The sequence below is a fragment of the Drosophila serrata genome, unplaced genomic scaffold, assembly GCF_035046125.1.
Source record: "Drosophila serrata isolate PLE 108 unplaced genomic scaffold, ASM3504612v1 contig_272, whole genome shotgun sequence".
Lineage (NCBI taxonomy): Eukaryota > Metazoa > Arthropoda > Insecta > Diptera > Drosophilidae > Drosophila > Drosophila serrata.
In genome coordinates this window covers 4750724-5034402 of record NW_028257170.1, presented here as the reverse complement: position 1 = coordinate 5034402, position 283679 = coordinate 4750724, and the positions used below count along the sequence as shown (strand labels likewise).

At 42.4% G+C, this 283679-nt stretch overlaps 23 protein-coding genes, 2 long non-coding RNA genes and 2 other non-coding genes across 36 annotated transcripts; 11 read left to right on the top strand and 16 right to left on the bottom strand.

Annotated features, from left to right (window-relative positions):
• Positions 1-6935: 6935 nt before the first annotated feature.
• On the top strand, positions 6936-20908 carry LOC110177512 (uncharacterized). 2 transcript variants are annotated; one of them, XM_020944267.2, is made up of 3 exons: positions 6936-8847; positions 19361-19627; positions 19857-20908. In XM_020944267.2, the coding sequence occupies exons 1-3, from the start codon at positions 7218-7220 to the stop codon at positions 19973-19975; spliced, it is 2016 nt and encodes a 671-aa protein (XP_020799926.1). In that variant the 5' UTR covers positions 6936-7217; the 3' UTR covers positions 19976-20908. The 2 variants fall into 2 exon arrangements, with proteins under 2 accessions (XP_020799926.1, XP_020799928.1); XM_020944269.2 differs by lacking the exon at positions 19361-19627.
• Positions 20909-51255: 30347 nt separating this feature from the next.
• On the top strand, positions 51256-51929 carry Sfp78E (Seminal fluid protein 78E). Its single transcript, XM_020947444.2, has 3 exons — positions 51256-51350; positions 51413-51479; positions 51544-51929. Exons 1-3 carry the CDS (start codon positions 51279-51281, stop codon positions 51834-51836), a joined length of 432 nt encoding a protein of 143 aa, XP_020803103.2. The 5' UTR covers positions 51256-51278; the 3' UTR covers positions 51837-51929.
• On the bottom strand, positions 51826-55127 carry LOC110179835 (uncharacterized). The gene is made up of 3 exons (XM_086834422.1): positions 52714-55127; positions 52531-52659; positions 51826-52473 (listed from the first exon to the last, which is right to left on the bottom strand). Exons 1-3 carry the CDS (start codon positions 54871-54873, stop codon positions 52237-52239), a joined length of 2526 nt encoding a protein of 841 aa, XP_086690548.1. The 5' UTR covers positions 54874-55127; the 3' UTR covers positions 51826-52236.
• A 417-nt stretch (positions 55128-55544) lies between these two features.
• Positions 55545-60957, top strand: Als2 (Amyotrophic lateral sclerosis 2). The gene is made up of 5 exons (XM_020947423.2): positions 55545-58173; positions 58232-58853; positions 58918-60045; positions 60109-60260; positions 60319-60957. The coding sequence occupies exons 1-5, from the start codon at positions 55836-55838 to the stop codon at positions 60537-60539; spliced, it is 4461 nt and encodes a 1486-aa protein (XP_020803082.2). The 5' UTR covers positions 55545-55835; the 3' UTR covers positions 60540-60957.
• Positions 60852-63772, bottom strand: LOC110179818 (pyruvate kinase). The gene is made up of 2 exons (XM_020947424.2): positions 62525-63772; positions 60852-62432 (listed from the first exon to the last, which is right to left on the bottom strand). The coding sequence occupies exons 1-2, from the start codon at positions 62976-62978 to the stop codon at positions 60976-60978; spliced, it is 1911 nt and encodes a 636-aa protein (XP_020803083.2). The 5' UTR covers positions 62979-63772; the 3' UTR covers positions 60852-60975.
• Positions 63773-65864: 2092 nt separating this feature from the next.
• On the top strand, positions 65865-68273 carry Cpr78E (Cuticular protein 78E). Of its 5 annotated transcripts, XM_086834420.1 has the most exons (4): positions 66452-67168; positions 67379-67418; positions 67474-67799; positions 67856-68273. In XM_086834420.1, the coding sequence occupies exons 3-4, from the start codon at positions 67788-67790 to the stop codon at positions 68249-68251; spliced, it is 408 nt and encodes a 135-aa protein (XP_086690546.1). In that variant the 5' UTR covers positions 66452-67168; positions 67379-67418; positions 67474-67787; the 3' UTR covers positions 68252-68273. The 5 variants fall into 5 exon arrangements, with proteins under 5 accessions (XP_086690545.1, XP_086690546.1, XP_086690544.1 ...); XM_086834419.1 differs by lacking the exons at positions 66452-67168; positions 67379-67418 and adding an exon at positions 65865-65917 and having other exon boundaries at positions 67419-67799; XM_086834418.1 differs by lacking the exon at positions 67379-67418 and having other exon boundaries at positions 67419-67799.
• Positions 68274-68695: 422 nt separating this feature from the next.
• LOC110179829 (ankyrin repeat and BTB/POZ domain-containing protein 2) lies at positions 68696-84255 on the bottom strand. Of its 2 annotated transcripts, none has more exons than XM_020947436.2 (6): positions 84048-84255; positions 71606-73733; positions 70759-71539; positions 69646-70009; positions 69259-69586; positions 68696-69194 (listed from the first exon to the last, which is right to left on the bottom strand). In XM_020947436.2, exons 1-6 carry the CDS (start codon positions 84164-84166, stop codon positions 68952-68954), a joined length of 3963 nt encoding a protein of 1320 aa, XP_020803095.2. In that variant the 5' UTR covers positions 84167-84255; the 3' UTR covers positions 68696-68951. The 2 variants fall into 2 exon arrangements, with proteins under 2 accessions (XP_020803095.2, XP_020803094.2); XM_020947435.2 differs by lacking the exon at positions 84048-84255 and adding an exon at positions 75727-76592.
• A 10263-nt stretch (positions 84256-94518) lies between these two features.
• Atox1 (Antioxidant 1 copper chaperone) lies at positions 94519-96276 on the bottom strand. Its single transcript, XM_020947428.2, has 3 exons — positions 96127-96276; positions 95950-96025; positions 94519-95180 (listed from the first exon to the last, which is right to left on the bottom strand). The coding sequence occupies exons 1-3, from the start codon at positions 96130-96132 to the stop codon at positions 95044-95046; spliced, it is 219 nt and encodes a 72-aa protein (XP_020803087.1). The 5' UTR covers positions 96133-96276; the 3' UTR covers positions 94519-95043.
• A 148-nt stretch (positions 96277-96424) lies between these two features.
• Positions 96425-97724, bottom strand: LOC110179827 (galactose mutarotase). Its single transcript, XM_020947433.2, has one exon. It carries the CDS (start codon positions 97579-97581, stop codon positions 96478-96480), a length of 1104 nt encoding a protein of 367 aa, XP_020803092.2. The 5' UTR covers positions 97582-97724; the 3' UTR covers positions 96425-96477.
• Positions 97725-98462: 738 nt separating this feature from the next.
• Fum3 (Fumarase 3) lies at positions 98463-100294 on the bottom strand. The gene is made up of 3 exons (XM_020947429.2): positions 99992-100294; positions 98845-99853; positions 98463-98790 (listed from the first exon to the last, which is right to left on the bottom strand). Exons 1-3 carry the CDS (start codon positions 100133-100135, stop codon positions 98531-98533), a joined length of 1413 nt encoding a protein of 470 aa, XP_020803088.1. The 5' UTR covers positions 100136-100294; the 3' UTR covers positions 98463-98530.
• Positions 100295-100368: 74 nt separating this feature from the next.
• Positions 100369-102877, bottom strand: LOC110179819 (galactose mutarotase). The gene is made up of 3 exons (XM_020947425.2): positions 101587-102877; positions 101357-101485; positions 100369-101231 (listed from the first exon to the last, which is right to left on the bottom strand). Exons 1-3 carry the CDS (start codon positions 101782-101784, stop codon positions 100425-100427), a joined length of 1134 nt encoding a protein of 377 aa, XP_020803084.1. The 5' UTR covers positions 101785-102877; the 3' UTR covers positions 100369-100424.
• Positions 102878-103134: 257 nt separating this feature from the next.
• On the bottom strand, positions 103135-104265 carry LOC110179833 (uncharacterized). Its single transcript, XM_020947440.2, has one exon. The coding sequence runs from the start codon at positions 104136-104138 to the stop codon at positions 103164-103166; it is 975 nt and encodes a 324-aa protein (XP_020803099.2). The 5' UTR covers positions 104139-104265; the 3' UTR covers positions 103135-103163.
• Positions 104266-104306: 41 nt separating this feature from the next.
• On the bottom strand, positions 104307-110798 carry LOC110179828 (uncharacterized). The gene is made up of 3 exons (XM_020947434.2): positions 110267-110798; positions 105794-106557; positions 104307-105729 (listed from the first exon to the last, which is right to left on the bottom strand). Exons 2-3 carry the CDS (start codon positions 106534-106536, stop codon positions 104913-104915), a joined length of 1560 nt encoding a protein of 519 aa, XP_020803093.2. The 5' UTR covers positions 106537-106557; positions 110267-110798; the 3' UTR covers positions 104307-104912.
• TRNAV-AAC (transfer RNA valine (anticodon AAC)) lies at positions 108470-108542 on the top strand. Its single transcript has one exon. It is a non-coding gene; the product is annotated as a tRNA-Val (tRNA).
• Positions 109284-109356, bottom strand: TRNAV-AAC (transfer RNA valine (anticodon AAC)). Its single transcript has one exon. It is a non-coding gene; the product is annotated as a tRNA-Val (tRNA).
• A 502-nt stretch (positions 110799-111300) lies between the features above and the next one.
• On the bottom strand, positions 111301-112532 carry LOC110179839 (uncharacterized). Its single transcript, XM_020947447.2, has 4 exons — positions 112457-112532; positions 112162-112392; positions 111605-112092; positions 111301-111525 (listed from the first exon to the last, which is right to left on the bottom strand). The coding sequence occupies exons 1-4, from the start codon at positions 112530-112532 to the stop codon at positions 111301-111303; spliced, it is 1020 nt and encodes a 339-aa protein (XP_020803106.2).
• An 859-nt stretch (positions 112533-113391) lies between these two features.
• On the top strand, positions 113392-114354 carry LOC110179838 (protein obstructor-E). Its single transcript, XM_020947446.2, has 3 exons — positions 113392-113536; positions 113599-114035; positions 114100-114354. Exons 1-3 carry the CDS (start codon positions 113392-113394, stop codon positions 114322-114324), a joined length of 807 nt encoding a protein of 268 aa, XP_020803105.2. The 3' UTR covers positions 114325-114354.
• Positions 114355-114525: 171 nt separating this feature from the next.
• On the bottom strand, positions 114526-115812 carry LOC110179837 (uncharacterized). Its single transcript, XM_020947445.2, has 4 exons — positions 115684-115812; positions 115385-115618; positions 114883-115319; positions 114526-114825 (listed from the first exon to the last, which is right to left on the bottom strand). Exons 1-4 carry the CDS (start codon positions 115757-115759, stop codon positions 114601-114603), a joined length of 972 nt encoding a protein of 323 aa, XP_020803104.2. The 5' UTR covers positions 115760-115812; the 3' UTR covers positions 114526-114600.
• Positions 115813-116194: 382 nt separating this feature from the next.
• Positions 116195-117964, top strand: LOC110179830 (uncharacterized). Of its 2 annotated transcripts, none has more exons than XM_020947438.2 (3): positions 116195-116369; positions 116614-116683; positions 117162-117964. In XM_020947438.2, exons 2-3 carry the CDS (start codon positions 116630-116632, stop codon positions 117852-117854), a joined length of 747 nt encoding a protein of 248 aa, XP_020803097.1. In that variant the 5' UTR covers positions 116195-116369; positions 116614-116629; the 3' UTR covers positions 117855-117964. The 2 variants fall into 2 exon arrangements, with proteins under 2 accessions (XP_020803097.1, XP_020803096.1); XM_020947437.2 differs by having other exon boundaries at positions 116240-116392.
• Positions 117965-118157: 193 nt separating this feature from the next.
• cmb (combover) lies at positions 118158-125138 on the top strand. 2 transcript variants are annotated; one of them, XM_020947421.2, is made up of 9 exons: positions 118158-118893; positions 119169-119334; positions 119575-119942; positions 120001-120096; positions 120160-121705; positions 121765-122033; positions 122095-122663; positions 123005-124142; positions 124332-125138. In XM_020947421.2, the coding sequence occupies exons 1-9, from the start codon at positions 118651-118653 to the stop codon at positions 124950-124952; spliced, it is 5016 nt and encodes a 1671-aa protein (XP_020803080.2). In that variant the 5' UTR covers positions 118158-118650; the 3' UTR covers positions 124953-125138. The 2 variants fall into 2 exon arrangements, with proteins under 2 accessions (XP_020803080.2, XP_020803079.2); XM_020947420.2 differs by having other exon boundaries at positions 124272-125138.
• On the bottom strand, positions 125053-126518 carry JMJD7 (Jumonji domain containing 7). 2 transcript variants are annotated; one of them, XM_020947422.2, is made up of 2 exons: positions 126387-126518; positions 125053-126210 (listed from the first exon to the last, which is right to left on the bottom strand). In XM_020947422.2, exon 2 carries the CDS (start codon positions 126146-126148, stop codon positions 125195-125197), a length of 954 nt encoding a protein of 317 aa, XP_020803081.2. In that variant the 5' UTR covers positions 126149-126210; positions 126387-126518; the 3' UTR covers positions 125053-125194. The 2 variants fall into 2 exon arrangements, with proteins under 2 accessions (XP_020803081.2, XP_086690543.1); XM_086834417.1 differs by having other exon boundaries at positions 125053-126225; positions 126387-126495.
• Positions 126519-126935: 417 nt separating this feature from the next.
• Positions 126936-130319, bottom strand: Ddx1 (ATP-dependent RNA helicase Ddx1). The gene is made up of 4 exons (XM_020947419.2): positions 130155-130319; positions 130048-130099; positions 128315-129990; positions 126936-128241 (listed from the first exon to the last, which is right to left on the bottom strand). The coding sequence occupies exons 1-4, from the start codon at positions 130168-130170 to the stop codon at positions 127796-127798; spliced, it is 2190 nt and encodes a 729-aa protein (XP_020803078.1). The 5' UTR covers positions 130171-130319; the 3' UTR covers positions 126936-127795.
• On the top strand, positions 127050-127842 carry LOC110179834 (GSK3-beta interaction protein). The gene has a single exon (XM_020947442.2). It carries the CDS (start codon positions 127050-127052, stop codon positions 127533-127535), a length of 486 nt encoding a protein of 161 aa, XP_020803101.2. The 3' UTR covers positions 127536-127842.
• On the top strand, positions 130312-135416 carry Rich (Guanine nucleotide exchange factor subunit Rich). The gene is made up of 2 exons (XM_020947432.2): positions 130312-130483; positions 130549-135416. Exon 2 carries the CDS (start codon positions 130575-130577, stop codon positions 134907-134909), a length of 4335 nt encoding a protein of 1444 aa, XP_020803091.2. The 5' UTR covers positions 130312-130483; positions 130549-130574; the 3' UTR covers positions 134910-135416.
• A 792-nt stretch (positions 135417-136208) lies between these two features.
• LOC110179847 (uncharacterized) lies at positions 136209-254747 on the top strand. Its single transcript, XR_015272014.1, has 3 exons — positions 136209-136906; positions 152591-152767; positions 254031-254747. It is a non-coding gene; the product is annotated as an uncharacterized LOC110179847 (long non-coding RNA).
• olf413 (DBH like monooxygenase olf413) lies at positions 146656-215590 on the bottom strand. Its single transcript, XM_020947454.2, has 10 exons — positions 212639-215590; positions 189466-189621; positions 173891-174175; positions 173226-173411; positions 172118-172313; positions 165939-166108; positions 165643-165805; positions 163954-164089; positions 155207-155375; positions 146656-152476 (listed from the first exon to the last, which is right to left on the bottom strand). The coding sequence occupies exons 1-10, from the start codon at positions 213233-213235 to the stop codon at positions 152156-152158; spliced, it is 2379 nt and encodes a 792-aa protein (XP_020803113.2). The 5' UTR covers positions 213236-215590; the 3' UTR covers positions 146656-152155.
• LOC147643500 (uncharacterized) lies at positions 225809-265226 on the bottom strand. The gene is made up of 2 exons (XR_015272015.1): positions 264450-265226; positions 225809-234278 (listed from the first exon to the last, which is right to left on the bottom strand). It is a non-coding gene; the product is annotated as an uncharacterized LOC147643500 (long non-coding RNA).
• Between the last annotated feature and the right edge of the window lie 18453 nt (positions 265227-283679).

The following is a 283679-nucleotide window of genomic DNA, read 5'->3' as shown; positions in this document are numbered from 1 at the left end:
ATAAGGATGCATTCTTCTTGTCAAAGTCCACAGACAATACTGGCACTCTCAGAACCGAATCGAAGCGACCCGAACTGAACCTCTTTGAAGTGTGCATACAAAGTCTCGAGTGCTCAGGGCCGCCAGAACTCCAGAGCTGCACTCTCCGTAGTGACAGATGCATAGACAACGGCAACGACCATGATGAAGACGACGACGACGACGACGATGACGATGACGACCACGTCGATGCCGATCCTTTGACGACGCTGTGGACGCAGACAGCGTGTCGAATGGGGATCTACTGCCGCTGCCTTGACTGCTCGAGGGGTTCGGAGGCGATGGAGGGTTAAAAGTCGCGGGCTCCGAGAGGCTTTTCGCTAATGAAGCCATAAAGATATGTATTATTCCATAAATTTAACTCAGCGACACCCACACACATACAGAGGAGCTGGAGTTGGAGCTGGGGGAGCTCTCAAGCTTGAGAGGATTTGGTGCTGCACCGATAATCTGGCCAAGGTTTATGCATTTGTCGACGGGAAATGCATTTAATTTTAACCACAATTAGCCACGCAAAAGGGCCAATCCCGGGAAGGTGCGATCACGAGGCGTTCCCCATGGAGATTGTGGCCACGGAGAGTTCTTTTCCTTATTGCGGCCCCTTGGCAATCGGCCGGCACTAGCTGTCTCTCAAACGCCTAACAAGGTGTCAATATCTTAAAAATTTTATCTTTCTGCACATAAAACTCAAGCGGATCATAGTAAATCAGCCTTTGGTCAGGCAGACGACGACGACGACGGCCGCAGTGCCCACTCTTAGAGCCAAGTTAGCCACCATCTAAAGGCCTTTATGCCTTTCTGGCCCAGCCCCACAAAAGAGGAGTAGCAGGCGGAGTGGCAGTGCCCAGTGCTGGCCAAAACCCAAGTTCGAGTCTTCGGCTGACCCCACCACACCCCACCAGCTAGCCACAATGGATGCCTCTGTCCCTCGATTCCTCGATCCCTCGATCCCTGACCGATGGAGCGAGCTATGTGCCTTTTATACGCCGGATTTACGAGCCAACTCTCCACGTCGTCATCGCCGTCGTGGCCAAGAAATATTCGATGGCCAGGCAACGATTAAAACGGACGCTTCACGCATGCGCGCTCACACACAACACCACACCACACCACACACCGCACAGCACAACAAAACCAAACAACACAACACGGCAGCAACAACAACAGCAACTCACTTATACTAACTCTGATACTTGCACTTACATTTATATGCATTCTGCATAATGGACTAAAACATATAGAGGAAAGTACAGCCCAGGATAGGAACTTGGGACAGAAGACTTGAAATAAACTTAAGCACAAGTAAAGAAACTAATTTCGAAAAGAAGAAGTTTGTTTACCCCTACAGTTTGGTATTGAAATTTAGAATCGTATCGGAATTCGTTCGAAACAAAGGTTGAAATATTAGCATATCGTTCTTTAGATGTGGTAATTTCTTCGACAAATCAGAGTTCAAAAAAGGTATAACTAAGCCAAAAATGCATTAATTTGAATTCGGAAACCATTCCTATATTAGTTTTTATTAGTTTTATAAATCTGCATACTCAATTTGAATTTTAAGAAAATTACAATATTTGCCAATTTTAATGATGTAACCCCTTATAAAATTTTGAAATTTTGAAAATTTATTTTTTCACCAGACATGGCTAGATCGCTTTGGCTGTTGATTCTGATCTAGAATATATATGATTTATAGGGTCGAAAATGGCTCCTTCACAATGTTAAGAGAATCTAACTGAAATTATAATAACATACTATGCAAAATACAATAAAGTATTATAACATTTTATGGCTATTAATATAACAACTTCCGCGTTCATGATTAGTAAAAAAAATATATTATGAAAATGATTATTTATAAACATATAGCTAAAGAAAATAAATGAAGACGATTTGGCGAACCCCACGAAATACTGCACCATAAGGGTAGCAGACTATCTTTGACACTCCTATTCTTTAAAGGCTTATTCTTTAAATGTATCTTTAAGGGTATTTTTTAGTGTTCTAATTAAAGTGATATTAATTGATAGCTCTAGTAGCTAATTATGTGGATATCACTGTGGATCGCAAGAGCGGAGATTGCTGTTAAGCAATGTTCACCGGGTGTTTGGCCTGGCAGCGTTTGCAACACCAGAAACAGAAACAGCCGAGGCTGGAGCGGCATCCCAGCATCGTCAAGAGCATCAGAGGGGTCGGAGGATTGGGATCGGGATCGCCCTGCTATTGGGATCCGGGGCAGGGCGAGGCGGAGGACGAGGTGCCCGCGGAGCATGCATGGGGGATTCGGATTGGGGCGCATCATCATGTGCACATTGCACGCACGTGATTAAAGCGCAGTCCCGTCGCGAAGGGACGCAGGGACCGAAGGCGGAGTATGGGCCAGATTCCAGGCCGAGGGACTGGACCCGCTTATAAATCAGAATTCGCTCTTTTGGGGACGACAATGAACTCGGCGGCGGCGGAAAAGGGAACCGGCACCGAACTACATATTGATAAATAAATAAGATCGCCACGAGGCTTTTGTCTCTGGGGATATATTCGGTATCCGCAAAAAGTTCAACGCACTTGACCAACTGGTTTCGATTATAAATTGGAAAATGCATCCCCGAAAAATATACGCCGATTGAAATGCCCGAAAATTAATGGCCCGATCAAGGAGTGATGATCGGAAACATTCGCAGTGCAAAGCTCCACCGACTGACACTTGACCCAGACGGCGCCGGCGCGTCTTGTTGCAAATAAATTAAGTTCATGAAGAGCCCCAAGCAACGGTCCGGCTCCGAGTTGCAGTCTCTGACACATTTCCCTGCTCCCTGCTCCCTGCTTCCTACTCCCTGGTCCCAGTTCCATGGGCGGCACATCTATCGGCTCTAATCCGGGTCCAGGTTTGCGATTCCCGTTCCCAGTTTGGGGTCCCTGGTCCCGGCAACAGATATTCAAATTGCCCGGAATCAATCAACTTCATCGAGGAGGATTCGGCGGAGCCTTGGCGCCAAGACAAAGTAATATTAGACCATCCAGGCGATGGGGTCAGAGTCAGTTTGGCTCTTTCTCCTTGCGAAATCGTGAAAATATTCTAGGCCCATCGAAACGGCAGGCAGCCAAATTTGAATAATTTTTAACCATAAAGAAAGTTGATACACAGACCGAGTAATGAGAGCGCTACAGCCAAGAGAAAACGTTGGTGAACCAAACCACTCAAAGAGAAAATTTATGTAAAACAAGTAGTAGTTACTTCCACAAGTTAATTATCGTTATAAAATTGGATTGATTGCAGGCGAAAACTAGTCCTAATTCTTTAATTTTTAAGATGTAATATAATATTTATTTATGATTAATATAATTGTACAAGCATTGGTTATAATATTATTATGTTTTGAACCACTTCTGCCTGATATTTTCTGATATTCACCAACTTCAGCAGAGCCAAAAAACCGACCGTACTACCAACTTTTTTGCCTTTGGTGTTGGCCAATTGACTTTTGGCCTGCGCACGAGCCAGAGGGCTGCCTTGATCTTGTGCCCAGTCAGGGGTTATTAACGCAATGTGTCTCGGGTATGTCGTGAAACCCGATCCGGCGTGCCGGGAGAAAGGCGAAACGTAATATTAGAATGCCTTTTAATTAGCTAAGATCACTCTAAGACCGCAGGATTACATAAAGCACTGTTACCGGGCAGAACCCGGAGCCATGTTCCCTCCAACAAAACGGCCAAGTGACAGCTTTAATTAGAAAGATAATGGGCATTCGAGACAGCGACAGCATTGCAAATAATCGTTGGCTTAGCTTAAACAAGGATTAGGCACAACGCGAGGAGAATTTAATTTTCCGGAGACAAGTTCTAATTGAAAAGTTCATAAATTACGCGGCGTCATCATCATCGCCATCATCCCTGCCCGATTCGTATTAAGATTAAATCTACAATGCCAACAGGTACGAGGGTATAAACAAAACAGGTACACGAGAGCACGTATCCCCCGAGATCATGATCACCGGCAAAAGCAGAAGCCGGAGCCTGAGTTATGCTCGGTTATAGTGATTCGCGGATCGCAGATTTGACTACGCGCTCATTTGTACCAAGTGTTTCTGCGACTCTGTTTCTCCTTTTTTTGTGGGTTTTTTTCGGGGCAAGCTGAGAGGTTATTTACCCGCCTCCATGTCAATACAGAACGCGGATGAACACACAGAAAACAAATATTGGCATGAAGGGGGTCTTATATCTTCGCAAAATACAGCTGTTATGATGAATATTGATTTGCATTAATCTGCTTATATGAATGATGCTAATGAATATGAAGCGTTTCTCTTTAAGATTCTAATTATATAGTTCTTGGTTTAATATTTCATAGTAATAAGATAAGGAACGATCTATTTAAGATCTAATCAATACGAATAAGTTTAATCTTTCCTCAATTTCTTTGTGTGCATTGCCGGCCGGCCTTCTGACGGTTCTTGTTGACTGCTGACCGGACTCTCAGATCGCCACTAACGATACCGTAACTCGGAGGCGGGTGGGGAATTAGCCCGATCGGAGGAGGAGGGCTCTTACCAGAGGGGTGGAGTCTGTCTCACCGCAGGGAAGGGGTTACATTCGACACGATCTACATAACATTTGTAGCGGCTAATGGCTGCGCATTGTGAGTCTCGCCAAATACGGAGCTAAGTGACCAATACAGCCCACGGAGTACCGCTTAAACTTGATATTTGGGATTACTTGAAGAACATTCCGATACCCTCGATGGGTATTATAATTTCAGTCAGAAGCTTGCAACGCAGTGAAGGAGTCGTTTCCGACCCTATAAATCATATACATATATTATTGATCAGAATCAACAGTCGAGTCTTTCCATGTATCTCCGGTCAAGAAATAAATTTTCTAAATTTTTTCAAAATTTCAAAATTTTATAAGGGGTTAGTTACATCATTAAAATTGTCATAAATTGGCAAAAATTTGAATTTTCTTAACATTTAAATTGCGTATGCAGATTTATTAACCTAACAAAAGCTAACATAGAAATGCTTTCCGAATTGAAATTAATGATTTTTTGGCTTAGTTATTAGTTTTGAAAAACTAAGATTTGTCCAAAAAAATGATCATATAAGAATATCAATATATATCGAATCAAAGAATGTGTATATTTTAGGTCTTCTGAAAGGCCAATAGATATTTTGATTCCCTATTTGTCTCCTAATTAGTAAGTATATAAGATTGGAACAACAATATTTAAAAGTTGTTCTTACACAAAATTGTAGTTTTTGATTTAATCTAGTAAGAACTAATACACAAGCTTCAAATTGAGCTATGGTTAAACGTCTTTAACTTTTTTATTTTATTAAGATTATTAATAAAGATCATTATAAATACCATATTAAGTCTTAATCTCTTGCCAGACTGCTATCTTTAGTTTTCCTTTCCACAATCTGTGGAGATTATGTGTGACTTTCAAACAAACATGGCACAATAAGAACTTTATTATGCAAGCCGTTTGTTAAAGCCTTTTTTGCCCACTCATTCGGCGATCTAAACTGGGCTTAATTCTAACTGTGGTTTTCGCCGAAAGCGCGCCCCCAGCAGACAATAATAAATACAATAATGCTTAAGGAATCAGAGCGCTGCTGAGTTCCTATTGCCGCTGCCAACATATTGCCTTTCCCACCTCAACACTCGGTATATCGATATATCATTAGCGCTCTTTTGATTTACAATCGCCTTTTGTGCGCAAAGTTGGCTATTTTCGCCTTTTGTTGCGCCATTTGCGAAGAGAGTGGCTCTGAAAGCGACCGCAAAACCGCTTGGCTAATGGCTCGCAGCACTTTCCTGAGGGGCCAGACCAGGCCAACTCGAGCAGAATCCGGCCATAAAGCGATATTGGTATCGCAATCCGCATCCCCATCCCCACACACACGAGTATGCAGAACGAATGAAAGTGTTCTTCGTGTCGTGGATGTGGAGTGCAATGTGGGTAAGGAAGCTGAAAGATAAAATTGGAACTAATTGCAGTTTGGAAGAATTGGGAGAAAAATATTATATATATAATATATATATTATATTTCTTAAGAAACATTAATGGTTTTGGTTGACAGACTAATGCAGTTTTTTATAGAACAATCTTTTCTATTTACATATAAACACCAATTAAACTGAACTTTTTCCATTTTTAACATGTATGATTAAAAAATCAATTTGAATACTGTAATTTGATATCAAATTTAAATAATACCTATCTACATATATAATGGTTCTATTCTAAATAAAACTTTAAAATATTTAAGTATCAGCAATGAAGTATATCCCTCAACCTCCTTTCTAAAAACCCTTTTATTTTCATTAATTTCAGTATGTAAAATTTAAAAAATCGTACCCCCTTATTTCCTATTTTATTTATTTAAATTTCCCAACAAATAAATATTTAAATAGAGCACACTTTACCGTTATTAGAATTACCAAACGCTCTGCTTTTTGAGCCAAGCTACCAAACGCACATCGAACTCGAACAAGTGTGTTTGTAAGCTCGACTTGGTTGCTGCACAATGGGGTTTCTAGAACAAATTCTGTTGCAAGAGTCAAAACATTCTTGACTACCTAGTACCTAGTATATATACTTTATAATTAAATGATTACAAATGCAAATATTGAATTATAAGCAGATCAAAGATGAGCTATTTTGCATTATACAAAAAAAAAAGTCTCAGTAAAAGGCAACTATTCAACAAGAGTAGCAGCACCTTGAAATATAACTATTTTGTTGATGCTTAACAATTCTTTTTAATATGACATTTAATTTACTCAATAATTGGTTCACAAGTTATTAAGTTTGAAGCTACCCACTGTGCGCCATCAAACTTGTCTCAAACGACAAAGCGGCACCAAAGTGCGACTTGCAGAGCTCGCCGGCCAGTCGCAGTTGGTCGATCGGAGTGAGCAGACGTCTCAGCGCGAGAATCGTGAATCGAGAATCGAGTGGAGGCCAGTGGATAATTGAGAGCCGAGAGACGAGAATCCAAAGTCAAGAATCGATAAGCGTAGACTGAAGTTTCGTTAAAGAACCGAGGAATCGATCGCGACGCGTGTTTGTTGATTTTGTGCGCGTGCGATTCGTGAGAGATGCACCGCATCTGAGTGCCTTAAGGGTTAAGGGTTAAGGGTTGCGTAGGGCTAAGGGTGCACTCCAACCACCAATGGCTGGAAGACGCCACCTGCTGGTGATCCTGCTATTGATTCTGCAGCTGATCGCCACCACGCCGGCGTCGCGCAGCCTCAGCGTGAATGGGAACAACATTTGGCGGCGAGTGCGCCTGGTGACCAACCAGGAGTCGGAACGCAATGCCTACCAGGTGCTCAAGCCGAGCAGCAGGAATGCCAGCACCACCACCACATCCACAACCACCACCAGCAGTACCAGTACGAGTACAAGTACCACAACCACGAGTACAACTCCTGCAACTCCTCCATCACAGCGTTCAGCCAAACAATTGGATCTCAATTTTCCGGGTGGCAATGTGTCCAGTGCCGCCCGGCTGGAAATGTCCACGGAATTCTTTGTGGTGCCCACGCTCTCGTCCAGCAGACCCAGCAGCAGCAGCTCCACCACACCGGCCACGCCCACACGGAGCCTGGGGGCCAGGGCGAGATCAGCTGGGACCAGCTCCTCGGGCAGAGTGCCTCCGGGGGGCAGCAGCAGCAACAGCTTCAATAGCACACCGCCCAGCGTGGTGTCCACGCATCTGCCCTTTGCCGGGCTGCGCAAGGAGCCGTGGGTGGTGCCGGTGCTCGTCCTGGCCACCCTCACGATGCTGATGATGGGAGCCTTCGAGATCTTCGTGCTCTTTAAGGCCTGGCGCACGTCGCCATCGCGTCGTCACCTCTTCCTTGGTCAGATGCTGCTCCTGGGGCTCTTCGCCTGTGCCAGCTTGGGAGCCATCATCACTGCCCAGCCCACGTTACTCAGCTGCGGAGCGATTCGTTTTGGTGTGGGAGTGGCTTACGCTCTGGTCTTCGCCGCCCTCCTGGTCAAGTGCGTCTTCCTGATCAGCCTGAATGGGGGAGTCTACCTGCCGGCTCCTTATCAAGGACTCCTACTACTCTTCGCTCTACTCATCCAGGTGGCCATCGGTGGCCAGTGGCTGCTTACCCAGCCGCCAGAGGTGTACACCACCAGTGTGCCCGTAATGGGAAGCGGCTTCCTTAGCACCACAGTGGCCTCACAGACCAACTACTCGGCCCTGTTCTATCCCACATCGTACACAACGCTGGACGGAACTCCGGAGATTTATACCCGGATAGCTGCGGTCAGCACGGTGCTGATCCCGCTGTGCAAGACCCAGTTCTCGGAGCTGCTCTTCTCGCTGATCTACATCGTCTTCCTGATCGTCTTCATCGCCGTGCTGGCCATCAAGTCGCGTGGCATACGGGACAACTATCGGGAGGCCACCTACATTGGCCTGGCCATTGGCGGAGCCATTCCCATCTGGCTGGGCTGGATGCTGTGCGGCCTGGCGGTGGCCGAGCGGCACAAGGATGCCTGCATCGCCTTCGGACTGGTGGCTACCTCGGCCACCGTCTTCCTGGTGATGTTCATGCCCAAGGGCAGGCAGCTGGCGGCCATGGGCAAGGAGGGCCTGTACGTGGAGGACCGGGAGGAGCAGTTCAGCTCGCTGAGCCGTGCCGGATCCGGCTACTCGCCGTCCTTCTTCCACTTCAAGCCCATCAAGTACGGCGTTATGAGCGGCTGTGGGCTGCCCAACTCGGCCTCGAACACGGGCCAAGGACTCAGCTCCAAGCATTGCTCCAGTGCCAACAACGGAGGTGGTAAGTCCCGCTCTGATCCATTACTTGTGTACTTGGAATACCTTTACGATTTGTCACCATTTCTGCCCGGGGAGCAATTGTACCGAACTCATGGAGATGGAAACAATTCCATTCCATTCCTACCTGTCACCTCCCTCCAAACGGCCCTTGTCAGCTGTCAGTCTTCTCTGGTAATTTTGTAATAACTTTCTTTTCTTTCTTGCCTCATGTGCAGGCAACCTCTTGAACTTTTGTTTATCCATACGTTCGCTCTTTCTAAAAGCAGTCACAAAACCGGGGGGAAGAGAAAAAGCAAAAGTCTTAACTTTCAAAGGCAGCAGCTCTAGCTCCAGCTCTCCAGCTCCACCAGACGGTAGCCAAGGCACAGTGACCCAAATGACAATAGGAAAATTACAGGTTTTAAATACTGAGCATCATAAAATTCAGTTTAAATATCGAATATTAACAGGGAAATTCTATAAAACTCTTTAATGATTTTTGCAAGTAATAAATATAAATTTACTGAAGAGTCATTTCAGTGAATAATTATACATTGATCTCTCAGCACTTTTAAGTTTAGTTGCAAGCCGATCCCCTGCAATTATTTTCATTTCGCATTGCTTTTCCATTTGCATTTCTTTGCCAATTAGTATGGATGGCAATTTTCATTTGGATCCGATTCATTTGTTTTGTATGCAAATTTGTGCGCTTTCATTTTTTTGTTTGCCGCAATTGTGGCACATATATTTTTCGCGCTGAATTTGCGTAATTCCCAACCACTGTGCGGTATTAACTGGGCTTAAAATTGTTTTGCCAGGCCGTGTAATTGTTTGGCATATTAATTTTCCCGACGCCGTGTAAGCCAAGTGTAAAAAGAGCACACATGCGGCGATCTGTCCGTCCATCTCTCCAGATATCTCTGTCTGTCTTTATCTGCTTCTGGCTGTCTCGCTCTTCCCGGCTTTCGTTTTCGTTGTGAGAACGTCCCAAGTTCGTGGCTTAAGTCTTTTGATTAAATGTTTGCCACTGCTCTGCGACTCTGTCGCTGCGCTGCGGCTTTAATCATTTCTAACGATGCAAATAAAGCCATCAACAGCTCGGAAATTTATTATTTGAAATTTCACATCTGGCCCATTAGGCGGTGTTAAGTGTCATTGTCGGTGTCGATGTGGAAACGGTCACGACCCGGCCTCAAACCAAACGAAGAGCAAGTGAAACGAGTCAAAGCCAAAGTCCCACAAAAGGCGTCAATATAAACAAAGCCAGATTTCTGTGCAATTTTTGGCAATTTACAAACTGTCTGACAAAAACAGATAAAACAATATTTTCGGAATTTTTTATTTATTATGATTATTAGTTTTTGTTTTTCTTTCTAGACAACAACGAGCCATAAAAGGCTTTAAACCATTTCAGCTTTCTAATGAAAGCAAAAGTTGAGTTGTTTATGTGTGTGGCAAAGTGGAAAGATATGTGTGGGGGGATCCGGGGAGGGGGCACCCAGTCCCGAGGGTCGCTCCGAAATGTGCGTGCTTGAGCCATGTAACACTTTACGTAATTTAATTAAAGTAAATACATCAAAAACTTATGATTACAGTCAGCACAAAAAGCATAGCAAATGGAAATGGGACAGGAAAAGTCAGGGTAATTCAAGTGGAAAACGAAGCAGAAATGCTCTGTGAAAAGTGTTGAGCAATTGGGTAATGGGTAATTACCTTATATTTTTTCTTTTATTATGAATATGGGTAATTGGACAAGTAGGAAGATTTTCCTAGAGTTCCAATAGTATTTATATTCTGCACCTTAATGTAGGCAATTCCTTACTTTAAATTCCTTCTCAATGGTAACAAGGAATAAAATCCTTTTAAATCCTTGATCATGCCTTAGCTAGGGTATAAGCAATGCAATAATTTACCAAATTATAACAATGCGCCCCTGGGCCCAAGTAGGAAGCGTTTTACATGGCAGCTACTTGACGACGACTCCAAATCCGACTCAGTATGTGAGCCACGCAGGAAGGCACAGCCAAAGGCAAAGGCAAAGGCAGACACAGGCCCAAAGCCGAGGTGCAGCTGAAACCAATCCACAAGCCGGAGCTCAGCCTGAAACTGCAGCCGAATCTGGTGCTGGAGCCGCAACGGCCCACAAGCCAAAGTGCCTGTGGGCAGCCCGGGCCAAGACTGGGCCTCAGATTCCGATTTCAGTTCCAATTCCAATTCCAATTCCACTTCCAATTCCGACTCCGAGACTCGGTCTTCGCTTGAAAGAAAGCCAGCGACAGACGAAATATAGGTAGGTTCGCATATAGATAGATAAATGAGAGATATAGTGCTCTGGCTCTGGTCTACACATATATACGTCAAACTGTCTGCAATTGAAAGTGCATTTGAGGGGTAACAGCGAGAGAAAAAAACTTGAGGAAAACCGAAAATAAAAACAAAACCAAGCCAAGAAAAGAGCAACAGCGGCAGGCAGGAACCTTAAGAGCAAAAGACAAATGTCTGGAGACACACAAAGTACAACGAAATCAAAGTTGGCACAGAGCTTAACAAGCAAACGGAGCAAACATCAACCCGAGAGCTGCAATCGCTGCCATTATCGTACCCAGACCCATGCCCATACTCCATACTCCAGACTCCATAACCAAACCCGATCCGATCCGATCCGATCGGATTCAATCCGATCCGATCCCCGAACATGTGTGTGGGTTGTGTAGTTGTCTCGCTGACTCTTCGACTCTTCGACTCCAGGCCCAGGCCCAGGCCCAGGCTGAGTGAAGTGAGCCAAAGGCAGCGACAGTGACTGCGACAGCAAGGGTTCCAGCTTGATTAAGGGCAAAGAAAGAAAAAACTGGAGCTGCATGTGGGCAGGAGCTACAAAAAATTTACATAAGGCAGTGTGAGGCAAGAGCAAAATCAAAAGTATTTCCCTTTTTTCTTCTTTTTGCTCCCTCGATTGAAGAGCAAATGACTTGGGCAACGAACTTGATCCAGCCGGATAGTTGACAGCTTAAGGAGAGGCAAATCATGAGATGTCTTGCCACTAAGACGAGATGGAATCTATTCTCAATCAGTCGCACAGAAAGTCTTTACCATTTGGAGTCAAACTAATTCAGCAGAAAGGATGACTTTGGAAAGTAGCTTTAGAGTCAATAAATCATTAAATCGATCCAATCATAACGATTTTATGGCTCTTAAACTTTTTATTATTCTAGAAATCAATATATGAAGTGGATTATTTTATATTTATCTAACAATTTGCTAGATTAGCAGAGAAAACCATTAGAAAAACAAATGACTTAGGAAACGAACTTGTTTCTAGATAAAAGGGGGCTTGAAAAAACAAATGACTTAGGAAACGAACTTGTATTTAAATCATTTGCTAAGAACAAACTTTATGCTACCAATGTCAATTTCCGTTTCCACTTAAATATCTCAATGCAAAAGCCAAGCACTTGAACCAAAATCATAATAAATCATAAATTTATGTGCTCCAAGAAGGAAAAAAACAGAAACAGGAGACTGACAGTGCAGAAAATATCGAAAGATTTAGCGAATAAATCCATTATATCAAATTTCCTGCCAAGCCTTCAAATGAGCAACACACACACACACAGCACACACAACACACACAACACATGCGTGTGTGGTCGTTGGCAGTAAGCAGTTCGGCACATAATTCACTGAGCAATTTGCAACAATAAACTAAACGACAGCTAACGGCGTTGACGCCGAGGAATGAGCCTGCCCCAAAAGCGGCCAGGGGCAGGGCTCTCGATCGGGATCGAGATCGGAATGGATTGAGTTCGGGATCGGGATAGGGGCGGAAAGGGTCCAAGTCAGAGGCCAGCATCTTTCGATGATTGCCGCAGCCGCGAACTCAAAATCGCAGGCAAGGAATGAACGCAGATTGACAGCTTCAGCTGCAGCTCAGGCCTCTCTTGGGGCTCGGCTTCGTTGGATGTGGATGTGCATGTGGATGTGCATGTGGCTGTGACTGTGGCCAGAAGGATGTCGTGGTCCATGGCTCCGATATGAGCAGCCCGATGCCGTTGATTGAACGCGCGCAAACCGCTCGAGACGAGAGTTCAAGGTTACCCCGGCCTGCTTTAATTGAAGTCGCATTGTTGTAACAGCTCCGGGGCAGCTGTCGACAACGAACCAAGCGATGACAGGCCGAGTCACAAAAATAGATACGAGCACATACTTCCGTTGTGCTGCTGCTGCGTGATTTTATCATTATACCCTAACCCCAAGGGCCCGGCTGGAACTGCAACTGGAATCTGTGCGGGGACTCTCGGGCCCAGCGACAAGGGCGATCCATTGACCTTATCGGTCGGCAGAGTGTCCCATCTTCGACTTGGCCATGCCGCCACTTGGCCAGTTGGTCAGTAAGACGGGCCCATCAATCTGGGCAGATGCCAGCGGTCTTTGTTCTCCGCGCGACGACGCATTTTTTTGTAATTTTATTGAGTGACTTTATGCCAGGCGCGCACATACATAAAATCAATCATTCAGCCGATCCAAGATCCGCGATGCGAGATGCTAGATGCCAGATCTGAGATGGGAGCGGACCTTGGAAGGTTAAAGCTTGTCGCTACACTCCCGAGAGCCGTGCGGAAGTTTTTGTCTATTTGTCTTGCATGTTTATCGATCGATCGATGGGGATTTGTCAATAAAGAGCCGCCCCAGGGAGGCCGTCGCATAGTCATTTAACTGTGAACAGTCCAGAGACGACTGTTTTTGTATCTCTTATTTCTTATATATATTTTCTGCACACTTGAGGACTTTAAAGCTTAGCCCCGATGGCCGAGAGGTCGGGGGTTTCGCGTGTTATTGATGGTTACTTCCAAAAGGTTGGCTCATTGTCATAAACCAGTTGGCCAAATGAGACTTTGCCCAAAGAAAGCTCATTTATATTATGGAAAATGAATAAATTAATGATTCTTTTATAAGAACTTCTTGCTGTATAATGGTAATTGAAAAGTATTAGATTTCTGCCTAGAAGCCGAGTTCGTTGCCTCAGTCATTTGTTTGTTGCTATTACTTTTCGGAAATTAATTAATTATGACCTTATAATATTTAGAAATTATATGAAAATGTTCATTGACTAAAGTATATTATATCAAAGAATTGTTTTTAACAAGGGAAATTACAATTTACAGATTTGAGGTTGTTGTACATATGTATTTTTTATACTGTTTACTATATCTGTGCCTGATCTCAAGTGCCGTAAGCATATTATAAAAGATAATACTAAATATTTTGCCTCAAATTGCTCTGTTCGATTGTTTGAGCTGTCAATTATTAGACCCAAATTTAAAGCAATCTTAGAAGAACATCAAACAAACAATTCCAATCATAAGAACTGTGTTCTATTCTGGCCTGGCTTTTGTTTTGAGATCCAACTTCGCCTTGGGGGCACGGGTGGCCATTGAAACGGTTCGACCAGCATCAGCTGTCGAAAATATGACATAAAAAAGATTCGATTAGCCTCAATTGTTCTAAGACCACTTCCAAAACCGAAGCCAAAACCAAAAGACTGAGGCAACGAACTTGAAATTGAAAAACCAAAGAGCAAAAACAAAAGAACGGCGCTGCGGCGCTGGAAACTTGACAACGATAATGGCCAAGATGATGATCATGATGATGACGATGGCGTAATGTACAAATCTGTGAAGTACGTGTTGTTGAGTATCGTATCCAACTCGAGTCCGCGGTCCTCGGTCCTCCGTCCTCCGTCCTCCGTCCGCGGCCAGTGTCTGTGTATGGGACTTAATATATGAGTTGGGTAAACGCTGCCAGCACGTGCTTGAAACGAGCGTCACTGTATATTACCACAAAATTATAGCGGTTTGCAATAAGAGCCAGCAACAGCAGCGGCAGCAGCCACAGATACTGGATGCTGTATGGTGGATGCTGGACGCCGGAGCGATGATATTTAGTTTTGCCTAGAAGCAGCCAGCCAGCAACGTAATCGATAACCAGTTCCGAATTGCGGCAATGAAACCGAAAGCGGAAAAGCCAACCCAGGTCTCTGTACTCGCCACTCGGCTCTCGGTTACCAGCAACCAGCTACCAGCTCTTAGCCGGGCTCAAATCGGTTCCGAGGCGAGCCAATGAGCCGTGTGCCAACTGCACATGCTCGCACGCTGAAATTATTACGCTAAATTGGCCAAGAGCCCGACCAGCTCTTACCGCCTTACGGTACTCGTGTTCTTCGACAGGCACTTGCGGTCGCCGCCCAGAGATGCAAAATATGGGTGTAAATATCGGGGAAAGGTGCACGGGGGGGTTCAGCTACAAGCGAATGATTGATTTAAGTTAAGCCTTAAATAAGTTCAGTGTCTCAGCTGGGGAGAGGTAAACCTTAGGAAGTTTTTGGCCATAAAACCGTTGGACTTTGAGTTTACGATGGCAGTATTTTTTGGCCTGATTGATGCTATATTTTTGAAGGCTTAAATTAAGTGCCAGAGTAAAATCATAAAAACAATATTTATATGCCTTATCCAAGACCAAGTTATTCCTTCTATAGGTTTGCTAGAAAACTACATAAGAGAGTTTGCTTTCTTACTGGATAATAAGTTCGGTTCCCAGCTCCATAATAGGCTCTCGTTATGCAATTCTACGCAAACTGAACTTAAATGTAAATTGAATTGTAGCAATTTGAAGGTCATACGCCCTTAACCGAAATATGCAAATTGCCAGTCGAGAGTGGATGCCATGTGAAAAACGCTTTTCTTCCGCCTTGAAATGAGAGAGGGAAATGGGAAAAGCTCCGCGCCGCAGTTCATGACAATGAACTCTACCCGAGTGTGTGTGTTTCTGTGTGTGTCTGGGGAAGTGAGAGGGGAGTTGGCTTAGAACGAACGTGGCCAATTAGTTATAATGCTGCTTCGTGATATCACAACATCTGGCAACTCACTCTCGCAGAGCCCAGACAACGGCAGAAACAAGAACCTTTGCTTTTGCCTTGGCGCTGCAGCCAATAAGGAAAATAGGAAAAGCAAACGCTCGCCGAAGAAATTACTCAAGTCTGCAAAGTATGTAGCAGCAAAAAGACCACAGAGTGGATAGAACGAAAAAAAACGAAAACAAAAAAGACAACACAACAAAGGCGAACAATGACAATCTGCACGTAGCAATCAGTCAACGTGCGGCAGTTGGTTTAACTTTAACTTGTTGCCACAGCCAGATAGAAGATACTGGGCTCCGTAAGGGTAAGGAAGCAGATGCCTCTGCGGCACAGGGAGGACGTTGCCAGGGGGGGAGGGAAGCTACTCTGAGCCGACAAACTGCAAAATGCAAAACGTGGCTCTGACTCCTCTGTGGCTCCTCTCCTCCCTATAGAGATGGGCAATTTTAATGAATTTTTCCCCCCAGACCGGTGAAAGAGGCAGAAATAATTAAATGCAAGTGAGGAAAAGTAAAAACGGCCGAGGCGAGCAGCAACACGGAAAGGTGAATTAAAAGTGAGGAAATAATGAAGAAAGAATAAATTGCCACAGTTTAAATGGCGAATAATTTATAAAAAGAATTTCTAAACCAGCCGGGAAAACATGCTTCAGGAATAAACAACATACACAGTATATTTCTAATAGTCACAGGAACTCATAATTTAAGTTGGTTTTGGAATTACAAAGATAATCGTAGCCTTGGGAATTAAAGTTTTTCTAACTCTATAAAAATTCTCCATCTTATTCCTTAAGCTAAGCCTTATAAAATATAGAAAATTATAGAGAAATAGGGTGAATATTTATGAGTTATTTAAAATGATTTCCATGTAATATAGATTAATTTGTTGCCTAAGAGAAGTACTTTTCAACTAGTTCCTCTCTTTGGAATTATATAATCCAGCCTTTATAATTTCCCCCAAAACATAAATAATCCTTCCCTATTTCAGATTCACTTTTAAGGCATCCCGAGAATTTCTTTTTCTTCGTAATTTATGATAATTAAATTCATAAAAAATATTCTCCCACAAAATGAATATTAACATTTACTGCCTGATTATGACAATTAAGATTCAGAGTCACGTACTCTTCCGATCTACCATCTCTAACCCCATAGAAACTGAGAATTTCCACAGGCTCTGGCCGCCCCCACACACTCACACACTCACACACATGCTCCACACCTACCCATACCAAGGCAATGGGGAAAACGCACACGGATAGCTCGGGGCTCTCGGGTCTGGTCATACATATTTGCACTTAATTAGCGTTTTTCGTTACATTTCGTCTCGTTTCGTTTGGCGGCTGACAGCTAGAAAATGCAAGCGGGAGTCTAGAGCCGGGTGTTAAAGCCACTATTTAATGCTGGCGCACATAATTCATAATGGCCAAATCAGCAAATGAGCTGACAGCGAAAGAAATTCTCGGCCAAAACGGAATTAAGCCAAATTTAACGCTTCAGCTGTGCGACTGTAGCGAGCAAACTAGTTTCTTTGGCTTTAATGCAAAAGCCTAGGCTCAGATACAGATACAAAGGCAGATGCAGATACAGATACAGATACAGATACAGAGGCAGATGCAGATACAGATACTCCGACACTCGTGCATTTTCATTTTCTGACACATAATTCCAGATTCGCGGCAGGAGAAGCAGAACAGAAGTCGCGTCTCCGAGCATAAGAACAAGCGGGCTTAATTGCAGTATTTGTTCTGAGTTAATTAGAAAAGCAGGAAAAGAGGCCAGAAGGCTGCATCTGAGGTTGAGGTTGAGGCTGGGCTGGCATGGCATGGCATGTGTGTAACTGCTGCATTTAGCACTGTCAAGAGTTCAGATCCCGCGGCAGCAGATACACTGCCACCGTCAATGCCACCGCTTTTCCAGCCTCGTTTTTCCCCCCCTTCCATACTCTTCTTTTTTTTCGTCGGTTTTTCGTGTCATTAACACAGTTTGCCACACTCGTTTCATTGGTGGCTCACCGGAGCTGTTGAAAATATAATAATAATAATAGTAATCGTGAGTTATAACCCCCAGCTGCCTGGCTGATTGGCTCACATTTGTTAGGCTTTCGGCCGGCCACAAATGGATATGGGTTTGGGGCCAGGCCCAAACTCTTGGCCCGGCCAACTGGCTGCTAATTATGACAAGTGTATGAAAGTTATAAATAGCCGAACAATTAAGGCCGGCTTCTTATTTAAAAGGGAAACTGGATTCTGTGGAGTTGGGGGTAAGAAAATAAACAAAAACAAAAAACATATGCATAAACTTGAACTGGTTTTATATTATTATAAAATCGTACAAGAAAGAGAGAAAATTGCACACACTCTGGTCTAGCATTGCAGCTGCGTTAATAACCCTGACTTTTTACGATTCACCCCTGGGAGTTTCAACCATTGGGTTTTATTAACCCTTTTGGGATTCATGAAGGTCATCGCGAAATGGGGAAATGAGCTCACACAGACAAAGTATTTGCAAATCCAACACAAACCTATTAAGATGCCAATGAAAATCACTTAGGGTTTTGTTATTTTGTTTTACCCAATAACCATCCACAAATGGGAGCCAGACTTAAATACAGTCCCTCGTGCGACTTTCTCCATGGCTCGAGGGTGTAGAGTTAACCCATTGACATGAAATCGTTTGACTTCATTAAGATCGCCGTAAACCATAAATTGGCCGGCAAAAGTGTGAAATATGGCAAGGTAATTTCCAGGGATTTGGGACATCTGCTGCTACTTTGGGTATTGAGTTTGGGGTCTTGGAATCGGGCTAATTATGACTGGCCCTGGGCAGAAGTTGTGACATCTTTGCTGATTTATCCATGAACATATGGCTAAGACTTCGTTTTAAGCTGGCTTGCACTCTCAGCACATTAAAAAAATATCCGAAAAAATATTTATATATTTATATGATTATTTTATTTTATTTTGTTTACTTCTTATTTGTCATGTCATGCATACTCGTACATACATCAAACAAAAACAACCGCCAACAACCAACACGACATTCATCTACAACATCAACAACGAACCCCGAAAAAAACCCATCATCATCATCGTCATCGTCATCATCACCGTCTTTGTCGTAACTGCAACGACAACTACATCCACATCCACATCCACCTAATCCCCCTATATCTATCTCCTTATCATAACATTTCATCTTCGCCCCCCCAAAACTTTGTCAAACATAATCAAAAAATTCTCGACACGCTCACGACACACACTCATTACATAATTTTTTTATTCAATTCCATTTTGGTTATTATATTCATCAATCATGTGGAACCTTTTTTCCTCATTTACTTATTTTCGGTTGACTTTTTTTGGTTTTGTTTCCGGTATTTGATGCCTTTTCGAAACTTTAATGAATTTACATTTATTTTCAAAAAACAATAATTACTGTACATATATATATATATTTATCCTATAATATTACGAATCTGTGTGTGTGGGTCACGACTGGTTTTGTTAATGGTTTGGTTACTTTACACACGGCTCTGGGACTTCCCATCGCACACGCACCCGCACCCGCACGCGCACCCACACCTCCAATCCAATCCCTGGTTATCCACCGACGACCATCAGATCGGGTTGCTCTGGTCACCGCCGCACCGCCGAGCTATACGCGTATGTATCACTACTTTCCAGCACACCTGAGTCCGCACCCGTTCTGCTATTATCCACCCGCACCACCGCCCCCACTGCCACCACTGCCGCCGCAGCCACCGCCACAGCAGCAGGCGCACGCCGCACCGCCCACGCTCACGCCGCTGACCCTCAAGCAGCTGGGCAACTCGCTAACCTCCATGACACAAGCGGCGCAATTGGCCAAAACGTTGCGCTATGCGCCAGGTAATGCACAATCTTATTGGTAATAGTAATTAGCCCTCTTTTGGGATATATATTAAATCGTTTTTATGCAAGGAAAGTTTAAAATTAATGTAATATTAAATGGTTTAAATGGTTTTAAGCATACAAACGATATTGAGTCCAAATTAAAGACATTTACCAACGTTTAAACATCCTAAAATCTTAATATATATACTAATAATAATGTATAATAAACCTAATCAATTCCCAGGCATGTTCATACGACCCGACGAAACGAATCTCTATACGACGCTGGAGCCCACGCTGAGCAGCAATCCGAATGTGTACTTTCAGCGCAGCGGAGCCGTTCATCCCGGCATCCTGTACTAACATGAATGTCCTTCAGCAGGACATCGAGATGGAAGCGAAAGAAAGTATCGAGCATCGAGAACACTGGAACTGAGTATTTTTTCACCTAACATTAAGTTACGGCTCCCAAGGAGCAGCAATAAGCGAATTGATATATTCCCCGATCATTTCACATAGTGTAATATTTTTGTCATAATTGCTAAGCGCCTTATGCATCCTAGTGTAAGCCACATCGACCTAGTTAGTTAAGGACTCAGACTCGACCTGGACACGGGATGGGAATTCTGATAGATTCCCCGCCACACGATGCAATAGAACTGCGGTGTTTAGTAGTCCTAGTTAAGCGACATTGACCATGTACACTGGTTATATTCCACACTTGAGATTTAGCGACACGATTTTATTGCAATAAGTTCAAGAGCAGCTGGCTTCGATTCCTAAACAATGTTATCATGTTCTTCGGTTTGTGATTTTTAAGTAAACTTATCTAAAAGTCTAAACGTATCTATAGAACTCTGTCCCAGCTCTGCTTTTGAAACAACTCACGAGAGCGGGCTCTGGACATTTGTATACAAAGTGTTAACAAGGCAATTGCAGATCATAAATACCCAAGACCTTTGCCACGATGTAAAGATCATGTTGTCAGATTCTGTAAATTATTCATTTCAAAAAACTAGAAATAGAAAAGAGATTGGGATCAGCGTTCCCTTGGAGCCCCAAGTTTGTCAGCATTCTATGTATACAGATGTTTCAGGCCCTGCGAGCACTCATATACCAGTAAGTAATAGGCTTAATAAACATTTGTCTAGCCAAGTAAAGCGATCGCTTAAGCAAACACGAAATGTTGTACATATAGCAATGGCCCCGAGCACAACCACAACACACACAACACAACGCACAACACACACACGACTCCGAGCAAGCCAATCTCAATAAAAGAAAAACAAAAACGAATAACAACTCTCAATTGCCACACACAGGAACATGGACATCATCAACGATGACGATTACAATTAAGTATAATTGCAAATTATTGGCATAGCAATGCCTATTAACGCCTGCTCGGAGCGCAGAGCGGCAAAGGCGAAGGGGATCGGTATCGGTATCGGTATTGGGATAGGGATCCCTTCCAGATCTAAGCATGGGGAGGATTATTGGATGCCGACGCGGCGCTGCATGTTTCAAATAATTTGTTAACGCCTTTAAGATTGCGATTGGTTCGAGATCGGGATTGGGTGCAGCAGCTCGGCGTTGCAGTTTGGAATAGATAAACGTCCCGCTATTATCGCCAGCAATTCCCATTGCAAGACACGACGACGCCTCTGCCTCTGACCCCATATATGGCAAGTGCTCCGTCCGCTACTCCAATGCTGGCCTGGTCTTGTCCAGTGCATGCCGAGGGCGTGTTCCGCCAGAGGATGCGGACGGAAGGAGCCTCTTCATCCTCACATTAATTAAGTGCAACAATGCGGTGCAGATAGAGTGGCAAAGGGCTACGGCCAAGGAGTAGCAGGCTGCGGGATTGGGAGGATGGAATGGGAATGGGATGGCAGCATTCAGATCCACATCTCCAGGCAGTCACATCGTTCGTATTAATGACATTTCTCACGAACATTTTACCAGAGCAGTCAACACAAGGAGCTCTTGTCTAGCCGGAGGCACTGGAAGAAAATGTCTAGGGAGTTGGGGATACATAACATAATGAAATAAAAACAACTTACCAGGTTAATGGAAGGATATAAAAAATGAGTAAGGTAAATGTTGCAGAGGAATATATGAATTTGTGAAGCTCCTAAGTGATCCCTATACCCTATTTTCGAGCAGTGGCCTACCATACCAATGTCCAGCGGCTGGGTCCAGTCCCAGTCTCAGTCCCAGTCCCAGAATCTGTTTCTTTCTCTGCGGCAGCCGCCTCGCTTCAATTAGGCGCGCCTTCAAATCACAAGTCAATCAAAGTTGTTAGATTTGCCGTCCTCGTAGTCATCGTCCTCGTCATAGTCATAGTCACAGTCGTGGTCTTGTGGACTCGGACATTGCATCGTGGTCGCAGTCTCAGTCGCCATCGCTGGCGGGTTGACATCTCCTGACATGGCACACAATGTTACAGCGAGAACAGAGAATCCAGAACCTGGACCGGGACCGGGACCGGGACTGAGACCGGGTATCCAAAGACGCCTGGAGGCGGCAGCATCAATTACAACATCCATGACAGGCACAGCGTGAAATGTTTGTACATTTCTTGGCGGCGCTTCCGAGGGGACCAATTAGCCCTAAGTAGGCATTTCAAATGGACTCCTGCAATTAGCCAAAATCGAAGCCAACAATTTCATCACAGACCTCGCCATCGGGCATCGGCCATCGGACGACCGTCTCCCATCCACCACTTCACATTCCGTCCCATTCCGCGCCCAGGCCCATCATCGACATTGCCACTATCATTATCATTATCCATCGTTATCGATATGTCCATCGTTGCAATTTATTTGATCAATCGATTGTCGATGCCCGCTACCTGCCCTACACACCTACCAACAGCAAACAATCGTCGTCTTCCATTTCTTCGAGTATTTCCATCCTGGACTCCCAGAGGCGTACCTCCTGACGTGCTAATGGCGTTTTGGTAACGCTTTATGGCATAATGGGTATTAGCCAGCAAACACGATCGCCAGCCATCAAATGTGGCTAAAAGGCAAAGCGACCTACTGGAGATGGACATTGCAGAAATGGAGGAGTTTCTTTGAGAATTTAATCTGGCTTCAAAACGGAGTTAAGTTTAAGGGATTCATTTAAAAAATGTATTTTGACCGGACATTGCTAGAACGACTGGGCTGTTGATGCTGATCAAGAATATATATGGTTTATAGGGTCGGAAATGATTCATTCATTAAGTTTCAAGCGTCTGACTTATTATTTATTTTTATTATCACTTATTTGTTTATTTATTTATTTATTTATTATAAAATCAAAGTTTTTCGGACATCATAATTAAGTCGAAATTGCCTCAATTTTAATTCGGAAAGCTATGATGCTATCCTCAGTTTTTGACCAAAATAATAAAAACCTGCAAAAAGGTATAAAAACAGGCAATTTTTCCCAAAAATCATAGTTTAAAAAACGCAAACCTAAGCCAAAAAAATCATTAATTTTAAATCGGAAAGCTGTTCTGTGCTAGTTTTTAGCAGATTAACAAAGCTGCATACTCAGTTTTCAAATTTAAAAAATTCAATTTTATGTCAAATTTTGACAATTTTAATGATGTAACCCCTTATAAAAATTTCAATTTTCGGAAAAATGTGAAAAATTTATTTTTTGACAGGACATGGCTAGAACGACTGGGCTGTTGATGCTGATCAAGAATATATATGGTTTATAGGGTCGGAAATGACTCCTTCAATACGTTTCAAGCTTCCGACTTAAATTATATTCTTCAAAAAGGTATAAAAACATACCATTTTTCTGAAAAATCATTGTTTTTCGGACATCATAATTAAGCCGAAATCAAATTGATTTTAATTCGGAAAGCTTTTCTGTGCTAGTTTTTATTGCACTAACAAACCTGAATACTGCGTTTGTTGATGCTATTGTCAGTTTTAGACTAAAATAATAAAAACCTGCAAAAAGGTATAAAAACAGGCAATTTTTCCCAAAAATCATAGCTTAAAAAACGCATAACTAAGCCAAACAATCATTAATTTTAATTAGGAAAGCTGTTCTGTGCTAGTTTTTAGCAGGTTAACAAAGCTGCATACTCAGTTTTCAAATTTAAAAAATTCAATTTTATGTCAAATTTTGACAATTTTAATGATGTAACCCCTTATAAAAATTTCAATTTTCGGAAAAATGTGAAAAATTTATTTTTTGACAGGACATGGCTAGAACGACTGGGCTGTTGATGCTGATCAAGAATATATATGGTTTATAGGGTCGGAAATGACTCCTTCAATACGTTTCAAGCTTCCGACTTAAATTATATTCTTCAAAAAGGTATAAAAACATACCATTTTTCTGAAAAATCATTGTTTTTCGGACATCATAATTAAGCCGAAATCAAATTGATTTTAATTCGGAAAGCTTTTCTGTGCTAGTTTTTATTGCACTAACAAACCTGCATACTGCGTTTGTTGATGCTATTGTCAGTTTTAGACTAAAATAATAAAAACCTGCAAAAAGGTATAAAAACAGGCAATTTTTCCCAAAAATCATAGTTTTAAAAACGCATAACTAAGCCAAAAAAATCATTAATTTTAAATCGGAAAGCTGTTCTGTGCTAGTTTTTAGTAGATTAACAAAGCTGCATACTCAGTTTTCATATTTAAAAAATTCAATTTTGTGTCAAATTTTGACAATTTTAATGATGTAACCCCTTATAAAATTTTCAATTTTCGGAAAAATGTGAAAAATTTATTTTTTGACAGGGCATGGCTAGAACGACTGGGCTGTTGATGCTGATCAAGAATATATATGGTTTATAGGGTCGGAAATGACTCCTTCATTACGTTTCAAGCTTCCGACTTAAATTATATTCTTCAAAAAGGTATAAAAACATACCATTTTTCTGAAAAATCATTGTTTTTCGGACATCATAATTAAGCCGAAATCGCATTGATTTTAATTCGGAAAGCTTTTCTGTGCTAGTTTTTATTGCACTAACAAACCTGCATACTGCGTTTGTTGATGCTATTGTCAGTTTTAGACTAAAATAATAAAAACCTGAAAAAAGGTATAAAATCAGACAATTTTTCCCAAAAATCATAGCTTAAAAAACGCATAACTAAGCCAAACAATCATTAATTTTAATTAGGAAAGCTGTTCTGTGCTAGTTTTTGGTATATTAACAAAGCTGCATACTCAGTTTTCAAATTTAAAAAATTCAATTCTGTGTCAAATTTTGACAATTTTAATGATGTAATTCAATTCAATTTTCAATTTTCGGAAAAATGTGAAAAATTTATTTTTTGACAGGACATGGCTAGAACGACTGGGCTGTTGATGCTGATCAAGAATATATATGGTTTATAGGGTCGGAAATGACTCCTTCAATACGTTTCAAGCTTCCGACTTAAATTATATTCTTCAAAAAGGTATAAAAACATACCATTTTTCTGAAAAATCATTGTTTTTCGGACATCATAATTAAGCCGAAATCAAATTGATTTTAATTCGGAAAGCTTTTCTGTGCTAGTTTTTATTGCACTAACAAACCTGAATACTGCGTTTGTTGATGCTATTGTCAGTTTTAGACTAAAATAATAAAAACCTGCAAAAAGGTATAAAAACAGGCAATTTTTCCCAAAAATCATAGCTTAAAAAACGCATAACTAAGCCAAACAATCATTAATTTTAATTAGGAAAGCTGTTCTGTGCTAGTTTTTAGCAGGTTAACAAAGCTGCATACTCAGTTTTCAAATTTAAAAAATTCAATTTTATGTCAAATTTTGACAATTTTAATAAAAATTTCAATTTTCGGAAAAATGTGAAAAATTTATTTTTTGACAGGACATGGCTAGAACGACTGGGCTGTTGATGCTGATCAAGAATATATATGGTTTATAGGGTCGGAAATGACTCCTTCAATACGTTTCAAGCTTCCGACTTAAATTATATTCTTCAAAAAGGTATAAAAACATACCATTTTTCTGAAAAATCATTGTTTTTCGGACATCATAATTAAGCCGAAATCAAATTGATTTTAATTCGGAAAGCTTTTCTGTGCTAGTTTTTATTGCACTAACAAACCTGCATACTGCGTTTGTTGATGCTATTGTCAGTTTTAGACTAAAATAATAAAAACCTGCAAAAAGGTATAAAAACAGGCAATTTTTCCCAAAAATCATAGTTTTAAAAACGCATAACTAAGCCAAAAAAATCATTAATTTTAAATCGGAAAGCTGTTCTGTGCTAGTTTTTAGTAGATTAACAAAGCTGCATACTCAGTTTTCATATTTAAAAAATTCAATTTTGTGTCAAATTTTGACAATTTTAATGATGTAACCCCTTATAAAATTTTCAATTTTCGGAAAAATGTGAAAAATTTATTTTTTGACAGGGCATGGCTAGAACGACTGGGCTGTTGATGCTGATCAAGAATATATATGGTTTATAGGGTCGGAAATGACTCCTTCATTACGTTTCAAGCTTCCGACTTAAATTATATTCTTCAAAAAGGTATAAAAACATACCATTTTTCTGAAAAATCATTGTTTTTCGGACATCATAATTAAGCCGAAATCGCATTGATTTTAATTCGGAAAGCTTTTCTGTGCTAGTTTTTATTGCACTAACAAACCTGCATACTGCGTTTGTTGATGCTATTGTCAGTTTTAGACTAAAATAATAAAAACCTGAAAAAAGGTATAAAATCAGACAATTTTTCCCAAAAATCATAGCTTAAAAAACGCATAACTAAGCCAAACAATCATTAATTTTAATTAGGAAAGCTGTTCTGTGCTAGTTTTTGGTATATTAACAAAGCTGCATACTCAGTTTTCAAATTGAAAAAATTCAATTCTGTGTCAAATTTTGACAATTTTAATGATGTAATTCAATTCAATTTTCAATTTTCGGAAAAATGTGAAAAATTTATTTTTTGACAGGACATGGCTAGAACGACTGGGCTGTTGATGCTGATCAAGAATATATATGGTTTATAGGGTCGGAAATGACTCCTTCATTACGTTTCAAGCTTCCGACTTAAATTATATTCTTCAAAAAGGTATAAAAACATACAATTTTTCTGAAAAATCATTGTTTTTCGGACATCATAATTAAGCCGAAATCGCATTGATTTTAATTCGGAAAGCTTTTCTGTGCTAGTTTTTATTGCACTAACAAACCTGCATACTGCGTTTGTTGATGCTATTGTCAGTTTTTAACCAAAATAATAAAAACCTGAAAAAAGGTATAAAATCAGACAATTTTTCCCAAAAATCATAGCTTAAAAAACGCATAACAAAGCCAAACAATCATTAATTTTAATTAGGAAAGCTGTTCTGTGCTAGTTTTTGGTATATTAACAAAGCTGCATACTCAGTTTTCAAATTTAAAAAATTCAATTCTGTGTCAAATTTTGACAATTTTAATGATGTAACCCCTTATAAAATTTTCAATTTTCGGAAAAATGTGAAAAATTTATTTTTTGACAGGACATGGCTAGAACGACTGGGCTGTTGATGCTGATCAAGAATATATATGGTTTATAGGGTCGGAAATGACTCCTTCATTACGTTTCAAGCTTCCGACTTAAATTATATTCTTCAAAAAGGTATAAAAACATACCATTTTTCTGAAAAATCATTGTTTTTCGGACATCATAATTAAGCCGAAATCGCATTTATTTTAATTCGGAAAGCTTTTCTGTGCTAGTTTTTATTGCACTAACAAACCTGCATACTGCGTTTGTTGATGCTATTGTCAGTTTTAGACTAAAATAATAAAAACCTGCAAAAAGGTATAAAAACAGGCAATTTTTCCCAAAAATCATAGTTTTAAAAACGCATAACTAAGCCAAAAAAATCATTAATTTTAAATCGGAAAGCTGTTCTGTGCTAGTTTTTAGTAGATTAACAAAGCTGCATACTCAGTTTTCATATTTAAAAAATTCAATTTTGTGTCAAATTTTGACAATTTTAATGATGTAACCCCTTATAAAATTTTCAATTTTCGGAAAAATGTGAAAAATTTATTTTTTGACAGGACATGGCTAGAACGACTGGGCTGTTGATGCTGATCAAGAATATATATGGTTTATAGGGTCGGAAATGACTCCTTCATTACGTTTCAAGCTTCCGACTTAAATTATATTCTTCAAAAAGGTATAAAAACATACAATTTTTCTGAAAAATCATTGTTTTTCGGACATCATAATTAAGCCGAAATCGCATTGATTTTAATTCGGAAAGCTTTTCTGTGCTAGTTTTTATTGCACTAACAAACCTGCATACTGCGTTTGTTGATGCTATTGTCAGTTTTAGACTAAAATAATAAAAACCTGAAAAAAGGTATAAAATCAGACAATTTTTCCCAAAAATCATAGCTTAAAAAACGCATAACTAAGCCAAACAATCATTAATTTTAATTAGGAAAGCTGTTCTGTGCTAGTTTTTGGTATATTAACAAAGCTGCATACTCAGTTTTCAAATTTAAAAAATTCAATTCTGTGTCAAATTTTGACAATTTTAATGATGTAACCCCTTATAAAATTTTCAATTTTCGGAAAAATGTGAAAAATTTATTTTTTGACAGGACATGGCTAGAACGACTGGGCTGTTGATGCTGATCAAGAATATATATGGTTTATAGGGTCGGAAATGACTCCTTCATTACGTTTCAAGCTTCCGACTTAAATTATATTCTTCAAAAAGGTATAAAAACATACAATTTTTCTGAAAAATCATTGTTTTTCGGACATCATAATTAAGCCGAAATCGCATTGATTTTAATTCGGAAAGCTTTTCTGTGCTAGTTTTTATTGCACTAACAAACCTGCATACTGCGTTTGTTGATGCTATTGTCAGTTTTAGATTAAAATAATAAAAACCTGCAAAAAGGTATAAAAACAGGCAATTTTTCCCAAAAATCATAGTTTTAAAAACGCATAACTAAGCCAAAAAAATCATTAATTTTAAATCGGAAAGCTGTTCTGTGCTAGTTTTTAGTATATTAACAAAGCTGCAAATTCAGTTTTCAAATTTAAAAAATTCAATTTTGTGTCAAATTTTGACAATTTTAATGATGTAACCCCTTATAAAATTTTCAATTTTCGGCAAAATGTGAAAAATTTATTTTTTGACAGGACATGGCTAGAACGACTGGGCTGTTGATGCTGATCAAGAATATATATGGTTTATAGGGTCGGAAATGACTCCTTCATTACGTTTCAAGCTTCCGACTTAAATTATATTCTTCAAAAAGGTATAAAAACATACCATTTTTCTGAAAAATCATTGTTTTTCGGACATCATATATAAGCCGAAATCGCATTGATTTTAATTCGGAAAGCTTTTCTGTGCTAGTTTTTATTGCACTAACAAACCTGCATACTGCGTTTGTTGATGCTATTGTCAGTTTTTGACCAAAATAATAAAAACCTGAAAAAAGGTATAAAATCAGACAATTTTTCCCAAAAATCATAGCTTAAAAAACGCATAACAAAGCCAAACAATCATTAATTTTAATTAGGAAAGCTGTTCTGTGCTAGTTTTTGGTATATTAACAAAGCTGCATACTCAGTTTTCAAATTTAAAAAATTCAATTTTGTGTCAAATTTTGACAATTTTAATGATGTAACCCCTTATAAAATTTTCAATTTTCGGAAAAATGTGAAAAATTTATTTTTTGACAGGACATGGCTAGAACGACTGGGCTGTTGATGCTGATCAAGAATATATATGGTTTATAGGGTCGGAAATGACTCCTTCATTACGTTTCAAGCTTCCGACTTAAATTATATTCTTCAAAAAGGTATAAAAACATACCATTTTTCTGAAAAATCATTGTTTTTCGGACATCATAATTAAGCCGAAATCGCATTTATTTTAATTCGGAAAGCTTTTCTGTGCTAGTTTTTATTGCACTAACAAACCTGCATACTGCGTTTGTTGATGCTATTGTCAGTTTTAGACTAAAATAATAAAAACCTGCAAAAAGGTATAAAAACAGGCAATTTTTCCCAAAAATCATAGTTTTAAAAACGCATAACTAAGCCAAAAAAATCATTAATTTTAAATCGGAAAGCTGTTCTGTGCTAGTTTTTAGTAGATTAACAAAGCTGCATACTCAGTTTTCATATTTAAAAAATTCAATTTTGTGTCAAATTTTGACAATTTTAATGATGTAACCCCTTATAAAATTTTCAATTTTCGGAAAAATGTGAAAAATTTATTTTTTGACAGGGCATGGCTAGAACGACTGGGCTGTTGATGCTGATCAAGAATATATATGGTTTATAGGGTCGGAAATGACTCCTTCATTACGTTTCAAGCTTCCGACTTAAATTATATTCTTCAAAAAGGTATAAAAACATACCATTTTTCTGAAAAATCATTGTTTTTCGGACATCATAATTAAGCCGAAATCGCATTGATTTTAATTCGGAAAGCTTTTCTGTGCTAGTTTTTATTGCACTAACAAACCTGCATACTGCGTTTGTTGATGCTATTGTCAGTTTTAGACTAAAATAATAAAAACCTGCAAAAAGGTATAAAAACAGGCAATTTTTCCCAAAAATCATAGTTTTAAAAACGCATAACTAAGCCAAAAAAATCATTAATTTTAATTAGGAAAGCTGTTCTGTGCTAGTTTTTGGTATATTAACAAAGCTGCATACTCAGTTTTCATATTTAAAAAATTCAATTTTGTGTCAAATTTTGACAATTTTAATGATGTAACCCCTTATAAAATTTTCAATTTTCGGAAAAATGTGAAAAATTTATTTTTTGACAGGGCATGGCTAGAACGACTGGGCTGTTGATGCTGATCAAGAATATATATGGTTTATAGGGTCGGAAATGACTCCTTCATTACGTTTCAAGCTTCCGACTTAAATTATATTCTTCAAAAAGGTATAAAAACATACCATTTTTCTGAAAAATCATTGTTTTTCGGACATCATAATTAAGCCGAAATCGCATTGATTTTAATTCGGAAAGCTTTTCTGTGCTAGTTTTTATTGCACTAACAAACCTGCATACTGCGTTTGTTGATGCTATTGTCAGTTTTAGACTAAAATAATAAAAACCTGAAAAAAGGTATAAAATCAGACAATTTTTCCCAAAAATCATAGCTTAAAAAACGCATAACTAAGCCAAACAATCATTAATTTTAATTAGGAAAGCTGTTCTGTGCTAGTTTTTGGTATATTAACAAAGCTGCATACTCAGTTTTCAAATTTAAAAAATTCAATTCTGTGTCAAATTTTGACAATTTTAATGATGTAACCCCTTATAAAATTTTCAATTTTCGGAAAAATGTGAAAAATTTATTTTTTGACAGGACATGGCTAGAACGACTGGGCTGTTGATGCTGATCAAGAATATATATGGTTTATAGGGTCGGAAATGACTCCTTCATTACGTTTCAAGCTTCCGACTTAAATTATATTCTTCAAAAAGGTATAAAAACATACAATTTTTCTGAAAAATCATTGTTTTTCGGACATCATAATTAAGCCGAAATCGCATTGATTTTAATTCGGAAAGCTTTTCTGTGCTAGTTTTTATTGCACTAACAAACCTGCATACTGCGTTTGTTGATGCTATTGTCAGTTTTTAACCAAAATAATAAAAACCTGAAAAAAGGTATAAAATCAGACAATTTTTCCCAAAAATCATAGCTTAAAAAACGCATAACAAAGCCAAACAATCATTAATTTTAATTAGGAAAGCTGTTCTGTGCTAGTTTTTGGTATATTAACAAAGCTGCATACTCAGTTTTCAAATTTAAAAAATTCAATTCTGTGTCAAATTTTGACAATTTTAATGATGTAACCCCTTATAAAATTTTCAATTTTCGGAAAAATGTGAAAAATTTATTTTTTGACAGGACATGGCTAGAACGACTGGGCTGTTGATGCTGATCAAGAATATATATGGTTTATAGGGTCGGAAATGACTCCTTCATTACGTTTCAAGCTTCCGACTTAAATTATATTCTTCAAAAAGGTATAAAAACATACCATTTTTCTGAAAAATCATTGTTTTTCGGACATCATAATTAAGCCGAAATCGCATTTATTTTAATTCGGAAAGCTTTTCTGTGCTAGTTTTTATTGCACTAACAAACCTGCATACTGCGTTTGTTGATGCTATTGTCAGTTTTAGACTAAAATAATAAAAACCTGCAAAAAGGTATAAAAACAGGCAATTTTTCCCAAAAATCATAGTTTTAAAAACGCATAACTAAGCCAAAAAAATCATTAATTTTAAATCGGAAAGCTGTTCTGTGCTAGTTTTTAGTAGATTAACAAAGCTGCATACTCAGTTTTCATATTTAAAAAATTCAATTTTGTGTCAAATTTTGACAATTTTAATGATGTAACCCCTTATAAAATTTTCAATTTTCGGAAAAATGTGAAAAATTTATTTTTTGACAGGGCATGGCTAGAACGACTGGGCTGTTGATGCTGATCAAGAATATATATGGTTTATAGGGTCGGAAATGACTCCTTCATTACGTTTCAAGCTTCCGACTTAAATTATATTCTTCAAAAAGGTATAAAAACATACCATTTTTCTGAAAAATCATTGTTTTTCGGACATCATAATTAAGCCGAAATCGCATTGATTTTAATTCGGAAAGCTTTTCTGTGCTAGTTTTTATTGCACTAACAAACCTGCATACTGCGTTTGTTGATGCTATTGTCAGTTTTAGACTAAAATAATAAAAACCTGAAAAAAGGTATAAAATCAGACAATTTTTCCCAAAAATCATAGCTTAAAAAACGCATAACTAAGCCAAACAATCATTAATTTTAATTAGGAAAGCTGTTCTGTGCTAGTTTTTGGTATATTAACAAAGCTGCATACTCAGTTTTCAAATTTAAAAAATTCAATTCTGTGTCAAATTTTGACAATTTTAATGATGTAACCCCTTATAAAATTTTCAATTTTCGGCAAAATGTGAAAAATTTATTTTTTGACAGGACATGGCTAGAACGACTGGGCTGTTGATGCTGATCAAGAATATATATGGTTTATAGGGTCGGAAATGACTCCTTCATTACGTTTCAAGCTTCCGACTTAAATTATATTCTTCAAAAAGGTATAAAAACATACAATTTTTCTGAAAAATCATTGTTTTTCGGACATCATAATTAAGCCGAAATCGCATTGATTTTAATTCGGAAAGCTTTTCTGTGCTAGTTTTTATTGCACTAACAAACCTGCATACTGCGTTTGTTGATGCTATTGTCAGTTTTAGATTAAAATAATAAAAACCTGCAAAAAGGTATAAAAACAGGCAATTTTTCCCAAAAATCATAGTTTTAAAAACGCATAACTAAGCCAAAAAAATCATTAATTTTAAATCGGAAAGCTGTTCTGTGCTAGTTTTTAGTATATTAACAAAGCTGCAAATTCAGTTTTCAAATTTAAAAAATTCAATTTTGTGTCAAATTTTGACAATTTTAATGATGTAACCCCTTATAAAATTTTCAATTTTCGGCAAAATGTGAAAAATTTATTTTTTGACAGGACATGGCTAGAACGACTGGGCTGTTGATGCTGATCAAGAATATATATGGTTTATAGGGTCGGAAATGACTCCTTCATTACGTTTCAAGCTTCCGACTTAAATTATATTCTTCAAAAAGGTATAAAAACATACCATTTTTCTGAAAAATCATTGTTTTTCGGACATCATAATTAAGCCGAAATCGCATTGATTTTAATTCGGAAAGCTTTTCTGTGCTAGTTTTTATTGCACTAACAAACCTGCATACTGCGTTTGTTGATGCTATTGTCAGTTTTTGACCAAAATAATAAAAACCTTAAAAAAGGTATAAAATCAGACAATTTTTCCCAAAAATCATAGCTTAAAAAACGCATAACAAAGCCAAACAATCATTAATTTTAATTAGGAAAGCTGTTCTGTGCTAGTTTTTGGTATATTAACAAAGCTGCATACTCAGTTATCAAATTTAAAAAATTCAATTTTATGTCAAATTTTGACAATTTTAATGATGTAACCCCTTATAAAATTTTCAATTTTCGGAAAAATGTGAAAAATTTATTTTTTGACAGGACATGGCTAGAACGACTGGGCTGTTGATGCTGATCAAGAATATATATGGTTTATAGGGTCGGAAATGACTCCTTCATTACGTTTCAAGCTTCCGACTTAAATTATATTCTTCAAAAAGGTATAAAAACATACCATTTTTCTGAAAAATCATTGTTTTTCGGACATCATAATTAAGCCGAAATCGCATTTATTTTAATTCGGAAAGCTTTTCTGTGCTAGTTTTTATTGCACTAACAAACCTGCATACTGCGTTTGTTGATGCTATTGTCAGTTTTAGACTAAAATAATAAAAACCTGCAAAAAGGTATAAAAACAGGCAATTTTTCCCAAAAATCATAGTTTTAAAAACGCATAACTAAGCCAAAAAAATCATTAATTTTAAATCGGAAAGCTGTTCTGTGCTAGTTTTTAGTAGATTAACAAAGCTGCATACTCAGTTTTCAAATTTAAAAAATTCAATTTTGTGTCAAATTTTGACAATTTTAATGATGTAACCCCTTATAAAATTTTCAATTTTCGGAAAAATGTGAAAAATTTATTTTTTGACAGGGCATGGCTAGAACGACTGTGCTGTTGATGCTGATCAAGAATATATATGGTTTATAGGGTCGGAAATGACTCCTTCATTACGTTTCAAGCTTCCGACTTAAATTATATTCTTCAAAAAGGTATAAAAACATACCATTTTTCTGAAAAATCATTGTTTTTCGGACATCATAATTAAGCCGAAATCGCATTGATTTTAATTCGGAAAGCTTTTCTGTGCTAGTTTTTATTGCACTAACAAACCTGCATACTGCGTTTGTTGATGCTATTGTCAGTTTTAGACTAAAATAATAAAAACCTGAAAAAAGGTATAAAATCAGACAATTTTTCCCAAAAATCATAGCTTAAAAAACGCATAACTAAGCCAAACAATCATTAATTTTAATTAGGAAAGCTGTTCTGTGCTAGTTTTTGGTATATTAACAAAGCTGCATACTCAGTTTTCAAATTTAAAAAATTCAATTCTGTGTCAAATTTTGACAATTTTAATGATGTAACCCCTTATAAAATTTTCAATTTTCGGAAAAATGTGAAAAATTTATTTTTTGACAGGACATGGCTAGAACGACTGGGCTGTTGATGCTGATCAAGAATATATATGGTTTATAGGGTCGGAAATGACTCCTTCATTACGTTTCAAGCTTCCGACTTAAATTATATTCTTCAAAAAGGTATAAAAACATACAATTTTTCTGAAAAATCATTGTTTTTCGGACATCATAATTAAGCCGAAATCGCATTGATTTTAATTCGGAAAGCTTTTCTGTGCTAGTTTTTATTGCACTAACAAACCTGCATACTGCGTTTGTTGATGCTATTGTCAGTTTTAGACTAAAATAATAAAAACCTGCAAAAAGGTATAAAAACAGGCAATTTTCCCCAAAAATCGTAGTTTTAAAAACGCATAACTAAGCCAAAAAAATCATTAATTTTAAATCGGAAAGCTGTTCTGTGCTAGTTTTTAGTAGATTAACAAAGCTGCATACTCAGTTTTCATATTTAAAAAATTCAATTTTGTGTCAAATTTTGACAATTTTAATGATGTAAAAATTTTCAATTTTCGGAAAAATATGAAAAATTTATTTTTTGACAGGGCATGGCTAGAACGACTGGGCTGTTGATGCTGATCAAGAATATATATGGTTTATAGGGTCGGAAATGACTTCTTCATTACGTTTCAAGCTTCCGACTTAAATTATATTCTTCAAAAAGGTATAAAAACATACAATTTTTCTTAAAAATCATTGTTTTTCGGACATCATAATTAAGCCGAAATCGCATTGATTTTAATTCGGAAAGCTTTTCTGTGCTAGTTTTTATTGCACTAACAAACCTGCATACTGCGTTTGTTGATGCTATTGTCAGTTTTAGACTAAAATAATAAAAACCTGCAAAAAGGTATAAAAACAGGCAATTTTTCCCAAAAATCATAGTTTTAAAAACGCATAACTAAGCCAAAAAAATCATTAATTTTAAATCGGAAAGCTGTTCTGTGCTAGTTTTTAGTAGATTAACAAAGCTGCATACTCAGTTTTCATATTTAAAAAATTCAATTTTGTGTCAAATTTTGACAATTTTAATGATGTAAAAATTTTCAATTTTCGGAAAAATGTGAAAAATTTATTTTTTGACAGGGCATGGCTAGAACGACTGGGCTGTTGATGCTGATCAAGAATATATATGGTTTATAGGGTCGGAAATGACTTCTTCATTACGTTTCAAGCTTCCGACTTAAATTATATTCTTCAAAAAGGTATAAAAACATACCATTTTTCTGAAAAATCATTGTTTTTCGGACATCATAATTAAGCCGAAATCAAATTGATTTTAATTCGGAAAGCTTTTCTGTGCTAGTATATAAAACATATAAAAACATACAATTTTTCTTAAAAATCATTGTTTTTCGGACATCATAATTAAGCCGAAATCGCATTGATTTTAATTCGGAAAGCTTTTCTGTGCTAGTTTTTATTGCACTAACAAACCTGCATACTGCGTTTGTTGATGCTATTGTCAGTTTTAGACTAAAATAATAAAAACCTGCAAAAAGGTATAAAAACAGGCAATTTTCCCCAAAAATCATAGTTTTAAAAACGCATAACTAAGCCAAAAAAATCATTAATTTTAAATCGGAAAGCTGTTCTGTGCTAGTTTTTAGTAGATTAACAAAGCTGCATACTCAGTTTTCATATTTAAAAAATTCAATTTTGTGTCAAATTTTGACAATTTTAATGATGTAAAAATTTTCAATTTTCGGAAAAATGTGAAAAATTTATTTTTTGACAGGGCATGGCTAGAACGACTGGGCTGTTGATGCTGATCAAGAATATATATGGTTTATAGGGTCGGAAATGACTTCTTCATTACGTTTCAAGCTTCCGACTTAAATTATATTCTTCAAAAAGGTATAAAAACATACCATTTTTCTGAAAAATCATTGTTTTTCGGAAATCAAATTGATTTTAATTCGTAAAGCTTTTCTATGCTAGTTTTTATTGCACTAACAAACCTGCATACTGCGTTTGTTGATGCTATTGTCAGTTTTAGACTAAAATAATAAAAACCTGCAAAAAGGTATAAAAACAGGCAATTTTTCCCAAAAATCATAGTTTTAAAAACGCATAACTAAGCCAAAAAAATCATTAATTTTAAATCGGAAAGCTGTTCTGTGCTAGTTTTTAGTAGATTAACAAAGCTGCATACTCAGTTTTCATATTTAAAAAATTCAATTTTGTGTCAAATTTTGACAATTTTAATGATGTAACCCCTTATAAAATTTTCAATTTTCGGAAAAATGTGAAAAATTTATTTTTTGACAGGGCATGGCTAGAACGACTGGGCTGTTGATGCTGATCAAGAATATATATGGTTTATAGGGTCGGAAATGACTTCTTCATTACGTTTCAAGCTTCCGACTTAAATTATATTCTTCAAAAAGGTATAAAAACATACCATTTTTCTGAAAAATCATTGTTTTTCGGACATCATAATTAAGCCGAAATCAAATTGATTTTAATTCGGAAAGCTTTTCTGTGCTAGTTTTTATTGCACTAACAAACCTGCATACTGCGTTTGTTGATGCTATTGTCAGTTTAGACTAAAATAATAAAAACCTGCAAAAAGGTATAAAAACAGGCAATTTTTCCCAAAAAGCATAGTTTTAAAAACGCATAACTAAGCCAAAAAAATCATTAATTTTAAATCGGAAAGCTGTTCTGTCCTAGTTTTTAGTAGATTAACAAAGCTGCATACTCAGTTTTCATATTTAAAAAATTCAATTTTGTGTCAAATTTTGACAATTTTAATGATGTAACCCCTTATAAAATTTTCAATTTTCGGAAAAATGTGAAAAATTTATTTTTTGACAGGGCATGGCTAGAACGACTGGGCTGTTGATGCTGATCAAGAATATATATGGTTTATAGGGTCGGAAATGACTTCTTCATTACGTTTCAAGCTTCCGACTTAAATTATATTCTTCAAAAAGGTATAAAAAAATACCATTTTTCTGAAAAATCATTGTTTTTCGGACATCATAATTAAGCTGTTCTCTGCTAGTTTTTGGTATATTAACAAAGCTGCATACTCAGTTTTCAAATTTAAAAAATTCAATTCTGTGTCAAATTTTGACAATTTTAATGATGTAACCCCTTATAAAATTTTCAATTTTCGGAAAAATGTGAAAAATTTATTTTTTGACAGGACATGGCTAGAACGACTGGGCTGTTGATGCTGATCAAGAATATATATGGTTTATAGGGTCGGAAATGACTTCTTCATTACGTTTCAAGCTTCCGACTTAAATTATATTCTTCAAAAAGGTATAAAAACATACCATTTTTCTGAAAAATCATTGTTTTTCGGACATCATAATTAAGCCGAAATCAAATTGATTTTAATTCGGAAAGCTTTTCTGTGCTAGTTTTTATTGCACTAACAAACCTGCATACTGCGTTTGTTGATGCTATTGTCAGTTTTAGACTAAAATAATAAAAACCAGCAAAAAGGTATAAAAACAGGCAATTTTTCCCAAAAATCATAGTTTTAAAAACGCATACCTAAGCCAAAAAAATCATTAATTTTAAATCGGAAAGCTGTTCTGTGCTAGTTTTTAGTAGATTAACAAAGCTGCATACTCAGTTTTCATATTTAAAAAATTCAATTTTGTGTCAAATTTTGACAATTTTAATGATGTAACCCCTTATAAAATTTTCAATTTTCGGAAAAATGTGAAAAATTTATTTTTTGACAGGACATGGCTAGAACGACTGGGCTGTTGATGCTGATCAAGAATATATATGGTTTATAGGGTCGGAAATGACTTCTTCATTACGTTTCAAGCTTCCGACTTAAATTATATTCTTCAAAAAGGTATAAAAACATACAATTTTTCTGAAAAATCATTGTTTTTCGGACATCATAATTAAGCCGAAATCAAATTGATTTTAATTCGGAAAGCTTTTCTGTGCTAGTTTTTATTGCACTAACAAACCTGCATACTGCGTTTGTTGATGCTATTGTCAGTTTAGACTAAAATAATAAAAACCTGCAAAAAGGTATAAAAACAGGCAATTTTTCCCAAAAAGCATAGTTTTAAAAACGCATAACTAAGCCAAAAAAATCATTAATTTTAAATCGGAAAGCTGTTCTGTCCTAGTTTTTAGTAGATTAACAAAGCTGCATACTCAGTTTTCATATTTAAAAAATTCAATTTTGTGTCAAATTTTGACAATTTTAATGATGTAACCCCTTATAAAATTTTCAATTTTCGGAAAAATGTGAAAAATTTATTTTTTGACAGGGCATGGCTAGAACGACTGGGCTGTTGATGCTGATCAAGAATATATATGGTTTATAGGGTCGGAAATGACTTCTTCATTACGTTTCAAGCTTCCGACTTAAATTATATTCTTCAAAAAGGTATAAAAACATACCATTTTTCTGAAAAATCATTGTTTTTCGGACATCATAATTAAGCTGTTCTCTGCTAGTTTTTGGTATATTAACAAAGCTGCATACTCAGTTTTCAAATTTAAAAAATTCAATTCTGTGTCAAATTTTGACAATTTTAATGATGTAACCCCTTATAAAATTTTCAATTTTCGGAAAAATGTGAAAAATTTATTTTTTGACAGGACATGGCTAGAACGACTGGGCTGTTGATGCTGATCAAGAATATATATGGTTTATAGGGTCGGAAATGACTCCTTCATTACGTTTCAAGCTTCCGACTTAAATTATATTCTTCAAAAAGGTATAAAAACATATAATTTTTCTTAAAAATCATTGTTTTTCGGACATCATAATTAAGCCGAAATCGCATTGATTTTAATTCGGAAAGCTTTTCTGTGCTAGTTTTTATTGCACTAACAAACCTGCATACTGCGTTTGTTGATGCTATTGTCAGTTTTAGACTAAAATAATAAAAACCTGCAAAAAGGTATAAAAACAGGCAATTTTTCCCAAAAATCATAGTTTTAAAAACGCATAACTAAGCCAAAAAAAACCATTAATTTTAAATCGGAAAGCTGTTCTGTGCTAGTTTTTAGTAGATTAACAAAGCTGCATACTCAGTTTTCATATTTAAAAAATTCAATTTTGTGTCAAATTTTGACAATTTTAATGATGTAACCCCTTATAAAATTTTCAATTTTCGGAAAAATGTGAAAAATTTATTTTTTGACAGGGCATGGCTAGAACGACTGGGCTGTTGATGCTGATCAAGAATATATATGGTTTATAGGGTCGGAAATGACTTCTTCATTACGTTTCAAGCTTCCGACTTAAATTATATTCTTCAAAAAGGTATAAAAACATACCATTTTTCTGAAAAATCATTGTTTTTCGGACATCATAATTAAGCCGAAATCAAATTGATTTTAATTCGGAAAGCTTTTCTGTGCTAGTTTTTATTGCACTAACAAACCTGCATACTGCGTTTGTTGATGCTATTGTCAGTTTTAGACTAAAATAATAAAAACCTGCAAAAAGGTATAAAAACAGGCAATTTTTCCCAAAAATCATAAATTTAAAAACGCATACCTAAGCCAAAAAAATCATTAATTTTAAATCGGAAAGCTGTTCTGTGCTAGTTTTTAGTAGATTAACAAAGCTGCATACTCAGTTTTCATATTTAAAAAATTCAATTTTGTGTCAAATTTTGACAATTTTAATGATGTAACCCCTTATAAAATTTTCAATTTTCGGAAAAATGTGAAAAATTTATTTTTTGACAGGGCATGGCTAGAACGACTGGGCTGTTGATGCTGATCAAGAATATATATGGTTTATAGGGTCGGAAATGACTTCTTCATTACGTTTCAAGCTTCCGACTTAAATTATATTCTTCAAAAAGGTATAAAAACATACCATTTTTCTGAAAAATCATTGTTTTTCGGACATCATAATTAAGCCGAAATCAAATTGATTTTAATTCGGAAAGCTTTTCTGTGCTAGTTTTTATTGCACTAACAAACCTGCATACTGCGTTTGTTGATGCTATTGTCAGTTTAGACTAAAATAATAAAAACCTGCAAAAAGGTATAAAAACAGGCAATTTTTCCCAAAAAGCATAGTTTTAAAAACGCATAACTAAGCCAAAAAAAATCATTAATTTTAAATCGGAAAGCTGTTCTGTGCTAGTTTTTAGTAGATTAACAAAGCTGCATACTCAGTTTTCATATTTAAAAAATTCAATTTTGTGTCAAATTTTGACAATTTTAATGATGTAAATATAAAATTTTCAATTTTCGGAAAAATGTGAAAAATTTATTTTTTGACAGGGCATGGCTAGAACGACTGGGCTGTTGATGCTGATCAAGAATATATATGGTTTATAGGGTCGGAAATGACTTCTTCATTACGTTTCAAGCTTCCGACTTAAATTATATTCTTCAAAAAGGTATAAAAACATACCATTTTTCTGAAAAATCATTGTTTTTCGGACATCATAATTAAGCCGAAATCAAATTGATTTTAATTCGGAAAGCTTTTCTGTGCTAGTTTTTATTGCACTAACAAACCTGCATACTGCGTTTGTTGATGCTATTGTCAGTTTTAGACTAAAATAATAAAAACCTGCAAAAAGGTATAAAAACAGGCAATTTTTCCCAAAAATCATAGTTTTAAAAACGCATAACTAAGCCAAAAAAAATCATTAATTTTAAATCGGAAAGCTGTTCTGTGCTAGTTTTTAGTAGATTAACAAAGCTGCATACTCAGTTTTCATATTTAAAAAATTCAATTTTGTGTCAAATTTTGACAATTTTAATGATGTAACAACCCCTTATAAAATTTTCAATTTTCGGAAAAATGTGAAAAATTTATTTTTTGACAGGGCATGGCTAGAACGACTGGGCTGTTGATGCTGATCAAGAATATATATGGTTTATAGGGTCGGAAATGACTTCTTCATTACGTTTCAAGCTTCCGACTTAAATTATATTCTTCAAAAAGGTATAAAAACATACAATTTTTCTGAAAAATCATTGTTTTTCGGACATCATAATTAAGCCGAAATCAAATTGATTTTAATTCGGAAAGCTTTTCTGTGCTAGTTTTTATTGCACTAACAAACCTGCATACTGCGTTTGTTGATGCTATTGTCAGTTTTTGACCAAAATAATAAAAACCTTAAAAAAAGGTATAAAAACAGACAATTTTTCCCAAAAATCATAGTTTTAAAAACGCATAACTAAGCCAAAAAAATCATTAATTTTAAATCGGAAAGCTGTTCTGTGCTAGTTTTTAGTAGATTAACAAAGCTGCATACTCAGTTTTCATATTTAAAAAATTCAATTTTGTGTCAAATTTTGACAATTTTAATGATGTAACCCCTTATAAAATTTTCAATTTTCGGAAAAATGTGAAAAATTTATTTTTTGACAGGACATGGCTAGAACGACTGGGCTGTTGATGCTGATCAAGAATATATATGGTTTATAGGGTCGGAAATGACTCCTTCATTACGTTTCAAGCTTCCGACTTAAATTATATTCTTCAAAAAGGTATAAAAACATACAATTATTCTTAAAAATCATTGTTTTTCGGACATCATAATTAAGCCGAAATCGCATTGATTTTAATTCGGAAAGCTTTTCTGTGCTAGTTTTTATTGCACTAACAAACCTGCATACTGCGTTTGTTGATGCTATTGTCAGTTTTTGACCAAAATAATAAAAACCTGAAAAAAGGTATAAAATCAGACAATTTTTCCCAAAAATCATAGCTTAAAAAACGCATAACTAAGCCAAACAATCATTAATTTTAATTAGGAAAGCTGTTCTGTGCTAGTTTTTGGTATATTAACAAAGCTGCATACTCAGTTTTCAAATTTAAAAAATTCAATTTTGTGTCAAATTTTGACAATTTTAATGATGTAACCCCTTATAAAATTTTCAATTTTCGGAAAAATGTGAAAAATTTATTTTTTGACAGGGCATGGCTAGAACGACTGGGCTGTTGATGCTGATCAAGAATATATATGGTTTATAGGGTCGGAAATGACTTCTTCATTACGTTTCAAGCTTCCGACTTAAATTATATTCTTCAAAAAGGTATAAAAACATACAATTATTCTTAAAAATCATTGTTTTTCGGACATCATAATTAAGCCGAAATCGCATTGATTTTAATTCGGAAAGCTTTTCTGTGCTAGTTTTTATTGCACTAACAAACCTGCATACTGCGTTTGCTATTGTCAGTTTTTGACCAAAATAATAAGTTTGTCAAAATTTGACACAAAATTGAATTTTTTAAATATGAAAACTGAGTATGCAGCTTTGTTAATCTACTAAGAACTTGCGTAGAACAACTTTCCGATTTAAAATTAATGATTTTTTTGGCTTAGTTATGCGTTTTTAAAACTATGATTTTTGGGAAAAATTGCCTGTTTTTATACCTTTTTGCAGGTTTTTATTATTTTAGTCTCAAACTGACAATAGCATCAACAAACGCAGTATGCAGGTTTGTTAGTGCAATAAAAACTAGCACAGAAAAGCTTTCCGAATTAAAATCAATTTGATTTCGGCTTAATTATGATGTCCGAAAAACAATGATTTTTCAGAAAAATGGTATGTTTTTATACCTTTTTGAAGAATATAATTTAAGTCGGAAGCTTGAAACGTAATGAAGAAGTCATTTCCGACCCTATAAACCATATATATTCTTGATCAGCATCAACAGCCCAGTCGTTCTAGCCATGCCCTGTCAAAAAATAAATTTTTCACATTTTTCCGAAAATTGAAATTTTTATAAGGGGTTACATCATTAAAATTGTCAAAATTTGACATAAAATTGAATTTTTTAAATTTGAAAACTGAGTATGCAGCTTTGTTAATCTACTAAGAACTTGCGTAGAACAACTTTCCGATTTAAAATTAATGATTTTTTTGGCTTAGTTATGCGTTTTTAAAACTATGATTTTTGGGAAAAATTGCCTGTTTTTATACCTTTTTGCAGGTTTTTATTATTTTAGTCTAAAACGGACAATAGCATCAACAAACGCAGTATGCAGGTTTGTTAGTGCAATAAAAACTAGCACAGAAAAGCTTTCCGAATTAAAATCAATGCGATTTCGGCTTAATTATGATGTCCGAAAAACAATGATTTTTCAGAAAAATGGTATGTTTTTATACCTTTTTGAAGAATATAATTTAAGTCGGAAGCTTGAAACGTAATGAAGGAGTCATTTCCGACCCTATAAACCATATATATTCTTGATCAGCATCAACAGCCCATTAAAACTAGCATAGGAAAACTTTTCAAGTTAAAATTAATGTTTTTTTGGCTTAGTAATCCGTTTATTAATGTTTGATTTTTTATAAAGAAAATAATGTGGATCTTTTAAGCTTAGTTATGATCAATTTCCGATTCGATTCTATAATTCAATTGCAAGCTGCAAGCGTCTATAAAATTTAGATTCCCGGGGTCAGTTTCCTTTCCTGTTCATCTGAATATATGAATAAAATCTAAGTTTCCCATTTCTAGTGTTTAATTTGCTTTCCAAACCTTAAGGTTTTGTTAAGCATTTTAATTATTTATTTTATGTAAGTCTTCTTGAATATTGATTTTAAAAACTAGTTAAATATATGTATAAATAACTTACATTTCAATATAACTTCTACATTTTTCAAGACTTTAGTATAATGACGTACAAGCCCCCTGGTAGCTGAGCTCTGAAAGTACGTAATACTCAATCAGCATTATCGATCTCATGAAGCCCCAACGAAAATCAGACCCGACCCAGACGCTCCATCTACTACAAAGTTTCAAGGCAAATTATAGCAATACAGGCCAATAATTTTGAGGTGGCCAACTCGGGCAAACTCTCGATCTTGGCTGCCTCACTGTCTCATCTCCAATGTCTGGCCGACTGATGATGGTCGATGCCCGCGGTATGAGGGATCTCCCGCTCCAACTCCAGCTGCAACTCCATCTCTATCTGTATCTGCATCTACAACTCCGTCTCCAACTCCATCTCCATCTCCAACTCCATCTCCATCTGCAGAGTGTTGTCTGTGCCGCCGTCTAGTCTTTTTTTGGCCATAATAATTCGCGATCGTTGTTCGTTTGTTGGGGGCATGTGGCGAGTGTACGAGTAAATTAAATTACTCGCCCGGCCGCACCATTAACCGTAACATTATCCTTCAATGAATGGGGGCTGGGCGGCGGCGGCGGTTAGTATTACAGCTATTATTGTGGTGCAAATGTTATGACCGCTTTATGCCATAGAGAGTGCAGACCGAGGGCCCCAAGGGCAGCATCACGTTGCTGATTTGATGGGCTTTTTCTTGGGAGGCACAGAGCCGCTGTGTGCCGTGTGCTGTAAGCTGGGGGTCTGGGGAGCTGGGTAGCTCTGCGATCGCCGCCTGATAAGCTGGCAACTGGTAATGCGTGCATTGACCGCTCAGCTCTTGGATCTGAGGCCCTGGAGCGCTGGCGTTGACGCAACTGGAAATTAAATTTGTGCGGCGGCCCAGAGAAGAGGGATGCCTTTGCAGTACAGTTAACCTCGTTTAAGTGCGCCACGCACTGCCAAACTGCGACGCCCGCAAGGGGGCTGGCCGGGCCAAGCCAGGCCAAGTCCAATTAACAGTACCCATTCCCAGCTCCCAGCTTCAACCACATTGCAAAAGGAAGTGGAGAGACCCAGGCCCAGCCAGCGAACCCAGAGTCACAGTTTTGTCGCATGCTCCTGCTTAAAGCATAAGTATAACTAACTCTGCCAACTGGTTCTGGGTTCGCTGCCAACACCTTTTCCAAGGCAGTGTTGACAGGATTCGAGGGGCAGAAGCAATCTAGATTTGGAAGAGTTCTAAAGATGCATATATATGTATATGTTACTTTAACTAAAAACCATAACAATTCTTAGTCTCTTTTAAATTTAGATCTTTATATGATTAATATATATTAAAGACTATTTAAATATTTTCCTTTATAAAGAAAACTGTATATATGTATATTGATTACTAAAATTGGCTAAAACGGCAGCTCTGCTCCCATGTCCCGGCTTTAAGAACCGGCAGCAGATGGGGGAAAACCGAGGTAGAAGCGGGGCACGACAACCCGGCATACGAGTTTATAGCGGATGCGTAAACGTAAACGCATTTGGCTCAAATGCCGTTAGGGCCTTTGACTAAATTGCATGGCACATGGGCCCCTTGGGCTACAGATTTCAGCCTTGGCTGAGCTCGGCCGGGATATGGATGTGAACGGTGGTGGACTTGGGCTTTGGCAGCGGCATCGACATCGGCATCTCGCTATTTGCTATTTGCTATTTGCATGTGTGTCTGGTGAGACGCCAGGCCGGCAACAAGATTCTCCCATTGACATTTTGTCTCGTTCCATGGCCTCCACCCCTCGATCCTCCCGTGAAATCACTGAATGTTAATGCATTCGATCGAAAGCCGCCCAGATCGCAGCCTCAATTCCGTAGCAGAAGGAGAAGGATGCGGAGGAGCACTGCTGGCATCCCATTTGACGTAATCAAAACAGCAGAATGTGGGCAACCCAAAAAATGTTCTGGGTCATTGATTTCATTCTTTCGCTATCCGTGGATCTTAACGGTTCCCTCCACTATTTCGTAATGGTCCAAGATCAATGTACCAAAGTGGATTCAGATTCAGATGCTGCTGTTGCTGCGGCTGCGCAGTTGAGCGCCCGCTGGAGTGCCTTCGCCTTCCCTTTTTTGTGGAGAACACGCAACTGAGCCCCCATTGATTAAATAACCATGGACCAAATAATGAAAATACGAAGGTAACCAGAGGAAGCCTTTTTTGGGAATTTGTTACTTCGAAGAGGGGATACTCTACTCTCTGATTTGCCACAAAGATCTCGTTTATTTGGAAAATAATTATGCATTGTATTGTAAAACTATAAAATAAATACTCATTTTATCATCAGTATTATATCAAAACGCAATTTATATATATTTATTTTACTGTCTCCTAACAGAAACCAAGTCCTACTCTATCCCAAAATCCCCCGAAACCCACCTGTAATAAAGAGTATTGCGGAAAAAAAAACCAAGTACCAACTTCTTAATTATTTTTTATGATCTCTCGTGAACCGACTACCGTCTCGAGTCCGCTCCAATGGAAACCCATTTCGTCTGCCTTTTATGGCCGGTCTTTAAATGCTTCAGAATGTTTCAATTGAATCGGAATGAATTGGGTCAAAGTGTTCCAGCGGCGTTAGAAGGCAGATGGAAATGTGCCCACGTAGCTCAGGCGGAGATCATTGAGATGTTTCGTCATCCTAAATGCGTGTTTACTTAACCCGCGATGAGAGTGAGATGTATAATATATAATTATGATTTATGTGTTAAGAAAGGCCGGCAGTTAGGAGGCTTGTTAAAGGCGATAATAACATTCTTTTGAATAATGTATTTAAATCGAGAATACGGAGGGAGAAACTCTATAATTTTTAATTTAAATTGCCCGTCGAGGTGGGCAGGGAAAAGGTTTATGATCGCCATTCATCATTCCAGAGATGCCGAAAGTGAGATCTTCCTAATAGGGCCTTCGATGCTTCGATCCGATATAGAACTGTGCTGAGCAGTTCCATAAATCCAACTTCCTAATGACCGGCGATTGTTCGTTGCCAAGTAAAAGGGCTTCCATCACGATCTCGTCCCGGGCATCCATAAAACTCATCTAGACGGAATCTCCAATGCGACCTCATTGTATGCAAAACTATAAACGGACTGAAATAAAGCGCACAAAGTCGTGCGCTAAATATAAAATGTAATATTGCGACTTACACATGTTTTGTAGATGATCCAAATGGCCGCAGTTTGAAGATTCCACCTCCAAGGTCTGGTTCTGCAGTCTGCAGTCTGGCGAAGAGCTCTCACGCGGCTTAGATGCGGGGCTCTAGGGATCCAGGGATCCAGGGCTCCGGCGGGTTTCGGGGTCATTTGCTGATTTTTTACGACTATTTCTATCTTAAAGATACAAGTTTATTTATGGCTCGGCTGTAAAGTGCGGCGAGTGCATAAAATGCTGGCAATGACATTGCAACACCCAGTAAGCAGGATCCGATGCGCATCCGAATCTTAAACCAAATCAGAATGGAAATGGCCCCTCCAGTGGGAGTGCTGCGATGGCGGGGTCTCCAGGGGAATGGGATTCGGACTCGGAATTGGAATCGGGTGTGGGAACCACAGGCCGGCAGTGGCTAGGCACTAAATGCGCCGCTCGTATGTGGCTAAGTTGACTCGACTTTAATGTGCCTGGCCGGGCAGTTGAGCTAAATGCAAACGCACCCAGGCCCCCCGATCCCCCAGAGCCACTGTGGGGGCCAGGGCCACCAACCATCACGGCCGAATGCTAAAAGGGTTCGGTCTTCTCACTCCTCAAGTTCACTGATGCGCCTCATTAGGAGTAGCTGGAAACCAGTTCCCGGCCAGGGGGCAGGAGGAGCAAGAGCAGCAGCTGGAGAGGGAGCAGGAGCAGGAGCAGGAGCCGTAGGACCCCAGACAATTGACAATTTAAACGAATTTCTTTCAAACACAACACTGACATGGCCCGGCACAAATGACGAATAGTGGCGGATGCCCAAGCCAAAGTTTACGCATGAAATATGCACCACCAGGAGGCAGCCTCATCCGCAGCCTGAGCCCCAGTCTCGGTAGCCTCCTGGCCTCTGTTCCGTTCCCTGTTTGCCAGTTGCCAGTTGCAAGTTGTATGCTGCTAGCTGCTAGCTGCGAGTTGCAAGTTGCCAGTTGCTAGTTGCCAGTTTGCCAGTTGCAAGTTGCGGCTCCAGGGACAGACAAGACGCATGTATGAAGTGTCATTCATCTGGCCATAAACGCATTATTCAATATGCTATGTGCACTGCAAGAAACAATACATACAAATATATATAAGCTAGAACTATATACACTCACAAATCTTAACTGAGGAGTTTATCATACATCTATAAATTATAGCATTTTTATTCATATATTCTTATACCTCTGAAGGGTATTACAATTTTAATCAGAAGCTTAAAACTATGTGAGGGAGTCATTTACGACCCTATAAATCACATATATTCTTGATCAGAATCAACAGCCAAATCGATCTAGCCATGTCTGGTTGAAAAATAAATTTTCGAACATTTTTCGATATTTCAAAATTTTATAAGGGTAACCCCTTAAAATTGGCAAAAATTTTAATTTTCTTAAAACTTAAATTGAGTATGCAGATTTATTAAGCTAATAAAAACTAACATAGGAATGTTTTTCAAAATCAAATTAAGCTTTTTTGGCTAAGGAAGGATATATAAACATTGACTTTCCAAAGTTAGTCTTCTTTTAAAAGTAATGCGAATGGTTTCCCTTTAAAGCACCAATTATTAGTAATAGATTTTTCTCATTGCTTGGGTAAGTGATTTATTTACACTATCATCACCTGGTGCAGATATTATTCTCAGTGCATGAGGACATGAGGGGGGGACAGCAGCTAGACAAACGAGTGATCGGCAGACGGACAACAACAGCGGCAGTGGTAACAACAACCACACGGGGAACAGCAACGACGACGACGTCTGACTAAATGCCTCATACTGTGCCGGGTCTGCGGTTCAGGCTCCTTGACTATCTGTCCGCTCCTCCAACCGTCCGCTCGGTTTCAAGGTTAACAAGTTGCATTTGCAATTTGGCACTAGGACTGGCTGTGAGTCTGGAGACCCAGGCCGAGAAGAAGGATCGTATCCCCAGACAAACGGACAGGCGGACAGGCAGACGGACGCACATCGACATGGTCGCTGTGCCCCTGCGACCGCATCAATCGCTTTGGTGAGAATTAAATGTTTATGCCTTTTGTTTGCCCAGCAGCCCCAAGACCCCGTCCCCCCTCCCCCGTCCAGTTCCTCCCTCTTTAATGAGCGACCTGCTCAATACAAAAAAAATATATATATGGGGATCCGAGGAACAGCTCCCAAATCAAAGAGCCACGGAAAAGTACAACAAAAAGCACTCTCATCGAATCAAATGATACCCTTGGACGAACTAAACGATGCCGGCCAACATTGTGTTACCTGGAGGAGTACCTCCAAGGGCTGAATGAGGTGCAGAAAATGTATTCAAATAATAGAGCTCAAGATCTTGGCTCGGGAGATTATTCAATTGGAACAAATGAAAACTTTTAAACGTCTCCAGTGGGATGCGTAACTCGTCAATATAATTATGGGGTTAATTGGAAAATTTGAATGCCAACGTTTACTTTAACTAAAAGTTGTTTTAAATTTAAAGTCAAGGTTCCTACTTTCTTTTAAATTTAAAGCAGTACAGACCGCCTAAATCAAAATGGGTTTAATCAGAACTTGTTATAGAAAAATGTAATAAAAGTATATTTATATAGTACAATTGAGCCTTTCGTTTGAGGCTTTAAAACTTACAAAATGTAGTGTTTTATATACTTCTCAGTCTTGAATATTTTACAAAAATAACATTTGTCTGCGTCAGTGGGAATGCTTGAAGAAGCCTTCTTCATGCCGCAGGCCGAAGACCCAGAAAAATTCGATTGCTCTGGAGAGCATTGCAGTGAGGAGTCAGCAATAATACGACGCTGATCTATTATTCGCTAGATTGTAAAAATGTAAAAATCACGCTTTCGTGTTGTGTATAAATTGAATGCAATTTATAAATGTCCAGCGTAGAATTAAATCCCCAGCCGTCGGCACAGGCCACGATCGGGTGATGGTGATTTTTCAAAATAAACAACCTTGAGCCGAGGGCTCTGCGGCTCCATAGCTCCATAGGTCCAGAGATCCACAGCCGAGAACAATTGCCAGAGCCCAGAGCAACAATAGACGGCAGCAGAGGCAACAGCCCAAAAGGATCCGCCGGATCGGGTCCCTTGGAGCCACAGATGAAAAATTGCGCCAATTGAATTTGACCAGCGATTGTGGTCGATTGCTCCTCATTGCAGCCAGCAAAGCTGTCTGCGGGGGGTTCCTCTCGGGGAATCGAGTGCCGTCCAGTTGGTGTGGGGAGGTGGTGGTAATCCACTGGGCGGTCGCTTAGTTTTCAACGCATTTATCAATACCCAAGTGGCTTGCCATCCTCTTCCTCAGCCTCCGATCCGATCCGATCCGTTCCGTAACGAAACCTCCTGGCAGACCAAGCGTTGACAATGCCAAGGGCGGTGTCGGTTGCCTTCGCCTAATATATTCGAACTGAAATGAAAAAGACTGCCGCCGTCTCTGATTGAGGATGAAGCCACAAAATCGATTTGCCATAGCTTACATCATTCATTGAGATGCCTATAAGGTACATAGCATACATAGGTATTTCGCAGTTTGGTTAATTGAAAATGATTTTAAGCAATATACTAATCTATTTAAGTACTAAAATAAAGCAGAGAGGTACATAACTCATCTGTTCGAAGTACTAAACCATTGGCCACGTCATGAACTCTCACAACATTCCAACAATCCCATTTCCACAGATTTTAAACAAAACAAATGGATTAACAGCAATTAGATTATGGACAATAAAAAATACGTGTCGAATATCGTCAGTCTTGGATTATTGCTGTGCCAGAAAGGACCTACTATGAGTTTTTCTCATCTGCTATTATTAGCTATATTTGCAGCTCTGTATATTAATACGAGCTCTACTGAAGGGGTAAAAATTATAAAATGATTCTCTCTTTCATGTTTCAAAGCAAAACAACATAAAACTTACAGAATCTCGAGGAAAGTATAATCAACCCAACGCCCGACATGTTGCTGACCCAGGTTAGGAAGACCAAAAGTGAGTAATAGTAACTGAGCACATGATTATTACTATTGTATTAAGCATTGGCACTTCCCTTCAGACGGTTGGTTTTGCGCCGGAGTGTACTGCCCCAAGAAGAACACAGCGTCCTGCAAGACGACTAGTATCCTGAAACCAACTGAGAAGATTGAGCATGATCTGGTTGTTTTATGCCTGAATGCCACAAATTACCCCTTTTGCGGAATAACTCGGAGCTCAAGGGTAGTAGTTCAGGAGATAGTGGAATTGGGCGATGATGGAAATATGGAGTATGTTTCGAAAGAAAGAATTACCACACGCGAGGGAATCTCTATTCCATACTGTCCAATAAAGAGCAAAACCGTTATTGGTTAATTTCAAACTTTTATGAATCGTACTTAAAATCATTTTAAGTTTTATGTATTGAATTCTACAAAAATAAATATATATTTGTGAGCTACACTTAAATACGGTTGTATATATATTCTAGAATATATATGTTTTTACTTGGCATCTAGTGTTAATATTAAATATGAACCTAAAATAGAACAAATATAGTAACCAAACACAAGAACATTAAGTATTTGGATAAATTCAACTAGGTTGGGTATTTCTGGAGTTGTAAGTCTAAGGACTAGGTTATACACAAAACGATAAACAAAAAACAAAAATAAACTCAATAATTGCACCTTTTGAACATAAACAAAATTCGAGACAAAAGCAAATTAAGTACTTTGGGAAAATTTTGTGAAATTAGGAGATGAGCTTTGCTAATCTAAGAATGTTCCGCCACAGCGCGTAGTTCCTCCATTAGGGATGGTATAGCCGCGGCGCGTCTCTGATCCCTGCCAGCGTTTAGTAGCCTGCTCAACTGATCCACATCTGAGCGACAGGCAGTGATGCCCTCGCTTAATTGGCACAGATTCGGTTGGCAACGCTGGCTACGCTCGATCAGATCCAAAATGAAGCTATTGCGCGGGCGACCCGTCTCACTGGCGGTTTGTTGAACGAGCTGCGGGAAGGAAGATATCGTTTACGTCTAATTTCCAGGATGATTCAACCACAATACCTTCTTGTAGTCATCGATCAGATTGGCTACCTCGTGGGCGGGTTCTGGGGGTGCGATGCAACAGTTGGACTTGCCCGAGTCGGAAGCCTCATAGCTCGCTTTTTCCGCTGCCAGAGTGTGTTCCAGATTCTGCGAATATATTTGTAATTTCCTGATAGATCACCTGTCAGCGATTGTTTTTACCTTAATTCTTGCTAAAGCTTGCTCGTGCATTCCGCTAATCTCCGCCAGCTTGAGCTTTAGGCCCGGCAGCTCTTCAGCCTTGCGATGGGAAGCCCTTCCATTACGCAGCTCCTTTCGTAGAAGCTTGGCCAGCTGTGGCCAGCATTTAATGTGCCGCAGCTTTCTGCCCGTTTCCATTTCCAACACTTGCGCCAAAGACCGTAGGCAGTCCACCGCTCTGTGCTCCTGTCGTGTGGTTTCCTCTCGCTCGTCGAGTAACGATTTTACTTGGCATTGCAGCCGCTGAATGCTCATCGAATCCGCAGAATGATTCTCTAGATTCTCCTGGAATGTTTCCTTCAATAGCTGCAACTCCAGCCGATTCTCCTCGTCCTTAGCTAGGCCCAATTGCTGGAGCTGCTGCAGCTCTTCATTTTGACCAGCAAACAATTCATTTAGCTGCTCCAATTCGACGGTTTTGTGTTGGAGCTCTGCACGCATTTCTTGCTCCAATTTTTGAGTGGCTTGCAGCGCCTCTAGGAGCTGCGTCCAATCTGCCTCCATTTCGTTTGTGCTCTTTATCTTGGCATCTTGTTGCTGCAGAAGCTGCTGGAGCAGTGCAACGGTTTGTTTCTTTTGAGCTTTGACATCGGCTAGTTGCTGCTCTAAAGTCTCAATGCGTTGAATTAGAATGGGATCCTCGACATCTGTTTGTGTGGTTTGGTTTTGGCACTGCTTTACCTTCTGTTGGCTAGATTTTTCTATTATTTTAAGCTTCTGCTGCCAGATCTCTGCCTGCTGGCTTTGGTCATGCATTTGGGACTCTGCCGCAGCTAAATCTTTCTTCAACTGTTCGCACTGCTTTGCGTAGAAGCTAAGTTTTCCGATCAATTCGTTTTCCTTCAAGGAACTTTGCTCCTTGAACTTTTCCATATTCTCCTGATCATTTTCCAATTGCCGCTGGGTCTCCTCACACATCGAACGCATTTCATCATATTGGTTCTGAAGCCTGTGCACCTCCTGCTCCAGCTTCTGAAGCGTTTTTTGTGCCTCCAGCAGATTTTCCTTAATGCTTTCCTTCTCCAGCTGTAAGGAAGCCAAGGAAATGGTTAAATTCTCCACCTGTTCCAACTTAAGGGCGTCACTCTGCCGGAGCTGTTCTTGCTCCAAGAGTTGAGCTTGCAGGGTGAATTCTAGCTGTTCCAATTGACGCTGTTGCTCCTCGTTTTGCTCTTTTAACTGTGACATCATCAGCAATTCCAAACGGAGCTCGTTGAGGGAGTTTTTCAAACCGGCAATCTCACTCGTCTTGTTGTTAATCTCCTCATGAAATTTCAGACTGTAGGAGTGCATCACATCAACGCTGTTTTCCCGGGTTAACTTCTGCTGGTAGTACTGCTTGAGATCGAGGAACTCCTGCTCCTTGAGGGCCAAAAGTTGTTCTTGCGTTTGCAGGGTCTCGTTGAGCTCGGCGATGACCTGACGGAGCTGCTCCCTCTCAGCGTTAACACTGCGCAGGGCGGAGCTCCTTAGTTCCAGCTGGTGCTCCATTTGACTCTTGTCGTCCAGGAGCTGCTTACATCTCCCAGTCATCAGCTTGCTTTCCAGCTCCATACTGGCCAAGGTCTGCTGCAATTGTCCCAGCTTCTCATCGTGCTCTAGGCTGAGTCTCTGTATGTCCTCGAGAAGCATTTTCTTTTGCTTGCGCAGGACATCGATCAGTTGCCGTTGATCCCGAAGACGAGCCTCCTGCTGTTTGGCCTCAAATGATGCGTTCGGGGATGCATCACACTTCAGGGAAGAAGTAGTGGGGGACCTTGGGGACTCCTGTTCCTGCTGCTTCTCTAGCGTGGAACATTTCGCATGCAACCGCATAGACTCCTGCTGCAGTCGTTGGTTTTCCACAAGATACTTACGCTCCTGGGCATACAGGCGCTCCAGGGTTTCCAGGCGACTGTGCTTCTGCGACTTGAGCTCTTGCTTGTACCAGTGCTCGGATTTCAGGAGGCGTTCCACTTCACTACGCGACCTCTGAAGCTCTTGTCTCAGGAAGAATATTGACTGTTTCTGCTCCGGGCTAGGCGTCTGCTCAGTATCACCGCCGCCCTCATCGCTAGCGCAGCTGAAGTGGCCGGAGTCATCTGCCAACGCAGCAGCCGCCACCTCGCAGTCCGCATCCATTGCCGAGCTGTGCGAAGAATTTTATTTGTAGGAGGGTGGGTTCAAGAACGAGTTTTGTGGGCGGATGCAAATCACGAAAGTGGCGTTACCTTTCTAATTTATCCTTCAACGGCAATTTGGGACCTCTGATTAAGACCTACTATTCACACACACAAGCAACTAACGGGCTTTTAATAACGGAAAAACTACATTTTAAGCGAAATAAACAAAACATGCAGAAAACTTTTTAGGGAACAGCTGATTGGGAAAGCAGTATGACCTTATTGTGGAGTGGCGAAAAAGAAGCAATAAGAAAAATACCAACTACAATTATTCAAGTATCGAAAAAAATAGTGACGAAAGCTTTGAATACATTGAAGGATTCATTTCTGACCCTATGAATCATATATATTCTTGATCAGAAAACAAATTTTCAAAAATTTTTTAAAATTTCAAAATTTGATCTTTAAAAAAATAATGATATTTTAAATTTGAAAACTGATGCAGACTTATTAATCTGATAAAAACTAACACAGAAAAACTTTCGGCTTCGAATCAATTTTTTATTTTAAAAACTTTAATTTACCCAAAAAAATAGTATATAAAAATAACGCTTATATTTATATATATATATTAATAATACACATAATTATTTAAGAACTTTCGACTGATTAGTTACCCCAATATTTTTCAGTATTTAAATTCTGATCAGCTTTTTAAGCGCTGGTCATACTAGGCTCGAAAAACCATCACAAAAACATGAAAACTTAGCCATCCGAAATTCAACAAAAAGCGACTTTTCTACACCACGTCAACCCCAAATCGCGTTCATACCCGTAACGTAAGATGCTCCACAAAGTCTACGGTGCCTAGCGAGGATCAGAGTGCGTGCAGCATGTGAGAACGACCCGCTGGTCGATTCGTCGAATTGCGTCGTGTTACAAAACTTTGGCCCTGGCCAAATCGCCAACAACAACTCGGTCATGATGGCCAGTGCGGCGGATGACTCGGCAGACGTGAGTCAGGAGGAGGAGAAAGAGTCCTTTGTCATCTACCACGACGGCCGGGCACTGCAGCTCCACTGGCGCGGTGTGCCACCTCTGACGCGAGCGCCCGCATCTCGCATATGCAGCATTGGCGACGTGCTGCTCCTGCTGACCACCGACCACGCCCTGTACTCCGCTAAGCTGCACCCGAACCGCATCTCCCTCGACCTCCAGCTATTGCGCACGGACGTGGTGGATGTGGACTTCTGCTCTGGCAGCCAGGAGCTGTTCGTGGTGCTCAGCAATGGATCTGTGCAGCGCCAGCTTATCACAGCATCCGGCAGGGATATCCATCATCCGCATGCCTGGCAAACGCTCAGCTTCGATCCACTGGAGCTGCTGGCCGAGGGAGTTCGCATTCATCGCGTTTGCTGCTCCGCCCAGGGCGTGGTCTTTGTCGGTGCCGGTGGCGAAACCTACGTAATGGGCACCTGCGGCGAGGTCTTTAATACGGAGCAGCAGCCGCGCCACATGCGTCTCTACGAAGAGGGCAAGGAACTACTCGATCTGGCCGCCGGAAACGAGCACTTTGTGATGTTGGTGGCGCCCTACAACCTAGCGGACGATGTGCTCCAGCTGCAGGTGGCCAATCCCCGAGATGAGCCCGAGGACGACCGGGCCTCCGTGAAATCGCTGAGCAGTGGAAACTCGGAGCGCAGCTTTGCGGCGAACACGCGGCATCTTTTACACCAGGGATACGCCCTGCTCCACACCCAGCTCTTCACGTTTGGCGCTTCGAATAATGGTCTGTTGGGAACCGGAGACCACATCCGACGGGCGAATGTAATGCGAGTTCAGAAGCTGGACAGCATGGGCGTGTGCAGCATAGCTGCTGGACTGGAGCATACGGTTTCCCGCACTCTGGACGGAAGGCTCTACCACTGGGGTCTGAACAGTCACTCACAGCTGGGTGAAGACCTGAGCTCGCCCATGGAAATTACCATTGCGGAGAACGCGGCCTGCCTGCCCATGGAGCAGAAGACAGCGCTAGAGGCTACTTGCGGGGACTACCACACGTTGCTGCTGAATGCCTCCGGTCAGATACAATCGCTTCAGCCGCCGCCGCCAATGCGTCATCTGCAGCAGTCCAGCACGTATGCCCAAACCCTACTCCAACTGCAGCTGGGAGCGGCATGGCCGCGACAGTTGCGACTACTTATGTGCTCCGGGGGATTTACGCTGCAGAATCAGCGACAGTTCCAGCGGCAGTACCACTACTACCTGAGCCACCTGCAGTCGCAACTGCAACTGCTGCTCAAGCACCGCCAGGCGGTCCAGACCCTGGAGATCTGGCAACGGCAGTCGGCGTTGGAGACGCTCAGTGCCCTCGGACCGCTGCTGGTTAGTTGGGAACGGATGCTGTGCCTGCTAGTGGCCACCCTGCACTCCCTGGAGGGATTCTACCGAGCCGACTTTGTGCAGCCGGCGGATCTGCTCTTTATCTGCCACCACAAGGAGTACATAGAGCTCTTCGATGGCTATACCAAGGCCTATTGCGATGTCTTCTCGGTAAACGGCTTTGGAGACGCGGTTGCGGCCATCGCTGGACTCAATAGCCCGCTGGCCGAGCTTAACGAGGAGAGCTATGTGACGCGCCTGTTCCAACAACCATTCAGTATCTACCAGCTTTTTGTCCAGTTCATGGAGTTGCTGGTAAGGACGCAGCCGGAATACGGAGAGCATCGGGTGGCCTGGACGGAGTTTGCGAGGCACAGCTGCATCAGTCAAGAACTGGCCGTGAATACCAGGGATTTCTGGAGCAGCAATGACCGGAATCCCCGAATCGTTCAGTTCCGAAGACGCCAGCGAAGGGTGATCCTAACGTCAGCCTTGGTGCCCCTGAAGCTGGTCTCCACTGGGATCAGCATATCCAGCAACAGCTTCATCCTTTTCTCCGACTTTCTGTGCCAAGTGGGCGGCAACTCACTGTACTCGTATCCCTTGACAACCTTGTGGGTGTGGACGGAGGGCGACCTGTGCCTTAGGCTGACCACGCCCGAGAAAAGCTTTCTGGTGGCCACTCGTACTCAGGAGATGCGCAAGGTATGGCTGGACCAGCTGCAGTCTAGCATCGTGGCTGCTTTGGGCAGGCCGATGGGGAGTCCAGTGCCCAGTGCCCGTTCCACGGGTTACGAATTCAGCCGGGAGCATCCAAAGTTCTCGCGGGTGAAGGCGTGTGGAACCTGGAGGAAGGGCGTAATGCACGGGAACTGCTACTTGGAATACCCCGATGGGAGTGTTTACTGCGGGGAGCTGAACCACGGGGTCATTGAAGGTGAGTTCTTTATCCCTTGTGAATTATCTCCTTACTACTGATCGCTTTCAATCTGCAGGCTATGGCAAGATGGTGATTCCCTCAACGGGTCTGTACGTGGGTCACTTTAAGGGCGGCCGCTTTCACGGCCATGGTGTCTACGAAATGCATTGCAAGGATGCGCCCGAGAGCGAGATATACGAGGGGAACTTCTGCGAGGGCCTGTTCCACGGCCACGGAATGATGCGAAACAACAGATACATCTACGTGGGCGAGTACCAGGCTAATGTCCGCTGCGGCTACGGCGTGCTAGAGGATCTGATGAACGGCGATAAGTATATGGGCATGTTTGCAGACAATAAACGAGCGGGTATCGGCAGCTGTGTAACCAACCGCGGCGACTACTTCGAGGGAAACTTCGCCGGCGATGATTTACTGGGCAACGGAGTGGCTGTGTTCGAGAACGACTACTACTACGAAGGAGAACTAACCTTGCACGGCCCAAATGGGCGGGGAGAATACTATATGCCCTGCGGAGAAGCGGGCAACGTAAGTGTCTCGATGGCAGGCAACGGGGACTCAGACGACACTTGCGAACTGATAGGAAACAAGATGTTTGGACAGCTCAGCGGCAGCTGGGAGACCGTACGCATCCAGGCCGGCGAACTGGTCCTGAATAGGCGCTTTCCAAAGTACCCAAGGTAAGTCTATAGCTTCTCTAAGACATATTTTCAAGGCTGGTTCAACATTTTTCCTTTATTTTAGCTCTTTGGGCCGCCAGGTGGTGGATCACAATCGGAAGTGGCGTTCGCTATTCAACAACTTTGAGTCGGACCTGGCGAACTGCACGGCCAGCAGCAATCCTGCTTGTGCAGGCACCCTAAGGAAGTCCTCGAAACCCACGCTTAGCACAGCACAACTCTGGAACTGCATTGCCGTGTACATGAGCAAGCAGAGGGCTAGGGAAGGTGCCAAGCCAGGAAACTACTTCAACAACATTCTGCTCAGCCTGCCGCTGCCGCAGAAGGAATCTTCGCCCTTAGCCAAGGCGCGGTCCACAACGAACGCCCTAAGCAAGCTGCAAACGGAGGCTGCTTCGGCTCTTGACTTTCTGGGATTTCCACCGCGCCGCATTCATTCTCAGGAAACGCTCAACAGCAAGCCAGGAGGACTCCAGCGGGCCGATAGCTTGCTCTCAATGGGACACAACTCTTCGCGGGATTTGGACTCGAGTAGTCTGGCCAGCTTCCAGCTCGACCAGAGCCTCCTCAACAGCACCTTCAATGGCGACGAGTCGAGTACGTTAAACGAGAGCTTCGCTGGCCTGAGTCACAACAACAACAACAACGGCATATCGAAGCAGAAGAACAGCAGTGATTGCTCTATCACCTCGACTGCATCGACGACTAGTGCTATGCTGGATCAGGTGCCCAGCTTTGGCATGGCCACCACGCTGACGGATCAGGACTTGGCCTCAATACGACTGTACCTGGAGCAGGCCTTCAAGGATCGTCATCATCCGCTGTACTCGCTGAACGAGCGCATTGCTAATTGTTTCCACTACTCCTATGGTTATTGGAAGGTCAAGCCCACACCAATCTTGGCCAAACAGGCGATGCGGGAATGGGAGTCCATATCAAGACGCATTTACCGATTTGTGCGCAAGATGTTTCCCGCCTTGCCGGAGGACTACTGCCACATGGAGGGCAGCAGGGAGGTGATATCGCACATCACGCTGCTTTATCCGCTTGTACTCTCGGAGGGCATATACTCCACCCTCTTTGTGTTGTACGCGAACAAGTATAGTCGCAAGGACGAAATGTACCGCCAGAATCTGAACCATGCCGAGAAACTAAAGGACCAAGAACTCGTTGAAATAATGGGCCATGAGAGGTATTAACTAATACTGATTTGTTACTCGGTAACAAATTGTACATAAATTGCGTTTCTTTACAGTTTTCTCCAGACCGTGATGCTGGATCCAAAGTTTGAGGAGTCCGTGCAGACGTTGAAGCAACTGCAGGAGAAGTTTAGTCCCCAGGACATGTTGACTGTGATACAGCGCAGCACGCAGCTGCTGACCGAGGCCTATGAGCATGCCATGTCGGGTGAGTTTTTATTCATTACCGAAATCAGAGTTGGCTCTATTTTATCCATAACTCACAGCCAATGCCGCCCAGTTGAATGCGGATAACATGATTCCGCTCACCATGCTCACGATGCTGCGTGCTGCGGTGCCCCACTTGGGTGCGGAGTTGGCCCTGCTAGACGATCTGACGGGCCCCAATTTTCAGGCCGAGATGAATGGCATGGCGGGTTATTGCTACACCACCTTAAAGGCAGCCTACGAATTCGTTACCTTGCGAGCTCTGCAAAAGAATCCCTGAATCAACCTGCTGTAATATGTATTTCCCCCTGTTTTTTGTGTACTTGTTAAAAAGAGTGATTGAATCGGTTGCTCAAAGTTCGGCTATCATTCTAATCTACACAAACACCGTTGCTAAAGGTGTCTAGTTAGGCCTGAATGGAGCAACAATCGTAGGAATAATCTAGAGTGAGAGTACTCCGTTGGCAATGTAAGGCTAAGATAAGTGATCTTTGAAATCGTATATAAATTTGTATATACTTCAGCGACGAAACTCCCTCATAGGCTAGCGAGTCACGATTCTGTACAGAAGCAAATAGTGAATGTGTATCTATATCTTTATGTATCCGAATGTATCTGTTTTATATATTCTAAGGCAACAACACATTAACATTCCGATTATTCACCAAACCAAATAAATTATCTTCTGCATAAACTGACGCGAATTCGGCTATCAATTATTTTAAGGCCTCCGAAATAGGTTTTATGTCCTTGTCCGTTGGGAATAGACTTTTTCCCAAATGCGATGTAAAATTTTTCAGGTCCAGCTTGTATATGATGTACTTTTCGGGGAAAGTTGTGGTCTCCTCATAGTTGTACACCAGGACAACGGGATCGTTTTGCCTTGCGATCTTGCGCTTAATCAAGAAGGCCAATGCGTAGGTGGCCCTCATCAAAATGTCCCTTTTGTACTCGACAGTTTGCTTGGTGAAGAAGGGCAGCATCGTGACGTTGTAGTAGATGGTCACATAGTCTTCGGCGGAGCGCATAGGGCTGACAAAGATGATCGGTGCCTGGGGCCGGAAGTGGGCGACCTTCTGCACCATCCTTGTGGTTACACCAATCACCACGATAGCGACCGCTTTCACCTCCAAGGAGGCGATGACAGCCGACCGCGCCAGGCTATCCGCACCCGTATGGGAGCGATCACAGTACGGAGCCTTGGCCAGCGCCGTGGGGCCGATCTGCTGGAAGATGGCGTTCTGCAGGAAACGGAAGTAGTGGTTTTCTTTAGGCGGAGGGCAGTAAACCATGTACTTGTCCGGATAGTAGAATGCATAGTAATAGTGAGCCGGATCTACGCGTAGCTTTTGCTCGTCCAATAGCCGCGGATCGAAGATGATCGGCTTTTGCGAATCGTAAGCCAGCTGCATAAAGCACTCGGCATCGGGACAAAGGTGCATGATGTCCGGAACGATTGTCGGTGGGGCTAGCTCCACCAGGAAGCCATCGTACCGTTTGGCGGCCCAGTTGAGTTCGCCGTCGCAGCCCTGGATCTCGTTAAGGAGCACCCTGGCGTACAGTCGCATGCCGTCGCAGTGCATGACCTCCATCGATTCCTCCAGATCGTCCAGGTACTCCGGAGTGCCCACAATATGAGAGATGACCACACTTAGTCCCACCTCGCGGGCAAAGGTCAAATCCTCGAGCTCCTCGTACGAGACCTGGAACCGATTGCATCTGGCCGGAAACAGGACAGGCATATAATCGTAGAGCGCTCCACCCTTGGCCACACAACATTTGAGTTCGTCCATTTCGCTACTGCGTACCATCAGCTGGATTTCTTCACCAATCAGGATAAAGTCATAGGGCCGCACATCGACGAGGAGGAAGCGAGCGTTAACATAAATAGTCTCCTCAGTGCACCGGTCCGAGAAGTTACGATCCACCGTCAGGATGACCTCGGTACCCTTTACCAGGTTCACGAAGCACTCACCATTATTGAGAGCTGCGGGACTCAAGCTGCCGGTGTATTGGTGGCGCGGCGAGAGCTTCGCTATGATGGAGGACACCACCGGGAAGCCGAACTCCTTCGACACACTGATCTCAGCCTCGCGCAACTTGACGATCAGGCTCTGGTTGCCGTGCTGGGTGCCCTTGGCGAGATTTATTAGGAAGCAGCGGACACCGTTCACTGAAATTGTGGAAAATAGTCAACTTCAATAAGGGTGTATACTGAAAATAAAAAGACCATTCTATGACTAGCCCGTAGATTGCTTTACTCACGTAGATAATTTTGGAGTCCCTGGCCACAGGCTACATTCACGGACAGCTCGATGCATTTGCGGTTCTCGTTGGGATCTGTGGCCAGCGGCGTGGTCAGGATCTCAAATCCACTAAAGTAGTTCTGCCAGCGATCTTCCTCGAAGGGCAACATACACAGGTCCTCACTCATCTCCTCATTACCCATGTCCTCAACTGTATCGTCTCCACTAGACTTTACGGAGAACTTGGAGTGCATAACCCAGACGTCACTATCGTTGCCACCGATGCTACCCTCATCGTCGAAGCCAAACAATTTGTAGAAGGTCTGGCGGCGCTGGATGCTGGCCAATTGAGTCTTGGCCCGCTGAAGCTTATCCACATCCACGGATATGATCCGAAACTTTAAGAACATGTCGTCCATGATTGACGTTAGAGCTGGAACATTCGATCGTCCACTATCATCATGGTCAGTCATTGTGGAAAATTTGTTTGTCAATTTATAAACGAAAGTGTGTATGTTAAATTTGTTAGGTTTTTAGAGGTCTTACAGATTTAGAAAGGATGAGTTGATTGTTCCTAAAGATGACTCATATAATCGTAATAGTTCCATTGAATACAATCTATAGAAACTATACCCCCAAGAGAGGTATATCTATCGTTAAGTTATTGAAACTCAAGATTATTACATTTTGAGGGAATTCACATGAAACTTAAGCGGAAGCTTTCAACTTTAGCGGTAATTGAACAATTATTTCTGTGCCATTAGCCACGCGTACGTGCAACTATAAAATTACATAATGCTCCTCAGCTGCAGTTATCCGCATTAAAGTCCCAACCAAATCGGAATTCGAACTCAAATCCGTATCGGATTGGACCCCTTCCGAACCCGGGAGTTTTGTTTATAGTTTTCCCTGCCGTTTTGCCACCCATGCATTTCCCATTTCCCATACTCATCACACTCTCCCCTTTGAATTCTCCAGTGATAAAAAGAAACCGCAATTGGAGGCGCAGGTAAGTTTGGGTCTTGGTAGCTGCTCCTGCTGCTGTTTCCAATTTTTGTTTATTTCCGTAATTTATTTGCCCGTCTTGCCTGAAGGCGAAAATGTTAAATTTAGCATCGAGCGTCAAGTGAAATGTTTACAATGTGAGAGAAAGTTAAATGGAAGAGTGGGTGGGGCCGGAAAGTAGGGAGCCACGGACCCAAACTAAGCGTTTTAGAATCTTTTTGGAATCTTGTTTCCGCGGCACTTGAGGCCCCGAGGAAAAAAAGGGAAAACATAAACATCCAGGAATGTTTAGAGAATAAAAATGTAGCTCTCCTTGTGTATTTTCCCCCCTTTGTTGTTTATTTTTCGCCCCGCCGCCGACTGACAGATACACCGGCTGACTGAGACTGAGGCTGAGGCCCGAACCGGGGTCTGCCCTGGCCTGGAGGACTGGGTGTGGCCGCGTCCATGTTTAGACTAAGCAACCGATCATCATCGGACTGCGGAAAGTGTAGAATTCTTCCCGCTCGACTGCGAAAATCGCTTGAACTTTGACGCCGAACTGCACTCATCGATTCGTTCGTTCGCTTTTCCCCCATTTTTTTCCGTTTTTAGACACGGATTTTTCTATGCCAGGCGGAGTGGGTGGATGTGGGGGTATGGGTGTGGGTGTGGGTGTGGGGCTGGAGTGGGTGGCGGATGGCGGGGCTGCCCATCTGCTGCCATTGAGCAACATAAATTGCCCGGCTCCTTGGCTCTGCTCTGCTCTGCTCTGCTCTGCTCGGTTCGGTTCGGTTCCTCGGATCGCTCCGATCGCTGTTCCTCTGCACTTGAGAGCAGCCGCCCAGCATCAGCAATCTCTCGCGCCCTCTCTTTCCACTTTCCTGCCAGCCATCTCTTTCCTTCGCCCTGCTGCCATCCCGCTCGCTCGCCCATTTTCATTTCGTGAATAGAATTTTCTAAATGTCTTTGAGTTTTCAAAATTTTGGAGCGTAGGTGCAGTGCGTCGCGAAGCGTCAGCGTGTACGGTTCGCTTTTAAGGAAAATCCACCAAAAACGTTCGGTTAATTAAGAAGAAAATTAAATGAAAATACACCTGAACAATAACAAGGATCTTAAAACAAAAAAATAATTCGAAGAGATCGTTTTGTATTTGTGCGACTGCGAGAGGAGTTCTGACAACAGGAAGAGGATCCTGTTCGAACGACTTCCTGCGGAAGTGGGCGTTTTTCCGCCACTGTTGCCAAGTCCTCATATACACCAGCACCAGCACTAACACCACACCCACATACAGACAGCACACCACACACAGTGGCGATAATTTTTCATCTTTCCAATATCCCACTCGACTGGCAAAATATTCGCTTCGGCCGTTTGGCTAAAAATATTTAAAAATCCAAAAATCCACTCGCGTCGCTGGCTTGGCCTGGCCTGGCGGCTGGCCGCTTCAACCTACTACGGCCGGCCGCCTGTTTTTCATAATTTTCAGTTGAGTTTTATTTATTTATCCTATACATACTCGCACGTCCGCAGTATTGCCTGCTTTTTCTCTTTTTGTTATTTTGTGACTGTCGAAAGTTTTGCGCTTTCTGCGCTGCTCATTTCATTTGGCATGTCGTCGTTTTTGTTTATTTCATGCCGCCCCCTCAAGATTTTCCCCCTTCCGTCCGGCTTTCCACCCTTGGCCGTGCAGTTTTCCTGACGCAACATCTAGCAGACTTTTCGCGGCTTTTGTCTCCATGATGCAGATCCTAATTGCCCCAGCCCCGTGAAACAAATCACAACTTAATGGGCAGACGCCATCTCGGCGGTGGTTTACAACTTCCTTGGCCAGATTTCCGAATAGAAATATATATATGATAGAGTGAACATATATATATAGGTATATATATATGGTAGTTGGCATCGGAAGACAGCTGTGTGCATTGGCAGATGCCATCAGCATCATCATGATCATCGTCCATTGCGTATGTGGGGGAAGTCCATAAAAAAAAGAAACCAAACCAGCACACAGTTATAAAAATAAAACTATTTTCGTATGGCCCGTGCGCATATAGACGCTCGATCATTAGACATTCGAATCGGGATCGGAGGCCCCAGTCAGCGCAGCCTCTTGGCACAGTTTTCCAGAGAGCACACAGATCGGTCCATAAATCAATCGAACCAAATTAAATTAATTCAATATCTAAACAAGCGAAAACACAAGAAGCAATCTCATCATCTCATCACGGTGCCATGTGTGCGGATGGCTATATCTCGCCCATTGAGTATAGAGCATATATACAGTGTAACGTCTATATAAATTCTAGTCGATTTGTCTTTTTCCGCTTACTGGCGTTTTATTCAAGCAACGACAGGAAAGGGAAAAAGGCGTATTTACTATGAGTTTGTCCATCAATCTGTATTATATTCCATGACATATATACAGGTGAGTATATAGCAGATATAGGATGATGCATCTTTGCGTAGGATATACATTTTTATCTGGCTAATCAAAGTCAACGGCTTCAGCGATGCAGGCAACTCATTTGGCGGCTCATTTGCCATCATTATCTTCAAAAATATTCCCGCGATCCGACCAGAATAGTCTAATTAAGAATTGAGATGGATTCTTTAATGTTTTTAACATCATTTTTTGATGAATGTGGTAGTAAAAATCAAAACGACATGGTTTTATAATTCACAAAACAGTGGCCAACACCCAATGAGTAATTCCCTAAAATAACAAAAGCTGAAAATATGTGTGTTTGTTCTCGTAAAATCTGAACAATATTCGGAGCTTCTAGTTTCTGAAGAGAATTTACAATAGAATTTACAATAGAATTTACATAAGCGAAGATCGAATTCCTCGTTTTCAGTTTGGTTTTAGGTTTAAATATTTCGATTTAAATATTTCGATTGCTCTAAATTTATTCTGCATTTTTGGATTTTCATTTCCGATTTATATAGAATTACTTGGCAATGCGAACAAAGAAATATTAATATAAAGAACCAAATTTTGCCAGATTTCCTCCGGCGAGGCAATGGTGAAATTTAACAAATTGCCTGACTCTGGTCTGCGGCGGCAACAGAACCAATTCAGATCCAAATCGGGGGGCATTCTTCCATATTTCTGTAGCATTTCAAATGAAACGAAAATTAAATGTAAAATTTATTGTTGCATAAACAAAATGCCGAGAAACCGACCGCATCCAAATCGAACGATGCGTATGTGGCACCTTTAAGTATTCCTCGGCCCCTGCCCTCGATCGGTCCCAGCAACCATCCATCCCAGCAGCCCCATCTCCCTTCCCATATGCCCCCAACATCTTCAACTTCATCTTCTCCTGACCGACCCGGCAACTGCTGCTGCTGCTGCTATGTGGAAGGCATATAGTATGAAAGCTGGAGAGGATGGAGATGGATATGGAGGCGGAGGTGGAGGTGGAGAACTTAGTGCTGCCTCATGCCCAATGGCCAAAAATAACATCAATGAGGGCAAGGCGCGGAGACGGACGCCGTGTGTTTGCTTTGTTTATAGTTTTCGTGTAAACAATTGCGAACGGAAAAACCGAATCCCCGGCGTGTTCATGTTCGAGAAAAATCAAATCTGGAAAATGCTCAAAATAATAGAAAACCGAAGCGATTGAAACTGAAATCGAATGGCAGAGCAGGGAGCAATGAGGAGCTCTTTTCTTAGGTATAATCATGATATTCTTTAACAAAAATGTACTAAAAACTATGATTAAAGATTCCTCTTAAGAGTAGGCGAAATATCTTAATAAGAACTCCAAGCTTAAATTGCAGTTGTGTTTGATTAACTTTAAGCTATTCTTAAAGTTGCTACAAAAATGATTAAGCATTCGTTTAAAGTAGAGATTAATTTACTGAATCACTCATTCTGCCTTAGTTTTTGTTCCCTAATTTTAAACAAATTCAGGTCATCTCAGGTACATTCAGACCCTGTTTCCAGATGGAACATAAATTAAGAACGTTGAATTGCAGCCAGGAATTCAGATGTGCAATGGATGGGCTGGGAGATGGCAGATGGGTTTCTGGACGCGGTAAGAAGCTTGCTCTTTAATTAATTCTTAGAACGGGTTTCCAGTAAATGCCTTCGAATCCAATATTGTACATATGGCGTGTATGTAAGTGTCTGGATATTGGCCAATAACCGGTAAACAAGGCGACCAGCAATTCCGATTTCAATTCCATTTTATTTTTGGCAATATAAAGAGCTGTCGCCGCTGGCTCAGAGTCAAATCAAAGTCAGCCTTTCAGCCAGACAGAGCACAGGAGAGCAGAGCAGCAGCATCATCATGTTAAAGATTGTAAGTATCGCGGCCTTCCCAAGGATTATCTCATTCCCAAGACATCATCTTGCCAGGTCTTCATCACTTTGGCCATCTGTTTGGTCGTCGTTCTAAGTGCTCCGGTGGACCAGGTGGATGTTCAGCCACCGGTGGCCATACTGGAGTCCACCCATGAGAAGCACGAAGATGGATCCTACAACTTTTCGTATCTGGGCGAGGATGGCACCCATCGCCATGAGGAGGCTGTGGTCAGGAACCAGGGCACCGACAATGAATACCTCGAGATCAGCGGCTCCTACTCCTACTTCGATGCGAATGGCAAGGAGGTGGTTGTGAATTACAAGGCCGATGACCACGGATTTGTACCCGAGGGCGGGGCCATCCTTCCTCAGATTTCCCTGGCCGCCAAGCAGGTCAGCGAGCAAGTGTCGCAGCCGGATCTGGACTATGAAAAGCCCCCGAAGGTCTAATAAAGAAATAACATTAATGGAATTTTATTATGGGTCTTAATGGTGGATAAAGAATTTATATTTTAGGTGCGGGAAATGACAGCGAGTCCCAATGGAGCACTCAACATAAATAAATCTCAAGGAAATCGATTTTGATGGACTTATCTGGCTTTCCAGATAGGCGAAGTATTTTTAAGCTCTCCAAGCATATGTTTTATATAAATCAGAACTAATTATGTTTAGCTTTGAGTGGAGAGTGCTTATTCGGGTATTTTAAAAGTATTCTAATTAAGAAAATAAGTTTACAAAGCATGAACATGTTTTAGAATACTTTAGCATAGGTAGGAGCATTTGAATTCATGAAACTGGAAGATTTAAAATTAATGGAAAAATGCAAGAAAAACTTACCTATTAATAATATATATATATATATTTTTTAATTTCATACAAAACCCCATATGTATCTTAAATTTTACTTTCTTCATTTAATGCAGAAACAATTTCAACTACAAAATAATAGCTAGAGGACCGCCTGCTCGGCCATCCTGGGGTTCGTATAAGTTAACAGTGCGCTGAACAAATTGAAAATACAAAAATACAACTAAGAGGACAAAGAGGACGGGGAAATCAGGATCAGGATTGGGCAGGGGGCATTATTATAATACATAAAAGCTCAGATATTAAATTAAAAACAATGCAATAAATAAGAATGGGTTCGTGATCACTTCTTGACCGGCGTGGGCGGTGGCGATCGATAGGAGTTGACCAGACCGCCACCCGAATTGGGTTTGCGGGTCTTCAGACGATTCTGGAGCGTCTGGAGCAGTCCGGCGAGCACATCGTGGTTAGGTATCTTCTTGGCGAAGAGCAGGCGCTTCACAGAATCATCGTAGGTGAGCAGAGCCACCATATTCTGGAGCAGGAAGCACTGGCAGTACTCCAGCAGTCGATTGGCATTGTAGACCTGGAAAAACAGAGACCATTAGGATACCCTTCTCGAGCATTTAAGATGCCTTGTTATAACCCACCTTGGCATGTATGTACATGGCCACCACATTGTCCACGTCCACCATTTCAGAGCAACGTGCCTCCGTGTACCGAAGCAATCCCTCCAGCTGGAAGAAACTAGCAGCTGCCATCAGCTCGAGGACATCGCCGTGCGCCACATCCAGGGAGCTGCAGCCACCGCTGTAGAGGAACTGCATCACCAGCTGGAAGATGTGGTAGCGGATGTCATTGATCTGGACCGTGGGGGTGGAGCTGGCCTCGCTCAGCTTGGAGCTCAGCATGCTCTGGAAACGAGGCGAAGCTGTTACCAGGACGATCTTGTGTCCATAGAATATTTTCCCTTCGACTCTGTAAAAGAATATTTAGAAAATGTAATGTATTTCCTAATTTAATAATTTTCCACCCACCTGAAGGTCACATCGCTCAGCTCTGGATTGTTGACAAACTTGGGATCGATTCGTGATCCCTGAACGGGCTGCAGAGGTGGCTGCTCCTTGACCGGTGGCAGTGTCTCCCAGCCAAAGCAGGTGGCGAAGATATCGGCCAGGAGCAGGGTGGTGCCCTCGTTCTTGTTCCGGAAAATGTTAAACAGCAGCGGCAGGCACTCGCTAACGAACTGGGCGCTGTAGTCATCGGGACATACTTGCAGGAAGTCCTGCAGCAACTGATCTATCACCGCGTCCAGTCGCAGGTCATGAGCTGCCGACAAGGCGTGCATCCAGCAATGAAGGGTCCAGGGCACACCCAGTTTTCGTAGCTCAATTGTGATGTCTGGAGAGGAAAGGGAATATGAGTTGATAATTTTTACTGATTTTACAAGTATTATTATTCCCCCTTTCGACTTATCTGAATTATTTGGCAGACGATAAATCTTATTCAAGCTCAAATATTCAGACTTAAGTTGTAAACAAAGTTATTCCAACGGTTTGTCGCCATATCCGGTTTTTAAGTTATATTTTGCCTAATTTCAAGACGAGCTTAAGCCGATTTAATGAATTAGAAAATCATTAAAAACAGATTGAATCACTTAATCGGTCATTGCATTCCTTTGAATTGAATTTTAAATAGTCTGTGAGTTTATGTTTTGGTTCAGCGAAGAATTTAAACAATTAGAAAATTTTCGGGACAAATCAAAGTTTAAAAAACTCATGACTAAGCCAAAAAATCATTAATTTTAATTCGGAAAGCTGTTCTATGCTATTTCAATTCAATTTATTGTCAAATTTTGACATTTTTAATGATGTAACCCCTTATAAAATGTTCAATTTTCGAAAAAATTTCAAAAATTTATTTTAGCTAGAACGATTGGGCTGTTGATTCTGATTAAGAATATATATGATTTATAGGGTCGGAAATGACTCCTTCACAGCTTTACAAGCCTCTGACTACAATTATAATACCCAGCAAGGGTAAAACAAGTTTATAAGATTATATATTTTTTCAATCACTTCTAATACCAATAAATCTATTTAATAATTCTCTTAAACGTAAATATTAGCAAAATTTATAAAGAAACTCACCCAAATGATTATTCTCGGCACTGTGGTACATGGCTTCTTGGAGTCGCTTGATCTGCGTCTTATTCAACAGCGGCAGCAGATCCTCATTGTTTCCATTGGCACTCACACTGCCGGGCCCACCGGCTCCTCCTCCACCTCCACCTCCACCTCCGCCGGCTCTCACTCCACCCACATCGCCTTCGGCTAGCATCTCCTCCAGCGAGAGCACATCCCTCGTCCCGGGAGAGACGGGATGAGTGAGCAGCTTACGGAGACACGAACGATGTCCATGGGCTGCTGCCACCGAAATGGCACAGAAGCAACCCTTCTGCGCGGATCCAGCAAAGCACAGTGAGTCCTTTTGCTGGGTGGACATGAAGGCATTGGCTCCATGGGCCAGCAGCAAAGCGACGATCTCCAAATTGCCCGTTCCAGCAGCCAACTGCAGGGGTGTCAGGGTGCATTTCTCCTCGCTGCTCCGAGCACCGCCCTCGACCTTGCCGCCTCGCTCCAGGAGAATCCTCAGAGCCACATAGTTGGCCCTGCTGGCAGCAAAGCTCAGCGCTGTCCAGTGCTGGGTATCCGATTGGATTGCCGGATGGCCAGGACTACCGGATGGTGGTACCTCCACATTCGGATCGCAACCGGCATCCAGGAGTGCGTGCAGAGCCACCTCGTCATTCCGGATGCTGGCAATCATCAGGGCTGTGAGTCCGGCGCTGTTTTGGGTATCGTAGCGGGTTGTGGGTGGGAGCAGCTGAGCGGCCTGGGCTAGGAGCTCTGCTCGACCAGTTAGAAGAAGCTGCGGAACAAAAAAGGGAAATATTTAGTACTTAGATCTTCAACTTCTCCCAAGGAAATTACTCACCTTAAAGGCTACTCCGATGGTGGCTCGCCTGCCCAGCTCCGAGGTGTCTTCGCCGATACCAATACCGATGTTGCTAACCACCGGCGAGCTACAGCTGCTGCTTCCCGTGCCTGTCCCAGTCGAGCTGGCAGCGGGGGCATTGTTAAAATGCGTCTTCTTGGTGGGCAACTCCTCGTCGTGCGCCACTGGGCGGATGGGACAATCCACGCCGGGCAGGAGCAGGCGTGCAGCCTGCATAATGTCGTCCTTGTCGATCATCAGGGCGCTCCGATGCTCAGCATGGGCGGCAGCCACTCGTAGCCACTCGGCAAGCGGCGGCAGCACCACATAGGCACGCTCATAACAAAGCTCCTGGACATGATGGCCCGCCGAGGCAGAGGCACCACCCGCACCCTGAGGTGCAGCCGGTGCCTGGCCAGCATTGCAGCCCGAGGCGGCCAGTAGCTCCGTGTGCTCCAGTTGGGAGCAGCGCATGAAGTAGAAGAGAGCAGCCAGAGCGGATCCAGAGAGGGCGGCAGCCAACTGGAACTCCTGTTGCGTGCGCATCGCCTTCTCCTTGAGCTCCCGCACACTACCCACGCAGGTGGCCAGCGAGGAGGCACTGGCCCACCTGGGCAGAGCCAATGCCCCACTGGCCACTCGGCCGGCATTTAAGTGGGCGAAGGGCTGCAGCAGACCCCACACGTCGCCGGAACTGGCTATACTCTGATCCAGGGCAGCCGCAGTGCTCCCGTTGCACTGCAGCGCAATCTCCTCCAGAAGATTCTCAATGCCGGCGCACAGGTACACCGCTGCATACTCGTGTATGAACTTGCCCAGTCGGGCATCTGTCATCCAGCGGTAGAAGCGACCCACCGACAGCTGGAGCCCCGCTCGGGCGGACTTGCTCTGCTTGAGGGCACTCTCGCCGGGCACCGCAAACATGGCGGCGGCCCGAAGGCAGGCCTTTGTGCAGGAGTCCGCCAACGAGGAGCTCAGCACCACCCGCAGGGCGCCGGCCACTTCCTGCTTGGAGCAGAGACCTATGCCCGCGGAAAAGCGTTGGATCTCGCGGGCAATCCTCACCAGCGCTCGCTGGAGGAGATAGCCTAAGCGGGACACCGCCTCTATGGCCAGGTGTTCCGCCTGTTGCTGGCAGCGTCCGTTTCGAAGCACTCGCAGAATGCACTGCTGACTCCAGGGAGGATGCTGTAGCTCCACCAGTCGATTGTGCGAGTCCACCCACACAAACTCATCCGCACTGGTGCTGGTCACCACGGTCTCCAGCGAGGAGTATCTGCCCAGTCGGCGAGCAGGTTCCGAGCTCTCTGATCCGGCACTCAAGCTGCTGTAGGTGCTGCTGCTCGTCTGGGAGCGTAGCGTGAGCATGGCCAGCTTGATGTCCTCCAGACCGGTTCCGCTCCACGGGGCCTTCCCCGCGGGCATAATGCCACGATGCCGCCGCGACCTGGTACTCCGGTTGGTCACTCCAGCCGCAAGCCTATCCTCTGGCAGAGGTCCCAGGGTCATTCCTCCAGCTGGAGAGGAACTGTGACCACCCGTATCCGACATGCTGGCGTGTCCAGAGCTGCGATTCTCATCTGAGGAGCTGTGACACTCCTGAACTCGCTGCAGCGCCCGGAACTGGTCATGCTGGTGCGTCCTGGCCGGCGAGGAGTTCGCCGCTGTGGTGGGTATTCCCAGTGTGGGTCTGTTGGGCGAGACCTGGTTCAAGCTCCCGCTCAGCTGCGGTGGCTGGGACTTCACCGGAGTACTCTGTACGGTCAGGCGTGCCGGACCAGCCACCGCTCGCTGTGGAATCAGGGCCTTCGAGGCGGAGACAGGCGAAGTCAGCTGGCTGCAGGAGCTCACCAGCTGGGACCCGGGGCTGGAGACGATCTTGTGGGGAATGCCCTTGTTATTGGGCTGCTGGGCCAGTTCCTTGAATACCCGCGGTGCTGGTGTGGCCATGGCCACCGCCAGTCCCTTCTGAGGACCTCCGCCATGTGGTGTCTGTGAGTGGGACTGCTGCTGCGACTGCTGTTGTTGTGGAGGGGACTGTAGTTGTAGAGGGGGAGCGGGTGGCAGGCCGGTGATCTGGCTGGGAGCGGGAAGCTGGCTGAAGTTGGGCGGCAGGTTGCCAGTGGGTCTGAAAATATAATATAAATTTAAAATGTAGTAAATATTTCTATTAACCAAAATATGTAGATTTTGATGACCAAAACATCAATGTGTCATTTAGATCATTAATATGTAAAATCTTTATTTAATATTCGATAAGATGTGATCTCTGCCACACCTGTTATCGTTCTTCATTCGTCTAGAAAAATCCATTAATATCTGTCAATTAAGAAACTTTTATTTGCATAGCAAAATCATAAATATATTTTTATAAATTTCGCAGCTAAGCTGACCCATTTCTGGGCCCATAAATGATGCAACTCATTAAGATTCCACTAAAGAAGCCGGGCTAAGATAAACAAAGGCTTTGACTAACGGACAGACGGGAGAGATGTCACCTCGCCGCTAATCTTTGTTCACACAAACTTGACAGTCTTCTAGTTAGTCGCGGGCCTAACCCGGACCAGTGACACCTAATTAAAAGTAGAAGTAGTTGGGAGACATAAGAAATAATATATATAATAAGGCCATACCAAGCCGGTAGCTTGGTTTATGCAAAATTTGTGTCAAATACTTCTGAAAACATTGCGAATACTCTACAATTTAAAAGGGCTTTAAGCTATTAAATGTGTAAATAAAGGCATGTAAATAACATAGTATCACGAAAATGATAAGATATTTAAATATTTCAAAACTATTAAGAATTCATTTTTATTTTTAATCAAACCCTTCAAATAATCATAAAACCCTTCAGAAACCAAGGGCATAAAACACGCTTAATTTCTTCTTTAGCTAAACATTGCCTTTTGTTTTGGAAAGTGGGTTGATCTTGGTTCTCACAAATCTCGGCACCATCCATGATTCTCATCTTCCAACTGGGCTTGGTTGTCGCAAAATAAAAAGCGATATTAAAAGCCAGTTACGATTTTTCATTTGCATGTGACTAAGTTAGTTGTCCGCAAAATCTCTTCATTCTTTATGATTTCTAGCCATTGTTATCGTTTAGATTTCTGTTCATCTTTTTAACTATATCTATGCTGTAACTTGAGCTGTGATTGACCCAAATTCTTAACTTTGCGCTGACTGAACGCATCTTTTATTCTCTTTCCTGACAATATGTCTCTAATATCTTTAATACAGATCTTCTGTTCTATGCTAAATACGATTTATGTGGGGAATTTTGCATTTCTTTGGAGTTCTGTTATTATGATCTAATTCTGAACTTGAAACTTGGTTGGGTTTTGGTTACCGAACACTGACCTTTGCCTAAAGGGTTATTAATTTGAAAGCTAGGAATTTCATCTTGATTTTAATATGTATTTCGGCCTATACTAAATATAATTTATTAAGTAATATTATCTCTATCTTTGCATAGTTTTTATTTTATCCATAAACTATAAAAACCACTTAAGTTATTTACATTCTTAAAACATTTAAATTAAGTACAACTGATCCACATTAAAATTGCTCATTTCATTAGCTTCTTATGTAAATTAGGGCCAAAACTTTTACGATTTTCCTCTCAACATTATGACTTATAAAACCAAACATCATTTCTAATAGGAGACATTAAATTCGATAGATTTTAAATAAGTTTTAACTGCCCAAGAATCTTTCGAGTGTGGGACTTGGGTTAAAGCTCTGTTCCCTCATAATCTGATCTTCACAGAATAGTAAACTGACTTCTACCCTGCTTATTACTTTCAGATCTTATTGCTTTCTCATTTTCTCGACTACTCAACATTTGGCATTATTATTGACATCTTCCCAATTGCATTCTCGTCAGATTTAAATCCCTGTTGAGCCCAAAATCAAAGTTCCTTTCCCTTTTTCCAATTAAAGGCCACCCAATTCTACGCCCAGAAGAAATCCCTTATTGGCCAACTTTCACAATAGAATTGCAGTCGCACAACAAAAATAGAAATGAAAAATAGAAAAATAACAAATGGAAAAAGGTGAGGGAAATCGGGGGGATTGGGCGGTTGTAAATAATGGTGGATGATCCACCAAGTTCCCAGTACCGTTTCGCTGCCCTCCGCCACTCCTGGACGTAGCTCCAGTCGCACGAGTCCGTCTCCGCCTCATCTTGGCCAGGGTCGTCGCTATCGTCGTCATCATTATCGTTGCCATCGCCGGCAACGTCGGCTGCATCGGATTTCGTTGGACCCACGACGGCCAGAGTCGGTTTTGCCACCGTTTCCACCAGGGCACTGGCTCGCCGGTAATTGCCTTCAATTCTGATATTAATTACGCCGTTCTGCACGCTCTCAATGTAGGGCGGCAGTTCGTCATCCGTCGTCCGCAGCTCCACTGCCGCCGCCGCTGACGCCGTCGCCACCATGGTCGTCGTCGGCGTGGTTTCCACCTTTATCTTCTTCATCCCCGCCTCCGCTTCAGTCTTCGCCTCCTTCCCCGCCGGGTTAACCTCTTCGTGGGCCTTTAGTTTCTGGGACATCTCCTGCAGCAGCTGTGAGTGCAGTTCTTTGGGAGATGGCAGCGGTGATTGCTGTCCCCGATGGATGGTGTCACCGAAGTATATGACCACCTTATGGTTGGGCTTCCGCCCCGCCCGCGTGGCATCATCCTCCGCCGCCCAATCCGGCAGCTCCTCGATGGGCGTCGGTGATGGGGTCTGTGGAGGACGCGGCACAAGTTGCTGCTGGGCCAGCATCTCGCTGTTCCTCAGCGATTGCGGCTGGAAGTTCTTCAGGGAGATGCCACGCCTGCGCAGGATGAAGTTGTCGTTGAGCATTCTGCTGAGCAGGGAGCTAGCCGCTGGAGTGGGTGCAGGAGCTGGGATTTTGGGGGAGGCCACCTTCTTGCCACTCGGCTTGTAGCCACGCAACTCGCGGCACAGGCTGCAAGTGCAATCTTTGGTGCAATACATGCTGCTGCTGATGCTGCTCTCAGTTTGGCTTTGGTTTCATGGCAGTCCTTAAAGCCTTTTTCCATATATTTTAGTTGTATGAATTTTAAGATTTCATTTAATACTAAAAACAGGGCTTTAGTATGTATTTTCAAGGTTTTCTTTAGAACAGTTTGAATATCGGTTTCAATTATTTTAATCACAAATGGGATTAGGATTCAAATAGGATAGGCATTTCTCTTTGGATCACTTTTTAAAGATCACTTCTATAGTAATTTCTTTTTTAAACCACTTTAAATACTATTTATGTTTTATTTCTTAGTTATCAAAAGAAGTTATAAAGTAATTTAGTGGCAGTTATATTATTACAAGTATTGCTTGTTTAATTTTCCACTTTCTTGTAAATTAATGCATTGCTTTTGATTTTCTGTTCACTTTCGAATATATTTCCCTTTTTGCTGTTCTAAATTAATTTGCTCTATTTTTTTATTTAATAATATTGATTTCGTTGCTTTATTATGGGTTTTTAGATATTTTCCGAAGCACAGACACCCGCGGATTCTTCATGTACTAGAGCTCTTTCCATTTCACTGTCGCACTTGGTAATAATGGTAATTATGCAAATTATAAATTATCATTGCTCTGATGCTCATCCAGCCGCGGCCGAAGCTCTCGAACTCTTTTTAAAAATTTTCCGAAAAACCGCGCTCACTTCTAGTTTGAACTGAAGCTGAAGTCCGACTGAAACTGAGCTTGGATTTTGAATTCGATTCGAGCCACAGCTGCTGCCTCTGCCTCTGTCGCAGTCGCTGTCTGCGTTGACTTATGCTGCGCTGTCGAGTCATTGCCGATGGATATATCTATACAGCTATGGTCAAAATAGTAGATACATTTGGAATATTATAGTACCAGGAAGCCCCTGTGCTTATTTTGGTTTGTTTTTTATAAGATTAACTTGTAAAGATTATGTTTTAGACTCTTAGGACAAGTATATAGTCTTGAAATCCATTTTATTATTAAATTGGATAATAGTTAAGATTGATGCTTTTTCACTAATTATAAGCTAATGGTTTATTTCATAAATTTAAATGCTTTCTGGACGTGAAGCGAAACAACCTTTTGAACTTTATTACATCTTTTGATCGCTATTCTATGTTATTCTAGATTTATTTTAATCTTTAAAAAACATAATATTTTATATTAACACGAGATATTTGTACTACTTTTATTTCGACCACAAATGTAGATGTTTTTCCTCATTTTCACAGCGCGTTTTGGGCCTTATGCTGCGGGGCTTTGGATCCAATGCAAGCCACCTTGCGCGGAGGGTCGGGTCTTTGGCTCTATCTTGGGTAATTTTTCCATTTTCCGTTTTTCTGTTTTCCATTTTCCATTTGTTTCTCAGCCTCTCAGCTGTGTGACCAAAACAATGGAACTGCCACTGCGGTGGAAACAAGACAAGACAGCAGGCAAGGCGGCTTTTGAGGGCTTACTTCGAGTACCAGTCCGAGTACTGGAGCAGTATCACTGAGTTTTCTTTTTCATTTTCCTCGCCTCACTGTTGTTGTTTTTCTAGCTTCGAGGTGATTTTCAAAAAGTCACTGCGATTGGTAGCAGTGATGCTCAGCGGGGCGAAATAATAAGAGAACGCGTGGAAAATGATCAAATGTTAAGGTTAATCATAAAGGAAATAAGCTTCGAAGAGGAGAAAGATTTTCGCTTTTCTAATAATTGATATAATTATACATTTAACTTAATCCCTGATTAAGAGGAAATACAGATAATAATTATTGATTTTATTTAATCCCCAGTGAAGGGGAAAGTAATCCGTGGTTGAATTCAAACACTTCCCACTGCAAAACATCTGATTTAAATTGAGTGGAACCAAGAAGAGGCTGCAAAAGTGCAAACAAATCATCACTTTCCCAACATATTTACACAAAGAATTAAAGCTAATTACCAGCTATGAATATTAATAGAGTATCTTGTACAAAAGCAATGCCAATTTCATGATCACACACATTTCCCACCTCCAAAGGCCTCCCAGCCAGCCGGCTCCGAAGACGTGACTAGGCACCATCTCTGGTGGTGGCTGGCCTGGCTCTGGATTTAATTATGTATAACTGTTCCGCGGGGCCAAGGGAGCGGATCCAGAGGAGCACCACCCAGCGCACGAAGGTTATACAATCTTGACACTTATCAGATCGTTTTGCCAGCTTCCTTCCCGTGCCTTCCCTAGCTTCAGTCCAGGTCCCCTTCCCAGTCTCTGTTCCAGACCCAGACCCGGATGGTAAGATTCTCGGCCAGACAGAGCCAAGCAGCTTCAGTGGTTCTGAGCATGGGCAGACGTGCGTAGGCCCGCAGATACATCTACAAGATACATCTCATGTGTGGAGCAAATAAATTGCCGAGCGTAACCTGCTTCTAATGATTTATACAAGCAGCTCCGGCGCTGACATAACGGTTTCTTTGGGGTTAGCCTTTTGTTTCTCCCGATATATACACATATATATAAAGCCAGGCCAGGCCAGGCCACATCCATAAACCCAACCCCATCCAGAGATTCGGCCACCGCCAGAAGCTTCTCTTTTGTGGATGAAGAATGGTAAAGTGGTGGATATGGGAGCGGTCCGAGACCACAAAAAAACCCAACCATAATCCCATCCACAACCACTGACATACGCACACAAAGCAATTGCAATTAGAAAGCCACGATCCAGATACCCAAATTCCCGACGAAACGAATAAAGAAAGATCGGGCATTGGAACGCCCACGTAATACGGAAAACTCGGTGCCGCTCTATCTACTCGGACTCGTATGCGACTACTATAGTCATATCGGCGGACCGTCCGATTATACAATAACTTTCCTCTAAGCCAGCTGGATTATTAAAAAAATTACACTCTAAGCAATTTTCGCATTAAAAAGTTTAATTTACGGAAAAGTAATGACAGGCCATAAATATGCTTACACCCATTAGGCCCCGGCACAATGTATACTCCGGCACTCGACTCGCGGGAGACCTCCCAAAAATTAAAAGAAACGAAACAGAAGCCCACAAAACACAGAAACTCAATGTACACCAAAAGGTTTAATGTAATATTCGCGTGTTTATAAAACAACTCGGCCGCAAAAGACGAGAAAAAAGCTGCCGAAATAGCTGGAAAAACTGGACAAAGGCGGTAAATGCAACTCACCAGAAAGTAAAGAGCAGATATATGGCCGTTCCGAACCTTTTGGGAGATATATACACAAATATGTATGTGCCATATGGTTATGTGTGTCAACGGACTAATGAGGTTTGCCAGCATGCCTTAATGTTCCGACTTTTTGGGTACTTTCGTTTTTCAAGCCTGACAGTATTTAGACAGGAAATGGTATTCGGCTTCTTCGGCTCTGCCTGTCGATGGCCGATCATTAGAACCAGGTCTTCAAGCCAAATCATTAATAATCTTTACCTGGCTGAAATATATCAGCAAATTATGAAATGGAAATGGAGGCAAGTCGAGGCAAGGTTAAGCCCACAAAGACTGAGCCCCAAGGCGAGCTGAGATACTTAAGCCGTTTAAGTTACTTGGTGGCTTCTACGAATTTTCATTTCATTTATTTTCCCTTTTTTTCTAATTTTTCTCCCGTGAAAGATTTATCAAAAATATGTGATTGACATGGATTGCTCAAGCCTGACTTCTTTTGGGCTGAGTCATGTTTTTTGCTGTGGGAACATTTGGAAAATTTTATTATGAAATTTGAACAGGAAAGTTATTTGTAGAGGGTTTTCAAAGATTTCTTCATTTATATTAGTTAAACATTTAATAACTCTCACAATACTATATTCAACTTAATTTAATTACACTTTGAAGCTTCCTTTGCGTTTCAGTTCCCATATGATAATCTTTTAGGTGAGATTCGCATATAAAGTACAGGTCAGGATAATGCCAGCTTACTCCCTCTGGAATTACAAATTCTATCCCCATTGAGTTAATGACAATCTCGGTTAGTTTACACTCCCCACCTGTGTGTGCCTTGGAAATGATATGCTCGGACCGACGGCAGTGGTATATCCCGACACCATCAGTGACACGGCAATTGGCTGTAACTGTTATGAAACCCCAAGCCAACATCTGACAAATTGCTACCTAGTGCTCTCTCTCGTAGTGCTTTTGGCCCTATCGTATCATCACATCTTGCTGATTAGAGTTTAATATGCTGCGACTGACTACTGTGAGGCGTCCTCCGTCTGACTAGGTTTCCGCATTCAACCACATCCCATCGCCAATTGGAGAGGTCTCGAGATGATGATGATGAAGCAGCAGCCCCAGAGATGGAGGAGGAGATGGAGATGAAGATGATGATGCTGATGAAGATGAAGACGATGCCGTTGAGGAGAGCGACTGACTTTGCTTCCGTTTGTAGACGGCACCTTCCTCGTTGACGGCAACACTTCCACGACTTAATTAGTCGCCTGTCTATCCAGATCTATCAGCAGGCTGCTGCCGCTATATATCTGGGCAACAGATGCTAACCCCGAAAATCTCCCACACTTTCCCGCCTTGGATTTTCTCCGGGTTTCTGGCGGTTTCTGGACGATTCTGTTTTGATGGCGACTAGTTAGTTAAGTATAGTTAAGCTAAGTATATATAAGTGCACTTTTTGACAAACACCGAAAAGTATCTCACAGATACGTGCTCCATAGCCGTGGCGGCGAAGAAAGTCACGGCGGAGGTAACAAAAAAAAAAGGTAACAACGTTTTCACCTGCCCCACGTCGCCGCATTATTTCTTGTGCCCGCTTTAATGCTGCGTTCGAAATTACACCGAAGATGCTCCGATAGAGATGGCATGCAGGGTTTGTTGCCCTCGCCGAAAGAGACAGAGAGATGGGTAGTTGGAGCCCTCCTCCTGGCCATTGTCATTGACTTTGTTAGCTACAAATTGTTGGGACTGGGACTGGGGCCGGGGTTGGCATCTGCCACTGGCAATTGTGGCGAATTTTTCGTAAATTTTTCCTATTTCAGTTCGTTAGGTATTATTATTTTATTCGCTGTATTGTTGCGGCCCTGCCGCTAATTATTCACATTTTGCGATTTTCACTTTCGTTTCGTTTGTTGTGTGAAATATTTCCAACTGTCATTTGTTTGTTGTTACTCGCATTTCAGACTTTTAATTGCCCGAAAGAGAGATGGCTTGGCTGTCCGACAATAAAGTTTCGTAAAATGCCAGTCATATTTCAGTTTCCTGGACAGATTCCAATCGGCAATTGTCTGCGGGATTTCTCAATCGAGCTTGAACTTTGCTTGGAACCTTCGGAACAAACCTCGCTCCGTCGCAGATTTTGTATCTGTAAGTACGCCAAGCGCCGGCTCTAGTCTCGTTTTAATTGAATTAGTCGAGTCTGACTGACTGGGCCTGGCCCGCATTTAATAATTATTCAGCCTCAGAGACAGCCTCAACTTCAACTTCAACTTCAACTTCAGTCTGAGCTTCGGGTTGAGCTCTACCTGTGCTTGGGTCGTAAAGCCAGTCTCATCTTCTCAGTTTTTGTGGCCCACATCCGGAGCAATCTTGTGCCAAGGGGCTGGCTTGGCTTCCTTCCTCTGACACTAATATTTTCCAAATTAACCTTGACCGGCTTCACAATGCGAAAACGAATCGTAGACGAACCGTTCCCGTTTCGTCTAGAGACCAAGAAGACAAACAAACAATCCATTATTATTTCCGAAAATCGTCTAGCGTCCGCTATTCTAGCCCTTCTTTATAGTCTTTTATATAAAAGCACTTCCCAGACAACTACTTTATTACACTGTACAAATAGATGAGTTAATTTTATTCCAATTTTGATGTTCTTCATTCAATTTAAGGAAAAAAGTCTCTGATTTTCTTCTATTTCTATCAATTTGATTACTCAAATTTAAATATTTATCACATCATTTCGATTCTAAATCTATTTAGCCTCCTCTAGTGATATTTTTTCCCTGTGTAACTCCGCCGTTTTTGTCTCACTTCCGAATAGAAGTAGAATAAGAGTTTATTGTCCGTTCAATCTGACCCCTCTGACTGATGCCCCCTTCCGAGGAGACGGCTTACTTCACGCCTTTGTGCACAATTATGCATGCAAGTGGCCAAGTCCAAAAATAGTGGCCATTGTGGAGGAAGAACCTCGCCAGACACAAACTGGCGACTTGGAAGAAACCAGAACGGGCGATATATGTACATATAATTCAGATTCTCCAGCGGAGCGAAGAATTCGCTCTTGTCACAGATTTCTAAAAATACTCGAGCACGTGCCAGGTGAGATTTAATTCCTATTTTCATTTTTCTAGGTTTTGACAGTGATTAAAATTGAAGGTTCTGTTTTTATCTTAGGACTTTTGTTGGTATATCACAAAGTTGATTTTTATATTTTGTAAGAAATTCATAATTAGGTAATTTAAAAAAAATAAAAGGTAAGATAAGAAATAAATAATTTGAAATGTAAACAGCACAACAGTTTTCTTGCATGGCTAATTTTAAGGGATTGGAAACTTGAAATATGCGTGTGCGGAAAATTTAATTAATTTTTCAAGTTGGATTTCAGCGACCTTTCAAGGTTTAAAAGGCACTTTTTGGCCAACTCGAGGTCAAAACGTTGCTAAACCATAAAAGTGATATATATCGTGACTCTACAAATATATACCTTGTTTTTTCTTATTAAAGATGCTCAAGTGTCTTAGAAATCATCACATATTTTTGATAGGTACAAATTTATACCCCTACAAAAATACAAATTTATACCCCTATAAGTTATTTAAATATAAGTCAGAAGCTTGTAGGGCTGTTACCTCTGACATTTGTAAAAATATAATATTTAAAATATATGATTCCTAAAATCGACCGAATATTGCACTGCTTGGCTATATTTAACAAGCAGTTCTCACAGATCGCCACTTAAAAAAGCAGTGTACTGCTTTAAGTTAGGTTTACCTGTTTACACTGCTTCGTTGAGAATTAAATGTTTCGAACTGCTTTCTAATAATTATTTAATTTTTATCCAAGACACAATCCAAATGTATTAAAAAATAATTAGCAAAGAAATAAACCGTTTGCAGAAGAGCCTTAAACTTAATCTTTAACTGTTTTCTGTTTAAATATTAAATAATTTGTATTATTAATTGCAACTGTAACTGTGGAATATAGTCCTTGCTAGCTATGTTAGCTAATTTACTCACACATGCAACGCTTGTGAAAATACTTTAAAGGTGGATTAATTTAAAAATTATACACATTAAATTATTCACTAGAATATCTTCTGCGAAATTGCTATTTTTTCCCAGCTGGAGGGCAATAACATCCGCTGAATGATTTGGAATAACAAATAATCAGTATCGAGCTAGTAAATCAGAGAACCCCGGAGTCATAATTTCCATACGTGCATAAGCTATAAGTTATATTCCGATTGGGTTTTGGGACTAAATCGAAAGACTTAGGCAACGAACTTACCTCCGTGGCTTCGGCCGCAGTATCTCATGGTTGGCATCGGTTATGCAAAGCGGACTGAGGGCTCCGGCCAGATGTGCCACGCCCACGCGCTCCGTATCCCAATTGTGGCGAGTGGGCATTATTTTTTGTCTTGGAGTTTGGATAAGTGGAAGCTTCTTCTCAACTTCTGAGTTAGAATCAAAGTTCAGAATTTCAAAAGCGGCATTTTGTGACTGTTAAAGGGGAAAGAAAACAAGATTAAATAATGCTAAGTTAATTATAGTAAAATATACTTATTAAAATTTAAAAGCCATAGATTTTCTTTATTATATTTTCGTTCTTCTAATTATTTCAACTAAGTTGCAAGTGCAAGTCCATCAATCTAAAGGAAATTCAACGATTTGATTTCAATTTCATTAAACTCTTCTCCCCTCGTAATTATTCCTAGACTCCATGGGAAGAGGAGCAGCAACCGGGTGAGAGACATCGTCTAGCCGGCCGGCTAGTTGCCCCTGCGATTGGAGCCGCTCCAGTGCAATTAGTCGCTGCCGACGCCGTGGCCACTTCCTCTGCTCGTAATAATTAACGCTCCCTCCACGCCAGAGAAAGCTCAAAAAGGGGAGCGGAGAAGGAGGAGGAGGAGGAGCTCCAATGACAGTAGGGGATGAGCAGGGGAGGAAGCAGCACCAGCGAGCGGAGGAGACTCGGGCCATTGCGTGTTCTGCGTCATTGGCATGGCAAGTTGATCGTCTGTTGATCGTCTTGCTAGTTGCTCTTGGCCAGTTGCTCTATAAATGGTCGGTCTCGATCTCGATCACAGTCTCGGCCTGGACCTGGATCGAAGTCTGCATCTGCATCTGTATCTGGACTCGAGTCCGAGTCGAAGTTGGAGTTGGAGTCGCTTGCTGTCTCGGCTGATGAAACGTCGTCGTCTGGCCGCAGGTGTCGATCAAGAACTTTGGAGCCACATTGGCATGCAATCAATGCCGTTCGATTTCATTTCGCTGGAAGTCGTTTTTGCCGGCATAATGTCAGACTTTACTCGTAAAAAAGCAGGCAGAGGAAAACATATATAAGCTGGTTCCCGTTCCCGGTTGGCTTTTCTATTGAATACCGAAAGCGATCTTATCGGAAGTGTCCAGAAGAGCGGTACTGGAAAGGGAAACGGTGCCCATGATGATGATGATGGTGATGCTGCTGCCGAGGATGGCTTGTAATAATGAAGGAGGTGTTCCAGCAGGTTCCCAGTAATTTAGAGCCATGATTCATATATGGTTGCTGCCACAAACTAGATATCTTTATTCTCCAACTTGGGCGGTATATGTATATATTCTTCTATGACTTTGAGTGGGAAAAGTGTTGGAAGGAAATCGCTGGCAGTAAAGCAAACACTATGGCCGGTAAACAAGTTATATTGGCACTCGCATGAATCATGCTCAAGCATCCCACATATTATATAAACCTCCCCCATATATATCTCCGATCGTGATAAATGGGCTCGGACTCGGACTTGAGCTCAGGCACTTCAAGCGATCGATTTGACCTTGTTAACCGTGTGTGTTGGCCAAACAATTTAAATGCTTTTTGCAGTGTTTATCCACTGATCTTGCTCGGTCTCAGCGGGATGCTCAACGAATATTCATCGAGCTCCCACCTCTGGCAATTTGCTATGTGCGACCCCTTATCAGAGTCCCGCCAAATGGGGTCATCTCGCTGCTTCTCACCTGGCTCACCCGACTCACCTCTCAGATTTCTTTTTCACCGTTTCTGGGTTTTGTTAACTCTATTTTATGTCTTCGTCGCTGGCGTCGCATTAATTATCCCAGCCCTGACACTCAATAATGGACATAATCGCAGAGGAACATCGATTGATACCCATATAAATGGCAGCTAAACTGCCGCATTTTAAATGGCATTAGTCGGACTCCATTCTTCTGTCTTCCATTGGCCGTGCTCCCTGACAGATTTATGGCTCCAGCGAGAAAGCGATCTGTGATCTCTCGAGAACCTGCAGCAAATTGATATCACATAACACCGAGTTTATGGCTCTCCAGACCAGGTTCTCTTACTCACTCGATCTAACAAATTTCCCATCTCATAGAGGCTTTTATGCGACTTCCAGGAAACAGGAAACAGTATTTTCTAATAATGCTCAGAAATATCAATTCTGATTTCAGGGAGTCCTTAAGATACTTATTACAAGTTCAGATTATGCTATAGTTTTAGTCCCTTTTTGAATAGATATTTCAAATATTAAGTAAATAAATATAAATAATATATTATGAATTATTACTATTATTAACTGCTACTATTAGCATATTTTCTTTAAAAGATATTCTTTAACCTTCTAACAAGTTTCTATAGCTTTTTGTTGGTTCTGCTAAATTGGAGCTTGAATTCCGGCCGAAGAACATTCTTTGTTATAGCAAATTATAACGAATTTATTCGCTGTCGGCTTGTTTTGTGGCGGCTTTTGAGTTATTTTTCCCTCTTTCTTTGCCGGCTACCGCATTCCAAAGTGAAAGGCAACTCCGCGCACAAAAAGCGACACGACACATACGAAAATTTCATAATTAATATGCCGCACATACGACTAACTGTTTGAAGTTTGGGCCCCGGGGCCCATTAATATGCAACATTGCACCACGGATTCCCCCCCTAAGTCTCGGTGTGAAATATAGAATCATATCCATGATTCCCAATTCCTAATCCCTAGTCAGGTGGCGTTGGTGGATAGTGTGGAACCGACACTAATAGATGCGGCCTTCTACGCCCTTAACAGGCGATTTGCATAATAAAATCATGGCTGGGGCTCGGACTGGGATCGGAGTTCGTGCCCATCGGTTCGGTTCGCTTCATTCATTAATCATACAAAAAGATCAACGCTGAAAATTTCCAATAATTTCTTTGCCGCAGGGCCCCAGCTCATTCCTATTCGTATTTGTCTTTGGTCCCCGTCTTTGGACGCGACTTGGTTTGCTTCGGTTTCCACTTATTACAAAGATTAATTGCACAGCTTATGCTAATCCATTGTCATTAGCCATTTATAGATAGTTGCGGTGGCAACTTGGCCGGGCCGACAGCTTAGAAATAAAATAAATAAAACACAAAACCAGAATTCCCCAGGGCAGGGGGAAGTAGGAAAACAAATGTGTGGCTGCGTTTGTTATCTAAACAATTTCATCGATGAATTTATCACCAATTTGGTTGGCATTCTTCGCTTGGCCTACGAGTATGTGGCAAAAGCTCGTAAAAGGTATCTGATTTCTGTGGCACTCTCTCCCGCGCCGTATCATCGCATTTTTGGATTTTTCTCTTCTTTTTTTGGGGCATCCTCCAGTCATTTCTTTTTAGCCGGAGGCACAAGCGCGTGTTAAAATGGCCCAAAACAAACAAATACCCAATGATAACCACCGATCCCTCGATCCATTCCATTTCATTCGATATATTCTCCCTCCAAAGTGAGCCAGCAAAAATTGAAACGTTTTGTAACCGATACTTGGCCAGGCACACGGAATTTCTTTCGGTTTCTTACCAACAATCGAGTTTAAGGCAAACACTGAACAAATTTCAAGTGGCCCCACGGCCTTTGGCTTCACTCTTCTCGAGAATGTGTGAGCTCTGGGAGTTGGGATACTTTTTGTCTGGGAATTGCTATTTTATTTACTGAAAAACCTATTGAGAATCTTTCTACACTGTTTTTGAGAAGCCATATCGATTTCTAATAATCAAGAGTCTTGATTGTGAGCCACAAGACATTTGTTTGGAGATTTTATTAAATGCTAATGCTACCTCAAAGCCTCAAGTTATGGGAATTGAGCCATAAGATTTTCTATTGATGAAGTCTCGAAATGCGTTTTTATAAGGTGAATTTATAATACTTTTTGTGACTTTAATAGATTTCTACTACAGCTTAACCTTATTAAAGTATAAAGAATACAAAAGATTTTCTTGACAGTGTATTAAAGCTGAGTCCAATTTCTGATTAAAGAAATGCATGTTTATAATAATAAATGTAAGTAAATTCTTTTAAGAATTATATTATTTTCCATGCTTTCCTAAATATTTTTTTTGTCGAATCATTTACCTAGAAATCCCATATAATTATAGGATATTCCAGAACTTTCTCCTATATTTACCTTTATAATTTCATTAATTAAAACTCCAAATATATCTGAACAAATTAATCAATCAAACCACTGATATTATTCCCAAGCCCCCTTTCAGCATAATAATATCAATTAATTAGGCAGCCGAACTAGAATATACCCTTCCCCTTGAGTTTGATCAGAAATTACATGACTCAGTCCCCAGATGCATCCATCATCAACCAGAACGAAGACTGGACGTATAACCTGTTGATCTTAATTTGATTTTCGAATTTCTTTTGGCAATAAGTACCCAAGGCCAATCCGGAGAGCTTGTTGGGGCATCTGAAGAACCATGTGGAGGGCCGTAATTATCTCCATCTCCAGCTCGTCCCTCGTCGTTTTGGCGTTCTGAAGCCGATTGCATGCGGAGGAAACATTGATTCATGTCAAAAGCAAGACACGAACGGCATTTTTTGGGCTACCAGGCCCCGGCTTATTTGCCTTAATAAATTCAAAATTAAATTTTCTCTTAATTGCGAACGAGCGACGAGGTCGAAATTGGGAACCCAGAACGCGATCGGAGTTGAAGCCGGAGAGAAAGTGTTTTTTCGGTGTGGCGGCTGCTGCTGCTGCAGTGTCTGCCCGGAATTGGGTCACCTGGTTGTTATTGGGCATTGGGCCTCCGTTGCTTTGTGGCCAAAAGAGCTGCTTTGGGCCTGCTCTCTCGCCCATTGACATTTAAATTATTTGTTTCGCCGCGAAAAAATGCCACCGAACCAGCATTTAAGCCATGTTTTCCGTGCTGTTGCCATTGTAGTTGTTGTTGTTTTTGTTGTTGTTGCTGTCACGTGATGTCAGCAAGGGGCAAAATACCAATAAGAGCAGGAAAAATAATAAAAAGCTCTTTTTCATCTCAACTGACAGTGAAATACTCGCAGTTCGCGGGGCTTATGCAATCGGAGAGCCAAGCATGGCTTAATGGACAATTGGCTTAAAAAGGGCCACGCCCTGACCCCGCTCTTTGTGTGTGTATCCCCCCCTCCTGCCAATCCCTTCACCAGGTGACACACTGACAGCCCCAAGTGGGACACACATACGCTCACCCAACTGGTAATTAAAACAAAGCCCAGTCTTTGACCATAGATTGCTCTCACTATCTCTCTATAGAGATATATCTCCCACAGACGTCTCTATATATCTATTTCCTCTGTCTCTTGAAAGCCCTTTCCTTTGATAGCGGCCCTATAAAATGGCCCCATAATGTATCAATAATGTCAGGCCACAGAATGTGGTCCCTCGCTTGTCAGGTGTGTGTGTGTGTGTGTGTGTATGTCGTCGGCACGAGCGGCTTTTGAGGCCCAAAAGACCCCCGGATTACCTCTTTGGCCCACAAGTTCCAAAAGACCACAATTCTCGCAGGCACACCAGCTGGGCCTCTAAGCCTTTTGTTCGACTTGATTCGCTGATTTAAACAATAAAATATTTATACTCTACCCAGGAGGTGGCTATGGTTGAATTGTACATCAAATAAATAATTAATTTAGTCTTTTAATACGGTGTATTATTTTAGACCTTTAAAACTATATAGAGTTTGTCTTTTCTTGGTTTTAAAATCTCGATTGTGGGCTTAGCTTTTGGGTATTCTTGTGATCAAGCCGCCCACAAGTTAGAAAGTGTTTTTTAAAGACCTCTTTTAGTACTAAAGTCTCTTTCTATTGGAGGTGGTACCAAAATTAATATGCGTTTAAATATATTCGTTGAAACATAAATTGTAAAATTAAGAATCAAATGAAATTTACTCAGAATAAGGTATAAAGTAAGAAAAAGGTATTTTAAATCCGTACATTTAATACTGTCACATGAAACAGCATTCAAAAATAAGATAATTTATTAAAGGTAATTTATTCAAAGTCTACAATATTTTCTAACAAATCAAGCTGAATTAGTAGTACTGTTTATAGAATATTTTATTGTAAATATTTGTGTAAGTAAAATTTTATAACTTGTGTCGCTTATTTGCATTTTAGAATGGGTTTGAAGCAATTTATCAAACTTTATTTATATAAGAAACTATATTTTCTTTAATTATTCCTATTAAAACTAACCAAATTAACAGAAACATTAATTATAGCCTATAACAAATCTATTTATTTTCCAAGTGCACAAGACAATTAGCTTTAATTAAGGAAATTAATACGATCTCAAGTATACTGGCACTTGTCTATGATAGCTAAACACAAACAGTTAAACCAACATATTTAACAGTGCTTAGCATAAAGTTAATTCCCCTTCGCAACCCTCCTCTCTCTTTCTCTTTTGTTTCTTGGACGACAGATACTCATTCAGATCGTAAACAAAACCGCAAAGGTGTCAAACGCCAAAGCTAAAGTCAATAAAAATAGTTTAACCAAGACCATTCGAACTTGTACCCACAGATAGAAAGATATATGCAAGTGTGTGCCCATTGGGGCTTGGGTGCCCGAATGTTTACGAGCTTGTTTGTTGTCCACTTTAAACCAGAACACGGAAAAACTAGCTAAATGTATCTGTAAGATACATACAGCCCATATTTCCAGCTTATTGCCAAATGTTTTGTCATAGTTCGCCACGAACAATTCGGCTAAAGTCTCGGGTCGAAATCAGAATTGAAATTGGGTTGCGACACAGAAAGAGACAAGCCAAAAAAGATCTTCTCATGCGGGTCTTTAGCATAACTTCCACTCCACTGTAAGTCGGTCGCATTTGCATATAGATTTTATCTCCCTGCCGATATGTTGTATATGTATATGCGGCTCTTTATTAGCGAATTTATTCCATATTTTTATGAACAGTTTAGCGCAAGAATGAACACCTTAATGTTCCGTTTCTGAGGTGTGGTGATGAGCTACTTCAGGTTCCTCGGAAGCCTCAAGTTGAGGTAATAATGAATTTGCTTATGAGAGATTTTATGCAGGGAATACCAGCTCATGAATGTAACATAAACTATTATTATCTAAATTTACAGTATTTTTAATGAGCTGATGCTAGGTAACTGTGGAGTAACTTCCAAATTTATTAGTAGTTTAAGCTGTAATGGACAACTACAAGAACTATACCATTTTTAAATGAACCAATTACTATTTTTCCGACCTTAATAATTATAATCTTCAACTCACCTTTGCCAATATGCCAATGGCTGTTGAATCCCTTTTGCCAGCTTCCAACTCGAGCGGATAATCCCAATCCAAATGGTTCTTAAGCAGTCAAGGCACTCACGCAATTATGATAATCCACTGGAGGAGGTCTAAGCTCGGTTTAACCTGGATGAACCCCGCTCATTTGCTGGCCATTGGCAGCTGCGATTATTCAGTTAATTGGACTCGCTAACTTGGCACAGTGATCGCTTGACTCTGTGGAAAATTGCTTGCGTGCAATTAATTAAACAAATTGCTTTACTTTCACCTACCACCGCTCAGTGGCTGGCAAGCAGCATTATTTTTGCATATTCACAAACACACACACAACACACTCACTACTGCAGTTATATTTCTATATACATATAAATATTTTTCTCGTATTCTTTTCCTTTTTGTTGTTACGAGTATTTTTCCTCCTTTCTTGTTGTTGTATTTTGGCAGGTTTTCGGCTAACAGGAAAATTGACTCTGCGGATGTATGCGAATGCTGCCTATATATACCGAAAACAACTTTTCGCGAACATTACACGGAGAGGCAGGGGAGAACGGATCACATATTGGCCGCGGGGCAGAGAGACTGGGATAACTTCGACGATGGCACCACCGATCGACTGGAGGAGAATCGTTCTGCACGGCGAAAAGTCAAAAACACAACTGAGACTTCTTTGGGGGAAAAGTATTTTACGGACCAAAGGCAGCGATCGAGCGATCCAGCGGTCTACCGAAGGCACGCGCAATAGACGAGGTCTTGGACTCAACAGGTCTGCTGCTCGCTCTCTCTCTCTCTCTCTCTCTCTGTTGCTCTCGCCATCTCACTTGCTCTGGGCAGCATTTTGAGTGAGTATTTCAAACCAGTTGATCTTGTTTTGGTTTTTGGTTTTTGTTTTTGTTTTTGTTTTTGGACGGTGCTGTTACATGACGACTGCCTCCGACTGCCTGGCGACTCCTTCGGCTACTCGAGTTCGTGTCCTAAGTCTTTTGTTTTGCCTGCATGGACTGCAAATGCCTGAGCCATTATTATCTATGAGTTATTTACGCTGCGCTCGGCGATTCTTCCTCCGCCCTGCTCTTGTTATGGCCAAAACGAAGCTCGTGGGCTTGGCACACGCTCGCTGGCCACCGAATCGCAGTTCGGGTTCGGGCCATAGGAATTTCCATGGCGTCGACAGGTTTGCTTTGGTTTGATCCTCTCCTCGTTCTGCTCTCTCTTGGTCTCTCCTCCTGCAAACTGCAGCTCCAGCTCTCGCTCTCTTCCACGGTGTCTCTGCAATTTGCACCGCTCGATCTTGGCTACTGTGTTCCCCCCAAATGACCGAGGAGCGTAGGAGTAGGAGTAGGAGTAGGAGTAGGAGCTAGCTGGGAGCAGGAGTCACTTCTGGTTCAATGACCAGCGCAGGACAAAGACTCTTGAGCCGCCAAATCGATTCGTTTGGCATTAATCACTGCTAAATCGCTGCCAAAGTGACCTTGTCTTGGACGAGATCTTTGAGATCTCTCCGCTCTCCTTCCTGCCCAAAATGTCACAATTTATTTCAGAATTTATTGCCCAACTTGGGCCCTAAGTTTCGTTTAGTGTGCCATTGTTCTGTTCGGTCCGCCTCACATCTCTCCCATGACAATAAACAGCCGCAACCACGACAGTTGCCGCTGCAGCGGCGGCACTTTGTGTGTGCGTGTGTTGTGTTGTGCTGTGTGTTTCGGCCAGGAACGCCATGCCGCCTGGATCAACCAACTCCGTTTAGCCAAAGTCCGAGCCGAGTCAAGCCGAGGCCGAGCCACTTGACCAGGCGAAAAACGAGCGGCCAACTGGTTGCCAGTTGCCAGTTGCCAGTTGCCAGTGGCCAGCGGCCAGTTGCAACTGCCAACTGCCAACTTGCTGGCAAGCATGCGCCAAGGAATTTCGCCAGCGATTTTCGGAATGTCTACAATGCACCGAGTGTGCAAAAGAAAAACATCAACAAAAAAATCGCCAAAGAATGAAAACAAAAACACAAGAGAAGTCCGAAGACTGGTCCTCCCGAAAAGAAAAGGCGTGAGGCGTCGGGCGTGTCCAAATTCTGACGTTTAAGCAGATCGTTTTGGTTCACAGTCTTAAAACCTGGCCAAGTTACTCCTTAAAGTGGGTTTTAAAATATGTTTAAAAGTGTTTAATGATAGAATAAAAGCTTGTTCTATTTGTAAAACCTATAACATAGGTACTTATTATGTACCTTACTATTTAACGTCTTTTGATTACTTTAAATTATATCCTTTTTCCAATGGGAACTAATCGTTACTGTCCATAAACTCAAATTAAATTCAGTGGCTGGATCAAAGAGGCTACCCTTCCGAAAATCAAATATTTTTTTACCATTTCCATAGTAATAAATTCCAAATATTATCTAAATTGCTCAACAATTAACCAAATCGATTGAGGATGCCTTCAAACAATGGGCCCTTCTAACTGTTTATTTTATCGTCGACGTTTCAACGGTATTTGATCCCTTGCCCGATGCTATCTGGAAACGGATCAGCGGGCCACACTTGAGGGATTATCATCGGTCAGAGGACGAAGACGTGTCTCTGGATGGGATGTGTGACTGGTGTTGTGACAGGCGGGGTTCCTTATTGTTCAGGGGCATAAATCAACAGGAGACCTGGGAAGACACAGCCTCAGGTAGCCGCCGCCGACGGCAACCTCGACGACGACGACATCAAATTCCAAGCGGAAAGCTGCCTCCTCACCTCCACCTTCGGACTCAATTAGTGCAGTCGCTTTGGGTCTTTGTGTGTGCGCGCTGCATTCTTTGCATGCCAGCTGGCATTTGATTGATAATTTCGTTACGCCTCGAACATGCACCACACAAAAAATAAAAAATCACAAAATCAAATCAGAAACAGAATATGGAAAACAGACAACCGAGAATATGGTATTCGGGTTTGATAAGTGTGGGTTCCCGGGATTTATGACGTGTTCATGCTGCCTCCTCGATTGTTATAGGGCATAAACCGGCTATTTGTCGCCCATTCTTGGGCCTGGCCTGATGACTAAGTGCCCGCATCTGATTTGAAGGAGATTAGGAGTGACAATGGTACAATTTTCAAGCTACATTTCGAGTTTGGATTGGATTGGGGTTGGGGAACAGAGTAAACTTAACGGGAAATCAAATTACTTATGGGGGGAATTTAAATAATCAAAAGGGGTCCAGTTTCAAAGGTTTTCCAGACACAAAACACATTAAGTTACTTATTTTGAGATTAAAACGTATTTGTATATATTTGATATTTTGCAAAAAGTTAAAATTTGTAATATTATTACGATTAGTCATAAGAGGACAATTGGCGTATATCATTTGTTGGCAACTACATTGGATTTAATTGGATACGATACCCCTAAATACGAGTATATCTACCGAGGCAAAAAACTTTAAGCTTGACCCTTTGATTTGTTAAATTTGAATTTGAAATTCTTCATCTAGGCATAAGTAATGCATATAATATAATAACACTTTAATTGGTTAACTACGAGCTACATACAATTTGGGCAAGAATACTAAGTGTATAATTTGTAGACCGTTCCTATTATTTGATTTTTTGATTAAGAGTAAAATTTGTATGTATCTCATGAATATCACTGAACAGCGACCCATCTCGGCAACGTTGTGGAAGATCCCTCATCCGTACTCTAGGGTGCACGTGCCCTGCACACACGCACACCCTAGACCTCAAGTTTCAGTTTGCCGTATTTCTGAAACTTGCTGAAAAACTGGTCTCATTCCTTCTTCACGCCGACATACGTGACAGTCTTGCCGGTCTTGCGGATCTGCTCCATTAGTTCATCCGGCGACAGGTTCGATGTCACGGTCACAGTTCGATCCTCCACGTTGATGTTGATCTTGTCGACCTTATCTGTGGGGTGGCAAAATTGGACAATTAGAGTTGGTAACAGCAAAACGGAAGGCACACCGCGAACCAGGACCGATAGGCCCTGCGGTGGGAACTTTTTAACAATGCAAATTATTGTCGAGCTTATCAGCGCAAAATATAATTTATTATGTTTAATTATGTCACACCACAAACCACAATCGACGCGATTATTAAGGGTTTTACATTATAAGATCAGTATTTAAAAGCCAATTTATCAGGCTAGCAATGAAAATGATTAGCCCTCTCTCTCTTCTTCATGCCTCTTCTGCCAAGTACAAGCGATGGCGAACAGGAGTCGTATATAGTTTCTACTTTGATTTAGAGCATTTCTTTACTTCACTACTTATTTTTCTATTAAACCGAGATTTCGAACTCGTAATAAAGTAAAAAATGTTAAAATTATTACAAACTTCGGGATCTAAGGCACTGTTTTGTTTATTTAAAAAAACAAATAAACTTTAAAGGTTTGTAAATCAATATATATGTATATAAAAAGTTTTGCTCACTCCAAAGCTTCTTTAAAATACGCAAAAAAAAAAAATTAATAAAATTAACACGAAAACCTATTACGTTGGCCGCAGTTGTGCGCAAGAAAAACGATACTGGAAAGTAAGCCACATAGTCGCAAATATGTATGTAGGTACACATGTGTAGCTATGTTAATACCTCCCAGCAACACTGATAAGGGGGCCACTAATTAGGCCTAACGAAAGTCACTTACGCCCTAATATCAGTCACTAAGTCTACGTACCGCCCAATTTTTCTAGGACTCGCTCCACGGAGGCGGCACATCCGCCGCAGGTCATCTCCACCTTGAACTCGTGCACCTGCGAAAACGGGTCGAAATAAAGGGGGAGGAACGGAATGAGAGCTCCTTTGCAGGAGATGGATATTTCAAGTGGGGGCACGGAAACGGAAGTGAACCTACTGGCATTCTGCTGCTGCTGCTTGTCTGACGGACGGCGTCGGCTGTCGTGTGTTTGTACACTTGCGGTAAATTGAACAGCTTGACGGCTTTTGTTTTTCTTGTATGTGGCAGAAAGTACTTTTACTTGTTTTCCAATTTCTTTTTATATTTATCTTTGGGATGGCAAAGTACCGATGGCTCTTATCGAATATTAATAATCGAATTGAATAGTACTATCGAGTAGCTTGCATTCGATGTTAATACATATCGATAGGTCGATAGTCTGGTTATCAAATATTCAAATATTTAAACACGTTACTAATTATTAAAAAACCTTTATTACTCCACTTCGGATTTTGGCTGGTGTCCTTTCTAAACACGCTTGGGACAAGCACCAAACCGATAGACCACCTGGTGGTCGTAGAGCTGTCCCGGATTCAACACGATCGTGGGGAAATCGCAGTGGTTCAGCGCATCCGGATACTTCTGCGTCTGCACGCAGAAGGCTCCATGGCGAACGTAGCTCGCACCGTCCTTGCCTGTATCCGGCGGTTCGTTGCTGTCCTCGTCCGGCAGATTGTTGGCCGTGGAGAAATGAAGGCCCGGCTGGTTGGTGTGCACCTCCATAAAGCGTCCACTGCAAGGATGAACGACGCGAGCCACCAGCTCGACGCGGTTGGGGGAAACGTCCACGCAGAAGTTGTTGTCGAAGCCGTTTAGGGGGCAGGAGATTAACTGGTTCAGGCGCTTGCCGAGGCTGACCAGGCTGGAGAAGTCATACGGTGTGGTTCGGACGCGCATCAGCTTGCCGGTTGGTAGCAGCTCCTGGTCGACATCAACGATCTTCTGCGCCTTGATCATCAGCATGTGCTGATAGAGCGCCTCCTTTCCGGCTTTATGGCCGGCCAGATTAAAGTGGCTATTATTCGAGATGTTCACCGCTGTGGTTGCCTTGGTCCGCGCCTCGATCCGCATCCCAAAGCAGCCCGTCTCATTGAGCGAGAAGTTGATGTTGGTGGTCAACTCTCCAGGGTAGCCTTCGTGGCCGTCCGGCGAGATATGCTGCAGCGTGATGCCGTCCTTGTGCACACCGACCACGTCCCAGATGACGCTATCGAATCCGACAAAGCCGCCGTTCATGTGGTAACGATCCTTTACATTCCGGCTCACACTCACATCCTTGCCGCAGAGCTTAAAGCGGCCACCTGATGTCCGGTTGGCCACCCGCCCAATGGTGGCCCCGAAGTACTTCGGTTGGTTCCGGTAGTAACCGGCCACATCGTCGTAGCCCAGGCATACGTCCTCCAGCTTGCCATTAAAGTCCGGCACCTTAAGTGACTGTATGGTGGCTCCCAATGTGATTATGGAGACGGACATGCCACGCTCCGTGGTTAGAGTAAAGCGGCGCACCCTGTCCGTCTTCTGAGACATCGGGTTGACGGCTATGCCGAACATGTCCTCAATCACACGCACCATCCTGTCTCGTCCTTGGGAGAGATACCCTGCTAAATTTTTGCCTAGATGACCAAAAGAAAAAACTAAAAGGAGATTTATGTGTCCCCAAGCTCAGAGGCTACAACTGGCTTTTAAGTCCAAGCACACTTTGATGATTTAATCTAATCCATACCAGGGAATAAATAAATAGCTACAGATTCCTTAGATATAAGATTCTCCTATCTTTTATCATGTTAAAGATACACTTTTAATTCCATTGCAAGGATATTGCATTTTAGTCAAAGCTTGTAACACAGAGAAGGAGTCATTTCCGACCCTATAAATCATATTTTCTTGATCAGCATTAATAGCCGATTCGATCTATGCCTAAAAAAATTTTAATTTTTTCAAAAGTTACGTCGTCAAAATTTTTACAAAATTGTTAACAATTTTACATTTTTGTAAATTTGATATTGAGTATGCAGATATTGCACCTGCAAAAAACCAACATGAGTAAGCCATCCGAATTAAAATTAAGGCTTTTTTGGCTATGTTATGAGTTTTTTAAATTATGATTTGTTGAGAAAATTGTCATATAAAAATAACAAATAAATATTGATTCAAAGAATAAGACTATTTTAGGCTAACTTATGGCCGACTTCAAATTCTATCCTATAAATGAATTGAAAACTGTATATATAAACTTGGGCTTTCTGAAGTTCATTTATTTTCTTGTTCATTATTCTTATTGATAGCAATTAATATGCAGTTTCAGATGAAGTGTGTTGTGAGCTTTCGTAGTAAAAGTAACAGATTGTACAGCAACCTTATGGACTTGTCTTCTGGGAAAATACAAAGAGGTATGTAACCCTATTAAAACTTTGTTAAGGAAGATCAAACTCAAAGAAGAAACCATATGTAGGTCTGACATGAAATTTATAATTAAGTGGTGAATATGAAACAAATAAACCGGAGACCATTGCTGAGAAGATTAGTGGGGTCCCAGCATCTTCTCGACGCGCACCCATTCGTTGTAATCCTTTTCGCAAATTTCGGCCTTTAAGGCCTCTTCCTTCACCGTGGTTCCATTCTGGAGAGCCGCTTTAGCAATTTGGACCGTCTTATCATGGCCAATATTCGGACAGAGGGCAGTCGCCAGCACCAGCGACTCATTAACGTTCTTGGTCAGCTTTTCCTTGTTGGGCTTGATGCCCTTGACACAGTTACAATTGAAGCTGCGGCATCCGTCCGCTATAAAGATATAAAGGTCAAAGAAACAAAGGTTACTATTAGAGAAAGCCTTACCGAGCAGCGTAATGGAACGCAGCACGTTTGATACAATCATCGTGGCAAAGACGTTCAGCTCAAAATTCCCGCTGGCACCGCCTACGGAAACGGCCACATGATTGCCCATTACCTGGGCACAGATCATGGTCAAGGCCTCGCACTGTGTGGGATTCACCTTGCCGGGCATTATCGAGCTGCCCGGCTCGTTCTCCGGCAGGTAGAGTTCTCCCAAGCCGCAGCGCGGTCCAGATCCCATGAGTCGTATATCGTTGGCCATCTTCATCAGACTGACGGCCAGAACGTTGAGGGCTCCGTGCACCTCCACCAGGGCATCGCGACTGCCCAGCGCCTCAAAGAAATTGGGTGCCACCTCAAAGGGCAGGCATGTGAGCTGGGCGATTCGTCTGATGCATTTCTCGGGGAATCCCCGGCGTGAATTCAATCCCGTTCCGACGGCAGTGCCGCCCAGGGCCAACATGTAGATCCGTGGCAGCACCGCCTCGATTCGTGCCAACCCATAGGTCATCTGCTGGGCATAGCCACTGAACTCCTGGCCCAGCGTCATTGGCACCGAGTCCTGGGCGTGCGTACGTCCAATCTTAATGATTTCTTTCCACTCTTTTGACTTTGTCTGCAAAGCGTCTCGCAGAGCGGTGACTGCCGGACGCAGCTCCTTGGTCAAGGCAGTGGCTACAGCGATGTGAATGGCCGAGGGAAAGGTATCGTTGGAGCTCTGAGACATGTTCACGTGGTCGTTGGGATGAATCGGATCCTTGGAGCCAATCCTGCCACCTAGCCCCTCAATGGCCCGGTTACCAATCACCTCATTGGTGTTCATGTTGCTCTGCGTCCCACATCCAGACTGCCAGATGGGCAGTGGGAAGTGGCCCTCGTCGTAGAGCCTCCCGGAGATCACGTCATCGGCGGCATTGGAGATGGCTGTGCTCAGCTTGGGGTCCAATCCAAACTCCTGATTGGTTTCGGCAGCTGCCTTCTTTAATATCCCCATGGCCTGGATGATCTGGCGCTGGTCTCGACCATAAGATGGGAATAAATGAATAAGAAGATATTAATTAAATGATTTATTTAAGGACATGTAGGAGTAATTAGTTATATTCCTGCAGGCCACATCTTATTATATTGCTAGCTCCTTGGTTTAACTCACCGGCATGCGCTCCTCATCGCCACCAATGCGAAAGTTGAGAACACAACGCATCGTCTGAGCGCCATAGTAACGATCCATGGGCACCTCCATGGGTCCCAGGCTGTCGGACTCCTGGCGCATCTCGCCCTTTTTGCAGTTATTCATTGTATTATTCTCAAGCTTTTCTACTTTCTACTTAAGAAACAAAATATACTCGAATGTCTATCAGGAACACATAAATATTTGACAGAAAACAACAAGAGTTCCAGCCTTGAGAAATGGAAATATAGACTTTTATCCAAGACAGAAATCTATATATTTAATGTGTTACAAAGGTTACTAAATATAGTATTTAATAAGAATATATGTCTTGAACCCCCAGAAATAAGAAATAGTTATTTTTTTTTTTTGGGGACAGGAATTTGGCTTTATTTACTAGAGATCGCCATTACGTTCAGGCAGTGTTATTGCAGCAACATTTCCAGGACTCCTCGACCTTGAACCAGTACATAGCCTCGTGTCTGTAATTCTCACCCGCATCCAGACGGATCGATGGGAAATCCGGATGGTTCATAGAGTCGGGGAATTTCTCGGTCTCCACGCAGAAAGAACCGTGTTTGATATAGTGAGTGCAATCCTTGCCGATAATGGGTGCTTCGCCGTTCTTCACGTCCGGCAGATTGTTCGCCGTGTAGAACTGCATACCCGGCTGATTGGTCCACACCTCGAGGACCCGGCAACTAGGCGGATGCACAATCTTAGCCACTTTTGCGATGGTCTTCTGCAGCTGGCCATCGTTGACCACAAAGCAGTTGTCGTAACCCTCAATGGGTCGCTCCTCGAACTGCCGCAGGCGGTCGCCCAGAAGCACTGGCAGACGCAGATCGTAGACAGTTCCATCCACGTTGACTAGCTGTCCCGTGGGTATCTGATCACCGTCCGTCTCCACAATATGGTTGGATGCAATCTCCACCGTGTGCTCCGCCAGAGCCTTGGAGCCGGTTCCATGGCCAGCGAGATTGAAGTAGGCGTGGTTGGAAATATTTACCATTGTCGAACGATCCGTGGTGGCCTCGAACCGCACCCACAGTCGATTCTCCTCGTCCAGCTGGTAGGTAATCAGGCACACCAGGTTGCCCGGATATCCCTCGTGGTTGTGGGGCGACATGTGCCGGAAGACCACACCCTCGTCCGACTTTTGCACAACCTCCCAAATGACGCTGTCGAAGCCCACGAATCCACCATGCAATTGGTACTTGTCCTAATAATTACAAATATAAATTTAATAATAGTTATTAGCTAGAATAGATTTTTCTTAAACTAACCGAGAGATATATTCATTTATATTTTAAAACAATAGTTTTAAAAGGAGAGTACCCTATTTACCTGAAAGTTTTTGGTCACCTTGCACTTCGTGTCGTTCACCTCATACTCGCCATTGGCCACACGGTTGGCCACTCGCCCAAGGGTTCCACCAATGTAGGACGACTTGGTGGCCAAATAGGATGCAATGTCCTGAAACGAATTAAATAATTAATCAATTATTCTTTATGGAAAATGTCACAAAAGATGTAATTCCCAAAGGGGAATACCAAGAGAATACACCATATACACACCTCGAATCCCAGGCAGACATCATCAACCTTATGATAGGCATCGGGCAGGCGGACACTCTGGATGATGGCCCCCAGTTGGATCACCGACACGGACATGCCCTTGCTGTTGCTGAGCGTGTAGCGACGCACCATTTCCGGCGACTTGGTGAACGGATTCACGGCCAGGCCAAATATCTCCTCCTCCAGTTGGATCGGCATTTTGCAGTGTCTCCGGCTAGTTCCTTCCCCTGAAAGCGCTTGACAGCAACTGCCGGGCACCTGAGAGGCGCCTATCCGAGCTTATTACGGCAACTATTCCAGTATATTGCTGCTGATTACGACGAGCCAAAGTCATTGGGGTCGCCGGCTCCTCCCCCAAAGTCAAACGGGGTAATCAACTCGCTCGGACGTCGATTGCCCTCCCGATGCCCCTCTGTATTTTTACCGCCCACAACAGCTGGTGATAGCATCATCGGAAAGTGTAAACAGGGGCATCCGTGTTATCGCTACTTAAGTGGAATAGATACCTATTCTGGGGGCGCGACCATGACTGATAACTATTCTTTAAACAATGTTTAAAAATTAACAACGATACGTCATACGTATTGAAAAAAATTAACCAAGAATCTAGGGGAACTTGGTTAACTATGGTTAAGGCATGACTATGTATTATTTTGCAACTTGTCTAGCTGCTTAGGATATATTTCAGGGAGTTCCCTTCTTCCGTTTTCATACTTTAAAATTACTTTCTTTAATCAATTTGGAGAAATGTTCTTAATAATAATAATAAACAACTTTGTTAATTACTTTAAATGTGACCAAACAATCAGAACAAAGCTTAAATAGCGTCTAAAGCATTGTAATGCCCTTTATTTTTGTTTTAAATCTTATCTAATCACCAGTTTATAGAAGCGTTACTATTTATATTTTGTTTTTGTTTTACATAAATATGTATATAATAATTTCAATGAATACATTTTTAATATAAACAAAGTCATCCATTTCCATAGTCTGTGGATTATCAGATAGCTTTTTATAGCATAAAGAATTCGACATGATTATGTGGCCCAAAGAGGGCTAATTAACACTATGGTTGGACATGGCTAGATCGACTCTGATAGTTAAGACTTACCGCAGTAGAGAACACGTGGTTATCCTCTTCCGCCAGAGCTTCATTCCTTCCAGTGTATAGTTATATTCTTGGTGACTCCGATTAGGCATCTTCCTGGTTATCCATTGGTCATTTCATGGATCGAAGGGTAATCACTATCACAATAGATGTTAACACTGACGTGGCCGCGAACAGACTGAAGCCGCCTCGAAGGCAGCGCCTCTATTTATACTCCCCGAGCAAAGAGAACAGAGAAAGTGAGAGCGAGAGAGAGCTATGTGTAGGGATAGGCAGAGGCAGCTAGCCATACCAAGAGAGAGAGAGAGAGAGAGAGAGAGACAGAGAGGGAGCGAGCGCTTAGCAATTTCTCTACATTTCACGACCATTGGCTGCCTCATAAGTTATGATATAGTCGTTCGATAAAGTTATTTACGTATGCTGATAATAAATATACATTATGTACAGATTATATGTTTTTTTTATGTTTTTATCTAAATAATCGTCTTCGATTACAATTTAATAGCTCGAATTGCCGCAGATTCGCCTTAGCTTCAGAAAGCACACTCACATCGTTGTCCACCACATCCAGCTGCTGCTCCAGCAGCCGCTTGAGATTGCGCACGCGCAACGTGCCCATGGAAATGGGCAGCCGGTTGTACTCAGCGATCAGTTGCCTTTGGCGCTCAAGAGCCGCTTCCAAAAGCACAATGCGCATTTCAGCAGTCATAAGATTCGACTCGGACTGCAACTGCTCCTCTGACTGCTGTTCCATCTGGGGGATCATCTCCTCCAACTCCTGCTCCTGCGGTTGTTCAGGTGGAGGATCGGAAAGGTGTTGACAGGAAGCGTGGGAACGCATACTCAGTGATTCCTCCATGGCGACATCCACCATCTCAGGTATCTCCATTTGCCTTACTCTCGGCGTGATCGACCTTGAGGAGGACGAGCCGACGGAGGACTGGTCATCCGAGCTGGGTACAATACCGAATCCGGTGGCTAACGGTCGGGACAGTGTGTACTGCCCCGACTGATAGCCACCGTGTTGCTCCGGCATCCTACCCAGCTCGAAGCTGGACGCAGTTCGCCGCAGTTGCAGACTCTTGCCGTAGGCCAAGCCCTCTCTGAGCTCCGGCTCATCTCCCTCGCTGCGCGCTGACCGGAAGTGTCCCCTCTCCGAGCACTTGAGCATGGCGGCACTCAAGAATCGCTCGTCGCTGATGTCCTCCGTTTGGATTTGTTTCTCGGCAAAGCGCTTCGTCCTCAGCGTTCCGCCAGCAGGACGTCGTTGAGCGTCATTAGTTCCTGATTTTCGGGTGAGAATTGATCGATCGTAGTTTTGTCGGGCTTTTGACTTCTCCTTGGGCTGCTGGCTGACCATTAGCCGGTTTTCCTGAAGAAAGTTTCTTGAAGTGCGACTGACGGTACCTTTCATGTTGACAATGCCATTTGAGGGGATGAACATGTTTGTCTTACAACCGTACAAGTATGAATTACAAAACAAACAAAAATTAATTAAAACAAAAGAAGATAAAGTGTCGATGTGTGTGTCAGGCTACAAAAATTACCTAAAAAATCTTTGTAAGTCTCTAAAAAAAGCCAACTCTGTTACAAAGACTAAAACAATTAATTAATTTTTAATACAACTCCTGTTGATTTTATTTAATTTTTGTATCATTCTTACTTAATATATATTGCACTCTCTCTTTTGCGTATTTGAAATGTGAATGCCTCCACATGGTTGGTTAATTAATTATTATTATTAACTGCCCACTAATACTGCTGCTTGATTTCCCTTTATTTTTACTGTACCAGCAAATTTCTACATTATTCTCGTTGCATTGGCTGATTGGTTGGTAGCTAATTGTTTAACACACACAGGCATACATATGTACGTTGATCTATATAGCTTACGACTTCTTGATCTCTTGAGCATATCACAGAACAAAAATGACAGTAGAAGAAGACATGTTTCGGGTCTGGGCCTTGGGGATGGAAGAGTCTGGTTCTAGTAGAGGGCTTAGAAATTGTAAAAATATTACTCCGGAGCTTAAAAGTACATATTCTCGTGTACGCATATATAGTATATGTTTATCTGATATATATCTTCTATATCTATTTTTAAATATACATATATGCCGTGTAAATGTTCATATAAATGGTGATATCTCTTTTAGAAAAATACTGAGCAAAAGTACTTGGCGTTGTGCATTGAGGGTCAAGGATCGGCTCCGGGTCCCTATACCAGGATCTTGTCGTAAGACGGCGGCGGCGACTCATCCAGGGGCACCTGCTTGCCCATCGCCGCCGGCGTCTGTTCCGGCAGCAGTATGGCTATGTGGTAGGGCGGCGGACCCGCAGTGGCCGCCGCTGCCGGTGGGCTTCCGGCGGTCAGTTGTTGTTGCTCCTGGAAGGGCACCCTCATCTGGTACACACAGGCGCGGGGAGGGCTCTCATCGAACTCCGCCAGAGAGGAGTTAACCCCACGACTCTGGCACACAGCTGCCCGTGCCTCAGCACGACCTGCACTCGAGAGCAGTCCCTTGGGAATGCGACACAGACTGACCATGCAGGCGGCCAAGAAGAAGGTGGCCGAGAAGGCGCAGAAGATGAGCACCTCCAAGCCGGTGCCCTGGTGGTCAAAGTAGAACTTGGTCCCAGCCACGAAGACTGAAGCCAATACCAGGGACGCGCACATACCGCACTTCAGGTGGCTGGGCAGCAGCTGCGAGTCCGCGTGTTGCAGCAGCGCATGATGTTGCTGCTGCAGCTGGTTGCTATGTGGAGTTGTTGCAGCCACCGGTGCCGTTGTGCCAGCAGCAGTGGTCACTTCTGCCGCTGCCGTTGCTGCTGCTAATGATGATGATGTGACTGCCCCGGTTGAGGATGTGGTTGTGGCTGGCGCCGAGGAATGCCTCATGCTGTTGCTGGAATTGTGGCGACGTGGAGCAGCATTGGCTGTCGATGGTCGCGGATTGTGACTGCCGCTGCTTGAATGATTGCTGCTGCCGTGCTGGTGATGCGATGAATGGTGATAAGCACTGTAGGCATCGTCACTGGAATATGATCGTATACTTTATATTTATTATATAACTTTTTTTTTATGTCTCATGTACTTACGCGTACACATGGCCCGAATACTGCTGCTGCTGCTGCTGCTGTTGCTGATGATGCTGCTGCTGATGTGAGTCGTAGTGTCTCACAGGCACCGCCATGTTGCCAAACTGCGGGTGATGATAGCTGTAGTGTTGCTGCTGCTGCAGTGGATGTTGCTGCTGATGCTGATGTTGCTGTTGCTGCTGCTGCTGATGCAACAGTTGCTGCTGTTGCTGCTGTTGTGCCCTTGGTGCATAACGGGTGCTGCCATGGTATTGATAGTGCGAGCCACGTGCCACAAGGGGCACGATGGTTCCGCTTCCGGTCAGTACGGCTGCCGAAGAGGCCGCATTGTTGTTGTTACTGGCAGTGGTTGGTGCTCCGACAGCAGACACATGATGGCTGCTGTTCGAGATGTTGTTGTTGCTGGTGCCACCGCTGGAATGTTGCTGCAACATGTGCTGCTGCTGCTGGTGCGAGTTGTTATTTGCATACTGGGAATGCGAATGAGATTGCGACTGCGACTGACGACTCGTTCCCGGCTGGTGAAGGTCGTAGGGTGCCTGTGGCAAGGTACGATGCACCGAGGGCATGGCCTGGCCACTTCCACCGACGCTGCCTGCACTGTTACCGCTGCAACTGGTGGACTTGGCTCTCCTCGGCGGATGACCATAGCTCAGACCGCTTCCGGCATGGGAAAGCGAAGCTGCCACGCGAGAGCGTCCAAAACCGCACTGCTGCGAGCGCTTGTCGATCCAGAAATGCATAGCTATCACAGGAGGATTCAACTGCAAAGGAAAAGGAGATATAACTTTAATATATTTTGATTATTTGAATTTAAAATCATTTCCTTTCAAGGTAAAGAGGAAGAAACTTTAAGTCTCGAGGGAAAAATACGGATACATCTCGAAAACATGTTCTTTAAGTGCTGAGAGACAGACAGACAGTTGGCATTAAGTGCTGCAAACTTATTTGAAGTTCACGCTGTGTTTGTGTGTTTGGCAGGGGGAAGCCCTTGACTAGACAAAGCGTCTCTGACTCATTTGGCTTTGTGTCTGCCAGACGGAAGAGAGTTATCCCCGGTGCCCATGCCTAGAATTCGCCTGCACTTCCCCCCTTCCCACCGGTTTGCATCCCCCAAAAAGCCAAAACAGGAAACGTGCGCATCGCATTTTATGAGGCTGCCTCAGTCGTCTTCCTTGACTGCCAGACCCGGACCCCTCGCCTCCAGCAGTTCCTGGTCATGGTCCTGGCCTGCCATCACACTTCCTCTTTGTGCGCCCCTCGACGAAGGTGCAACAGGGAACAAAGGTTGTTCTCCTGGTCAAGGAACCCGACCGAAAAATGAAACATTCATTGAACGCTTTCACTTCCCGTGTCATTGGCAGCAAACCCAACACCAAACACCAAAGCCCCAAGCGCGCCAAAACACACAGACTGAGATTAGTGGTTGTGTGGGAAAAGGATATTTCTCGCCAGTGGCGTACTTAATGGGGTTTGGACAGAATAAATTATCAGATCTTTGACTAGGAGTAATTTTTGTATAAATGCGTGAGTATATATAAAAGTAATTTATTAATTTAGAAGGCGTCAGAAAAGAGTTCTCGCGGAGACAAACCCTTCACCCTGGAAAGCTCTTTGTGAGGTCCTGCTTTGTTCATTGAAGACGAGACTTTCGGGTTCGCGAACTATTCAAAGATGGATTATGATGCTGACTGTTTTCCTGGGAGGAGAACATTTGTGTCCCATTGTGCCCGGTGTTTGCATTTGCTTAACTGTTCGTTGAACCGTGCCTCTGCGGTATTAGGCAATCAAGGCTGACAACGGCCAGCAGCGCACTTAAATAGCCCCAGAGAAATAATGAATTTTTCAAATTATAAACAATCAAGCACATAAAATAACTTTTACTTGGGCAACTTTTCTGTTCTGTTCTGGCCTCAAGGTTCAAAGTTCAATGGCTGTCAGCAACTTCTTCGAGCTGAAGAGCATTACACAACACAATGCCGGAGCTCTGAGTGCAAATAAATAAATACCCAGGCACGGGGCCAGGGTAATAAAATAAACATATTTAAAAGAGACATTTTGACAACCTTTTGATAGGTTCATTTCGTTTCCATTTTCTCGCCTGGCGCCACTCGGATTTCGGCTTGTGTTCGCTCGTCCCCCTCGTCCTGCGAGTCCTGTTTGTGGGTTCAATGATTTGGCTTTGTGCATCCCTCGTCCTAGCCCCCAACGGATGCCTGCGATTTAGTTTTGTTGCCACTCGACAGGGTAAAGTTCAGCTTGATTTGCCTGGCCAGGATTGTTGCGGAACTCAAAGGAACTCGGGCATTGACATTGTCTCAGCTGAGGGATGCCTCTGTTCTGACACCCACTTATTATTAGCAAAGGAAGAATTTAAATTCCCACAAAGCATGCCCATTTATTTCGATATAATTAATATTTAGCCACTAAATAAATCAATTTCCCAGCAGCACCTCCCAAATAATATTTCTTTTATCAAAATATCTCATTACCATTTCGATGGCAAACTGCCCAATCATTTGGACTCACTCTGGGTCGCCTTGAAGCATTCACTTTATATTCACTTTAAATAGACACAAAAGCTCTTCCGATTTTATTCACTGAACTCGTTTTACTCTTGGCCTGCCGCCAGCTGAGGTCATTAAAGTTGGCCTCTGGGACGCGCAAGTTTCAACTGTTTCCGTGGTGTAGCGGTTATCACATCTGCCTAACACGCAGAAGGCCCCCGGTTCGATCCCGGGCGGAAACATGTTGAAATTTACTTTTTTTCTTTAATTATTATAATTAGATACCTTTTTTTAATATATGTATATTTATTTAATAAAAGATAAGATAGAAAAATGATTAGAAATAACTCTTTGTTAGTATTAATAATGTTCGGCTTTGAATTTTATGATTCTTGAATGTTTAATTGTAATGGTTTTTTTGGTTTGGATTTAAATATTTTTAAAAGGTTAAATGTCTGAAAATCGTAATTTTTGTAATTGTAATTTAAACATTTAAGAGGGTTATCCATTATTGAAGTAAATTGTTCAAACAATCTAACCTAATAGGGTTATCCATTATTGAAGTAAATTAATCAAACAATCTATACTACTAATTGCAAACATTTTCTATAGAATTAAAATGTGGGGATACCTTTACCTAAATGTCTCGAACTAGTATAAAAAATAGTGATCTTTTACTTATAGTTTACTATATAAAAATGTACAGCTGATTCTGATTATCAACAAACTCATTAGCTGAGTTTCCATTGCCTACATTTCAACGAATGCACACCGGAAGCCTTCTAGACACTAACGAATCCTTTGAATACGTTGTACAAAATTATTTTAAAAAGTTTGCCTGACCTGAAACAAACTTAAACTGTCCTAAGTCTTGTACTTGAATGTTTAATGCTTCCTATTGTATGTTTTTTTTTTTATAAAAAAAAATAATTAAATTTAAAAAAATAAGTCCTTCCAATTTGTATTAGAAAGAACTCGATACATGTTTCCGCCCGGGATCGAACCGGGGGCCTTCTGCGTGTTAGGCAGATGTGATAACCGCTACACCACGGAAACAGCTGAATGTGGAGCGTCCAAAGAGGCCCTAGTGATTCAGGGGAGGATTGGACACGGGCAAAGTGCCAACAGGAAATCAAAACTAATCTAATGAAAAAAGATAGAGATAATGTCAGCTATTCAAAAGTTAATGAAAAATATTTAAAGCACAGCAAGAGATTATTAATAGTTTTTGTAATAATTTTTGTTTGAAAGTATGAGAATATAATTATAGCTATTCAAATTCTATTAGAATTAAACAAATAGCACCAAATACTCTACTTTTTAACGACAATTGCCGTGGAAATGGATACCTCCATTGAATTTGCCAGATGACACAGACTGAAACATACAGAGAAATGTTTATTGAATGAAATTCCTTGGCCAGGGCACTGGGAAATTCTTGGGAATTGGGGAGCTATCCCAACCTCTTTTGACCGTCCATTGCATAAATGAAATGCCAGACATTTGTGTTTGCCGCTGTGCGTTTACCCGAGCGTTATCCTCACCTCCGGCAGATGAAATTTATGCGTCATGGGGAAAAGATGCCAAAACAAAACAGAAATTTTGTAAACTTTAAAGCTTAAACAACCCCCCTCAATACATATGTACATTCGCCATTTCACTCTCACTCGGATGGTTAACCTTTGCGCGTTGCCATTATTTCAGCTCTTTGGGAGCGGGGGACGAGCGTTCGTTTTATATGCGATATTTCGTTGGCGGGAAGTGAATTTGTCCCATTCGAGTGGCTCCAAGGGGAGAGGTGCAGCCAGGGACTGATACTGAATGCCTCCCTGCCTGCCCACTTGATGGCGTACGCTGCGTATGAGCAATGCGGTGCAATGTGCCTGTGTGCGTGTGTTTGTGGGTGTGGGAAGTACTGTATCTATGTGTGTGGGTTGTTTTCAAGTGCAGCACGCTTTCTTCTTACCTGCAATATATATTTTCTCGAGCTCTCAGATATTTCCCCTTCAGCTTTTCAATGCCCTCTCCTATGGCTTTATTGGCACGCGGCCGTCACGTTTCTGGCCGTTATTGCATACATATTGTTGTTTCTGTTTCTGATTCTGGTTTTCTTCGCTGCAGCAGAGTCCTTGAACGCTCAACTGACCCGACAAACACACACGAGGCGAGAGCACACACAGAAATAAATATCCTTCTAAAGGGAGCTGCTCACACTCACTCACGCGAAGGACTCACGCGACTTGCAAAACTTCAATTCAATTCAATTCAATTCAGTGCAAGGAGATTCTTTCCTTGCCGCGGAATCGCGCTCGAATAACTGTATTTTCCAGAGGCGTAGGCAACGGCGGACGGGGACGATGTGTGGCGACGACAACGAAGACGGGGGAGCGGCGGTGGGTGGTATGTGCGGCGCCTCCGATTCGAACGGAGCAAGGACTCGCAGCCAACTGAATGTGCGAATGCAGCTGCTGGGCAGCATTAGCAGCAGCAGCAGCAGCGCCGTGCTCGTTTTCACTTTCATGAGTTTCGCAGACGGCCAAACCACCCCCCTTTGCGTCGGCCCCACCATCACCACCCACCCTCTCCCCCAGTGGGGCTCTTCTTTTCGTTATTTTTTTTTCGTTTGCCAGCAGACAGCGTTTTGTTGTTGCTTTCTGTATGTGTGGCCATGCGCCAGTGTGGGCGAGCGGGTGGGCGGGTGCAGCACTTCGCATAGCATGAATGGCGGAGAGAGCGAAAGTGAGAGAAATGCTACTCTCTCCAACATTATGGTGGCTGCACGGCACATGCGCTCTGAATTCAAATTTTAAAAACTTTAAAGCTTTTGGCGCGTTTTCTATCGATACCGATAAGTGAAAGTATTTTGAAAAGAGCTTAAGCAGGTCGATAGATATCCGCAAAGATCATTTTGTACACTTGGAGAAAGGGGTAGTGGCTTAGACTTATAATGCACCCTCCTCCTTTTTCATTTTCATTATATTTTTATTATTTCCAAAGCTCTCAAAGACCCACGTACTGTGGTTCGCGGCATTCCTCTACCTTGGGATCGTAGTGCAGACCTGGAGTGCAGTCCAAGGTGACTCCTCGTCCATCGACGCAGTAGTAGTAGGCATCTCGGCGAGACTTGTGGGGATAGAAGTGAATTCCCACCTGGGGACACTGGATGTCAGCTCGGCGCAGAGGGGATCTGGAGTAGGGCTTAATATTCCTGGCCGCGGCATCAATCTTTAAAGAAAACAAAGATACAGATCTTAAACGTAATCCGGAACATCTTTAAAGGTAATTTTTCCTAAGAACCACTTACCGAACACTCGACATTCTTGGCATAGTCACAGCACTGGCACTCGGGATTATAGAGCAGACCGGCGGAGCACTCCTGCTCCCAGGGTCGCCCGTTGGAGCAGACAAAGTACTTGTTGCAGGCTGCCTTGCTGGCTATGTAGGTAATGTTGTTCGGATTATTGGTGGCAGAGCAATCATTGGCCACACAGTCCACGAACTGGGGAAAGTCACAGCGGTCGGTCTTATTATTGTATTGCAGCTCATCGTGGCACTGCCGGAGCACTGGACGTCCGTAGTAGCACAGAACGTATTTGGTACAGGTGTTGTCATAGCAGAAGCTGCTCAAGGCGAAGCTCTCGCAGGTGGGCAGACACTGCACCTTGCTCCTGTAGGTGCACACCTGGAAGACCGGGTCGAAGCCCAAATTGCAGGACTTACCCTCGTCAAGGCAAAGGGTGGGAGTTGCCCTCTCTAGCTCCAGGCAGCTGCCTATTTTCGCTATCTTGCCATCTTAATTATAAATCAATTTATTAATTTATAAAATGTATTAATCATGCCCCTGATTGGCTCTAAACTCACCCTGACACTCGATGTACTTATCGCAGTCATCCACATAGGGCAGATAGACTTCATCTGCCACATTGTGGCATATGTTTATGCTGCTATTGTAAATGTCATACTTGATGGAAATATCATCCTCAATATTACCATCATCACCAGGTTCGGGTGCTACCACAAGGTCTTCGTCAGCTCGTCCACGATCCACCAGCAAGAGGGTGAGCAGAAAGCCAGAGTTTATTAGCCACTTCACTGCCAATGGTTAATGTAAAATAGTTAACTGAAGAAATAAATAGTGGTTTCTAGAGATACTTACTCCTGAACAGTTTGCGATGTGCAGCCCAACTGTTTGCTGTTTGTCTGGAAAATATCCAATTTATAAGTCGTATCATTTGAGTTCTCTTTGTTAACGCCTAATGAGTTCTTGCCAACTTGGTCTTATCACTTGCTAATTTCGGCACACGCCTCTCTCAGACGAACTACCTAATTTCGCCAAACACTTCAAATGTCAATTTATCTGCGCCAAACATGGCGATAAGTTGAGACAATGCTTATAATGCTAAGTTTAGGCTGGTTCCCAGAAACCGTGGATATCATATCTCATCATTAACCATCATTAACCAAAAATCCATTTGTCTTCATTGCTGGGTAGGAAAATTTTCCAGAGATCACTTAAGTACAGGATCTTGGAAGTCCTAGAATATAAAACCCTTCTAATAATTTATTTATAATTTGTACGGTTTTATTACATTTCAAAGTCAATGTTGTCCTCAAACATTAAGGCTTCAAACCCCATAAACTTTTCACTATGCACATGTCTAATAATAAAGTTTACTTTGGAATAACTATCTTATCTCTCCAACCAGATGTTACAATTACAACAGATCAGAAGTACAACAGTGTGACTCACCCTTACACGTGTTTCCTAATGCTTGATAGTACTTCAAATTTTAGAAGGGGTTGCTGATTGAACCACCTCCAGATTGGCTCATGTTCATCACTATCTACTCCAGAAGAATTTGAATGATTCTAATTACAATAGAAAATCATGCATCCTCATCTGATAAGTTTTCCAATTCGCAGTGAACCAAAACAAACGGCAAATTGATTGTCAAAAGACTTTCAGCCATAAATAGACCCGTTTTCTGATCAAAGGCAATAGTGAGTGGAGGAAGCCGAGCCCAAAGAGTGAGTCGGACCTGCACCTAGGAGTTTCGCCAGTTTTAAAATCAAATCAATATATTTTTAGTGATGTACACCAAGACCCTGCTGGCAATCGTGGCCCTGATTGGTGCATGTGGAGTCGCTGATAGCGATATCAACATCTGCTCAAATGTGGTCAATAATCTGTTCCTGCCGCATGTGAGCAACTGCAGCAAGTACTACCTGTGCATGAGTGAGTAGACTTCCACTAGACTCCTTGGATAAAACTCAATGGTCTCTCAATTCCAACTCCAGGTGAGACGCCTGTTCCTCGAGAGTGTCCTGAAACGTATTTCTTCGATTCCCGCGACCAGCAGTGCGTGGATGTGATGGAGGCCACCTGCATCCCGTCGTGCAAGGCCCGTGGTCTAGAGTCCTTCAGCTACGACCGCACCTGCAATAAGTATGTGCTCTGCTTCGATGGCACCCCAGTGGTACGTGCCTGCTCCGATGGATTGCAATACAACGCCCAGACCGATCGCTGCGATTACCCCCAGTATGTGGACTGTGCGGATAACCTGTGCATCAGGGAGAACAACCCCGAGGACATTGTCTTCATAGCCAGCAAGGCAAGCTGCAACAAGTACTACGTCTGTCTGAACGGCCTGCCCACGGTCCAGAACTGCTCCTATGGTCTGCAGTACAACCCGACGACCCAAAGCTGCGACTTTGCCTCCAAGGTCAACTGTACGGTGCGTATTAGGACATATCCTCGGTTCTTAGGATCTATCTAAAGCCTGATGTCTTTTCTTTCAGGTTGAGAGTCTGCAGCGCAACATCATGCCTTTCGCCCGCGCTCCTCCACGTAGCGCCGATATCGAGTGCCCCAAGGAGGGAGCCCACTTCATTGCCCACCAGAAGCGTCCGGAGGCGTACTACTACTGTCTGAACGGACGCGGTGTCATCTTGGACTGCACACCAGGTCTGGTCTTCGATGCCCAGCGTGAAGAGTGCCGAGAGCCGCAGTTTGTAGGCGTTTAAATATTGATAATAAAAGTTTTCATAACGGATTTCCTTGTAATTTCTGAAATTTCTTTAATATGAAATCATAAATCACAAGCTTAAGCCACAGAAATTGCTGAAAGGAAGCAACGTGAAAAGCAGCAATAACTAGAAAACGTAGGGTATCCTGGCTTACCCATTCCAAACTTCAGCATGCGTAACAATAAAGGATTAAAAGGATTAAACATACATTTTTAGATACAAAACTAAGAAATTCACTTCTCTTTTTATTGTATTTTATTGACTCAATCCGCTTTAACGGCCTAGATTATGGGGTTCACGGCACTCCTGAATCTTAGGGTCATACCAAAGACCCGGAGAGCAGTCCAGGATCAAACCATGACCTTCAACGCAGTAATAGTAGGCATCCTGGCGTGACTCGTGGGCAAAGATGTGGATACCTGTAGGAGGACAAATTCCTTCAACTACTCCAGGATGAAGACGGGAGAAGAACTGCGCCTTCCGCTGATCAGCAGGGATCTAAGAGAATAAAGCGTAATACTCAGCTAATTAAAGGATATACACTACAAAACCCACCTGACAATCTGAATTTGATGGAATATCGCAACAATCGCATTTGGTGCTAAAGTACAAGCCTGACGTACAGGTCTGCTCTCTAGGAACTCCATTACCACAGAGGAAGTACTTCTCGCAGGACACTTTGCTGGGTACATAACGCAAATGATAGGCATTGTAGTAGATGGAGCACTCTGACTCCACACAGTCCACATTCTTGGGGAAGTCGCATCGATCCGTTTGGGAGTTGTACTGGAGGCCATCATGGCACTCCCTCAGGACAGGACGTCCATAGTAGCAGAGCACGTACTTGGTGCAGGTGCGCTGGTAACTAAAGGTGGTAAAGTTGAAGGCCTCACAGGTGGGCAGACAGTCTGCCTTGCCGGGATTCACGCAGCTCTGGCTGGGAGCATCGAACTGGTAGGGCCATTCACACTGCAGGGCTATGGCCTGGCCAGCTTAAATAATTTAGAATAAATAATTGTCATAAAATAATTAGGTTTAATTATAGATCTCTACTCACACCGACATAGATAATACTTATTGCAGTCTCCCACAAAGGGCAGGAACACATTATCCGCCACATTTCCGCATAGACTGAGGTTACCCAAAATTAAGGAACTATCTTCATCATTCTCATCGAACGCGGGAGATCTTGTGCTTGAAGAAGCTTCAGCCTCTATTTTAGTTGTTGTGCCATCCTCAGCTCTGGTTGCCAATATTCCGCATGCCAAAATAGTAATCACTAGTAAAAGTTCTTTAAAACAGAAAATATATTAATTATTAGAGTATCCATGAATATAAGCTCTTCCACTCACGCACCTCTACTCATCATTAGCTTCTTATTCCAACTGCTTTCTGCAGCCTGTGAAAATTTGCTAATTTCAGTTTCAAACATTCAACTGATTGTGATATCTCTATATCGATGTTAACACAGCTGACATATTAATTCTAGGGAAACAAGGGTTCTTGAGTGGTATAATTTTTGGCTTACAGTTGGTCTTTCCTGGGTTTAATCTATATGCATTTACATTGACTCAAAAGATTGCATCTTGTATTGTATCTTTAGATAATATTCGAATATGGTTAATTATATAAATGTATATAGAAATAAAATATATTGGTAATAATAAATAGGAAGTAATACTTATACTTCTTTATTTACTTATACAAACATTTAAGCTACTTCTGAATGGTTCAAAAAGCCATGGCATGAATACCTTTTAAAACAGGAACTAACAACTTTTTTGTTGCCATTATTAAAGCTTCCCAAGGGTAAATTTCTCTCTGTGTATATAATTAGAATATAAGATACAAGATCTCTCACATCATTACCGAAACACTCGCCGCCTGATCCACGAAATTCTACGAACACTTCGAGTATCGTTTGAAAAATTCTCGTTTTCGGCACTTCGTTTCAGTTGGAATTGGGGCATCTCTTCGAACACTGCTCGCTGCTCCGTGGATTCAAATTGAATACTATTTTAAAAGAAATTATTCATCAACTGGTGAGAGAAACTCATACCTAAGTGTAAGTTTGCATAATTACTGCATTTGGATATGTTGTCTTCAGAGATGCCAAAATGATTGACATTAGTCAAAGCATGAAGTGAATTCAACAAATGAGAATTTATTTATAGACAGTGCCGCCTTGCGGTGGGCCTGTGTTTGTATTGGAAAAAAAGTCATTAATGTGCGGGATATGTGTGCATATAGTAAGTAATACAAAAGATTTCCTCTGTTCTTCTTCAGGCACATTGAACAAAAAATGGTCAACGAGCTGAATAGGCCCCAAAACGGGGAGAATGCCGCACTCAGTGAGGTAAGCTGTAATCTAGAATATAAATTAACATAGATTATTCTTAGATCATCGAGAAGAAATCTATTAATTCAATAACCTTTAAGGTTAATTATATCTTATACATTTTAATTAGAAGCCCTATGCTACCATAAAGAATTCCCTGGCTCTTAAAGCACATTCTTTTTTAATAATTTACATATGTACATGTTGTAGGTGGCTATGGCCATTAACATTGTTTTTGTTGGTACATTTAATTAATTTTCTTTACACATTATTTTCAACGAAAAGGTTGGCATATAAAACGCAAGTCATTTCGAAAATTCTAGAACAATACAACTGAAATATGTAAAGGTCTCTGTGTCACTCAAGGCAGATTCTGCATTCTAAAAATGCCAGAACCAGTCATAAAGGTTGAAGAATACATCATGTAGTTGTGTCTTAAAATAAATAAGATATTTTGTAGCACATATAATTAACATAGTTTTTCTTACTTTTTTAGCGCCTGGCAGCCTCTAATCGGCAACTACAGGAGATGCAGGAGGAGCACCGAGAGTTGCTCCAGGAGATGGAGACCCTCCGGCTGCGAGCCGCCGAGCTCACTGTACTGAATGCCCAGCGTCATCAGCAACGGCAGTCTGTCCGCATGGTGCAAGAGGAGACAGTGACCAGCCAAGTACAATCTAGTCAAGTGGAGGCCAGTCAAGTGGAAGCAGTGACAGAACAGTCCTCGACCTCTTCGGTTGATACCCCCACAGAGGAAACTGCTCCAGAGACCCAGGAAGAAGAGGAGGACAAGGAGGAGACGGCCAGTTACCTGCAGCAGAAGCTCAACGAGATAGCCCAACTGAAGGCTCAGTTTAAGCGTGTCCAGCACATGGTAGATACCACCAAGATGATCGAGGAGCACATGTCCACCAGGCAGACAACACAGATCAGTTCCTCCAGCACGAGCAGTCGTCAATCCACAACCTCTGAGGTACGTGTGGCCGCCACCGAATCGGAGGAGGCCACCGAGGGGCCAAGTTCCAGTCAAAGTACTCCTGCCGACAATGCGGAGCTGCTGAATACGATGCTCAACATGTTCACGGACTTTACCAGCGATCTGCGGGGTCAGGCGGAGAGCCTGCGGGAGGAGAGGGATCGTATCAAGGCGCTGAAGGAGGAGATAATTCAACGCAAACAGGGAAAATAACTTACTTATAAATGCTGAATTACCAAAAGATTGGAGTGTATCATTAATATGAATAACTCTAAAATGTATACTTATCTAACAAATATATAATTAACCCTTTTAAAACGGTATATATAAAGTATTTAATTAATGGGCCTGCCCAGTAATTTGTGCTAATTTTATTATAATCTTAGACTTGCTAAGAACCAATATGCCAATATCGTAATTGGAAATTTTACGATCTTTCCAAAAATTATAATAAATTTCATCAATATCATGTGTAGAATTCCTTAGAAATATTAAAACAATGGAACGAAATTTGTATCGTACTTAAAATTTATTGAATTTTTATATATATTTTTTTATCACATCTCTTCACATGTTTTCACATCTTATTTAATTTAAATATAACGATTATTTTAAAAAGCTTTTGGCGGTTACATGTCTCGATAACCCCCATTATTCGATATTTTTGACATTGAAGGCATCGATATATCGATAAGTTAATTAAAATTCGACAATATTATTAAAAATCAAATATGTACAGATTCCTTAAATAATTGCAAAATGCAAGAGCAAATAGAAAAAATACTACATATATATCTTATTTGTACGTTAAATCATTTATAACATTTTATGAATATTCATTTTAATATGTATCGATATTCGCTAGTTTTATTTACGTTATCACCGATATTTCTTGTCAGCTGTCAGAGACAAGAAAAAAAAACAAAGTTGGAGTACAACAAAAAATATAAATTAAAATTTCCTAGTTTCCATACGCATATATTTAGTTATTGTTTTTTAAGTTTTTAAAATGGCGCCGCCTCTGAAGCAGGCTGCTGACCACGGCAGCAGCGCCAGCAACAACAACAATTCCGTGGGCGGAGCTACCGGCGCCGTGCCCAAGCAACAGCAGCAGCTTCAAGTGAATGGAGCCCCCGCAAGCGGATCGGCGTCCAACAGATCCGCTCGATCCCGCCGTCAGCAAGAGCACTTGGGCGAGCCGGACATGGACTTTGTGGAGCCGCTGCAGCGGGAGACGTTGAAGAAACTAAACGTGAGTTGTCCACGCCGTAGAAGAGCACATAGGCGTCTTCTCTCGATTTATAAATACACTTTGCACTCATCTTGGCCAGCGATCGTTGGCCACTGGTTCAGTAGCGAAAACGAACGCAGCCACAGCGCACATTGAATCTCGATCGGCCTTCTATATATATATATATATCTGAATAGACAGATATACATATATATATACATTATATAGATAGCAGCAAAATTGCCGCCCTTCTGCTGCTAATATTTCTGCTAACCTTTGTTTGCTGTTGCTTCAAGGATTTGCTCCTGCGTGCACGCATCACCAACGGCCAGATCCGAACCCCGGAAGACCAGGTGTCAGCCAATAGCTCAAAGGAAACCAGGCCACCGGCACAGCAGCAGCAGCAGCGCGAAGTCCTGCGTCAATTGGCGGCGGAACACAGTAGCAGTTTCGACTCAGCAGGTGAGCTCCTAGAACATTCAGAGAAGACACAAATTCCATTCCGGATTCATTGAGTAATTTCCAATATCCGCACCTGGCCAAGTGCTGGCCGCTGGCCCACACAGTGATCAGTGCGCCAGTTCATGTTCTATAAATACTCCGCACACAAAAATAAACGCCCACGAAGACGGTGTTGTCCGCAGCCCCCACACCAACGCTAGCACTGAACTTGCCTCCTCTCTCTCTCTTTCTTCCTGGCAGAGCAATTGCAGGAGCAGCAGCAGCAGCGTTATCGTTTCCCCGTGCGTCCCGTGCAACGCGTCCAGCATCAGCCATCGACATCGTCGCCATCCACATCTGTTGCAGCCCCTGCATCCTCGTCGTCCCTTCAGCGTTTGCGTCAGTCGACGCCCCCGAATGCTACAGTTGGTGTGGTCATACCAAACGCCACAACCAGCACCACAAACGGGAACCTAAACGTTAACGGAAACTATACCGGCACAGAGGCTCCCGGCTTGGGCTCCAGAAGCGAACCCGGTCGCTCCCAAGCTGACGTGTTGCGTTCCATGCTGGAGTTTGTCGACAATCTGAATAGCAACAGACAACAGACCAGTTCGAACCGTTTAGAAGTGAGGAGGGAGGGTTATATTCTTTTAAGGCTAAATAACCTCAATACTCATCTTGCAGGAGTTTATCAATATGGTGCACGAGATCAATCCCAGCGGCGAGCAGGACGAGGGCATCGTCAATTCGACCAGCTTAGAGGATGTTGCATTAAGCGAGGTAAGCTGACAAAACATAACTTCAACAAACAGTACCCATTTAGTGAAGCAATTTCGTCTACAGATGAGCGACAACCGTGCCCAGTCCATTCAGTCCTTGCACAGCGTCCTGGAGACGCCAACGCCCGATACGACTCCCACTTTCGATGAGCTGCAGCAGCGTCTAGAGGCCTCCAACCGGAACATGCAGCACCTGCAGGACGAGCAGGCCAAGCTGCTGCACATCCAGAACCTGGCCAAGTCCCACCTGACCGAGATGGAGCAGCTTCGCCAGCAGGCTGATCAATTGCCCCATACAAGCAATGGTGGGGAGGCGCCTAAGTACGAGTCGGTGCAGCAGGTTCAGGACGACATGGCATCCCTGGTGGGGCGCATGAAGAATCTCACCGCCTTCATCCACAACCAGAACGAGTTGAGCTCCGTGCTGGGCGATGACGGACCCGAGATCCTGGCCGAGCAACAGGTGTTACAAGAGAAACTGGAATCTCTGCGCAGCCAGCGGGAGGATATGCGTAACCTTGTAGATGAGCTTAACAGCATCAACCGCGCAGCCAGGGAGACGACCAGGCCCGTCAAGGAGGAAACTCCTACGCCTCCGGCTAAGACAGCTCCAGCTCCAACTTCTGCTCCAGCTGGATCTGCGGCCAAGGAGCGAATTGTCCCAGTGGAGTACACGCGAAACGTGCCCATCATGCGACAAGAGGCGGCCAATGCAGCACAACGAGCCCTCCACGCCCAGAACATGATTAACCAGAAAACGGCCGACATCAATGCTCTCAAGGCCCAAATGGCCACACTGAAGGGCATGTTGAACACGGTGAGCCAGATTGAGGAAAGCGTGCCCGCCATGGGCGCCGCACTGGAGCGACGAAGTGAGGAACGAACCAGCGTGGAGCGCGAACTACCGGCTGAGATTGCCCAGCGGCTCTTCGCCCTAAACGATGTCACCTCCGAGCTGCGTGCCGAAGCTGTCAGCTTGCAGAAAGAGCGCGATCGCATCTTGGCTCTCAAGGCAGAAATCGAACGGCGCAAGCAGCAAGCTGCAGCCGCTGTCCAAATGGGCGAGGACGCGCTGAAGAGAAGTAGTCTCACTCCAACTCCCACGCCCATGAGGCAACGGCAGGTGGCAGGAAAGGAGGAGGAGGAAGAGGATGAGGATCAATCTGAGGTGGACACTTCGCTGCAGGCCACGCCCAGCAAGGAGGAATTGCGCGACGAACTGCGCCTGCAGTGCGAGCGGCTTCGCAAGGAGTACGAACAGAAGCAGCGGGAGCTTGAACAGCGTTATGTGGCCAGCAACAACACCACCTCGGAGGCGGACGACGAGGGCAACGACGACACCGACAGCGACAAGTACTTTGCCAATGCGCGCACAGCCTCCTCGGCCACACTCAAGCGTGTCGCCTCGGCCAACACAGTGGTGGAGGAGCGTCGCAGTCAGCCGAGTAACAGCACACAGGCACCACCGCCGCCGGCTCCTCCGTCCACGCTCAACGAAGACGACCTAAACGTGACCATCGATACCCTTTCCATGGGCAACGACAGTCTGCCTTCCAGCAGCAGGTCGCAGTATATGCCGCCGCCGATGCCGCCAGTTCCGGGCATGTGGGGTAAGTTGTGCTTTTGCTTTTGATAAGCTGTGTCTCTTAGACTGCTTCCTTTTCCGCAGCCTCTCATAACGCCGGCAGTGCCTGGCACGGCCAGCAACCGATTTATGGACAGGCCACCGCCAACGCCGGAACAGAGTTCAAGCCACCGCCGGCAGCTCCACAAATGGGCTCCTCGAACGCCTCCGGATCGAACGCATCGTCCGATGCCATGCTGCTGCAGCAGTTCATGCAGACGCAGCAGATGCTCATTAACTCGGTGTGCCAGTGCAATCAAACGCTGTGGCATCAGCAGCGGGAGATTGACAACCTCAACACCCAAATACACTCGGTAAGCCAGTGCCTACTCCTTAGTTTCTACTCCAACACTGGCTAACTTTTGCGTCGTCTAGCTCCAAGATCGTCTGAGTGTAGTGGCTTGCCAGGATCACAGCTTTGGGCTGCGCTCTGAGTCGGTGCCGCCGCCGAATCTCTCGGTGGGCCCGGGCATTGGTCAGACGCCCAATAACTTGTGTATGGGTAGCAGCCGTGCCCAATCGGAACAGCTCTTTGGCTTCAGCGCCCACCAAAGCGCCTTCAGTAACTATCAACGAAGCTGTCACCGCACTGGGGGAGACCCTCATCATCATCAGCAGCCGCCGCAGCATCAGCAGCAGCCGTTTCTAAACAATGCCGCTCCTCCGCCACCACCGACGCATTACAACAACGAGACGCCTCTGTCGCCGCCCACCTACCGCTCGAGCCCCGGGCCCATTTTTATGAACCACCACAATAACACGATCCATCAAAATAACGCGAATCTTCGGACCCAAAACCAGTACGCCAACAATTTGCACTCGCTGCCCGAGGGAGCGGGTGGAGCGCCCGGCGGAGGAGGAGTATCCGGTGGCACTGGTGTCACCCTGAACAACCAGGTGCCTCCAGGGAATCGAGCCAATAACTACTGGGACAACTTCCGCAGGTAAATGTTACGAATTCGGTGATGGGTTTTTTTTTTTACATGGGTTTGGTTATGGGTGCGGTCGAAGGTCCAAGCAATAAAAGTTATATCCAACCATTTGGCTTGAGTTCATTTTCAATTCTGTGCCTCGGTAAGTGCAACCAAGTCGTTGCAAGCTAAATTTTGTTCCATTAACAGAGTTGAAAGTGACTAACCAAGACTAACACCCAATACTAACAAGGTTTATGGGGAAGCTACTAAAATATTTAGTTTATCAGTCTTATGTCTTTGATACTTAACCCCTGCTTGAACCGATTGCTAGCCGCTTGCATTAACCCATTAATAACCGTGCGCCTTTGCAGCCATTCACGCCAGAATCTTCTCTCGAACAAGAGCAACGAGGAGCTAAACGTGGACCTTCAGCTATATCGCCGGCAGCGGGCGCGTCCCAGCTACTTTCAGCCGTCGCAGCTCCTGGGCGCACCGCCGTCCTCACGTAATGGCTTAATTCACCAACAACAGCAGCAGCAACAGCGTCGCCAGTTCTTTGAGTCGCCACTAACCGCTTTGCATAGTAGCACCAGCGCCACTGGCAGCAACAATCTCAACAACAGTGGTGGCAGTGCCAGGAAGCGTGATTGGCGCGAGGATCCTGGATCACATGCGGATCATGATCACGACGACGAGGACATGGACGATGTGGAGGAAAATCACGACAATGTTATATTCGGCTCTGGTAGACGTCGCAATCGTCGTCGTCCCCAGCTTTCAACGCTGCGAGATGAGGAGCCCGAGCAGCCCAGTTCCTCCAACCTGAATATGAACGTCAACTACGGCAACAGTCCGTTATATCAGAGGAATAAGGTACCGGCCAAGCCCAGCACTTCAGCGGTTTCGCTGACGCCCCTCCAGCAACGTCACCTTCGATTCGATTTCGAGCTGCCGGCTCAGTACATGGAATTCGAGATGCCTCAAGTAGTGGCGAGTGCCGACACTACTCCCCTTCTTGGCCAGGAAGCTGCGGCTACAGACGAGTCCAATGCGCTGGAGCAAACCGAGGAGACGGCTTCCGAGGAACTGAATCGTAATCTATTGGTCAATGCACTTAAAAACGACAAGTTCACCACCAAGTTCTACGAGTCCATTAAGGAGGATGTCTACCGCCGACTTGAGACGCTCTTTGAGCAGCAGCAGCAACAGCATCAATTGCAGCAGTCCCAAGAGCCACAAAATCTGCGGAAAGCCCTCAATCAGGACGAGAACGAGGCTTCAGGGGATGCGGATGCGGATGCAGATGCTGATGCGGAGGCCACCGAGAGTCGCAGTGAAACGCCCCTGGAAGTGATGCGTCTACAGCTGGACAGCGATCGGCCAGAAGACGAGAAAACGTCGCCAGTAAAGCAGTTAACCGTGGTCATCCCTCAGAACGGTCATGATCTGGAGGAGAGCGAAACCAGTCCCTCGGAGGAACAGTCTACAGCGAGATCTGAGGATCACGATGTAAGTAAAGGGTTATACATATATCCCGTCCCGTTCCCAGAGCTCTTAGTTCAGACAAAAAATTTATACAAATTTCCCTATGGGAGGAATCCTTTTAGCAGACATAGAAGTAATCCACTAACCCCATAGCTATCCGACCTTTGGATCTATCACTGTGCCAAGCTTAACCAACTGCGTCTTTATTGCCAGCAAATGCTCAAGGTGCCGATGGAACCAGTTTCTGGATCAAGACTAGATGCATCTGCCACATGCTCCATCGTCGAAGTGACTCCGGATCATGAGCTGATCGAGTACATCATCAGGCGTATTCGCAACCAGACACACAACAACACAGTTATCAACGACTCTCTGCTGGCCGAGGTCTCCAAGCTGACGGCCACCGCTGCTCAGAACTCGGCTGCCAATTCTCCATTAATCTCGCCTAAGCGCATTTACGCCAAGATCAAGAAGATGGACATACCGCGGCAACGCGATGAGTTCCTGCTCTGGTACCGTTCCTATCTGGAGCAACTGTTCGTGGTGGAGCAGCCGCAACAGGGAAGCTGCAAGGTCAAGTCTAAGGAGTCTCCTGCTCCCGGTAGTCCGGCCAAGAAGCAGGCAAATAAGCGCGATCGCGAGCAGTCCCAATCTCAGTCGCAGGACTCTAACAACGATGCCGATCTGGCCGAGGCTGATCAGATGAACGTCTCCTCTTCGGGCAATGTCGACCTGGAGTGCGAGAACAACGAGAATCCCGACGAGGAGGCGGATGGAGGAGAGGCAGCCGGCGACTCCTCTAGCGGGGAGAAAGCAGACGTCAGTTTGGATTAGACGAAAGATGCGGACGAGCTATCACAATACACACATTCCTAATCTCACTACAGATACTTCACTCATTTACTGTTTTCACAGACGTTAAATCCTTGTTGTCTTTTGTCCTATGTTTCCATTGGATTTTAGTTTATATTATTAACTTTAAATTATGTAACAATTATAAATATATATTTACACACCGAAGACGAACGATATGGATTTGCTTTTAGATCCCTGAGGTAACGTATTCTTGGGTGCGCCTAGTTGGTCCCTCGGGATGTCATCTGCTCCAGCATGCGGTAGTAGCAATAGCGACTGTCGTAGTCCAGATCATACCAGAAGTTCACAGCGATGCACTTGTGGCTCTGGCTCACGTGATGGAACCAGTAGTTGGGCAGGTACAGGATGTCTCCAGCGTGGACGCGCACCTTTAGCGGTTTGGCTCTCGCGTACTCCGGATATTTGGCAAAGTCAGGAGCCAGCGGATCGATGCTGACCCATTCGGTGAGCTGTACGCCGCCCTCCTCGTCCCTAATGGGTTCGATGTGGAACTGCCCGCTCTCCGATGTCCTGTACACGCCCGTGGGATAAATGCGGCGCGGCACACAGCTCAGCTGGTGCGGCGGGATGAGGATAAAGTCCTTGTAGCCGGAGATCACGCAGTACAAGTTCTCGTAGGGATCCTTATGCATTGAGGTAATGGCCCGTTCATCCCCCAGCCAAAAGTTGATGGCATCGGGCGGTTTGTTGAACGATTGCTGAGCAAAGTCCAGGTCACTGACCCGTAGATCGGCGGCCAATTCTGGTAGATCAACGCTCAGGTTGGAGTTCTGCTTCTGGATGTAGTGAACGGCGCCAGTGGGATCATCCATGCGGCGAACCACTTCCGACAGCTTCATTTTCGTTTCTAGCGGCAGAACAAAGTACTCCTGACCCTTCTGGGTGGCCAGGCCATCGGCATAGCCATTGGGTGTTACGGCCACGTCCACGATCCTATCGTGCAGAGCCTGGATCAGGTACTCCGGCGTCCACTTGCCGATTGCCGGCCACGAGAGCGCCTGCCGGATGACCACCGGCTGGTTCTTGGCATAGTAGTCGCGGCAAAACTCCACGGCTGTGGGCACATGGTCCAGTTCAGCAACATCGCTGCCAATGCACAGCTCCTCGGCCTCCTGGAGAAGTATGTCCAATGCTTTAGAGTATTCCCGCTGCATTCCAAGCAATCCAGTTGGGTGACCAGTGATGCCAAGTGATGACCGACCGAATTAGCTAGATTCTGATTAAAAATAAGCTAAATATATAAAAAGAAAAATAACTTAAAAACCAGTAGGGAAGCTATCTTAGGCCTGAAAAAGTTTTTAAGGCCTTGCAGATTGCAATTAAATCATTAATAATAAATATAATAAACAATATATAAATATTTATGTTGAAAAACATCGAAGAAATACCTACCACTACACATTGCATTTTTCTCTACATTTAACGATCGTTTTTATGACAGCTATATAATAAAGTCGTCCGATTTTCATAAAATTAAAACCGAAATTCTAGAATAATACAAAGTGCCTATATTTCAAGTTTGATGAAAATATGTTGAAAACTGAAAAAGTTATAATTATTTTTATTTTTTTTAATTATTCGAAAATTTCTATGCCAGCTATATGATATATTCGTTCAGTCCGACTTATATAGTGATAATGGATAATAATATAGAAGCCTAACGGCAAAGTTTCATTCGAACTTAAATTATGATGCCCTGCTAGGGTATAAATATACCTTAAAAACAAGCTGCACTCAAATACAAGATACCATACATTATAACATTCTTAATGTTTTTAATTTAGTTAAATTCATCATTAATTCGTAGATTTCGTAATATTCTTTGAATGAACATTAAAATAAGTTATATTTTCAGCATACATATGCATGTTGGTATTTAATAGTTGTATGTGTTTTTACAAATACGCCAGATCTACCCCGAAAAAAAGCTAAACTGACAACACTGGCTGTCACATATGGAGAAGAAAAGACATGTTGCGCCTGTAAAAAATCAAGGAAATCGTCTGGGACTCAATTAAAACGTGAGCCGAAGCACTCCGTGGCGCCTGTGGAACGATGGGCGAGCCGAAAGCCAGCGTGGAGTCCGACGAGGAGCAGCCGTTCAACTGCGTGGACGAGGCCAACGCCATCATCAACGATGTGAAGGCGCACGTCGCCGAAATCTGCATCTCCTCGAAGCTGGCCAGCGATGCCACGCAGATCTTCCTCAACATTCGCACCATCGAGAGTGCCACCTGCTGCGTGCAGGTGACCAGTCGCGGCTTCAAGATCGTCTCTTCCCAGTACGATACCATAGACGAGGACAAGCGGATCTCTGCTCTTCTCCGCAATGGAGGAGGGAGCAACAGCGACATCCAGGGCGGAGGTGACGACGACGACGAGGAGGAGGAGATCTTCGAAACACCCTATGCACTGCTAGACAAGATAAGCCCCCGCTACGTGGAATCCTTCGGCAACCAGCTGTGTCAACAACTCAGACAGCTACAGCAGATGCGCACCGAGTTTCACGAGGAGGACGAGGAAGAGGAGGAGGAAGAGTGACTCTAGCTCCAGCTCCCGCCCGAGGCTGTATACTCTTTAGATGGAAGATTTTAATGTTAGTTTAATTGAATGTTTACTCGTAACGTGCATTCTCTGGAGCATACGCTCCGCCTTCCTACTTATTTATGTGTGTGTGTGTGTGTGTTCGCCGCAAAAGTATTCCCGCATGAGTTGGTCATGCAGTCGCCTCATCCCACGCCACACCCTGTCCTATCCTCTCCTCTCTTTGCTTAGCAAACAAAAACCGCTCCAGATCCGCTCTAGACTTTAAGGCGTTTCAAAAATAAAGATTGTGATTGCAACTCCAGATCGGTTAGTTTGCGAACGGTGGGCACCAGCTGCTCCACATGGTCCTCGTAGCCGCTCCCCATGCTGAGGTTCTTCTGGCCGTACACCACCTTGCCATCAAAGTCATTGACGGGCACGTCCATGGCGCTGTCCACCTGCTGGATGGTGATGTTCAGGTGGTCCTCAACCTCGGCCAACAAGTTCGGCTCGTTGTACCAGATGCAGCAGCCGCGGACATTGGTCAGGTTGGTGTTGTAACAATTGCGGCCGCGGGTCTTGCACCACTCGCCGTGATACCAGACCTTTTCCGGCACCGTGGACACCAGGCTGATGGCCAGACCCATGCGCTCGGCTCGGCCCACGCGTCCAATGCGATGCACGTAGTTGGCCTTGTCGTCGGGCAACGTCACGTTGATCACTGGGGAGTGGTAGATGGAAACGGTATAAAGTATATTCTTAATGATTCTCATTTAAGTAAATTAATAACTCACTGAAGGGCAAGCCGGTGATATCCAGACCACGAGCCGCCACATCTGTGCAGATAAGGAACTTGACCTGCTGACGCTTGAACATCTCCAGGTTCTGCTTGCGCTCCTGTGGCTTCCGGTCGCCGTGGAGGCAGACGCACGAGTAGCGCTGGCCGCCGCGCTGCCGGAAATACTTCTCCAGATTATCGCAATCCTGCTTGGTGCGGCAGAAGATGAGGGCACGGTCCATCTTGTGCTTATCTATGGCGTGGATGCAGTACTCTCCCTTTAGCAGTTTCACCGCCTGGGAATATGTCTCCTCTGATTGATTATCGGGATGGACGTTATCTCGGTCGTGAATGCCATCGGTGGGGATGGCTTGGCGCAGCGACTGCCAGCGGGTATCCGCCTTCGGGTCAACCAGGCATACCACATGGTGCACCGTCTCCGGGACGGCATCTTCGCCCTTGAGGTCCACCCAAGTGGGGAAGTGCATAAGGCGCTCGGCCATCTTCTTCACCTCGAAGTCGTGCAGTGTGGCCGAACAGACGATCATCTGCAAACGGCGTCCGTCCGTCGTGATCTTGGGTATCTGCTTGTGAAGGCGGTTGATCAGCTCCGTGTAGCCACTCTTAAGCAGGCCGTCTGCCTCGTCCAGCACGAAGAAGCGGCAATGGGTTAGGAGCACTAGGCCGCTGTTGATCATCTCCTCCAAGCGTCCTGGCGTGCCAACTACAATGTGGGCGCCCTGCATCAGCTGACTCTTTTGCTCCTCCAGACGCACACCTCCGATAAGGAGCACCGAATTAACCTCGGGATTGCTCAGATGGTACTTGAACTTTTCGATCTGGTTGTAGGTCTGCTCGGCCAGTTCTCGGCTGGGTTCAATGATGATGGCCTGGGGAGCATTGGGCGCCGGAGTGGCGGAGACGGCGCTGGCTGTCGGACTAGCCAGCGGATTGGCTTTGCTGTGCTCCGCTCCAGCCTGGCAGACGGCCACGAATCCGTTGCCCGGCGGGTACTTGAGCTCAGTCTTGCCAAAGTTGAACAGCATTTCGGCGTTTTTGAGGACCACGGCTGGGTAGAATGTTTCCTTGGCGAGGTTATCCGGTATGCGGAAGGCCACACCCAGGCTCTGACCGTTCTTGGTGAAGCTGACCTCCAGACGCTCCAAGTCCAACAGGCAACCGATGACGTCGGCCTTTCCGAAGGCCCCGCCGTAGTCATCAAACTGGCGGTTGTTAGACTTCTTGCCGGTGCCGCCGAATCCGAAGCCCATGCGGCAGGTGCCCAGATCGAGGTTCGCTTGCTGCGTGGACCAGCCAACGCGGCACAGGCCCTCGTCTGTGACTGTGGCCTCGTAGTAGAACTTGCCCCGGCCGCGGACTCCGGTAGTGGCGCGGCATCCGTGCCATTCCTTGAACTCTCGCGACTGGCAGCGCAAACCATCGGGTGTGACGGCCAAAGCGTTACCACGATCATAAAAGGACATGGTCCAAGGAGCCACTGAACCAGCCGCTCCCCCGCCGCCGCCCTTGCCACCTTTCCCCTCCTCGATGTCACGCAACGTCTCCCAAACAATCTGCAGAATGGGAAGACAGAAGGCGCCCGTCTTTCCCGAACCAGTCTCCGCGGCCATCAACACATCACCGCCGCCCAGGATCAGGGGAATGGCCTCTGCCTGGACATCAGTGGGAAGGCTGCAAGTTGAAAAAGTTATTTATAAGTAAAGGAAGCAAAGATTGCTCATTCCTTACGTCCAATCCGATTCGTCAGTGGCTTTTCCCAGCTCCGGGAGCACGCCGAACTCTGTAGGAAATGGTTTAACTGAGACAAAGAGCCTTTAATATTGTTTTTAACTTACCCTCGAATGCAGTCATTTTGTAAATATATTTAAAATTCTATTTATTTTACAAAGCCGGCTAATTTCGGTCGAGAATCAATTCTGCAAAACGCACAGCTGTGATTTATCAGCACTATCCAACACTATCGTTGGTATGCGGAAACGTCTGAGCAGATTCAGTACTGCAAAGTGGCGGTATGCAAACAGCTGAGATTTTGAGACCGTTGACCAACACTGATACTTGTATACGCGTAAATCGCAAATAAATTTTTGTTGTGCCGTGTAATGTTTTTATAAAAGTGCTAATTAGTCGACGGAGGACATGTAAAAGGGAGCTTGACCCACACCATGTAAATGCACCCGCGCTCCGCAGCACTTTTCCGCAATCGCTAACCGCTGTTTTCCGTTTGCACAGTGACCTAACAAACACGGAGGAGGAGGATGTACTTTCCCGTGGGCTGGCCCAAGCGGGTTGGTCTTGCGCTGCCCGGAGAGGGCGCCTGCATCCGGCACATTTGCTGCGACGCCGTCAAGATACTCGTGGCCGCCGTTGGCGATGACTTCCTGGGAATTTGGTACGCAAACCCTCTCATCCCCATCGCCTATTTCCGCCGATCCGAGGACTCTCTGCGGCAGTATGGCTCCAACCAGCTGATCGTATGGAAGCCGGACTCCCGGCAACTGGCCGTGCTAAGCGCCGGCGGCGCCCTGCTTCTTTACCAGCTGGATTTCGACGCCAATGGCAGCGGAATCCTGCTTCAGGTGGATCCGCCAGCCGCGAGCCTGAAGCGGGACTCCGCCGAGTTGTTCATCAAGGAGAACATCCCGCGTCTGAGCCTGCGCGAGTTGTGCAGCGTAACGCTGGGCTCCGTCATCACCACTGTATGCTGCATCAGCCTGAGCGAACTGCTCCTGGCCACGCAGTCGTGCGAGCTGCTGCGGCTGCAGTGGGCGCAGCTGGAGCTGGCTGAAAACGAACTGGAGGTACCCGCCCTGGCTGCCATCAAGCTGCGAGACATTCCCTTCTACGTGCAGCAGCAGCAGGCGCAGCAAGGCTCCGCCCGGAATGTGCCACCCTTAAGCCGAGACTCCTACATCGCATCGCTGGAATACTCGCCATTCATTGGTGGCTGTGCGGCCGTATTCAGCGATCGGCGGGCCGCCTTTCTAATTGCCAACCACCTGAAGTTCGAAACGGATCACATGCATGGCTTTTGGGTGCCTGACGTGGAGGATGCCAGCGTGTGTAGCGTTAACCACAAGTTCCGGCTGCTGGCCTATGGTCAGGAGAGTTCCGGCGTGAATGTATATGCAATTGACGATGCCACCGGTGGACTGGAATTTTCGCACCGCCTAATGCTCACGGAGAACGTGTTGCCCGGCAGCTTGGGGGCAGTCAACGAGTTGAAATGGAGCCCCGACGGCTGTGTATTGGCCGTGAGCTGGACGAATGGCGGTCTGTCGCTGTGGAGCACATTCGGAGCCCTGCTGATGTCCACTTTGAGCTGGGATTTTGGTCTAAACGTGGATCTTTTACGACAGAATCCGCTCAAGCTGCGTCGCCTGGAGTGGTCTACCGAGGGCTATCAGCTGTTTATGCTTACGCAGCAGTTGCAGGGCGACCGAGACAAGGAGCAGAGTAACGTACTGCAGCTGCAGTTCCTGAAAAGCGCACTGAGCATGAACCCCTGCATGACCACCAACCCGCACATCCTACTGCAGGGCGACGATTGCCTGTACCTTAACCAAGGCAACAATCTGGAACGGACATATGCCGGCAGTCAGTCCACATTCCCCTCAAGCGGCGTGGGCACGGATCAGGCAGCGGCGGATAGCGATGGCGACTGCTTAGAGCTGAAGCAGAGCCCGCACACGGGCAGCATTCTCACGGAAAGCAAGTACTGGACCGTTCTACAGCTGCCGCTGAACTATGCGGCCACCAACTGGCCCATTCGGTATGCAGCAATTGATGCTGACGGACTTCATCTGGCAGTGGCTGGTCGGACTGGACTGGCCCACTATTCACTGGTGAATCGTCGCTGGAAACTCTTTGGCAACGAGTCGCAGGAGAAGGATTTCGTCGTCTCCGGTGGCCTGCTTTGGTGGCAAGGCTTCGTGGTGATGGGCTGCTACTCACTGCTGGATCGCACGGACGAGCTGCGCTGCTATCCGGCGGAGTGCAAGCTGGACAACCAGTTTGGACACAAGTTGCAGGTTCGGGCTCCGGTGATCAGTCTGAACTCCTTCCGGCACCAGTTGATCGTGCTTACGGCAGATGGAATTGTGAGTTTGTTCAATATGACCAAGAAATCGGCCTACGCCCTGGACATCGAGTGCGCCTACGAGCTGGACGTAAAGAGTATCTGTATCCATCCTGCATGTATTGTGAGCCTGACGGTCACCAACCTTAAGAATGAGCTGAAGCCTCCGGGACAGCACCTGGCGGCGGGTGCAGAACAGGCGGAGACGATAATTGTGAACGTGTGCGGACGCATCCTGATGATTCAGCGCGACGCCGGCGAACAGGTTCCCAACACCTTACTGGCCACATGTCTGGCAAGCTGCGTGGAAGTCTTTTGGCTGTCTCACTCCCTGGAGCGATGTGCGATGCGCGACTGCCTCTGGCTGTACTCTGGAGCCCATGGCATGCGTGTGTGGCTGCCCATCTTGCCGCCGGGCAGAGAGCGACGCGAGGGAGAGCAGGGCGGCGCTCAGCGGTTGCACAGCTTCATGTCCAAGCGTATCATGTTGGGCTTTCCGCTGAAGCTCTATCCACTGGTCGTGCTCTTCGACAACGTGATTGTGCTGGGAGTGGAGAACGAGAGCACGCTGTACGCCAACGAGGCGGGCTCCCATTTTTCTCTGCCGTTTGCCACGATGGAACGCAAGTCGCAGATCTACCTGCACAAGGTGCTGCGTCAGTTGATCAAACGGAATCTCGGATATTCGGCGTGGGAGATTGCGCAGTCGTGTCGTTCGCTCCCTTACTTCCCACACGCTTTGGAGTTGCTTCTGCACGAGGTACTGGAAGAGGAGGCCACCAGCAAGCAACCGATTCCGGATGCCCAATTACCCAGCATCCTGGACTTTATACGTGAGTTTCCCGTCTACCTGGAGACCATAGTGCAGTGCGCCCGCAAAACGGAGATTGCCCTGTGGCCGTACCTCTTCTCCATGGCCGGTAAGCCGAAGGAGCTGTTCCAGTTGTGCCTGCAGTCGGAGCAGCTGGACACCGCTGCCAGTTACTTGATTATACTGCAAAACTTGGAGCCTTCGGTGGTGAGTAAGCAATATGCAACCATGCTGCTGGACATTGCGCTGCAACAGCGCAAGTGGGAGCTAGCCAAGGACTTGATCCGCTTCCTGAAGGCCATCGACCCGAACGAGATCGACTCGCCGCGCTCCTCAATGGTGGTGAATGTCAAGATTGCTCCGCCGCCGCAGGTGAACACGCAACAGCAGGTGAACCAGAATGCGGATGCCTTCAACATGGTCCTAGGTCCCATCGCCCGTGAGCGCAGTTTCTCCACCACTGTAACCAGCAATCTGCCCAAAGACAAGCAGGCATTGGCAGCAGCCGGAGTGCCGCCTGTGGCGGAATCAAGTAGTTCCGGCCCACCCACGGTTGTGCGTCGTCGGTCCACGAAGCAGCGAGAGACATTTTGCATCGATCTGATCCTCCAGCGCCATGCCCGTCAATTACTGCAGAACCACAAACTGATGGATCTGGGCTATATGTGCGCCTACCTGGACTTCCATATGGTCACGTGGCTGTCGCAAGAAGCAGAGAAGGCGGCCAAACTAGACGATTTTGCCGGTGCTCTGCTGGCACTGCACGCGGAGCTCCAACTGCCCAGTCCATTTCCTCCGCCAGCAAAGGATGACTTTGCTCAGCTGCGCGTTAGCCACCGGCAGACAGGTGGTGGCGCATCCTCCTCGCAGACCTCGGAGTCTGGCTACTTTAGCCTGGCCACGCCAAACGGTGCAGCCACTCAGTCGCCGCAGCTTCAGCCGATCATCAAGGAGGAGGAGGCGGAAGAGCAGCAGCAGCCCAGTTCGCTGCCCGTCCTGAAGACGCGTTCCGGATCGCAATTGTCATTCGATAACTTCCGCTACCGTCGATTGTACTCCCTGCCAGCCTCCGAGGATGACTTGGCCGTGGATCCACTGCCTGCGAAGCTGTCCATTAAGCTGCGTTATTTGCTACAGCTCTTCAACGAGGCCAATTGCACGGACTATGCCCTTGTGTTGTCAATCCTGCTACAGGATGCTGCCTCCATATCGCGGATCGTCAATGGGATTATCCGTAGCGAATCGGTGCACACCTGCCGGCGGACGGAGACAGCATTGAAGCAGCTCAGCCAGAGCACCTTCGATCACAGCGGTTCTCTGTACCGGGGATTCGTGCTCACCTTGCAGCCGCACGTCTATCTGTTGGAGCAGTACATTCAGTCGTTGGGAGATGCAGCTAACACGCCTCTTCAAGACGTCGGCACGGCTAACGAACAGGGAGTGGATGGGGCGGCGGGAATCCATGAGCTCGAGGACGAGGAGGTAGATTTTGTGCCAAAATCCCAGCAGGCGAATGGCAACCAGTGGACGGTAACCACCGGCGACCTGCGGCCAAATCAACAGCGACTCACACGGCACGCCAGTCTCGAATCGAATGGGAACGCCACGATGGTCAGCGGCTCCTCCGCCCAGTCCACGCCCACGCAGCGCCAGCTGCCAAGGCAGAGCGGCAGCGGTGAGCGCGAGGGCTGTCGCCTCATGTAAGCGGTTAGCCGGAGTCCGTAATCCGCCAGCCGTGAGCCGTGAGCCGCGAGCCCGAACCCGAAAGCCGTCAGACGTAAGCCGTGAACCGTAATCCGTAAACCGTGAGTCGTAATCCGTACGCCACATACTCAGTGCAAGGACGTAGTAGATATATACGTACTCAATACGTGTGTACTTTTTGTAACTCCGTGGCGGAAAGCCTTGTTTTTGTTCGCCGTAACTTGTTGTTGAATTTTTTCGTTAATTGTAAGTCAGCGTACACACACACACACACTCATACAGAATTAGTGAGACAGGTGGGATCGGGTCCCGGAGGAGGAACACGCAGACAACGAAGCGAAAATAAACATCCGTGTAAACGTATGAAGCATACGTAACGTAATCCATAATTTAGTAGATGAAATTTGCTGCAATATTTGTTAATTAAAATTATACAAACAATATACTTAAATATACAAATCAAATACAATTATATTTTTACTAATAAATGAAACTATTTAACAATAATTGAAGCGAGTAATTTTTTGTACATGTTTGTAAAAAGGTTAATCAGCAGTTTTTTTTTGTATCTAATATTACAAGGCTAAAATGGTTTAAATTGGCAGTGAATAAATAATGTAGCATTAAAATATTTAAATCAATATTAAATATTTATTAAAAGAGTTTTCAAGTAAATAGAGAACAGGTTATAAGCTTTATCCCAAAGATCAGGGACTCAACCCCGTTGACTTTGTCGCCTCCCATCGTCGTCGAGGTCCTCCGTCAGTTGCAATTCGTCCTCCCGATGCTGCTGTAAAAGTTAATCGCTGTGACTGATTCATTACGTGCTCTGCTTGATTTGGTAATGCAGGTTGTAGCTGAAAGTTGCTAGCTGGGAATATAGTGGTCCTGGGAGGAGTACCATCCTTGTCCCCCTCGCTGGCTCTGTGTTTTGCAACTTGCGCATTTGAAGTTTTCCCTTCAAGTTTTCGCACTTGCAATTCACAAAGTTCGACACATATATACTTAAAGGATATACACTTGGGGAAAATTTGTTTATATTTAATAATTCTGAAGTTGTTAATTATTTAGTGGAATTATTACACCTCTGTAGTCAGTCAGAAGCTTCCAAAACAATGACGCAGTCATTTCCGACCCTATAAGTCATAACATATATTCGTGATCAGCATCAACAGCACAGTCTTTTTATTCATTTTTGTTGTTGTTTAATTTTTTTAAACTTTTACATTGTCTAAATTGTCAAAAATTGCCCAAATTTTTGAGATTCTTTAATTTTAAAATTGAGTATGTATATTTATAAACATACTAAAAACTAACATAGAAAAGCTTTTCGATCTTAAATTAATGCATTTTTGCCTTAGTTATGATCGATTTAATATTCGGCATATTGGCCGCAAAGCTTTCAGGTGCCAGCCACCGTTTTCCAATATCAGCCACTAGCTGGAAGAGAGTGTCGCTCTCTGGACCGTGCCGCCTCTCTATTAAGGTTCTCTCATTGCATTCCAATATTTCTCTCACTGCATTCCAATATTCCATCATTGTCCCGCAATTTGTCTGCATTAATCACATTGTTCGGTCGCAAAAGGTGCTGCGCGAGTGAAAAAAGTGCGAAAAAATAAATATCGGCGTGATATTCACGGATTTTGCGAACCGTAATGAAAAACCAACCCTCCGGAGGGTTCGGAATCGATCAATGTATGAAAATCTAAGCATTAGACTTTTTTTGATTAAAGAGAAATGAAATGTACAAGTGAAACCGAAAAGTGCCAGTGTTTTCAACGAAGTCCCGCTAGTTTCCGTCTCGCTTTAGTGTTTAGTTTATTTATCTTGTATTTATGTTTTGTTTAACAACACACATATTTTCTCTGGCCTGCATTTTTCGGTGTCTTTGTGCATTTCATTTCCTGTGATCTGTAAATTTATATTCTGCGTATACCTTTGCGAATTTCATCAAGAGAGAGCGAGAGAGAGCTATCGGACTTCCCGCCGCAAACAGAGTAAGTGAAGATCTATACCTTCTCCCCCTAACCCTTCACCTTCACCTTTACGGGTTGTCGACGACACAGACTTCACCGTTAGGTTTTGTGCTTTAGATAATTGTGAAGAATCTAGAATGTTCGTGGAAGCTTTTTAAGTTCAATCAAAACGGAATTTGTATGGCCAAAATGGATCAATTCATAATGATTCAATGGCAAATTGGAAACTGCAAGGTAAGCGTGTCAAAGTTAGCTTGTTTTTCTGAGTGTAAAACTCGAACCCAAGGGATGGCAAACCCCCGGCCAGCTTACAATAAGAGCGTAAGTTTTACAGGGCGTAATCACTGTAATGTTACGTTGCGTCAGGCGCGGGGGGTGCGGCCAAAGTCGCGGCGGAACTTTCAAGCTCGCATTCAAACGTCGAGGCCCCCGGGGCGCCGTATTTAAGTTGTGAGGCAGGAATCCTAGTCCGAGTTCGAGTCCAAATCCGAATGCGAATCCCAATCCGTGTACCTCACATCCTTCCGGATGCTGGGCAGGGGGAAATACAACTATAGACGCTTCACCGGAGAGAGAGCCTGCCGGCCGGGAGTTATGGAAGCTGCGGGCAGGCCATAAATAAAAGCATCAACACCAGACATCAGGGCTCGGCAAGTTGCAGCCGGAAGTCGTCGTCGTCATCGTCAAGTGCGCTGAAATTTTTGTGGGGAAAAGTTTTGGGAATTCCTTATATTGCGGCCAGGAGCCAGGAGCCAGGAGGAGCTGGCATCCGCCGACGACAATAACAACTGTAATAATGCCGCAGACAACACAACATCCAACAACAACGCCAGCCAGCCAGCCACAACAATGTAATCAACAACGCCACATGCGACGCGCGTCCTGCGCCTGGACTCCTTAACTCCTTAACTCCTCCTGGCTGCTGCAGGGAGAGGCGGCCAAGTGGCTGGCCGACCACTCAAGGGTTAAGGATGCACTCGGATAACAATGTTAAAGAAGCCTTGGAATTTTAGCAACCCGATTAGACTATTAAATCGGTTTCCTTTTTATTAACACAAACAGATAATGGGAAAATTTAACTAAAAGAATACAGAGGGATTTAGAATTTGGTTTCAAAATATTGAAAATTTAAAATATTAGTTTATAAATTACTACTTAAATCAATTACTTGAATTACTTGAATTTATTTATTTAATCAAGTTACTAAAATATAAAAGAAAACTCTTCAAATAGGATTTATATCTGCTTCAAAGACATAACTAAGACTTTGAATTATTAAAATATAACTTCAGTTTGACAGAATAATTTATTCCAAGAATAAATTGTTTTATTTACATAAATTATAAATTTTGTGAACTTTATGGAGCATATAGCATATTTTTCCGAGTGCCCAAGCCAATGTAGCCTTGGGAGCCTGTGGGCGTAGTAGTAGTAACAAGTTTTCCCAAATATCCGATGAAAATTCGAGTTGCCTTGGCGATTTTGATGAATTCCTCAATAAACACACACTCACATAGGCACTGGTGTGTGTGTGTGTGTGCCGGCATGTTCATATGCATGTGCAATTCGGTTTATAGTTGAAACTTGCAACTGCAGCCAGAGAGTTTATTGCAGCTGTGGCAAGTATCGCTTTGTGCGGCTGAATGGCATGTAAGCTTGTTGCGGTTGCAATAAAAGTCTCCTCTCGCTCGTCCTGACAACGCAAAATGTGTTTCGGCATTTTGGTAAACGAATTAAGTAGACTGGAAGCTGGTTCACACTACGAACCGCAGGCCACACACAGCTATTGATCGGCCTGCTTACCAAATTAGCAAAGGACTTTGCTCAAGGACTTGATCGATCGTTGTACTTGATAGTAATATGATTTAAGTAGGTTATATGCAAAGGAAGTAATTTTGGAAGACTAGAATACCTTTTCCCATGTATTTATTTAAATCTTCTTCCAAGTTGAATATATTAAGGAAGGTTACCTCCTTGTAACATAAATATATCCTGTCAGAAATGCCTTTCTTTGCCGCCCAAAGTGAAAGAAGAACTTCTTGATTTCATTGCGATGAGTATCTGAGGGCACGAAACGTAATTGTGTTATCTTCAAGTACATTACACTTGCTTTTCAATTCGGGGCCACACACACACATTTTGTTTATTTATCTTGGCACCCTTCGCCATTCGCTGCTGCTGCTGCTCCTTCTGCTGCAATTTTTGTTGTTATGCGGAAAGTTTTTGCCAGTTTGCTGTGGGGTTAAAATTTGTTTTAAAAACCGAAACCAAAAACAATTTCATTAGCATAGATTACGAGTCATTCAGACAAAACAACGGCTTGCATTTCAAATGAGCACCGAAAACAGACTGACGCCCAGGACTCGAGACCCGGACGCCCAGTCCCCATCCTGTCCCTGGCCCCTCCCCATATCTGTTGTGCAGCTCGAAAGGAGGAAGGACGGAAGGAAGGCATGGGAAACACATCCTCGACGAGTTCTGGCCTGGCCGCTTCTTCCCCTAGCTGCAATGGTGCAATGACGGTTCCATCGAGTCTAGTATTTCTCGGTGTAAAAATTTCTAAATTGTACATTCATTGCATTTGCATTTTACAAGTAAATCCCCAACTGCCAATCTAATACATGTTGCAAACGCTTCGCAGACTCGATTCCCTCTGTCTGCCTGTCTGTCTATTTGTTTGTAGCCAGCCAAGCGTCTAACCATTCGTCCAGGAACCCGATCCCGCCCGCAGCCAGTCACCCAATCCGGGCCAGGACTCGATCCTCGACCTCTCGGTCGTGTCCATGCCGGCACTTTTGTGTAAAACACTAAAAAGTCTACACTTTTCTTCTTTTTCGGTGCTCTGTGCCACCCAAACTCCTGCACAGCTTCCATTCGAAGGGCAGGCGGTTGCCCAAAAAACATAATAAAAGCTCAAAATGCAACCGGGGAAGGACGAGGCCCACAAAACTTTGGCCCCCTTCGAAATCACGGAATCAACTTACACTGCAGTCCATTGCCAGCAAACGCAGCTCCATCTCCATCGCCATCACCATCTCCATCTCCATCTCTAGCAGTGGGTCCAACTCCATCTGCAGTTCTATTTCTGTTGTTGTCCCTACATCGTTAGCTGCATTGAAGTTTGTCCTGGCCTCCGCATCACCAACCACCTCATCCCAATCCCCGAGGCCGCTCCTGCTCCGGCTCCCGTTCGAATTGCTTTTTGCGAGCATGAATAGATAAATACGCTGAGCAGTGGCAGCACCAACTGGTAGGTGTCGGTTCCCGGTCTCACCCGGTCTCGCCCAGCCTTCTGCCAGCTCTTCCTGGAATTCGCCAGGAGCCCCCGGCTCGTCTGTGCGAAATTTGAAAACCACAAACTTTTTGCATCACTGGGAAAAATAAATATTTAAGCTTAAACGACAGGATATTCTCTTGAAAATAAAAGAACATATTAGACAATGAAAGGTACATGATAAGGATCTTTGAAATATTTGAAACAGGATCTAAAATCTTTGGAATTGAATAATTTTAACTGAAACAAATAAGAATGGGAGATTAATTTGTTGAATTTTTAAACATTGCTTTTTCTTACTGAATAATTAAATCCAAAAACTATTCAAAAACTATTTAAATATTTATGCAAAAACTCTAGTTTTCTTGCAGTGCCTAAGTTTTCACTTCGTTGACTCGGGGGATGGGCCCTGGGCTTTGTGCGGAGGTGTCTGAAGATGTCCATCGCAACTGTCGAATTTTATTTATTTCGCTAAGGCCAAAAGCTCACAATAGAAACGTTAATGGCAACGTCCGACCCCAGGCCGGGATCGCAGCAGAGTTTCCGTACTTCCTTGAGGCGGCACCCCGGTCCTGGTCCATCCTGGACCGCACATTACCACCTTTGTGGATGGCTGGAAGCAGGGGATGCATGTGTGTGCGCTGTTCTTTGCACAAAAGAATTGCCAAAGTTTTAGTTGTTGTTTCTTCCCCTTGGCTCCTGCCCTCTGCACTTCGTCGTCGTAGTCCGGAGTCCGGGGTACGGGGTCCGGAGTCCGTGAGGATGTGTGTGCGTGTGCCATGTAAATGTTAATGCCATGTGCCCCATGCTCACCTACAACGTACCGCTGCCCCTGGCTGGCTCCAGGTTTTCGGAGGAGGGTTCGTTGGTGAGCAGCGTTTTATCACGTGTCAGTAGCAGCATTGACGTCGACTTGGAGCACGCCCCCTTTTTGCAGGATACGGATGCTGGAGCAGGGGAGACGAGCCCAGATGGAGATGGAGATGGACACGTGAGGAATGAGCCAGCTCATGTAAATCACAGTGCGAAATGCCACGATTTTTCGTCAGCTTGATGACAAACGGGTTTTTACAAATCATGTGGCATTTTCGTTTATTCCCCATTTTCCGGGGAAATATCTATCATTACAGCACCTTGAGAAATGTGAGGAAAAATAGGGGAAAGATTTGCTTAGTTATTAGGGTGACTTTGATTTCATCTTTCCTAAGTAAATTCTAAGGGATTTGTTTAATCTTTAGTGAGTCATCAGGTTTCGGGGAAGTTAAATATTAGGTTTAGGTAATTAAATATGAAATCGTTATTAATCTAGCTAAAATTGTGGAAAAAAGCTTCTTGAATGGAAATTGATTTCATTTGACTTGATTTTTTTATTTATTGCAATTACGATTAATTACCTTTACTTTTAATTAGAAGATTTATCGATTAATAATCCTTATTAATTTCTTACAAATTTAAGCTAATTATAGGGTTTGATCCTTGATTCCTTGATCCCTGTTTCCTCTCTAATATACCCTGTTATCTATGTTCTACATTTTCATTGCCTACTTGTGGGCGCTAGAAGTTTTGCCAGCTGACAAGGTGCTGTTTGCCAGCCGCTCTTGTTTCGTACGCTATTGTATAGTGACCTTCTGAACCTATACATTAGCAAGGCAAAATCAGAGACGGGCCAAAACAACGTAACGCTGCGCTAAACGTAACATAACGTGACGTGACGGGGGCATTAAAAGCAGGACTGCCTTCTGGGAACCTGGAAGGAGAAGCACCTTCCATTGCCTTTTCTGTCATTGAGGTGCAAAGTTTACCTCATTAATTCATTAATCAATGTGTCTGCGTCCTGGCCCTTGTGTGTGTGAGTGTGTGTGCGTGAGGGGTAGGTGTGCCTTGGTGGGTGGGAGGTATGTGCGTGTGAGTGAGTGCGTCTGCTTTGTTTTGGCACTTTTGGACGAGCAGCACCTGTACATAATGGCCTTTGTTCTACGCCTCAGCGATGGACGGAAGTGGGTGGGAGTCGATGGGTGTGTGGGAGCTGCTTACGTCTCGTTGCACAGTCAAAGCGGTAGAGAGTGGGGAAAGGGGAGGGAAGGGAAGGGAAGGGAAGGGAGCACCATCCATACCATCCATCGGCATGACTCGACGGCTCTCCAAACTCCAATGAAGATTTATGCTTTGCTCCAGTTAGCATTTCTCCCTAAAATCCGCAATACCCGATACTCTCGTTCCTCTGTCCCTTGCCCGTTGCCCGCATTTTCGTCAATCATCTCCGTTTGCTAGTTTTCGCTTCGTTTTCCTTTTTCGATTTCGATTTCATGGCTTTTACACGCGCTTTTAGGGAATGGCCAAAGAAGAAAGCAGTTGTGGAAAACTGTGAAAACTAGAGCGAAATTTATGCAACTCACTTCCGTGGGAACTAAAAAGCCATTTACGCAATACAACAGCACAGAAACTTAATTTCCTGCCCGCTCCATTCTGACCAGTCTCTGGGATACCACCCTCCCCTGCCTACCTTCTGAAAAAGCCATCTCCTCCATGACCCGCAACATATGCCGCAGATCATTAAGTCTGCCGAAGAGAGGAGTGGCAAGTGCGGTGGAAAATGGGTGTGGAGGGTTGGAAAAACTATCGCCGACTAGATAAACTGCAATTTCGTTGCAACACCTGTGAACTGCTTAAGTTTCTCCAAAAACCAGCTACACCAGTTATGGCCATGGCAATAAGCTTCATCCTGGCTTCATCCTGGCTTCATCCCACCTGCCTGCATATTTACCCCCGACGTTGTAATCCAAAAGATTTCACCCTTTATGAGCCAGGGGCAGGGAGTGTATGTATGGTGGTGGCACATCAGGGTGCCAGGATTGGGGTATCCTGCAAGTGCATAACACTTAAGCAACATAGCAGCGGGCCAAGAAGACATAAAAGTCCAGCCGACAAAGTAAACCAAAGTGGCCACGGGTTTGCCAAGATAAAATGATGAAAAAATCCAAGGTGGGAAGGTTATTTGGGAAGGTAAATTAGGCTTATTTTATACAAAATGTAACGCAAGATTATTTAATAAAAATAAACATGTAAATGTTAATATAAGTTTAATTTCTTTAATAGGTTTCAAGAAATAACGTAAAAAGTTAAGGGAACGTGATTGAGAACACGATTTATAAGCCTAAATATTTTCCATAGATTATAACAATATAATATCAAGTTTTTATTTATATTCTGCATCCTTTTATTTAGTTTATATTGTATCCCCAATATCCTTTTCCTATTTACTATATTGTCACCTTTTTTGTCGCCTGTCCTGATGCATCAGTTCGTGTAAAAATAAGGCAAGTCCTTTAGTGTCTGTGTGCTTTGCTTAAGATCATTTATTGCAGAATTATGCATATTTTTATTACACTCGACTTGCATAAATTCAGGCATTATTGCACTTTACGAGCAGCTGCTGCTGTCCCTTTGTCCCGGCCACGAACCCTCACACACACACACACACACACGCACACACACACACACAGGTGACTGTTTGGAATCAAAGACCCCAGGACAGGCATAAAGGGATCCTAAAGGAGAGCCATGCCATTGGGGAGGAGTGAAGGGACTCATCAACGGGCATAGAAGGCATAGATTTTTGCATGCCTTGGCCCTGTCACCGAGGTGTCCCTGGTGCAGCTGTCCTCGATGCACTTAAATGCCATCGTCCTTTGGACCCTGGCACACATGACTTGTGTCGAAAATTTCTGTCATTCGGAATGCTAACCCCCTTTCCTGATCCACCACTCACTGGGGGGTCGGTGTCCTGCCAATGATGTTTGGCAGGCTGGCTGGTTGCTTTGAAATTTAGATTTTTATGACTCTTTCGGGGGTGCGGGGTGTCGGGATGCTGCCGAGATGATGATGATGAGAGTGCTGAAATTGGCTTTCGTCTATTAGAAATGCACAGTTCGGCATTATTTGCCATATAAACTGGGCAAATATGCTAAATTTTTTGGCTGGTAAATGGGCAGGTATTTTTAGGGCTCTATGCGGTGTGTACTGATGGCATCATAAAAAGGGTTAATGGCCATAGAAATGCGAAACTTGTCAGCAGGAATTGCTGGGGAAATTATTGAAATTCTTTTAGGTGTGTTCGTTTGCTTCGACACAACCTCTCTCCTCCTGGCCTATTGATATTGCCACTTGAATCGGATGTGACAGCATTTTACTTTTTATTTCTATTCCGGCTGCATAATTTCCAACCCCTCTCTGCTAAGTATTGGTTTACAAATGTGGCTGGCACGCTTTTAGGCTCGCATTATGCCAAGTGTTTGAGTGAGTTTCGAGTGTTGAATTCGAATAACCAAACACACACACACAACTAGAACGAATGAATGAACACCCACCTATAGCCTCCAGGTGCCGCCCAACTTTTGTGGCTGCAAAGTTGCCCTGCCAACTTCATCAAGGGATCAGCAGGAGAAGTGTTAGGCAAATGAGATGTGATAGTTTTCATCAGAGTGCTAAGGGGGGGTGTTCATTGGAATGTTGGGTTAAGCTGGCTTCCATGGCATTTCAGATCAATCGAATCGTAATGAAATTCCATTGCAGAGTCTAATTTAATGCTCGTTCCGGTGCCTTCTCGATTGGCCTGAGCTCATTAAGTATACGCATCGTTGGCAATTTGCCAAGCCATCGCATAATTCTTTTCTCTCGGGGGATTTTGTTGTTTTGTCCACATAATCCCATTGAAATCCATTTTTATGCAATCGAGTATTGTTTTCGCCCAAAAAAAGAAAAAGGAGAGAAAAGTGTATACACATTATATGTACATTATGTGTATGTATATAATATTTAAAAATTGCTTAATGATCACAAAAAGTGGCAGGATAAAATGGCAAACGATTGCAGATTATATATCACATATAATGACACGCCCCGTGCATTGCCTCCTGCCAGCACTTAAATCGCTGGCAAATTAAACGCTTTTTAATATTAATTCGATTTTTTTCGCCGTTGTTTGTTTGCGTCTTTGAGGCTATTCCATTAGTTGTTGTTTTTATTGTCGCTGCTGCTGCTGCTGCTGTTGGTGAAATCATTGTCCTGCCATTGAAAACAATTTAATATGCAAATTATTATAAATGCGCATCACTTTGCAAAGTAATTTTAATAACTGCAACTGTCCGGCTAAAGCAAAAAAGGGACTTAAACTGATTTTGCACTCACACACTCTCTGAGAGGGCCAACATCAACCGCAATCGATTAATCGTGTTGGCCGAAATGGACGACGAGGGGTTGAATAAATAAATAAATAAATAAACAAAAAACCGCGCTCAGTGCACGAAATTTGAGCTGTTTATATCCAGGCAAATATATACACACGCATATTTTTTATGCACTTTCTCGATAATTGTTTAAGTACTCCCAGGGCCTGGTCAAAAAGTTGACAAACTCTCTGCTCCGGCTCCATTTTCCCCTCTTTGTTTGTTGACATAGTTTAAGTGGCCATGGCAAATGTGTGCAAATGCGTATTTTAAATGGTTAATTAATAGAAATAGTTTATGGACTGAAGAGAGAAAGAAAGAGATTGCAATCCCGCCTCGGGCCTCTTGGCTAAATGATGAAGTGCGACAATATCTGATGGTTATGGAGATATGACGAATATATCTCTAAGATATGCATCTAAATATGAAAAGAGTGAACAGTTTCTTTAGGCAATGACTTCAATTCAATAACAAAATATTTGTTTATTTTATTGACCTAATTCAAGGAAAAATTTAATTCTTTCCATATTAAATTTATAGATTTATTAGATTTCATTTAAGAGTTTCAGTTTATACCCTTAGTGAGAAGTTTGCTAAGCTGTAAGGGAGTAATTTTTATATCCTATAGACTATATATAATCTTTATTTGATATTTTGTCCAGAAAACTGTTCTTTTTAGTTTTCCGATTTTGTTTTATATTCCGCAAAAAGGTTAATATTATTCTTAGTGGTGGGTTTTTTTTCGAAAAAGTTGTTTTTCTCACATTTTGATGGTCGTGTGTTTGCTCTGTGCCACGCCCAGCGGCGGCACGCGCCTTCCACACACACATACACACACACACCTCCATAAAGCCGTTTTCCCAACCCCCTCGGTGTTGGCCAACCCCTGGCAATGTGTTTGCGCTTTAATTGAATATAAATGTAAATTAATGATGCAAAAATAATTTTTGCTTGGAGGCTTACCTCGCGTTTACCCGCGTTTTCTGTATCGCTTGTGTGTTTATATTAAAGCCTCGACGCGGCTGTACGCCGTTGCGTTTTGTAAACATTTTCATTTTGGCAGCGTTTTCAGCTTTTATAGTCAGTTATGTAATTAATTTGCATTTAACTAAATTTGCATAAATGAATGCAAAAGAATTTAAGTGGTTATAATCTACCACCTAGACAATGTAAAAGTTTGCAATTTAAATTCGCTCCGAAATGCATTCACAAGGAGTCATCGCACAGAGTTACCATTCAACTTTGCCCAACAATGAAAACACATGTCCACCTTCTATATATATATATATATATTTAATATATATTTTATTTTATTGTTTGTTTTCTTTTTTTTTTATTTTATCTTTTTGTTTCGGTTTCCATCATTCTCTTGTTGTTTATAGTAAAAGTTGCTTAGCTTGCGGTTTTAGTATATTACAAAATGATTTTAGTGAATAACTTAAACACATTCATAGAGAGTAGTTGTTGTTGTTTTAGTCGGAACTTAGCTCACAATCAAACAATGTATGTAGTTCACAATAGATAAATGATGATGATGATGATGATGCGCTGCTCAGCTCTTCCTGTTATCCTTTCTTTGAATTCTAGCATCCGGTTCTCATTATCAATTAGTTCAGTATCAAAAATGTCGGTTGTGTCAGACTGAGTATGTGTGTATGTGTTTGTGTTTATGATTTTTGGCTGTGTGAGTAGAGGCAACCGCTTGCATTTTATCCTTAGACAGATTGAGGTTAGGTCGAGCTCAGTTTGAGGTTAGGTCGAACTGAATACGTGGCAACTGAAAGAACGAGGGGGGATAGGGGGCCTGTGGGAGGTGTAAACTGTGTTTTGTTTTCCTCAAGTACAGTTGCCTCCGTTCACGCAGAGCTCGATTCGGTTGTCTTTAGCTTATGATCAAGTGGAGTTATCCTTCTATCGGGCTTTTCTAATTTACTTTGTTCTCTTTGGGGCTTGAGTTCTACGCTTTTTAATGGGTTGGGCGTGGGTGTGGTTTGGTTTTAGCTATATATATATATATATATATCTGTACGTTACACCCTATATATATATTTGTATGCATATGTATATGTATCTATGTGGGGTCTCTGTAAATGTTCTTTCATGCAGGAGAGTTATACACAGACACTGATGATGTAGTACCTATGATGTCGGCTATGTTAGTTCACTTTGATTGATGTATGTATGGTATGTATGCTTCTTCCACAGTGTCCTCGTTCTAATTTTCTGCTTCTCCTTCTTCGTCAATATGCAACTTTGCTACTATGGCTAACGACAATGCAACTACAATTTTTGGGGGTTTTCTAACGACACATTTAAATACTTTTTGCAAACTGCTCTACTTTAAAATAGTTTTTGTTTTACTTTACTTTTTTTTTTTCTCATATGCAATTCGATTTCTGCCTTCTCTGACCACTCCACATCCCTTCGTTTCCTGTTCCCAATTCCGTTTCCCCATTACGATTCCCGTTTCCGTTCCGATAACCATGCACCTCGTTTCCGTTTCCGCCAATAGGCTGCCCAAAAAAGTATGCTACACGTTTTCACTCATCGATCGTCAACTACGTCTTATCCTGTATGGTTTTATTTTGTTTTTTTTTTTTTTGCCTAGAGTTAGAGTATTTGTTTAGCCTACCCTCTCGATCCTCCTATTGATAGCTATGCGTTTGCTCATTATTGCTTTTACTTTTACGTTATTTCCCATAAATGTATATTCTTTAGTATATATATTTCTCCTCCTTCCGGGGTTCCTACGCTGCGCCTCTCAAGGTTCCTTTTGCTTCGAAAAAATCAAGGTACACACTAAAAATAGTTAGGTTTTGTTTTATCGCTTTAGGTAGGTTGTGTTTTTTTTTTGTTTTGGTTTCACTTCCTCGCTTCTCTCCTCATCTCCTCCGCATCCTTCACTTTCATTCACTTCTTTCGCCTTTCCTCTTCCGCAAAATAAAGACTTTCAATAGAGGGCCTAAGGACATATACACATATCTTGATACTACTAACATGCTACATTGTTCTCGGGGTGTGCGGGTGTACTGGTGTGTGTGTGGGTGTGTGGGTGTGTGTGTAAGATGTACTCTGTGTTTGCTGTGTTACTTTGCCACTTTGACAGCATCCAATCTGGAGCCCAGATCCCAGTGGAGGCACTTCTCGAGATGCCTTTGAGTGGACCGACGATGAACAAAAGGTGTCTTTGAGGCATCTGCAGAATATGGGGGAGAGCAAGTTAAACGAGCTAATTGGGTCAGTTTTAAAAACTTATTAGTTTCCTGAATAGAGAAGAGTCCTCAGCTACTGCTACCTTTGCTTATTCTGGACTTGCAACACAAAGGGCCAAAAGCAAGGTAAGGCAAAAAATGTAAATTGCATATCAGGCTGTGTGGATGGATGGTGGATAAAGAGAGCCAAGTGGACTTTGGAGGACCAGGAGTGGCAACAGCAACTTAAAGCTCCATTCTGCATTCCCAAAAAGGGCTCCATTTGGGTTCCCTCAAAAGTTTTTGGCCAAGAAGCCCTCCGATTCATCGGCTTAATCTGGTCAGCTTCGGTTGTAGCTGCAACTCTTTATCGGCTTATATACCCCAAGACACCTTTTTCCGTCCCCATTGCCCACCGGGATGTCTGCGTTTTTGTGGCATTTTCAATGTGGTTTTCTCTTATATTTTTTAGCTTTAGTTAGATTATTTTAGTTTAGCTTTCATTTAGTTCTCCCGTTTCTCTCTCTCTCTCTCTGTTTACGCTCTGTATAGGTAGTTTTTGAAACTATTTACCGACTTTGTTTTTTATCGTTTCTATAGCAAGTACATTTTCCAAAACCGTTTTTGTTGTTTGCATTTAATTAAATTATATGAATACATTTCATTCGCTGTGTGAGTGTTGTGTTGTGTTCTGTTCTGCTCTGTGTTTGTGTGACTTTCTGTGTGTCTGTTTGCCAGTTGCCGAAACTAATTTCCAATTGGCGAGCCAAAGAAGAAATGTTTTCCTTTTAGTTTCCTTCCTTTCCGCCGCCTGCCTTTGTAATTGTGCGCCTTGTTTTTGCTCGGTTTTCCCGCTCGCCTGCGCTTTCCCGGGCAAGAAGTTTAATTAATGTGGCAAACAAAGGTGAGTGGTGGGGGGTAAGGAGGCTAGGGCAAAGTAAAAACGTAAAGGTAAAGGGTAAAAAGTGAAAAAAAATTCCCCAGGTTGCTATGACAAAGGACAAAGCGGACGAATCGAAAGCCAAAACTATGAGGACTATGTCGGTTGCTCATCGCTCCTAATTAGACCTAGTTGGGGGCTGCCGGCACGGCTGAAAGACCTGGCATTCAACTGGAAGGAGCCTCCGGAGAGACCAGGGTTTCGGGGGTCCATTAAAAAGTTGCCCGACAAGTGGGAAAACCTCAAAAACAGGATGGCCCATATATATATATATATAAAGGACGCGCCTCTGGCTGCAGCAAAGTTTCACTTTTTTCCGCTAACAGGGTTAAAGTTTTTTATTTTTTTTGTTAGTTTTCGGTATGAGTGTAGTGTATGGTGTGCGTGTGTGTGTGTGAGGCAAACTTTTAATAGTTTAGCGCAAAAAAGTGCCTGGCTCTTTTGTTTTGTTTTCTTTCTTATTTTTTTTGGTTGCTTGTTTAAATGTTATTTTGATTGTTTCAACTTTGCATTTGCTTGCTGCAACTTGCCACTAGTCATAGTTACAGAGCAGTTATCCTAAAATATATGCTTGATTTGTATATATATATATATTTATATAGCTTCGATCCATTTCGATCGCTCAAAGGGGGCCATTTCTCTCTTTCGCTTGGTATAAAAATGTGTTTTTGTTGTTCTCGTTATCATGCTTTGCTTTATTTGTTTTCATTACTTTTATTTGTATTTCTAGTTTAATTGTATTTTTTAGTTTTTATTTTTTGTTTTGTATAAAATACTCACATTCACATTTACAACTACGAACCACGTAACTACTTATAGATGTATGGTATTGTATATATATATATAGACTTTATAGTTATAGTTATCGTATGTGTATATATATAAATTTACTTTATAATTATGTCGTATGTATATGGTATATTTTACTACTTCGAGCAGATCTTGGCGGCCTCGTGATACATTTCTATAATCCCGGGCGAGTGTGTAGAATCTAGTGACACCATCCAATCCTATGCCTAGAGCTGATCGAGAGTCGTACCTAATCACACACCCTGTATAATGCTTTTCCCTCCTCCTCCTACTGATTTCCCAACCAACAATTCCGCTTTAGTTTTCCCCCTCGATTCCTATTGAGTATTTACAACTTAGATCCTAGCAAAGATTATAGCCTAGCGTGTTTAATTAGTAGAACGACAGCGAGAAGAAAGAGAGGAGGCCGCCGCACTTTGAGTGCGGAAGAGTATTGGGAGTTCTTAACACTTTTTTTTAGTTTACGAGAGAGCAGGTAGTTTGCATTAGGTAACTGAATCGAAATTAGGATTTAAGCGCGAGTGTAGAGTAGCCATGATGGGGTTAACAACAACGCAATGGAAGTGTACAGATAGCTATGTATGGCATTTCATTTGCAATTTTGCGAAAACAACAAAAAATGAAAGAAAAACCTACTTGTGCGGGCTTCTGGTAATTAATTTCCTCTTAGTCTTTACCAAGTCTTTTTCTAAAAATTACTTTAAACTAAATCCCTTCCTTTGCCATCTCTCCTCCGTCATGACTTTGCTTCCTAAATGGACGTATAAGTTTTGTGTATCATGCTCGTGTGTGATGTGTAATGTGTGTTCGAACTTAGTTCCCACTTAGTAGTTCGCACTAAACTTAACCGGGGGTGGTAGGGTAGGGTACCATAGGGTAGGGATCTTAGGTGAAGGGCCTGCTCCTGCACGCTCCTCTACTGCCACTTGAAGCCATTTCCCCGCTACGATTGTTTCTTGCAATGCCCAACAAAACCCATCATCAGACGCTCAAGCTTCACATAAGTCAGACCCTCAGATGTATACATAGATATCTAAATATAGGTGTGTGTGTGTGTTTATGATTTATATCCGTATCCGTATCCGTTATGGTTTAAGGAATGACTGCTCTATATATATCTATATCTATATATCCGTAGTCATGGTGTATATCTATAATATCTGTATCTTTTACAATTTCTCGCTTTCTGTATATTTATATAACGACAACAACAACTAATTATTGCTTTTCGGTTTTTTTACTCGACATTACTTTTGCTTGTTTTTTTTTAGTTTTTTCTTACTTTTTTTTCAGCTTAAACTATTTTTAAAAAAATCATTAATAATTTACTAAAACTCTAGAACAAAATCAACAAAAGTGTGGAGGGAGTGGTGATTTAGGGGCGGGGGGAGAGCTTAAATAAGGGGGAACAGCAGGTTTTTCCTGGGGGGGGAGGTCACTAAGGGGGATTCGGGGGGGAAAGCTGTTATACGCTAGCTTATTATGAATATTTCATGTTTCACGTTCTCCGCTTCCGTTTCCGCTTTTGCCGCTCGTCCTTCGTCCTTCCTTCCGCTTCTATTTTGTATCTGTAGTAGGATTAAGAGATGTCCTTTATAGTTAGAGAGAGCTGTAGTTGAGTTGCAAGTTCGCTATGTATCCAGTATTTCAGTATTTTGTTATAATCTGTTTCTCCTCCATCTGTTGCTTTACGGTTTAAGGTTTACGGTTTACAGTTTACGGTTTAAGGTTTATGGTTAGTTTTAGTTTTTTAGTTTATTGAGACGGTGGTGCCTGTGCTGCTGCTGCTGCTGTCCGGTTCGGATCCCCTTTTTGCACTTCCTAGTCCCCTCACGTCCTGAGCATCAGCAGGAGCCACCAGGACGAGGCGCCCAGCCAGAGCAGGCAGCTAATGAACTGCTGCTGGCGCCCGGTGCTCCGACTCAATCCACCATGGACATCGGTCGCCGAGCTGCGACTGCTCCGCGCCGCTCCCTCGATGATATTGTTGTTGTCCAGCTCATGGAGCACCGGCAGCTCGCTGAGATCGGAGGCCGGCGGCGGAGCGGTACGCTCGGTGGGCGGGACAAAGAGGCGCTTGGGCTTGCAGCGCCGATGCTTCTTGTACGTCTTGGTCACATTTATGCTGTAGCCCTCGAGGAACTCGGAGCCCTGTGGGTGCGATAACAAGAAAAGAGAAACGGAGAGACATTAGCGGCTGGATCTGTATATAATAAATTACGACATTAATTAAATTTCTCTTTCTCTTCTGCTTCCCATTTCCAGAGTCCTTGCGAGGCGCGGAACGAGCGAGGAAATTGAAAAGCTTATTTATGCCGTTGACAGTGCAACAAAAACGGGCAAAAGGACCAAGTTAAAGGCGAAGGATACTCGAGGACACTCTTAGCAAAGCGGAATATGTCGGAATTAATTCAATTTGAAATATATTTAGCTGCAGATAAGGTAAGTAAAAAGTCTTGAAATTTATGCTACACTTTGGGTCTTTAAATTGGAAGTTAGAAATATTAAATACCAAATACCCTTTGTTACCAAAAACCCTAATCAAACGCTTATAGTTAGAGCCACAAAAACATTTTCCAAAAACACACACAAAAAGAGATGTTTAGGGTAAACAGAGACCCAGCCAAAATAAATTCCTGGTACAATTGCAAAACAATGAAGCTACAGAGCAGGTTCCCAGCTTTCCAACTCCTCCCCTCAAATCCACAGAGCTAGATCCACATCGAAATCCACGTCCACTGCGGCGTTTACTCCTGCCGTTTTCCCCCAGTGAATTCGTTGGCAAAATTTTGTGTTTTAATTACGCTGAATAAATTTGTGTTTATAAATAGGTTCGGGGGGAGGAGATCCTGGGACTCTCGAGCTGCGGTCAAATATTTTATGCCCAGTCGAAAATCTAAATCTAGCGAATGTCTGCATTTGTGTGCCTCCGCCCGCGGGGGGCGGTGGGCGTGGCTGACTTCATAACGAGTGTTTACTAATAATATTATGCAAATCGTGCGACGGGGAAAGAGGACGACGGACGACGGACGACGCTGTTTGTTGTTGAATTTTTTAAAAGGCATTTTGTGAATCGTTTTTCGGCGGGGCGTCGGCAATGGCGGTAGCATAAAAACCTCAAAAAAAAAGGTGAAAAGCAAACCCTGAAGTGGAAATCCACGGCTTGACAGGCATACCCAGGTGTGTGTGGGGCTTGAAGAAGAGTGTGCCTTGTTGCCACTGACAGACATTTTAATTGAAAAGGAATGTGTGTTTGTTTGTTTGTTTGTTGTTTCCATGGTTCATTCCCATTCAGGTTGAAGTCTCTATATAGAATGTGCAATTTTGTGTTATGCATAAATTTGGAGGCTTTAATTGCTGGCCCAGGCCATGGCTTTAGCCGAGATTGACATGCTAATTAGGTGGGTCGGCTTTGTCCTTTTTTTTGGGGGACCCCCCAAAAAAGTGTGCTACAATATTTTCTATTATGCTAATTAAGGCTGACCCGAAATAAGGCTCGGGGAAAAGCCAGAGGCTTTGGAAAACCAGCTCGAAGCTTGACTTTAGTCATAACTCCCATATCAATCAATCAGTCTCTGAGGCCATTTCCCAGTTGGTTAGGCATTCAACCCCATTGGGAACTAGGCCTTCCGAATCACCGGCTCCAAATTCCTCTCCGAAGGCTTTGTAAAAACTAATCAGAAACTTCTTTGCCTTTGTCACCTTTTTTGCTGCTATATATTTTCCGCTACATTTAACTGCCGTTCACCTTTCTGCCCGAGAACTATAGTATGGCATTTTTTGCTGCTAATTTGGGAGCATCAAGGGTTCGCTTCGCTTTTCCTCCTCCCTCCTTCCTTTTTTTTTGTTCTGTCGTTATCAAATTCAATGGGCCTGTCCGTCAAGTTGGGGGAGTCCCCTCCCCGAGGATGAGTTCCTCAATGAATTATTGACTAAAGGACAGCGGCTAAAGGAAGACGGAATCGGGCGGCATTTAACGCAATAGCACGGAAAATCGATGACAATTCAAGCGTTGATAATTTTGCCCGAGAGTCGTGGCATAAAAATGGCAACGCTTTCCAACTTAAGCAATTTCCCACAATTTCCACCAGCATTGCTTGCCAAGCTTGGCAAGAGAGGAGCAAGAGCCAGCGTCCTGCTCATATGGGAGCATTCGGTCTAAACCATTTTGGACGTGAATTAGAGCCAGCTGGCCGGGTGAATCGTCGTCGTCTGACTTGGCCCACTGTGTGACCCATTAGAATGATCGTTGTCGAAGTCGTACGTGTGTTGGCCTGATATATGCGACTCAGTTGGGCCAAAAGGGAAGTGTCCGTGGCTCCGAGCTGCCGTAAAGTGGCGCCTAACAAACTCGAACGGAGCGAACGAGTGCCGCTGCCGCCCATGGACGCCGCAATGCAATTGATTGCACTTTATAACGTGCGGTTTCCGGTAGACATTACCCGCATTTTGCCCCAACCAATGGATGTGGCTGTGGGCTGGCCCTAATGTCTTTTCTGCTTTAACTCCAATGCAGTAGCAGTAGCACCAGCACCAGCTCCATGCCCGCCCACAATGAATAAATGAGCACTTGTCTGGGTCCTGTTGGGGGGGAAATGTAGGTGGATCCTGGTGCTAGTGCTGGGACCATCAAATGGCAGCAAGAAAAATTATCCCAGATATTGTCTAGCAATTTAGCTGATTAAGCTGATGGATGTAAAGCAGGAAAAGGACGAAGACGAGGGCGATTAGGGCGAAAGCCAAGGGAAGAAGGACTGCGCAGATTGAGATGCCCCGATAGATAAAAAGGGTTAATGCGATTTCAGCTGTGACACGATGGGGGAAAAAATCGAAATCGAATCGAAAATCGCCATACTACATACATATATCTTTTTTACTTACCGGCACCACATGATTCTTGGCTCCCCAGCAGATGGGCTTGAAGCTGCCCTTCCGCGTGGCCTCTTGGAATTCACCAAATTGATTCTCCCAATCGTAGGATATCAGACGTGCCTCCAGTGTCATTCCGGCCAATTCCGGTGGCGATGATATAAGCACCGGGTTCGAGTCGCTGCCAAAGATAAGACAAAGAAGAAATGGTCAAAAGAGATCAGAGATTTGGTGGCATTAAACCGAGCAGCAGACGCTAAATAACATTATTAACTTTATTATTATTGTCAACTTTGATTAGGACTTAAAATTTATTGCGTTTGCTGAGAACCATCATCCCCCGAAAAAAAAGCCGCTTTGCCAGCACATTTTCAACTTTTCGCCCCCAAAAAAATCAGCTTAAAGGCAGGGGCCAAGGACCCCTGATCCCTTCTCCCGGTAAGTCCTGGCAGATTTGCGCTGGGATTTTCCTCCGGGGAGGCGCGCGCGCTCAACAAAAACTTGAGCTAATTAATCTTTTAGATTTTCATTTGTGACGCGTCAAATACGTTGTTACAATTTCGGTCTGCCAAAGCGAAATAAAAACCGCACACGGAGCAAGGAGCTGGAGCTGGAATCCTGCTGGGGTTGAGAAAAACCTAACAAATGGGCCAAAAGTGTAAAAACCCCGGCTGGCAATCAGTGGCGTAGTCTGGGCCGGAAGAGTAGTCGAGGGAGATGACTAATGGATTGGCTCATGGAAGTCATTTCTGTGGCTCTGTTTGTTTGCTGATTATTCAATTGTGTCAACCCCGCTACAGGACCAGGCAGGACCTTTTCTCCTATATAACAAATACGTATAATTTGGCTGTTTAATTTGATTTCTGTTTTTACTCAGGATTTGCCATTTATCAAGTGTCTTTGAAAGGCTTCAAAGCGCAAAGCCAAGACGCCTCGGGCGCTTTTTATAAATATTTTTTTACTTGCACTGATTTATGGTCATTAGTTGGCATCTGATAAATAAATGGGATTTTACTTAAAAATAAATAAATAAATTACTGTATTAGATTTTGGCGACCTTTAATTGATTTAAGTTCTCTTTAAAAAGTTTCTCAAACTTTTTATTATACTATATCTAGTAAAATTTAATTGTTTCAACAAAATAATTTGAAGGGTTTCTAGAAAATTAGGTTATAGTTTTTATATAATAATTTATCAGTATTCAACGGAGTAAACTAGTAGAACTTACAAGTAGAAGTTAGATCCTTTTGACCTGTTAAACTTTTGGCAACACAGACTGTAATCCTTTTATAATTCCATGACTTTATATCCGATTTATATATTTTTAATTTTATAAAATTAATCCGAAAGTAAGAACTCTAAAAAAAGGATCTATCTACAAACCCTATTCTGTGAAACGAATTATATTTTCTAATCCCATTTTCCGATGCAGTGATCCTTGAAGCTATAGCCTGTTGGAAGTTAATCCCTGCAGCTGCTGTGCTCACCCCTCCTCGATGCACTGCCATGGATAGGACTGTGTTGTGTTGTGCAATAAAAATTCCTTCTCTATATATTCATCTCGACTCATTCATTCATTCCCTCCTCTATTCATTCATTCATTTCGACTCGTTTCGTTTCGTTTCGTTTGGTTTATACTCAGAGCTTGGTTTTGGTTGGCTCAGCGATGTCTGCCCCGCGACGTGTCCGTCTGCCCGCCCTTACAATTAGGCTAATTAATTTTGTTCTTTGCCGGGCATTACGAAAAATGTTGCTTTAATTTCATAGAACCCACACACACACACCCACACAGAGAGGGAGAGGAAAACGCACATTTTCTTTGTGCCATCACTCTCTCACTCCTGCAAGTTGTTTTTGTCGGCTGGCAGAATCCTTTGGAAGCCGCAAACAAATCTCTTTTAATTAATTTATGATTCCACTCAATCCGCATCGAGGGTTGTGTCTGCGATAGTCCTCTCTCCGAGTGGCTGGCAGGATTGGCAGGGGGTTGAGTCCTGCGGCGAGTGAAGCAGGAGAAGGAGTCAGCGGGGGTGGAAAGGAGACTCTGACGGACTCTGGGAAGTGCCGCTGCAACAGCCGCAACAATTTGCGGTTGGAAACACGAAAAATATTAATGTCTGCGGATTGATTGCAAAATCTGCCCCCTTTCCCCGCATCTCTAATGGCCATGTGCGATGGCCACTTGTGCGAGTCCGCCCCGCATTTCTACAACCATGTCCATGTCCATGTCCGTTTCGGTGTCGGTGCGGTCCGGATCCATGTCCTACGGCCCGCAATAATAATAATATAAAATAATATATGACCCGTCTCCGTCCATCTGTTTTGTGGCAGTGCAATGCACTGAGGGAAATTGGAAACTTAAAAGATTAGATCTGGGAAATCAAAGTTAGATGACTTGAATACACTTTTTATGATCTCAAAAGTCAGGGAAATACTGTCTTTCAGAAGTACTTTTACTACAAATCTATAAACTATCATAAAACCCTTTTGGAACGTTTCTATATTTGTTCTTTTTGTTATAAATATAGCTGCATTATTTGCTTTTCTTGCAGTGCATCTGCATTGCATCCTCCCTTTTATACATTTGGTGTTTTGCGGTTCATTCGTTGGGTGTTTTGAGGGGTGTTTAAGGAGAGCTAAAAGCCAAACCCGAGGGGGTGCAAGGTTCGCTGGCTAATATATCCGGCTTGCATATGACTGCAACCCGTGACCTCCGCCCCACCCACGTGCTCTCGCACATATAATAAATATAAATGCAGTGGAAACTCACACAGATGTTGGTAATGTAAAAAGCAGGATAACATCCTGTAGTCCTGCCGAGTGGACCCCGCCCAGAACTCAGCACTCCACAACTCGCCACTCGAACGCCCCCGCTGTGTGCGCGCATCAATCGCTGGCGTTTTAGCCTTATCGCCATTGACTTCATTGGCACTCAGTATAATTAAAATGATGGCCCAGCAGTGGCAGCAGCAGCAGCAACAGGAATCCGGCCAACTAGCCAGATGCAACATTTGGCAGGACAAAGGATCTGCTCGTAAATTCGGAGGTGGGAGAGCGTCACTGGTTTGGCATTGTTGATTATAAAATCCAATGGCACACATCACACAATGCCGAAATGCATTGCGAGCGGAACCAGGCTTCAGGCTGGACTGGATTCATGGAACTCCTGCTCCTGCTCCTGCTCCTGCTCCTCCTGCCATTGCTGCACTTCTACAGTATATATCCATGGCCATTTCCACTCCAACTTCCAACTGCAATGCGCCCGGCAATGGGTTTATTTATGTAGCGTTATGACGACGGCGCAATTCCACAAAGGAGGCGGAAAGGATGCAGGGGCGTGGCCCCTACCAAGTATGTGTTGTGTGTGTGTGTGTGTGTGTGTGTGTTCAGGGTTATGGACTTTTGGGTCCTCCTGCTCGCATGGGGGCAAAATTCAATTTTGAACTCGAATGCAATTGCAATTGGCATAACGGCCAAATGACCGAACGTTCCTGATGACAAATGAAAACTAAAATGGCAGGGGGCCAGAGGGGAGCAGAGGGAGGTTGGATCGGAAAATTGATATCTGATCAAGCCATCCATTAAAAGTCAGTCAAAGAAAAGAGAAACTGAAATCATTTCAATCTTAAACGGAAGCTAAATGCATATAATAGCTTCGAAAAGAGTTTATTGCTAGTTTAAGGCAGACTAAAGTTTTAATATGATTTCTGCTTTTCTTTTTATTTAATTTAATATTTTAAATCCCTGGTTTTAGCTCAGAAATGAGATTGTTTTACTGTGATGCCTTAATGATTTGGCTATCAAGAAGTATCCCCTTAACTTTTAACAAGATTTCCTTCTCTCTTTAACCTTCACATTAATTAACCCAACAGTAACTTTTTGCCCAAGCTTGAAAGCAAAAAGTGTATAAATTTAATAAGATGAGCAAACGAAGCCCGGGAAATATCGCGTTGGATAATTGCGATGAGCCACGCAAGAGTATCGATAACAAAGCGAAGGCAAAAGACTGAACCCAGAAGTCAGAAGGCGGTCGGAAAAGCGGGAAAATCGCTGGAGCGCGCGCGTGTGTGTGTGTGCCATCCGATATGCAAAGAAGACGATGGAGAAGAAGTCATAAAATAATAAAGGATATCATGAGCCTTAATGAGACTCCCTTCACGGGGCCTTTTCCCAGGCATACAAAGAGGATATCTATATCACTCACAGCCCCAAACAATTAACGAAAGCTGCGACCCAACGGCAAGCACTATAAAATGAAGCCAATTTGCGTAGCTCAACAAACAGAAAACGCCAATAAACAAAGGGGAAACAACGGGCAGGAGGCAGGACACTGGGGATAAAGGACGCACAAGGCTGGACATTGGGAATGGGAATGGGAATGGGAGGGAAATGCACACAACTTGAATAATTACTTTGATTTTAATGCCGGCACCAGATCCAGGCCAGTGGCGAGGCAGACACAAACGCACGTACAATTAAAATTAATTTCAGTGGCCATGGCAAGTGCGTAAATTGTAAAAACCACTATCACATTATTTTTTCTGGTTTTACCCGCCGCTTTCGTTTCGTTTCGTTTCGTTTGGTTTCATTTCGTTTGGCGTTTGGGGAAAAGCGTTTCCCAAATGGTCATCGGTCCTCTCTGTCCCTCTGTCTCTCTGTCCCGGAAAAATCAGGCAACAAAACCCCAAAACGTAAAACGTAAATTAAGCCAATAACGGGGGCAATCCAGACCGGGCATCGTAGCGATTCAGGAATCACAGAATCCTGGCCAAAAGGACTCGTGAAACGGAATGAACCTGTGTGGGAGGAGTAGCAGTAGGAACAGGAGTTGGAGCAGGAGCAGGAGCAAAAGCGGAAGCGGATTGGGCGCATGATCAATGAAGCTCAGCGGGGCAGCAGGTGCACAGCGAGAAAGAAGTGTATCTCAGGGGAGATGGGATAACTTTTACAAGGATAAATAGGAGGTTGAAGGTAGCTAGGAAGACTGTGCTGAGACGCTTATTAATTAAGGCTATGTAAATCTCATAATCACAATTTATGCAACCGCCTTAAATGAGCAACTCACTTAACTCTCTCTCAGACTGCGTTTTCTCGCTGTGCTGCATTTCCCCATTTCCCGGTCAGACAATGTCCTGATGTCCTGCCAGCCTCCAACATTCAACCCTTTGCACTCCACAATCCACACTCCCTACTGCACCCCTCCACCTCGCATTGCATTGTGTGTGCTTTATGTCCTTGGGCCCCGACGCACGCTAACGACTTCAATGAGTTTTGCATGATGACGACGACAAGGACAACAACGTTGTCCAGCCTCCCATCCTGATGGGCGCCCCATAATTCTCCCCTCCTCCTTCCCACATCATCATCATCATCATCATCACTCTTCCCCCGTGGACGTCGTCATCATTGTGTCGCAAAAGTCCAGCTCTTCGTCTGAGTGTATCTCAGTGTGTGTGTGTCGGTCAATTGAGCCACAGTTGAACTGCAAACAATTTTGGAAGCCCCTTTGCAGCGTACACTTACCGAAAATCTGTGCGTATCAAATTAAATTGAATTTCAACCACAATAAGCATCACAGATCACAGGCTCCAACTGGGTGGGGATACAGGTGGTGGGTGACGCTTGGAAGGATGCTGGTTTGGCATTTGCAAGTGGCTTATAATTACATTAGTTGCAGACCAATTGAGCCTCAATTTGGCCGCCATGGCTGGTCCTGCTGCTGCTGCTGGCTACAGGACCTGTGTGCATCATTAGCTTATCATTCAACGTGGCATTCCGAATCGCAATGGAACTGAGGGGAGGAGAGCCACTGGTTGTTATATATATGGCCAGTGTGGTGTGAACCAGATGATAAAAACCATCAATATTGTGCCAGGATTTTATTGACAGTCGATTGAGTGGGTTTCTTTAAACATTTGGATAGAAATCTAACATTTAAAGCGGTTGAAGTTTACTTTATTCCATTTTATTCAAAGTTAATAGTTCAGGAATCGAAATGTTTCAATTCACGACTTGATGTCCTTTTAAACTAAGCCTAGTTTGCTTTAAAATCACAGCAACTATGGACCCCCGATGCTTTTCCATAATTATAATTAGCAAATGATATTGCAATTGATGGAATTAAAACTCCCCAGGAGTTGGGGTATATTTCGAGTGCATAACTGGTAACTGTAACTCTATAATTCAACCACAGATGCGTTGTTCCCGTTCCATTGATAGTTCAATGTTATTGTTTCGCCCATGTTCGTTTTCCATCATTGTTTAATTAAACCTGAAGCGCACAACATGCGGTACCTGCGGGCGATCTAGACATAGAACAAATAGGAGCCGCAGTCCTTGCCACGCCTCATCGCTTTCATTCCCTCCCACGAGGAGGTGGAGGAGGAGGTGGAGCCGGGTTATGTTGCATTTCCATCACCCCCAATCCTCCCCCCAATTGAATTCGTGTTCGTTTGTTGTCGTTCGGGTTTTCATTATGAATTTTAATCCTCATATCGCATTCGCACTTTCGGTTGCAAGAGCTCCAGGCTCCCCGGATCCGGACTTGCAACCCCATTCCGGGGAGCAGAGGCTGGCTCAGGACCGTAGCCGGACATTAAGCGCTACAAAATTGCAGTGGCCATAATAACTGACCGACAACAATAACAGGAACAGCAGCAACAATGCAGGTGCAGGGGGCAGGGAGCTTTTGTATAAAACAAACAACAACGAGCGCGTGAAGCAACAATAACATGGAGCCGGAGATGGTCCGAAACGAGGCCTGAACCCGGCCAGGACCCGGACCCGGACCCAGGCCTGCCCCGTAACGACAGACAATTGCAAATGACTTTATCAATTCATGTCGATTTCGGGTACACGCAGTTCAGTTCGGATCTCGTCGGACAACGGCAACGACGACGATGAGGATGAGGGGCGTTTTGGGGTCCATGGAGTCCATGAAGTCCATGAAGTGGACAAAAGCCAATGCCTGGGCCTCCACCCAATCACTTGCAACAAAAAGCTGTAAGCAGACAATGTCGTTTGTTGATGGTCCCCGAACTACGATTGTTCGGGTCACATTATGCGTTGGTGTATTATGGATTCAGGTGTTGGAGAACTCTCTTAAGGAAAATACTGTCAGAACAGGGATCGAATTTGGGAGTCTACACATTACCTTTCATTCTTCTTATGAATATTTTTGAATAAGTACTTTCCATTAAGGTTTTACAGAGAAAAATTTGAAATGGTTTTAGTTACAACTTTCTCATAAGTGATATATTAATTAAATTATCTAAACAAGAGCCCAAAAATTAGCAGGTTAATGACTTAAACCCTCTTCTGATATGCTAAACCCCTTGAAACCCTACAAATCTCTTGCGAAGTAACACTTTTAACAAATGCTTTTCATCTTAATGTAATCCCAGTGCCATCCCTTTCTCTGTAACTCATTTACGTGGCCATGTTTTCCGCTCCTTAGTTCACCTTTCTGCCCACGCAGACCTTAATCCATTTATGCCGTTTACTTTGATTTGCGGTCCCAAAGAAAATTATCTCTGATTCGATTCGGACCGGGCCCTGTGTCAATAGGAAGTGATTAATAGAGCGTGCCCAAGGTCCTTGCCAAGGATTCTGGTTTAATTTCGACTAATTTTCAGCGCACGCTTTAATACAATATTTATGGGGGACCTGATTGATCCTAGTCCAATGATGGGGGGCGGGACCTGCACTCGAGGAGTCAAGTGTGCAGGATGCGGGGTAAAGGACTCTGAATGGACCTCCAATGGCGGCTGACTGATGGCTGAATGCGAGAAGGAGCGACTGGTGCTGGTGGTTGGGTCCCTGTTTATTTAGCACTTGACGTTAATAGAAATCAATATTTTCTAAATAAAAGCGAGGTCGTGGGTGCGCCGCAGTCTCGTAATTTATTTTTCCACATTCACAATTCTCAATTAGAGCAGAGCCAGAGCCAGAGCCGGGGACAGAGTCGGGTGCAGTGTGCGCTTGCTCTCAGTTCATTTTCCGATTGTTTGTTAGGCAAATACTTCAGAATGGAGAATACCCCGAGTGCGGAGGCAGCCAGGAGAATCCAACCTCCTGAACCCGCAGCCGTCATCCTTGCCGCACCTCCCCTACCTCCTTTTCCGGTCCTTGGTCTCTCTTTGGCTGAGTTCGTTAGGTGATTTGGTTATGCAACAACATCATTAAATCACCAATTACTTTAGTCAACAGAGGAATAAACCGAATTTCCTTATACACAAGCCAAGTCCCCGACAACGTCGAGTGTGGGCGGAATGGCCAGGACCTGGGAGGACCAGGACCTGCTGCTCCCAGATCGAGAAAGTGGTGTATGCAAGGACCAGAGAAGCTACAATGGCTCCAAATTGAATGTGAATGGCGAGCAAATTGATTTGTGCCAAGAGAATGCTGTTAGTTTTCAAAAGCTTAAACTGCAGCAGTTTGTGTCGATTAATTAGTCACCAACTTTACGTATTTATATATATTCTTTTTGAGAGAGATCCTGAATGCCCGAGGAAAGTAGTTAAAGCCAGTGACCATCACCCATTGCACAGTAATCGATCAATTGGCGTTCGTTTTCCCCTTGGTTCCTGATACATATTCTTAATTCGAATGTGTCAATTTTCATTAGCTTCGCTCTGGATCGGCAACCGGATACGGAAACGGGCTCCGTCTCCGGCTATGGAATGCTCTCGTCCATTGAGGACTACCATGCAATTTTGATGAGACAGAGCGAGGAGGAGGAATGGAAATAAAGTACTTACGTTGCCAGCTGCTCAATGCCGAGCGAATGCAACACTGTGGGCAGACTCGGCAGTGAGTGACACGTTGTCAGCTTCTTCTGGCGCGGATAGTAGAGTGTCAGCACGGTGCAGCTTTCCTCCTTCATGGTGAGTCCACCTGGAACGAGACAGAGAAACGGGAATCAGACGAAATGCATAAGAAATGCGCCTGTGAAAAACAAAAGCAACCCGAACCCTCGATCCTTCCCCAATGCCCGTGGAATGCCAAAAGGACGTTGCTAGCCAGGTGTGGGCCCCTTGGTCCTCTGGTCCTCTGTGCTCGCAACAAAGGATGAAATTAAGCGGCCGTTGCAGTTGGCAGAGCAGTAAAACAGCCAAGGCGCCATCATAATAATATTGCAAAATGGAGACAACGTTGATGCTGATGGCTCGGAACAGAAGCGTCGCGGGTATTGCTTTATTTGAGTTCCAGTTGGGCAACGCTTTACGTTTCGCTGCCTCACTGCCTCACTGCCTTGCCTTAACTTCCACGGATCCATCTCGTTCCGTACGGTTGCAACATCGTTACGTTTGTCTATTACTACGACTCGGAGTGTCTCCATTGAGAGTTGTCATCCCACCAAAGCCCACTCCTTTAGTCCCCTGTTTCTTCTTGCCTGCTGAATTGTGTAGATTGTGTTTGAATTTGTGCAAGCAAGCAAGAAAGTCAAATTTACGTTAGGTGCTATTTTCTGTACCCCCTCGTTGGCAGTGAGGAAAAATATGCAGTGGAGCGTTTGCTATTTACGACACTGAAATGAGTTTTATGGTACTCGCAGTGAAGTATTACAATAATGTAAGTTCTTGCAAAGGGATACTTGAATCCCTTTGAGATAATTTTAAGAAATTTTACGAAATAATGAAGGAAATTTGTACCTTATTTCAATTAAAGCGAGAGTTTTCTTTACATTATCTCAGAGTAAAAAACTATTGAAGTTTCAGTACTCTGCCCTTCTCTGCACTTCTCATGAAACTGAGTGACTAAGAAATGTTGCTTCGCCCTCCATTTCAGTATCCTTCCAAATCAGTACTTTCCATTATCGTTGTCCTGTTGTGGCAGCTTCACATTTTGCCATCTTCCACTATTCCAATCTCATTAATAACAACCTCTATGCAGTCTGAAGCAGTGCATTGTCCATTTCGCTAGAGTCCCAAGCAGCAGCTGTCACAGCAGGAGGAGCAGCAGGAGCAGCAGGACGAGCAGGACGAGCAGGACGAGAGCAACACCCACAATGCCTCAACACCTGCACACACACACACAGCTCAGCTATCCGTGTGCTAAGTGAAATGTTCCACTGTCTTGGTTTGTGTATTTTACAATGACGTGGCTGCTCCGTCTTTGCTCCTTTGTCTTGGGCCTTCGTGTGCAAGGATTCTACGGTCTGGTGTGGTCCTGTCGCATATCGTTTGGCTGATTTAAATGTGTCATAACGACGATTGCTCACCGTTGCCACTGCTGCCTGTTTACACAACTCCCCCTCTCTATGTTTACGCCCCAGTGCCACCAGCAATTTTGTAGAACATTTTCGCTCACGACAATGTTGCTGGGTCGCCTTTGGCTCCTTTCTCCTTTCTACAGTTTACTGAAATTTTTTGCAATCTTTATGGCTGTGTTTGGTTCGGGTCTAGAGCTATATATATAGTGTATATATGGACTCCCCGAGCACTTACCCAGGGTAATTGCCTTTCGTGACGAACTGTCATAAATGCATTCGGCGATGAGTCTATCCCCGGGCAGCGAGTGCACCGATTGTGGCAAACGTCGAAAGTCCTGATAGGCCACGTCTATATTGCTGTCGTGTGCAATTGGCGGCAGCTCCTCGGTTTGTCGTATCTGGGGAAAAGTGAATGGAAATGGAAATGGGAATGGGAAAGGAAATGGGGATTAGGAGCAAAAGTTTGCTCATTAGCATTGCATTTTATATTCAATGTCCTGGCAAAAAGGGACAGGTCCCCGTGACACTCACCTGTCGTAGCTTAACCTCCTTGCCGATCTGATGGGTGCGCATCATGACCGCGAAAATGTTGATGCCCTGCGGAGGGAAGGCATGTGCCGTGCAATCCTCGATGCACTGTCCCTCGGACACGACCCTTCGCTGTCCCGGTGGGATGATGTGCCGCCAATTGGGGTCCATTCCTGCAGAGAGAGAGAGAGAGATAGAGAGAGAAAGGGATGTGTTCAGTTTCAGTGCTTTTAATTAACGGTTTGACGGAAGCGATGCTAAAAGCTGAAAACCGCTTCGGGAGTAAACGTAAAACGTAAAACGTTACGTGAAAGCGCGGAATGCTCACCAAAAAAACCCCAAACCTCGTTATCATCGCTCATCAGGGTCCTCCCCCCCCCCCTACTCGACGACACTCTGTTTAACTTTGAACGTTGATTTTTTAATTCGATTTGTCGCAGAACATGTAATTACATTTTAATTGCTGCTTTTGATGTTTTAACAACTTTTGTCAATGCAGTCGCGAGTGTACAGAGCCCATATACCAATTCTCCCCATTCCCCTCCCACATCCATATCAATTAGGAGACATTTCCTTCTTTTCAAAAAGAAATTGCTTGAAAATCAAATTTTGCATTTTTGAATTTTTAGGGCGCTTTCGCTCTGGGTTTTTGGGTTTGGCCCTCGTTGGCTCAATTAGTTAAATGTTGTGGAATATTGTTCATACACAGGACCCCGCATGTTGTGTCCTGGGGCCATTTCCCCCGCAGTTTTCCTCCCTCCTCCCTCCTCTCTCCTCCCACCACACACACTCAATTAGGGCCGCGTGTCGCCTGCCATGTTGAAAAAATATTTGAAATTCATGTGCTACATATATAAATGGCAGCTCCTGCTCCTGTTCCCGCTCCTGCTGCTGCTCCTTCGCATCCTGGGTGAGCCTGCTCCCTGTTCAGTCGCTTGGCATTTCAATTGTTGTGCGTGGGAGTCAGAGGATTGGGCAATCGGGGGAGGAGGAGGAGGAGGAGCTACTGCTGCTATAGTATGCCAATCAAAATACTCGCGGGAAATACTTGGCATCGCTGGAGGAGCCCCATTTCTGAATTCAGCCGGCAATTGATTTCCATTCTCTGTTTCCAGTCCATTCTCGTAAATCTGGGTTTAAATGTTGCTTGAATCCTTTTTTTCCCTTACAACTCGATTACGGAAATTACTCGAGTCTATAACTGCAAACTGATTGAATATTGAGAAAACTCCTGCGAATGTCCTTCATACTTTTTTATTTAATTATCTCAAGACCCAATGATTTTATTTTATAATCTCAAATTGATTTTTTTCTCTTTTCGAAATCTGATCAATTTCCCGTCGACAGTGTGGCCAATTATGTGACGTGAACCCTTTTAAATATTGAATGCTGCAATTCCAGATTAGTTTCCAATTGCATTAATTTTTTGTGTCACGCTCTGTAACCATTTACCATTTATTTTTACGCCTTTTTGCCGCAGATATATTCGATATTCGATTCAGGCCAGCGACCTATTTTCTGGACAGCCTGGTCCTTTTACCCCCGATCTGGCTTATCCTTTATAATCCCATTGAACCTACGTAAAAATATTAACTTTAAAGCCCTTTTGCATAAAATATCCATTTTGGCTCGCCGATGTGCGGTGTGTTTTTCCTTTTGGAATTTAACAACCTCAACGGGCAGAGAATATTACGTAATGAATTGAATTTTTAACCCAACCCAATTTTTAAATCAACCAACTATATACATATGTATGTATATAGGAAAATATATGTAAATTTGCTTTGCATATTTGTTGCGGAGATTATTTCTATTAATTTTCATAGTCGTTGCCCGCTGCGAAATGGGACTTTTTGGCTTTGTCATGTTGCTGGGAATCAATTTTCAATTACCCAAAAATATTGTTTAACTATGCCGGCCGTGTTGGCTTTAAAATAAAACTTTTTTAGCCAACTTTCTGGTCATTTTACAAAATGTCACGCCAGAGAAATCAATCAATCTAACGTGCTAGCTGCCTGGCTGACTGCCTGACTGGACTTTTTGATACTCAAATTCTCTTCTATCATCAATTTAATTGAAAATTACGATTCATGCGTTGCCTCCTTGGGGCCAACTTTGGACGGGGACTTTTGGGAAAAGTTTTGCGGCCATCGTTTAATTGATTTCCATTAACTTTCAATTCGATCAGTCCATTTGAATATTATCACAGAGAGCAGACAGAAGCGGCCGAGAGCTCTCGCTGTGAAATTGCCGGCCATTCGAGTGCCCAATTCCAATTCCAGTTCGTGCGGATTCATTTCATTTCCATTTCTGTCTCTGTGCGAATTTCCATTCATTAAATCAAAATTCAATATTGGCCAGGCGAAGCATGACGGAATGGCCATGAGCATGGGAACAGGACGAGGGTGGCCCTGGCTCTATTTCTATTTGATTTTGGCCCAAAAGCGCGATGGGGACAAGCTCACAATTCATAACTACACATATTTTACAAATCGATATTTAACGCTGCCGCATTCGCTCTCTCTCTGTACTTTTGGCAGTTGCATGTTGACAGCCAGCACACGGCGAATAGCAAATGCCGAATGCCAAATGCCGAATGCCAGAATGCAATGCGATTGCAACTTTTCTAATTATTTTAAATGGCAATTTGTGTCAAAGCGTCAGCTCACTCACTTTGTGTCCCAAATAAAGAGAGAGAGGAGAGAGGGACTACCAACTACCGCCCGGCAGGCGAAACAATTTGATTAGCATCCAATGACAGAGCCACAGATATCGCCAATATATACTACAAACATACTACCAATAAAAACGTATTTTTTGTTTAATTTTGACTCACTGAGGAGGTACTTGCCTCGGTAAAATCACATTTGATAAATTCATTTCTGGGTTAGCATCAGTTCTGTGGTATACAAACTTCAAGAGGATTTTGAATGTGATATGGTTTTCCACATATTTTATAATAGATAAAGCATTTCTAAATTCCAGTGAAAACTAAGGGGGTTTCCGAGGAAACTAACTTCAGAAAAGCTTAAGTTTGCAGTTTGCATTTGAATTCTACCTTTACATATCATAACTAACCTTCAAATATTCCTATTCTTTGGATCAATATTTATCGATATTTTTATACGACAAATTTATCGACAAATCAAAGTTAAAAAAATTCATACCTAAGCCAAAAAAGCATTAATTTCAATTCGGAAAGCTTTCCTATGCTAATTTTTAATATATTAACAAATCTGCATACTCAATTTATAATTTAAAAAAATTATAATTTTTGGGAGTTTTTCAAAATTTTGATATTTTGAAAATATAAAAAAAAATGTATTTTTTGACCGGACATGGATAAATCGATTCGGCTGTGGATCCTGATCAAGAATATATATCATTTATAGGGTTGTAAATGATTCCTTCATTGCGTTTTAAGCGTGTGAAACAAGAATACTCAAAATATATGCAAGTAAAATGTTTAACAAAGATTTCGAAGTCCCAAAAATACGTTTCAATAAAAACTTTACCTTCATTTTTCCTAAATAAATCCAGCTTAAAATATGTTTCAATAAAAACTTTACCTCCAGTTTCCCTAAGTAAATCCAGCTTATAATTCTTTTTGTTAAAACAATTTACAATACACCCACAAAATAAATCCTGCACAAGCAAATTCTATCGCATTTGAAAGAAGAGCATTTGAGAAATTCCGAAACAATATTTCTCGCTCTCTCTGTGTGTGTGATCAATGAATGGATGTTGTACAATGTAGACTCGCTTTCCGATAAGCCTTGAGCTGCCGATTACAATCCCCAAGCTGGCTTAACGTGTCCCAAACTCATTTGTTTCGCCATCTTTCCCCAGCTTTTCCAGCATCCCCGACCATTTCCATCTCCAAGGTGCCATAAAAATTCGCCAAGCCGCAACATTAATCACAGATTCGTTGCATACACCAGGGCGCTATATCAATAACCAATTAAATTGAAATTAAATTTCGCCGCAGCCAGCGAGACCGGAAACGTAGCAATTTCGCAGCTACTTATGCGTGAGGGACCCGGGAGAGCTTTGGCTGAGGCTTTGGCTTGGAGCTGGAGCTGGAGCTGGGGCGTAATTCAATTTATAGCAAACCAGGAGAAAATTGTAGCCAACATTTTATTTTTATATATATATATATATATATATTTCGCTATGGTTTGGCTCATTTTTTATTTATTGACTGGTGTCTGCAAATGTGTTTCTGTATGTGCGTGGTATGCGTTAAATTCCAATTAAATATTTCAATGGCAGCCCAATCGGATCTGTGTTCGTTCCCTCTGTTTTTTGTGCCGGCTTTTCCCAAATTGTATTTTCTATCAAGATGTATTAATCCACTTCCCTTGGCCGCCCATTTTTGTTGCCCGGGCTCCAAGATTCCTACTCCGGAAGTTTTGGCAACACCTACTCAAAAAATAAGAAAAGAAAAATCGAGAAGGAAACAGGAAAGCTGGAAGAAATGTAAGTAGACGAAGTTCCTTTTTGTCCAAAGCTCCTCCATGCGATGCCTTCTGCTCCTCCTGCTCCTCCCTATTTTATTTAGCGCTTTTGGCCATGTCTCTCTCTCTCTGTGCGGTTGGGCCAAAGTTATATTGGTTTGCGTGACTCTCAACAAAAGTGAAATAACAATTGCAACAACAACAAACAGCCAGCCAGCAAGGACCCACCAAAAAAACAAATAGAAAAAAATAAGCAACCGAGCACGGCCAGCAAAATAGAAATAAATTCTAAAGTGAAATTAGTATTTTAGTTATCCTCTGTGCCTGCTCACGAACCAACCGATGAATATAGAATAAAAACACAAAAACCAAAAAAAAAATTGAGCACCTGAAGAATTTTCAGGTGGTTCGCCTCGCTTCGGTGGTTACTCAATATGGATTGTGCAATGTGGCTTCGAGGAGTACTCAAAAAGTGCTTAGGCATTGACTGAGGGGGAGAATATTTGTGAAATGGGCAGAGGCAAGGTGCTTGTAAATTGCTGTTTTGCGGGTTTTTCCAATCGAGGTGAGTCGGAAGTTTTTCCCTCAAGAAAATATGATAATTGGAGGTGGCAGAAGCAGAAAGGAAATCTCCAAGGAGATATACCTGTGACGAGTGTCTAGGAAATTGGCTAATGAAGAATGTTTTCGGGGGAATCAATGAGGCTATAATAACCAGAGAAATATGCAAATAAATCAGTCAGGATGTTAGATTCATTTAACTAAGATTATGATATATTCAAGATATGAAATAATAGATATATGTTCCAGAAATGATTCTACTTTCAATACTGAACACAAATCTGGTTCATAAAACCTAACTTAACTCTGAGTGATCCTGAACTTTCTTTTTCCCTTCAATTCTAGCTATAAAAAGAACTCTTCGATTACCCCTCGCTGCAACTATATCCACAATGAACTGGCAGTGGCAGCACCTAACCTTTGGCTCTCTGAATTATTTAGTTGCTTGGCTGGAAAGTTTTGAGCTTTCCACTTTTATTTCGACTACAGACACATGCCAAGTATTTCCGATTGTTTGATTTGGATGCGTGCCTGGTGTGTGTCCATGTCCGGCCAAACGCCAAATTTAAAATTAAAATCTATTTGTGAGCGATTTGGAGCAGTTGAATGGGGGAAAAGAGGACTCGAACTGGGACTGGGGTAGAGAGAGCCTTGTTGCCATATTGCCTGACAGACGAGAGACGACAGACGACAGACAGGCTCGTATTAAAAACTGTGACGATATAAACTTTCATGGTGGATAAAAGGTAGTTAAATTGCTGTGTGTCTGAGTAGAGGATTTATCCCCATTGTTTGTTGTTACAGCAGACACAATACTCCCACTCTCCCCGACAGCAACAGCCCCATAGCTAAACCGCATTTGGACAAGCCGGGCAAAGTCATAAGCTTTTGTTTTACTGGCCCCACCAATGCGGTTGGATCTGCCGCTTCGCCCGGCAATCTCATAAATTGCATGACATGAGTTGCATACTACATAGCATAACATATATGTAGATACCATATCCATATATGTATGGAAAGTTCTTCTCATCGCTCTTGCCGCATAAAATATACAAAAGGGCAGCAGATGCACAGTCGATATATACACATTTAAGCTGGGGTTAGGGCAGAACCCCCTTTTGTTTCGGGGGCGGAATGTATATAGGAAAAGGGTATGGTACTTACCAATTGACAATATGCCGGCATCGTTGGGTCGCAGGACGTGCGTAAAGTAGATTTTCAAACCCGAATTATCCGCCATTTGTCTGGCATGCAATTGGGCAAAGTACGGCTTCAAATTGTTGTAATGGGTCTCCATTAAATAATATTTGGCCTGTCGCGACTCAATAGGATAGCCGGCCTCGTGTGGATACGTAAAGCCCTGAAAGGACGAAAAAATATGACAACGGCAAAAAAGTAAAGGGGGAAAAGAATATGTCGAGTGTTTGTTTTTATACTCGCACACACACACACACGGGAGAAGTGTATACATATACTTGGGCTGAACGGAAGTTGATGCCATGGCCATGTGCAATTTAAATGCAGCCAGGGTGAGGCTCCTCCTGCTCCTCCTCCTCCTCCTCCTTGATTCCCATCTCATCCATTGCCATTCAATTGCATTGCGGAACGCCCCACGGCGGACAGCAGCCATAACATGCCACTGCATTATGGCGCTCTTCTGATGAAATTATGAAAAACCCTTATCCTCCAATCCAGCCCCAGAGCTCAATGGAGGAGGGAGTGCAGTGCAGAGCTGAGAAACGAAAAAAACAACAACTGACGAAGAGTTCAGGGGCCAAAAAGGGCCAAGGTATTTATTATTTCGGTGCACTCTGTCAGGACATGAGGCTTAAGGATTCGGAGAAGAAGAAAGAAACTGAGTTGAGACTGGAAAAGTATATATAATTGAAAGTATACAATATATATGGACATATTGTAGTAAAGATCATATTTTAAATATGTCTTGAATCTTTCAGGTTTCACTTTAGCTTATAGATCTCTAGTCTGAACTTTAGTTAATACTCCTGATATATAGATATAATACATATCATAGATCATCTATAATCTTGGGATCTTGGGATCATAGGGTACCTACACCCTCTAGCAGACTCTTATGCACTCCTAAAGTGCCGCCTTTCTTCGTGTTGAAAGGAAGCATTTGCGAAGGTTAAATTAATATTGCATGGTTATGGTTATGACGAGAATGGGCCATGGGGTATCGGTGGAATATATACACTCTATATATATGTGTGTGTGGGGATATAGGGGGGAGATTCTGAATCCGGATGCTTACCTCGCTGCCGCGCGACCAGGAGGCGACGATGGCGTTGCATGCCAGCGGTATGGATCGGGCTCCCAGGCACTGGCGGCCCTGTTCGCGTGCCATCTCCTCCAGCTCGGCGTGGGCACCCTGGCACTCGTGCAACGTTATGTGCTGCAAGTAGTGCACGCTGGACGATGAATCATAAATCGGTTCGTACTGCGGCCATGAAAGGAAAATGAAGCAGAGACAACGGTTAGCGAGATGTGCATTGTGGGGATACAGATATATATGTATATAAGGATATGTATATGGTAGAGGCACCGAGACGGGGGGATAAATTTTTAATATTTCAATTTGGTTATGCCGAGGCCAAGAGACAACGACAACGACAGCGGACAGAATGCAGCTGAGCTGAGCGGGGGAAAGTGCAGGGAAAAGCGGGGAAAGTCTCCACAGCGACAGCTACTGGCAGACAAAAGCGGAATGCCAGAGAGAAAGCGCGATTCGCTGAGCAACTGCACTTGGCCTTAATTATGCATTGTATTTAATATCGTTTAGTCCTGCACACGGGTGAAAATGTTCAAGACGAAGGACAGAGACGGTTTTTCCGACTACTAGATATCCTTTAAGGCTTTAAGGATAAAGGGGGAATATCCCAAAGGATACTAGGGTACTATTTAATTGGACCTGCTTACCCGTATCAGGTGATGCTTGCGATTGATATCCTCCAATTTGAACATCTTGCACCAGAAGAGCGGCAAATCACCGGCAGGAAGCTCCACATCCTCATTGCGCAGCTCCAGGACTCGCACGCGTTCATCGTGCGTGGGCGAGGGCATTGGCAGCTGGGCGCGCTGCATCATGACCATGGGACGGTAGGGTCGGAAGGCGCGTTCCGGATCCGGAAGGGTGCCCGGGCGCACAGAACCATGCGGCGGATCCTGGGCGTGGTACATGTACAGCAGGCGCATTGTATCGTTCTGCAAAAGGGAAGAGCGGATAATGTTTTGGGGGGTTGAGAAGTGAAATGAGAAATGTGTAAAAAATTAGTTGGTCAAGGTGGTGGGTTAAGGGTCCGAGTGCTCCTCGAAATGGCGCTATAATGGCGCGTTGCAACAACCCAGCAACAGCGGCAATAATGTCCTTGCTGACGTGTACACGGATGTACTGTCTGGCTGGGATTGCTGATGCTCCCCCAGCTTGCTAAATGAAGTGCACACACATACACAAAAAGAGGAAAAAGGAAGTGGAAAATGGGAGTTCTCGTAACAAACAGGGCAGGAAGGAAGCAAGGATGTTTGCCTGTGGGCAGAGTAGCATCAGCAGCAGGACGAGAAACGCGGCCAGGTGGATGTTTGGTCAGCTGCCGTCGGAAGCTAAAGTCGGGGGTTCCCATTGTCGATGGTGGGTTAATGGTGCAAATTGCAATGCACCACGGAACACGTTGCCGCACTTCACCCGGAACGAGGACGTTGGGTTCCGGTGCCTTCCCTTACTTCACTATTCCCTGGCCAAAAAAAGCAACTTTCTCTCGCAGTTCTCTCTCGTAGTGACCGCATTTCATTTATTTAATTCCCATTTAACAAATTAATTCCGTTGCACTTATGGGCCAGCAGCCGCGTTGCCAAATTTCAGTGGCAGGACCAAGGCCAGGACCAGGACTCCGCTGTACTTGAGCTGTCCGTGCTTGAATTTAGCCGAATTACATTCTCTCCCGCCGGCCCTGGTGCAATTTTCAGTCCACAATGGGCATCTTTGGGCAACCAATTTACACTTCAAGTGAGGCGCCAACCCCCGGACATTCGTCTAGCTCTTTGCCCTTTTTGGCAGGGGTTTCCCCCAGAGTGAGATAGAGTGGGGGCCTTGCATGTATTTTTCATTTGCCACGTAGTTTTAATTGGTAAACCCGAAAATTAAAGCAGTCATTAAGGAATCACGGTGCTCTGCCACTGCCACTTCTGCTCACCTCTGACCCTTGGCTATCTGCTGCTCTTGCTGTTCTTGCTGTTCTTGCTTCTGCTACCCCTTTGTGGACGCCTATGTCCTTGGGGGCTTTTGGAAGCCAACAGTCAGCTGTCATTGTATGCACGTCATGTCCACGTGAGTGTGTGTATGTGTGTGTGAAACAACAATAACAACACATGTAGCACTCTGAGAGAGAGTGAGTGTGTGTGTGTGCCAGTGCAGTGCAGTGGGAGAAAAAAAAAGAACCAACGTCGGGGGCATCCATTTGAATTCATTGTGGCAAAGTGCCCATTGTAGCTGTTAAGTGGAACTGTAGAGTACCATGTTCGACAATTGACGGCCCAGGACGAGCAGCTCTGAGGGAGGGGTCAGGCTAGGTCCTTGTTTCAGCTTGTTCATTTTGCCAGCCAGGGCAGTCAGGCAGCCAACGAGGAGACAATACTTTAATTAACAATTCCTTTTCCCCCCGCCTAGCCACCGACGGGGTGTAGAGTGTGTAAAAAACCTGTACAAATGAGTCGGTTGTCCTGGTTGCCCTGGCAAACACTGCGGGCGGTGGCCAGCGCGGCGCACTAACCGCCCGGCAATCGCCAGGAACAACAACCCACAATAACAGCCGAAGCACAGCACAACAAAAAGTGCTGGCCAGTTTTAAAACATTTGGCCAGGCCAGGCCAGGCGGCAAAAGCGGAGACAGAAGCAACAGAAGCGCGGGGACAGGCACAAAAGTCATTAACGCTGAGGCTACCGAAGCTGACTGGGCCTGGACATGGCCCAGATGTAAAAACATGACCACTGTGGCAAAAAACTCAACGGTCGCCTCCACGGCAACAATGGGGAAAAAATGGGAGGCCTTCCATAGACTACTACTACTACTACTACTACTACTACTGCTACTCTCCGGACTCCGGAGTGACCTGTAAATTGTTTAATTTGCACTCTGAAATGGGTTTGGGCGATTGGTATTTTTGCGCAAAAAACCTGCGAAACAATAGGGTTTGGCTGAGAGCTCATCAAAGCGCCACCTATGGCTGACTGATCAAAGTTAAAGCGGAGAGTTAAAAAGGGGAGGGGTTAAAGTGGGGGTTAAAGTGGGGTTTAAAGTGGCGGTTAGCTAAAAGGGGGGGTTAAATGGAAACTGTAATTATTGAGTAGCTAGGAAACAACTTCCCTTAAATGGTGTGTTTATCGATTTGGTTTTGCTGATTTAGCTTTTAATTGCACAACACTTTTTTGCAAAGGAGAGGAAATAACAAAGCAAACAAGGATTTGATTGAGAGATCAAAAGCAAAGAGTAATTAGAGAAGTAACCAGTAGTTAATTGGTTGTTCTCCTTGAAAGTAAGCTCCTGAATCATAAACAAACCTAAATTTTTAATATTCCATCGATAAGAAATTCCCAGTTGATTTTTTCCAAATGAAAACCCTTTTAAATTAGTCTAGCCTTTAGCTAAAAAACTGAGATTAAGGTAACAAAAACATGGACTTGGAAGATTTGCTATTGCCCGGAACCCATTAAGCCTTTGCCAGGTACTGGGAAGCCACACTATGTCTGTGTGTTTGTGTGTGTGTAATATCCAAGTGTGAAAAAGTGTGCACCGAACTATGCACACGCATACGACAAGGATGACGAGAAGGATTCCGGAAAAAGCAGGAGACGGAGCCGTAGTCCTTGTGGAACAACAACGGCAACAACTGCGAGGCGAAAACTAAAATGAAATGAAAAGCTTCAGCAAGGATTACAACCAAAAATTAATGAAAGCAAACTGGCTGCGGTCATTTGCCGTGGTCAACGGTCGGCCAAGGCTTAATTGCCAAAGACGATGACGATGACGATGTTGTGGACACAGAGTGGAGGCAGAGGACTAAAGGGGGACTGTGAGTGTGGTCAAGAATACAGGTTACACTTTAGTGACTGCCGCAGGAGGGGAGTGACTGCCCAGAAGGACTTTGGACTGGGACGGGACTCGAACTGGGCTCGAGGCTAATTGTGAATGCGGCGGGGACTCGAATTCAGACTTGGACGACTCATTAGAGTGGCTTTGGTTACGGCCCAAAAAACCTGCGAGGGTTGCAGGACTCACTCGCAGCCAGGACTCACCAGTACACAGCCTCGGAACGGAACGCTCGACTGAGCCTGACTGCCTGCCTGTTTAAGTGCACTCTAAAGGTCATTTAACCTCTGACTGGGCGGGTTTCCAATGTTCTCAACGCATCAAGGGGTGGCTTCTCTGGCGACTTTTTGGCCCAGTTCACATTCAATTAAGCCACGTTAAGCCCAGCTGCAGGCGTAGACGCAAAGGATTTGATGTGGATATTTGGGGATTTTTGGAAAGAAATAAAAATAATCTTGGCAATGGAAATTCACTCGAAAATAATGATTCAGGAAAGATTCTAGTAAAAATTCCCTAATAATATCTTTCTCTACAGAAAAATGCTTTCAATTGTGGCTAAAAGTAACGTCGGAACTGTTTTCTTTATTGGCACAAACTTCACTTGCAAATCACTTTAGTTTGTTTCTCATTTTTTTGCGACCCGCAGCAGCATGCTGCCAGCTCTGCTCTCATTCGTTCACACATTGCACCTTTAAGAGCCATTTGTAGTAGTTGTTAATGGCATTGTTATCCTGGTTGCAGTCTCGTGCTTCTCGGGCGTTTTATTGTTTTCTTTTGCCCACTTTCCTTTTGCCATTTCAACGCGTTGCCATAATGGGCCAATTGTCCTTAAATGCGGAGCGTGTTCCGCTCGCTAAGTTGGCTCTGGCCTCTGGTCCCTGGCTCCAGACTCCGGCCGCAGTGGCCGTGGTAATGGCCATGGCCCTGGACCTGGCCAAGACCAGGGGCCAGTGGTCAAGTCGGAGTCCGAAAACTTTGTCTGTGCTGGCCCCTGTTTAATGTGCACGTAATTGAAATGCATTTACAATTGAATTATAAACAGAGCAAACAAATGCGGCACCAGGCACTCGCACATACATTTACATGAATTCACACTTGAAACTGGGAAAGTGCGGGGGATTCGGGGGAGTAACAGGGGTTGGGAGGGGATATTGCCAACTTGCATTGTGCAAACTTTCAGTTCGCAGCTCAGGCAGCAGCTGAGCTCAAAACTCGAGGTCCTTGCGCTTCGCTTCGTGCTCTTCTTTTGCCTTGCAATCGGCAATCAAATCAACCGTTCCCCAGGAGTCCGTGTCCTTTCTACATATTCCTATACATGTGTGTGTGTGTGTGTGTGTGTCTATGCCTGTCTCTGTTTGTGCTTGTGTAAGTGCATTAGGGTGAGTCTTAGAAGTCTTTTGGAATTTTTAAAGATTTTTTTAGAGCATAGTTTCCTTGCCTTCGTGATGGTTTTAAAATTTTTTTAGCCAAAATTGCATTTTTCCCTTCTTAAATATCTTTAGGGATTTTTTAAGAATATTTTACAATATAATTAGCATCGTTTTCTAGTTTAAAATGTAGGTTTTACAAAATATTACTCATACGCAGTGTTGGCCTGAAACTATTTTGTACTTTTATTTCTGTATTTTTATTTTTTGACACCTTTGTTAAGACTCCTTATGGATTTTTAAAGATTTTAAAGGAAATAAATGGCATAGTTTGAATGTTTTCGTAATAATTTTAAGTCATATTACTCATACGCAATGTTGCACATAGAACTATTTGTTTCCAACTTGTATTTATTTCTTTCTTAAAAGTCTTTAGGAATTTTTAAGAATATTATATATTATATTAGCATATAATAAGCATTTGTTTCTAGCCTAAAATATGGGTTTTACAAAATATTACTCATACGCAATGCTGCACATGGAAATATTTGTTCTTGACTTATATTTTTTTCTTTCTTTAAAGTCTTAAATTCTCTTAAAGATTATTTCAAAATATTTTACAATATAATTAGGATCGTTTTCTAGCCCAAAAGATGGATTTTACGAAATATTACTCATACGCAGTGTTGACCATTTAACTATTTCTTTACTTTTATTTCTGCCTTTCTTTCATTCTGAAGAGTCTTTTGAAATGTTAAAGATTTCTTAAATTAAAATGGAGTTGTTTTCTTGTTTGAAATATGAGTTTTAAGTAATATTACTCATACGCAGTGCTGGCTGTAGAAATACATTTTTTTAATTATTATTTCTCAAACTTTTCGATCCACCCTAAGCATATTTTTAGGATACAGGTTACCATGGTCACGTCGGCCATTTCTGTGAGTGCCTGTCTGGGGGATCTGTTCGCCTTGGCCATTTCTACACTCGCCGAAGCCCATTGAATATCAATTTTGCAAGTGGGAAATGGCATCGGAAACTTCGATTTCAATTCGGACATGACCAAGTTTCCCCTTGACAGTTCTGTGATTTCTTCCAGTGTGTGCCGTTCTTGTTGTGGCATTTATGCCATTCCAATCATCAGTTGGGACTTGTGCAATTTCGGAACTTTCCGACAGCTGATTTCAATAACTAATAGGCAGAAGTGGTCAGCAAAGCCCTCCTTCCCGCAAAACCCCTTTTGTTGCACTCTAATTGCCGTGTCAGACTCTGTGATTGCCTTCGAACGGAGAGAAATCATTGCAGATTGTTGACAGTCCACCTGAATTGGAGCCGGACACGGACAAATTCTCGGACATCTTGGGGCACAGCTGGAGGCCACAGGACAGGTGAGACTGAGACCAGGAATAAAAGGAAGAGATGACGAATCAGGCCAAAGTATTCCCAGTTCTGTAATCGTTTTTCGGCACACTCTACACACATCTTTACATCTTTACATATCTACGTCTCTGCAGCATCTCTGCTAAGTGGCTTAATGATTTTTGTTTCATTAAATTGAGTCGCTTCGCATGTGGACACATTTGTTTTTGGTGCAATTGACATTAATTTGATTTATTTACGGCAAGAAGGCAAAGGCCATTTAGCTCAAGGTGCCACTGCTTTTGGCAATTGCATTTAAATTAACAAATCTAATGAGCTTTCTCCCCCTCAAGTGCCCCCGCCCCAGTCTGTTCATTCATTTATCCTTTTGAAGCACTGTATAGAGCAATTCATTGCAGCTTGTGTGTGTGTAAATGAAAATGTTGTTTAAACTGTGAGGAAAATTAATGTTGCTGAGTGGACAAAAGCGGCTGGTCTGTGAGTGGCCAAAATTATTGCAGCAAATATGTTATGTCTTCCCTGGCAATAGTGTGTTATATATAGTATTTGTGCAGAGGTTTTGGCAAAATGAAACTTAAATTGCCAGCCATAAGAAGATTAAGACGAAAGTGTAAACAAGCTGGCAGCTTCAAATGGGTCAAATAAAGCCGAAATTATAATTTAAATGAAGCCAGACGATGGGCCGCAAAAAACAATTGCTTTTCAAGCAGAAAACTTGAGCAGAATTAATTTAAATATTTGCCAACATCTTATTAATGAAATTTCCTCAAGAGTTAGTCGAAGATTTAATATGAAATGTGGGAAATTGCTTTAGATTTTGGGTGCTCTTTAACTATTCGGGGTTTTACACATTTCCTTGGGTTAATATGCCAGCTGCTGGAGTTATTCAACACATTTGAATTTATCCGTTTTCCATTTGGTATCTCCGATTTTCAACTCACTCTTCCCCCTGTTGCCTAATTCATATTCATTTATTGTAGTTGCTGCATCTGTATCTGTATCTTTTTCTCTCTTTCTATGTTCAGTTATTGGTAACCTTCCGGATCCGGTGATGGGGGGTAAGGGGGGTAGTTCAAGCCAAACTGGCATATCCGTTGCTTTATTACATTTCGTTTAGTTTTTGGCCAACTGACCACTTTTTTGCGGTTACTTTGCGAGTGTGTGTGCAAGTGTATTTGTATCTGTATCTGTATCTGCATCTGTGCCTGTAAATGTGTCTTAGTTGCTCGGACTTTGCGGTTGCTTTGGTCACTAGCGCGGTATTTGGCTTACATCAGAATATGAGCGAAAAAAAAAAAAATAAATAAAGGACAACTAACGTACACACACAGCGGGATCGGATTTGGGAGAGGGACGCATTCCCCCTTGGCTTAAAATGAATTTACTAACCGAGTTTGTTCGGGGAGAGTTTACCAAATGAAAAGCGGAAAAAGCGGGTAAAAGCGAGGCGAAAAAATGCAAGTTTACTTCGCCATTTGACCATAAATAATATAATAAAATAACTACACAGGTCAGGCAAACTATTGCATACTTTATGGCGTCCAGCAGAGCAGCTCCTGCCTTCGTCCTTCCGCCACTCCCCGCAATATGTGGTCTAATATTTTTATAAACAAATTGGTTTTGCACAGCTCAGCTCAGCTCGGCTGAAGGGGTGGCGTTGATGATTTTCCACATACTCTTGTCCAGTTTTGCGGTTTCCATATATGTATGTATATACATATATTTTGGTTTCTTTTTTTAGGTGGCGCCCTAGGGCTGTCAGCGTTTGCCACTTTAATTACTTTGGCTCCAAGGATGCGCAGATTTTCACCTTTTTTGCTGTTTTGGCTTTATTATGACCCGTTTTTTTGTACTTGTTCTTTTGGCCCTGCCCTGTTGCATTTGACAGGGCGTCTCCTGGCCATATCCTGCTGCGCTGAAAGGCAACTCAACCGGTCTCGTTATTTATGGCGCCCAAACGTCACCCACTTCACCTCGTTCGCCCTGGAAAATTGGGACGGAAAAATGGCCCAAAATGGGCGAAAAAACCCTCCTGTTCGGGGGGAAAAAAATGTCCAAAAACTCTCTCTCTCTCCGGCTGCTTTGTTTGTCGGTGCATTACTTTGGCCGTTAAATCCCCCCAACTGGAGTTTAGTATTGCAGTCCTGGACCCAGGATCCGCTTTCTCCTGCTCTGCGCCCTCACTCTCCGTGCTCTCCTTCAATATTTGTCGCTTTAGGGCATTAAAACAAACGTCTCCCATTGCGCTGTGTGTTGGGTTTGCCTTTTGCCTTGCTTTCGGTTTCCCTTCCCACTTTTTTGCTGTTGAGTTGAGTTTTTGGTGTGCACGTTTCACATGCACTTCTAGTGCCACAACACCATCAACATGAAGCCCATCCACCACCCGCACAATGGATGTGATGTGAGTGGATCCCCCCCTTGGCCCATCTCCGACAGAAATTCCATACCCGGAACAGGGAAACACACACATCGAATAGAGAATGCAAACTTCTGAGCGCGAAACGTGAAAATCACGGCCCAAAAAATAAAACGCAACAAGAGGCGAAATTTTGAGGAAATAAGTCGCTTTGAAAACCGTTTGGAAAATACTCTATTTAAGGGTTTGTGAATATAACTTTTTAAAAATATTTGCTCTATCAACAAATAAGTTAAGATGCATGGAGTGTTTATGGAAATTCTTCTACTTCCTGCACTATAAGTCTTTTTTTTTTAGTAGTTTGGCTGCTATATTCCATTTTTTAATAGTTCTTTTTACCATTAACTCGAAAAGGACTTTCATTTTCCCAACCCAAACCCGAGTTGACCAGTTTTTTAATTTTCCCTACCATACAACAGTTGTTGGATTGTTTTTCCTGATGGTTGCCTGCTGCAAATCTGGACGAGTGCGAATCTCTTTGCCAGTTTATACAAGTGGAGGAGCACCCATCCATTGCCAGGCACCCAGTTCCTGGCTTTCAAGTCCTGAGTCCTTGGGTCCTGCGAATGGGCATTCGCATTCGTTGATTTGCCCGCTCATTCGATGCTCGTCAACTCGCAAACTCATGTGTAAAAAGGGACAATGCTGGGTTTTAACTTTAATAAAGCGACTAGAGGAAGCAGCAACAGCAGCAACACTCCATTCCATGGACCACCATGAAAATTCCTCTGCCCGCCGGCAGGACTCGGGTTTTCTGGCCCGGGTTGTGTACTTGATTTTTGGGCAAAGCGGCAAATAACATTTTTGTTTGGCTTTGACGTTGTAGCAATTCCAACGGTTATTCCATTTGCTTGACAAATATACGACTCCGTGGACTACGATGTTGGGTGGAGATCGTTTAGGACTCCGTGTTTGGGGGGGGAAAACTCCAATGGAAAACTCAACTCTCTCAGCTCGTACAACTTTTCGCCCAGCCCCGGAATTATGCGCAATTTTTGTTTTGGCTGCCGCGCGGCCAACGTAAAGTGGTCTAGGTTAGATGAGAGTGTTTGTGTTGCAAAAGAGGCCTTCAGCCGGGATTTCCATGGTGCCCATGGTGCATGCCACTCGGCTGCGTTATGACTGGTTTTACTTATTTTTCTGACTTTTTTCTGAACTCTATTGTGCGCTTCAAAGCAATCAACATAAAACGGTTCGCACACAAGCAAAAAAACCAAGAATTGGCAAAAACATTGCTAGCCGTAATGAGCGGGAAGCATTAATGGATGGTTTCGCTTCGTTTTCGTTTTTCGAAGGGGGGAAAAAACTCTACCCAAAGGTTAATTCCATCATATTTTCGGTGACCACTTGAACTTTGGCGTTGCATTAATGGCTTGCTGCTGACCACCTTGTGCACTTAACTTGGCTTTTAGCTGGCATTTCTGCTCCTGTGAACCAAAAATCCAAAAAGGCTTTCCACTTCGCTCAACACAACAACAAGAACAGCAAAGAAATGCAAAAAAAAAGGGAAACCAAGCTAAAAACTTAAATCAATTTAAATTTCGTTGCATACTTTTTCGGGTCGTAGGTTGCCTCGGTTTCCGGGAGACGTATGGCGATGGCGGTGGCGGCCCTATTAAATTTTTAAGTGCCGAGCTGTAACCACAAGACCCGCAAACACCACACAAGCAACCACTCCACTAATAATTCATTATAAAAGTCAGTGCTTTGGTTTTGGTTTTTGCGTTCTGCTGTGACGCGAATCCATAGTTGCACTCCTTGGTTACTTGAATCCTTGGCCTGCCCCCTTGGAGGCAGCTCGGGGCTTATGTCGTGACAAACTGCACACATATGTGCCCTGTTACTGGGAGAGAGGGAGTGGAATGGTGTCCTGGTGGTGTCCGGGGCGATGGTGTTCATGTTTATGGCCCGATTTTGCACAAAAGTCAACGCCAGGAAGAGGAAAGCGAAGGGGAAAATGCCGACGAATGTCTTGTTCCGGCAAACGCTTTCGCTGCAGAATCGCCAAGAACTTTCCCCCCATCTAAGTTAGAAATCGTTTCGAAGAATTCACTACTTTGATGTAAAAATTGCAATGCGGGAAGGGTCTGAGGGTTCGAGGGTCCTGGGGTCCTGGGGTCCTTAGCCCGCTGCTGGTAAGTGTTGAAAATTACTGTCGACTTGACTTGTTGCCTTTTTGTTTTTGCCTTTTGCCAACGGGGGGGGGGGGAATGGAGGATGGAGGGGCAAGGAATAATAACAATAACATTACATACACATGTGTGTATGCAGGGACCCGCCATTAATGGGCAAAAATTACTGTTTACAAGTGGGGAAAACTCCATCTAGCCCGGGCTTCAGCTCGAGTGCAAGTTTCGTGTTAAAATAATAAACACATAGCAAAAATTGTAGCGCCATGTGCGGAGACAGGAGGAGGGACTGGGACTGGGACTGGGACTGGGACTGGGACTGGGACTGGGTACTGGAGGCATAATTCCATTACAGAACTACTCCAGCTTGGGCCCCGGCACCGGGCACATAAATTATATTAAAAACAATATTTTCACCCGGCTCTCTTCGAACTCGACTCAAACTGAACTTCACACGCCAAAGTTTTTACATTTTTTCTCCTCACTCACAAACTCTGCGGTTTTTTTGCATTTTAAATTGCCGCGGACAGGAAAATGCCGTGGCAAGCTTAAACAATTACCTCGAAAACAAAGAACAGCAAAAAATGATAATAATAAAACTAAGAGCGAAAAAAAAAACAATATGAAATTATTATAATGGCAATTAGTGTTAATTGTCACTTTAGGCTCGGAATGTTGTTGCTGAAAATTATAATTTTTGCCCAGTTTAGAGGAAATTTGCATTTCAAATGAGTTTCTTTTTGTTTTTCTTGCCGTTCATTTGTTTGTTTATTAGTTCGCTTGGCCTAAGCAAATAATAATAATAACAACAACAATAATAATAATAATAATATGAACGCAACATGAAAGTCAATGGGAAATTAAAATTTGTAATTACTCAATTATTTTGCATAAATCAAAACGAAGGGGAGTGTACCTCATTCCCTCACATTAAAAAGGATCCTAAAAGTTTCCTGTAATGGAAATGGCGGCTCCTTAATGACAATTCTGTGTAGCTCGTCAAAATCGGTGGCTTTTTATTAGGCAGGGAGAGGCCGGACCATAAAGATTTTAATGATTGGCAGTGGGCGTTGGGCAATTAAGCCGGTACGAGTTTGTGGAGTTTGGGAAAATTTAATTAAAGCCACGACAAAAACGCGTACCAGTGTCTATTGTTGGTTCAAATAAATTGAAACCATTCATTATCGAAACGAGAAGAAAAGAACTGTATGTGTGTGGGTGGGTGGAATAATTAAGGCAACTCGACTGGGAATATTGAGTGATAAATGTATCTCAATCTGTGCATGCCAAATTTATCGCTCTCTCCTTTCTTTAATCCTTTTGTGATTACTTCAAGCCATAATTTAGCATTTGTCAGTTGTCGTTGGCATTTCGTTCGTTTAAGTGCCAAAAAGTTTGAAGGGATAACTTAGGGGAAATCATTAAAAATATTTCAATGACCAGCAACGAAAGGGAAACTTTTTTACTCACATAAAAAACAAAAAATAATGGAGAGAAATATAAAAATCAGAACTCTGAAATCAAATTGAAATGACGCACTTAATGGCATTTTATGGTTTATGCGCTTTTTTATTATTCCACCTCCTTGGATATCTTTTCTTTTCTCTGCTTTCATAGAGTTTCCTCTGGAAAAGTTTAAACCTTGGAAAAAAGAGAAAATAGAAAAAGGCAAGTGACGTCAGCTGCGGTCTCTTGACTCTTTTTCGGCCAATTGGTAATTTCGTTATTAGTCACGCTCTTTGCGCTTCATTAATGTTCATTACACATAAATGAACCCACATCGATTGATATTTTTCAACTTGCTCCGCCATTGTCGTTGGCGGTTTTTAGTGGCCGTAATTTTTGTATTGTGGTTGACGTTTTTGCGGTTTTTCTCCCAACTGTGGTGCGTGCATTTTCCTCGATTTTCCACCCCACCCCCCCCCCCCCAACCCCATTTTATTTATTTACGAAGCCAAAAAGAGAAGCGAAGCCATCGAAAGGGGTTGCTCGCATGGCCAATTTCCTACGACTGATACAATTAATTATATAAATAAACATTTTTATTTATATTTATAGGACAAATTTGTTGAGACACAAACTTTGAACTTTCCCTCAGACACACACATGAGCATATGCTTCGTCCTGCGAGTATCCTGCAAAATATATCCCCCTAATACAGATAGGGGTTGCTTCTGCTGCTGCTGCCCACGGCCAGGGAATTTATTGTACACGCTTAATTGAACATTGGCAACTTGAAAGGTTGAGCAGCTGATTGACTCCGCCTCCTCCCTCTGTACCCTTGTACCAATTTTTTATTTATTTCACTTCTTTTTTTATGACCTTTACGCTGGATAGCAGAACGAACAAATTCCAGAAATCGTTGCAAGTTATTTAAAATAGGATTTTTTATTATGCGCTTAAACAGCTGGAAATTTCATTTTGGTGTATTAAAAATGCAGGATTCGGGTCGGATCTCTCTCCCTTGTGCTCACTGGGTTGGGTTCATTTTTTGTTTTTTTTTGGGAGGGAAAATGGGTCAGAGTCAGAGTCAGAGTCAGATCAGGACGGGGCTTGGAAGATGATTATGCCACTTGAGCGGCTTAGACTGATAAATCCATATGGCAGGCTTCAGTGCCCCCTCAAGTGGCACAAAATCGACAGAATAATGTGTGATGATGATGGCCATGGCTCTAGATTAGATTAGAAGGTCTCGGAGGCTCAAGTTTTGGGAATCCCCAGAAGGGTTTTTCTGCTGCCACTTGCACAATTGCCGCTTATTAAGCGCCCAAAAGGAAAGTGGAAAATGGGAAAATAGTAAGCGGAATGAGGCAGCTGGCAGCTGCCTGGAGAAACGCAAACAATTAATAAATTTTTAAGTGCATGGCAAATCGTGCCCCGCACGCTGACCCCAAAGTTCTGGACACAAACCAAACTCAAACCTTGCAAATGGCTCTGCACACAATACATTATTAATTTTCACCAACCCCCCCGTACACCACCACTCCCCTGGATGGACAACAAACAGCGCTTAATTTGCCAAATGGTTGCTTCTACTTTTCCACTCTGCCCCCACACTTCTACACTCACTCTCTCTCTCCAGTGCACTTAATGCAAAAAACTGCAAGTTGTAGTTTACTTTTTATTCATGGGACAGCGGGGGAGTTGGCAACAAATATATATATATATATATTTACATATATACATATATATGGGGGAAGAAAAATGGTCAGAGGGCGCATATTCAACGCGCGAATGGGCAAAAGATGCAAAATACCTTGCCCAGAAAATTGTGCAAAAGCGGAAATCGGTAAAGAAGTTAAGGGGAAAGCACAAAAGCAAAGCCAAAATGGGGAAAAACTTCTTGAAAGGGGAGATGGAGAGCTGGTTAAGGGAGGGATAAGGATAACTAGGATACCCAGTAGTTAAGCTCTTCAAACCTAATGTCTAAGATGCATAACGCGGCCTCTAGATCAAGACGGATCTGCAACAAACTCGATAAATCCAGTGCTAAAAATCTTAAGAAGTTATATATCTTACTCATTTTCAGCTCAAAAGAGTATAAGGATCTCTCTTGAGCTTGTATATTTCTTAATTCCAATACAATGTCCTTTAACTAAGCTTCCCCTATTATAGCTCAGCTACAGGGTATTCACATTTTACAAATAGTAACAAAACTGAGCTGGTCCGAACTACTATATACACTGCTCCCTGTTGCAACTCCCTGCGAAAGCTTTAGAGTAAATTGTAGCGGCAAACTTAAACCAACTCTGCGTAGAGCGGGGTCAGCTAAAACAGAAATTCATTAAAACTTTGCATTGTGCTCGAAAATTGCCCAACCAACCAAGCAACCAAGCAACAACTGCTACTGTTGGAACCAGCAGCTAAGGCAACATTAAGTACTGGCTTATTGCAAACTAATTTGTCTAGAGAGAGATTTTTATGCCAAGGGGAGAAAGTCCTGCCTTGCAGGACTTCCAGGACTTGCCCCTTATCCTGACAGTGTCGCTGATGACGCGACAAAATCCAATTAATACGCTAGACAAATAAAATGTTGGGCAACTAGCTGGAATCTCCAGGATCTAGGATCTAGGGTGGCATTTCGGAGCGTTTAGATAAAGCAATAACCAAATGTGTCTACGAACAAACACACGCGACTCTGCATAACATTTTTGTCTCCCTTTTTTCGGGCTAGTCAAACTTCAGGCGGCACACTATATCTCAATATATATACTTTGTGGTTTTTGGTTGGAGGTCCTGTCTCTCTCCAGTCCTTGTCGCCATGTCTGGCATATGTGTCCTTTGCCCCGGAAATGTATTTGTATATGTGGCAGAGCCACGCGCTTTGTTTACTTAAGTTAACCAGAAAGTTTTCTTTAAGATTTACGCTTAAGTTATACGTGATAAAACTTTTATCACTATGACTTGTTCGCCTCGCCTTCGCCATTTCCCTTTTATTTCTGTTAGTGTCTGCGGCTTTGATAGAGTGCTTAGCGTTGGCAGCAGACGATGAAGAGATTTTCCCGGCTAATTGTTCAGTCGATATTAACCGATATTGGATATTTGTACATATATGAAATGGTTCAGGATAGTGCAGTTAATAAAAGCAAGGATGCAACCCCTAAGCTGGAGTTCTTAATCTTTTCCTTCTTGTTGTTTTCATTTGAGAGTGAGTAGAGTCCTGGGGCTGATTTCGTATGCTTAGCATGTCACAAAATTTCAGTGTTTATATTTGTTTAAGTTTATTGAACAGCTCAAAAAAGGCTGCACAGAGAGGAAAGTGAAGTACTAGCATTGCTAGAAGGATATTTTCAGAGGTAAAGAGTAAGCGAAACATCTTATCAATTCAGAACCCGACTCAAATGTTACTCTTATAACACTAATATAATACCCTATTTCTCCCTGTGCACAAGGAAGGGTCTCCCTCTCTCTAAGAGAAAAGTGGAAATCACTTGAGTACTTTGATGGCAGCAGCTTATATCATCGCAGGGGCAAAACTTTTATTAACATAAACTATGAGCCAGGCAGGCAGGCACACAGCCCTTAGTCCTGACTTCTTCGAGGGCATAAATTTCACTTGGAGTTGGCACAAACTTCGGGCAGTATATCTATTTAAGAAGGACTATTATATATATAGACTCACCGTTATGGCAATGTCGTGACTGGCGTCGCATGTGTCCAGTTTGCGGCGGAATCGAAGGACCGTGTGCGTGGCATTCTCGTAGCCCAGCATCAGCATATAATCCTGCGAAGGATCCACCACCGGCTCGGGGTCTCCATTCCGTGTGACGTGTCGATCCTGTAATTAAATGCAGCGAAAGCGAATGGGGATTAATGAATGGGGAAAATGGCGAGAAAATTGCGAGAAAAAGGCGGGAGAAAAATGCTTAATTTACTCAATGTTTTCTCGCTACTTTGAGGTGATTCGCACGGCTCAGTTTCATTCGGTTTTTTGTATGCGAATTCGGACATATTTTCATGTCATTAAACAAGGAAGTTTTTACCAGTTGTTATTGCTGACCCGACTCGAAACCCCTCCTGCAAGGACTCAACTTTCCCAGCGTGTGAGCAGTTCTCAAGCAGCTCTCAAGTTTTCTTTAGTCTGTGCTGCTTCTGCTGCTGGCTGCTCTTATTTTTCTGTCAGTTTTTCCGTAAAACAATTTAAATTTCCCCTCGCCCCTGCACTTTTGGCTTTTCCAAGTGTTTTGACAGAGTTGCCAAGTTTAAAGTTGCATAAGTAGTTCCAGGCCCAGGCCAAGAGTGTGAGCGTAGGAGCAAACCCTTTTTTCGGTTTAAAAATACAAAAATTTCACCCCCTATCAGGACCTTCCTGCTTTCTTCTCCAATGCTTTTGCACATGTCGGCTTGGCCTGGCCAGGGAGCCGTCGAACACAGAAGCCAGATATCCCAGATATCCGTGGGTGTATGTAAATTCTTATACATATAACAACATGACCCCTGTCTGCCGCCTGCTCAATATTTGGGAAATGTTCTCTCAGCTTGTTGTGGCTGAGTGCCTGAGTCCTGGGTCCTGTGTCCTGTGTTCTGGTGCCTGGGATAGGTGCCCGGGTAAAAGGATTCGGCTTTTCATATTGGCAGTTGACTGCAAATGGGCGTTATGGCTGTCAGAGTCCTCCGCCTCCGCCTCCTTACACAGCTTTCCGGCCCTCTTCATCTTTTTGTTGTTTGGCAAAAATTTTGATGATGTTGCCAAAGTCAAAAGTGAAGTGGCAAGGGGCTGGGAGATGGCCTGCTCCTCCATGTGCTCCTTCCGTAATTGAAGCTGATGGAATTCAGGAAGGGGGAGGAAGTTTTCTTCGCAGTAGATATTTTCAACATTTTATTGATTTCATTATTTTATATGGAACTAGAGACTGGGTGCAGAAAGCTTTTCTCGAAAACTCACTTTTGCTTTGGTTCTGTTAAAATATTTACAGACTCTGTCTGGGTTTTTCACTTTGATCGAATTCCATTTGAATACGGAACTATTTCCTAGAGTTGGAGTAGGTTTTTAGGAAACTTTCTTTTGAATTTAATAAATATATCAATTAATTTCTATGGATTCTTACATATTTCCCTCTATTTACACACTTTATTAAGTGACTTGATACACTCTTAGGAAATCCCTTTAATAAAACACCTCTCCTTAAGCACAATAGAGTCTGAAATATTTCTGAAAATAATTGTGTGTGAAAAATACCTTTGATATCTGTGAGAAAATTCATTTGATCTACGTTTTTCCTTTTGATAATTTTGCTCTATTCATCTAGGAAATGGCGCTTTCCATCATTTACAAAGAAAACGCGCAGCTGATGGTCAGTTTTCCTTGTTCCCTCTCTCGAAATGTATACGTATCTTATATCTATATAGAGGATGTATCCTCCGCCACCTGAACATTTGATTTATCTGCGCTAATGCTCCATCTTTTATCACACTTAACGGGATGTGCGCACTTTCCCAAGCTCTGTTTTCCGGCTGACAGATTATGGCGCATAGAAAAAAGTTATCCATCTGTCCTTTTTCCAGCTTCAGCTTCAGCTTCAGTTTCTGCTCCTGCTCCTGTTCCTCACCTCACCGCATCTCGTTGGTGTGTGTATAGCAAAATGAGTGTTTTCCATCATCTAATTACAACGAAATTTCCCATAAGCACACACACACGCACACACACACACACCTGAGGCTGTTGCAATTAATTTGGGCCAATTTATATCATCTGCGTGTTGTTGCCAACCGAGAGACGGACGGACAGACGGACGGACGGACAGAATTACATGCCGGCATTTCATTAATCATATCTCAACGCTCCAACGCTCTCCCTGCGCCATTTTGCCATTTTAGTTAGCTAATTAAAAGTTTTTTCCTCCTTCGCTCTGTCTGTCTCTCTCTTTGTTTCAATGGCGAAACATTTAACATAAATTTTGGTTGGAAATTTGTAGAAATATTTTCCATCTATGGCAGAGATAATTGTCCCGCTTGTGTTTTTTTTTTTGTTAGGAAGGGAGAATAATCTGGCAACGCATAATTCAAGATCGCAGGCGCGCAGTTCCCGTTTCCCGTTTGCGCCTGTTTTGCACAGTTTCCCTTTTAATTTTACATTATCAACGCTGAAACACACACACTCGCACACACACATAGACCCACCTTGACATGTTTCTCGCTTATCTAGAAAAAAGCGAGAGAGAGACAGAAGAGACCGAGGCGAGAGAGACAGTGCGAGAGCTGACGGAAATTAAAAATACGCGCTGCAATGTTGCAGGCACCAACATGAACGAACAGGAACGAACACGAAGCGACGTTATCAAAATCTGCGTGTGCGTGGGCGTGGCTAAAACGAGGGGCAGCCGGAAGGTGGAGGGCGGAGGAGGGGTCCTCCGGGGTCGTTTGGGGGGGGGGGGTAATTATGCAAAAAGGGAAGGCGCATAAATTTGCAATATTCTTGGAGCTCCTCTCAAATGCCAACGACGTTTAAACTGCTCACAACATTTTTTTCTCTCTTTTTGATATAGCTGTGCCTGTGTGTGTGTGTGTGTGTCTGTCTCTGTGTGCGTGAGTGGCACAGAAGAAGCAGAAATGTCGCCTGAAAGGAAACTCTAGCCATTAAATGCGGTACATTAGCTTTTCCATTGAGTTTGTGATGATAATCTAATAAGTATGCTACGGATTTTGTTTGCCAAACGAAAGGATAATGGAGAAATCTTAGATAAGAACAAGTTTTGGTAGATAAACTTTAAGTTAGAATCCTTTCTTTATATAGGTTTAAAATAAAATTAAATTAGTAAAATCTTTTATCTTTTACTCCTTCTTTCCTTATTTCATAAACATAATCTGTGCCGCATATTCAATCAATTATTTAAATTTCACTATTGTTTAACTAATTGAATAATGTCCTTTTATCTTCTATATTTCCAACACTTCCCGTAGGGTATTCCCCGGGGAACTGCTTTAAATGGTTTCGCCGTTTGCTGCCACTTGCTTTTTAAGTTGCATGCCACGTTGACTCGGCTCTCTTGTTGTACTTGTCGCGGGTCCTTGACGCTGCGTCCTGCTTGCGCCCACTCACCTGGCACCCTGGCAGGACCTCCTTCGCATCTCTGCCATTTCCCATTTCCCCGCCATTCCCTCATCCGGAGATCCCGTTCTCGTTGCCGTTGTCAACGCACACGTTTTTTTAATTGCTGAAATTTTATCACACCTTCATGGTTCGCAGGACTCGTAAATTGTAATCCTTGCGCTGCGCTCGACGCCTGGCGAGTCTCCTACAGCTTTGGCTTCAGCTTTAGCCTCAGAGTCAGAGCTTCGGCTTCAGCAGGACTACTTCTGCTCGAGCAGACAGCTCCTTGCCCTGGTTTGGCCTTTTTTTGCGATGTTGTCATTAACGTCGCTGCCTCTTAAGCATTTAATAGCCTTGTCAAGACTTTAATGCCTTTTAGCCGGAGCCCCGGCTCCTCCTCCTAATATGTGTGTGTGTATGTGCGATGGCGTTGGGGGAGGGGGGGGGGGGGGAAATCAATAAAAGCAGCGCACAAATTAAGCACCTTTTGAGCTTTTCCCCCCCCCTTTGCCAGTTGGTTTACTTTGCTTTTCCAGGCCGCAACGTGAATTTAATAGGATTATGCAGCAGCAGCGGCAAAGGATGTTGGCAAGGACAAGGGACAAGGGACAAGGACAAGGGGTCCCAACTTATGCAAAGCCCTACCACTCAGTGTCACTGCATTCGCTGAAAACCCCTTTTCACAAGCCTAATTGTCCTGATTTTCGCCTGATGGAAACTTTTCACACTCTCCTTGCCAACCCCCACCGCCACCCCCCCAAAGTTTTGTTATGCCAAAAACAAACTTCGGCAATTTATGATAATTCAACGTCAGCTGGGACAGTTCAGTGAAGTACATACTCGCACATTTTGGGGGTAACCATCATCAGAGGACTCAGACTCCAGTCAGCCGAACTGAGACGAGCTGACAGCTGGCCAAGGCAGGCGGTAAAGGTCTTGAAATATGCTCGGAGCACACATTAAACTTATTGCCAGGACTCTACTCCACTCCACTCCACTTCACTCGACTAATGCCGGGCATCGTGTACAGATTTGCTCCGGAGAGCACGGCAAACAGCGAAAGGGTTGGTTCCTACTCCCCCACCACCACCACACATATCACACAAATATCAAAATGTTAGCTCTACTATCGGTATATATCTAGAGTCGTACTAATATGTGCTGAGGCGGAGAGTTGCCAGCAAAGTTCATTGATGAAGGTTTGCAGTTTCCGACAGGTTTCCATGATTTAGATGGAACGAAGAACTCTGGGGAGTGGCTACCAAAAGGAATAAAAAAAGGTATTGAAATTGAATGTTTAGATCAAAGATTTCTTATATTTCCAAAGCATTCTCTTATATCCTTGCAATAACTACTCAAGCAGACCTCGCTGACACGCCCCTTCCTGCTGGCAACTGTCTTAGATATCTATTGCCATTTGCCAGTGCCAAAATTGTATGCAGCACCCATGCACTCCCTACTCCCTACTCCCTTACACCCGCATCCTGTTAAGTTGGTGGCATTGTAAATTGTTTTCCTGTGCACTGCTTGTCCTTCCTTTCCTGCTCCGTTTCCTTGCCTGTCATCCTGCCAGCCTGCCAGCCTGCACTTGATGTACTATAGTATATAGATATATGGCGAAAGGAGCACTGAGCTTTCGCATTTCCCGCTCTTGTTTTGGCTTAGGAATTGATGGCGTCGCCGTCGTTTGATGCCTTATGTACATTTGATTACGTATACGCTATGTTGCCTGCCTATTTGCCTGCAGGAGTGCACAAAGTCTGCTCTCTGTGTGTGTGTGTGTGTGTGTGTGTGTGTGTGTGTGTGTGTGTGTGTGTGCGAGAGTCGAGTACTTCGCCAAAAAGAGAGCGCGCCTCGGGGCAAAGTCATCAAGACACACAAAATTCCCCATTCCCAAGGACTAAATCCCAGCCCAACCAATTCCCTTTTCCCTCGCTCTCCCTCTCTATCTGTGTCCCTTCTCATGATGAGCAACATCCTTGCACAGGAAGCGGAGGCGGGGCACCTTACTGATGATATTGGCATTGGCAGGCGACTTCAGTTGGCTTAAATTACCGCTGCGAGCAAGTATATCAATTAATATAGTTAAAGTGGATTCAAGAGGATGGCAGGCAGGAGGGGGAGTGATGATGAGGAGTGCCTTGAATTGGATTGCTAGTCAAGTCCTAGCCCAAAAACCGAAGGAGCTTGTATCCTTCAGAGTCACAAGAGCTCTCCATTGCCAGAATCGGGCAAATTAAATCGCCTGCAGTTTGCTTTAGAGCCAATCCTCTGTCCGTTCAACTGTCAGGACTCATCTTCGAGAGTTGCGTGTGTTTGCCTAACCCTAGACTTTGGCCAGCTTTCTACATAAGCGTATATACATATATATATATATGCAGACACTGCAAATTGCCAGTTAATATTTTATGAAATCAAACAGCAACAAATTGTGCAAGGCAATGCATTTTAGCTGGGTGGCTTCTCCTCCTCCTCATCATCATCCTTCGATTCTGCGATTGTAAACATTGCATAGTTTCGGGCGAGAGAATCCCTCATTCATCCGAAGCCAATCAACAATCCATCCTTTCACCCAGGCCATTTCAATCTACGCCCTCCTCCTCCATTCATGCAGATAAAAGGCATTTTATTAAAATTGAAATTGCCCAACGGACTTTTGGCTTTTATTTTAGATTAAATATCAATCACTTTGTCTTGTCCGGTCGCTGTGGCAATTTGTATCCCATAGAGCGCGCACGAGGGGGGCATAAAGGGAAAGTGAATGACAGCAATTGAACGAGTTAAATGTTCTTCAATGGTTTTGCATTATATTAAAACACACACTAAGGCTCTGTGTGTGCTCTGTGTGTATATATAAATTAGTCCTTGTGCCATTTGTCAGTTCCATCTACCCGATATTTCAGCGACATTCCGTTGATAACTGTTAAATCCATTGATGCATTAAGCAGCACTGGACAGCCGCACACACAAAAAGTGGCATATTAAAATGATTAAAAACATTCCGGGTCGAAAGGGGGAGGCGGGATGGAACGTGGCAGAATGAAATGCAGTTGCAGACAATCAAAATCAAAGTAGAACACGGGTCACACAGCACAAAAACCTCCTGACATCCGGATTAATTAAAATGAACAGTGGATATAAGTGAAACTAACAAGCTAACCATGTTACGAAGCAAAATCTTATTAAAACATTAATTTTATTATATTGATGGATAGATAGAAATATCTTAACAGTTGATACTACTTTAAATAGGACCTAAGACAGTGAAATAAATATGTAATTAACCAAAGAACTGTGTAATCTTTGGCACAACCTTTAGTTTTCTGTAAAAGAGAACTCACTAAGGCCTTAAAAACGTATGAGAAAGTATCCAAAATTAACCAAAATATATAGTAAATACCAAGTAATAAGACTTTAAACATTGTGAAGCCAAATTTAAGACACCTTTTCAAAGGATTTCAAAATCACAACACCACCTTTTGATATTCCCAATTATAAACAAGTAAAAGATCTAGCCAGTTAAGAGCTCTAATAAAGTTATTGCCATAATTTTCAAAATGTTGCATTTAATGGTCGAAAAAGGCTGAGATAATTTCATTGTTGTTCTAACCCCTAATTGGACAATGGCTCACTTCAAAAAGGGATTCTTTAATTTCAAAAGTCAACGCTTGTTTAATTTTCCACTTCTGAAGCTCCCCCAATTGTTTTTTAGTACTCATTCTCTCTCTCTCTCGGATGCTGCAGCAATCTCAGTTGCTTGGCCCCGAGGGGGAACTTGATTTTCCCATTTGCATTAAACAATTTCTCGAAACTCTGTAACTGGGGCTGTCCATAGTATAGAGAGAGAAAGAGGGGGTGCTGACACAACCAAAGGGATGCAGGCCAGGGGGATACAACAACCCTTTTAACTAGTGCCGCTCAATTAATGTCATGTACACAACCCACTTAGCTAGTCCCCACTGTACCGCGGCGTCATCATCATCAATGTGACATACATATCAAAAAGGCAAATTCAATTAACAAACTTTGCACGTCACTCAAAATTAACTCTAGGGCGTTAAGCCAGATACTCCATTTCCATTTCCATTTCCATTCCCCTGAAACCCTAACTAACACCACCACCACCCTTCCCTTGTTGACAAATACCACAAAAAAAAAATAATTCATAAAAAAACGAGTCAGAGAGAATTATGAGGAAAAACAAAAAGCACTGAAGGGCGACAATTTTTTTATATATCGCTTTCAATTGTCCGAGAGTGTGCCGCCCAAACGCTGTTGGTTATCTCCCACTGGCCACGCCCACTCGTCTGCAGATGTGGATGCAAATAAGGATGCTGCTGCTTTTGAGGGAGGCGGGGTTCTGCAAAGGGATAGCCCAACGCATTATACAATAATGCGTTTTTATAGTAAAATGAAATTATAAAGACGAAAAATTGTATTTGTCATATTGTTAAGCTGACGCCTGTCACTTTTTGTCAGTGCTTGTGGCTGTCCCTTTTGTCCTACGCAGCAAGGATAATGGTTAAGGGATGCTTTTTGCATGGTACAAACCATCAAGGGATGTGGCGATTTTTACTAAAAATACTTGGTTAAGTATATTACTCTTTGAATTAATCATATAAAGAGTGTAAAATAATAAGGATAACAATAGTTTCTATATCCTTAACTATCCTACAGGGTGTCCTCTTGGTTCATCACCCAATTCAACCACTTTGACTGACAATCTCGTTGGGTTTTTTTGAACATTGAAACCACTTTTTAAATGCGATCCGTAACGGCTGCCATCGAAATCTGTTGAATGTGTCTCACACGCAGACAGACGGACCCCAAAAACTAAAAGCAAATTCAAATAAATTCCCAATCCCCTTGTGCATTTTTAGCTCTTCGGCCTGCTTTGTGTGGGTGAGAGAGGACTCAGGACTCAGGACACAGGACTCGGGGACTCAGGACTCGGGGATGATGGGTCCTGGCATGGGGATGCCTGTCTACGTGTCGTTTAGCATAAAGGAGCATGGGGGAGGTATCCTTTTTAGCGAGGGGTTTGGGTTGGGAAGGACTGCCCTTAAGGGCTGCATTTATGACACTCCATTTGACAAGCGAATGAACGGCGGCTGAATGAATGAGAGAGAGGAAAACGAACCAAACGGAATGGATGGAAGTGAAATGGAATGAAAGTGTGTGAAACCGAGAGCCCGAGAGGTATTGAGGGATTGGCATCCAGATGTGTGTTCTGTCCTGGATGTCCTTGGCGTTGTCCTGGCTCCCAGGACCTGTCTCCATTCAACTGACTCTGCGAATTCAATTGCGCTTTGGTTTCCAATTCCCCCAAAACTCTATTCTCAGATCCTGACAGCTGCTGCTCTCCCCTCGCCTCCTCATCAGCATCAGCAGCATCATCATCATCATCAGGACTCGCCTGACAGGAGAAGTGTGTTTTGTTTGAAAAATTTTTGCATTTCGCCGCTGACTTGAAATCGCCTGACATTGACGTTTATTAAGCGTTTTTGACACTTTCTGTGCTGCGCCGCCGCCACCAGAGAGTTATCTCAGAAAAATGAACTTCCACTTATCCCTCGCACCACTTAACCACTCAATGTCAGTGGCAGATTGAGGATTGCCAGGGATGCCAGGATAATATTATATATATACACATCCTGGAACACTTTTCGGCTATTTAATATTTGTGCAAAAATTTTATTTTAATGAGGGAACAATGTCGTGTTATTTCTCCCGCATATTTGCACCCCTTTTTGAGGCAGCTGCTCCTTTTTGGGACTCATTCAGATCCTGCTGTTTGTGACTTTTTGTTTTCGGAGTTTTTGATAAACTGTCAAGGCCGGAGGTTGTTCCGAGGGGAGACACATGGGTCTTTGCACTCTAATAAATGCGTCATTTGGAGGACAACGAGTTAAGGCAAATTAAAAACAACTAAGATCTGTGATAGCAGAGAACTTTTTCCCAAGTATTTTCCCCCAGCTGCCGCTCCATCACGTATTTTATGTCTGTAGGAAAAATTGCTCATTTCCCGAGCAAGATAGAAAAAATAACTGCGCAGGAAAATCCTTTTCCTAATTACTTGTCCACTTGCTTGTGCCTCCACTCTGTCCAATTTAGGCAGCTTCCCCTTTGCCAGTTAAGGTCCCTTCCGCCTTCGTCTATTATTAAGGCCATAAATCCATGATCGCTTTGATATGAGGCCTCTTCCTTTTTTTTTACACGCTCCTCACAAAATGCCCCCCCGAAAAACGTGCCGAGATGCCGAGTGCCCTTCGGCCTGTTTCCAATTTCAGAGGAAAATGTGTACTAAAGTTTGGGGTTTTGAGGGGGTGAGGTTGGAAGATAAAAAATGTAAATATCATTGTTTGCGTCATAGTCCAGGGCAGGGCAGGACGGGGGAGCTTAATGGTCGGTGGACTGGGGGTGTTTGCCAGCCAAAAGGCGAATCCTGAATCCAGGATTCAGAGTCCTCCCCCCTACAAAAAAAAAAGGTTAACAACGACATTGGCATTGTTTTCACTGCCGGCAAGTAAGAGCCACAAAGAGAAAGAGACTGGGGAAAACACGTTTCGTTTCGTTTCGTTTCGTTTCGTTTTTCCTTTTTATTTTTTTATTTTTTGCATCCTCCTGGCCTTTACGCAGAGTGTTGCCTGATTTTTGACAAGTTTGCAAAAGGTTTTCCCCTGCGGCCCCAGGGGAATGAACACCTTATCACCAACTTATTGCATCCGCCGGCAACAATTTCAAGAGTCTCTCGGCCTTGTTTGTGTGTCTGCCTGTATACAGTATATACCCCCAAACTCTATATATATGTATATAAGTATATATATTGTTATGCGAGAGAGTGGAAAGCGCTTTTCCCCTTTTCTGGACAGGGTTTCCCCATACACTCACTTTGTGTTGTTGGTTCCTGTTCTGTGCCCGCCGGCGGATACGTAAAACGTTTTAATTACATTTGTATGTTAAAACTTCAATTGACGCAGGCACTGGTGTGCCCCAAGCCACCTTCACTGCCACTTCTTCACATCCCTGCAACCCCCAGGAGCTTGGCCCCGCTCGAAACATTTCGTTGCCGCAAACGCTTTTGAACTTTAAACGGGGTTGCGGGAGTCCTTAAACGTCCTTACGGCATGTGTTTGCGTGGGAGTGTCTGGAGTGGCCGATTAGGATATAACTAGATTCCATTTCCCGGCGAATTTCAGAGTTTTTGATGAAGGTAAACGAATATATTACCCTGTAGCTAAACGCTGGGGCCTGTGTACTTTTGCGCAGAATGTAAACAATCGAAATTAATGTCAAAAGTCAACCCGAGGAGTTGCAATTATATTTGGCAAATGGAAATTATCGCAGAAGGCTGCAGGGCAAATCGATAATATATAATTTGGTGACTTATTTTGGATGATTTTAATATTTAAATGGTTGCCAAAACAAAAGGAAAACGTGGAAAACATTAAACTATACGTTGTTTTTAAGCCAATTAGTACTTGTTAAGCAAAAATTAATAGTATTTTTTAATGATTTTGGTACATATCCTGGAAGTGTATTTAATTTCCTTCAAATTTCTTATATTTCAATCTATTTCTAACTAATAGTAATCAGCTCTATAGGGTATCTAGCTTATCGTTTCCTGGGTTAACCTTCTTGGTCCTTTCTGGCTTTTGTTTTTATTTTGTCTAACCCCCAATTTAATTTAACTAAACTGTCAAATCAAAAGCTCAAGCCAAACAAACACACACAGAGATATAGAAAGCAAAAGAGATGGAGAATTAACCAGGCGCTTAAAGCCAGCTAAGAGACTGGGAGATCCGGTTGGGTCCTTAGCCATAGGAGCCACAGTCCCCCCCAAGGAGCAAAGGAGCAAAGGAGCCAAGACAGCCAAGAGCAGGAAGCAGATGTGAATGTGGAAATGTGGAAATGAAAGCAGAGGGAAAGCTGTCAACCTAAGCGGCTAACACTTGTGTGTGTCAATTTTATTTGATGAAAATACAAACACAAACAGAGGCAGATAGAGCCAGATATGTAAGGAGGGGGAGGGAAGCTGGCTTGTTGCTATTTGTAGAGCGTCCTGATTGCTGTCGCAGGCCAGTGAGGCAACCAGGACACTCTGGGTGCCAGCTGCCATCCTGCCAGCCTGCTAGCCTGCTTGTGGTCCCCTTTTAGGGCCAAGTGTTATCGGTAAACAAATAAAAAAATACAGAATGAAGAAGAGCACAGCCCATGGGCCGACTGTGTGTGTGTGTTTACTTAAAGGATAATTTTCCACACACACACACCACTGCCACTCACTCCATTGTTCGAGAGCAATTCCCCAATCTTAATTCACTCAAATTCGATTATTGCTCCGTGCACTTTTGGGCTCTGAGGTTAAAATAAACTTTCCAGCCAAGAAGTCATTTATTTCCACGTTTAAATGGCAAGAGCAGCAACTTTGTGTGGGGAAAGCTGGAAAAGCGAGGAAAGTAACAGCAACAATAACAATAATGGCGGAAAAATAAAGAGAGGTAGCAGAATTGTTTGGGGAATTGAAAGGAGCACGAGTGCAAGCAAGTGCAGGATATAAGATCAAAAGGATAAACTCCTGACTTTCCCGGCTAGGATTAACACAAATTAGTTATGCCCTATAAGATGCTACGATCTAATCCCATTTGAAAAGTATTTCATTTCCCTTCCCAAAACTTTTAATCGAATCATCAGAGTGTTGAAGAATCAAAGCCTCTGGATAACGAGGAGGCAATCTTCCAAGGATTAAATGGCATTACTTGGGTCCAAGGTTGTGAAGGATGGAATGACCAAGAAGGAGATGGAATCAACTTTTATCTGCCTGACTTCACTTTCAATATCCGGCAGGCCATCCAATTATATACATTTTTTTTTTTGCCGGAATTATTGTTATTTATCAGCAATTATTTAGGCACATCTGCTATCTGCAGCAACCACACTCCAGAGAATCCAAAAAAACACCATCGCAGCCACAATTTCACACATCCCCCAAGTTGCTTTGGGGGTTTACCTGCTCTCCCCCTGCAGATTAACTCAATTGCCTCAAACAAACGCGGAAGTATAGCGATCCATCCCCCAGTTTAAGGCCAACCCTCGGTTTTCCAGTTGTATCTGTTTAAATTCTACTTTTCTGTGTCCCTGCAAAGCACCATGGATGTAATTCCTGTGAGTCATTCGTAGAACTCGCTTTGGTTTTCATTCGGTGTTTTGGTGCTCACCTTGCCACAAGCACTTTGGTTCAAGCTCACACACACACACACACACGCACAGGACCCATGACGCACACACACTCGCCTGCGGAGAGCAATAAAATAAAAATTGAAAACACAAAGGATTTATAGCTCCAATTGGTTTTCAAGGAGCCTTCAAAAGCTCAGTACAATTGCTATGAGGGCAACAAAAGACCGAACCCCCCAGCTCAGTCAGAGTACTGCTGCTCTCAGCTTTCAGGCCAAGCGAATCGAATTTTTTGGCAGTGAATTTTGGTACCAAGAATGGACTAGGAGATACTCTAGGGATACCCTATAAATAGAGTATTTAATAAGCACTTGAATGTGCTTCATAAGAATTTCTAGCACTTTGTAGATTAAGTCTTTAAATTATTAGTAAGAAACTGAATCCTTGACCATCTTCTCTCCGTATATACCCTTTCCTGCACCCCTTTTCTTTTTTACAGGGTGCTCTCTTTATATATATATAAAAGGAGGATATATTTTAGCAGCCATTTCATTGTTTATGTGCCTGGGTGTGTCTCTGTCTGTCTGCCTGTTGGTCCCTCTCCACGGGTTTGGTCCTTCGGTGGGCATATGGCGCCCACAGATTTAACTTCTCTGATTATTTTTCCACTTCCTGCTGCCAGGACCCTCACCCATATCCTGCTCGCTCTCTACCTACCTACCTTTTTCGGCCAATTTTTACATTGATTGAAGTATTTTCCGTTTTGTCGGTTTTCGCACGCCTTTGGGCCATGTGCCTTACGGATTTGGATTTGGCTTTGGCTTTGGCTTTGTCTGCCTTTTAGACACATGCAAAACAAACACAGGACCCAGAGGTGGCAATAAGAGTAGTGGGGGGGTGAGAGAAAGGACTTTCATCCTTCGTTGAAGGTGTAAATAAATATGCTGGGAATTCGTCTGTTCCGCAGCTAGCTGGAAAAAGTTTTGCTTTGTTTTGTTTCTCCCTGAGAGCGACTTTAATGAGACGGAAGCAGAGCTTTGGATTCACCGAAAAGGGAAATTTATATATATATTATAACATAGAGAAAAGCCGCTTGCTGCCTGTCCTGTATTTTCTGGATTTTCCTTTGAGCTGATTTTGGGCTTTCCTCTGCCTACATTTTCCCTCTCCTCAGGAACAATATAAAAAAAAAAAAAAACTTGAAGCTGTTGGTGAAATAAAAATGAAATTACTTAAAATTTGTCACAATAAGCTGGGGCTGAGGCCGCATCTCGTTTTCTAGCCACGATGTTTGCCTTTCTGGCTTTTCCTTTCGTCCCTTTTACTATAATATTTTCCTCTCTTGTTGTATATATATATATATATTTTCCTTTTTTGTTGCTGTATTATTAAAATTGTTTCAAATTGCGAGGGACGACGACGAGGAACCTCTAATAGCTCGGTGGCAAACAACAAAAACACTCTAATGGACCATATTGTGCGTTTGGTTTTTCATTTTTATTGCGAATTTAGGCATCATTAGTTACGGTTTTTTAATAAAAGGCCAACAATGTGGGCCAAGTTTGATTTGTGTGTGCATTTTGACCGCCTTAAGTGCGCCTCCGGGTGCCATTGTCTCGCTCGATGTGGTCAAGCTTTGTTTGACTTGAAGTGTATTTCTTCTTGTTTTGCGGGGGAGAGGGGAAAACTTTGACGAAAAAGTTGAAAAATATAAAAACTTTTCTTTCGAAGGCATTTGTCCGAGGCAAATGGACAAATGTTCGAGCATTAGCCAAAGCTGTTGGCCCTACCCTCATCGCATTTTCAAAAACGAATTCAATCGAGTCTTTGGCTTTGGATTTCTAATTAATTTTCCATACCGAATAACCCGAATGCCAGGGCATATTTCCAGCGCCCTAATCGCGTCCCCGACATGCCATTATTATCGGGAGAGCGTACATCAGAAATACTTATGCAAATAACTCAAAGGCTTTGGCTTTGGCTTTGGCCTCTCCTTTCAATCCCCGGCACTTGTCTCCTAAGGGGGATCGTTGGAGACAGAGTCTCCCAATCTGTGGCACTTTAACACCTACCTAAGCAAACTCCAATGGGGAGAAATAAAACTACCGACTGATGACTGGACCGGGGCCATCATTTTTCATGCTAAGCTCCAACGTCAGCCATTTGGTTTATGGCCTTAATCCTTTTCTACATAAATGAGAGACTCATACCCCGGTACCCAGTCCGAGGCCTGTATACCCAACCCAGCTCAACCGAATGCCACGCATTTCATCATTAGTCAGCGGACGTTAATGCCCAGTTCCAGATACCAGATCCCCACCAGTTCCCGTCCAGCTCCCTGTCTCCGGCTACTGGGCTTCAGTGAGGGATTTACAGGGGGCAGCAATCGCTTCCTACGCATTTACATTTACATTCGAGAGTGTGAGCATTTATATATATGTATATACATGTATATAGATGCGAATGCCAGTGCGAGTGGCATAGTCAAGAGTCTGCCGCAGCGTTGACTAAGTACCCAGGAAGTGCCAAGGTTGTTGCACTCACTCCCCATTGCCTCTATAATCGTTGCATCCCCCCGCCGTCCAATGTCCAATGTCCAGCATCCAGCAGTGGCTTTTAATTAACACGCAGCCCAGGCAGGGGATCCTAGGCCGCACTGCAGCATCCACATTCACATCCACATTCACATTCATATCCACATCCCCATCCAGCAGCCTCATCATCGTAATCGCTCTCGCCGTCATCATGATGAGCTGCGGCGGTTTGCTTCTATTTCGAAATCAATTCCGTGCAGTTTTTACTCTTAATATGTGCAGAGAGAGAAATGTAGTCTACATCTTCTAAATTAATATACAAATTAAGAAACTTTATACTACTTTAGGTAGAAAGATATAAAGAAGAATACCCCTTCAAGGAGAAGTCTTATTTATTCTTCAGCTTCCACATAACTCTCTTTTTTCGCATCTTTAGAAGTTTGAATTATTCTTTAGCTTCTATATAACTCTCTAATTTACCTTCTTCTGAGATTTTTTAACTCTGCATAAATATTTAACACAACTTTTCTCTCTCTGCACTTGGCTGCATGCATTTATGACGACTTCCCTTACCAATTTCTCGAATATGATGTCATGCTGTGCACTCTGCACAGAGAATCCCCTTAGATACTCGGCACAGCGGGCATCTGTTTAGCGCTTAATTAATGATGAATATAAAAATTGCCGCCGCAAAGTGGAAAGAGAGCGGTGGATGTGGAGTTAAACATTAATTTTCCTTGCGTTTTCCGTTTTGCCATTCGCCGATTTCCCGATGTCATTTAACTAGGAGGAGAGTCGAGAGGCCTTTCGAAAAAAGAAAATAGACCCAAGAAGAGAAATCTTTTACACAAATATGCTTTCACGCAGCTCCTTTCGCTAAAATGCTATCTAAACGTGGCCAAGAAGGTTAGGAATCTTGGCTACAAAGAACTTCTCCTTCATCTGCATTTGTGGGGTGTGAATTCTGTTACCTCGGACAATGAAAAGGTGATTAGCAAGGCACTCAACAAACATCGGCGACAACGACAACGGACATTGGGAATGTCATGGGCCCAGGCCTGGGAAGCGGAATGCTTAACATACAAACACACTTAGCGTGTAAACATGGCCAAAAGAGCGTTGACCATATTGGGCTGGAGCTGCTGTAGCTGCTTCGGGCCAACTCCGCTCTCATTGCTTTTTACGCACAACGGCAACAGGTAGTACAAACAACGACAACAAACGGGACAGGCTAATATGACTTGAAGATGCGAGGAAGATGCTGTTCTGGCCTGAAACCGGTCGCAACTGGTTTGGCCCCTCTTAACCCCTTTTCTCCTGCTGACATTATCAACATAATCAAGAGGCAGCTCCCCTCCTCCAGTGCTGTGCCCCCTTCTAAGCCTTTTCAACGCTCATAAATTGCGCAGCGAAGACACCAACAAATATTTTGCAAACGCAATGAGAATTGCGGCCTGGCCGAGATTACACTGTGCTGCAAACATTTTACGATCATAATAATATAATATATATATCGAATGGGGAATAATAAAATCGAGGAAGGCTTCTTCCCAATGGGATTCTACAACTTTTCTGCACTTTATGTGCAAACTGAAGCCTTAAAAGCTAAGAAAGCCACTGATTTTGGAAATGGAAGCAACTCTCTTTAAGTCTTTAAAAGTATATTTATGCAAAGGATTTTGAAAAATATGAAATATGTGCAAATATTAAATAAATCTCCAAGAGTTCTTGAGTATTAAGTTTAATTTGAAAGTTTCCATGACCATGTAGATGAGTGTTATTAATGGGAGGCCTCCGGGACGGGTTTGGTTTTGGCTTTGGTTGGTTTTCTGTTCAGTTGAAGAGGCCTCGAGAAAGAATCTTTCGCATATGGGCAACGGTACTTTCTGCAATTATCCGTTGTCTTGGCCAAGAGGCGACCGCACTGTCGAAGATGCGGCCAAAGCGGCCAAAAAGCAAATATGCGCACTTGGCATTGTCCCGGCGAAGACAACAACGCACTAATAGCCCCCAAGGAGAGGCCTTGAGACGAGGCTCCCAGCATCTCAGCCAGCATCCCCAGTCAAGTGAAGAGGTCTGGCGGCTGTTTTGCGGTTTTTGAGGTTTGCGTTATGTGCAATAGATTATCAAAATGCTTATGGCTTAGGCTGGAGAAGCCACGACCAAGACCAAGACCAAGACCAAGACCGAGGCTATGAGCATCCGACAACGGTTTATGTCACATGAAAGTAATGAAATTAAATTTCTCCCTGGCCAAGGCACAGCAGACACACACGCTTGCTCCTTGCAGTTTTGATATGTGCGATAATTTTAAAAGTCAACTTGGCCAACTTGGGCCCGAAGACAGAAGAGCCTTAGCCAGGCCAGAACCAGAGCCAAAGCCAGAGCCAGAGCTCGAGTAAGAGCCATCCGTAATCTACGCAACATTCTGCAATCAAGTGTGCATATTTACTTCCTGTAATTGAGCATTTATGGCTTTTATGGCCTAACGGATTTGCCCCGTCCTCAGACTCAGCCCCTCCTCCATAATTGTTACGGCTTTGGCTTTAAGACTGACAGGCGGCTAACAGAGGGGGAAGAGAAGAGGGGATCAGGATGGATGGACTTTTGGTACGGAAAAGGCACTATGTCGTGCCTCGTGCGCTTAAACCTATTGATTATAAAGTTTATGCATAAATTGTAAATTGATTTGGCAGTTAATTGATTTGCCAGCGTCTCTCTGTGTCTGCCTAAGCCGAAAACTGATGAGTAATGACTTTGATATTGGCCAAAAGTTAACATAAATCTATGCGATGGGATTCGATGCGAATTGTATAAGTACTTCCCTGGCAAAACTTTCTCATGCATAGTTTATGGCCCATTGAAATGTGTCGGGTCCATTGGGAGTGGAATGCGTGCACGATGGGGGAGTTGGTCATTAATAAGTTATGGAATTTCATTAGACGATGAGTTGATGATTTGAAATATGTTAATGGTTGCACTCACAAGGACTTGCTAGATATAGTAGCTTGATTTTTTTTGTATAAAATCCTCAAAGAATAACTCTTGGACCCCCCCATAAGCATGTACAAATATCACAACTTGAGCAAAGGCCAATTCAACTTCCTCTATAACAATTGAAGCAATTTGGCTGGCGGGGACCCACTCCTACACTCAATAAAGCAAAAGACAGCCCCCGGCAACTGGCGAGGGTAAATATCCACAAAATTGAATAACAAAATATTTATGCGTTATAAAGAAAGATAGAAAATAGTAAAGAAAATAATGGAAAGAATTTAACTATTATTTATTTCTATATATATACATATAATTTGCCAGCATGTATTTATGATTTATGAAGTGAGTGTGTATACATAGATATTCTCCAACTTTCTGCAGAGGCTAGGTGCGTGCTGGTCACTACAAATAGTTGTCCGAACAATGGAGAGTGAGAACCAGAATGGATGAATGGCCATTGAGTTTGGTGGCACAGCACGCGAATCGCTTCAGTTATAGATATATATATAATACGAGGAATACAATCGCACACCCACTCGCCGCGGAACACGCACCCGGCTTTAACTATCCGAGCACAAAAGGAGAGGAACAAATTGGATAATGTCTATAAAAACTAATTGAATTCTAAGCGCTGGGCACGCCATCGGGTTGTGAGAAAGTAGTAATGAAAGCCAAACCAATCAAATGAGTAAAAAGCGAGTTAAACAAAAACTGGGAACGCGGAGTGATGACATGCAAGCTGCTGGATAGATGTGTATCTAAAGGAGACAGAGAGAAGTGTGTGTGTGGGCAGTCTCTTCGAGGGTAGAAAAACAATTTCACACACAAATTGTACAAAGACGAGAATTACTCAAAAGAAAACACTCCAAGATGGTTCTTCGCATGTCATGGCACCTAGGCTAGAGACTGTAAAAACAAGAAACCAAAACCTGAAAACAAGAAAAGAACACAAAGCTGAGAACAAAAAGCTCATTACTCATATGCCAATCAAAAGGAGAGGAAGACTTGGACCCCCAAAAACGAGGTACAGATGCCATAATTAATCATTCGCCGATAATTAACAGCACAGTACGTCCAAATAGAACTAATGTTGGTGGTAATGCCCACCAATGTATCTGCTGGATACACTGCCCTGTGATCTGCACGGGGGTTGCCAAAAACTGTTGGTTCATTTTTTTTTTTGTCTTTAGCGTCCAACTTTAATGAGTTTGCTTATTTTTGTGCAGCGTAACCAACCACTTGAAAGTGCGTTTGGAAAAGATGGACATTGCCCAGTTATAGACAACCCTGCTCCATCCCATTCCGCTGCCTGTCAAGTCCATGGAGCACAACCTTCGGGTTGAGTGATGTACTACGAGGGCCACAAAACATCGACATTGCCATCGATGGATGGTCATTAGCAAAAGATGACGACGACTGTGATGTTGATGTTGATGTTGTTGTTGATGGCGCTCCACTGATGTTGCGTACTCGTAATTCTTCTATAATGGATCTGTTATCTCTGCGCTTAATGGGTTAGCTCAATGCTCCTCGAGGGGAAGCTTCGAGGGGTCTTCGACTGTGACTGAGACTGAGACTGACAGACCTGAAGCATGCTTAAAACTTGAAATTAAATAATTAGTCGCTCAGCTATCCGCTTTTTCGCTTCTTTTTTTGTTTAACTTTATATTTCGTATTTAGATGGGGCCAGTGTAATGACCTTTTAAGTACTTTCGAGATACTAATCGCCTCTCGGTCCCTGCTTTAGCTGCTCTAAACAGCTAATGGCTTGTTGCGGCTTGTTTGTTGTAGTTCAGCGAGTGCAACAAAGTCGCCAGCCGCCACTTTGGATGGCACTAATTAACGTCAGGGAGAGCAGAAGCTTTTGGCTTTAGGGGGAGGGCGGGCCGCTTAACAAAAACTTTTCTCAGATGCGTATTAATTAAAATTTTTGATAAGACTCTTCAGCTGCTCGACCGCTCCGGGCGCTTGTAATAAAAGTTGAAAATAAATTACACAAAATTTGTATTTGTATCTTTAGGTGTGGCAACAACATCGTCATCATCATCATCGTCGTCGTCGTCGTCGTCGTCGTCGGCGGCAGAAAGGGCTTATCGCCAAAAGTATCTACAAAATAATGGGCGACTAATAGGCCAAGACCCCATCCAGCTCCACTTCTTGGCTTGTTGATTATGTCAGCTTTTAAAGCGGCTTCGCCTCGACTTCTCCCACTTTTCTGCGGGTGAAAGTGTGCAAAGTTTTTAGCTCCCGGAATGAACTTATAGAGTTACACTTGTTGTCGCTGTGGGAATGTCAACTTCAGATGCTGGTCAACTGCTTCTCCAGCTGGCCAATAAATGATGATAGTTCTCGGAGGCGAAATCCGAGCTGCTGCTGGGAAAATCCATACCCCCAAGAGAGAGGTGTCGAGAAAACTCCCAAGAAACTTATCAAATATTTGTCCCACTTGAGTGATATCTTCTGTGGGCGGTTGGAATGCCCTGAGATGCGTATTTATCTGAGAGATACATCTCACATTTCGTTGGTATTTGTTGCGATTGTTTACAGTTAGGAAACATCTTGCCCATGATGAGGTGAAGCTGCATTCTGTGGCACGCATTTAATTGAGATGTCTTTAGACTTGGGCTTGTATTTCATTAAATTCTGTGGCAGTTTCTCACAAAATAATTGGCCAGCAAGGCCCAAGATAAGACCCATAATCGTGGCAGGAACCTATAAACTGTGCCAGCCAAAAAGTCAGCGATTCCAAGTATGCCATCGCACATGGCACTTGCCCAAAAAGTGAGCTCGCCAAGCAGACCAAATTGAATGCGAAAATTCCCACACATTGTTCAATCTAATGAGAACTATGTCAATGTCTGCTTCATCGCTTAAACCCCGGAATACCCCTGCTCCCCGTTCGGGTCATACTTAAGCTTATGCTTATATATTCGCCCTTGGGCTGACACTTGAGATAAAAACTCTTGACAGAGGGGACAGGGGAAGAAATACACTCTTCGGTCTTGGTTCTTGCCTTTAGGCTTTAGGCTCTTCCATCTTCTGCTTAAAGTCAATTGAACAAAATTTCTATGAGCAAATATTTTATGGTCAGTGTGCTCGTCTCTTTCATTGTGTGTGTGTTGAATTTTAAATGAAAATTCCATAGATGCCAGCCGCATAAAAATGTGCCAGACCATATTTCATACACAGCCAGAGTTCGAATAGCTCTCTGACAATTTAATAGTATTCCAAAAATTAGCCAATTAGTGCGACCGCCACTCTCCTCTCCATAAATATCCAAGTGTATATATTAATGGCATAATGTATTTTCATTACCAGAGTGCGGAGGGAGAGAGGAGATGGGGGCACTGGGCACTTGTAATTAAGAACTTAAAAGCGATAAGCTTTTATGGGGGAGGGAAGGCACCCAACTCAAACTCCTTGCCCCACGGCAAGTCCTTTGACTTTATGCTGTCCGAAATGAGAAGCGACGCTTACACCTGTGGCACTTAATTATTATATTAAATCGGTATATCTGTTTCGGTCTCTAATTAACCTTTGAACCTCTTCACAAATCAGCGCCCTCACAACAAAAAGTCACCCCTCCCATTGCGGGGGGGTGGCAAGGTGACAGTCACGAGTCCCATTATACGATATTGTATGTATAATTTGAAGCAACTCGCAATTACCAACGACACGTCAAGATGTGAAATTAACACCGTCACACAAGCAGGCAGACAGACAGACCCGAGGGGGAACCCCCGGCCAGTGGGCGGCAGACAGACATATTAATGTTTCTGTCTGGTATTTAACATTCAACAACAATAACAATCACTAAACGAGTGTGTGTGTGTGTGTGTGTGGTGTGTGTGGGTGACATTTTCTCGTTTGGCGCTGCCTCGAAAATCATTAAATCACACAGCAACAAAACATAGGGAGAGAAAAAAAGCTCTTTCCCTGTTTGTGTCAGCCATACAATTGGCCACCCATTCCTTCCGCCAGCCCCACGCATATCCTGTCACAGGACAACTGGGAGGCGGGGAGGCGGGTAGAGAGAAAGCACAAAAAAGGAAAATATATAAAAAGAAAAGCGAAGAGCTACGCAACCACAGCACGCAATACTCGCATTTCATTAGACACTTTGCAGCGACGACTCCTATTACTCTTCCTGAAAAGCCATGGGGCACCACTTCCCTTTCTTTCTGGCCAAATGACGTCGTTTTTCCCCAAAAAATTAGCGTTACATTTGGGCCGAAAAACTGGGGAATGGAATTCGTTGAACAAAGTGTTCAAAGTTCAAACAAGGTGACCCCTCTATCGAACTATCACTTGGTAATTATGGATTTCCCCGGGAAAGTGATGACCCCCATACCGGGACACACTAAAGTGACATAATTCGACAGTAAACATCTGCTGGCCGCAATGATAACTGGCCAGATTAAGTGATATAATCAAGTGGCCAACGGCAGAGAACCAACTATTCCATTAGCTAACCGAAACCCAAAGCGAAAACTCGGCGGATGTGCAAATAAAAAGTTTCTTTTTTCTCTCTCTCTCTGGCAAATGAGTTTGTCATTATTCAAACACACAAACACACACAATTCGCGCACCTTTTTTTGTGTGTTGTGTGTGTAACTTTGTTTTTGCCACAAATTAATTACAATCCTCCGAGTTGAGTGGCCAAATGTTGCTCTTTCTCTTGCCCCTGTTACCCGTGGAATTTTTCATACAACATATTTATCAACGCGTTGCAAAAATGTTTGTCCTGCAAGGGGAGCGAGGGGGAGATGAGACCAAAAGGACTTTGTGAGAATAAATTGGATGATATTAGGGCGACAACTTTTCATTTAGTTGGCCGGTCGGCGCTGGCCTTAATTTCCGGCCACACGCATCGTATCGGAAGATGCGCGGGAGCGGGAAAATGAAAATGTTAGACGGGAGTGAAAAATCGTTAGGCCGAGAGCGAGAGAGCGAGTGCTTTACGGGTCCCTTTGGGTTCCTGCTTCCCTTATAAATTTTCTTTTCTTTTCTTTTCCATGGGTGCTGGTGGGGTTTATATTTTTATTTTGCGCTTCACTTACCTGAAAATAGGTTTGACCCTTGTCCACCCAACCGATGGCCATATCGGCACCAGCCAGATTGCCATCGGGCGAGAAACCGAAGCCGACGTAGCCCAGGGTACGTGCCTGTATTTCAAATGTTATATCCTGATTAATGATTTGCCATAGTATGCGAAAATCCTCATTCAAATCGATGGCATGATCCCAAATGGGTGTTCCCGTTGCCGCTCCTGCCGCCGAGGAAGCAACTCCGGTTGCTCCTCCTTGTCCTGGCAAGGCACCTCCTGTTGTTGCTGCTGCTCCTGCTCCTGTTGCCACCGCTCCTGGCGATGTTGTTTTGTTGCTGCGAGTGGTCAACTTGCCGCCAGCAGCCTGAACTCCGAGGCAACCGAGGCTGGCCAAGAGGAGAAGGAGGAGGGGCAGCCAGAACAAGCTGAACGTGTGGCAGGATATAAAACATGTGATTAACGATGACCGCCTTGAACTTGAGAGCGCCGGTCCTCGTCGTCTGCTCCTCTGTACTTTGCTGGGTGTTGCTTCCACAGTTGATGCCGCTCCTGATGCCATCTCCACTCTGGTAACTGCTTTTCTTGTTGCCTGCCACATTGTGTTGGCCATTTTGTGCGCCGGTTAGCTGGCTGCTTGAGTTTAGCAAATAGTTGTGATTACTTTTCTTGTTGCCACGTTGACATTTATTACTCTCTTTCACTCTCTCAAAAAAATCACTGGACGTGGCAATTACGCAACTGTTTTGGCCTGCTCGTCTTTCTCTCCTCTCTCTCTCTTTGGTGTTATCACAGTTACGATTATTTATTTAAGCAATTTTACTCAACTTTCGCTACTGCTGTTTCCTGTTTCCGATTAACCAATGGCCGCTCATTAGCTTCGCTTGTCGCATGAACAAAAAAAGCTACTGACGAACGAAGGAACGGATCTGATCTGGCGGATGCAACCTGCAAGGGAAGAAGAAAAAGAAAAAAATGTTATATAATTGCTATAATTTGTTGTCGGCTATAATATGTAGTGGCGAGAACTTGAAGTCGAGCTGAGCCCAGTGGTAGTAGCCTTCTTTCGTGTTGCAATGTTTAAACGCATATAATTACATAAATTATGAACCGGTATCTATGAGATACACATCCCCATACAGTCAGGCATAGCTAGCAATCCATCCAACCATCCATCTGGCCATCCATCCCAGCACACACACACATCACAACAAAGTTGACGGTTCATTTTTTGTACTTCGTTCTGGGGAGTTCGTCAACATTTTCCTTGAAGCGTTAATTAGCCTGGTCACGCAGTTTTCACAGCGTCGGAAGACGAAAATTGCTTTCAGAGAGCGGGGAAAATTAAAGTCTACTCAAAAGATGTGGCAAACAGGAAGATGCCTGACTGAGCTTATTCACACACTTTGCCTTAAGCTAGCACTTTTCAATGGAAACTCAAGGATATGAAATCACTTTTAACTTCCCCTTGTCAGAGGATATCTCCTCCTCTTATTTACGGTATTTGAATGACTAATTCCGGGTTTCCCCGTCTCCAATATCAAGGGTCTACCCACTGACTACTAACTGACCGTCCCTCGCACGCAATTAGTGCGTTTTGTGGCCTGGTCAAAGCAAATCGAAGATAATTACAGCTTGTCATAATTTTAATGAAGAAGGTCGTCCAGAGCCTGAACCCGAGTCAAGTCGTCGTCGTCGTCGTCGTCGTCATCATTGTCTGCTGTCTGTCCTGAGATAGGGAAAGAGAGAGGCGAAGCCAGACCAATGGGATTTATTGTATTAAATCGTCGCGGCTTAGTCAGTCCAACCACAAGCGAGGACTATAGTCCTGTCCTATCTCCTCCTCCTGGTTGCCATCGCAGCTGTCTGCGCATATTTTGGTGTGCGGTTACATTTGATTACATGCCAAAAAGTACTGCTTGCAGTTCTCTTCCTTCTTTAATTTGACGTCGGCGTTTTTTGGGTAAATGTCAAATGGTTGGTAATTTGTTATAAATAGCCAACTTCCGGCGGGCGACGCACTCATAGATACATACAATGTATTTGCGCTAATTCCAAGTGCTTAGTCGCGTGTTCCCAAGTTGACAAAGGTCAACAAACGCCAGGCAAACACCAAAGAAAATTGAAAAGCCCACAACACAGAAAAAAAGAAATGAATTAAGGCAAGAAGTGTTTGTGTGTGTGTGTGTGTTTTTCTTGACTCTACTTCGAGGTCGAAACGGGAATGCCCTCCAAAGTGAATATCTCAGCAAAAGATGATGTGATGCGGCGGGGGCACCATAACAATCTCGTCCTAATGTTGCTGGAAGGCCAATAAAAGTAATTTTCGGAAGTTGGAAATGGTTATGGAAATGGAAATGGAATGATTGGGACAAATGTATCGCGAAAGATACTTCTGGTTGTGGTTAGTATCTAGCTAGATTTCTATGGCATATTTATAGGTGACTTTTACGTTTCACTTCCTTCCTAACGACAAAGTTATTGTGGTTGCCGCCGACGCTACTTTTCCTTGCCTTGCCTTGCTGTTATCAAAAATGTATCCGCAAGATACACAACAATAAGCTTGATGGCGAAATGTAGCTTTACATTGATGTTGCTGCCGTTGCTGCCGTTGATGTGGATGTTGTTGTAGCTGGCGCTGAGTGACGGCCGGCAACGTTAAATGACGTTGATTATAATTATGCGGACTTGTACTTTGTTCATCACAAGGCAACAGGGCTACAGGGCTTCTCCTTCTGCTCCACCGTCTCCCTCCTCGAGCTCCCTTGTTGCTGTTTGTTATTATTATTGCTGTCGTCATCATCATCAGCATGGTCATCAGCCACTTCCTCATGATCATCATGGTCATCCTGGTCCTCCTTGGCTTCGACTGCCGTTGATGGGGCGGCCAGATGAATGATGTCTCTTAAATACAGACCCAACTCGAGTCTGAGGCGAGGCCAATCGTCCTCATCATCATCGTGATGGCTGCTGCTGCCGTAAAATTCAAGCCAATTTAGCCCCGAGGAAGGCAGAACCGGCAGGTTCCTCCTTGCACAGCATGTTGCCCAAGAACGTAGAGTAAAAGACCTAAGTCTGGAGACATTCATAAGTACAAGTGCGCGGCTCTGCCCTCCCTCGATCACCCCGAGTTGTGTCATCTTCAGGCGAAGGACACTGGACACTGGACACTGGACAGAGACACATTCATAAGTACAAGTGCTTCGTCTAATATTATTACTTGGCGAATTAACTACGCCAAGAGAAAACAAACACAAACTCGCAGATTGCTCCGGCAACTGGTTCTAAAAGGCACGAAATGGCTTCCGTAGACACATTAGTCGCTTTTACACAAAAACCCAGACAAAACGGACAGAGCCCAGTTGTTGCCTCCCCGCCTGATGGGTGAGCAAAAAAAAAACAAGAAGAGATGCAACTGAATGAGGCATATAAAAGCCTTCCCAAGCGCCGCCGCGGCACAAAAAAAAAGCCAGGAAAAAAACCAGGGAAAAATAACCAACAGAAGCGGAAAGAAAGAAAGAAAAGAGCGAAAGAAAAGCAAGAAAAAATGAATACAAGTCAAAGACTTTGTCCAATGGTTTTCATCATTGCACGATTTGTAGATGGAGCGGGTACCAGTAGTTCCTCCTCCTCCTGGTTCCAGGAGGAGCTCAGGGGGAGGGAGAGCTGGAGGTAGCCCCAGATCTGGTCTGCTTCTGCGGCTGCTTCTGCTTCTGCTTCTGTTCAGCCGACGGACAACGACATTGATGAGGATGTTTTTGCTGGGGCAAGACAGTGGGACAAGCCCACGCGGAAAAGCTCGGGGAAAAACTAGTTCATTCAAAGCCAGGGTTAAGCATAGAAGAGTGTAACTAAAGGTTGCTGAAGGTATCTAGAGAAAAGATATACAAAATCTCTCCTTAAACATTTACTGAACTCTATTTCCTTAACTATACATTCCCTTCCAAGAGCTCTTTAAATCTTAAAGATAATTCCCCCATCCCCATGAAACCCATAATCTACTTTAACCCATTCTCCAAGTCAAATACCTTTAAAACTAAAATACTAATTAACAAAACCTGACAAAAGATCTGCCGAGTTCTAGAAGCCAGAACCAGAAAATAAATGATGCTGTGTGTGTAACCTTCTCAAGGGAAATTTGATCCCAAAAAACAAATTGTTTTCCTGCTGCCGTCACTCTGCGGTATTCCTTTCCCCTAATTGATTCCCATTCTAATTGCGATATTTAGCCAACTCATTGACCTAATCACAGAACAGAACTAAGAGCAGGGAATTCCGTTTCACACATCATTAATAACGATGGATTCTGATTTGTGCGAAATACTCGCAGTTGTGCCTTTCATTTAATCGAATGCTTTCACATTTTAATATCTCTCTCAGCAAGAGAAATAATTAGTGGGTTTTTTTTGGCACATTTCCATACATACTTTCTAATCCCATCCCAGTGTGCAGTTTTGTGGCAATTTCTTTTATGAAGGGTAAAAGGGGGGACTTGCAAGCCATGTATATGTTTTCATTTAGCAGATACAAGCTGCAAGTACACACACGAGATGCTACCGGGCCTTCGTCATCATCGAAGATGCTTCATCATGTGGCAGCAGCAGCAACAACAGGCAGAATTCTGCGGTTGCCGCAGCTTGATTATAAATGTACGAGGCAACTTGTATGACATGTAAGTTGTTGTACTTGCTGCCTTGCATCTGTGAGAACGTGTATCTGTGCCGTGTCCACGGCCGCATGCATGTGTGGTTGTCACTGCACCTGTCATCCTTGCAGCCTTTGCCAGCAGCAAAAATTGCCGGTGCGGTGCAACAGCAGCAAGAGCGAAAAAAAAAACAAAATTATTATTTATCATCGGTGGGGCAAGGTCCTCGAGAGAAGTCAAACAGGGAATTATGCGGGTATACATACACGGATAAAAATTATTAAATATATAATTTAAGTCAATTAAACTGAAGAATTTTGATGTATGAAATATGTTCAATTAAATAAGGGGATAAGAACTTGGATAAATTGATTCTAAGCTTTAGAAGTACTCAAAGTATCTTTGTTTCTGCTCGGGAATAATATTTTTAAGCAGATTCCTAAACAAATATTGTCTTAAATTCTTTAATATTTAATATTCTTTTGGTTCCGTGTAGCAGTTTTATATATAGAAATGCACCGGGGCTCCACTAATTACTGCACATCATTTGCTTACTCGAGTGCCTCTACTACCAACCTCGTCGTCGTCGTCGTCATCGTCTCCAGGCCTGACTTCCCCCCCTGCTTGCCGCCGCCTTGCAGATTTAATTGAGTAAAAAAATTGACTAATTAGAGTGAGTCCAAGGCACTTGGCCCCCGGCAAGCAGCGAGCAAGAATAAAAAACCAAACAGGTCTCCAGTTGAGTGGGGTTTGGGTACACAGGCAGAGGCAGCCTCAGAACCAGAGCCAGAGACATAGGGAGGGGCCTCTACCTGTTCTCATTTATTAAGGCCTGGTCAAGAGCGGTTTGAATCAAAACTGCGCCTCCCAAACCCAAGGCTCCTGTCGTCCATCGTGTGTCGTCTTCGTATTTAATGATCATTAAACAAGCTGGCAGCCAATTGCACTAAAAGCTGCAGGCTACTGCAAGCCATAAGGACAGTGGGGCAAAGACGATAAAATAGCAAGGCAATATATGAATTCGAAATATATTTCACTATAAAAATTTCATGAGAAATTCAGGTTTAAACGAACTCCAACAGAGATTGTTAGTAATAGAAACGGGGTTTAATACTATATGGTTAGCTTTAGTATCCCTAACAAATCTGTGATCTATTCAACTCTAAGTTACATATAAATTATAATATCTTATAAAAAATAATATATCCAATCTATCTTTGATCATTTTTAACTCCAAGTCCTAGGCCTAGTTTAATCTTTTTCCCCAAACTAAACCCACTGTGAGTGGGCCAATGGACTGATGAAAACTATTAGTAAAGGCAGCTATAGAGCTGCAAAGTGGCTGCCTTTTTGTAAATTGCACCGACATTCCTGCAGTTCCTGCCTAGTGACTGCTCCTCCTGCTCCTCCTGATCCTCCTCCTGTCTCTGTCGCGTAATTTAAATAATCGTAAAAAATAATAATTCGTTCTATTGGCTTGGATGGCCATGTTCAAGCGCCCTGTTCGCTGCTGCCTGTTTATTATTATGGCCCTGGTAATATCTTGTGCTCGTTAGCAATTTTCGTTTCGAATAAATAGTAATTAGTGTGTGCCTAAAAAATAATAAAAAAAAGAGTTTTGGGCGAGCAGGTCTCCTTTATTGGCATTCCTCCACCTGCAAAACCTGTAGTGCACCAAAAGCCTTCTGGGCACTTTTTGCTGACGTTCTCTGTTTTGGGCACTTTTATTTGACATTTTTCATTAAACACGAGATGAAAAAAGGTTTTTCTTCTTCCTTGGTTTTGGGGGGAGCGGGAAAAGGGGAGTTGTGTCGTTGACATAACATTTTTGTATAGCTTCCCCAGCTCTTCGTTCTTCTCACCACTTTGGGCTGAAAGTTTGAAGGCATCTGGGGAAATATGTCAGCGTTGTTTAAGTTTTTAACATTTTCAACTGGCGAGGCTGCCACTGCCTCCCCCTACATCTCTGCCTCTGCCTCTGCCTCTGCCGGGTGGAGATTGCTATTTACTCTGGCATAATTGGCTTGTCGGCATAGTTATAAAAAGTTCTGCTCGGGTGCAATTGGATTAAATGAATGGATACTCTATATATAAAGGCACTGGCACTATCAAAGTTTTCCTTGCTTGCCAACGGGAAGCTTTTTGGTTATCTTTGGAGTTCGCTCTCTCTAACGAAAGGCAAACAAAGGTTGGATAAAAAATTCCACATTTAATGCTTATTTCCTAGTACTATCTGCAGGATATCAATCTTGACTCGTTGCGAATGTTAATATATCATGAGAGTGACCCTACATTCTAGGAATGATTGATTATCCCACCCGTCTGGGGGGAGGTCATTGGGGTTAATTTGGTTGACAACCTGCGCGGCATCCTGGCCAATTGAATATGCAGGATTATCCTGCTTAGAAGACCGATTGCCTAAATTTAAACTTGGTTTACTTTTGGCCTGCCAGCAAATGGATACACAAATCGTTGGAGAAAGCTGGTTGGATGCTGTCTCTGTGTCATCTTTTTGGCTTATCAGCTGCGCATCATAAAATTTGCCTCTTCTTTTCTGCAATTGCCAAACTCCGCTCACTTTTCTCCCTGCTTTTCCATTCCATTTCTCCAGCTTCAAACTCTAGCTACGAAACTTTCTTTTGTTTCTGTCTATTGCTAAAAGTCGGGACCCCGTTTCGTAGTTTTTTTTGTAGGAGCCAGCAAGTGAATTTTCTCATTTTGCACTTGATATTGTTGCCGTTTTTGCTGCCTGCCTGCTCTGCCTGGGAAATTCTTCTGCTTTTTCTACTTGCCCGCTGTTGTTGTTGTTGTTTTCTTTTTTCTTCCGTATTTTGGCAGAGTGAAACTTTTCTCTCTCTCCCCTTCTTTTCCTTTTCCCTTCTGACGCTTTTCCTGTGTGTCTGTGCCTGTGCCTGTGCCTTGCTGCCTTTTGCATTTTCGGTAGGTATGAAGGTAGGAAATTTAATCTCAAAGTCGTCATCGTCAACGCAGTACAGCTAGTTGCTTTTGCTGTTGTTGTTCTTGTTGTTTATTCCTCTTGTCGGCAACGTCACAGAAAATATTTAATTAATTTTTCGAATTTTAATTAAAAAGTTTCCGTTGCGTTGCATTACTTGCGTCATTGGCAGTGCGAAAAGGCCTCAGCTACTTGTTCTATTTGATTTTATGTTTCCCCACCCGTGTTTTATTGCCTTAAGTAGCAAATATTTGATGGTACACCAAAGGTAACCCGAGTCGAAGACCAGAGAGACAACTCTTCCCCGTCGCAGTGCCATCAATCAATGCACTAAGGAGCGAGTGGAGCAAGAGTGGGGCCCATGGCGGAGTCCATTCCAATAAACATAAAGCAAACACTTAATTGTCTGTCAGCGTTAACAAACCGACAACACAAATATCATATGACCAAGAGAGCGAGCGGAGGGGGCTTTTGGGGGTTATGCCATAAGCAGACACACACATATATCACCTGCTGCGCACTGAAATGTTTTGTTTCTTTCCATTTTTTCGTTTCCACAAAACTTGTAAGAGATGCCAACTGACCGATAGTCCCTTGGAGAAAGAGAGAGAACTCCCAGACCCTGGTCCATGCCCAAACCCATACCTACATATATACCATTCGGACCAAGTCGAATCCAAGACGTTCGAAACCGAACTAAACTCTCCTCTGCATGCATTTCGTTATCTGTGACAAAGATCTTCTGGCCATTAAATTAACACTTAATGACTTGTGTGTGCGTACCGGGGTTTTTCTTCTTATTTTATTTTATTTTTTTCCAGACGACAATGATGATGACTAAAGGAAAAGCAGCAAAAAAAGAAGAAAAGACGCTCTGCAGCAGCCACACATCATTAAGAGACAGCGGGGAGGCGTTGCCCGGGCTTTCGTTACCTCGGAGATTCGGATTCAGATGCGGATTCTTACTTGGATTCTCCTACACATCTCTTTTTGATACCCTACAAAAGACCCTGGCCCTGATGACTTTGTTAGCCCGGCTGAAAAGGAGGAAAAGAGACCTGCCTGCCATAAGAATAATGGCATAAAGGACAGCATCCCGACAAAAGACTTGTATGGGAACACACCTTGCCCTTTTGTTTGCTTCAGGGGGTTTTATGTTATCATCGTGAAAAATGGAATTATGGCTCAAGGAAATGGATTAAAAAGAAAAGGAAAGACTCATGTCCAAGATCTCTGATTGCTCTTTTTAGAGTTTGTTTCCCTGGCAGGTGAGTAAGAAAAGAATATTGAAATATAGATTTAGAAAATTTAATTTCGAAAAAAAGAGAGTTGCGAAGGGATTAGGAAATGGAATAATGAATGAATGAAAATTGAATTTTATAAAGTGCTTTTCAAACTAAACAGGGAAAAACATATTCAATTATGATCGTAGGAATATCAAATTGAATTTTAATCAATATAAATTCCAGGTATTCCATGGTATATTCTGTATTTTACTCCCAATTCAAACACTAAATGAATTAAGTCTCATTATAATCTACAAATATTTCCCTTGTAACTTTCCCACCTCATCACATAAATTGTCATCCTAGATTTTTGTAGTAAAACGTGAAAATAACAAACATCCGATTATTCTTAGATTCATTGGAGACAAGAAAACTCTACCTAGAGACCATAAATTGAAATCCTAGAGCCCTGTTTTGGGGCCTCTCTCTCTCTCTGTACCAGTCTCTAAAAAGGGCATCGAGTGTTCGATGCGTTTTGGGGGGACGAGAGTATCTCTCCGATACCATCTCATTTGTATCTACATCTCTGGCGGCGGTGGAGTACGAGAGTATCTTGTTTGCAGCCATAAGTTTTCAAATTGTTTTTAGACTGACAAAATAAATGATGACAGGCGGCACGGCGGCTTTATCATCTCTCCGCGGCCCTGCTAAGTTGTTCTAATTTTTTTTTTTTGGTTCCCCCACGAGATCTCTAATGGGCGTCCACAGAAAATGCTTATATGTTAGATGAATAGATAAATCTGGACGGTGGGACGATGGGACGATGAGACTCCGACTTCATACTGGGAAATGGCGTTTCAGAGAAGTGTCTGTCGACGACGTGTGGGCAGAAGTGGAACACAATTTAATGTTTCTCACTTAATTTGTTATGGCAAAGCCCTAACAAATTTCCTGCCATTACATATGTTATTTTGGTTTTTGTTTTGTTGTAACCCCAGGAGGAAATATTCTTTTATGATTATTTAAATGTGTCTCTGGCATTAATTAATCGGCGGCAATCATCGATAGAATGCGGCAAGTGGCATAAATTTATTTCATTTAAGCTCTGAGAAAATCAAAAGAGACTAACCGCAAGGAGAGAGGTACCTGTATCGGTGGTGATAAATTTATTGCATAATTGAACATGACGAAAGCCTCTCGAATGCCTTAAAATGCAATTGTTGTTCTTGCTTTTTGCGGAGGGAATCCTTCGTCAACACACACACACTTTCCCAGCTCCTGCTGTTATTTATGGGCTTGCGGTGAACCAACAACTGTGTAAAGGGAAAACAACAAGGAAAAGGAGACTTTCCCCCAACGGGGGGAAAATGCGGGGCTCTCCCTTGTGTGTGCATGCGAGCGTGCTCTTCTCGTTTTGTTTAATTAAGTAGCATAACTGTAAACAAATTAATTTCAATATTAACAAAGAAGATTATTGAAAATCTCTCGCATTATTTACAATGCTGAATGACAAAACAAATAAATTATTAATTTTCCAAGAGCCCTGCTCCTGCTCCACCGTCCTTCCACTCAACTCGATGACAATGCATGATATTTCCTTTGACGGTGGGAATGTGGTGTGCACAAAGCAGCCATTTGAGTGTAAACATTCTGTGCGATTACAACTTCGGTTGCCGTTTTAATTGTCCCAAGCCACAAGCTGAGACATGGCCCCACCCCCAAATGCTTATCCTTCCCAGCAGTCAAGCATCCCTACCCAAGGACCCTCCACATTTTCCTTGGCGTCATGCCTCCCCCTGACTGAATGGGGCAAATGTAGCTTGAAAACGGTGCCCTTTGTGGGAGAACAGCTCAGTTGGCTTAGCCAATATGACAGCAATCGGGGGAGTGGGGGTCACCTCCTTTGGATCCTTTTGGCTCCTTTTGGCTCCTTCGTCCACGGTCCCAGGGGTGAGTTTAGCTTGATGATGGAAAAGCAAGTCACTTGTTGCAAGGGTTGGCATATAATAAAAACAATTGCCAGCGGGGATTAAATTAGGAAGGAACCCACATATAATTTGAGAAGCTATATATGCCCTTGTTTGAAGTCCTTTAAGCCGGAATATAACAATAACATTAAAATAAACTTAATAATGTAATAATTTCAGCACCATATATCCCTACAATTCTCTTCTTGTAGCTCTGGCCATTGCATTTTCCCCCCTTTCCTTTGAACTCTTGTCATCGCATGGACCCAGAAACTTGGCAGGACTTGACCTTGTCTCCTTGCGTAACCTCGGCTGGGGGACTTTCTCTCGGCAAACAATTAATAAAGCTCAATGTCGTCTCTAAGGCTGTGTAATAAACCAAAACCTTAAGCTAGACAATTAAAGCACAAAAGCCGCTCGAATCGCTCTCGAATGCCATCCAATGGGGGCTGTCAAAGGCACTGACAAGATATTGAATATCTTCGGATCAGAGCTCCACACACACACACAGGATACAGGCCACAGGACACTCGGAACAAAGAGTCCCGGTACCACATAAATATAGTCCAATGGGATGGAGGAAATCTTTTGCTCATTTAAAAAATTAACTTCAGAGTACCTTGCCAGAGGCAACAAAAATAAATAAAGAAAGTAAAAAACAGAGCAGAAAAAATAACAGGGGAACGGGGACACAAAAGCGATTTATTGGCTACGCAAGATAAATGGCAAAATGTTTACAGTTTCCCAGAGTTTCCCGCTCTCACATTGAAAACGAAATGTAAGCATTTTCCGCAAAGGTTTTTTCTTGTTGGCTGTCGAAAAACTTTCGGCAGGTTTACGCTTCTTTTTCTCTCTTATTTTTATACCCTTAAACAGGGTATTATGATTTTTGTTAAAAGCTTGTAAAGCTGTGAAGGAGTCGATTTTGACCCTTTAAATCATATATATTCTTGATCAGCATTAAGAGACGAGTCGATCTAGCTTTGTCCGACAGAAATTTAATTTTTTCCAAATTTTGAAAATTTTATAAAGGGTTACATCGTTTAAATTTTGAAAATGTATAAAAATTTTAATTTTATAAATATCTAAATTGTGTATGCAGATTTATGAACCTAATAAAAACTAGCATAAGAACGATTTCCGAATTAAAATTAATTCTTCTTTGACTAAGTTATGAGATTTTTAAAACTTTGATTCGTCGGTAAAATTGTCCTATAAAAATAACGATAAATATTATGATCGATTACCGATACCATTCTCTAATTTATTTACAAACTTTAAGGGTATATAAACTTTCGTCTTTCGAACTTAGTTTCCTTTTTTGTTTTTTCTTATTTTATTTTTTAAGCCCAGCTGCCGGTTGTTGTTGTTGCTTTTGTTGTTGCCACTGCCTTTGCTACACATGCGATAAAAATTGCTCAAATAAACTGGTGAAAAAGGGACTTTGAGGTGAGGAGAGAAGGGACTCGGACTGAGCGACAGGAGGCGGTGACTGCAGCAAAAACATCATTAGCATTACCAAATAAATCACATCCGTTTTTCAGACACAGTCCGAGTCCGAAAATGTAAGCGAAAGGGGGACCAGGAGGGTCAGGGGGGCACTTTAGTCAAAAAAATAAAAATGATAACAAAAGGGAAGAGCTTAATGGGAAAGGGTATGGACTAGGGGATACCTCAAAGTGAACTATTAAAGCACAATATTTTTAATATAAAGAACCTGTTTAATAATCTAGTATTACGATGATTATTCAATCGATTCTTTATGATATCCTTCCCTATCTAGAACCTGAGCTAAATAATGCTGACTATATTGCTGATCAAATAACTTAACTTTTCAGTATATTCTTCGCTGAAAAGCACTGACTCCATAACCTTTAATATAGGCTTAAATGTCATAGAACCCTGTCCCTCCAAAAGGAATCTAACAGGTAAACCCTATAAGAATTCCCATACAACCCACAGGAAAACGATCTACTATATATGTTGTATATATGTATATATAGAAACAAGCAAAATCCTGTTACAGATCCCAGATTCGATTTGTTTACAATAGTCTCATGGCACACAAGACACTGCTCATGCTCCACGGATACCCTTGTCATATATGGCTAGCCGTGGTATATGAAAAGGATAAAAGCTTTGAACACCGGAGTGCAATAAATTTCTCTCGTGACGAGCATAAAACTTTTTTAAACAGAGCGAGGGGAGGGAGGGAGGGAGGCAGGGAAATGGGGGCATGCCACCAGTGGCAACAAAAGCAACACAAACGCATAGCGAAGCGGCAAGTTCCGTTTAAATTCCTTCCTTTCACCCAGCCCACAAAATCCGCCCCAGTAATGCACACACACACAGGGAGCAGGGAGTGTGTGTGCAGTCGCTGTTTGCTCTCTACTTTTTTTTTGCAGCTTGCCATTTCTCGTTTTTATTTGTGTGCATCAGTTTGGATTTTGTGGTTTTGATCCTGCATCCTTCGTCGTCGTCGTCGTAGTTGCTGTGCCGATGATAAAGTATGCCAACTGTCAGCCTGCCCCTGCTCCTGTGCCACGCCCACACAAGCCCGCCAACGCCCATCAGCCTACAAGCGGGCAATACATCAGCTCAGCAACTTTGCTCAATAAATTTTTCCGTGCTCGGCGCCCCGCAGTATGCTATGATTTTCACTGATGTGCAGCAGCGCGGATGCAGTGGCAAAAGGAGCCTAAACAACTTGCTCACGGAGCAAGAGAAGGATTATAAGGACGCAGAGCAGACAGGACTCGACCGGTGGGTTACCTGGGTAACCTTTACCGCGCAGCTGACAAAGTTTTTGCACGCTCAATTTAGTGGAATGCCAAGTTTGAAGTGGCTCCAAGTCGAAAGGATTTATCGCTTGCAAGAAGGATATATCGATGTTTTTATCTGTCACAAGGACACTAAGCTATGGCTTAGAGTGTTCAATTTATTAAAATGCCAACTAGATATCATAACAAGTATATATTATCTTACAGATTGTAAGAGATATATGTGAGAAAACAAAGATTCAATTTAAGTTTATAGATTCAATGATCCTTCAATCCTTTACTATTAGTAGATATAACCCTCATAGGCCATGCTACCCTCTATCCGTGGGAGTATGAAATTATAACAAGTTTTGTAACAACATGCAAGCGTTTACATTGTTCGACCGCCGACCAGGAGAGAGACTGGGACTTTGGCCTGTTTAACACAGGAGTCCATGCTGCCTGCCTGCTGACCAATCTGACCATCCTGCGTCCTGTTTGTGCCCCGTCACAGTGGCAAATTTTATTGTTGCTCCTGCTGGCTTGTGTGGGGCAGCCGATGTCTGTGGAAAAATCTGCATTGGACATAAATGTCAACACCCGAGGAGGCAGAGGAAAGCACAGGGAGAGAGGGAGAGAGATTTTCCTCCACGAACGTGTCTGCCTCTGTGTGTGTGTGTGTTTGTGGGGTTCCTGTCTAAACCAATCTGCAATCAGCTGCAGCTTTTGGCCTGGTTCGCTCGATTTTTCCTCTTCACTCTGTCTCTCTCTCAACGTTCTTGGCCATATGCCGTGCCACTAGCTCGTATCTTAATTTTTGGCCAGCTTTAGTACGTAGTACACGGGATGGCCTCAAAAAGATCCAGTCGAGAACGTTGCAGACGTTTTTGGCCAATTGGCAAAATGGGTCAACCGAAATAAGCGCAGTTCGCCCCGCAGTTCGACCGAGGAAGAGCATTCGTAGTTGTCGTTGCAATTGATTGAATACGTGATGTCCATGCAAAAAACAAACTTAAAATCCTTGCCAGACGTCGCCCGCGTTGCAATCGAAAACGAAAAGTGGTTTTAAAACCGAAATTGCAGGCGAAAACGTTTGCACACTTTTAATCAATAATAAAGGCAGACGGCTTGGACTGAAGGCATGCTATTTTGGCGTGTCTGGTCCTGGGTTCTAGCTTCAATAAAATGGGAATTAGGCAAGTGGAGCGCGGAAAGTTATTTAGTCCTTACTCAAGGCCCAAGCCCTCCCCCTACCCACAGAAAGTGGAATATTTCCGGCTGCATATTCAATTAGGCAATTGAGCAATTATCATAATTTTCAATAAGTTATGACCGAATGATAATTTGGCCCCATTCCCTCCGCCCAATTGAAATTCCCTCGGCTTTTTGGGCGCACGGAATGTTGTCGGATGACCGCAGATTATCCGCAGCGTGTAACCAGCTATTCGATACAAATTCGCCTGTCTGACCCTAGCTGACTGAACGATATAATTCATAGGAAAACCGCTTAAATTGTATTGCTAAAAAATGAAAAGAGAAATGGGTTTTTTATTGCTTTGCCGGAATGGTAATTATATGCAGACACACACACACAGGGAGTGGTAATTGTTAATTAAAATTGAAATCGAAATCGAAATGAGAGGAACTTGGTTGGGGCATTGAAGCAACATTTGCAAACTGCGCTGATTAATTTATTTATATTTTATATATATATTGAAAGGAGACTTAATGTGAAAACTGCATTTATTATTTACCCAAAAAAAACAAGAAAAACAAGAGAAATTCTTTATAACTCCATAAATTTCTGGGGCGAAATGCGAAAATTGAATAAATTTTCGTTAATTGTTGTCGCGCACCTGTGCGTATCCTTCGAGTCCTTCTCCAAGCGGACTCGCAGCGGTGGCCTCTGCGGTCGATTTGTGGCATATGAAAAAATATTAAGTGGCGCCTCCTCGACCATCGTGTCCTCCATGTCCTCTGCCACCTCCTGCGGGCACATTGTCTGCCCTTTGACATGCAATATATAATTTTTACGCTACGAAAACTCCACTCTCTGAGCGATGTGGCAGGCCGGGCTCATCCCAGATGCTCCCGCGGCAATTTGTTGTCTCTCTTTTTTTTTTTTTTGTTATTTTCGTGGCATGGCCAGCGAGTTTAATTAATTTACATGGAATTTACAACAACCAGTGCGGGGAAGTAACGGCGACTACAACTACACGCGACATGTGAAAGTTTAAACGGGAAAGGTGAAAAATGAAAAATGAAAACTGAAAAATAATCGAATTGACCGACCGACCACGAAGCGATACAAAAGTGGCCATCGATATAGGGTGTGTGTGTGTGTGTGTGTGTCCTGGGCCTAACGGTGATTCACATGACATGCGACATTTTCCAGAGGACCCCAAAAAGGACACTCTCTCTCTTGCCGTGTCGCGTGTTTGTTGCATAAAATTTTAATTAATGTGACTACAAAATGCTGATGGACAGGAGACTGGGACAGGGACAGGCTCTGACGAAAGCGCAAGAAAAACTTTTTTAAGGCTTGACAAAAGTTGAAGTTTACCCAAAAACTTTTGAAACAACTTTCGTATTGATTTTCCTATGATTTTCCAGACTCAACTCTCAATCATTAAGCCGATTTATATTGTCCAAAATCCAAGCATAAACATGTGCGTAAACCATTGTGTCTAATAAAACGGGAAAGCATACAAACAAAAGGGGCAGAAAAACCATTTAGCCAGGGCCACAAAACATTTTCATTTTCAGCCAGCAAAATTGTAATCCGCAAGCAAAGCTGGAAAAGTGCAAAAATATTTGGGTAAAAAATAATACGGGCCAGAAATCTAAATACGAAATGTAACAAAAGGAGAATGGAGGCTGAGGTGGAGCTGTATATATTTGGCCAAGCATGAAACAGAAGATTTATCTTCTCTGTATGTGTAGGTGTCTCTAACCAGGCCGTAACGATTTGGCCAAAACCATCTATTCACATCTACATTCGCATGCTAATGGGAAAACATTTCTCTGATGCCAGGCCAGGAGAGAACCGTATTCATTTATCAAAAATAATATATTAAATTGCCAACATTGAATGATATTTTAAATTGCATCTTCGTCTCTGAATGTTTCCTTTTGAATAAAACATTAAAATGTGAGCATTTACTCAACATCTATGTCTATGTCTATGTACGCGTGTGCGTCTCCTTCCTCTTATCTTTATTTATTCAAAAGATAATTTTATGTGTTCCGCAGTCGAAGCATAAAATTACTATGTCGAATATTGTTTGAGCAAATAAAACGGAACTGAATAAGAGTCACATGCAAAGTGAGTGGGGGGAGGCCAGAATGGGTGGCATAAGAGTCGTGCATCACCAAAAAATGGCTGCCTTTCTCTGTGTGTGTGTGTGTGTGTGTGACAGGAAATGCCATGCAGACTAGGAGAAAACGGAAACGGCATCAGGACAAAGTTCATTTACATTTATATGGTCTGCTTACAATGTTAACGCTCATGTACGAGTATGTGAGATGTCCTCTGTCCTGAGCCCCCCTTTCAAACATTATCCAGGACAGCATCCTGGGGACTGTTTGAAGAGTCAGTGAGTCGTCGTCTAGTCTATTTGCCTATTTGCTTTATCATCGCTGCCTTTTGCCAACTGATAATCTTTATTGCAGTGAAATATTTAATTTAATAAATGCCCGAGAACAATTCATTCTCTCTCTTTGCTCCCCTTCTCTCTTTGCAGTTATATTTTACAATTTATTTAATTTATAGACTTTTGTTCTACCCCTTTTGTTTTTATTGTTTCACTGTCTGCAAACCAGTATGTGTGTGTTTTTGCGACTCAAAAAAGCGTATAAATGATAAACACGCATAAAATATGCCAAAACAACAATTGAATTGGCCAGAACATGAAGTAAGGGCACCGAGATTGTGTGGCCAATAAGCCAGATTTTGCTTTTTCTGCCTTTTTGCGGACAGACAAGTGATGGGCTTTTGTTTCGGCCAAAAAGTGAGAAAAGGAAGTCCGGCAATGACAAGATACAGAAATTGGGGGAAAAGATAATATAACACCATGACTCAGATTAATAGGAAGTGAAATAAAAGGGAGGAAAATTGATGAGTTGCAACTTCAAAGGGATTTGATATCTCTTTAACTATTTTTTATAAACACTCTTTAAGGTGTAATAATAGTATCCTTACCACCTTTGCTTTAACATTACATTATCCTTGCCATAACATCCCTCGTAGATCATCTAACCATGGTCCCATTTCTCAGCTCTCTTTTTGTTTATTGTAAATCATTTTTTTGCGCCCCTCCAAAGCTAGGCAATTTTTTATGATTTTTCATTCCAACAAATATTCAGAGCATGAAATTTATATATTTTTTGTTTGTATGCCATGGCGAAATTATTATTTGTCGAGTTAGAAAATGTGTCGCGTTATAATAAAAACTCAGGAGCGCAGTTGGAGGACGCAAAAAGGGATCGCAGTTTTTGGGTTTTTGGCAGCCGACGCGGCGCCTTTTGTTATGGCCCACTGATAAATTGCGGCTGATACAAATGCAAAAATAAGCACAAAAAGTGGCAAGAGCAGCAGAAAACAAAAACAATCTAAATAACAACAGCGAGAACAGAAGTGTGTTTGTGTGTGCAACATATTTACACAGGGAGAAAGGGGGGGTTCCATGGCCTAGACATAGCAAACAGTAAATAAATAATGTGGTTAAAAATTTGCCTGAACACACACACACACACACACACTCGAATGTGTGTATGTTCTAGGATGAGTGCGAATGAAGTTTGACTTTGAATAATGTTTGGATTGTCTCTGGCAGCTGAGAGCGAGACGGCGGTACAACAACAAGGACAAAACACAGGCTGTCGCTGGCGAAAATAAATCGAGAAATTATAGAACTGTGACTAGTATAAGAAATGGTCTAAGACCGAGGCTAAGACGAACTGAACCGAACCGAACCTAAGACCAGCGAGCATGGCAAGATATATCGCCGTCAGTTAAGAGCCACAGCTTCCAGCCTCCAGCCCCCAGCCTCCTCTCAAGGTGCCACATGTTACGGCAAAAGGGAAAACAGCCACTGCAACATCTGTTGTCCTCAAAGTTGGGGCTAAAGTCGAACCGAAAGTGGTTCAGATACAAAAAAAAAGGTGAAAAAAAAGTGGCAGAGAAGCGACAAAGAGCTTAGACTATGGAAATGACCTAAAGTCGGCCCAAAAGCGACCCCAGAAGTGGTCAGTGTTATTATTATGCTAAGACCTAAAAAAGGTCTATGAAAAATAACTACTATTAAGAGGGAAAAGAATGTGATGCATACTATTAGTGTCTTCAAAAATAACTGTAAGATTTTCTTTATAACAACAACTTTATAACAAATCAAACTCAAATTAATAACATTTCAAATGTAAAACATCTTTTAATAATTTATACATTTTAACAATGAAAAGTAAGCAAAATACCTGGAAAATAACTAAAAATAACTCTCCAAACTTACTACAAAATTTATACTTGTTTAATTCTCCTATTTAATTAAGTTTTACCTGCATTTACTTTACTTTATTATTACAAACTTAACCCATTTGTTATAATTTTCCCCAAAATTGTCAAATTCTTCTTAAAAATTCCCCTTCTTTAAAGGTAAATCCCCCGAAATCAGCTCTTTTCCAGGGTATCACTTCGTAAGCCTACCCCATAGCTATAAAAATTGTTTTCGTTCGTGTGAGTTTTTTATATGCCCGATGGCCGGCTGGACATAAAAATTGTTTATTAACAAATCAACAGCAATAACAAAAAAACAAAGCCTTCGGGCCTGTTGTTGCGAGGGTCAAAGCCAGCTTTATTATATTTTTTTTGTGTGTTTCGCTACCGTTCTGGGACATTGACAAAACATTAAAATCAGCAAAAATGTTATTTGTTTCCCTTCGTCCGATGGTGCTGTTGTGATGCCCGTGGCATTTTTCAAATCGCTCGACTTACGAAAATGCAATAAATTGCAGACGTAGTAGGGATTTTTGCGCATAAATTTTATAAAAACGAGAAAACTCACCGACTGATGATGATGATGATAAAAATGAAACGACGTGCATATACATCCGCAAAGGAGTATATACCCCATACCCAAGTTAGAGTGGAAAAAGAAATGAAATATATGTATGTGAAAGGCCAAGACGACCAAGAAGCCCAACGATGTCTTGGAGTTGGAATCGCAAGATGAAGGGAAGAGAAATATTTATCAAGCAAAAAAATGCCAAGGCAGCTCCAATGATTGGAGGTTCACAAGTGTGGTGTGTGGGTTAGGTCGCAGGGTTTCAATATTTATGCATTATGGATATTAGTTTGAACCACAGGAAAAATACCATTAAAAGCAAAAGCATGAAGTCGATTACGCGCCAAAAGCAAAAATTGCTGAAAGGGTAGCCTGCAGGAGCTGTGGAGCTGTGGAGCTGTGGAGCTGACAGCCCTCAGTAGTAGTAGAAAAAATCAATTTACTTGAATTTCTGCTGCTGCTCCTCCTCCTCCTCTAAGGCACGCACCCCCAGCATCTTGAATGTGACAAAGCCTTCAAGGAGAGAGAGGGAGGAAGGTCCTTGGACGGCGGATGAACGACAGAAGCATCTGGTGCTGCTGCTGCTGCTGCTGTCGCTGGCATTTTTCCTCTTTTCCAGATTGCCAGCGACATTTCGACTGAGTTGCAGGATTATTGTGGGAAAGGACTAAGGACTATGGAGACTCCAGGAGACAATTTGTTTGACGTGCAACGTGTGGCGAGCGGAACTAGCACAGCATCGAGTCGTCGAACAGGTTTTACCGCCAGCCAAATCCTCACGATTTTGCGGATACAGTATCTGAAGCTCGGATGGATGGATGGAAAGATGCATCGTTAGTGTGGAAAAAGTGTCAAGGCATTTTTAGCCGTCATAAGTCAAGTTGCGGAGCAAGAACAATATCCAAGATAATAATCGATGAGTGAGAGAGCACCCTTTTACCCTTAACATAAAAAAATAAACGGTAAAGTAGGGAAGAAAAACACTTTTCCCAGCGCTATCTATCCGATCGAGAAATCCACTTTAACCCCGACGCACTGATGCATAATTAGGCCGGCGTAACCCCTTATTTTCACCGATAAGTTATCACCACCATCGGTTACCGCTCGAATCAATCGAGCGACCCTCGCTGCTGACCGCACTTTCGCCTAATTTATGCCGCTTTTCCCCTCGCTCTTGGTCCGCTTCCGTTCTGGCCGCACATAAATATTCATCATTAATACGCTTTACGCTTTCGCTATTGACACTGCCCGCCCCTTGCCCTTGCCAATAACCATTTAATTAAAAGAGTTGTGGAAAAAAAAGGAAAAGAGCGGAAAAGTTTTTCCTTTTGGACTCAAATTAAGCGAAATGGAAAGGGACAAGGCAAACAAAACACAAATGAAAGCAGAGCAAACATTTGCTAGTTCGTCTACATACAACGACCCCACGCACCCATCGTTAATTTTTATGTTACGACTCCGAGAGTCGTGGCATTTTATGACTTTAAAAGCTATTTTAGAGGCCTCTAGTTTTTTACTGTTTTTATTTGACAATTTTTCCACTGCCATTGCCAATATGGGTTTGGGATTCGGAATTCGGGATCTTAACCGTGGACCCATTAAATGGGACATTACACGGACGCAGGTTTTGGGGCAAAGGGTTGAGAGCCACACACAGCGGCAGAGGAACTCAACTCGGGGTGATAAGGAATGAGAGTGCCACCAATAAAATGGTTAAAGAGCAGCCATTAGCCAAGTTTAGTCGGCTAACCTTATCTGGCCTGCATTCCGGCTGCCTTTCATTCGGCTGAGTCACTGCCGTCATCCAAGTAGCCAAGAAGTAACCCCTGTAACAATCTACATATCTTACATACATATCCCTTGATGGAATATTAATGAAAAGAGAGTCAGGTCAAAAGTGGTAGCAAATGGAAATTAGTAAATGGCCTAAAGACCGCGATAGAACCCACCAGATAAAGCTGTCATAACTCAGGGGGAAAATGGAGATGCATTAGCTCATACTCACTCCCGCGATTAAAAGTGCATTCAACTGATTGTACGTACCCTGTAATGAAAAAGAATAAATAAATTAGTACGTGGGTTAATATATCTTAATAATATTATTATTTGCATATATGATTGTTTACACAATTGCGGGGCAAAAGACTTTTGCAGCAACACTCTCGACCGCAACTTAAATCAACAATCGGAGGGCATAAAAAAAATTGTTGCGCAATAATTTTTGAATAGTGTGCAAACAGTGGCAAAATGCATAAAGTCAACTTCCGACAGTAAAAAATATATATGCGATGTGTGCACAAGCCGAGGCAGTGCAAATATTGTCATAATCATCAGGCAGCAACATCAGTGGCAACAACATTAGCAACACTGCAACACAGCAACACTGCAACACTGCAACATGCAGCAACAGCAAACCGTCAACAACAATCGCTGCCATCGGGCATTTGGCTTTTGTTTGTTGCATAAATATGCCTCAATTCGCCAAGGGAAGTGCATTTTAGCTGGTCTTGTCTGTTTCATTACCGGAATGGAGTTTGGCTCAAAGTAGAGCCATAGGAAAATGTCAACGACATACAGCTGCAAACAAACAAGCAACTTTTTTTCCACATAATTTCCTTTCCCTTTCAGAGTCCTCGAAAATGTAACAAATAAGAGAGTATCTTTCGGCACGGACAGGTAAAAATGTATGTCTGTGCGGGAAAATGCATTGAAATTTCCACCTGAATGAGTTTCCACACAAACAGAAGAAAAACCTTTGTTCGAATCAAAAAGTAAGAAAAAAAAATAAAAAGAGAAGAAGGTAACGCAACAGGCACAGATATCGAACGAAATCTACGATTTATCTGACTCATTGGTTCAACGCTCAGTTCAAAGCCACACCGAAAATTATTCATTCACATTCATGTTTTGTAATCTGCAAGTGAATCATTCGAATTCCCGTGAAACTCGAATCTGGAATAACTATCTTTCTGCTTATTTATAGTGCGGTTACTTCTCTTATAGAGACTCTTCAATATATCCAAATTATTCAGCAAATGATTCACTCCACTCCACTCCACTTGAATAATCCCCTCTAATCAGCGAATGTCGTGGAAAATATGCTTCCCCTCATTTAAAAATCCCCAATGTTTATTCACATTTGCCAATCGCAAATAAATTCTACATCATTATTTAGTAAATCTCTTGACTTTTGTACTTTGCTGCAGCGCAGCAGAGTTGCAAAAATAAAAATAAAAAACAAAATAAGGAGGAGGAGGAGGGAGCTGCTCCACTTCAGAGCAGCTTCCAACTTGAAGTTGGCACAAGTTTTTCACAAGCTCGGCTCCTTTCGCTCCATCTTGGATGGCTGCACGGGACTCGGCAGGACGAGGGCAACTTTGTTTTGCTTTTTAGTACTTTTGATGACTTTCTGCCGAACAGATGTCGATATAATGCTAAATGTAGTTATATGCCATATACACAGCAGCAGGAGCAGCAGGAGCAGGACCAAAAGCAGGAGCAACAGCAGGACCAACTGCAGCAGCAATTGCAAGGAAGAGAATTTTACACAGAGAAAGAAAAGTAGTACGAAAATTCAAACTATGATTGAGGTATATAAAAATGCTTAGCAATGGAGACAGATTAGGAGGTTTATAATTGTAGAAAATGATTATATTTTTTATAGAAATTGCAAATATATATTTTATTTTTTGAAAATTCAACCTTATCCTTATCCTTCTACATTTTCCCACTGTGTGGCAGCCGCAGAAAGAGAATCCTGGGGCCACTTACATGCAGGCAGTCGCAGCTGGAAGCTGGATGCTGGATGCTGGAGTGGCCCAAACCACAGGACCAAAGAGCGAGCGAGCAGGCCAAATAAGAAAGAAAAAAAGAAAAGCAAGGAAAAACCTAAAGAGAAAACTTCAATGAGCGGCAGCAGCAGGAGCAGACTTTTCTCTGCTGTTTTGTTCTGATACACACACACACAACTCATTTGATTTGAAAAGATGCAGGCAAAGGATGCACAGGATTGTGGGTGAGAAAAGGACCCCCAATAGGAGGTGAAGCAAGAAGCAAAGGAGCAAAGGAGGGTGGCATCCAAACAGCCATTAAAGTCGCGTTGAGTTGCAGCAACGTTTTCATAATAAACGACATAACTACGTCAAACCGAGTTAACCAGCAACAGACTTCCGTTCCTCCTTCGGGTTTCCCTTCTATTTTTCTCTCAGTGCAGGGGCACCTTTTGTGCCTTTTCCGTCATTTATTGCAACTTTGTTTGCCATTTGCCATTGCATCGCAGGGCAGAGCAGAGCCAGAGCCAGAGCCCCATGAAACGCACTTTGTTGCACCTTCTCCCGTTGCCTTTTTCCTCTTTTTTTTCCCAGCCAGACGTTTTTAACAAAATGAACAAGCTGCCTGAATAGGACCTGGCAGAGCAGAAGGACTACCGGGAGCTACAACAAGCAGCAACAATGCTACTCCATACTTAATTAGCTGTTTGCCAGTTAAAAATAATCAGCAGCTCCACCCAGCCGCCAGCAGGCAAGCCAAAAAGCAAATGAAAGTCAGGCAAATGAAGAGGAGCAGGAGCTGGGCGGGAAATGCGAGTACAAAGTTGCCTTGCCTTGCCTGCATTTTGTTTGTTATATAAAACGATGTAACAAATTTTTCATTAAAAGAAGAAATCAAGAGATGCAGGAGCAAAAAAAAGGAGCTAGAAAAGCTGCGAGAGGAAGAGCTAGAGCCATAAAAAATGGCTGTGGCCAGTAAGGAGTCACTGCAGAAGGCGGAATAAAAATGAAGGAAAGGATAAAGGAGCCCGGCTCCAGGACGAAGGCAAATTGAAACCATCTCCGGACAAGTTGCAGCAGCAGCATCAGCAGAAGAAAAGAAAGAAATCTCAGAGATAAGTCCACGGTCTTCTTAAAGAATTTAAGCTAGCGTAATGCCTCTATTCAAGGCAACTTTCACCTGGACAGAGACTTTTTGTATGGCTTTATCTCCGAGTAATATATTAACATATAAACCAGAACCTAAACCCTAACAAGAACCACAAAAAAAAGGTGGATCTCACACACGATATGTTGTGACTTCTCTTCCATAATAAACTCCTCTACTTTCTACGGGGGAGGAGAAGCATCTCTTTGTTATGGTTTCATCTGGCTTAAAAAAACGATCCCCCCTTTTGCTTTATTAATAGATCAACATAAATGTCGGATCTTGCATTCAAATGCTGATTTCCTCTGTATCCGATCATATATCATACCCTCTCCCGATCTAAGGGCCCTCATATTACCAACAAAATCCCCATTCCCCTGCGTTACCAAATCTATTAACTAAAGAGCTGGCATAATTAAAAGGCGTGATGGCCTCATCGCTACTATTCCCCATGGTTTATGGCCACGAGGAAGTGGAGGGAAGTGCTCCCATTTCATCATATCCATGACGTCTCGATTTTTCCCCACCATTCTCGATCCCATTCCCATTCCCATTCCCCATTGCTGCTAATGCCATAAATAAAAATCAGTTTATGTGCGGACTCTAAAAAACTTTTTCTTTATGCGCTTTACATAAAAATAAACCACACATAGAGTCGGAAAATGAGATGGAGGTGGAGGAAAAACAGAAGTAGGAGGGGAAGACTATGAGATGCTAGATGAGGAGGAAAAAAACCGCTTGAACGAACGTGATATCAAGTTTCGAACATAAATCAAGCTCACGCCCCCAAATTCATATTCGTATTCGTATTCGAGTATATATGAGTATGACTATGACTGTACTCGGAGGAAAGGCAACCGCAAAGAGTTTCCCATATAACATATACTATATAACATATATATATATATATATACTTCACTCAAACTCCGTCTGCGAACTCAAACTTTTGGCCAAAACACTAAAAACAACTAATTTATGACGCCAACGATGGCGGACGGACACACATAGTAAATATTTTTATTAAATATTTTATGGTTTTCATTACACATCGACACCAATTTCAGCTTGTGCTTTATTAAAGCCCATGGAACACATGATGCATAAATAAGAAAGCACCAAAGAAAACATGGGCAGGGGAAGTGGAATGGAAATGGAAATGGAAAAGGAACTGGAGGGACTGGCGACAGAGAGCACAAATTTCACTTTCCCCAAAAACCAAGTCAAGTCAGCAAAAATCCCCGCAGACATTGAATTGGGATGCAAAAGTCTCCAAGAAGGCCACAAATAAAGACTGGAATATGGGAGATGGTTATTTTAGAATATGGCACTATGGGGGATACTCTCACACTTATTGTACTATATTTTGAATATCAATAATACGGATTTCCCTTTTCTTTAGATATATAATATTTCCAGCTAAACATATAAAAGATTTCCTATAGTTTAAGTCCTTTTAAAACCTCTTTTATCCAGATCAGTGGATAATATTATTATTATAATCGAATGTAGTTTATAAAGCTGTAGAAACTTTGGAGCATTCACCATTTTTTTATTTAATTGAATAACTAATATATTATCTATTACTATTTCCTTTAACTATCATAAGATTTACCCCAATTTAAGACCTTATAGAACCCCTTTTATCTAGATCAGTAGATTATATCATTTATATTACTTAAAGATTAATTAAAAATCTGTACAATCCTTGAAACTTTTACTATTATTTTCTTTAATTAAATAATCTTTTACCTTATACTACTTCCCTTAACTTTCATATGCTTAACCTTGATTTATACATTTAATTTTAAATCCTCTCCCAAGTTGAGATACCTTCTCCGAAGTGAATATACCCCTCACTTTTTACACCCTGTAAACCAGACTAAAAACTTTGCCTTGACTCAAAAAAAAAAAAACGTTGGAATATAAAAATAATAAAATGTGCGAAATGCTTTTGACAATTTCATTCAATTTCCAACTTATTTCAACAAATTGTTTGACTTTGTCAACGAGACGAAGGAGACAACGAAGACGATGGAGACTTGAACAGAGTTCGAGGAGGAGGTTGATGGAACCAGTTTCCAGTCGCGATTTGTCACCGCAGACAAAAAGCAATCACATGTGTGTGCACACCACTGCGAGGGTGAGTGTGGATAGCTCTGGGGTCGTGCACCAGAACAACATCAACATCTACAACAACAACAACAACAACAACAAATAAACACAACTGACAGAGCGCACAATTGTCTAATTTTAGAATCTTTAAGATACACTCAAAAAGATATCAAGCAGACAGGCTGGAGGCCTTGTCATCGTATTAGGTGTAATATAAAAGTCATTTAATGACATTGACTGACATTTTGATGTTTCATAAAAAGCAACTCGAGCAGACGATGAAGTGGCCCAGAGAGAGAGCATAGGGGAAAAGGCAGGGACAAGGAAGGATAGCTCCCTACATATACACACACACACACACAGGCACAATAGTTTGACAATAGCAATAAAAGGCCTACACACAGACACAAGAGACACACACACACACACACAGAGAAGGATGCCTTGTGTGCCGAAGGACTCCAGGACTCGTCTCCTCGGGCCTGACGTACTTGTCGTATCGCCATCGCCTTGGCATCTTCATTGTTGCGGGGCTTTTCCCGGGAGCACACCCCCCACCACCCTCTCTCTGAAGGAAAACCTCTTTCGACAGGCTGACTGGCTGGCAGGCATTATTGCCGGCATTTCCTGCTGCGGTCCATACATTGGCGTGCGAGATTTTCCACATATTCAAAATTAATACGTTCCCTTATTCATATCCTAGACACATTTGAAAGCACGTGCTCCCTCGGCGGCCTTCCGTCGACTGTGAAATGCCAAAATGTGAGCAAGATACAAAAGGTTCTAGCTCTAGAAATCTGTGCCGCGTCTCCTTTAAAATGTATCCAAGGGAAAAAGAAAGAGGCGCCAAAAAGCAAAGGCAAACAAAACACTTTAAGGAAAATGGCAGGCGCAACGAAGCGAGCCAAGGAATTTTGATATATGCAAGCCTTGAAAAGATTGACTAAGGAAGATGTTCCCCTCTGCTCCTGCCATTTGTGCCTTTATTGTATTGTTTCTAGTTTTCTAAGAAATCTCCGCGGAATCTCACGTCTGTTGCATTCCAAATGATTCGCAGAATTCCCTTCAAAGCGGATCCTTCCATAAAAGGTTCCAAATTTAACATTTTTGTTTGCATAACCTTTGGCTTTAATCATTGGTTGTGTTTGGGTGTTGATTGTCATTAATATTTAGGAGTCTTTTTAGCATTGAATTGGATTTCAAATTGTTACAAAGAAATGTAGCAAAACAGGTTGTTAAGAGGTTGTACATTTAACTTTAAAGTCGAATTTACCTGAATGCTCAAGTTTAAATAGAAATATGAACTTAATTGTTATTAATTTCTTATTTTTAATAAACTTATTTTGGCTTCTTAACCCTAATTCCCCTTTATTTTATTATAAGGATTACCTTCTTCTTTATTGTTATTTCTCAATGAATTTCCAATCGATTGAATTTCATTCGGATTACTTTTCAAGCTACCGAGATTGAGAAATCCGCTCAAGTTACTTGAGCTACACTCCCGCCAGTCTCCCCCCAGATAAACCCTTCTTAAATTTCCATAAAACTCCGGTATTGATGCCACTTAATACCGCCTGTCCAAGCTCCAATCCCCTCCTCTCTCCCCGCGTTTCAATTAAACTTTGCACTGTTGCACCGACTAAGTCCGCTTGTTCACAACTTTCCTCTCAAAAAGTGGGTCTTCTTCGCTGTCTAAGCCGCGTTTAAATACCTCGCCTTGATATTCTCCGCTAATCTGCATGGCCACCGCCCCGTCGAGTGGCGGGGAAAAACCTTTTAGCGTGCATTAACTGTAGCGGCAGACCCACAACAGAAAACTATGCCAAAAAAAAAGAAGAGGATGGAAAATAAAGAACTCTAAAGCAGGAAAAGCAGGAGGGGAGACTGAAATGTTCCTTAAATGCTCGCCGCCTTTTTCCTCCTCGTCAGCTTCTTACGAATTTAATTTTAGCTACATAATTACTTTGTAAACACATGAGCAGCAAAAGTGTGAGAGGGGAGAAGGAATGCACAGAAAGAAATTATGGTGTTTAAATATCAGAAAATTAAAGATAATTTACAAAGAACTTGAAGTTCTTTAAACTCATTTGAATTTGAAAGATGTTTCTGGAGAAGAAGTTGGAGGTTCTAGAGAAGAAGCCCTATGAAATGAATTCAATTAACTTTCAAGAATGTATATACTTTATACTAGAACAAGATAATTAGTATTACAGGCTATATTCGTTATCCTTTCACATAATTATAGATTATATATAGATAAATTATAGATTATTATTCGATTACAGAACCTAGTATTAAGATATAATTTAAAATGTGATAAAAATCATATAATTCTCACATTTAAATGAAAATAAAACTATAGTAACATTTAGGAAAACAAAAGTCATACCAAAGTTTACAGACTTCTTTTATACTTTTTTTACTATGCTTATTATTCTCCATTTCTGGTAATTACAACTTTTGGGAAAGTAGTTGATTTTTCTTTTTGTGTAACAGGCAGTAAAACCCATAAAAACTCCAGACGCGGCTGGGTAAAAACTTAACCATTTTTTCGGCCTGGCTAAAGCCAGGAGGGAATTGGCCAAGTGCTTGAGCCAACGGGCAGCCACCACTCGAATCCACTGCATCTTGGGGTGGTCTCCGATCCGGAGACTCCCTGCTTCCCATCCCCCATCCCTTTTTGGTCAGCGCGTCCAGGCTGGAGGCTTCTGTCTTGGTCTTGGGCTCTTTGGGCTCTTTGGGCTCTTTGGGGTGTGTGCAACGAACCAACATAAAAAGTTATGAGTGTCTTGTGAGTTTTGTGCCAAAGTGCGGTTTGTAAGTTACCCCCACCCGCTCTGTGGTGCTACCTGCAACTTCTGGCTCTTACCTCTGCCTCTTTTCGCTACTTGTTCAAAATTTATGCGGTAAATTCTTAGCGCGCACTTTATGTTCGAAGCAAAAGTTAGGGCTACGTGTAGGATCCACCGACACTCCTCCAGCTCTAGCTCCTGCTCCTGCTCCTGCTCCTCCTTCTGCTCCTCCTTTTGGTGGCCACAAAACTATGCCAAGTGTCTGAGAGTCTCGGCTTCCAGGGACTGACTGGGAGCGGATTCCGAGGCTCTCTCTTTCTCTCTCTCCTGGCAAGGTGATAAATTCCTGGTGCAGGTTGTCCAGGAAACGGTTTGTATGGGATTGCAATAAAAGGTTCTTTTTAAAGCTATGGGAATTGGGCATTCCTTCAGAGGAAAATAAAGATCGATCTTGTCTTGTGTGTGTTTTACTACACTTTTTGCATGATCTTTGCTGTTCGCAATGAAAAACTTAATGTCCTGGTAATTAGTGGTCTTCGGGGCACTCTACACACATCTGCGCTTTTTTACTGCCCCTTCAGGACAATATTTAGAAGCTGTTAAAAATGTTAATTTGGGTCTTAATTAAGTTTGTAATAAAAGTAGAGCCCCAAGGCAAAAGGAAAAAGAGTTTTTATAGTCTAAATGAGTTAACTTTAGACTTAAGACTAAAGGTTACTTTACCACAACTTAATTTTTTAATAAATAAGCCAGAGAATATATGAGATTTTCACTTTTAAATAATAAAATAAAATTGATTGGTTTCTGTAACCTATAGAAAAGAGAGCTCTTCCCCCTTCCTTTCCTTCTGACAAATTTAATTGAATGCAGCTTCCCCCACACACACATTTTTTTGTGTGTGAATATCTATCTGTCTTCGCACTCGTCCTTCCAGCCAAACGTGTGGGTCCTGGGCCGTCCTTGCTGTCCCTGCCGTCTGTTAAGTGCCGCGACGCAAATATTATTAAAGTTTTTGGTGCGTTTCAGCGTGAAATTGATTTTCATACGCCTGCTCGGCCACAATCAAATTGCCGAAGCATGCACACACGTTAAATAGCACAAAAAAAAGGAGGAGATATATAGGATGTGCACACTCGCATCTGCTGTGCATACGCACTGACGATACCCTGTAGGTGCTGCGTGTGTGTGTGTTTTTAATTTAATAAGTGCAACGGTGGACCCTCGATATTCAAATATCCTGAACCCTTTACCCCCTGGCTTTGTTTCGATTCCTTCTCCGGCATGCAAGTCACATTCTCGATTGCCAATCAGCGTACAATTGAAGCAGCATTAATATGAAAGGGGATCAAGGGAGGAAAAGCCAAGCAGAAACAAAAAAAAACACAGGCAGGTGGGGAAAAAGAGATTTCCCGTTGACATTTAACAAAAAATATTACAAAAAATATATGTATACATGTACCTGTGGGCTTGGCTGGTTAAAAAGAGTGAACAACGACTGGCAAATAACAAACACAGAGAGAGAGATTTGATTTTCATGCACGTATACCTGCGTCAGGTGGAATAGTGGCTTAGTTGAGCGGAACGTGCATGCGGTTGAGGTGCAGCTACCAAACTGGGTAAATGGGTAATACTCTAGCCAGGGAAATGGGTACACAAATCGCTGGAAAAGCGAAAGAACCAAGAGGCTATGAGCTATGAGCTCAGAGTTGATGCTTCTTTCAACTCACTCGGAAGCAGAGTTAGCGAAGGAAATCATTAATGACTTCCTCTGCCTGAAAAGGGAGTTAGTACCACCCAAGAGAGCCATTTGGTACGCGCTGTGTCTTCCTTTCAGGAAATCAGCCATAAGCCTTAAAAAAAATATAAAAGCAGACCAAGTTTTATTTGCCATCAGAAACTAACCCCTTTTCGGTTTTTTGTGCAAAAGCCTGATCCCTTCAATACCGGAAAAAAGCCATCTCCAGCAGCATTGATTTCAAATAGAAGCACCATAAAATTGTGTGTTTTTCTCAACCCAAATTCAGGCAAAAAACACTGGCACTGGCCAACGGCATGCAAATGGCTAACCATCCTCAACCCCCCTCCCTTGCCACTAATCAAAACTAAATGCACAAAACTAATGCCATTAATTCCAGTAGACAAAATCCGAATGCAAACGTTGAGAGAGAGAACGAGGAGGAGTTTCGCTCGGCTTTTTGGCTGCCATAATTGACCCACATCATTAGCCCAAAGGAAATGAGCTGCTGCTGCTGCTGCTGCTGTTTGGAGCTCCAAAAACTGGGTTTTCCTCTCTTTTTTTTACTCTGCTGCTTTGAAGCTTCTAAAACTACAAATTACTCGACGGTTGAGGGAAACTGAAAATGAAAATGATGCTGGAGGGTGGTGGGGGAAAAGCACCGACTTGAGCGCTTGAAAAAATTTTATTTTGCCATACTTCAAATGAAATTATCTGCACTTTGAATGGGGAAAGGGGGAGAAAGGATGACTGCAGTTTGTTGTGTGCAGCTGTTGAAAAAAAAGGGGGTCATGTGCATTCTGCATTATGCATCCTTCTTATGGCAGCAGCTCACGCACACACTGGCAATTTGAAAGGAGAGAAAGGAAAGTATAGAAGGAAGATGAGGCGGGCAGCTGACTCCTTGTTTGCACAGTCCAGTGCAGGGCATCCAAAACCCACAAAGCCCCTTGAAGTCCCCCGATGCTTTATGTGTTGTCCTTGCCTTGGCAGGAGCTTCTAGCTCCCAGATCCTAGCTCCTAGCTCCTAGCTCCTCTACAAGCACAAACACAACCAAATTACTTTGCATAACCATGCAGCTTCAATGGCAGTGTAGTCTGTGTGTATATGTGCTTTATAAAGTAAAACAATCCTGGCGAAAACGAGAAACTTGGGACTTCATGATGGGGCACTTAAACTAGTTCAAAAATTTTTCCTGCTGCTCCGTCAACGGCTTTCTTTTCGCCGCTTTGCTATCATGTCAACCGAGGGCACATGTCCACAGGAGCAGGAGCAGGAGCAGGAGCAGGAGCAGGAGCTAGAGGAGTGGGTTTTTGTAAATAAAAACAAGCTATGCCACCATATATGCCATATATGCTATATATATATACATATATAAAGAGGAGTTAGGGAGCGAAGAACACCTCTATGCGGGTTTTGTTTATGGTCTGGGGGTCTTGTGTGTAAGCATTTTATATATATTCCAGGACACTGGGAATGAACTATACTTTGCTTTATGGCACCCCAAAGTACACAGTGTCTGCTGCAAGTCCGCACACACTCACAGACTGCACACTCTAGAACTATCCTGCTGCGTCTGGCTTCGATTTTTGTTGACCTTACTCTCGAGGCTAGAAGCTCGCCTCCGTTTGCTCGAGAGTTTGTTTTCACACAGAAGTTCACTGTCAGTGGCGTTGTGCTACCCTGGGATCCCTGGGATGATCTCGCAGCTGGTGCCACTGCGGGATCTATGAACCCGAGGTAGCCCAACCCAACCAATTACAAGTAAAAAACTTTCCGCTAGCATAATTCCGTCCAGTTCGCTGAGTATTTTCACTTGGCTGCTCCTGCCAACACCTTGGGTCGAGGGTCGAGTGCCGAAGGGGTTGGGAACCCTAGTTCTCCATCTAACCCTAAGCCCTCCGGCTGAGGGAGCAACCCAACCGAAGCTATTTGTATGCAAACCTCGGTGTTCTAGGAGTTAGAGGGTTGAAGAGCACCACGCCCACAACTGGCTCAAGACTGTGAACCCCGCTCTCGGCTCAGCATCCCCTTGGCACCTTTGGTAAAATATATACCAAGGAGCTGCTCCTGCTGGTGCTGGTCCTTCTTCTCCTCCTGAATTTACCTTTAATGTCATTTTGTTGCATTTTTATTTATTTATTATAGTGTCGCCTCCTCTAGGAGTTGCCTGGCTTCTTCATCCCCGCCCCGTTCGAGGATGCAGCTGCTCCGCTGCATCGCACGGGTACTTTGTTTGGCACTTTATTTATATTTAAATTTGTACCTCAAAGAGTGTTTAGTTTCGCCTTGAGCTTAACTTATTTTCCAACGCTCGGAAAAGTTTTATTTTCTTTCCTCCTGCTCCACCTCCACCTCCTCCTCCACCTCTTCTTTTTTTTTAACTTTTTTGTGTGTTTTCTTTGCTTGTGGCCAAGAAATATTGTCCTGCCAGGCGAGATAACTTGTTGTCGTCGGCACAGAAAAAGAGACAAAACTGATTGTCAAAGGCAGCACCTGATAGCCAGCTTTCCTCCTCAACCAAAGCCAAGTTTTCGGCGCGGCTTCCTGTTCGATATTCAAAGAGCTTCTCGGTCAGAAGAGGAAAGAGAAGTTGGCTAAACTTTTTAATCAACTACAGCTCAACATTTGCAGCTACTAATTCCTGGCCAAAAACGGGCAACCCTGTGGCCCCTGTTGGTGCCTTCAGAGGTTGCCATTTCATAAACTTTAATCGAAATGTTTTACTTCCAGCAACGAGCACAAAACTTTCGCCACTTGCCAACCTGGGAGATGGAGATGGAGATGGAGGAGGAGTGAGTGTCTGTCACCTCGTGGATCTCCCAATCTCCCAGACTCACTCCCTCCTCGGTCCCCCAATGCTAGCCTGGCGCTTTTTCACTATTTATCATTGTCAACTTGAGTGCGACGTTTGGCGCTGCCACTGATGTCGCGATGCTGCTGGGGATGCTGGAAGGGAGAGCTTGGATGCTGTGATGCTGGGATGCTGGGATGCTGGGATGCTCGGCAACTGGTTACTGGTAGCCGATGCAGGCGACGCTCGCCGGTCTCCGTTGATTTATCTTTCCGCTAAGCAGATGTAACATTATACGCCACAAATACATCCGCCATCCGCTGACAACTCTAGCTAGCCCAGGATGTGCCCCAGAGATGTGCCCAGGGGTGCAATATTTCGTACGTTGTCAAATGGGCAAAAGGAGAGACCCAAAAAAAACACCCAAAATAACTCAAACCCATTGGGTCGGTTCTCAATGGTCAAAGTTTTGCAGGAGGAATCCATCTGAGGCTGTGTGTGGCTACCTGAAAAGAGGTTTCGATGGAACCAGTGACATTTCATGTTTTTTTTTCTTCTGGTAGCGCACATCATCAAGGGTGAATTCGCTTTTGTTTCATGGTAAGATGAGACATCGGGAAAAATGTTAAACACCAAAGGGAAGTCCCTAACTAAAAGAGTCCTTTAATTATTAGGAATCGTTTGGAGAGACTCTTGTAGCTAATTTATTATACTAAAAGATCACAGATATTTGTGAATTAATTAAGCACCTGTGATATATTTAAGTACCCTTAACTTTAACCTACAAACAAGCTAAAAATTTCCTTTAATTTGTTATACATTTTAAGGCTTTTACTTCCTATATCTTTACTAGTTTAACAGTCTTTATACCAAACTTGTGGCAGAGTATCACCACACTCGCATACTCCAGCTACCTCCCCCGAAGCCATAACATTCTCTTTATCTCTGGCTGGTGTTTAAATTTTTTAACAATTGCCGCCAGCAGCAGCAGCAGCGCAAAAATGTCGAACTAAAAAACGAAACAAAAATAAAAAAGAGAAGCGAGCGAAATAAATATAAAAAACTTCCCAGCAAAAGCGTCGGCAGGTCAAAACCTGGGCACGGCCTGGCCAGAAAGAGACTGTCCGTCGGTAGAGATTCCATTCCGGAGACGGAGACGGAGCCATGGACGCAGACAGTCCAAGAGACTCCTCTCCCCCCACAACACACAATGTTGTTGTTGCTAAGAGTATTATATTTATTATTATTTTGCGATTCAAACGAAGTGATATAAATGTGTCACGTTTTGCGAGTTCACACATAGTCCGCTCTGGTCCGCTTTTGCTTCACTCCTCTGGAGATCTAAAGATCTCCACAGACACCATACAGGTACAAAAGGTAAGGCCAACAACAATCAGCTAACACCAACACCAACGCCTCCTTTTGTTTTCCAGACCAGCCCCTCCTCACGCTTAGCTTTACTCTGATTTTGAATACCCTTTTCTGGGGAGTATCTTCACTAAGACGAAAATGTAGTAACTAAAGAGGTTTAAGGTTGAGGTTTTGTACTATGTTATTAGCTTTAAAAGAGGGTAAATAATTAACTCTTTTAGTCTTACATCTTTCCTTTCTTCACTAAATCTAAGATATAGTAACTAAAGAAGTTTGAAAAAAGGGTATATATATTTCTATTATAGTCTTTAGATTACCAAATCTTTTCTCTAATTAACTACCAAATATATTCTTTAATAATTGCTTCTCAGTTATTAATGTTCATTATAAAAATATATAGCGGAGCTCAGTCTTTTTCGAACTAAATTATTAAGAAGGGTATTCCCAACTTTGGCACAATGATTCAGTTTTATTTTGTGCTCTGTTTGGTTTGGTTTTTCCTCTTTTTTTGATGGGGGAATTTTTGTTTCTGTTTCTTTTGAAAGTTTGCGCAACAATTTCGTGAGCGCTGGAAGATGATTTGTGTTCCGAACTCGGGCTTGGACTATGGTAACTTGGGACTATGGCCGGCCACTGGGACTGACTCTCCACTGGCTCGATGCCCCATCTGATACACGTCCAGCGGGCGTTTCAACCAGTCCCAGTTCCCCTCTGAGACCAGCATCCAACAGCATCCAGCATCCAGCATCCAGCATTGTTTGGACTTAATTCTGTTGTTTTCTGGACTCTGCATTGTGCTTGGAGTCAGACTTGGACTTGGCTTCTTTGCATTATTCCTGGCACAGGACCGGACCGGGTATCAGTTACTGCTGATCAGCATTAGCACCTCTGGTGGAGGCCTCGCCTCGTGAATTGCTCGTACGTGTTGGTTATGAGGAAAAAGGCCATTGTGCATCCCAGAGATACATCGTCGTCGTGGTGTGCGAAATTATGTGCCATCATTGGAGAGGGGAACCCAAGGGGCGGAGAGCAGTGACTATCATCTGCCGGTGTTCCAAACTTAATTCGAGTCGGGCCACATCGCTGGATTGATCCATGTGTGTGCCAGAAGACTCCAACGCGAACTGCATCTAATTTGTGATAATCTGTGGGATCCTACAGATACTATACTGAACTCCAATTGCAATTGGACTAGAGCAGTTGTGGGAAGATTTCCGAAGAAGCTCCGCGTGCAGCAAAAGGCGAAGACAGGCAGATGGGAAAGGTGTTGATAGTCGGCTTAATTATGATTATATAATGAAAATGATTGCACAGAGAAACAACATATGTATACGATGGTGTAATTCGACTTGAAATGAACTGATTACTTCACTTGATTGGTAGTTATGGAATATAGGGAAGTGTTTTAGTGATTGGAGATTGATTTATCACAGAGCTGAGTTACAGTTAAGTGGCAAAGAGAGAGGATATTAATACATATATTAAATGATTGCAAGAAATAATAAAACTATAATATGATTTTGATTAAATGTGAAAGAGGAATGACATGTAATATTATAACATTTATAGTTTTATAGAACTTTGTATAATATAAATCCCCTGAAATTCCAGCTTGCATTCATTTATTTATAGAATTGTCTTATCCTTTTCAAGGCTCCTTACTAAGACATCCTCCCACACACAGCTTCAATCCATCTAATCCGCTCCACTTTCGCCTTCACTCGCTCGATTCCAATTGAAATTCCGTCAAAGTGTGTTTAACCCAAAAGGAACCCAATCCCAGTCCCACATGTGGCCCATTATAATTGGGCTTAAACCAGCTCCGCTCAATCCCAGGACCTGTGTGTGTTGCCTTGGCAGGCAGACAAACCGCAACCCAATCAACTTTCTTGCTGCCGAACCCCATCACACTAATTGTATGTCCTGGCGTAGGCTTTTTTCCATCCTCCACCCAAAACGCAAATCCTGCAACCCTTCGTCCTACCTGTCGTTTTATTTTGTAATGCAAATCTTTTTGCTTTCATCTGCTTGTTATAAATCGAAAGCTATTAACCAAAAAAAAAAGGGAAAGAAAGTAAAGGGGAGAACTCGAATTTCTATGCCAACTGTGAGCCCTTCGCCCCCAATGTCCTTTGTGTGTGTGTGGCACGAGTGTGTGTGTGTGCTCGTGTTATTTGCATTTGAATCATTCGTTTGTGCGAAATCAGATTAAATCGCATAATCGAATCTGATGCGGAGGCCGCACTATATAGAAAAACGATGACAAAGAGCCAATGCAGGCGCAGGAGCAACCAATCAGATGGACAGCCAAATAATAACAAAAAAAAAAGAGAACAAGAACAAAAAAACAAGTAAATCGGAAAAAGAAAAATTTATGTATTGTATAAAAAATCAATAGCAATGGGGAGGCATTGAAAATCCTATGCACATAAAACCGGGCACGTACAAAACGTTTCTGGCTCCTGGCAAAAAAAGGAAAAACCCAGCTCCCGAAAAAAAACAGAGACAAGGTGGGGAAAAAGCAACCACAGGAGCTACCAAAGTTATACCCAGACACATGCGGCGGGAAAATACTTTTCAAAGTGAATCAACAAAGTCGCAAAAAAAAAAAAAAACAAGTAAAAAGGGTTGAGACACAAAACTCCTGTTGAATCCTTTTGGAATCCCGGCATTTCTTTTTCTCAGCTGATCGGGAAGTTGCCCGAAATTTGGCTTGTTGAAAATTCAAATTAACTCGATCATAAAAGCCAAGATGAGACCCAGTTCGGGAGGAGGGAAACCCTTCAAAATCCGAACCATCATCCCCTTCTACTTGTTTGCCTTACACTTTACGCTACATTTTTAACTTAAAATTAAGTTTGTGTGCACGTAGCAAACACAACAATAACAACAACAGCCAAAAGGAAAAACCTTTTTTTTTTCCTTTTGATTTTCCATTTCTTTTTTGGCCTGGCTTGCACTTTTTTTTCTTGTGTTTCCTTATGCCGCCTCAAGTGGCCTCAAACAGCATTCGGAGTTCGACTTCTTTGGTCGTCTTGGTTTCTGTGAAAATAGTTCGTTAGCCTTTCCAAACCCGCCTCCAAAACCCCCATTCGCAAAAAGGGCAAAAGACTTTTCCAAGTCCAAGGGGGGGAAGAGGGGGCGAGGGTGGAATGATTGGTTTTGAGCGAACCAAATTATTGGCATTTACTTCTCGTTTTGACTTTGTGCGCTGCAAAAACGTCACAACTGAAGCATCTAATGCGCTTACCAAGCTGGGGCAGTGAAGGGGAGTGCGGTGCAGGAGTTCATGGCCCAATCTTAATGCCGCCTAATTAGCAGCCTGAATGCGCTAAGACTACAAAAGCAGCCAAAATCAGCAAAAGCAGCAGGCAGGACGAACGATAGAGAGAAACCGAACTCTCTCCCGGGAACGACGGAACGAAGGAACGAAAGTTTTTGGCAAATTGAAAATGCGCAAAATGACTTTGACCAAATCCCCGGTGCCAATTGGCAAGTTACAATAGCCAAAGCCAAGTCAGACTGGTTGGAAAATGCTGAGTGAGCGGAAAATGCCACAATGAAAATGCCCTGCAAAAGAGCTGTTAAATCGCACAAAATTCTGGGGGAATAGTTTTTGGATTGATGCAATAATTGGATGGTTTTTTTTTTTGGAGAATGATAAGTTGGTTAAGAGATGGTTTTCTCGGGAGGAAAGGAGAGGTTATAGAAATGAAGATAAATTATCTATTAATCATATTATAGCATAACTATAAATATTGTTTAAAGATTCAGGAAAAGAATTCAGATCATTTAGCAAGCTTAAAGAATCTTTTGATGGTGTTATATACGTAACTAAGTAAATACTACATATCCTAGTATTTGTAATTTTAGTTTAGATATTCTTATAATTTCCCGATCATTCTCCCTTTTTCCCTCTTCCCCCCCTTCCCTTTAGAAAATCTGTTAATTTTACCACATATGGCTTACCTTTTCCAGCCTGGATCCTCTCAGATCAGTTACATTATTTGCCAACTCGCAGTTTGCCAATTAACTAAAGCCAAAAATGTGCATCGCCTTTTACCCTGAGCTAATCCCAAACTCCATTAAACCGAGAGAAAGAGAATTGAAACATCGAAGTGAGCAGGCGATCTACATTTATGACATTTCGATTGTTTTCCCAATGATTTGCCAGCTCACTGGATGACCCAGCGAAATCTAAAGCCAGGGGAAGTATGTATATCCTTTTCGGTAGGTCCTGTCAAACCCCCTGTCAATGCCATTATACCCCGCTCTGTGAGTATGTGGCAAATCCGATCTGAAAACCAGGCAGAAGCATCTAGCTTAGCATCCATCCCCTGAGAACACATTCCCCGAACATATTCATTCACCCCTCTTCCCTCCAGTACTCACTACACTCAGACTCGGATTCAGACTCGGGATCCTCAGCTGTTGTTTTGTATTCTTCTTTTTTTCTCTGTTTTGTTCAATTTGAATGATTTAACATAAAGCGAAAAGGTAAAACCGAGCGGCAGAAGGAACACCCCTTGCTAAATCTGTTGTGCTATTGTTGCTTCTTCTGCTTTGGGCCTTATAAGTGCGATTTCGATTCTCCAACTCCGCAACGCTGAATGCGACTCCTTGCAACACGCGGCCAGAAACTTTAACAACCAACAACAAGCGCCAAGCGAACGAACGAACGCGCGCAAATAATTTCAATCGTCGTGAATCATGAATAATTCAAAATCATCATTACCAACACCTTTTGAGCCGGGGCCTGGGAAACAGGATGAGCGGCAAACGGGGCACTGTTGGGGGTTCAGCACGCGGAGTGTTGCCCAAAATGTTCACACTTCCCAGAGGCTGGCAGCAGCAAACAACACAAACTTTTGCTCAATCTGCAGTCAGCGCTTCGAGTGGACAATGGTGCGGGTGCAAGTGAGGATGAGGATGAGGATGAGGGTGAGGGTGAGGGTGAAGATTCGCGGAGCAGGAGCAGGAGCAGGAGCAGGAGTTGAAGTTGGAGGTGTAGGGCAGGAGATGCCGCTCAAGTGCTAAAGTGAGGCGGATTACCAAACCAGCAAAAGCAAAAGCTGAAGCTGAAGCTGAAGCTGTGTAGCAACCACCAAAAGCGTTGACTACTTGTGCAGCACCAAAAAAAAAAAAAAACACAGAAACAACAACTGAGAGGTAACAAAAGCAGAAAAAAAATATATAGTAAGGGGAAAGGTTACTCTCAAGACCGAAGCCATAAATACCTTTTGAAGGTATGAGTGCTTCAAACCCTTTCTTTTCTGATTTAATTATTATAAGTGCGGTAAGGACAAGATAGGTAATAATTCAATGAAACATAAGAAAGAATAGGGTTAATTATTTAGGAAATTTAATAGGGAAATCATAAAGGTTAAAGCAATATCGGGATGCAATTATTTATTAGCTTTCTTGATTATTGAAACCCTTAAAATATTTTATGGTAATTTTAATTGAAAATAACTATTACCAAGAAAAGGCACTTGAAAAGATAGATTAGATATTATTCGTATGTTTTGCAATTTAATTAAATAAATCATTTGTTTTTGTTTTTTAATATATTTAAGGAATCTTATTAAAATTTAAGGTTATTTATTACCCTTCTGTAAAATCTAAACTATTAGATATTTTATTGGATGTTTAATTTAAAAGAACTATCACCAGGAAACGGTCCTTCAAAAGCTAGTTTAAAAATATCTTATATATATTTTCTAATTTAATAAAATATAACATAAAACCAAGAGATTTTCATTAAAATCTTTAACTTTAAGATTATTTATTACCTTTCGGCATAAACCCCAACTCTTAGAATATTCTAAAGTATATATTATCTATCTATCTATATATAATACCTATCATAAAGACAAGGCACTTTAAAAGCAGCCTTAAATACTATTCATATATTCTCTAATTTAATCAAATATATTTTTCAACCCAGAGTTTTTTAATATATTTTAAAAATCTTTAATAAAATCATAACAATCCCTAATCCCTAAGTTTAACCATTAATATTTCCTACTCTTTTCCCAATCTAATCTCTAATTTTCTCTCTCTGATATTTCTAGCTCATGTCAAAGTACCCTGTGGAAGGGTATCAAAAAAAAAGAAACTGAAACAACAAATACACCCGAAACAACACCTCCGCCCCCTTGGCACGCCTTAGTTTAAGGCAACCGCTGCCGCTTCAGCGTCTATTGTATTCCATCGTCGAAATATGAGGCACGACTCTGGCATTAAACTTCAAAATAAAAAAAAAAGAAATAACAAAAAAATAAAAATAAAAACGAGCGCTGCGAAAATGCCAAAATGCAGCCATGGCTAGGACTCTGGTGTTGGCCAGGCCAAGAACAATAAAATGAGCACAACACCAGGGAAAAATACAAAAAGGCAGGAGAAGCGAAAAGATAAGCAGACGGAGGAGATGGACGATGGATGCTGCGATGAGGATGAGGACCAAGCTGGATGGATGCTGCTGCTGCTGGGAGCCACTTCAGACTTGGGATGTGCAAGTGTTGGCCAAGAAATAAAAGTTGCTGACCTTAAGCCAAGTCTTGGGTCTTTGTCTTTTGTCTATGCAGCCAAAGTAAAGTTTTATTTCTCGTGTACTTTTTTTCTGCGTTGTACTTTTTAAAAAGGATATGAGGCAAATACGGAAAGTTGTAGCAAGCTGCAGCAGCAGCAGTGGCAGCTGTTTAATAAGTTCAAGCAATTAAAAGTGTTTTCAAAGGTGCTGCTCCGCGGAGGAACTTCTGCCAGTCGTAGACATTAATAGGCGCATAAAATTGAAGTGGTTGGAGGAGGACCAGGAGCAGGAGGAGGCACTGTGCACCGGCTTATGGCGTTGGCTTAACGATGTGAGGATCATAAAGGCGGCTTAATGATGCCACAAGAGGATCTCGAGTGGCTTGGAGCCTCTCCTCCTCCGCCGTTTTGTTAGCAAGCGGATCTTGCCCGCCAGATAAGTTGAAGGTGGCCCAAGCACGATCCATGTCGTACAGCCATTAATGCGGCTCACAGCGTCCTTCAGCTTCAAATTATTCTCTCAACTTTGAGTTGAGAATAAATTGCCGGCCGTCGCTTCACTTTCCGTTTCCAAAATATCAAAGCCACAGACTCCTCCGGCCTCGGGTACATTAAAAGTGCCCCGAAAACAAAATCCCACATCAATTTGGGTCATTAAAGTTCCGAAAAACACAACGAAAAAATCCAAAACTTTGCCGCCAAATGCAGCCATTAAAAGTGCCAAACAAAATAATTTCGGATGGAGGCAACAACAACCAACTATTAAAAAAAAGGTAGAAGCATAAAAAGTGCACACAAAATCAAACATAAAAATTAAATTAATGGCCTAAACACTCACCCGCATCTACCCCAAAAAACTTTGTTGGGAAAAAGCTTCAGCCAAAAAAAAAAAAAGGTTCAATCCGATGGCATTAAAATTATGGAAAAAAAGTAAGGGAATATTTATTTGAGCTCTGCCACTGCCGATATTTATATAAATTGGATGTTTACGAGGATATTTCCCCCGATGTTTGTTTATGACCGGACTTTTATACGGGCCAGCTGGACGGGCTTTAACCCGGAGACGACCCATTCCCCACCAGCCGAAGATAAACGTTCCCATCGCTAATTTGAGTCTTTGTCACGTCTTACCATATGGAAATATTATTTGTAAATACTTTTATGTTTCGTACGTGACCAGGACGAAGGGGGAGAGTCACATATACCAAGTCCGGATACGGAGTACGGAGGCATGCGAGTATCCTGGCCCCGGGGTCACTACGGCGAGAGAAACCCCCGAAAAGACACGACACTGGAGTTCGAGTTTTGCTTTTTATTGTGGCGACGAAATCAAATAAAGCGCTTCGAGTGGGTGCGGAAGCACAAGTATGAAAAATGTATATTGCAAATCCCTCCAAGAGGCAGAAATGTCATCGTAAAATTGCCAGACGGCTTAGCGATGGGGAGCAGCGAATAAATACAAATTATTTCCAGATGACATATCAACTGTGCGACTGTTCCTTCGCCGCTCTGCTGACACCTTAAAACCCAAAATGCGCTTATAATACAAAATGTTGCGTGTGCCCCCTTGAAGGAGCAAAGTCCTTTCGCATAAGAGAACCAAAAAAATAAAGAAAATAAGCGGAGCCCAAATCCAGACCGGTACAAATTGAAACGTTGAAGAAATTACAAAACTCACCCGGTCCAAAGGAAGTCGCAGAATCAGGAGGACGAAGGACCGAAGGCGAATCGCAACTGTCAGTTGCCTGGGCTCCCCGTCTCAGACGTCAACTTAACGTGAATAATTGTCTAAATCCCAACGACAAACACTTATTGTCCTGGATTAGCAGGCAGTCGGCGAAGGAGACCCAGAGAGATAGGAGGAGACGATGGAGGACCAGAAGCCCAAGGACTGCGTGTAAAAAATGAGTGGCAAAAACTTTGAACAGTTTTTGTTTGCACTTTTTTTCAGGGAATAGTTTGGGCATATTAGTTGAGTGTTTAAGGTAAAACTCTAGGTACTAAAGCTAAATGCTAACCAAGCTTAACCAGCGAATATCCTCAAGTGATATATTACCATCTCCTTTTCGTATATATTTGCCAATTAGATTGCTTTAAAAGTTCACAGAGCATTCCCTAGTCGTGACCCCCGAGTTCTTTTCCATTCCAGGGTTTTCCCCAGGTGGCTGCTGAGAGCAGACCGAACCGTTAAGCGTTTTAAATTTAACAAGCTAGCTGGCCAGGATATCCACCATAGACTCGAATCAGGATTCGAGTATATAACAAAGAAGTTTCAGCGGCATCGCAGCTCCTTTGCCTTCTGTTTACCTTCTGCATTTCCTTGCGTTCAATTAATTTGCTCACAATTTGGTTGGCAAAGGAGGGGGTGGTGTAGCTATATATACATAGAGGTATATATCTCTCAACTCAAAGACAAAAAGCAAACTTTAAGTAGCAAAAGTAGCAAAGAAAAAGAGAGAAAACCATAAGGGAGCTGGCAGTCGGGAGAACTCAATATGTAAAGCGGCATTGTGGAAAAGTTTCACCGGGAATGAAGAGAGAAAGAGATCCCCTGCGGAGGCGAAAGTTGGTCCAAACTATCCGTGAAACCCCTTCGCAAGTCGCAGGACTCAGCTGCCAGCAGCAGCTTCAGACTTCTGGAGTTTCTCCTTCTTCAGGAGCAGCAGCAGGTGAGCATCGGCAACTTTTCGATTTCATTGCTGACATGGCAAAAAGTGCGTTTTTCAGACCGAGAATGCATTATGGCAGCAGCAATTGCAATGGCAACCCATGTGTGCCAAGTTATGTTCAAGGAAAGTGGGGTTAAGTATCCTTCGAAAGGATTCAGTCAGGCAAAGGTCTTGAAAGTCTCACAGCTTTACTAAGGTTTATAAATGAAAACAATCATATATTGTATTTTCTACTATAAAATATAATAACCAAACCCTAGTCTTCAGGGAATAGGGTTAATTTTCAAGGTAACTATCGTATGTTGTTAATTTTGATACCAACTCAGACAGAGGACCCTAATTCCAAACACTCTGAAATCATGCTTCATTAACTTCATGACCGAAATTTCTTAATTAAAAACGAGTCCAGCAGCAGCCGTCGTTGTCGTCGGGGATTGCATTCAATCCAAATACAATCCAAATTCGTTTACAATTGCCAGTTGCCTGCAAAAAGGATTAGTTTCACATTTGTTTACCTCTCTAACAAGAAGCTAGTCGAGAAACGAAAAAAGGGGCACCAAAAATAACCCCAGACCCGAAACCGGTTATCAGAGAGAGAGAGTTGGTTCTGGGTTTTTCGAATAAAGGACGAACCTACTCTGATATATGAGCACCCTGGCAGGGACGAAACTTATACCAGAGTCTATGCAAATCTCGGGGGCAGAAAGGGACAAAGTTTTTAACACACCGTGCAAAGCCTGGGCTCGGACAAAAAGGATATACGAGATGATATATATGCAAATGCCATTTGAGAGGGTCGTTTGTGGGTGTGAGGCAAGAACTTTGCTGCTGCTGCTGCTGCTGGTAATGTCCTTCAAGCCTACAAGGGGTCCTGTGCCGAGCTTTTAAAACTTTCTAGCCTGCCGAGGAGCGCCGCCTTTAAGCACAACGAATTTCAATTAATAGCCAAAGACAGACACACACACACCGAGAGCCAGAGCCGAGAGCCATTTCCTGCCAGCGTCCCTTAGCCACGCCCACATCCTGCCTGCCTGCCTCTCTGCCTACTGCCTCCCTTCGGCACTGACACTAAGCCCAAAGGCTACAATCAGCTCAGCTGTGTGTGCGGACCACCAAGTTCACTAGACAATTTATTTTTGCTTTCGATTTTCCAAGCTGTCAGTTCACGCTTAAATGCGCACAGTTCAATTTAAAATGGGTAGCCCAGGACATGCACAAGGATACGCCTCTGTCAGTTTGCTCTGCCGCTGTATCCGTGTTTCTCTGGGCATCTTCTCCTATGCGTCCTGTGCAGTCGCAGTCGCAGTCGCAGTCTCACTCACAAACTGGGTTAAGAGGTTGTTATCCTTATGCCGTGTTTTTGAAAATAGGCAACTCCGCCAGGCAGTCATCCTAACCGCCCCTGGTGGCCTGTTTGTGATGCCCCTGCCTCATATCCGTTGCAGACACACGAAACGTCCTGGCTGCCAAACCGCAGAGGGAGCGAAAGGGAGAGAGAGAGAGAGAGAGAGAGCTCTCTGCGTATCTCTGTCTCTCTGTGATGATCACAAGGATGTTGCCTCGTGATGATGAAATTATGAGCGTGCAAAAGCATTTGCATTCATTATGTATGAATTTTTGTACTCATTCCCTAGACTCTGGTATGCTGCTCTAGAAATTAAACTAACGCCGCTCGTTAGTCTCAGTCGCAGGTCCGGATGGGCTGTTATAAGGCTATAAGGCTATAAGGATATATATGGTTATGGAATGGGTTGCGAGGAGGCTTAAATGCAATGCCACAAAGCGTTAATGGTTTCTTTTTTTCGCATTTCTTTTGCAATTTTCATTATTATTTACACTTGGTAATGCGTTTTGCGTACGCGAGTTTCTGCCCGAATGAGGTCTTTGTAGGGCATAAAATAATAATATGGTATTTGGATTGCTAATTGAAGGAGCGAACAGAGCTTAAGAAAATAAGAGCAGTCTTGGAATATATACTAATATATTAAATTAAATTAATATAGTAAAAAAGGTTACGAGTTCATTGAAATGCAAACGAAAGTAAAATGTAAAAAATGTAAATGAAAAGCCTTCTTAAAAGCCAAGTTTATGAAGGAATTAAGAGTGTAATCTATAAAAATATGTATAAAATGTTATTGAAAACACCAGAATTTCATTACATTTAAAGTAAGAATATCTAAGATTTACCTAGATAACACAATTTCATTACATTTAAATTAAGAATCTCCACGATTTACTCCTTTCAAACAGAAATAATCAACTTAAGTTTGATAAATCACTTTGATAAACCTCAACGATTCAACCTAATATTAAAATTCCCTTGAGTTTGGCATTTTCTTAGGAGACAGAGGCCAATAAATGAACCATTTATAACTTTATTATCGCCTGGCCATTGTTGATAACTTTCTTTTTGTGCCTTAAATGCATTCAAATTCTAACTTTTTACACAAGAAAAATGAGGAAAGAGATGCTCCTTCTTGGCTCAGGTCCTGGCGTGTCCTGGTAGCAGGCGGGCCACTTTTTTTCCTTGTGCTAAATGATTACACTTAACTAGATTTGCATATATTTAAACATTTCCTTATGCGCACGCAACACGAATTGTGTGCACGTGGTTCTCAGGACTCGCTGCTCCGCCTGAGTCCTGCCTCAGTGTGTGTCCTGTGCACAAAAGGATTATTAAGGAGCTTCATATGTAAATGAAAACCAAATGCACACGACGACGACGACGACGACGACGACAGATGAGCAGAGCGGAGTGGAGGCTGCCAAGGAGGCAGAGAAGCGAGACAGATAACCTGGAAGCCACAGTTTGGCAAACACAGGCAGGAGCCAGAGCCAGACACTGTTTGCCCAAGGATCCAGGGGGGAGGGAGGGAATCCTGGGCTACCTTGCCAGTCCCGGCTAGAAAGTAGGTGAAAGCCAGAGGCAGACGGGAAAGCCAAGTGGAGTTTCCTCATACCCATACCCATTCATTCGCCTCGTTCGTTGGCCCGTAATTTATGCTTAAGATAAAGTCCTTGAATAAATACATGGAAAATCCTTTGAAATTGAAATTAAATACGAATATCATCTTTTTTTTATACATATACATATACGAGCGAGACAGAGAGAGAGAGAGAGAGAGGGGGAGAGAGAGAGAGTTGCAGACAAAAGGCAAACGGGAAATGAAATTAACATTTGAGTGCGCTTTCCCAAAATTAAACGAGACTCCCAACTGAGTTGGAGTGAGTCCTTCCTTTTTGGGGTCGGTATTTATTTATTGAAGAAGCTTTAGATATGTGAGCCATCTTATTTAGCATTTTTGGCATTTTACTCGGCTTAGTTTCGTAGATTGAGTGTGCGTGTGTGTCTGGGAAAAACATTTTTCTTAGCCATTTGCCATATGAAATTAATTTTACAGTCAGCAAGCAGCATGTGCAGCTTTCTGTGGCAAACTAAGCCGAGAAGCAATTTAAGGCGAATTTATTTTTTAGAGGGGAAAGGGAAAAGGAATGCAGAGTGTGGAGTTTTGGAGTTTTGGGAGTGCGGCTTTTGTGGTTACCTCTGGAAAATTGCAGGGAAATTGGAGAACGTGCCACTGCCGAAATATATTCTTTTAATCTAAGGCGTTTAGAAGGAGAGCACTAAATCGTAATAAATTGAACAAGAACAACGACCCACAAACTGTTGCATTTGTATCCTTTCCCCTCAAATCCTTTATTTCCATTGTCTGAGCTCAGAGTTTTCCAAAAATTAAGTTGTTTTTCGGCTCTGAGCCTTCATTCAAATTCAAATTTAAATTCTAGTTAGTTGTCTTTCTCTGCTCCCCAAAGAATTACATATTAACAATCCAATGAAAATGAAAATGAAAAGCTGATTCGTGCACACAAAGAACGAATCAGCTTTTCATTTTCATTTTCATTAAAATTAATATTAATTTTACCTGAACACACACAGATACACACATTGGTTTAAATTGCATTGCCACAACCGAAAAATCCCATTCAAGTTGCATTTCGTTGCAGTTTTTCAGCTTTGGCTTTGGCCAATTGGCTCATATAAATTGCATTGGATTTTTCCCAAGCGTTTCCCTCACAGGCAAAGTTATATTATTGGAAAAACAAACATATTTGCCGTTCATTGCTGTGTTAAACTTTTGTTATTGCATTTTGAATTTGCGGTCGCATTTGGGAAAGGGGGGAAATTGAGGCCCACGGCCTACGGCTTGGACATAGAAAAGCAAAGCACAAAAATTAATTATGAAACATTGTGCAAAACTGTGTAAATATCTGTGTGCAATGGCAAATGCAAACAAAGCAATTCATTCTCTCTCTCTCTCCTATCGACTGACATCCCAGGTGAGCTTCAAACATTTAAATGGGATTTGAAAGTGATTTCCCAATCAATGCAAATAGTTTACAAAACATTTCAAAAATTGGCACACACACACACACAGAGAAATTGAAATAGATATTTTCCATAAGAATTATAATAACCTGAGGGGGTTTGGTTGACTGACAATCCTACGGAATATTATGCTGCAAATTTCAACACTTTTCCCCGGAAACAATGGCAGAGTGGAAATTTCGAGGGAGGCGCGAAAATAGATACATCATAGATTCTGTTACCTAGTCAATTTATATATATCTGTATATATATATATGTATAGAAGAGGCAGCGATTTTAGTGCCGAACCGAGAGAGCGAATCAAAAACCATCGAAAAGTGTCTAAAATGTGCAATTCGAGTGCGGGTTGCGAGGGCCCCATAGGCTATATAAATTTCAATCTATCATTTATTTAAGTCCTAGGCCAGCGCCGGTCTGGGTTTGGTCCTGTGCCTGGTCCTCGTCCTGTGCTCCCATTGCCATAAATCCCCATCAGAGATACGCGTATATTTATTTACTGCAGCCTCTCTCCAACACAACAGATACTGAACGTTGGGCGACAAAAATTGTAGCCGAAAAATAAAATAGCAACGTTTTTCCTGCCTCCTGCCTCCTGCCGCCTTGTTTCATATTTTATTTTGGATTTTTATTTGTTCTTTTTCTAGTTTTCTCTTGTTCATTTTGCCTGTGTAAATATTTTGGAAAATGCGTTTTTCTTTACTGCCGTTTGCTACTGTTGTATCTTTTTATACACCTCCACATCCTGCGCAATGAAAAAGGATTTTTTTATGGTTAAAATATTTGTGTTGCTCTCTCTCTCGGCGGCAACCTGCTAAAATATTTATGACAAGCGAACCGGCATACGAATATTTCAATATAGCGAAAATAAAAATTCTTCTTAATGTTTGGTTTGTAATTAAAATAGGTCCAAATTGAAAATGCCCCCGGAGGGTGGATGGAAAAAGGAAGGAAGGAGGAAAACTGCAGCCTAAAGTGGCGGTCGTAAGTAGCCCAAATGAATTTTTATTGCCGTTCATTAGGCATCGAATCAATCAATTGTATGGCAAATCAATAAATGTACATATATCCCCGATCGGAATGAGATCATATAGGGGTGAAAACTACTCGAACTAAGCCGGAAAAACCCTTAAATGAAAGGGAAAGAAAGAATATTGTATTGTATATTGGGGACCTTCGACACTGTGTCTGTGTGTGTGGGTGTGTAAGTTTCCCCAATGAAACTTTTAATTACCCGCTCTCTGTTTTTTGGCTCTCTTTCTCTGCGATTTCCATTCTCTATTCTCTTTTCTCTGTTTTCCATTCTCTGTGTTCTCTGGTCGCCTGCATTCGGCAATTCCAATTAAGCTATCATATTCTTGTCTCGGAAACTTTCCCCGAATCAAAACTTGTGGCATGGCATCACCATCCGTCCCGGTTTTCCGGGTTTCCCCGCTTTTCTTCTCTGGCCTAACAAATGTGTTCAATTCTGGTTCCCGGGCAGCACAACAAAAACTTTATCTTAATAATTTTAGCATATTCCATAAGTTGTACATTTTCTTTGGAGTCAAACTTGTGCATTTGTATTTCTCACGGAAACTAGACTATATTTTTAAGAAACTCATAACGAACGGGGGGAAATGTTATAGGAAATGCAAAAATCTGACTGAAAGATCTTTTAATCTTTGTACTTTATTAATTTATAACAATGAAATGTAGATAATGGGGTTTTAATATAAAGTAAAATCATTTCAAAATACTTGATATCAGGTTTAATATCAAAAAATTCTTTACTAAAGCTCTTCTTAAAACGTTAATTGATTTGTAAACATAAGTAGAGGGTTCTATTTAAAATTTAATCAAAACAAACATGAGATATTCAATAGAAAATCATATTTAAACCACACATTTATGAATTAAAAGATTTTATCTCACATTTAAAATGGATTTAATGAGAATGTATACGTTTTGAAAGCATTTATATATTTATTTAAATAAGATAAGCTTCATATTTAATCATGAACATAAGCTAGCTTGATTAATATTTTGATTTCTGTATACAACAAATTATTTATTTATAAATAAACTAAAAGAAGGTATAAAAAACGCTCAGCTAAGCAAAATATTATCTTTTAGAATGCAATATTTTAAAACATGAATTTCTGTAATAATATTATATTTTCTATAAAATATCTTTATAATTTTTGAATTGGAACAATACTTTTATGACTTCTTTTTATGAGGTTTAAGTATTTAATATTGTTTTTTTTTTTTATTGGTAAGAATTTTATAGTTTCTCTGTAATATTTTCTCTAAATTCTTTAATAAACATATTTTAAAAGTTCCCCTGTAATTTTCTTTTTGAGGATATGCGTCAGTGTCCTTCTTGCTGAATGCTGCACCTGCAGCACTTTTCCCGCTACTTTTCCTTGCCCTCTCACCTATCCCTATCCCATTTTCTTTTGTGGCCAAAATGCAGAATGCAAATTTGCGAAAAAACTCTAAAGAGAATACACCCAAAAAAAGAAAGAAAAACTGAAAAGCAAAAGGAGGAGTAGGAGGAAAAGGCGGAAATACTGATTGAATGGCATTCCATTGAAGTTGATGGATGCATTAAGAGGTTTCCCGGAGCTTCGAGCGACTCCTCTCACCCACACACACACAGAGAGACACACTCTGGGACACAGATACGGGGGTTTTGTGGTAACCAAAAACACACTCACACACAGAAGCTTGGAAAAGGGATATGGCAGGAGGAAAACGGAAAAGAAGAAGCGCAGAGAGCAAACCGCCTGCATGTGCAAGGCAAGGTAAGGCACATATCTGTATAATGGATTGCACTTAACATGCCACACACAGCAACCGCAACAGCAGTTTCCTCCCCCCTCATTCCCCCCTTGGGCCATACATCATTTGCACCAGAAACTCACCTGAGACTGAGGCTGCCGCCGATGCTGCTGATGCTCCTGATGCTGCTGCTGCTACGTATATATATGTATATCGAAGCTATAAAAAGCGTCGTAATCCCGGCGTAACGTAACGTCTAATCCTTTTGTTTACGCTTATGCTAATCCCGCACTCGCACACAGTCGCTCTCGCAGTTGCTGTTGTATTTGCATTTGCATTTGCATTTGCATAGAGTGAAAATTTAAATTTCGGCACACATTACGTGGGCGGGCATCATGACGTTACGGGGCCCCCTTTACCGCTATTGCGCCTATTGTCACACGCACTCCCGCACACACACACACACGCACAGCTGCTGCCTCCCGTAACGTAAGCCGTAAAGCGGAAGCGTAACGGTTCGCGTCGCGTAACGTTCAGCCAGGCGTTGCCGTTACGTTGCTTAAATGTCCTCAAAATCGCAGTCGCAGTTTACCGGTATATTTTGATTTAATTCGCCAATTGTGTGTGATCCCCCGATTTGCATACAAATACCTCAAAACGCGCACTTTTTTTGAAACCGCCACCTACAACGCTCTTGAATTTACATATTTTTCAAGCATAAGCTTAAGTACTGGCATAATATATATATATTTTACACTGTTTCTCTGTATTATTTTCTCGCTTCGTGTTTTATTTTTGGAGTTTTATTCTCTGTTTTGAGTTTTTGCTTTTCGTGTCGTCGTATTATCGCTGGAAACTGTTTGTTCGCTCGAGAGCACGCATCCGACGTGTGTACCGCTCGGAGTTGGAAAAATAACTGTATTCGCATTCGACGGCACCTGGCTAAGTCACCTCGGCCTGTGCCAAAGAGAGAGCTCTCCCATGCTCTTACTCTCTCTCTCTCTCTCTCTCTCTCTCTGTCTCCCGCCTTTGTTTACAACGCTCTCTGGCAAATGCCGCTATGGCAAGAGAGCGCTCTCTTAGTGCGCCGGCGCAGCAGAGTGGAAAAGAGAGCCGGCGGGCGGGAGGGCACTTAACAGGGCTTTCCCAACAGCGGCAGGTGCATCAATCTGTTAGACTCTGTGTGTTGTTTACGGGCAAATTGAAATGCCAGACGTGCAATTGGAAATGGAAAAGGTTCAAATGCCATGCACGTAGGCTAATTACCGCAATGTAAACACAACATTTCAGTGCCGTGCGCAATGCAAATTAACATTAGACAAAAGGCAATTGTTTTTTGGCCGCCGGAAAGAGGCGTCCTCCCCTGAAGCACCTTGTGCTTTATTAATTATGCTTTTTTTCGGCGGCTATTTAATATGCCAGATATGAAAAGTCATTCAGGAAATAGGTACGCGGTTCGGGAATATATTAATTTTGATGGCTAGTGAACTTACCAGATTTCATTTATAATTTCCTAAGAAGTCCGCACCTTGATTAGGTTTACCGTTGAACTTTAGCTGGCTTAAATTTTCCAAGAGAAGAAACCGCCGCTGTAGTTGCACGTTATTGTCGTAGGTTAACATGTAAACAGAGCCTCTGTTATTGACGGCCACTGTTACTGGATTGAAGAGCACTGTTAAAGTTAATCAATGATTGAATGAAAATTGAAAGAAAGAAATTCAAGTTAAATTTAATTAATAATTAAAATTAACAAATTATTATAAGTGTAAGAGTAAAATAAAAAACAAGAGAAATATATTTTAAAAGTAATAGAACTTAAAACTAGTTTCAACTCTATAACTTAAATTTCTTTCTGTATTTTGCAAGTTCTGCCTTTTTAGTTTTGGTTAAAATGTAAATTAATCCAATTCACTGATTCCCCTCCACCTGTTGGGCAACACTCTTTGATTTCTCAATTAGCATTTGCACTTGCCCCCCAACTTCAGTAATTTAAAACCTGAGCTGAAGCCAGAATTAAGCGAAGCCTCAAAAATGTCTGCATTCCAAAGTCAACCGCAAAAGCTCTGTTGTTTACTCGCCGTTCAACTTTGTTGATTTCAAATCAACTTCAATTTCATTTTCAATTACATTCAATTTCAGTTTCAAGAGCTAACCGGTTTCTCTCACTTTACACGCTCTCTGACACTCTCCCTCTCTTTAATGCTCATGTTTATTGCGCTCTTTACAGCCTCCGAGGCAATTTCAATGTCACAATTACTGAGAGTGCGAGAGAGAAAGAGAGTGGGCAAGAGCTAGGGACCATGTGAAAGAATTTATTACAGAGTTCAAAGCATTTTACAGCAATTGAGGAGCTGAGAGTCTTTCTCTCCCACCCATTCATCTTCTCTGGGAACATCGAGACGAAGAGAGAGAGAGAGAGAGAGAGCTGCTGTCGAAATGGTACATTAATAAATGAGTGTTATATGCTTTGTCCTAGTTGACTTCATGAACATTCATTCATTCATTCATTGGATCCTTTGCCAGCTCCTCCCCCCAAAGGTTCCCCCGGAAAAAATGTCCTTTTAAATGGCTTTGCCTTGTCCTCCTCGGCGGCTCCTTGTCGCCTTGTTAATTGCCTTTTTTATTAACTAAATTGTGTATATTTAATATTATTTATTATTTATCAGGCGCCTCTTTCCCTATTCATTCCGGCTTAATTTATTTATGTCACCTTTTTTTCGTCTGCCTTTGAGCATTTAAATTATTAATTATTTCAATGTTATTTATTTGTATTTTCCTTTATTTTTTTATGGATTTTTTCTAGGGATGTGAAGCGATAAGATATTGATAAGCTATTAACTTACATACATATCGAGAATGGATCGAAAAATAAAATATGCTTAAATACTGCATATAATTAATATTATTTTTAAACATTAAACACAAATATTTAACACTTTTAAAATGTAGTATAAGTGGCATTTAAATTACTAATATTATTTCAATAAAATTCTGTATATTATATTTTACAAATTGAATAACAGAAAGAAAGAAATCTAAAAAGATAAAGAACTCGATAAATTTAAGTACAAATCGATAAAATTCGATAGATAAATATCGTTAGCTTTAAGAATTTTTAATTCGATACTCCTCGACCATCTTTAGTTAATCCCCACTGTACTAGTCTTATTTTTGTTGTGTATTGATTTTGCAGTCATTAGTTTCCTCGCTGTTTGTTTTACATTTTATGTGCATTTTTAATTAGCTGACAGCATTGTTGTTTTTCCCCCTCCCCCTCGTTCCCCCTCCCCCTCATCTCGTCCTGATTGTTATTGTTGTTGTTGCACTGCTGCCCGCTGACCTTTGACACACTCGTAGAAAAACAGTTGACAGTTTATGGCCGGCTTTAATTGCTTCCATCGCGCCGTCTCGTCAAAGTTAATGTAAATGGCTTGTCAATCAATCAATTGATGGCCACAGGGATCCCCGTTATAGATTTAAGACCTTCACTTGTTTTCCATTTTTTTGTTATTTATATTTTTTCGCTAAGGGATTAGTGCCGGAAAAAGGGATCGGGAACCATGGAAAGGCTCCCAAAGGGAATAAGTTAATACTAGAGATGGAAAATTGGAGCTCAAATATATTTGTTTTATACTGTAACCCAGAAAAGAGTGTTTATGTTTGGCTTTATCATAGTAAAAATTAAGAATATATACAATATAACTTCCATTAAACAAGATCTCTTATATTAAATAACATAATATAAGATTCTTTTCTGAATACTCTACCGAGAATACCCGCATACTGCTCAAAATACCCATCTCCAAAGATCTGTATCTTTTTGTTTTGAGTAAAATCTTATTGTCTGGGATTTCTCCTGGTATCATAACTAGATTGACAGATCACCACTCGAATATGTCCCTTAGGCACCAGGGGTCATTAGACCCTGTCCATTATTATATTGTTGTGTTGACTCCTGAGGGTCATCCATCAGATATGTACAAGCAATGGGCTCAGTTCACGCCCTCGGCTCGTTCTCTCTCACTCGCACTCCGCAGGGCACGAGGCACGATCTACCTGTTGCACCTGAGTGAGCCCACCAATCAGAGAACGCCGCACAGGTGATTTCCCAGTTTATTTCTGGCCTAAGGGAACGGGTTGGCCAGCGATCTTTGGTGGAATGAAGGCGAAGATATATTGCGAAACAGTATTACTATGAACAGAAAGTAACTATATACAGTAATTGACTATGATTAGTAATATGATCAGTAAGTATCTATGACAAGTAAGTAACTATGATCCATACGTATCTATGACCAGTAAGTAACAATGATCAGTAAGTATCAATGGACATTAAGTAACTATTACCAGTAATTATCTAGGACCAGTAAGTAACTACGATAACTATGACCAGTAAGTATGTATAATCAGTTACTAACTTTGAACACTAATAAACAATGACTTGCAACTTTTGTAACACAACACAAATCTGAGACTTGGGCGGTAGAAGTCACTTCGTTCCGGGGATGTTATAACCAGTTGGGAATCATATGCACGGATGTGCGAGATTTGTTTTGGAGCAAATTTAAGCTATATGAATGAAACTATGGAGTTATTCTTCCATATAATTTTATTAGTATATAAATCGGAGCTTGGCGAATCGGTGGACTATATATATACATATATATAGCTGCCATAGGAACTATAGGAAAATTTAAAAAAAAATAGTATAACTTTTCCAGTTCAACATATTTTCATCAAATTTGATATATAGCCAATATATAATAATCTAGAATTTTGTGTAAAATTTCTTGGACAATCGGACTACTATAACTATCATATAGCTACCATACAAACGATCGTTAAAAATAGAGGAAATTGCAAAACGGTGAATGTAATTAAAGCAGACATTACCTAACTGTTTTTTAACATAAATATATATAATTTATATTGTATTAATTCCTAGTGATCGAATTTCAATCTGTAAGGGTATACAAACTTCGGACTCCTTTCTTGTTTGTTATAAAAGATACAAGATACAATATCTATTTGTTAATAAATAAGCTTTATATTTATTTTATCCTGATAATAGTGGTATTTATTGATATATTTATTAAAGAGTTTACAATAAGTAACCCGATATTTGTTCTTAAGAGCATAAAGATACATTATTAATGTTGATTTTTTATACCAACAACCTTCAAATAGGGCTAAGTTCTGTTTTCCTTTATAAAGACTCATAATTATATCTTTTTTTTTTGGCTTTCAAAGAAATCCCTTTAGGTATATAATATTCCTAGTACCTTTTAACCCATTTCGATACAATCAATTGAAAACAGTTAACCTGCCTTTAAGACTAGCCAAAATATTGATATTTTCTATTTTATTGAATGCATATTTGAATTGACAATTGAAAACATTTCACCTTTTGCACTGCCAAAGCAAACTAATTTAATTATACATATGTATATGTATATATCGAACAGCAGCACTGCAAATATATATTTATGACCGAAAAACATAAATAAATATGTATATATTGGACCGAGAGAACAAAACACTGGCAAAAGTTATTCACAGACATGAAAAATAGCCTTTCTGAATGGAAAATAACGAAACAAATTCACTTTCACAGATATTTTTTGTGTGTTTTCGGATTAAGGAAGTTGGAGGAACTTTTGCACTTAAATTTCATTTGGCGATTGTCCAATTCCCATGATGCATTTCCATTAATTTATATAAATTTATGCAATTACTTTTGTTTATTTACTTGACCAGAGAGAGTCCACCCCTCTCGTCCTTGTCTCGTCCCCGATTCTGCGGTCAGTTTGTGTGTGTCCTGTTTCTGGTCTGGCCTCATATCTGTCCGGCGCGCCCGCTCCTTGTTTGCATTGTGCTCCAGTGCATTGTCCTTGCAAAATATTTGGGTCACTTCTGTTGTCGCTGCTCAGTTTCGGTTGAACAGACCAGCAGGAAAAGGAGCACGAGCTGGAGTCATAGCAACAGCAACAGCAAAAGCAGAAACGAAACGCGAGCTGGCTCAATTTTTTATTGACTTGACAGGACTCGCCACAAGGAGGAGGAGCCTGTCCTGGCGCTCAATTTAAAGTCGCATTGTTGCCGACACATGTTTGACGTGTACAAATTTAATTTAATTTATTAAAATCATTATGTGCACAAAAAGCAAAACAGGCGACAGAAATTACCCATGGAATGCCCGGTGCCAAACAAAGGACATCAGCACACGGACGAAAGGACTACTCGGAACTGGGAGCCGAACAGGACGAAAGGAGTGTGCCATTGAATAAGTTTTAATGATGATTGCAGCGCCGTGCAGCAAACCGACGGCAAATAACAAAAGAGATGCCAAAGGATATATTTAAATGTTTCAGTAAAATTTTCATAGTCGAAGCAGTGATATCTTTTAAGCTGTTAAATATTTAATAATTTAAATAAATTCACCACTTTAATTCTAATAAAATTACAAGAAAGTCACTCAAATTAGTGAATGCTATTAACAATATGTATTTTAAATATTTGTAGCCTGAAATATAAAGCATAATGATGCATTCTAAAGATAGAAAGATACTTATTCATATGACAGGACTCCGTAAATTAAATAAATTCAGTAAAATAAACATTACTTAATACAACTTTATAACAAAAGCTATTACTTAGGATAGAAATACTTTTAAAAACTAAAAAAATAGTCACTAGAAATACTCCAAATTTTTACAGTTGACCAAAAACAAAAGGGTTAACTTCCACAGCTATTTCTGCCTTGCATTTTAATTTTTTCCAAACCTTAATTACTAATTACAACATATGCAAGTCTCGGTCCGGCTGGTTTTACCCCAAAAATACGCTACAGGATATCGGGGCAGGGACCGTTGACGAGGACAAATTCGTTGAGTTCGCCTCATAATTCCTGACAGGCCTGAACCACTAAGAAACCGCATTTAAATGTGTCGCAATTGCGTCAGTGTGGAATACCTGCACAGCGGGGTCCTTAGGACAGAGGACCAAGGACCTCGACCAGAACGAGGCCAACAGGGGCGGCAACGGCAACGGCGACGGCGACGTCGGTTAGCGGCAACTTGATGGCCAGGACCGGCTCTGCTCCTCCCCGTTTAGACAGACGTTTTGTTGTGGGCCAAGCCAGGCCGAGGCACATGCGAACGAATGTCAAGAGAGTTGGCCAGGAACCTACAACCTACGCAGCTAGCCAACCCTTTATGCCTGCCCTTCCTGAGTCCTGGCTCACTGAGTCCTCCGTTCTGAGTCCCTCTGTTGCTTCCGTCAGTCGGTGCGTCAATGACAGTCAAATAATTGACAGTAGTTGCGTGTTTGTGTGGCCAATCATCCGCCACAAACACGAAGAACCATCCACACAGCTGCTACCTAAGCCCCCTGCCAGTCCACTCCAGTCCTGCCTGTCCTGTCCTGCTCCGTCCTGCTCCTCACTCCTGTCACAGATCCCCCCCCGCTCTGGCCCAAGAGTCATCCTTTATTCCTCCGAATCGGACACTGCACTTGGCTTCTTCTCGTTGTGCACGGAGAGAAAACTGCATTGAATTTTTAGCAAGGTTTTAAATATTTTAATACAATATTTAAACATATAACAAAAGGACAATATTTTATGTACTTTCTTGAAGCTGAATTTGATTAAGAAACAAGAAAGGAAGCTTACTTAAGCTTACTGCAAGTGTATAAATAAGTAGATAATGGTTTTTGATTATTTAAATCTTAAATTTATTAACTCAGGTATTCAAAGATACCTTCTTTACTTATCAAAAGCATTAAGCTTTAAAAATATATATATAATATTTGATATTTCTGCCACATTTTTCTCTAAATGCACTTCACTCCAGGGAGGCGACAGCGTTTTATTATGGCAGACATGACACTCAGCTGCAGAGGGAGATGGCTGGGCAGATGGACGAGGGGACAGGATATCACCGAGTTGTGGAATGGGCCAAAAGGGGGAAACGAGTTATGTCTTTGGCCTGGGCATGGATTTTAATTTTTATTGCACACCCGAACCCGCTGCCTTGGCCCTTGGTAATGGGCGAAATTGGTTAAGAAATTAGGGAAAATTAGGGGTTGGCAATGTCTGTTATTAGAGGAGACTCTCGACTCTCGAACTCGATGCTCGCTGACTCTCCTCTGGACTGTGTGTCCTGCTCCCAGGGCCTCGATGAAGGGCCCGAGAAGCATGTGTGATGTGCAGTGGGAATGGGCTGCGACATTGCGACAAGTCAACTCAGGGAAACGAGGAGGGATATGCCAGGACCAAAACCAGGGAGTGTGCAAAGTGTTACACATTCTACTTTTTTTTGGCAGATCGTGGATCGTCCTGGGGGTGACTTTTCAGGACTCTCCTGCTTCAGGGGTGAGCCCGCCATAATTAATGATACGAGGACACGGGGCGGAAAGTGTTTGACTAATCGATTGTCAATGAATTGCATTTGGATTGGAGGAAACTCGTGACTCAGTCACTTAACCGTTACAATTGCCCCACTAATTAATTCGATTCACGATTAAACCGAAAGTTGAAGAACCACCAGTCGCAAAAGCGTAACCAACCGGCCAAAAACACACTGTCAAAAAAACCCAAAACAACCACTACTGTTTCATGATGATCCATGTTGCTTTCCTTTCATTTCCTGGCCTAAATTGTGGGAATATTTGGTCAAATTAGTTGTGCGAATGAAACGGATTATTTGGGGGCGAAAATTAGCTACTACAATTGAAGGGATAATAGACAATTTGACAAGGGGGTTTCCTTGGGCTACTGAGATTGGAGTATTATAAGGGAGTAAATAAACATTAACTAGTTTGATTCTTTCCAGAGAAACTTGAATATATTTAGATCTAAATATTGGGAACTAACTTATGTTGTTTTACGACTTTTATATCTGAATTTAAATAGATTATTTCTAAACAAAAATAAATGAAATATATTTGAAATATAAAAGGTAATGTTAAGGAACTTTAATTAAATTTCTTAAGCACTTGAAAAAGTATCAAAATTCTAAATCATCACTCTTTAAAATGGTAAGATATTAGTACCTGTAGTTTTCCTTTGAACTGCACTTTATACCTTTTAAAATAATGCCCAATTTATGCACCAAAAACACCGACTACAAATGACTCGTTTTAAACTCGATCAATATTCAAAAAAAAAAAGGAAACTAAATTCACCAGGACGTCCCTGCTCTCAAAAGGACATGTCAAATTAACTACGTGGTACACCTTCCGGTTCGTCCAATGACTGACCCAGATGGCAGCAATGACTTGACCAGGCCATGACCAGGCCGGGGACCTTTTAGTTCTCGGCCAGCCATCAATTTATTAATTTCAAGCGAATTTTTGTATAACCATCGCTTGTGAGCTTGGGGTCCATCATTTTGGTCCCAAGTCCAGCCTGGGCCCGGGGCATTAGCCTGTTGCATATAATTAGGGGCGTCCCTGGGCTAAATTGCTGCTCTGGGCCTGCACTCCGATTTCGATTCACAGTCTTTATTTTTCTTTATTTTTTGCTATATATATTCCCTTTTTTTGTGGTGGGCGTTGACGCTGCCTGTGACACAAATTACTCCAATCGGCGAAAGCTAATCAAAGCAAAACATGTCTCTGGGAAATTGCTCAGCGAGTCGGAGGGAGGCAATAAGGAAAATAAAAAGAAAATAAAATCGCATGCAAATGTGAGTAAATATTTAATTTAATTTAGAGCCCCGGCTTCTGCGGTTCCACACGGGGGCGTTTGACATTTGGCATTTGACGTGGCTTTGGGGGGGCTATAACTGTGGCCATGGGTGTTTCAGTGTGGGTAATAGCGGCAATATCAATTTGTTTTATGAATTGCAATGGCAATAACTTGGAGTTGGCCCTATTGAAACTCCCTTACACACACAGTGAGAAAGAGACAAATCTATGGAGATACGAAAGAGTATCTCATGGGGAGAGGGGCCAGAGCATTGCCAATACATTTTGCACATTTCTTCCGCTTCATTTCCTGTAAAGGAGCGTAAATTTCATAGTGATTGGATTTTATCAGTGTGGCCTCATCTTTGACACTCCGCACCGATATCCAGCTAGGGGTAGGACACACGGAATCGATTGGTTACGCAAGTGAAAAATTATTATTATACTCGTGCAACGGCCGCAGAAAGGGTAGCAGAGGGGTATATGGGGATTTTAAGGGAACTGGAATCAATAGGAACACTAAAAATAATATCTACTATATTAGATATATAATTTCTACAAAATGAAAGCCGAAATACACTTAAGCTATAAGATTTTATTTACTTAATAGATAGGATTTTTTATTTATTTAATTTCAAATAACCAGACACAAATTTGTATTTATGCCGTTTCAAAACTAAAGAATATGAAAACTATGTTCTTCAAATAATCAAAAATGTATTCATATAATTTTGTATCAATTCATTCGGATTCTCAATTATTTTTAAACTTCATATAATTAAGTTTAGGTTTAAATCTAATATAATTTGCCTTCAGTACTTTTTCCCATCCAAAAACCTCATACATAATATTAATAAAATAAATCTAAATGAATCTTGTAATTATCTTCTTTAATTAGGCAATTAATAAGTTAAGTTTATAAGTAAATAAGAAATGGATAAGCAATTAAACTAACTACTCATGAGGGAGTTATCAAACCTGACAATCTGTAGCATTCATTACACTTTGTCTTATTTTATGAAAAGCCCACTTAAACCCAATATATATCCTTTACAAATCAAACTAATTAAATTCAATTTGAATATTATTTTAAATTTATGTATTTAAATTTTCCTATATCTAAAATACAAAATAAAGTCCTCCCAACACCTTTCCTCCTATACTCTCTCCCCTTATTTAATAGGATACCAACTCTTCGTTCAACTTCCAACATATATCAACACCCTGCACTTGTTTTTGTTGCGTATTTTTTATGTCTAGCCATTACTGCAAAAATTGTTAGAGATATTTTTATGATGCGGGGATAGAAGGACGATTCTGGATTCTAGATTCTGTGAGTCCTGCGTTCGGGGTTCCCTTTTGCGATTTTTGGCTTTTGTCAAGTCCGCCTGCTCAATGCAGCATCAAATTGCCGGCTCGTGTGCGCGTGTGTGAAATGTGTTTTGATTTAGTGCAGCATTTACATAAAAAAAAAAAAGTTTCATCAATTTCCCCATTGAGCGGAAAGGCCGGAAAAACGGTCGGCAAGGGGAAAAAGTCAAAAAGAAAAGGGGGTAATTGCCCGGGGGAAATGGCAACGACTATCTACATTGGCTCATCGCCTCGTGACTTTGATGCATAACTCTCGACTTTTGTCGATCGGTTACGCTGATAAATGCTTCGATTGGATTAGAATATATTTTTGTGTGTTTGTGTCCTTGGACCGCCTTAAGCCGGTGGGCGTGGCAGGACCTTTTTGGGCCAAAGCGTGTGCTTTGGAAAATTGAAATTGCCAACGAGCGGGGCGGGACGGTCATGGAAATTGAAAGTTGTCATGGTCTTGAGGAAAGCAAAGTAAAAAAAAAAAGAAAACTGAAGGAAAAAAATTGACGGGGAAAGTGGAAAAATGGAAATAACGCAGCTGTTGAACATATCTAACACATCTAAGCCAGGGCTTAGCAGGGGCGTTCCCAGAGCCGTGGAGCGCTCATGACAGCTGAGGTCCTGCTTCCTGGCCAGATTTGTCACAGTTCTCATATCTATGTTTTTGGCCGAAGGATTTGCGAGCTTGATAAGCCGTCCACTTATGTCACAATTTGCATTTCGGTTGATTCCCTTCTCGTTGGGGGAAATGGAAAACCAGGAAGGACATGGGGGTTGGTTGTTTGGATTTAAGCTGGAAGTTCACCTCAAGCCAGCCTCTATTTACCAATCCTAAACAATCCAATTGGTGCTCTGAGATGAATGTTAAAAAGCTATCGACATTATTTCTATTGTTTTTTATTATAAACAAAGTCATTTGTTGAGGGAACTTTGACTTTTTTGGACTCTGAAATTAGCTCAGAATATCGGAGACAAATTATTAAATAACTAAATAAAATATTAAAGAAATACTTTGAAGGGTTAATTTTCAGATCACAGATAATATATTTATTAAATATATGTATTAACTACTCCACTCGGAATTCAATCATATTTAAGTTTAAAAAATTCGCATTCTTTGAATCAATATTTATTTATATTTCTATATGATATTTTCCACAAATCAAAGTTAAGAAAACGCAAAACTATACCCTGAAAGAATATAAGAAGTACTACCCAAAAATTAAACTAATAATACAAAAAATCCAAAAAATCAAGCATCCAAAACATAATAAACAGCATGAATCGTTGGCCATAAGACCACTGCCATCTCGGTTATGACCTTCATTCATTTCTGGCCTAATGGCAGTAGCAGAAGTCCCTCAATCTGACCGAGGCCAAACAACTTTAATTTAAATTTGATTACAACTCAAATTTATTGCCCACATCCTGAGCAACCCAAACCCAAGCCCAAAACCAAATCCTAACCCATCCAATCCCAGCAGCCCAAGGAGCAGAACTTGGATCGGCCTTCGGAACATATGCATGTGGCGAGGGGAGGGAAAAGAAAAAATAATCCGACGACCGTCATTAACCACAAATCCTTTACTTAACAGTACGTAAATTTTTGGCCATGGCCCGGCCCCCCGAAGATAAGCAGCCCGACCCCGAAAAGCGAAAAGGACCTCGGTTTGGGGTTTATTTATATGCACATATCATTCGACCTTGACGGAGAAACCCACTCGAGTGGGTGGGTGGAGGGGTGAACTTGTCTAATTAAACACTCCACATGGAGAAATAAATTTGGGTCACATCGTTAAATAAATATAAGTGGGTTGGTGGCCCCCGTTGGTCGCTCTTTCGGTCTGGCCAAAAAGCTCTAGCGCTTTCCATTTCACGATTTACATAAAATCACCAGAAAAAGTTAATTTATTTCAAGCCTTTTGGCATTTTGGCATTTCGGCTTATTGCCCTTTGTGTGTGTGTGTGCGTGTGTGTGTGTGTTGCATGTTGATATAAGCCTGAACTCATCCTTGGCTTCTTTGTTTTCCACCCTCTCCCCCTCCCTCCTTGCCCCAAGGCCAGACAACGTCTTTAAAGCGTCAACCTCAATTAAGTTATTAAAGGGTTTGCCTAGGCTTAAAATAAAACCTGTTTGTAGGGAGGGAAGAGTTTCAGGATCTTCACAGGGATGAGAAGTGGTCTGGTGTCAATGAAAAGTCTGCTGAATAAGACATTAAATGGATTTATCATAACAAAATTATCTTGAAACTTGATTTCGTGCGAAATTATAGGTGGTAATGGGTTCCGGAGATAGTCAAAAGCAGTCTTATTTGAAGATTTAAATTAGACAATAATTAAATTTATTATTGAGTTTGAGAAGACTGTTAACTTTATTTATTATATAATTTAATTAATTATATTTTTTTCAAATAAATTGTTTTTTTTTTCTTATTATACTGTATTTGCCTGATTTGTGTATGAATTTTTGTAGTTTAATTCATATAAAAGGTTTCTGAATTATTGTTTTCCTTGTTAAATGTTGTAAATTGTTTAATTTGTTTCTTTTTATAACTTAAAGCCAAGTTAAACTCCTTAATCCGTTAACAAAACAAGATGAATTATTTTAGTTTTCTAAATCAATAGATTAAAAGATCTAAAAATATGTATAAATAATTAATATATATTTAAAAACTATTTTTAAAAAGAAACCCTGCCTATCTTGATGCTTGATTTTTCATTTCTATTTTCCGCAGTGCTTAACTGTTGCCAGATCTAATGTACAAACGCATCTCTATCGCATTTACTCTCTATAAAAATATATATATAACTATATACACATATGTTATGTCGTTGGATTGGCGTGCAAATATTGTAGCCAGCTTTTCCGAGACGCCGCCCGGGCTTAATTTAATTTTCTACCTATTATAACCATGTGCGTGTCAACTTTTCGAGCCAAGCGATTTGCGCCCACACCTACACACCCACACACACTTGGACCGAGTCCTGGAAAACTCACACCCACGCATGGAAATCTGTACAAAGCGTTAAAGCTCAAAGCGGCTTCACTTGCTCCGGCACTCGGGTGCCAGGAGAAGCCCCCCCCCACCCCAGAAACCCCTCCTATACCCCTTTTTGTGTTACCTTCTCCAGGACCCCAGCAAGGCTGCCCCCCCTTTTTACCAACATATGTAGTACATTTTGTCTGTCCCGCCGCTGGTTTTGCTGCATTCGTATTTGTTTGTTAGCACTGGCAAGCACTCTAACTGGGCTTTTAAATACAGCAGGGGTCAAAACTATAGTTCTGGGATAATTTAAAATGTATTAAAATGATATAAAAGGTGATATAAAGTGATTTTATCAAATAAATCTAGGCAAATAATGGTTTAAATATGTTACAAATGTATTGCATTCCTTTTGCTTTTGCATGATACCATTTTTAGAGATTTTCAATCACAGTTTGATCTAAATTTAATTGTAAATATATGAAACTTCAATTCTATATAAAATTTAAGATTATTAATCAATAAAGTAAACCACAAACCCCTTAAGAAATATCTTTTCTTGGACTCTATTGTAAGGGTGAATGCGAGTGTATGTTTTGGGTGTGTGTGTGTGTGTGTGTGTGGCAGCGTGGTTGTGAAAATGTTATATAATTACACTTTGCGCATTTTCACAATGAAGTAACAATGTTTTAATTAAACCATTGGAAAGCCAAATAACTCTTGTTTGCAGCTATGGGGGGAAAAGGGAGAACCCAAAGACAGAGGGTCAGCAAACCTAAAGAGTGTGTGTGTGTTGTACAAAAGCGGGGAAAAGGGTTGAAACAAAATAAGAATCAAATTAAAAATTGTTAACTTCTTGGCTTAATTGGTTTTTGAACAACAAAGATCAGACTGACTTCTAAAATAATAGAAGAGAACAATATTTTGAAATGAAGAGTTCTTTAGGGAATAAGATATAAGACTTGCCTTGCAAAACAATTAACTTGTATTTATATTATTTATTTTTAAAATATATTAAAGACCTTTTAAGACTTTTGTATAATTTTCTGTACATAGCAAAATGTGTAGCGTCTTAAAGACAGCTCCAAACAAAATGCGCGAAGAGATAAATGAGCCAGTTTTACAATTACCCAGCTCGTAACACGCATAAGCTTCGGATGCCAGGATGCCGGGATGCAGGATGGCCAGAAGGATGCTCAGGATGAGCAAAGGAGTGGCGTAATACTTAGCGCCAAGTGGCAAGTGGAAGTGAAGCAGGCCATCCGCCTGCCATATGAATCAACTGGCAGTCAAGCCGAGTCAGTCGCTGCCACGCACTGAGACCGCACTGTGCCACCCTCCCCCGCATGATCCTTGTTGCCCTCCTCCTCCCTCCTCCTTATGCTTCTCCAGGCACTGCCTTGCATTGCGCAAATTGCGCACGAATCTTAAATTGAATTGTTGAGCTGCTCCGCTTGCAGCTGCTCCTGCCGCACAATAGCAGCGCCCCCCAGAGCCCATCCCCCCAAAAGCCAAGATGCAACCACCCTGAAACCCACTCGGACCACGCATACTTCAAGCTGCGGCAAACAGCAGTTTTGACTCCACTTTCGTTTCTCTTGAGCAAGGGGAGAGAGATATAGCCACATATTATATACATGTATGTACATATATATGTATAAAGATATATATCGGTGTAATAGCGTTAAATGGCAGCAACAATTTGGACATCTTTAGCAGTGAATTATCAGGAATAGCACTTGCTTTAGGGGTTAACCTGGGGACCTTTTAAAATTTAATTGTTAAAAGAAAGAGTTAATTAAACAATTTTAGAAGCCAATTTTAAACAGTTTAAAATCTGTACTGATAGATTAAATATTAAGATACATTTCCCTTTAATCTTTTGCAAATTTTAATCCTTTAATTCTTTTACATTCTATAAATTAAGTAATAATTATTAAATGTAAACTCCTCAAGTCTCTATATCCCTTTGTCCTGCAACTACTGTACTTTCTGGCTGCCTCTTGTCTAAAACCCCACCATATTTGAGATGTTTTCAACTTTTGCTGCGGTTGGCAAGCAAAATTGCATTGCCTTTGTCAGCAATGCGTTTGTTTTATCTAATTGCTGGTCCTCTCCTCCCCCTACAAAACTGTTGGGTGGTTGTGCTGGGTGTGTGTACGTTTAAGGATACATCTAAATTTCCACACGTCGTCTGGCATTAGATAAAGTATCTGCTTATATACATATTTGTGTGTGTGTGTGTGTGCTGTACACATAGTTTATCTTCCTTGCCGAGTCTCAGCTGCTCGTGTGTGTGTGTGTGTGTGTGTGTGCTGGTCAACAGCTTTTTACAAATTAGCTGGCTAACGGAAATGCAAACCTGTGGGTCAGAATGGGGGTGTTTGTATCAGTGTGTGTGTGTGTGTGTGTGTATTTTCGCCCTTTCATGCTGACTTGGAACTTCCGGCGTATTTATAATTTATTTCCTTTCTGCCCAGAGACTGCCACGCAGCTGCTGCTTTTGCTTCTGATGCTGGCCGGTCAACCCCCAAAAAAAAACTCCAAAAGTTCCTCTGCCCTCTGTCTGTGTGTGTGTATATATGTGGAAGGGCTTCAACCAAGGGCCAATTTATTATCCGCAGTTTAATTGGAAAATTCTGATTTCCATTTTAACGAATTAGCACCTGCGACAAGCGCTCTTAATGAGTTATACGGCAGTTCGCTCGAGATGACGTGCAAAAGCGAAAAAGAGTGTATTAAGGCGGTGAAATGTTCCAGCTCTCCGGTTACCCATTATAAGATTTCCGGCCCTGGAAAGTATGCTATGGAAATTAACAAAAGATCCTCAAGTATTGTAATATTTAATAAAAGATCTCCTGCTTAGTTTGGTAATTAATTAAGGGTATGTTGAATTGTTTAAAATATATTTATACACTTAAGGATTACAATTAATAGTCCTGATTTTTGGATACAAGTATTTTTTAAATATTTGATTATGGTTAAAGACCTAAAGTATAATTTCCTAGCTAAATCTTTATAAGAACTCTTATTTCTTTCTATATAAAATCTCTTTCAGTTTGTGTTTCGAGCATATCCTTGATACTCCTTTATTCATACTTACTGGCCAAAGCTTTGGGTCTGTAAATTACATTTTTCGGGCTACTGCAGGCCACACGCAAACATATAAATTGCAAGATTTATATGACAAATTTTATTTAATGCATTTTTATGTGCCCTGTGTATTTGTGTGTTTATTTGTGTGTTCGAGAGAGAGAGAGAGAGACAAAGAGCATGTCCCTCAGTGCGGCCTGAAAAGGACCCGGAGGACCGAGTGTCCTCTTGGTCCTGTTTTATCCAACGGCCTGAGCCCGTATTTATTTTTCCCATTGCGGCCAGCTTTTTGTTGACCGCACGAGGCTTAAGCCTTTGGCCTTTTTTAAACGCTTTGCAATGTGAAAAATCCTAAAAAATAAAAGCACCAAAGCCCAAGGTAGAAGCAAAAACACACACACACACGTACAGAAAATTATGGCAGCGAAAAAGCGGTCGTAAAGCGATTTATGTATTTACAATTAAATTTGAGGAGAAGAGTGGGCTTCGATGGCGATTCAATGCAGTTCTGCATAAAGAGGATACGGCAGGACGAGGAGGAGACGGAGCACAACTCGTTACCCTGAAAGGTCCTGCAAAATGAATGGAATGGGGGCGCAAATCGGATTTCCGGAGTTTACTGCATTGTGATGGAGTTGCCCAGGACAAAGTCGCAAATGGAGAGAACGAAGGAAGGGGGGAAGTTTGCCTAACTCGGATCCCTACTTCCCCCCCCCCCCCTCGATGTAATTATTATTGCCGGATTCCAGTTTTCCGGTTAGTCCTGCTGCTGCTGGTTCAGGGTGTTTGTGTTCTTGTTATTGTTTTCAAAACCAGCGTGTATTTGCTCTTGTTCGGGCCCTTGTTTTATTTGCTAGCCAATACACGGGGGCAACATTTAGTTTCAATTAAAACATTTCAATTTTGCGGTTGAAAAGAACACACACACTAAAACACACACTCGTGAATCGAATAAAAACTCAAACAAGGAAAAATAGCGAGAAAAAAATGTATATATACAACACGAATAACCCCAAATTAGTTAGCATGTAATAATTTGACACTTGCATTTTAGTGATCAAGAGGTGGTGGAAAATATATATATATATATATTTGTAAAATATATCTGAATAGGGAGGAAGTCAGAAAAATCCCCCATGAAATGCAACCAAATGGAAATGAAAAATATTCGCAAAAAATGTTGACAGCAATTTAATTAAAAATCTAAAAAATGTCAACGGGCATGTCATCAAAGCATTTCAATTAGCACCCGCATGATTCTATGTATATTGCTATGTGTAGCAACCATAACTGCATTTAAGTATATGTGTATATTCTGGGGAATAATTAAAACGGTTTAATTTTAAATAAATATATAAGTACAGACTAATTTTCTGTTAATAAGTAATGTGGGAGAGATATTAAACTCTGGTTTTAAATCTTTAAAAAGGAGAGATTAAATTTGAAACTTTTAATTAGTTACTAGATATTTTCTATTAGAATACATATTTATCAAAGTTTTAGCTTTAGCTAGGTATTCCACAGTTTTCCTGTCTTTATTTTCACTTCCAATTTGGGAAAAGCATAGCACCGGCAAATAACTTTTCCTATGTTAACCGCTTCTAGCTTTCTGCATTGAAACTTGACGAAACATAGACACAATGTTCAACTTTGATTGCTTCAACTTGGTGTGTGTTTGGCAGTGTGTGTAGGGGTGTGTGTGTGGGAGACACAACCCTGAGCTTATCTCGCCGATTCAGTTGCCGAGAGTTTTTGAGACACAGACAACTCCTTTTGCACTCATCAACAATGTCTCAAACAGATTTCTGATACTTGACCCCAGACTACAATGCACAGGAAGAAATATTCCAGAAAATTTTCTGAAACTTAAAGATAAGAAACTGAAAAATATAAAAAATCGTATTGATAGATTGATTGGGAACAAATCTTTCTATTTTTTGTTTTGTAATTGGCATTTCAGGGGTATATTTTATGAGTAAATTAAATGCAATGGTGCAGAAATCTTACCTCTTTAACTATAAAGCCTCATAACATGGAGATTGTTTTGAAATCTATTTCAAAATTGTAAAAATCCAATTTTAGGAGTGATAAGAGTGATTCATATTTTAGTAAGCCCTTTTCTTTCGGAATAATACAGCAATTATTGCTTCAAACATTTTCCAATACCAAAGTAAAGGTAAAACTTTACCTTTGTGTATTTATTTGTCTTCCAATGTCTATATCTCTTATAACTTCCAATAAACATTT

Bases quoted from the DNA above. Each gene is read 5' to 3' on its own strand.
- LOC110177512 (XM_020944267.2), top strand. From the start codon at position 7,218: ATGGCTGGAAGACGCCACCTGCTGGTGATCCTGCTATTGATTCTGCAG. The intron at 8,848-19,360 runs GTAAGTCCCGCT...GACGACCATCAG, and splicing joins CAGTGCCAACAACGGAGGTG to ATCGGGTTGCTCTGGTCACC. The intron at 19,628-19,856 runs GTAATGCACAAT...ATCAATTCCCAG, and splicing joins AACGTTGCGCTATGCGCCAG to GCATGTTCATACGACCCGAC.
- Sfp78E (XM_020947444.2), top strand. From the start codon at position 51,279: ATGAGTTTTTCTCATCTGCTATTATTAGCTATATTTGCAGCTCTGTAT. The intron at 51,351-51,412 runs GTAAAAATTATA...TAAAACTTACAG, and splicing joins ATACGAGCTCTACTGAAGGG to AATCTCGAGGAAAGTATAAT. The intron at 51,480-51,543 runs GTGAGTAATAGT...ACTTCCCTTCAG, and splicing joins CCAGGTTAGGAAGACCAAAA to ACGGTTGGTTTTGCGCCGGA.
- LOC110179835 (XM_086834422.1), bottom strand. From the start codon at position 54,873: ATGGATGCGGACTGCGAGGTGGCGGCTGCTGCGTTGGCAGATGACTCC. The intron at 52,660-52,713 runs GTAAAAACAATC...ATATATTCGCAG, and splicing joins AAGCTTTAGCAAGAATTAAG to AATCTGGAACACACTCTGGC. The intron at 52,474-52,530 runs GTATTGTGGTTG...TCCTTCCCGCAG, and splicing joins TGATCGATGACTACAAGAAG to CTCGTTCAACAAACCGCCAG.
- Als2 (XM_020947423.2), top strand. From the start codon at position 55,836: ATGATGGCCAGTGCGGCGGATGACTCGGCAGACGTGAGTCAGGAGGAG. The intron at 58,174-58,231 runs GTGAGTTCTTTA...TTCAATCTGCAG, and splicing joins GAACCACGGGGTCATTGAAG to GCTATGGCAAGATGGTGATT. The intron at 58,854-58,917 runs GTAAGTCTATAG...CCTTTATTTTAG, and splicing joins CGCTTTCCAAAGTACCCAAG to CTCTTTGGGCCGCCAGGTGG.
- LOC110179818 (XM_020947424.2), bottom strand. From the start codon at position 62,978: ATGACTGACCATGATGATAGTGGACGATCGAATGTTCCAGCTCTAACG. The intron at 62,433-62,524 runs GTGAGTAAAGCA...CCACAATTTCAG, and splicing joins GGGACTCCAAAATTATCTAC to TGAACGGTGTCCGCTGCTTC.
- LOC110179829 (XM_020947435.2), bottom strand. From the start codon at position 76,592: ATGTATTGCACCAAAGATTGCACTTGCAGCCTGTGCCGCGAGTTGCGT. The intron at 73,734-75,726 runs GTACTGGGAACT...TTATATTTTCAG, and splicing joins TGGCGGAGGGCAGCGAAACG to ACCCACTGGCAACCTGCCGC. The intron at 70,010-70,758 runs GTGAGTTTCTTT...TTTCCTCTCCAG, and splicing joins TGCCGAGAATAATCATTTGG to ACATCACAATTGAGCTACGA.
- Atox1 (XM_020947428.2), bottom strand. The intron at 95,181-95,949 runs GTACGTAGACTT...GCCACCCCACAG, and splicing joins AGTCCTAGAAAAATTGGGCG to ATAAGGTCGACAAGATCAAC.
- LOC110179827 (XM_020947433.2), bottom strand. From the start codon at position 97,581: ATGGTGCGTGTGATTGAGGACATGTTCGGCATAGCCGTCAACCCGATG.
- Fum3 (XM_020947429.2), bottom strand. From the start codon at position 100,135: ATGAATAACTGCAAAAAGGGCGAGATGCGCCAGGAGTCCGACAGCCTG. The intron at 99,854-99,991 runs GTGAGTTAAACC...GGTCGAGACCAG, and splicing joins GCGATGAGGAGCGCATGCCG to CGCCAGATCATCCAGGCCAT. The intron at 98,791-98,844 runs GTAAGGCTTTCT...ATATCTTTATAG, and splicing joins GCGTTCCATTACGCTGCTCG to CGGACGGATGCCGCAGCTTC.
- LOC110179819 (XM_020947425.2), bottom strand. From the start codon at position 101,784: ATGCCGATCCAACTGGAGGAGGAGATATTTGGCCTGGCCGTGAATCCG. The intron at 101,486-101,586 runs GTGTGTATATGG...AATTCGTTTCAG, and splicing joins ATGTCTGCCTGGGATTCGAG to GACATTGCATCCTATTTGGC. The intron at 101,232-101,356 runs GTAAATAGGGTA...TGTAATTATTAG, and splicing joins AGGTGACCAAAAACTTTCAG to GACAAGTACCAATTGCATGG.
- LOC110179833 (XM_020947440.2), bottom strand. From the start codon at position 104,138: ATGTTCATCCCCTCAAATGGCATTGTCAACATGAAAGGTACCGTCAGT.
- LOC110179828 (XM_020947434.2), bottom strand. From the start codon at position 106,536: ATGCATTTCTGGATCGACAAGCGCTCGCAGCAGTGCGGTTTTGGACGC. The intron at 105,730-105,793 runs GTAAGTACATGA...ATCATATTCCAG, and splicing joins TATTCGGGCCATGTGTACGC to TGACGATGCCTACAGTGCTT.
- LOC110179839 (XM_020947447.2), bottom strand. From the start codon at position 112,532: ATGATACGACTTATAAATTGGATATTTTCCAGACAAACAGCAAACAGT. The intron at 112,393-112,456 runs GTAAGTATCTCT...AACCATTGGCAG, and splicing joins ACATCGCAAACTGTTCAGGA to TGAAGTGGCTAATAAACTCT. The intron at 111,526-111,604 runs GTAAGTGGTTCT...TTTTCTTTAAAG, and splicing joins CCAAGAATGTCGAGTGTTCG to ATTGATGCCGCGGCCAGGAA.
- LOC110179838 (XM_020947446.2), top strand. From the start codon at position 113,392: ATGTACACCAAGACCCTGCTGGCAATCGTGGCCCTGATTGGTGCATGT. The intron at 113,537-113,598 runs GTGAGTAGACTT...TTCCAACTCCAG, and splicing joins CAAGTACTACCTGTGCATGA to GTGAGACGCCTGTTCCTCGA. The intron at 114,036-114,099 runs GTGCGTATTAGG...CTTTTCTTTCAG, and splicing joins CCTCCAAGGTCAACTGTACG to GTTGAGAGTCTGCAGCGCAA.
- LOC110179837 (XM_020947445.2), bottom strand. From the start codon at position 115,759: ATGTTTGAAACTGAAATTAGCAAATTTTCACAGGCTGCAGAAAGCAGT. The intron at 115,320-115,384 runs GTGAGTAGAGAT...AAATTATTTAAG, and splicing joins TAAGTATTATCTATGTCGGT to CTGGCCAGGCCATAGCCCTG. The intron at 114,826-114,882 runs GTGGGTTTTGTA...TTATTCTCTTAG, and splicing joins CATCAAATTCAGATTGTCAG to ATCCCTGCTGATCAGCGGAA.
- LOC110179830 (XM_020947438.2), top strand. From the start codon at position 116,630: ATGGTCAACGAGCTGAATAGGCCCCAAAACGGGGAGAATGCCGCACTC. The intron at 116,684-117,161 runs GTAAGCTGTAAT...TTACTTTTTTAG, and splicing joins AGAATGCCGCACTCAGTGAG to CGCCTGGCAGCCTCTAATCG.
- cmb (XM_020947420.2), top strand. From the start codon at position 118,651: ATGGCGCCGCCTCTGAAGCAGGCTGCTGACCACGGCAGCAGCGCCAGC. The intron at 119,335-119,574 runs GTGAGCTCCTAG...TCTTCCTGGCAG, and splicing joins TAGCAGTTTCGACTCAGCAG to AGCAATTGCAGGAGCAGCAG. The intron at 122,664-123,004 runs GTAAATGTTACG...GCGCCTTTGCAG, and splicing joins TACTGGGACAACTTCCGCAG to CCATTCACGCCAGAATCTTC.
- JMJD7 (XM_020947422.2), bottom strand. From the start codon at position 126,148: ATGCAGCGGGAATACTCTAAAGCATTGGACATACTTCTCCAGGAGGCC.
- LOC110179834 (XM_020947442.2), top strand. From the start codon at position 127,050: ATGGGCGAGCCGAAAGCCAGCGTGGAGTCCGACGAGGAGCAGCCGTTC.
- Ddx1 (XM_020947419.2), bottom strand. The intron at 129,991-130,047 runs GTAAGGAATGAG...TTCAACTTGCAG, and splicing joins ACTGACGAATCGGATTGGAC to CCTTCCCACTGATGTCCAGG. The intron at 128,242-128,314 runs GTGAGTTATTAA...ACCACTCCCCAG, and splicing joins TATCACCGGCTTGCCCTTCA to TGATCAACGTGACGTTGCCC.
- Rich (XM_020947432.2), top strand. From the start codon at position 130,575: ATGTACTTTCCCGTGGGCTGGCCCAAGCGGGTTGGTCTTGCGCTGCCC.
- olf413 (XM_020947454.2), bottom strand. From the start codon at position 213,235: ATGGCCAACACAATGTGGCAGGCAACAAGAAAAGCAGTTACCAGAGTG. The intron at 189,622-212,638 runs GTAAGTGAAGCG...ATTTAATTACAG, and splicing joins AGGGTCAAACCTATTTTCAG to GATCGACACGTCACACGGAA. The intron at 152,477-155,206 runs GTAAGTAAAAAA...TCGCACCCACAG, and splicing joins CCAAGAATCATGTGGTGCCG to GGCTCCGAGTTCCTCGAGGG.